Source organism: Onychostoma macrolepis, chromosome 02 (assembly GCF_012432095.1).
Source record: "Onychostoma macrolepis isolate SWU-2019 chromosome 02, ASM1243209v1, whole genome shotgun sequence".
Taxonomy (NCBI): Eukaryota; Metazoa; Chordata; class Actinopteri; order Cypriniformes; family Cyprinidae; genus Onychostoma; species Onychostoma macrolepis.
The window spans coordinates 3,491,589-3,779,946 of NC_081156.1; the positions used below are offsets into that span (position 1 = coordinate 3,491,589).

The following is a 288,358-nucleotide window of genomic DNA, read 5'->3' on the forward strand; positions in this document are numbered from 1 at the left end:
TAGCCAATGTGGTAAAGCCTGTCATATGAAAACATCCATACTAGGCAGTATTGTTACTATTACTTTACTAAATTACATTTTTGTCTTCCTTCCAGCAATCTGTCACTCACATGAGATCCAATCAATTCCCGATAAAAAAAAATCCCATTCTACATTATTTCTCATTCGAAAAGCCATTTACTAGCATATCGACAGAGATGCCAGCCAATTAGTGTAATGAAATACTCCGGTAGTGAACTGCAGCCATATACAATTAAAACACTTTTTATAGAAAACTGAGGACACTCTTCATCTCATGCTAATGCATGTCACAATTTATAAATGTGTAAAACCTTTGAAATTAGCAGCAAACTATTGAATGCAGCGTGATATCACCTGCATCATTATTTCCTATGACTGAAGTGAATATTCTGATATCCATTCTTTACATACAGGTTCAAATGAAAAGAATGGACTGTAACACACATTCACAATAACCTACCACCCTCTGGTGGCTGAAGCATGACACTCTCAACCCTAAAAATAAACGTCAACAACAAACCTTATTAATCTGTTCTTATATAAAGCTTAAGTACTGAAATAAATCAGAAAGACAAATCATAATACCCAAGTCATGTAGTGTAGAAAGACTTTTCACATACTTTTATTTCCACAGTTCTCCTCTAACATTTTTTACATTATTTAAGAACAGACTGTTATACACAGATATTGAAGCGGGTCAAGGGAGGGGAGGTGAACAGAACAGAACCCAATACAAAATGGTCTACTCAAAGCACAACAAAATGCATGTGTATAAAATAACGTGGGAGTGCGGCGCACGTGCGACGACTACCACCAACTCGATTTCGTTATTCTTCGTCTTTTAAATAGATTAATAAAAATACAATCTTTTCATGGACCGTGAGGAAACTGCAAAAATTAGAGGGGTCTAAAGGCGTGATGATGGTTGGGCAGTTTTTCACAGAGGGCAAACGTGCCACGAGGTCTTTATTTTCTTCTTCTAAAACAAGTGGCCAGGTTTCAATCGACTGGACAAGGAAGAAAAGAAAAAAAAAAAAAAAAAAAATGGCACACGGCAACTACCACTGGCTACTTTTCACCATATATTTGAATACTCCACATGATCAACAACAGTACACATTGAGAAAAGAAAAGAAAGCTCTCCACGAGCCGCATTAACGCCTTCCGGATCTCAGCTGGTCTTCTCCGTGCTGTAGTGCTTCGAGGTGTGGGAACCTATTGGGTTAAGTGGAGTGGCTTTTTTAAATTCGGCGTAATTTAAAAAAAAACAAGAAATGAACGTAAATAAAGTGACAACATCATGTAACGGTCGTAAGAGGAAACAAAGAGCAGCTTCTAGTGAAAATGGTAGCCCATGGCAAGAGACACGTATGGGGTCTGTCAGCTGGGATTTTGTTTTTGTTTTTTTTTTTAAACCCCTGTTTAGAACGTCGGAGTTGTGAGCGAACCTCCTCGATTGGTTAAAAACCTGGTATGAATCAAAGACAACAGTCTCAGCACCAAGTTCCTTTCCTTGTACTCCCACCTCACGAAAAGAGCTCACACACAAAGCTTCACTTATAAATATTTCAACTACAGACGACATTTTGCACTTTAACGCGAGCCCAACCCCGCTCCCGCCGATGAATCCAGAGCCGTGCACTCCTCCGAGAGGTGCGTCACTGACGCCCGTCACTCAAACGGCGGAACAAAGGGAGGCTTCGGGTTGCCTTCGAAATGTCCTGGGATTGGGAATGTCGGTGCGCCTTTTCTTTTGTTCGTTCTTTCCTCTCGTTTCTTTTGATTTGAGATAGTGTTACTTGACGAGACCTGGTAAGGTTTGACAACCGCGGCAGGGTGCTGCCCCCTCCCTCCCATGAACCCTCCCCCACCCCATCCCCCTCCGGCAGCGGGTCGGGGCGAGGTGCGGCCCATCTGCGGTACCCTCTCGCCCAAACGTAAGCATTTCTTTGACTTGGATGATGGAGCCATGCACAGAATGCCCTGGGGGCTGCGGCCCAGCCCTGGATACTAGCGGTGGAGCTCGTCCCTGTCATCTGTTGGCAGGGAAGTAGTTGGGGTCCAGGTAGTTGTAGCCTGTGCTCTGCGGTAAGCAGTAATCTTTGTCCAGGAAGGTTTCGGCCTGGCAGACTGGCTCCAGTCTGTGTGTGGGCTTGTGGGTCTCCGTTTTGAACAAACTGAAGGGGCAAACAGAAAGGTGACTGGTTAGGACGAGACAACTGATGAACATTTAAAAAAAGTTAAAGAACAGAACAGGACCATGTGGATATTTTGTAGATAAACTGACAGAATTATGCCTTAAAAATACAAAGCAGGCCAGAGATTCCCCATCTTAGATTGAGGAGATTTCCTTTGTCAAGAATTTCAAATAAAACATTCTTTGAAAAGATGAATATCACAAGTGTCTTTATTTCTCTAATGCTTCTATTTCAGTTTACAATATTTTCGATAAAGCCTCGAAAATCATGGTCAGAATTGAAAATTAAATATTAAAGTACCCCCTATTATGGATTTTTGAAAATGACCTTTCATGCAGTGTGTAACACAGCTCTAAGTGAATGAAAACATCCTGCAAAGTTTTAAATCTGAAAGTGCACTGTGTATAAAGTTATTGTCTCTCAAAAGAAGTGAGAATGAGACCAATCGAGCAAATCGTTTGGGAGTCGTTGAGCAAGTAAGGTAAAAAATAAATGCATATTATAAAGACAATGAAAGTGTTTTTTGACCTTGCATGCATGTCAACCTGTTGTTGGGGACTCCCAAAACCAAAATATGAACCTTTCATTACCCATAAAAGTGGCACTTTAATAACATGCACATCAGATTTCATTCAAGCAAGGTTCAACTGTGTGAGCATTTCACTCACATTTGCAACTAAAAATAGATGTGCAAGAACTGTAAAATGTACTTGGTTGCATGTGTGAATAAAGTCCCAATGGGTCTTAAAAAAAAAAAATCTGTTTTTATTATATTTAAGGTCATAAAATTGTCTTAAATATATTCAGTGGTATAACAAACATCTTGTTTTTTTGGAATTTGAAAAACATGAATTGCAATACAGCCTAATGTGATTACCTCAAAGAGCTATGATTTCAAAAGACACATTTCAAATGGTGCATGGCGAGTTAACTGTCTGTACGTTAACACCACAATGTTGTAACAAGTGGGAAAAGCCCAGCTTCACTCACCAGTCGGAGCAGGAACTGCAGAAGTCCACGGCATTGTCTTGCGGACAGTCCTGACAGTGCCACCGTACACCCTGGATGGGCTCCATGCCACACATGTCACACTGAGTGAGAATTACATGCAAACATTAACAAAGAAAAAAAATAAATGCTGATCATGAAAAAGAGCCATGATATATTATTATACAGCTGTCTAAGGGCCTTAATCACTTGTCGCTTTGTTGCATCGTGTCTGGTTAAGCCATAATATTAAGTTAAAGGGATAGTTCACTAAAAAAAAAAAAAAAACATTTCTGTCATCATTTACTCTCATCTGGTTTCTAAATCTGTAGGACTTTTTTCTGTGGAACATGATATTTTGAAAAATGTTTCAGTGTTTTTGTCCATACAATGAAAGCCAGAGGGGCTGTATGAACAAAAATATTTTCAGCATTCTTCAAAATATCTGCTTCTGTGTTACACACAAGTCAGTCATACAGGTTTGGAACAACACGAGGGGGATAAAAAGATGACCTGATTTATATTTTTGAGAATCAGAGAGACATCACAATGGAAATAGGCAGGTAAAAGTGTGTACCTTATAGCCAACATGCTGCGTGAGAGCGCTCTCAGCCTGGATCTCATGTAGTTTCTGTTTCTTGAGTTTCTTCAGCTCCAGTAGCTCCTTATACTCCGGCAGGTGCCTCAGCTCCACTGGAACCCCTTCCTCATCCTGTAACATCACAGCAGGGTCAGAACAGTCTTTACCACATCAGTTGTCACTGCTGCACTACAAAATAAAGTCTTTACAAACTAGTTTTTAAAGAGTCTGGAATATTATACTTCGCAATGTTTTTTTTGTTTTGTTTTGTTTGTTTTGTTTTTGTAAGGGTAGGTTGAGGCTACATTTCCTGGCCCTGTTCTCCCTTTATTTTGTCACAAAAAAAAAATTAAAATAAATAAATGTTGCCATAAAAATAAATATTATTAATTAATTTCATTTATATTATCAGACACATTTTTCCCAAATAATTAAAATAAATCCTAAAAATAGTTATGTTATTATCAGGTAGTAACAACAGAGATGGTGTGAAATTAAACAAATTAATTGATGGTGGGAAAATAATATTCAAATTGTATAAATAAAAGGTATTGTATAAATAAAAGTTTGGGGTCCATAAGATTATTTTTGTTATGCTCACAAAAGGTTCATTTATTTAATCAAAAATACAGTAAAAGTAATATTGAGAAATATTGTTACAATTTAAAATAGAAAACAGTTACTTTAAATTGTAACTTTTTCTTGTGATGGGAAAGCAGAATTTTCAGCATGATTACTCCAGTCTTCAGTGTCAGAATGATCCTTCAGAAATTATTCTAATATGCTAATTAGCTGCTCAAGAAATATTTGAAAACAGTTGTGCTGCTTAATTTTTTTGTAGAAATTGTGATACTTTTTTTCAGGATTAAAACCTGTGACTATCAATTAAATGTATCCTTGCTTTATAAAAAAATAAGTTGTCATTTTAATACTGCAGGAAATAGTATGTATGAGCACCACAATATAATAAAAATCAACACTGCAACGTGATAATGACAATTAAAATGGGTTTAGTTTGTTGACAGGAAAAGCTCCATTTCCAATATTTCCATGCAGGCTTTACGCATAGCTTGTGATGTCATGATATGTAGTAAGTCTATCTTTTGTTGCATGTAAGGTTCGCTGATGCTTGGCAACGCGCGACTGGTTATGTTATTTGCAGGGCCCACTGACCGGTGTCGCGTAAAGGTTACATATCAGAGACAGAGAAAATGTCAAGCCACTGCAGTCAGTTCACAGTCACTCAACACACAGCCCTCTTTACACAGTTCAACTGAGGAGACGCAAACATCGAGTCATCTATAATGATTTTGGCAGCGGTGTCTGTCAAAAGGCAGCTCATCATTATCAAATGATCAAACATCAAGCAAATCACAACTGTGGAAATGCCAGTTTGCTGTCTTTAAAGGATTTCCTGTTTGAGAAAGGCCATCAAATGTTTGCCAGAGGGGAAGAGAGGAAGTCGCTATGATGAATCCAAATGGCTTTCAAAAAGCAGTAAGAATTTTTCAATCGATTTCAGGTATTTATTTTTCTGTTTTCAGCTTCTAAATCAATTTGCTTCAATATGATCTGATAAAATGTTGTGGCTCTCACTGGTTCAATCATACATGCATTTCTGATGATTAGTGACCCGATCAATAACAGCCCACCCTGAAGTGGGAGCTCTCAGATTGAGTTGGACTGAACTGTGAGATTTTAACCAGGACTGACCGAATCATCCGCTCCATTATCCTGGAGGCTGTTGAAGTAGTGAGAACGCTCATCCTCGTCATCCATGTAGACGGGCGGCTCGTATGAGGTGAGGAACGTAGAGGGCCTGTAAAGGTGCTTATTGAGGTGGTGCTGTCGCTTACTGGAGGCCTGCAATTATAAACAATTGTCCTGTCAATAAACATGCACTGTAAAGCATTTTAAATTACAAATCATATACACACACACACACACATACATACACATACACACACATATAGGTGCATCTCAATAAATTAGAATGTCGTGGAAAAGTTCATTTATTTCATTTTCAGTTTCAAAATTGTGAAACTCGTATTAAATAAATTCAATGCACACAGACTGGAGTAGTTTAAGTCTTTGTTTCTTTTGAATGTGATGATTTTGGCTCATATTAAAAAAAAAAAAAAAACATTTTTAGTGAATTGTTGGCCTTCTGGAAAGTATGTTCATTTACTGTATATGTACTCAATACTTGGTAGGGGCTGCTTTTGCTTTAATTACTGCCTCAATTCGGCGTGACATGAAGGTGATCAGTTTGTGGCACTGCTGAGGTGGTATGGAAGCCCAGGTTTCTTTGACAGTGGCCTTCAGCTCATCTGCACTTTTTGGTCTCTTGTTTCTCATTTTCCTCTCTATGGGGTTCAGGTCTGGTGAGTTTGCTGGCCAGTCAACCACACCAACACCATGGTCATTTAACCAACTTTTGGTGCTTTTGGCAGTGTGGGCAGGTGCCAAATCCTGCTGGAAAATGAAATCAGCATCTTTAAAAACCTGGTAAGCAGAAGGAAGCATGAAGTGCTCCAAAATGTCTTGGTAAACGGGTGCAGTGACTTTGGTTTTCAAAAAACACAATGGACCAACACCTGCAGATGACATTGCACCCCAAATCATCACAGACTGTGGAAACTTAACACTGGACTTCAAGCAACATGGGCTATGAGCCTCTCCACCCTTCCTCCAGACTCTAGGACCTTGGTTTCCAAATGAAATACAAAACTTGCTCTCATCTGAAAAGAGGGACTTTGGACCACTTGGCAACAGTCCAGTTCTTCTTCTCCTTAGCCCAGGTAAGATGCCTCTGACGTTGTCTGTGGTTCAGGAGTGGCTTAACAAGAGGAATACGACAACTGTAGCCAAATTCCTTGACACGTCTGTGTGTGGTGGCTCTTGATGCCTTGACCCCAGCCTCAGTCCATTCCTTGTGAAGTTCACCTAAATTCTTGAATCGATTTTGCTTGACAATCCTCATAAGGCTGCGGTTCTCTCGGTTGGTTGTGCATCTTTTTCTTCCACACTTTTTCCTTCCACTCAACTTTCTGTTAACATGCTTGGATACAGCACTCTGTGAACAGCCAGCTCCTTTGGCAATGAATGTTTGTGGCTTACCCTCCTTGTGAAGGGTGTCAATGATTGTCTTCTGGACAACTGTCAGATCAGCAGTCTTCCCCATGATTGTGTAGCCTAGTGAACCAAACTGAGAGACCATTTTGAAGGCTCAGGAAACCTTTGCAGGTGTTTTGAGTTGATTAGCTGATTGGCATGTCACCATATTCTAATTAGTTGAGATTTGTTAAATGTGAGTCAAAATCATCACAATTAAAAGAACCAAAGACTTAAACTACGTCAGTCTGTGTGTATTGAATTTATTTAATACACGAGTTTCACAATTTGAGTTGAATCACTGAAATAAATTAACTTTTCCACCACATTCTAATTGAGATGCACCTGTATATACACACACACACACACACACACACACAGTGGGGAAATTTTTTTTGATCCCCTGCTGATTTTGTACGTTTGCCCATTGAAATGATCAGTCTATAATTTTAATGGTAGGTTTATTTGAACAGTGAGAGAGAATAACAACAAAAAAAATCCAGAAAAAGAAAAAGTTATAAGTTGATTTGCATTTTAATGAGTGAAATAAGTATTTGATTCCCTATCTGGCTCCCAGGTGTCTTTTATACAGGTAAGGAGCTGAGATTAGGCGCACTCTCTTAAAGGGAGTACTCCTAATCTCAGTTTGTTACCTGTATAAAAGACACCTGTCCACAGAAGCAAAATCAATCAATCAGATGCCAAACTCTCCACCATGGCCAAAAGACGAAAGAGCTGTCCAAGGATGTTGGGGACAAGATTGCAGACCTACACAAGGCTGGAATGGGCTACAAGACCATCGCCAAGCAGCTTGGTGAGAAGACGACAACAGTTTATTTGCAAATGGAAGAAACAAAATAACTGTCAATCTCCCTCGGTCTGGGGCTCCATGCAAGATCTCACCTCGTGGAGTTTCAATGATCATGAGAACGGTGAGGAATTAGCCCAGAACTACAATTGGTAGGACTGAAGGACTGAAATCCTGCAGTGCCTGCAAGGTCCCCCTGCTCAAGAAAGCAGATGTACAGGCCCGTCGGAAGTTTGCCAATGATTCAGAGGAGAACTGGGTCAAAGTGTTGTGGTCAGATGAGACCAAAATCCATCTCTTTGGCATCAACTCAACTCGCCGTGTTTGGAGGAGGAGGAATGCTGCCTATGACCCCAAGAACACCATCCCCACCGTCAAACATGGAGGTGGAAACATTGTGCTTTGGGGGTGCTTTTCTGCTAAGGGGACAGGACAACTGCACCGCATCAAAGGGACGATGGACAGGGGCCATGTACCGTCAGGGTCAGGGCATTGAAAATGGGTCATGGATGGGTATTCCAGCATGACAATGACCCAAAACACACAGCCAAGGCAACAAAGGAGTGGCTCAAGAAGAAGCACATTAAGGTCCTGGAGTGGCCTAGCCAGTCTCCAGACCTTAATCCCATAGAAAATCTGTGGAGGGAGCTGAAGGTTCGAGTTGCCAAACATCAGCCTCGAAACATTCCCTCAAAAATCAGGGGATCAAATAATTTTTTTCCCCACTGTGTATACACACACACACACACACATATATACATACACACTACAGTTCAAAAGTTTTGGGTCAGTAAGAATTGAGAAAATTTAAAAAAAGTTTATTCAGCACAGATGCATTAAATTAATTAAAAGTTACAGTAAAGACATTTACATTGTAAGAAAAAAGATAATAAAATAAATGCTGTTCTTTTAAACTTTCTACAGATCCTGAAATAAACTGCATCATGGTTTCCACAAAAACACTGCATAACTCTTATCAACTGTGACAATAACAAAAAATGTTACTTGGCAACAAATCAGCTTATTAGAATGATTTCCAAAGGATCGTGTAACACTGAAGACTGGAGTAATGATGCTGAAAATCCAGCTTTGCCATCACAGGAGTAAATTACATTTGAAAATATATTAAAACAAATAACAGATGTTTTAAATGTAATAATATTTCACAATATTACTATTTGTACTGTATTTCTGATCAAAAAATACTTAAGCATAAGAGACTGACTTCAAAAATATTTAAAAATCTTACCAACCCCAGACTTTTCAATAGTAGTGTGTAGTTGAAGTATTTTTAAATATATATTACATTTTATATTATACATTTTAAAAGACCAATTTACCTTTTTACTGTACGTGCACACATTGGGTGTTCTGCCTGGTACTGGAATACCAGCTTTTGTCAGTTTTATGAAATATTTCTGTACCCTGCTAGCAACCTGTGAAGAAGAGGAACGAAAATTTAGTATACAAAAAGAGCTGGCCCTGTATCCAGTGGTTAAACTTTCCTACCACAGCTTTTAGAGGTAAAAATTACTGTCCCATTAGTGAAAAACATGTTAAATAATAGAGATTCTCCATTAAATGGGGCTGTAAGGATGTTAATTGCCTGACTGCTTTAGAGAGCACTGAAAAAGTGACTAGAGATTTGAATGTCCATTAAGGCCAAAAGATGAGAGTGACTGTGTAGAGCGGGGCATGAAGACGCACCTGTTTGGCGGTCCTGTTGCCAAGTTCATCTGCGATCTTCTGCCAGCGTTTAGACTCAACCTCCTCCGGTGGAAACTTCAAAAGCAGCTGCTCCAACTTTTTCTACAAATTTTACATAAGAGATGTGATGAGCAAACAGCCAAACCTTACAGCTCAAGAGTTACACAAAATACTAAAATGCACATTCTATCATAAATTAGATTATGTCAACAGTTAGCTTCAGTCCAATAATTTGAACGGAGTAGTAGCTTTTTAATAATGGTACAATATTAAAATTTTCTCAGATGTTTGTTCATAACAGGCTCTGAGTTCATGGCTACCAACAGCTCTTGGGTAGCTTCATACCTGCTCTTCAACAGTCCACAGCTGGTTGAAAGTGTCAGGTTTATTCTGGTTGCACAGCCTCCCTCTGATAATCTGTCCAAACACCATAAATCAGAAAATGTTAGCAGTAGCACACAGTTCAAAGATATACATGGACATTAACTTAAGAACAAAAAAAAAAAAAAAGAACATTCAGAAGATGTAACTGGTCAACCTGCTTTTAGGCATTTCACTATTTTATTGGTTGTTGTTGTTTTTTAATACACACACATATACATACATATATATATATATACTGTATATACACACACAGCGGGTAAAATAAGTATTGAAGACGTCACCATTTTTCTCATTAAACACAGGTGCTGGTCATATAATTAGAATATCATCAAAAAGTTGATTTCACTAATTCCATTCAAAAAGTGAAACTTGTATATTATATTCATTCATTACACACAGACTGATATATTTCAAATGCTTATTTCTTTTAATTTTGATTAGAGCTTACAGCTCATGAAAGTCAAAAATCAGTATCTCAAAATATTAGAATATTTACATTTGAGTTTGAATAAATTACCATCCCTACAGTATAAATTCTGGGTATCTCTTGTTCTTTGAAACCACAATAATGGGGAAGACTGCTGACTTAGCAATGATCCAGAAGACTAACATTGACACCCTCCACAAAGAGGGTAAGTCACAGAAGGTCATTACTGAAAGGTGTGGCTGTTTACAGAGTGCTGTATCAAAGCATATTAAATGCAAAGTTGACTGGAAGGAAGAATTTGGGTAGGAAAAGGTGCACAAGCAACAGGGATGACCGCGAGCTTGAGAATACAGTCAAGCAAAGCCGATTCAAACACTTGTGAGAGCTTCACAAGGAGAGAACTGAAGCTGGAGTCAGTGAATCAAGACTCACCACGCTCAGACGTCTTCAGGAAAAGGGCTACCAAGCCACTTCTGAACCAGAGACAACGTCAGAAGCATCTTAACTGGGCTGTGGAGAAAAAGAACTGGACTGTTGCTCAGTGGTCCAAAGTCCTCTTTTCAGATGAAAGATTTCATTTGGAAATCAAGGTCCCAGAGTCTGAAGGAAGAGTGGAGAGGCACAGAATCCATGTTGCTTGAAGTCCAGTGTGAAGTTTCAGTGATGATTTGGGCTGCCATGTCATCTGCTGGTGTTGGTCCACTGTGTTTTCTGAAGTCCACAGTCAACGCAGCCATCTACCAGGAAATTTTAGAGCACTTCATGCTTCCTTCTGCTGACAAGCTTTATGGAGATGCTGATTTCATTTTCCAGCAGGACTTGGCACCTGCCCACACTGCCAAAGGTACCAAAAGCTGGTTCAATGACCATAGTGTTACTGTGCTTGATTGGCCAGCAAACTCGCCTGACCTGAACCCCATAGAGAATCTATGGGGTATTGTCAAGAGGAAGATGAGAGACACCAGACCCAACAATGCAGATGAGCTGAAGGTCACTATCAGAGCAACCTGGGCTCTCATAACACCTGAGCAGTGCCACAGACTGATCGACTCCATGCCACGCCACATTGCTGCAGTAATTCAAGCAAAAGGAGCCCCAACTAAGTATTGAGTGCTGTACATGCTCATACTTTTCATTTTCATACTTTTCAGTTGGCCAAGATTTCTAAAAATCCTTTCTTTGTATTGGTCTTAAGTAATATTCTAATATTTTGAGATACTGATTTTTGACTTTCATGAGCTGTAAGCTCTAATCATCAAAATTAAAAAGAAATAAACATTTGAAATATATCAGTCTGTGTGTAATGAATGAATATAATATACAAGTTTCACTTTTTGAATGGAATTAGTGAAATCAACTTTCTGATGATATTCTAATTATATGACCAGCACCTGTATTTAATGAGAAAAATGGATGTGATTAATCGTTTGACAGCACTAATATACAGTGCCTTGCAAACGTTTCTGCCTTGTGTTAAACTGCTTTAAAATTACTTTTCCTCATCAATCTACACTCCATACACCAAAGAAACTGTGTTTTAACATCTTTGTAAATTTATCAAAAATATAAAACGTAAATCATTCCATTGCATAAGTATTCATACTCTTATCTGGGACAGTTTAAATTTAGCTCAGGAGCATTCATATAGCTTGTAGATGTTACTACACTTTGAGTGGAAATTGAGAGGAAACCTGTGGCAAATTCAATTGAATGGGTAAGATTTGCAAAGGCACACACACGACTTAATAAAAGATCTAACAGCTGAAAATGCATATTAGAGCAAAGACCAAGCCCTGAGTTAAAAAAAAACTGCCTGTAGAGCTCAGAAACAGGTTTGCGTCAAGCCACACATCTGGGGAAGAGTTCATTCTGCTTCATTGAAGAGTCACAGAAGCATGTAGTCTCTGTTACCCTTAAATGGAAGAAGTTTAAAACAACCAAAATTCTTCTTAGAGCTGACCTACTGGTCAAACTGAGAAATTGATGGAGAAGGGCTTTGGTTAGAGTGGTGACCAAGAACATGATTGTCACTCTAGTTGAGCTCCATGATTATATGTGGAGATAGGAGAAACCTACAGAAGGACAAAAATCACTTCAAAACTCCACGTATCTGGGCTTTATGGTGGTGTGGCCAAACTCAATCCTCTCCTCAGTGAAGACACATGAAAACACACTTGGAATTTGCAAAACAGCACCTAAAGGACCCTCAGACTGAGAGAATCAAGTTTCTCTGGTCTGATGAACCTTAATACCAAGCATCATGTTTGAAGGAAACCAGCTCTGCTCATCACCTGCAGAGTACCATCCCAAAAGTAAAGTCTGGTGGTAGCAGTCTCATGCTGTGGGGCTGTTTTTCAGCAGCAGGGACTGAGGGACTCGGCAGTGTAGAAGAAAAGCTCAATGCACCAAAATATAGAGATAGCCTTAATGAAAACCCAGTTCAGAGCATTCAGAACCTCAGACTGGGCAGAAGGTTCACCTTCCAACAGGACAATGAACCTAAGCACACAGCAAGAATGGCTTATAGACGACTCTGTGAATGTCCTTTAGTGACCCAGCCAGAGCTTGAACCCAATCAAATATTTCTGGAGAAACCTGAAAATGTGTGTCTGACCCCATCCAACCTGACAGAGCTTGAGAGGTGAAGAGGTGAGGTGAAGAATGGCAGATAATTGCCAAATGATGATGAGAAAAGTTTGTCACATCAAACATTAAAGACTTGAGGCTGTAAAGGTGCTTCAGCTAAATTTTTAGTTAATGGTATGAATACTTATTTCAGTTTTTTATTTTTAATAAATTTACAAAGTTGGGACAATTGTGTTTTTGCTTTGTCAATATGGATTATGGAGTGTAGATTGATGTGGGGAAAAAAGTAATTTAAAGCAGTTTAACAAGGCAGCAACATAAAAAATAAATAAATAAGGGTATGAATACTTTCACAAGGTACTGTAATATATATATATATATATATATATATATATATATATATATATATATATATATATATATCAGGGCTGAAACGATTCCTCGAGTAACTCGAATACAAAAAAAAAAAAAAATCGAGGCAAATTATGTGCTTCGAAGAATCTTTTAGTTCATTTACTAGGGATGCACTGAATTTTCGGCCGCCGAATAAGCCGCGCCGCACAGCAGTGTTCAGGTTTCACTGTCCTCCAGCCGTCATCACTGCGCCGTGTGACGCTCCGTTCAATATTCCGCTCTATAATGTGCATTCTGCTCATTTACCGCTCATGCTCACCAGAAAAGCTAAGTCCGCTCAAATAACGCGCCGACAAGAAATTTATATGTGGTATACTTGTTCCTGTTTGCAGTAGCGCTGCTGTGCTGTGACATTAGGCTTGCCACTTTTAGCAAGGCAAAATAAGGGAAACCCATTCACGACCCAAACCCCCCCCCAAACAATAGGGCTATACGATGTCACTTCAATCTGATTCACCCAAAATGAAAATTCTGTCATAATTTACCCAGGTCTTTATAAACCTGCAAAAAGTTGTTTCTTATGTTGAACACAAAAGAAGATACTTTGAAGAATGTGGGTAACTAAACAGCTGCTGGTCCTCAGTAACTTCCATAGTAGAGAAAAAATACTATCATTGGGTACCAGAAACTGTTAGGTTACCCACATTCTTCAAAGTATCTTCTTTTATGTTCAACGGAAGAAATAAATGATTACAGGTTTGGAACAACTTGAGTGTGTGTAAACGATAAAAAAAATAAATAAATAAAAATTAATTTTAGGGTGAACTGTCCCTTTAAGTCAGACAGTCCACCGTGAGCAAATGCTTCTCTGCAAATTGTGCGTTAATCATTAGATACAGGACAGACCATTGATAACTTTCCCATTCAGCCCTACATATGGAGAGTCTTGTGTTTAAAGGGCGGATGTGAGCTATAGATGTTGTAGGCTAAACCGCGCATGTTTAGCGCACGCAGCGCTCGTGTGAAAGGGCTTTAACAGCGTGCGTTCTGGAGACTCCGTCGCTATGGAAACAAAGACGCCAAAATGCAATCACGCGCAAATGAGCTTCTCTAATAATACTTCTTATGAGATTGATTTCACTATAATTGCTATTAGTATTATAAACAGTGCAAAATACTTATTTGTTAAAAAGTGTTGGCCTTTGTAAAATACGGGACAAATCATTTTACCTTTAAATACGGGACGATTCCGTATTTTAAGGGACGGGAGGCAACCCTATGTGACATGCTGTAGTGTAGTAACGCTGGTCAAATCTCCTTCACTGATCTGCTCCCCGCTACGCTCTGCTCACATGCGCTGATAATAATAGCTTTGCCAGGGTTTTTATATTTTTATACGCGTACTTGATATTTCTTTACACAGAATCATTTCTATTAATTTCCCATTGATTTAGGCGATCTGATGAGAATTAGATGTAATATTAACGCGATCATATCTCTGTGTGAATGAATGGCAGAGACACGCGTTTTCCTTTACCCAGGGCTCGACATTAACGCTTGTCCGACAAGTGAATGTTTTGGACAGGCAAGTGAAAGAGAAATTTACTTGCCCAATCGGACAAGTAACTTGAAAAAGTCAATACCAAAAACAATAATAACTGCCTTTATTTGTGATATAGCCTTTGTTATAGGGGTGTGCGATTATATATCGTTTGCGATAATTTCGTAATTGTTTTAACGAGTATATTGCAAGAATCAAACAAAGAGTGCACGCATAATTACGTAAAGTCGTCTAGGTTAGACTAGCTCACGTGCATTCTTTCACTGCATGATTCAGTATTACAATTACAATGCATGAAGAATGATCAGAAAATTCAAGACATGGGGGAGGTATGCATTTATATGATTTCATATAGTTAATATCACACGAAGATCGGATGCCGTTTTTTTTTTTGTTTATTTTGCTTCAAAAATCATGATGATTACAAATGTGATAACAGTTCAATAAACAAGAAGTTAACATTAAGAGACTTGCGTTTTAGACACCATATTGCCTGTTTTTGCTCTATTCACCAACAAAAAAAAAAATAACTCCAAACACAGCCACAGTGCTGTTTTGCATCTCTGAGCAACATGACTGTGTTTTGTGCCTGAATGAATCAACCGTTTAAATGATTCGGTTCAGTCGCAATGACTCACTTATTAACAGTGACTTGATGCCTACTGGTGGTTTTAATTTCACATTTACAGTATTTAAAAAAAAATAATAATAATTTCAAATATCAGTATTCAACGTTTCATGTATCAAAACATTATTTATTCATTCATTTGTAACTGCAGGTTAAAGCATTCCATGTCCCTCAGAGCTGCATTAAACAGTGGGTAAATATATCTCACTTCAGATGCAGCTTCTGTTTCTTCTGCATTGCAAAGATTAATTTTGTTGATACTGATTTCATTTGTTTGGTAACAGCCCAAATGTCGTCTTATACTAATTGACTGATTAAATTTCACTAATTAAATTTTTTCTAATTTAAGCTTGAAAATGATGAAAATTATATAAGTAAATATTAGCATTTTATTTTTAAGTTTACTATAAAATAATTGTATTTGTATTTAATTCTAACTTTTTATTTTAAAATATAATAGTATTAATCACACTTTATTATTTTGTTCATTATTTCATTTAAAAAGAAAAATCTAAATAAACTAAATGTGTTTTGTATAACTACAATAAATAATTATATTTATAACTCAATTTAACTTAATTTTTTCTCTCCGGGCAAGTAACTTTTATACTCAGACAAGTAAATGACAAATTTACTTGTCCGAAGGACAACCACATGAGAATGCTTAATGTCAAGCCCTGCTTTACCACACACACACAGAAGCGCGTGATGCTCGCGGTGATTTCAGCGTCTGCCGACTCAACGAGGACATAAACACACGAACAACATCTCCAGAACTGCTCTGAGAGTCACTTAATGAGCGTTTCACCGTTTCATTTGAGTAAAACTAGCGTCATATCCTATTCTCACAGAAATGTAAAGGTATTTACCGGCAACCCGTCAAAATAAAAGTCCAGTTTAATTTGAAGACATTGCAGCAGAAATATAGTACTACTGTTCAGCAGAATGTACATACTACTACTACTAAAATTATGAAAACTTTATTTTTTAAGGAATGATCACGCAACATTTCTTCCATGTTTTAATTTTAATAGTAAAATAAATAACAATTAAACATTAGGTGAGAGAAAATAATACATAACTTTATAATTGTCATTTTCTTTAATCATAGCTATAATTATAGTAACACCTAAAATGTGTTGCGTGTAAAAAGTGTTTGTTTCAGCCACTTGAAGGGTGGGTACATTGTGTGCACAACACACATGATCAGGATGGTACCACCTCCGCCGCATTTTGAGAAAGGAAAAACTCTGTTTGCAGGACTATACATTATTTGGATAATTAGTCAACAACAACAACAGTTATGTCTGATTCTGTTGCATAGAACTGAATAAAAAAATAATACATTGATATTTAATATTAATATATTTTCTGTCCAATTTTCTTTCAATAAAAGTGTGGTTATTTTATTGGCTTGTGTTTTTTAAATTCCGTGTCATTAAAATTTTGTTAAATTAAAAAGTCTTACAAAACTACTTTGTAATAATTGTTTATTTTATTCTATAATATAAAGCCGTTTGGTTCTCGACCAAGCACATCCAGAATTCTCGGTTTCGGCCCAGAATTTTCATTTCGGTGCATCACTGTAACTGCATAGAGTGCACAGTGTTTGCAACCACATGCTCCTTTAAAGGATTACACACACACCAGTATGCAGAGAGAGATTTAAGAGGGTTTATTCTCCAAATAACTTTAAATTCATGTTACTAAAAAATGTGTTAATAAATGTCATGTGTATGGACTCTTGTTTTTGTTCCACGTTAGCTTCCTGCCCACTAATTTTTGCCTTTTACAAAAGCCACAAAGCCTTCTAAGAAGACAGTAAAGGCTTATGTCACGCCTGAGCTGTAGTTAGGCTGAAACTTGAAAGTTAAGTTGCACAATGTTTAGGTTTTATTTTAAAAAATTTTATTACTCGTATTTTGATTTATGTCTTAGTTTTATGTTGTACTATGTTTACCTCTTTTAAAGTAACTTGAAATTGATTTTTATATATTTGTATTTTGAATGTAATATGGCAATTAAGCGCACTAAATGGGTTTAGTTTTCACAGTTATTAATATATGCAATTTCAAGCAATAAAAATGTTCCTTTTTCTAAAAAAGGAAACAAATTACTTGTTAATTTTAAGAGACCTGTCTTATTTTCTCTTGTATATTTATTATTGCTCTTTAATAAAGAAAAAGTTCTTATCCGATTACTCGATTAATCGATAGAATACTCAATTACTAAAATATTCGATAGCTACAGCCCTAATATGTGTGTGTGTGTGTGTGTGTGTGTGTGTGTGTGTGTGCGTACTTGTTTTTCTATTCAGGTGGGGACTTAAACCTGAATACACACAGACTCATGGGGACTTGAGTCACGGTGGGGACCTAAATTGAGGTCCCCATGGGCAAACAAAGTTTTTTGAAAATCTAAAAATGTAGAAAGTCTCCTGTAAGGGGTAGGTTTAGGGCAATAGCACATACAGTAAGTACAGTATAAAAACCATTACGCCTATGAATGTCCCCACAAGGATAGTGAAACAAGTGTAAGTGTGTGTGTGTGTGTGTGTGTGTTAGGGCTGGTCCGAATACCATTTTTTGAGCTTCGGTATTAATCAATACCGAATATTCAAAGCTTTGGAGGGAGGGAGCTGTCTGTCTGTCTGCATTTTTATTATGTCGAGAACCGTTCATCGAATCGACTTCACGCGTATGCGGGTGTGTTGCTGCGGACCCAAGGGAGTGCAGTGCGGCATTTTGGTGCAATATGGACATGCGACACGTTCAGAATGAATCAACTTTTAATAAACTACAGAACAGCGCGCATCACGCAGGCAGGGCTTATATCCCCCGAGAACGGACACCGCACTAGTGATACAAAACCAACAGGTCTGTTAAGAGCAATGCTTTTAATAAGGTAGCCTAACATTTTTCTAACAAACAAATCACTCCCTAATCAGAAATTAGCAGCACAGTAATTACTGACACCGTAAAGGGTAGGCTATTTAAATAAAATAAAAGAACGAAAAATAAATGAACAAAGTTCACAGTAGCATACTTTCAATAACAGCATCACACATTTTAATTAACGAACAGTTATATTCGAATATTCGAATCTCAAAATCGAATGCCAACCCACTGAACGAATATTTGAATAATCGAATATTCTGGTCCAGCCCTAGTGTGTGTGTGTGTGTATGCAAAACTATTTAATTATATATTTCAGTTTTATAAATACGCAGTCTTGTATCTTTGTCTTTTTGTCTGATTTTCAAGTACTTTTTCTGCTTCAAATAAATGTTTGTAATGTTTTAATTCACCTCTTACCTAGACAGTTTGATTCATGATTTATAATGCTTTAAACACTTCTGGAACCAACACACCTGAAAATGTGGGTGGGCAATAATGAACTCTACTGACTTTTTAACCATTAATTATGAGATAGTGGGTCTGCTCAGATTTCCTGATCTACCAAGAGACCAATGGAAATGCATTATTCCTTTATTCATCAATTTAACACATATACACTCTCTATATCAAAAAGGAGGACAAGGTTTCTCCCACTGGTTTCCATAGATACCATCTTTTCGCTACATGTGCTGCATGCATGAACATCTTGAACAAGAGAGAAGAGCTTAACTGACTGGTGTGAAACTGCAGGTAGAAAGCTAGTTTGTCTGAACACAGCACTTCCATAAAATGGGCCAGGAGACAGAGTTATTTGTGATCAGCATGCTTGCAGTGCATTTTTGTTGAAATGTTACAGAAGAATGAATATGGATGGAGATCTTGTGCTCTCAGGGAAGATGTTGTGCATGCAGAGCACATTCAAGTTCATGTCCTAGGGCTCAAGCATATATATAACAAGAAACAACGTCAAGTTAAATGTTAGGTCTTGATCTTATTATGTATCGGATGCAGTGGTGTGTGATGAAACATGGTGAAATCGTAGGTCATGGGGAAAAAATGAGCAAAACATAAGGAGAATCTGTAACCCCATGTTTTCCAAAAAACACAACATGCAGGTTCATAGTCAAGACGGCTGTAAATGGTGACAGAATACAAATGACGAGACGTAGAAAAACTTAATCTGAGTGTACCTGAGTTCTGCTACTGGACATGCTGTGTTCTGGACCGTCACTTGACGGCAGGGAGGAGGAGTAGACGGATGAGGAATCTCCCTCCTTCTTGGAATCCACAGGACTTTTTGGTCGAGCAGGCAACCCCACTACAGAAAGACAAAAGCATTGCCATTGAACAGACATATCCAAAGGGTCCACTAAAACTTGAAAGTAATTACAAAATAAATAAATTATAAGCATTCATTTGTGGTATTTAAATGAATTCTGAAGGAGAGTCCATGATAAAGAAAAGGACAAATCTTTTAAATATCTATTGCCAAGTTCTTAGAAATGTACTCTTTGTGTTCATGTTGGTATCATATATTTTTTTTTATCCATGTATTTATTATCAAATAAATGCAGCCTTGGTGAACGCAAGAGACTTCTTTGAAAAACATTTAAAAACTTACCACCCTGAAACATCTGAACAGTAAAGCAATGTATTCTGGTATTCATGACAATATCATATGGTTACATAAAACAAAATCATAAATATGCTAACTTGCACCACATGATCTACAACCTAAACATCAAATTATCTGATTATTTATTGACCTTGACACAATCATAAGGGTAAACAAGATATAACTTCCTTTTTTTCATTCTTCTGCATGTTCACACTTGATCGCAACACAGAACTTTTATTTAAGGGAAAAAATTTTTTATAATACTAATGCAATTATAAAAATTAAAGCAGTTTTATTAAAATATTTTTGCATCGCCCTGACATTTTTGACCTCATGCTATACTTTTATTTCTTTTTTTGCTTGTAGGGCTGCACAATTTAGCCAAACATTTGTGATTGTCAATATGACTATAAATTATTATTTATTAACTACAACAGTTTTTATGATGATTAATATATTTACTAAAATATTTTTAAGAAATATTGATATTGTAATATTTCCCTGTAAAATAAAAAAAATATGATTACATTTATTATATAAAATAAATTAAATTTTTATTATATAAATAATTTAATTTTTTAGAGTTACTTTTTTTTTTTTTTTTCTCATCTTCAAACATTAAACCATCAAACTTTTGTTTTTCCAATCGCAGCTTTTTTTTTTTTTTTTTGATTTGATAAATCCACAAAGCCATACTGAGATTTCAGATAAATTGCAAACTGCATTTTAAAGGTATTTTTGGGTCCATGTCCTAGTCAATTGGACCTGAGGGCAATATGCAAAAATACACACATAAAAAAGGTACACACCTTTGTCAAAGATTAACTGCAACTGTCGTGTTTTGCGCTTCTTGTCACAGAACTCCCTTTCAAAGTCGCCACGGCCTGAGGTGTATTGGTCCCATGCAATGTCCGGGAGCTGGACTACTCTCTGGGGCCGAGGCAGACCCATCTCCACCTGTGATGAAAGCAGGCAATCAAAAACACACTTAAACCAGAATGCAGGACTAATTAACAATACCAATGGAAAATACCAATGGAAGCCCCAGAGAAAGCTTCTGTACCTGTTTCTGTAGCTGGTCCACAAAAGCGATGGGGTCAGACAGGGATTCCTTCTGATGCCGTGCCAGTGTCTCCAGGTCCAGGATGGCTTGGGTTCGCTGGGCCTCCAGTACACTGATGGTCTGGAGCAACCTCTGATAACTAATATAGAGGACAGAGGAGAAGGAAGGGCAGAGATGCTTTGTACATTATTAACAGCTGATGCCATGCATTTAACCATCAAACATTCAGCAGTTATTCTTCATTTAAATTTAGTGCAGCACAACCACACACTTTACTAAAGAAAGTCCCTGCAAACGTTCTCATAGAAATATATTCTATAAATAGAAATGTTTCCTTTTGGTCAAAGGGTGGGCGGGACTGACAGCTTCATGCAGGAACTGGGTTTCCTGCTTGTACCCAGAGATAGTTGGACTAATTTAATTGTTTAACATTTTTAGGGAAAGGTTTTTAAAGTTCAAATACTGATATACAGCCTAAGGTGATCAAAGTTAAAATGCTAGTTTTATGATATATTGCAATTGCTAGATATAAAAATCATGTACACACTATTTTACAGTCCTGTTGTTACACGTGTAATAACTGAAAATTCTGCATAATTACATGCAACAACCCTAATCTTAACTCTAACCCTACAGTAAGTATAAGTTGTTAATTATTATCCAGTACTAAATGGTTAGTTCACACAAAAATGTAAATTCCGTCATTAATTACTCACCCTCATGTCGTTATCAGCATTGTTTACGTTCAGTAGACAGCACGCGCATGCTGAACGTAAACAACGCTCATTACGTTGATTATGTTCTGGGGTACTCTCCAAAATGGTGGAAGACGGTAACTCGGGGAAAAGAATCGCGGAATAAATTATTGTTATAAATGATTGTTTTCTTTGCGCACAAAAAGTATTCGCATAGCTTTGTATTTGTATAAAATTACGGTTGAACCCCTGATGTCACATGGACTATTTTACTGATGCGTTTCTGTGCGTTGATCGCAGCAATATCATTGTTGTCTATGGAGGGTCTGAGAGCTCTCAGATTCCATCGAAAATATCTTAATTTGTGTTCCAAAGATGAACGAAGGTCTTTCGGGTTTGGAACGACATTAATGACAGAATTTTCATTTTTGGGTGAACTATCCCTTTAATTTTAGAATTACACTATAACAAGTGCACTAAAATAAAGCGTAACCAAAATCACTATTTTTCTCTATTAGGTTAATGTTATGTAACAATTTCAATAATTCTGTTCTCAATTCTCACAAAAAAACATTTTATGCCTCTAATACATAACATGGGATTCAGAAGCTCGCATTTGAAAAAGCTTTTCTAGATTCATCTTGTTAGTTACGAAGATATGGCATTGGCTGAGCGCTAGTACAGAGCTTTGACCTTTTCCCTGCACACCCTCAGGAACATAGGATCCACAAATAGGAACACGGAAAGAAAAAAAAAAAAAAAAAAAAAAAAAGAGGCAGATAGGAAAAAAGGGTGAATTAGACAAAGATGCTCTTCCAAATGGGAGATTCAACCTACTGCTTAGAAGTAATCTTATTCAGAAGCTCAACAGACCTTGTATAATCAATCTAGCCTAACATGGCATGAATGAAAACCAATTGATGACAGCAAGCATGCAATCTCAACAAGAATTCATTTAGAGGACTTGCTCCATTTGATTTGTCTTACTTGAGGGCAACTGACTAGTTTTTCTTCAATGTCTTAGACATTTAATAACTTAAACCGCAGAGGAGCTGTTAACAGCCTCTCGATTTAGATGCACAATGAAGATAGGCATGTTGTACTGCAGGCTGGGAAAAGCAGCCAATGATGGCAATGAGCTCAAAACTGACATATGGCTGGCAATGCACTGCCACCTATAGGTCAACCATCTGAAAAGCAGACCAGATCTTAGTTGTAACAGACAAGAACTAAACAAACATATAGTAGTAGTAGTATAGTAGGCTTTGGGCCATTTTAGCCAGTACTTCACCAATTAACCTGTACTAAATACTACACATACATTGTGTGGTGCCTTCCTTGTTAAGGCTATCATCATCATCACTATTTTCATACATCTGTTTAGGGATATCAACAAACCTCTAACCCCAAACCTCCAAATCACTGGAGACCTCAAATCTGAGGCTTGTTGTAGAATATCTAAGTGATCATCAAGGAATGCTTTAAAGAAATCCTTTAAAGAACTAGCAAGACCCTAGCAACTAAAACCCCTTGGGGTTTTGCACAGACAAGCACTCCTCATTTGCTTCTTCAAAAAAGTCATCTGTATTAATATATCTATAATTTAAATGTCAAGCACACAATAAATCCAAATTAAAATGCAGGAGAAAAACTGTCCCAGATAAGAAATGAGAACGATTTAATATAACAAAAGATAAATAATTCAGATAGGCCTCATAAACTGACTTGACTGCCATCTCTTTTCATTTCTATTGACTGACAAGCCAATCCAGTTGGCCGCTCCTGATCCCTGCACTCAAACTGTGAGATGGGCACACGCTGAATGAGCACGACCCAGGACAACCTGTCCACCAGCAGCAGGCCTTCCATCGTTTATTACCTACCACCGTCCTGGAGATTACAGCAGCTGTTGCGCATTTTCTGCTAGCACAGTCGACTATTATGCTACAGAAAACAAGTATGAGTTAAGCAGGAAAACACCAAGATGTTTATCTGGGCCAACCTCTTCAAATTACAAGGCACAAACACTCTGAAAACTAAAAAAGACAAAACTAAACTAAAAACAAGAGCAGGCTAGACAAATCAAAACCTAAGTTAAAGCAATGCAGTTTGCGACTACTTTTAAAGCAAACCTCTATAATATAATAATAGGAAATTTGATTTATGAAGCTAAGAGAATTCCCTCTATATGGAAACTGAAATAGTAAGACCTGAAAAGAACTAGTGGTACTTGCCCCTGCTAAGAATGAGTTATGTGGTTGCTACTTGCTGGCAAAAGTACAAAAAAATCCCACCAGCTAATGATGTATGATATTCTGTTTTTTTAGATGTGGCTTGGGTCCATTCAGGGGTGCCTAATCCTGTTCCTGGAGATCTACTGTCCTGCAAAGTTCAGCTCCATCCCTGATCAAACACAACTGAACCAGCTAGTTAATCTCTTCAGTAGCACTTGATAATTACAGACAAGTGTGTTGGAGCAGTGTTGGGACTGAAGTCTGCAGGTATGTAGATCTCCAGGAATTGGGCACCTCCTGATGTAGTTCAATGCCTTTAAAAGTTTCATACTTTGGGTTTGGGGTTTGTTCAAATCATTAACCCTCAATATGAGAAATAGTAACAATGGTGATTGCCGCAGCAAACTTGAATTAATGAATTTACCAAGGTACATTAATAAACAAAAAGGGTTAAAAGACAAAGCACATATTGGTTTACCAGAACTGATGACTTCAGACAGGATAGCATAAACCTGAACATACTCTTTGTTGTGTTTGAGAGCCAAGTGATCAGACTCAAAATAGTAGACATCTGGATCCTCCTCTTCTTCCTCCTCATCTTCCTCAGCCTGAGCGGCCAGCAGCTCTTTGGTGGATCTCGACACTCTACTATCCGACACTCTGACCTCTCCACTGACCCCTGCTTTCTCTGAGAGTTCATTGTCTGCCTCGCTAGAAAGCCCCAGTGCATGGTGGGGAAGGTCTTTATGGCTGGTGTCCTCAGAGGAAAGAGGAACCGGCGTGGACTCCTCCTTCAGTGAACCATTGTCTATGTGCGGGGAACTGGGTTTGGGGGAGCTGGCTTTGAGCCCACTACCAAAGGCAGCGCGGCGCGGTGAAGTCCTCAGGGTGTATCGGTGTTCTTGAGGCTCTGTGAAGGAGGGGGGCTCCGCAGGCAGCTGGGAGGCAGTCAGCACCGCCGTTTCTCCTGAGATATTCGAGCAGTTGTCAGAAGGGTCCTGCGGCTCAGCCTGAAAGCCGCCGTTGGTGCTCTCCTCTCTTGCGAGCTCGTCCTGAGCCTGGCCGGCGTCCCCTACGACGTCCACCTCTACCTCCATCTCGGGTTCCCGGGACAGCACGGCCTCGGCAGCTTCCTCGGGCATGCAGTTTCTCTCACAGTCAATCTGAGGGCTGTCGGACTCATTGGCTTGCTTGGGATGAGGGGATCTACAAGGCACGATAGGGTCGGGGGATGAGGGCGCAGCCTGGCTGCCGTTTAACAGTGAAGGACTGTTGTTAAGCGTGGCAGGGGAGGCACAGGGCTCCGGGGGTAAGGCTGCAACTTCTGAGTCCTCCTTATGGAGTTCAGTGAGGCCGTTGGTGGCCTTGACGTTCTCGCCGGACTGCGGCGGAGGGGCGATCTCCTCCGCCGGGCCGTCCTCTTTCTGCTCTGCCTCGTTGTCGAGGCTAAGCGGAGGGTCCGAGGACACGTTCGATTTGGCGCCCTCGTCATTTTCCTTCGGTGCAGCGGGATCAGGGTTCTCCGGTTTGAGAGAACGTTCCTCCTCAACCCCCTGCGATTCACCTGAGCGAGGGCAGCGTTTGGCCCTCTTCAGGGCGGGGGAGGCTTCCGGCCCACCCCCGGCCCTAGGACGCTCGCAGTTGTCCGATTTGTCCGACTCGTCCTTCTCGGAGCTTGGCAAGCCTCGCTTTCCGTAGGATGGCAAGGGCTCACCCTCCGCCTTGTTCTCGGCTACCTTTCCGACCTGTGCTCCGGTCTGCTGGTGCTGCTGACAGTCCTGCTTCTTCTTGGGCGAGCGGGCTCTGGGCACAGGAGGCGAAGAGCTCTCTTCTGGCTGGGCGATGCTGCGGTTCCTGAGGGTTCGACCACAAAAGTTCTCATCCAATCCATTTATCCCCACTGATGATCTTGTGACGCGCGAAGAGCGGGATGCGGCCATACTATGGTGGGTGCCTACTGTCTCCTCATCGTGGTGCTCTCTCCTCAGCAGCAGAATGTGGGCACCTGAGGGACATGACGAGAGAATAATTACATATCATTCAGATTCAAAGTTATAAGGGTTTGAGACTATTCCTACAACTTATAATTTTAAAAAAAAGTAATTAACAATAAGAACTTTTTGGGGGAAAAAAATTGCTAGAAAAACGGCTATAAATCAGACAGCTATAAATCCATAAACACATTTTTGCTGGACACAGTAACATACAGTGATCCGTTTATCATTTTCAACTCATTCTGTCCAAAGCTTCTGGGACAATCACAAATCATTCTTGCTATTTCGGTAAAAGCTTGTATTTGTTAGCCAGCTAGATAACTTCATCTCGGTGTCATATTAAAAAAAACAAAAAAAAAACAAAACAAACAAACACATTAAGATGACTGAACAATAAAAGATAAACACAGGATGGAGCAAAAAGCCAAATATGGAAAAATTAGGTAAGAGAAACATTTTAGCTGAAGTTTAAAGATGTGAGCTAATCTGTTTGCTGGATGTTCCTTCACAGAGGGTCAATGGATTGAGACGGTGCAGGAAGAGAATAAATTGTGTGTCAAGAATGAGAGTGCATTCGTGGAATATCTGAAACGTTTCTAAGCAGAAGTTCCATGGAAAAGGAGAGAGATGTCTTTATTTATAGCTTTTTATGCTAGTGAAAAATATCAACTAGATTTCTGGAGAAAACATGAGTGATGTCTGCCTGTGCAAAAGCTGCCACCACAATACCAAAGCGCTGCTATGCAATTATTTACTGGTTCAAGACAGAAGAGTCGGCCAAGGATTTTTTGCTCACTTGAAAATCCTAACAGAACAACCCTCCCTAGAAAGCTGCACAATTATGATCTCTAATTTATTACTTATGGGGGAGTGTGCAATAGTAATAGTGATGACGCATGAGCAAACATCACTAACACGATTCTCACAATAGATCTTTAATGTGCACAATTTCAGTGGAAAATCTTTATCGCAAGTTCTTCTCTCTTGCTCTTTGAGTTTGGTAAAACAGTGTCAAACATACACCACTGGAGGAATACAACCTACTGGCAAGCTATGATCTACTGTTATCTAATATTCAATAAATGCGTTTGATATTGAGAGGTTATCTGAGAGTTTCCCACAAGCTATCAATCTACTTATCACACATGTACTCGCTAGGCTTTCCCTGGTGCATTGCTAAAGCTGCAGATGTGACGGGGGATGGTCTGTATTTAAGCTGCTTCTTATCTGAGCTATAAAAGTGCTTTTCAACAACGGCCAATACAACACAAACCTTCAGTCTTGAAAGACTGATCATGGGTGTCTCTAATGAAGCAGTCAGTGCTCCACAGAGCCCTGTGAGCAGAGTCCAAAACTAACAATTATTAAGCGCCAAAAATGCAAGTTGGTTGGTAACTCTAGGGACCGCAAATTTGCATGATGTAAACTGAATTATAACAATCTAAATGTTACTGATGTAAAGCCAAAGTATATTGTGTGTCTTCAAGTCAAATTATACATGCATGTTCCGTTGTGGCTTTGCGGACGGGGATTTTTGCTATCAGAACTGTCCAGTGATTTCAGCACATGTATGTCCAAGCAGACTTGTGTGAGTGAATTTTAACGCTTAGAAAAGAGCTCCAAATGCCAAACACGGCCATACAACACACTCATGGTCAACAGAGTACACTTTGAAAGGCTTGACCACTCAACTGTGCAAGATGGAGCAGAATGCAAAATAAAATTGTGTATACTGGATCCTTAGTGTTACATCTGATTCAAATCAAATGGTCAACTAAGAAAAACAGAAATGTTTTCGTCAGAGGAAAATTTCCAATCAAAAGTTTTTCTTTTCCTGAACTCAATAAAATGAAACATACGCAGAATATTCCTGGCAATATTCCAAACCACCAAATATATATGTATATGAGAAGTCTTCACATTTTTGTGAAAGCCGTTTCATGGATAGACGTGATTAGTTTATTTTGCATGCTGCTATCTGTAATGCAATGACCTGCAATGTTTGTCACAAATATTCTTTTAACTAAAAAATAAATAAAAATAAAAGTTATTTTATATATATATATATATATACATACATACATACATATACACACATACACACACTAGTTGTTTTTTATTTTTTATTTTATTTTATTTATATATATATATATATATATATATATATATATATATATATATATATATATATATATATATATATATATATATATAAAATTTTGTAATTCTAAATATTAAATCCAACATATTTAATTTAGGCTTTTATTCACATACAAACAATGAACAACACACAGATCAAATATGGTGAACTGAAGTTTAAAGGGTTAGTGTGACAAAGACAGACCTATTGAGGATCACGAAAGCATGTTTAAGCTTCTGTTTACCATATTGATGTTCTTCATGTGCACTGAATCTGATCAATGTTTATATGTGAATAAACACCTACTAAATTGGTTCCTATGTAGCAATCATGACTTAGATTTAACCACTCAATTCATATGGATTAATTTAAAAATGTCTTTATGACTTTAACACATCACATTTTGGTGAAATGGAATTTCAATTGAGGGACAGAAATTTCTCAGGTTTCATTAAAAATATCTTCATTTGTGTTTCAAAGACGAACAAAACTGAAGTATTCCTTTAAATGTTTTAAAATGTCCCATAAGAAAGAAAGAAAGAAAGAAAGAAAGAAAGAAAGAAAGAAAGAAAGAAAGAAAGAAAGAAAGAAAGAAAGAAAGAAAACAATACAAAACTCGAAATAACATTTCAATGGAATATTTTCTCAATTCACCAGCCATCGCATACGTGCAAAAAGCTAATTTTGGACCCAGAGTATGACAAATGAAGCAGTCAGTCCAAAGACCAGTGCTTACAGAATATGATATATTGATATGGGAATGGTGAAATCTGCACAAAAAATCTGCAAAGCAGCAGCAAAAACACACCACATTTCATCTGGGGGGCTTCACAAGTGGCTGAAGGGAGCACTGGACTGGTACTGTCGTCTGCATTACTCAATAATTAGTCTGGTACTAAAGTCAAACAGAAGCTTGAAGTGTGACAAATTAGATTACACCATATCAAATTTCTCAATTGCCTCCATTCTGCTAAGGCCGTGCAAGAGGATACATCTAGGACATATGCAGTAGGAAAAAAAAAAAAAGAGATAATTTTAGGTTTTATTACAGCCAGAACACTTCCAAACAGTCTGTCCTTGAAGAAAAAAAAAACAAGTTTTTATGAAACCATAGCTCTAGATCATTCACATTAATAAGGACACTAAAGACCACACCACATTCTTCAGTCTGCACAATCAGCTGCCATGTACCATTAGTGTGATCTGAATGACGAGAGGCTTTGAATAAGATTTCGCACAGCTGACATTAGTTTTGCTTGAGAAATGAGAGGCACCTGAGGACAGTCTTACACGCATCCCTTATTCACACTCCACTGAAGCCTCCTGGTGAGTGTCTAATGTGATTTGACCATGCATATAAAAAAACAAGATGGAAAACAGACAGAAGGGGCGGTGTCAGGCCTGAATACTAAAAGCACTAAAACGGTTAGAAAACATAATTTTCCATTACTACCCATGTCAGTTTAACTACTAGATTCTATTTTCCTCTTTCTAAAAAGACTATAAAATACCTATGTTTCCATACAGCAAATCCAAACCTGTGGTTTGAACTGGAACAAACACATACAGGCTGATAGATCTATCTCAAATATAAAGGAAAGCTTTGTCTTATCCCTGTCCTCTTATTATTGCAATTTACTTATCTGAGAAAAAATAAATTAAAAAAATAAAATCAAAAACTGATTTTTTTTTTTTTTTTTAAGGACGATTATAGTCATCATGATTGTAAAATGAAAGATGAACAACTTTTGTTTATTGGGGAGTCACCACTAATGTCATTACACACGCTACAACTCTTCTGACATGAGTCATTTGTGCATAATTAGGTTATCTGGGAACTCAAATATGAGTAAGTGAAGGTTAGGTTGGTTGTCCTGATATAAAGGAGAAAAACCTTAAATAGACTACAATGGGTGATGTAACGGAGCACGCTCAATGCATTTCATTGCATAAAAATTCACTAGGATCAACTTTATTAAAGCAGTGCTTCTCAAGCAAGTGGCCTTAGCAAACTTCCAAAAAAAAACAAAAAAAATCAAGATGTGAAGTTAAACATGACAATACGTATAAATCTCTTTGGAATAAAATCAGCTAATAAATTTGAACTCAAAATCTTAAAAATAATGAATTATAAATAGAGATGTCAGTTCTGACCTTGTTCAATTTTAACAGAACCAGAATCTCCAGATTACAGCCTGTATTAGTTAACACTAAACACACACTAGACTGGAGGAATCACTGAGACCCCAGCAGCCCATCTGTGCAGCGGCTCTCATTGTTCTTATGACAGCCAATGGAGACGCTTCGTGTCGCCTGGCATTGTCCCAAGACAGAGCTGGACAGTTAAAAGTAGAAAGTGTAATTCACACTATGTATTTATCCTCATTTTGTTCCAAACCAGTGTGCTGTTCATCTTTTGGAGGGGATACTACAAAAGCATCAGCGAAGTAGTCTATATGACTTGTGCACTATATTTCAAGTCTTCCTGAATTGCACTGAAATTTAAGTCAGTATACAATGGCTCGTCTTGTTCGTTTATGGCACATCAATGACGTCGATACTAGCACAGCAGATAAATGCACCATTTTTGAATGTAAACATGAAGGCAAATAAGAGTTAAGCTAAGGTCTTTAGTGAATTTCTAGTCTAAATAACGACAATATTTTTTATTTTGGAATTAACTATTGCTTTAATAAAGAAAATTCAATTTACCAATAATTCAAATACGCAATTTATTAGGGATTTTTATCAATCAAGTAACACATTTCTATGGACAAAAAGCATCTGGAAGAACATAGAGTGAAGTTTTCCTATATGTCAGAATGTGTCATTAAGTGCTTTAATACAAGCATTTAGTTTAAAGAAGCTTGCCCCGTCAGGCGCTCTGGCAAATGTGTGTGTTGTTTAATGCATTCAAGACATTTTCCTCAGTACTTACATTTTATGGTTGTAATTTGTTAGTATAACAATTTACATTTTTCTAAACTATTTCTTGTTAGATATTAAGCATAATGATAAAATTACATTACAAATTCATTTAACACAAGTAATTGTATTCTTTTTGAGACCAGTGGCAGTAAAGGGTCTACTGTAATAGAGCATGCATGTAATATGTTGACTTAAGTGAATGTGCGTTCCTCTTACCTTGTACAAGTTAAAATCTGTGCTTTTGTTTTTCTTCATTTTTAATTTAGTGATTTTAACTCAAATTTTAGTTTCAATTTGACACTTTTTGCACATAGCCTACATTCACTATGCCTTCAAATTGCATATTGTTTTGAGAACAACACTGGAGAGGATGTGGAATTTTGGAAGAAATAGATGTGACTAGGGAAATAGAAATGACTGTTTTTGGATTTTTTTTTTTTTCCCATTCAATGAATCAAAGAAACAATGGACAGATTGTAATCGACACAATTTTGTCTAAAGTAGAAGAGACACTACTACCTCAGCCGCTGGCAGGTGCCAACAGAAGCTCATCCCAGAATGGCGAGATAACCACCAACTGCCCTCAAACTCACTCGAACTGTTTTTATAGAAGTGAAATATCTCGTTGTCATTCTGCAGCTCGCGCCTTGCGCCTCACGCGTTAAGAATTAAATAAAACTTCCTGAATAATCGTACAGCTCGCGCGCGTGGCTAAGAACTTTAAAGTGACACGTGCTCGCATCACAAAACACTCCAGCCCAGTCCAAATGACAACGCGGAGGAAAGCACTCGCCCTCTGTGCAGCTCAGCACGTTTTCTAAATTGCTCGTCGCAGTGGTTTCAGAGAACCCAATTTGGCTCCGTGATTGAGAAATGATAAACCCTCATTTAAAACATGTTCTCAGAATGTGATGTTTTCCTCAGAAACGGGTTTGCGCTAATAAACCCGACACACTAACAAACAAGCAAACAAACAGTGTTTTAAGCACTAATGCAGATTATTAACTCACCGTTATGTATCTAGAACAGTCGTGAGAAGAAACATTTTCTCCTTCAGTTGTATTTAACGGGCCTCTCCGGCAACACCGCATCCGCGGCTCGGCATGATGTGCAGCCCCGGCTGCCTCCCAAACAGCCCGGTGCAAGTTTCTCCAGCTCCGGTGACTTCTGAGCGGAGCTCAACTTCTGAATGAGTCTCTAACTCAACACGTTTGCTTCACGCACCTCATAAAATCTTTTATTAAAACATATGCTTTTAAGACACAACTAACCGTTTAACTGAACAAAACAAATGTGTCCGCAGGGTTTTATTAGCTCACCTGCTAACTACTGCATTCACAGGATGCGCAATTCCACTCATTTCGTGCTACAAATAACAAAACATATTCACTGTGTTCATAGCCACGCAACAATGAGAAACAAACAATTCGGTTTCTTTTTTCAACAACTCAGCCACTAATTAGCATTTTGGCTAAGAGCGCTAATAAAGATGATACAGACTCCCTTTAGCATGCTAATGCTAACGAATTTGGCGCACCCTATTTAACGCACATTCATAACACTTGTTAACGAACTGAAAAAAAATGCTGTTTCCCGGTGTCAAATAAACGCAAACAGCAGAGCAAGTGAGTAAATGACTTTTGAAGATAAAAGGGCCTAAATGTGGAAGCTAACAGGCTAGCGTGGAACAGTGCAGAGGAGCGGGGGCAGCGTGAACATACACAACTGATCAGCCGCAACAACTTTGCCCATCAATTCCGCTCGAACCGCCACAATCGGAGCGGTTCCTGAAGCAGAGTCTGCTTTAACTTCGAGATAAAGTCGGGGAATTGGACTTGAGTGACGGATAATTCAATGTAAAAGGGTTTATGAAGCTACAGAATTACACTTACCTCACTTCCGCAAATCGTTTGCTGCACATTCGGCAGCCGCCATGTTTTTTTTCTCTCTCGGTGCTGCTGTGAATGTGAATCCCACAATCCCGCTCACTGCGATACTGTACAGGACAGCAGCCGCGGCCCACACGCTCGCTGCTTTCATAATGACCGGCTCTCAAGAGCTCTGCTGTCAGCAACGATCTGACCGAGCATTTCAGCCTGATGATGAGCAGCATATTGTACTGAAGAATGCACTATTATGTGCTATTGATCTGTCTACGAGTGGAAATAATGGCTAGATTGCACCAGTGCTATTTAGAGCTCAGTAAACTACTTTAATTTTATATCAGGCTGAGGTCAATGAATTAAGTTCACAATCAAAAGAATGGCTCGACTTGTAAGACAGTGTCATCACTGTTACTATATTTTCTATGAAGGGGTTTTCAAATTGGGCTCCGGGGACTCCCAGGGAGTGCTAAGGGGTCCATGGAAATGTTCGAGAAAAACTGTGTAAAAAAAAGAAAATTAAATTAAAATAATAATTTAAAAAGTCTTTAAATAAATGGAAATATTTTTTAAATAAAATATAAAAACATGCCTAACAGTACAGTGCTATAATGAATAGAATGAATGTAACTACTAATATTTTCAGAACAATATTTTGACGTTCATAATATGAATTTTTTGCAGTATAAATTTCTTATATAAAATAATTATATAAATGGCTTTTAAATTATAGGATGGGAGTCCCTTGCACAAGGATTTTTTACTGTTTTTGCCGTAAAGAAAATCATAAGATTAACTGAAATACAGAAAACCACACACACACAAATGTCTGGACGCTTTACGTTAATGAGAACTTGGGTGTAAATGTGCTTAATTTTCCTGTCAAAATGTCCTAAACAAGCTTCCTTTTCTATTTTAAAATTAATAATGTATTATTTTTTTAATTGATTTTGGGGAGAAATGCCACCTGGATGTGTTTTTGTGAAATGTATCCATTCATAGTGCAATTTAACAAATATCAATTTCGTGAATTTCAGAACATAAGAATGATGACAGATATCAACAGCATAAGTTTCCGATTTAATAGTAGCCACTCAGATACAGCTTTCATCTCTGCGGACAATTAATATTGAAAAACGACATCACATCCTTCTATACATTAAATAACGCCTTGAATGTACACATGTGAGGCAGCAGGATCTGATTTTTTCTTTCACATAGCATTTTTAAACAAGACAGCCATCAATGTGTTCAAATGTGCACCTTATTGTTTGCATCTCCATGCAACCCAGCGGCACAGCTATGCAACACAAATAAAAATGAGGAATTGATTTTCTTGCCAGCATAATGTGCCACATCATTCCTATTAGCGTGCATTCCGCTTAGATTTAGCTCGTCGAATCATTTTCAAACTAAGAAAACGTCCATGAATGCCAGAATAATCATACCCCTCTGGAATAAATAACATTTAGTGCAGGAACGTGTGTTCTTTAAGTACTAGTACATTCAAATACATATCGAACATCAGAGCTGAAGCATGCACGCTTTTGAATCTACAGTACAGTGCAAAACAAAAATGTTCTTTCCTGAGACTACGTAGCATTTAGTATCCCTTCATACCCAAAACATGAAGTTTTCATCCACTAAGACAACATATTCCTTCGTTTTCTTAATCGAGGCAGTGCCTCAAAAAATATCTACAGATGCAGTGGAATTCATTTTCGGTGTACACAAATCATAGGCCATTTGGTTTGGGTGAAGCAAAATCTGTCATGAACGCAGCTGCACATAGAAATCGAATGCATTAATGGACTGTGAAACTGTGCCTTAAGTCTAATTGGCTTCTAGTGTCAGGAGGAAATGGATATGCATGATATATACAAATATAAAGCACACTGGAGGACGTTTAATCCATCCATCTGCTATAAACAACAGTCATAAAGGGTATAGAGAGTGTGGCAGAAGTGTGTATGCTGAGGTGAAGCTGTAAGGTCCTTTGCTCGAATGCTTGAAAACAAGAGTGAAGTGCAAAATGATAAGGGTTTCTCGGTCCCATTGCGTTCCAGCAGCATTGCAGCACAACTACACTGAGCGCGTCTCCACTTCGATCTTCTCTTCTGCCTGGGAAGTTTCGGCCTCCTGATGGCTGACACTGGGTCGCACGGTCACCACCGGCCCTCCTCCGTGAATGGAATGGAGGAAGTTCCAGGTCTCTTCAGATATCTGACCAGAATCAGCACCTGTTAAAGCAGAAAAGAAGCAAAACGCATGTTTTTTTGAGCAAATGAAACAAGTAGGTACACTACTGAATGCAGGGCTGAATAATTAAATCGCATTTGATCACGATTTCTGCTTCTCTCGATTAATTAAGATATTGGCACAGCCTGGATTTCAAAAAATGTTGGTAACCAAATAGCTGACGGTAGCCATTGACTTCCACAGTAAGGAAAAAAATACTATGGGGTCAACGGCTACCGTCAGCTGTTTGGTTACCAACATTATTTAAAATCTCTTCTTTTGTATTCAAAAGAAGAAATAACCTCATACAGGTTTGGAAAATTTGAGGGTAAATAAGATGACAGAATTAAATTTTTAGGTGCACTATCCCTTTAACAGGATTTGAAATTATTTTAATAAGAATTTTAAGGTTTTAATTTTTGAGAGAAGTTTCTCAAGGTTTTGTGGAAATTGTGTTAAAGCAACTGTATGAACGTTTTTTTTTGTTTTGTTTTTACCTTGAAATATTAGTTTCAAAATCATTCTGAAAGTACTCTGACATCTAATAAGGCAAATGGCTTTTGGTTCTTTCACACAATATACGAAACTAGAGGTAAAATAAACCCTGTGTATGAGTTAACATGCCCTTGATTTGTGCTAATGTGAAAGTGCAATAAATCTGATTATTGAAATTGATAAATGGGTTACGAATTTTACGGTGACTTTAAAAGAAATGACAAATGTAAAAAAAAAAAAAATCCTGATGATAAACATTACCTGGTTTTAATGTGATGTGTCCATTTTTATTTACAGCAATCTTGGAGTTATCAATTGGTCCTGGTGGGTCTGAAAGATATAAGATCATCCATCAGAAACACACCGAATACCCCAAACAAAAGAGAAAAGCAAACAAAATCTATAATGACATTTTTCAAGAACTCCTTAGTCAGCAATAACTGCAAAACATAATGCTAATATTTAATTTCAAACTTTCAGATACTTCAGAAGTATCAGCAGCAGGGATGAGAAATGACTTACCAATGTCCTTGCCTTTGACAAAGCCTTCCCATTCCCGGAACCACTGCATGCTGATACAGTATATCACCACTGGAGACTCCTCCTCCTGAAACGCCTTATTGAGCTACATGAAGGACAGCAAAGATGGGGAAAGAGGAAAAAAAACATGAAGAGACAGATACCATTACCTGAGTGTTTCTTCATAAAATATCATCCTACTCACTGCAGCCAAACAATAACACCATAAACTGAGACAGAACCTCTGTTCCAAATCCTAGTGAGCTACATTGCTGTCTATGGCTTACTGCTTCCTATAGAGCCGTTCACACAGAACGTGTGTACTGTGCTGCTTTTCTCAAATTTTTCTAGGTGAACATGCGCTCGTCAGAGACCTTTCATTGTTGCACCTGCATCTTTTCAGTCTTTTATACTGTAACACTTAATATACATTTAGACCCAGGCTGCTCCCACAATTGTTGATTGACACTGGCCCACCCTGAGCTGTAAACAGTCCGCCATTGTTTCAGCGAGCTGAGCTGCTGACGACGCAGTGGATTACGTTTGTTTTTGAAGGGAATGCGCCCCCGATCTACCTAAATGCATCTATGTTCGCGCAAATCATTCGCGATCCAGCCTCACCTACAGAAGAAGTGAGTTTAACGTGTTTTATGTATCTTTGCAAATCACCTTTCCTAATAATGTGCTAGTTAGCAAGTTCTGCGACAAATGCGGCTAAAGTTTACAGTCTTTCAGAGAACGGCTCCTCACCCGACAGAAGAGAGGGGTGGGGTGAGCAGAGCTCATTAGCATTTAAAGGGACATGCACCGAAACAGGTCGCTATGAACAGGGTAAAAAGGGTGTTGTTTTACACTACCATTCAGAAATTTTAACTAAATTATGTTATAGACTTTTCATTAAGACCCTAAAGAATCATATCAGCTTGTGGAAAATGGGCATCCGATGACCCCTTTAACACCCAAAAAAAGCATGTCTTAAAGCAGGCAGTAATTTGCACTGCGCTTGGTAGATTGTGCTGGTCATTATGGAAATGAGATGTTGCATCTGTGTCCTTTAAATGTACGCCTTGTCAGTAAATCATTCCCATCCATGCTTTTATGGAGCCGATAACCAATATGGTACCAAAATATTATGCATCCATAGCAAAAATTCAGTGAGTACCAGAATGAAAGTACTTGTTGAAATAGAAAATGGAAAAAATTGATACTGTAGATAAAACAATTGATTTTATCTTTTAGTTGTAATTTCTTTAAACAAAAAGGTACAGAAATGTAATAGCCACTTAGACGTTATTAATCATAACAAGAAAATAATTATCGGCTTCAGGGCTGCCAAAACAAATCGATAACAATCTATATTGGAAATAGTATATTTCATTGTTGATTAATCGTGTCTGTGCACTGTGAAGTGAAAACATTCGCCAGTCTTGGCTCTTTAAAGTAGGGATTAATGCATTTCTATGAAGAATGAGAATGCTTTATATTAAGCTCTTTTTAGTAATAATCACAAATTAATCAATGGTGACATTAATCATTACTTGCAGCCCTAAATGTCCGGTTATCAGCTGGTATCGGAGAGAATTTTAATATAGGCATATAACTACATGAAAGTCTATATGTGACCCTGGACCACAAAACCAGTCTTAAGTCGCTAGAGTATATTTTTAGCAATAGCCAAAAATACATTGTATGGGTCAAAATTATCCATTTTTATTTTATGCCAAAAATCATTCGGATATTAAGTAAAGATCATGTTCCATGAAGATATTTAGTGAATTTCCTACCGTAAACATATCAAAACTTAATTAGTGATCAGTAATATGCATTGCTAAGAATTCATTTGGACAACTTTAAAGGTGATTTTCTCAGTATTTTGATTTTTTTTGCTCCCTCAGATTCCAGATTTTCAAATAGGTCAAATATTGTCCTATCCTAACAAACCACACATCAATGGAAAGCTTATTTATTCAGCTTTCAGATTATCTAGCAATCTCAATTTTGAAAAATTGACACTTAAGACTGGTTTTGTGGTCCAGGGTCACATATTATCAGTCATTTAGCCTCCTTTATTTGGCCTTAACTGACACAAAGCAAAGCATCTCTGGCTGAAATCAAGTACTTTTGTTCTCATGCATTAATAATGAGCACAATTTGGGGGGGAGGGGCAGGGGTCACACTTCTGTTCTCAGTCTGAGAGGGTGTGTGTCTGTGCACATATTAAGATCCCAGATAACAGTGCAGGCGTTAGACCAACCCAAAAAGAACAGACGTTTTTCACTCTACGTGTCCTCTTAATATAGAATTTATCTGTGGCTCCTACCCGAACAAACATGTCCAGCTCATTTTTGCGGCGTTTTTCCAGCTTCTCGATCTCGTTCTGGCAGGTGTGGCAGACATACAAGTGATTGACAGCGGGGCCGCCTCCATACCTATTCCACAACGAGCCACCAATTAGCATTTAATAAGAAACTGAACTTCCAGTGGAAATTATGAAAAGAGCAGTTAACAATTTTTACCTGCTATACAGATGGTCCCATACATTTTGGGGAAGCATCATAACAAGATCGTCAACAGACGAGGCTTTATTTGGTGGAATTCCTGTTGGAGAAGAAAAACAAGAGGTTTTAACCACCAGATAATTAGTTTTCCTACTCATGACAAAAAAATGGGCATCTGTCCCCTGAAAGTCAACACGAAACAGCATGCAAGAAGATTTATAAATAATTCATAGGGAATTTCTTATATCTTTGTTCCTCTGTCAGATCTTTTCCTTCAAATTCATTTGACTCTGTTCAAACAAATCAGATCAAGGGGGCGAAAATGCTTTGAAATGCTTTCTGAGAAGATTCGCATTTATTCGCTGACCTCATATTGCACTTTTTAAGTGAACAGGAGAGGAAGAGAGTAAAAACAAACACAATCAGTAAAAAGGATGTGGCAGCACTTGACTTCTGTAATGCTGGTAGAATCTGCAATTATATCTGGTGTGGAGTCATATCTGTGGTGTAAAAATACTTTATAATGGTCAAGTGGGAAATGTCTAGATCTTCATAAGAGTGGTCCTCACCTCCGTGGGCACACAGGAAGTCATGGTTGGAGATGGGTCCTGGCTCAGCGAAGGTTTTGAACTTGTTCAGCCACTGGCGTGAGATGTAGAACTGCAGGAGACTTGGCTCCATCATGTTGAGCAGACTGGTCACCTTCCGCCTCTCCTTCAGAGTCTCGTCGTTACTCTTCCTGTTACACACACACACACACACAGAAGTGACATCAGTGCCATTTAAGCAACTGTCAACACAAACACTTCACCACAGCAGTGAGATTTACAGTCAGACTCAAGGCCGTTTGTCCTGCTCAACATAACCTTGAGCTTTTCTACCTACAAAACAGCTGCATCTTAAATTATTGTTTGTTCATGACTATACCAGGAAATACTGGAAAAAGAATCAATAGGCAGACATAATTATCAGAAGCCATATCATTTAATAGATTTAAAACTCTATTTAATAAATAATGCAAAATTAAATTAGGATTATTTAGCCTTTAGCCACTTTGCAAGTCCTTATTCCATTACATTTTAACAGCTTGTACAGGCCAGGGATTTTCAATCTTTTAGATGCCACGCTTTCCCAAATTTGAAGATCCTCATGCGAGGGACCCCATCCTAAAATTCAGAAGACATCTGTATAGTTTCTAGCATAAAGACCCAATTAATACTATAAAATTATAAATACAACAAAATATTTAGTTTCTATTAAGTTACATTATTACATTCCTTTTCTACTCATAGTACTGTATTGTTAGATGAATTTATTTTTTTTACTCATTCATTTACTTATTTTGATCAGTAAAATTGAATCTATTTATTTAAAATCAATTAATTTATTTATAATGTTTATTTGCTTGTTTATTTTAATTTCAAAGAAAAGAAAACCAAGTCCAAAACATTTTTAATATAAAAAGGGTTAGAACAAAATCTTTTTGAGGACACACACACACACACACACACACACATGCAGACGGACGAACAAACACAATTGAGAGATATTGCCAAGATTTAATTTTATTTATATATATTTGTGTTATAATATAATTTTATAGGTTATGTTTGTAGGGTTATATGAGGGATGTTACTAGAATTAGAGTTAGGAACAATAAATAAATCTTGGTTTGTAAATGTTCTTACTTGTAAAAGAGCACATATGCCTCAGCGTTTTGAACACAGGACTCAGACACCTCAGTAACGCTCTGGTCATCAAACTCGTACCACAGCTGGTTCAGCTCATTCCGACAATAGGCAATATAGTGGCCACCTTAAAGCAAAAATCACATTAAAAATATCAGTTTTGTCAGAGATGTAGCCACATGCTCTAACACACTGAGCTGTGGTGCTCATGTATGCAATGTGAGTTCAAATCAGAACTGATCATTTCCTGACCCCATCTTCGCAACTTCTCGTTGTTTCCTGTTTTGCTATATTACTGAATTAATATCAAACAACTTTCACTACCTGAAACCACTCACACATCTCTTATAATAATGTAAAATAAATCACAAAAATCTATTATATTATTTCTAAAATTATAAATATATTCAAACATTTTCAATAATAATAATAATAATATGAACGATAATAATTTATATAACTTAGTGTAACCGCTGCAAATGATGTATGAATTTATAAGAAGAATACATTGATGGCCATCTCCCTGGTCTAAAAGACTTACTGCTGGCAGTGCCGTGGTGACAGATGACTGACAGCAGGTCATAGGTGGTGGTCTGGGCGGAGCAGTCCTTGGCCAGGAAGGGCTGCATTTCGAGGCCTTCCAAAGGGAAGGACACGTGAGTGCTGATTTTGGTGGAGAACATAAGTTCATGTCTGAAGCGCTTGAGGTGAATGCACAGAATCTGTTGGGGAGAAAAATCACATTTTGCTGACAGTTCCAACATTAAAAAAAGCAAAAACTTGCCGTGCCTGTTCATATAAAAATATAACTACTTGGGCAATTTTTACAGCATGGCTGTGTGGTACTACCAATTTGAGGTTTTTTTATCATGGTGGCCCAGTAAAATACTTTGGCCATTCTACAGACGTACTGAAGAATCATCAGATCTAACGACTCCCATAAGATGGCTGCTCTTGCCATTAACAGGTCCCTGAGCATATTTACCAGATGGCAGCCGATATTATATTTTGAAGGCATTCTTAGTCTCTCTCCAAACATAAATCCACTGGATGTAGGAAACAGATGACTCACCAGACCTTATTACCCATTATATTACTATTATTGCTCAAAGGTCCAGGTTTTGTGTTCCTTTCAGACAGGCTTGGTACAAGGCCAAGACATTGTTGACTTTATTTGTGTTGTTTTTATTATTTTGTGTCCTGCCTATGTAAATCTAATGTCTTTTCAATCTCTGAAAAATAATAATGTTGTGCCTAACCCTGTATAATAACCACAATAGCTCATCTGTGTACCTACCTCTGGCAAACTCTGAACTTTGCAGAATTTGACCCCATTCCGTAATCTGAAACCACCAAAGAGTCAACATTAACACTTTAATTTCTGCAACCATCATCTTTAATAGGTTCTCCAACAAGTTCATACTCACTTCTTGCATTTTTCACAGCTATACATGTTGTCTCCTAAAAACAACAATTACACCGTTATGTTAAATATTAACATCGATTTCCATGAAGATATCCATATTCTTCATTTTTTTTCTAGATCTGAGACTCAAAACAGCACAATCACCTACTATTGATTAATTTGGGTTTAAAGCAAAATTTCAGCTTTGAGAGAGGGGAAGAAAAACATAAAAATAAAATAATAATAATCAAACCTTTTAGTTCATCCCTTGCAAAAAAGGCAGCCAGACAGTCCTGCAGCGTGACCACAGGCCCCCAGAACCAACTAAAAATCAATGAGCAGAAATAAACAGCGAAGGTCAATCATTCAAAAGAAACATGTTGAGTCTATTTTCTTGGGAAAAAACGTTGCAAATGACTGAATTATGTTTTATGGACATAATGACTCAGGGCAGCACATAATATACCCATAATGCTAATATATAGTACATTAATATTTAAAATAGTGAAAATGTGTAATTACAAATAAATTAATATACAAGTTCAAATAGAATTGATTTAAACAGTTTAGTTGACCATAGATTCTTATCAATACATTCTATATAGATTAACCATATTTCAAGTGTAATAGAATAAATTATGAAATTATATCAAAAGAATCCTACAGAAGTGGGTCAAAAACACATTCTTAAATTCAACTAACTGCATTTAATCTTAATGTAAACTAAAATACATTTTCATTTATTCGCAGCTCCATAATAAGAACTCTTTTTAAAAGTATGCTTCAGTGTACAAGGGTACAGTCTCACATAAAAGAAAAGTCAGCATAATACCTCTTGATATATTCCATGACGAAAGCAATCCAGCCTTGAGGGGCATAGGCTTCTCCACACGAACCAGCCTTGACTAGAGCCGTCTGGTGGGAGGAAGAGTGCAGCTTGGCAAGGTCCTCTTTCCCTGGGATGGGCAGAGAGATGTCCTGGAAATTCTCCAAAGTCACCGAAACCTGAGAAAGGAAGGACAAGTAACAGAGGAGCATAATTGAACATGCTAATCTGTAACTGCAACTACTGTTAGAAACAATAACACAGCCATTAAAACAACTGCAAAATAGCTCAAATGTCAATTTTCTTCTATTATAGCTTATTTTAAGGTGTTCTTGTTTTACACATTACATGAACTTACTATTATAATAACAATTAATTATGCATAATTACATGCAAGTAACCCGAAGCCAAACCCTAATCCTAACCCTAACCATATATACATGTAGTTAATTAATATTACTCAGTACTTAAATGTATAATTACACTGTAACAAGGACAGCTTAAAATAAAGTGTAACCAACTTTTCATATGCAAACAATGTTGATATTATTAACAAAATTTCTTATGTTCAAATAAAATATATGACATACACTTGTGTTCAACACCGTAAGTGTTTTTAAAGTGTCTTATGCTCACCAAGGCTGCATTTATTTGATCTAAAATACAGTAAAAACAGTAATATTGTGAAATATTTTTACAATTTAAAATAACTGCTTTCTATTTTTATAAACTTTAAAGCATAATTTATTCCTGTAATTAATCTTCAGCATTCAGTGTCTAGTTTTCAGTGTCACATGATCCTTCAGAAATCATTTTAATATGCTAATTTGGCGCTCAAGGAGAAAAAAAAACAAAACAGGTGCACTTCTTAAGTGTTTTGTGGAAACCATGATAACTTCTTTGATGAAGTTTTTTAAAAATGCATTTATTTGAAATAAAATCTTTAAGGTCACTTCTGATCGATTTCTTTACCCCTTGCTGAATAGAAGTATTAATGAAGAAAGACATTTATAGACATTTCAAAAACATTTATAAGCTATTTTAGTCAACAGTAAAATTATGACAAAACTCTGCTAAAAAAAAATAACACTGTATAAGTAAAATCAATATTCATTTGATCTCAATACTCACAGAAGCTCTCACTAGCATATCCACACTCAGACCTCTGTCAGTTTTAAAATGAAGTACATTTCTCTGCAACTGAAGAATCAAATGCTTGTTTTCTCTTTGTTTATTAAAGTGAAGTCATTTGGGGGCATTTTAGGTTGAAAAACACACCAATCACTCACCCTGTCACAGGTCAGGCACTGAACTGAGCTGACAATGGTGCCGTCGAACACTTCAGAGATGATGCTGCGATATTTCCTCTGTCGCTTGCTCTTTGGTGGGGTGAACGAGGGTACTGTCAACATCACAACCATTTAGAATCAATGTCAAATCTGTTTCAGTTCAGGTGATGCACACAACTATTATATTAAGGGGTCGTGACATGAGAAACCAAATTTCCCTTGATCTTTTGATACAGAAGAGGTCTTTGTATGCTTAATACATCCTGCAAGTTTCATAACTTAAAATGTCCTCATCATCGTTTTGGATTCATAGGGACAAGGTGACGTCAGCCAGGCACAGTCGTTTGCATAAACACCGCCTCCAGAGCAACACATCGACATAAGCCCCACCCACTGGCGTTCAGCCGCCAATTGCTGACACTTGCGATGAGTGTCGCGTCGTGTCAAAAGCATATAGAAATTACAAATCACTGCCGCTATCTTGTCTACACTGGATACAGTGTACAGATGCATGTTCACTTTCTGACATAGTCCAGGACAAATGGAGCGAACATTCGCTTTGACGTGTTTGGTTTAAACAGCTTGTTTGCGTCTTTGTACAGATATCAACTTTATTAGCATTATAAGTAAACCTCAAGGAACACATTCAAATAATGAAAAAAAAAAAATCCTTTAATCCTAGTGATGCAGCAAAATTTCAGCAACCAAACATAGTTGACCGAAACAGTACAGAACAGTTAAATAACTGTTTCTCGGACGCTACGTTTTTTGACTGTCTATTTTGTGCACATAAAGTGGATAAACTACAACAGGTAAACATGTCAGCTGTGTGGATGCTAGAGCTGGATTAAGACTATAGATTTCTCGTTTTTAATCAATACTGCTATGGATTCTTAAATCTAAAGATCAATCTTTTAGTCCATGCTGTTTTTTAGTCTACAGCTGCCATCCAAGAATCACAATGAGCTTTGTGTTTTGTTAACTTCAATATGAAAAAGTCTCAGCTTTCAAATTCTCTCCATTTAATCACAAAATACAAACAATAAATGTGGTTCTGATGCTCATTAATGTGGCATGGCAGATCACTGTAGCCTCAATTCAAACAGCACATGAACCAATTATCTCTTTCTCATTAGAAGTTACACCATGAAATAAACCTGAATGAACATCAGGAGTTGAAAGAAACAGTACAGCTTACTTAAAGTGTCATGAAACCCCCCTGTTTCAGCACTGGTCTTTCACAGCTTAGATCTGAAAAAGACTCCAGAAATGGGCGTGTAAAACTGTGGAAAAGTGGGAGTGTAGAGGGTGGGAAGAGGGGAGAAAACAACCAATAAAACACAGACCTACAACACACTCATTATACAGACAAATTAATATTAAAATATCTTTAAAAACAAAGAATAAAAGTTATTCAGTTACTTTCGGTTTACTCTTCTTTGAATTTTCGGTCGGTATCGTTTGCTGTGTATCACAATAATCCGTCGTGTCATTGCGTTCATGATCAGACGTACCGCTGTATCAGCGCCCTTATTTGCGCGTATTTCATTTGAAGAAGTCATGATATGTGCGCATTCACTGTGCTGGTTCATGTTTGGAGCACGAGAGAATATGAAATATGTTCACATAAACCTGAGACATGCTCGCTCAGGTCCGGATATGAACTATGATCTGCGCAGCGAGTGTTGTTAAACTCATCGCAGCATTCAGTGCAGAAATGCACTGTTTGCCATATAAAATATGTGACCCTGGACCACAAAACCAGTCTTAAGTCGCTGGGATATATTTGTAGCAATAGCCAAAAATACATTGCATGGGTCAAAATAATCGATTTTTCTTTTATGCCACAAATCATTAGGACATTAAGTAAAGATCATGTTCCATTAAGATATTTAGTAAACTTCAGTTTTGATTAGTAATATGCATTGCTAAGAACTTCATTTGGACAACTTTAAAGGCGATTTTCTCAATATTTTGATTTTTTTTGCACCCTCAGATTCCAGATTTTCAAATAGTTGTATCTCGGCCAAATATTGTCCGATCCTAACAAACCATACATCAATAGAAAGCTTATTTATTCAGCTTTCAGATGTTTTATAAATCTCAATTTAGAAAAATTGACACTTAAGACTGGTTTTGTGGTCCAAGGTCACATATTGTTATGGTCATGTTTACAGAAATGAACTGACAGCGTGTTGTATGAGATTTGAATTCTCCGTTGTAATACAGCCTCATGCATAACACAGCGCAGTGATTGGATCATAAGAGTTCATTCTCGTGAATAATGCTGAGAAAAGTTCAGGAAACTGATGACGTAGACGCGTACTCTCCAGCCACGGCAGCCAATCACCCCTGCAAATTAACGCATATACGTCACTCTTCGTGACGTTGGTTCTTTTAGAACCGGAAGAACGAAATTGCTTTAAAAAATGAAAAAATAACCACTTTTACCTTAATAATAGACATAATGAGTGCTAAAGTTGTTTTCACTGATGTGCAACCTGTTCATATATGTTAACATCTCAAAAAATGTGTTTTAGGGTTTCATGACACTTTAAATGTATCGTGTTTCATGTAATCGCTCAGTGTTTTAAATGCAGAAAGACATCGACAGCTTGTAAACAATGTCACGTTACATTTACCTCATAAGACAATCAATATCCATAAACTCGACAGTCAACTAGAAAAAAAATTATTCTTTAGCATTTTGCTAAATATATGCACTATAACATATTCATTATGTTTTTACTTAACCTGTTGTCTTGTTGCATTAATGTATGTTTTAATAAAGCTGTCATGAAAAGAAGTCTTTATTATAGCCACCATTTAAATGTCAATATTTTAACAACAAATTGGAGTAGAAACAATTTTGTTATTAAAACGTTGACATAAAACTGCCTTGTGTGCAATTTAAATGTTATTTGTGTTAATTATTAAATATAATTTATTAATTGACCACTAAATGACATTTATTTTTGGTTTAAGTTCATCCTTAAATTTTGGTTCCAGTCCAAAGTTTTTATTTCAGTGCATCACTAATTAATACATTTAATTAAACTAGTACATAACTCCTAAACTGTCCCGAAGTGCTTCCTACTCAAATTCTGGTACCTTTCTTGTGAGCAGAGCTCAGGATTGGCCACATTGAGGATTTGGGGGGACTGCTGGACAGTCTAGATGTGACACCCTCATTTCCACTGGGACTGTGTGGTCTGATGGAACTGCTGACCTGGATTTCAGGGTTTGAATCTGAACAAGGTGGAAACAAAGAAGTCAGTCAATAAAAGCAAGCAAATACGGCCGATACGATCATCGATACCAATCTTTTTAAAACCTTCTTTTTATCATGTAAAATTATTTCTAATGGTACTCCAATCAGGATTTTTAGACATTTATTCAGGGCCTGAATTTCGTTTTTTAAAATAGGGGGAATTTTTTTATTTGATTTATTTATCTCACCTAAATGTTCGATCATGCAATTGATTTTTGCGTTTTACGCCAGGTTCACAAATACTCTGTTTGCGGTTTGTCATACAATCTTTCATAGACATGTTTAAACGTAATAAATATAAGCAACACATTCAATGCTTTTTACTTTTTGCATTTACTTCTAGATTTATATATTAAGTTGCTCAAGCAAGTGGCAAAACATTTAAACTACTTTTCTTATGTTATCACAAACAATCTATTATTAGATGGCTTTGTGCCATCTATTATTGCCCTGTTTATCTAAAATTGCCGTTTAAAAAGCCATATGTGTTGACCGTGAAACACAAACATATAATTTTAATTATATGCATTTATGGTGTAATTACTACATTTTCGTGTCAATCCATGTTCTTATTTACCACAAACAATGCACTGTTACTTTACAGCACAGGAATCTCGGTGTGGAAACAATCGCTGCACTGCTGCAGACGCACTACTCATAGAACACACTGCCGGACCGCAACCGTGTACAGTGTGAACACTTTAATCCGTTAACATGAGCGCAGACAAATACGCATTGCAAACGAAGTATGTGTGAACCTGCCGTTATGTGTGTGCGCTTCTCCAGGAAAGCACACGATTGCTGAATGGTTAAACACATGCAAGAATTAAAAAGAAATTCAACACTGCCTCGATTGTGCAAGTGACAATCCCTGTGTCAATTGTGCAGCGTGTAGCTTGCTTTTAGTGCAGACGCAATGTGGTGATTTGAAGCCATTTGCGCATTTTGAGAGAGAAAGAGAGAGAGCGTGGTGATTCACTCACACTGTTTGTGAATTTATGCCTCACAGAAAGTTTTCAAATTACTTTATAAGTTATTTAATGAAGAAATATGAATTGTACTTCAATTGTTACCATAATTATTTTACCCGTGCCTAGACGGTGCCACTGCATGTCATGCCAAACCTCTCACAGCAGGCGCGTCATCAGCTTTAGATCGGTTTACTGATCAAACACCCCAAAGCAATTATCGGCAGATAGTGGCAGTGATAGTTCAGTAGTTGATTAATCGGAGCACCCTAATACCCATGAGATCAAATGCTTTCAGAATATTTAAACAGTATGCTTTTTAGCTCAGAGCAAAGAACAAAAAAAACTTCACCATGAGTTTATTGGAGCCTGTAAGACTGTTTGTTTACATGTTGGTGTAAAAAAAAAAAAACTGCATGCGGCCTTGCATTTACCAGAATTTCGGCCCTGGGCTTTAATGGCTCCTTGGCTGCTGATTATTGGCCTCGACTCATTGGTCGTGTCCACATCTTTATCCAGGTCGCCATGGGAACCGGCACGGTACAGGTTGTTGATGAGATTCTTCTCTTTCTGCCAATCTCGGTTGTTTTGGTTCTGCTCTGAAATCAGCATCTCAGCTTCATTGATGTCTTCTGGGACTCTGAGGCCTTCGCTATCAGCACGATCGCTGCTGCCGCAAGACTCGCAAGACTGGAAGTCATCTGATTGGCTGTGGTGGTCCTCGTCGGGACTGTCATCCATGGCCACAGCCTGGTTTGGGTCCTCGGGTTCAGGAATGGGCTCCTTGAGCTCCTCGTGGAGTTGGTCCATCAGACAACGCAGGAACTCCTGAGAGTCCTTAGGACAGAGACAGATTTTGATTAATGTTTTGCAAAATAAGCACAAAGTAGTGCAAACTAGTAAACAAATAAACTCACCAAGGACCAAAACTATAAAGGTTTATTAATTGCTCTAACTCTATAAAAATGGGTAAGTTCACACCACAGCAATAGTGAAAAAAAAAAGAGAAACAATATAGTTGGAATCACTTTCAGAATGACTTTTTTTTTTTTCCAGCTGATGAACGATAAAAATATTGATAGCCAATCAGAATCCACCTGACTTTAAAGAGCTTTAGCATGTAAAGCGGCAGACAGATGTTACAGATATCATTACAGTTATCTTTTTAGTATCGTTCTTGGTGTGAACGGGCCTTTAAAGTTACACTTTATAGGTAATGTTTATGTTGCACTGGTCAATATTGCAATATCTTGGACTGTAACGTCACACAAAATCAAATATTTCTAGTTCCTGGAACACCTTATTTTATGATGCCCCACAAATGACACAGATATAGTGGCCACGGATTAAGAATACATTCCCATGATTTATTTATTTGTGGTGCCATTTTATTAATCTGTTCCCTTAATTTTTTTTTTTTTCAGAACTACAATTTAATTAAAATTATGGAAAACTTATTAAGTTTTGGGAGCGAATTCTTAATTCACGGCCACAATATCTCGTTCCTGTTATGTGCAGGTATCTGTATTATTAACAGATGACCATAAATTATTCTGTAAATGTAGCTTTCCAATAATAGGGGTTTCCAAGATTAAAGTACTGATATATCGGCCATTAAATGATGACAGTAGTTTCCTTTTTCAGGTGAACTTGCCCTTTAATTACATTTGTCTTGTTGACTAGTCCATTAAACTGGGCGGTGAGATTCTGGCATGTGCACTGACAATCACACACTCTTTGACCAAATGTTTCCAGGCATTATCAAAAGAATGCAACACGCATGGAGGCTCACGTTGTATAACACAGATTAGCCAGGGACCCACAGGGACCCCATCGCCATAGGAACAGCTGAAGCATATGAGAACATTAGTCAGTACTGGCTCATCCACATGGCAACTTGGCCAACTGGCATTCTAACATCCTGCTATTAAGAATCCTGGTAGGCAAACAACTTTCCAACAACAGGACACAGCACATGAGACCAGAAGGCCATCGCTGTATTATGTCAATGCAGTACAAGGACAAAAGGTTTGCTGGCTGTATTCAATTGGTGGTATTAATGCCCATTTCCCTTTATACTTTGTAGAGGGAATGACTTTAAAATAAGGCATTCATTGACTTTGACTGAATGTCCCCTCTACAGGAGTCCACAGTCTATCTGGACTTCATGAAAGAGAGCATGAAAATGAGATAAATGTTTCCTACAGTCTCTGAACAGCCTATGATGGCCCATTCATGTCAACACTAATTCTCCAACCGGCCTTCCTCTCCAGCCAGGCATGACAATGGATGTTTTCCAGTGGTTGGAGGTGATCAAACATCTAGAGAATCTCTGAATCAGATTGTGCCCCATATAAGAGAATAGAATCGCTCATCATCAAGAATAAAAATGGGTCTTCTTAAACGCAGCTAGAGGACAAAGTATGATAAGAGGAAGGGTGGAAAGGAGAAATAGCGTAGAGAGAATGAGGCTCTCTTAGATGAAATTCCCACAGCAAGCAAGATATTTTGAGTTTGACCTCATCTGCCACTGGGTGAGCTGAACAGAAAGTCCCGCCCTCCAACTCACACCATTGGTTGACTATGTTGAGGTGGTCAGGATGAGCCTATATGAAAATTTATTTTAATAAGAATTCTAGGGCCCTGTGAAATCAGTTATATTTTCCCCCAAACTCTGTGTTTTATGTTTTATTTATTCTGGATAACAGTGTAAGAGTTTCATTAAATCAGAATCATCAAAAAGCGTGTTTAATCAACTAAATTCATAACATTTTAACCATTTAATTATTTATATTATGATAATATGATAATAATATGGCCCATGAAATTGACCTTTTTTAGATTTTTTTCTGGATTCTGTGTTTTATGATCTAATACAAATTCACCATTAAAAACTGTGGAAACAATAATTTAATCAACCTTTTAAAATGTAATCAAATGAAAATACAACAATTACCTTAAAATAAAACTACCTATTTGTCAAATAAAGTTCTGCACAAAAGACATAAAACATGCATTAAAAAAATACATTTCACAATAAGTTGGTATCATATCATTAACAGCCAATCATGTTATCATATCACAGTCAATACTGTATATTTATCTGACAATATTACAGGATAGAAATGCATGAACATTAAAACATTTAGATTACCCTTGCCATCATCTAATCGATAAAATCATTTACCAGTGTTATTCAATTATTAATGTAATCTTCCACAAAACTCAAAATGAATGTATTTTTATGCTTTACATTATAATGCTGTGATGCTTAAAGTCACTTGTAGCATTTAAAGCATTTTTAGTATTTAGTGTTTTATTTTTTTATTTAGACAAAATATATTTTCAAATAAATTAATGTTCAAATGTTTGTGGCCAGTAAGCTTTTTGTTTGCTCTCCGTTATAAAATATAAATATGACTGACTGCAAACATTTGAACGATAATGTAAGCCATAATTTTAATATCTGTGCATCCCTAATGCTTTTACACAAATTAATTTAAGAAAACATACCTGTTGGGAATAACCACGAAACATTGGGTTTACAGCCTTAATGCCCTGGAATAGATTTGTAGGAACAACATAGGAGTTCCTGCAACCACACAAAACAAGAGCAAAGTTATAATGAAACTTAAGGAAAAAACACTTGAAAAATTACACTTAAATAGGAAATGGCAAGAAAGGAATGTACCTGTTTTTGTGCCAAAGGTCTGTGATGAGTTTCTGATAGCTCTTGCATAGCGCTGGCTTCTTGTCTGTCTTCACCAGACCACCACAGTCCAGGAAAAACTGTGTCAGTGGAGGACTAGAGGATAAACCAGAAAGAGAGAGATTGATTAAACCAGAGCAAAACTAGACTGAAAGAGAACTCATTATTGGGGTTCTTACCAGTTGGAAAGCGCCTGGAGAGCAGCATTCATGTAGCAGGTATTGCCAATGTTCTTCAGTCCAGTCAGACCTGTGAGGAGGAACAGACGACAAGGATCAGACCAACAGTGCGGAATGCAGAGCAAATGCACAGAACACATGAGAGATGAAGGACCTCTGGTCCTCAGTTCGTCCTCCTCCTCGGTCTCCATATCCAGGTCATCACAGGCTCCTGCTGGAGGAACTCTCAGCGAGGTGGGGCTCCCAGGAGCTTTGGGGTCCTGAGAACCAGAAAGACAATGGAAGAAGATCAGCAACAGCAATTGTAGTTATGTGCCCCTAAACAACGTTCAGAAAACCTACAATCTCAAAATCAATTATTAGAGATTACTTAAATTTAATTAAAACAAATTTCCATCACCACTGATATAACTGACAAAAATGATAAAATTTGCATACTAAATTGTGATTGGTCTTACATATATTTGCACATTGAGACTGTGATTGATCTTGTCTTCTATGCAAACATTTATAGTCATGTTTCAATAGCAAAGGCAATGTTTTAAATATAAAGTTCTAAACTTTGTTTTGCATTCACAGAAAGTTGCATAAGAGTTCTGACCGGGCTGGGAGTCTGTACTGGGGAGATGGACTTGGCAGCGCTGGGCAACTGTGCGTGTGGACCCAGTTTTCTTTCTAGGAAAACCTCCTTGGTACAGGCGTAGCACCACACTCTCAAAGTGGTCAGATTCACCGTCAGGTTGTGCCGTGTCTCCTGGAAGAAAAAGCCACTGTGCTTAGATGGACATTTACATGGAAATAAATGCTTATCTCCATATATTACACAAAAAAAAAAAAAATGCTATAACTAGAGTTGCACAATACATTGGTGAGCATATCAATATCAGCTTCTTTAATAATAATTAGTATTAGTAGCAACAGAAGCATTAGCATTCATCAGAATTGGAAAATTAGGGGGGGGGAAATTTATCCAGAAAACTCTTTTTTTATGCCAATTACCTGTTTGCCGACTGATTTCATTTGGAGACTATGAGTCTAGTGGTGTAATTTTATAACTTGCATGGGGGGCCGGGTTCAAATCCTGTTATACATTTTGTAAATGAACCAAAGAGTATTACAACTAAAATCAACCAATAATCGCCCTACAGTTGTTTTGTATGGGGGGAAAAAAATCATTGGTTCTGTTTAAATCTTTAAATGGCTTGAATAGTTTTGAATGATTTAACACATGTCAAATTCTACACTGAAGCTTTATTGTGAACCCGCTTTTTATTAACATCTCACAAAACAGTATAGATTTAAAATATCTGCTGCTACTCATTACGTCAAAATTTCTATATCAGTGCCTTTTTACTTCCTAAATAAAGGCAGTCTGAGTCCTGAGCTCTTTCTCTATATATGAAGCCTACACTGCAACAGAAAGACTCTTCAAAAGTTAGGGTAAAACACAAGAGCGAAAATGTACCAGGGGAAATAGGAAGTGGCGATGTGAAGCCTGGGCATGCACACAGCGGGGGCTAAGGGGTCTCTACATTATTCATGTGTCTGGATTGGCTTTCACTGCGGCACTAGGACTGGTGCAACTGCAGCCAGACAGGGGAAGTTAAAACATTTATGAGAGCTGCGCCAAACTACAAACCCTGCCAAAATCTGCCACTCCGGCCATTTCAGTGATGGATAGGATGTTGTACATGCCCATATCTATTTGAATTCACAGCACAGCAAGGGTAACATAATAGAAAACTCATCTACATTATACATTGTGGTACGCCCAATGCACTCATGAAAATACTGCCTTTTTGCACTATGATGTGCATTTTGTAGCAAGTCTTGTACCATCCCTTAATCAAAGACAAACAAACACATGATTTCTATCTTCCTCTGAGCCAGGTTAAAACTATTTGGTGAATTCTCAGCTGATTTTTACATGTATGAATGATTCTAAAGAAATTGTTTTATGCCTAATCCTGATTTCAAGGTTAGAATTATGGCCAGTAACAGAAGAAAATGCAAACATGACCCAGACGTTTTCTGATAAACAGCAACAGAAAATGACATACAAACATATTTTAACTTTTTTTTTTTTTAGCAGCTTCTAATTTAAATGAGACGTGTTGAACACTTCTTTTTTTATGTCATTAAAACCAACACTTTTGACATTTGACTGCTTTTGTTGTTTTGATCAAGTGAATTTAAATGGAAACATATTATTTGAAAAAAAAAGAAATCTGATTAAACGTTTTTATTGATATTTTTGAACTGAGCATTATCAAATTGGTATTAGGACTTTTTTGCAAATCATCTACTCACTAGCCTTGTGTTTTGGTCATGCAACCATGGTATAGTTCATTTATAGTTTATTTGCTTTGCTTTTTACTTTGCATTTAGGCTTCAAAATTCACAAACATTGTGTTCATTTGTGAAAAAATTATCATCATGAACTAAATCTTATGCTTTCATTGATCACAAAGCTTATTTTCCGCAATAATCCAAAAGCCAATGGAAAAATCTCATTAGGTTTTTGTCAGGGCAACTTTCTTGTTCACCAACAAAAACACATCTTCACTGCAGAGCTCTATACCCACAAGCACCCTGGTAGAGGAAAACAGCTTAGTGAAAGAAAAAACATGGGCTGAATTTTGTTTACTGCAGCAAAGCAGGTTATTGTGGCAGAAGTATGGCTGATGGCTCTGTCTTCTCTCAGTCACTTTCACACAGACACAAGGGTGTTTTGAGAGCATTATGGGGTTTTAGTAATGGGTAATCAAAATGGGCTTTAGTGGGAAGCCAGATCCCCACTGGAGCGCTGATTAATAATGGATGAGTTCACCCACAGGCCAGCCTGGAATTCAAATCACACTTCAGCGATTCATTGCATCATTTAAGCCTCCAGTCACAATCAGAATAACAGACGTGAAATCAACACAGGGATCAGATTCACCTGTCTAAATTAACCTACAAAAGTAATCGTAGAGCTGTAATGCTACACTCACTGTGGGTGAAAACAGTTGTAAGTACACTCACGCAAAACAAATTTAAACAATAAAATTTAACACTGTTAATAAAATATAAAGCACATTAATCTGAATAATTATTACACAGAAACAGTAGAAACAGAGAATAAGATGACTAACCTGAGAGTGGACAGTGCTGTGGTCCGCATGTGATTCCCCACAGCCAACATACGAACAGCCATTCTGAATGAAAGATATACATGAAATGAAATTATACTCTACAGGCTTCATTATAAACTAGCTTCCAATAATCAAGAATTTCACATGTCATTCAAAGATAGAAAGTCATTTACGTTTTTATTTTTTTTTACACAAAATAGTATATCAATTTAATATCAATTTGCAGCATTTTAATATTGGTGCATTCCCATTACACACCAAACTTGTGGAGGAACATTACCTAAAGATAACTTACCTCTAGACAAGCCCAAAGGTTTGGTCCCCCGACTTTACAGTCCTGACACTGACCCTGAAAACAAACACATTTATACTTAATTGTCTTACCAAGTCTATGTGCCATGTACACCACCGTTTCAAAATTTGGGTTCAGAAAGATTTTAAATTATTTTAATTTCAAATAATACTTTTATTCAGCAAGGATAATTACATTGTTCAAAAGTGATAGTATTTAGAATGTTACACACGATTTAAAATAAACTGTTCTTATAACTATCCATATTATCTATTCATCAAAGAATCTTGAAAAAAAAAAAAAATACTATGGTTTCCACAAAATTATTAAGCAGCAAAACAATTTTCAACACGTCTGGTGAAATAAGAAATATTTCTTTAGCACCAAATCAGCATATTAGAATGAATGATTTCTGAAGGATCGTGTGACACTGAAGACTGGAGTAATGATGCTGAAAATTCAGTTTGCCATCAAAAGAATAACATTCAAACAGATAACAATTATTTGAAATTGTATTAAATATTACTGTTTTTGCTGTATTTTTGATCAAGTAAATGCAGCCTCATAAGAGACTTATTTCAAAAACATTTCCAATCATTTGAATGGCTGTGTGTATTATATGCAATGGAGCCCACCAACACAAATCTCTTCTGAAAACCTGTATTCTATTAAAGGTACATTCTGGCAAGCAATTATACTGCAACCTCAAATGCTTTTAAACTACAATAATGTATAATGGATCCATATAATTGCACATTGATTTCATCACACTTTTTTCAACAGCATGCACTGTTTATAGCCTAAGCTCTTATATGTGAGGCATTATTAGAGCCTATGGACAAACTCTGGAACAGGGGTCTTTACTTTGTCAATAATGCAAACTACATTTGACTTATGAGAAATGGGTGGAACTGGAAGCAATGATATGATGAAGGTGCGACTGGGTCTTGGTAGGGACTCACATGAGATTTCTGGATGAGTTCTTCCTTGGTGATCTCCCCCACACACTCCAAGTGTGGACAATCATTGCTTGACGCTCCAGACATCACTCTACTGGGAAGAGAGACATGCATTTAGTAAACTACTATTTAAAAATCCAGGATCTGGGATCATCCGATTATTAAAAACACATAAGAGAACACTTAGCTGTCCGGATGAAATAAGCCATACCCTTGAAATTCAAACATGAGTGGCCAATGGAGACACATTTGATATAAATATCGTATGATATAATATATAACAAGTCATATGAACTACTTTTATCCTCTGAAGCTTCACCATTTATAATCATGTCCTCTCATCCATCTACTATTTTGTTACACAAAAGGGTACAGCTTTGCAACATAATAAGGATGAGTAAATGATGAATCATATGCCACAAGCCCCAAAAATGCTCACTTTTGGTTAAACTATTCCTTTAATATTGCTTATGAAAAGCACTGCGACTTTTTAAATGTTTTGCAACGCATAGATCACTGAAAATTAAAAAATGACCACCTGACAAAACATTCATTTCATTTTCTGACAACATTATTATAATTTTTAATTTTTTTTTACCTTTAACGGAAAACAGATAAATCTATAAGAAAAAAAAGGAATTTTTGTGCGTCTCTGTCCTGATCTTACATTCTGTACAATAGAGACATCTGTAACAGGGTTAAAACAACTGACAGAAGCGATATTGTCCAAACGGCCAGAACGAACACACTATATTACACACACTTGGATAGAATATGCATTAGACTAGAAGCAAGTTCGACCAGGGCAATGCTGAGTAAATATACATAGCAATGCATCAGTCACTCTGACAAACTGTATATGAACACATCTCACTGCTTTAAAAGAATATCAACATTTTTAAGTAAATCTTTAAATTTGACATTTGAAAGTGCATTTTTTGATAGTGTACTCAAGTTTAAGAAAATAAGTCATGAAACTTTTCTCTTTAGATGCATAGTGGCCTTTTATTTCATTAATATTATCCGCAAGTACAATTTTTTTTTTGTAATTTTTGTTTTTTTAAGATTTTAAGTACACTTGTACACATGCGTTTTCATAAGGGTAATGAAGCCTTCAGAGACTGTACATGATTTTACATTTAATAATTACAATCCTATTTTACGTCCTGTAAATGTTAACATAAATGAAGAGCAGCCATCTGTCATCAATTTTCTAAACTGCATGCAAAAGTCTCTGTGGTTACTCTGTGGTGTAATTCAGGGCGAAGGTCAAGACATGTTTTGTGAAATGACAAATGCATGCGACATCTGTATGGCCTGCACAAACTTTACAATCTCATAGCACTTTGAACTTATATAAACGGAAAACAATAATAACATCAAACATCATAACATTTTATCTTAATCTACTTAATCTACTGGCTAACCAGTTTTGTAACAGAGGCTGTTTACAAGACTTACTACACAATCTATGACAAGGTTTCCCAAACCAGGATTTGCGAGGGAACTGCAGTGGGTTTGATGAAAGCCGATGAAAAGTTAATGAAACAACGTTGATGAAAAGCTAACAAGTAATTAAATAAGGGTTGTTTGTAAATAAATGTTTACATTTATTCATTTAGCAGACGCTTTTATTCAAAGCAACTTAGAAATGAGGACAATGGAAGCAATCAAAATCAACAAAAGTGCTATGACGAGTCTCAGTTAGCTTAATGTAGTACACGTAGCAAGGTTTTTTTTTATGTTGTTGTTAATTATATAATAAATAAAAAGAAAACAGATAGAATAGAAAAAGAATAGAGCAAGCTAGTGTCCGAGGCCTTTTTTGCTTTTAGTTAATTGTATAATATATAAAAGAAAACAAATAGATAGAATACAAAAAGAATAGAGAAGCTAGTGTTAGTTAATTAGTCTAAAAGGGGCAAGTTTTTTTTTTTTTTTTTTTTAAGAATAGAATTAGAATAGAGAGTGCTAGAGTTAGAGGTCAGTTTTTTTGTTTTTTGTTTACCCCCAAATATGATCGTCCTCGTGTATATGTATATATGCCTTTAACTGAAAATTGAGTGTTTAATCTTTTCATTATACATTACTGACACTCTATCCTCCAATTTGATACTGTTAAGTGCTTTGACACAATCTGTATTGTTAAAAGCGCTATATAAATAAAGATGACTTGACTATAGTTTCTTGTAAAAATGCCTAATTTATACCATTAAACAATTACAATATAAATGTATCAGAATTATTATTTTTTTGGTTATATCACATTACATTTAGTCATTCGTACTACAATAATGTATTTACTAATTAATTAATTACAGTTATTTTGATAATTTTTATTATTTCTTTATTCTAAATTTTGATTATTATTTAATTACATTTTTTATATGTAACCTTATTTTATTTGTAATCTTAAATTTATTAATTTTTGAATCAACACTTTTTTTCTCTAATCATTTCCACAGAGTCCCTCTTTTTACATAAAAAATGTAAATAACAATAATAATTACAATAATGTAAAAACAATCAAAACATTTGTTTACCAGCATGTCACGTGACCATTATCCCACATCAGAGAGCCGTAATCACGCGAAAGAGTATTTAAAACATAGTTTGGGAATTCGAGATAGTGAGTAATACTAGAGAAGTAATACTTCTTCTGGATAATTATTATTATTGTTGTTTTGTTGATTGTTGCTATTCTTCTTCTTCTTCTTATTATTATTATTATTATGTACAGTACACTCATAGTATTGTGCAGTAATGTAAGTCACATACAGTTAAAGACAGCTATGGGCCTCCACAGCTGTGTGTGACGTCACTCCAGCAACGCGTCAGCATTAGCCAGAATCTTCTCTAGGCTACTTAGCAACTAGCTTCAGCCTGTCACGCACATACTTCCCCGGAGTTTCCCCCGCGACTATAAACCTTTCAGTCGTTACAGCCACAAGAACAGCTAAAATCCCCGCAGACTGTCACTGAATGCGGTGTTTACTGTGAATGAAGAGCACACAGAAGGCGTGTGAACGCGGCGGGCTAAAGCTAAAGTCAGTGCGCCGCTCATCATCTGACAGCTCTGCCTCTGCATCAGCTCATATCACAACACAACGCTTACAACCGCACAGAATCAATGCACGCTTTAATATTAACCCTGCTGGACGCAAAACTTTACATACGCCATATTTCAGTTCGCACACAAGCCAGCGATATAATATTAGCTCACCTCTAGGGAAATCAACAACGATGGGTTCAATATGAATCGATTTTTGCTTCTGATCTGCTGATGAAGAGACGTCTTTCGGCTTGTCAGCTACATATCTGTAGTATTCTTCGGTTTGCAGAGAGCGGGCGTCGGACACTTCAACTTCAGACTGGTGCTACATGGTAAGACACATTCAAACAGCTTCTTCCGGTTGCTGTGCGGTGCTGAGAGTGAATGGGGGAAGCAGGCAGCGGCGGTGCCTCCTAGTGTGGACGCGCGGAACGACCCACAGATGCGCATTGATCCCTGAAGACAAAGCGGGGTCTATCCCAGCCCAGACGCCCCCGTGTGGCCCTAGAGTCAATTACATTACGGTAGGAGATGAGCGGGTAGGACTTGTTTAATTGATGTAAAATACAGTAAAGAAGGTTTTTATTTATATAACAACATGAGGGCTAATCAAGGCGCTATATATCAGGCATGATAGGAAATAAAAAATACCGTAAAAATAAGCTTATTAATAAATTAAATAAATATGTGAACAATATATCAATATTTTTTGAAATTCTTGTGGTAAATGTCCTCCAGTTACCCTATCAAGTGTACTGTATCTGATACACATTTTCTAGGCCTCTGAATTATCAACAGGATCAAAACCTTGCTGACAAACCTGTTGTACACTATTTACTTCATGCCTTCTGGGATTTTTTTAATTTTTTTTTTTTAGCATGTAAAAGACCTTTTAGTATCATCCTAAAAATGTTAACATTCAGGTGTATTTTTGCTGTGAAATCTCTACAGATTTAAGCATGACTGTTAGTATTTCAAGATAAAATCTTACTTGATTGATGTACTTAGATTTGATTTGATTGTCAATATTTAAAATAAATCATGTTAAAATGTACATATTAAATATGATGCATTAGGCATTTGAGGAACAATATTTGTACAAGCATCAGTCGTAATTATATTGCATTACATTATGTTTTTCTCCCAACAATAAAACTACAGAACTTTGATAATAAAACTAAATATTTAAAATTAATCTTACTAAGACATATTTATGTGAGATACAGAGTGACAACTGATACTTATATGCATTTTATGTAAGTGGTCTACTATAAAACAAGGTATTCACTATTAGTATTAGTGTAACAAGAATACACAGTTTACTTGCCTTTTGTTTAAGTCTATTTAAGTCATATATTTATTTAAACAATTTTCTTGAAATGTTTACATTTAAATATTTAAATTCAAAACATTTTAATTACAACACTTACACATTTATTTTAATGTAATTTAACATTTTATAATGCATTTTATCTTAAAACATGAACCCTGATCTGTATTCTGTATTTTGTTTTCCTGCATTTTATTGAAATAAAAATAGCCAAAACTCTTAATAAACCTCTTGTTCATTCTACTATAACACATTACTATGGAAAAACTCATAGCATCTAAAATTCAAACTTGACGCCTTTCTTTTCTTTTTTTCAATTGAATATTTTGATCGTACCTTGTTCATTTTGTTTTTGTTACTAGAGTGTTTGTAACCTTTTTATGTTCTGTAATAAAAAACAAATAAAAATAGCATTTCATTTTGCTTTAATGAAATAAAATTTTCTTTATTGGTTTAATTTAATTTAATCTCTAAGAAAATTTACTAGTTTGAAACAACAAGTGAGTAAAACATGAGAGAATTCTCCTTTTTGCATGAACTAGCCGACTCTTCCCGCAAGTTTAATCCAGTTTCCCAAACTTTTATTTTGAAACCTCACAGTGGCACCGGAAGTGAGTTCCAGATTCGCGGAGTCTGTTCGCGTCCACGTGAGCTCGCAGGCGCGCAGTTAGCGCAATGAGTGTTAGAGGACAGACGGTGCGTCTCCGAGATAAAGCGTATATGTAAGCGTAATAGTATGTTTATTATTTTGTCCTCAGTTTATAACCCAAAGTCAGTGCCATTACTGCCAGTATTTATGATGGTGCGTGTTATTACTTTGTTTAACACAGAGTTAACAATCGAGCGACGATCGAAACCGGATAAATGTGGGCCATTTTTCATAAACATTAGGTCTCATTTTTTTTGTTGGCCAACGGTCGTTGGGTGTTCTTAACAAACATTGAATCACGCCATTAACATGACCGTTATTTAACCTCTTTAAGTCGGTTCACATGTCGCATCTGGCACAATGAAAGCCTGTGTCCTTAATTCCCAAGATTAGAATAGAGATTGCATGTGTTGGACTGCTACGTATAAGAAGTCACAGAGTGAGCAATAGAGAGAAATTGTATGAAATAAACAACTGTGTGTGAGTGTCTGTCAGACGCAAGTCCCCACTTAATCAGTTGAGGTTTAACAGGTCAGCTGGTCATTCCTCTACTGAAAGATGGATGTGTATGTTATATATGATATATCAGATGTAATTTGTGTTTCTTTTAGGTTGAATTGGTGAAGCTGAGAATGGGCTGTAGTTGAGATCCAGAGGGATAATAGCATCATGACTGAGGAGCTGTTCAGAAACACACAGGTGTCCATGAAGGTGGCTGCTTTGCACTTTGTGGACTTGCCACTGTCAGTCTATTACTCCCTTCCACAGGTAAAGTGGCCAGCAGCAGGGTTGTTTTCTAGGCTTACTGTCTCCAAGCTTATCGCATCGTCATCCAAAAATTGCTTTTTATATCTAGGGGTGTCAGCCTGGGTTCAGGTATATAAATGAGCACTTAAAACATAATAATATTATTAATAAATGTTTTATATACAGTGCTGGGTAGTAACTGATTAAATGTAATCTAGATTATGTAATCAGGTTCCAAAAATTGGTCACACTTTATTTTAAGGTGTCCTCGTTACAGTGTAATTATAAATTTAAATACTGAATAATAATATTAATTAACTACATGCACTTACTTTAGGGTTAGGATGAGGATTTGTTTTAGGGTTAGTTGCATGTAATTATGCATAATTTATTGTAAGTACATGTAACGTGTAACAAAGACACCGTAAAATAAAGTGTTACCCAAATATTAAGTACATGTAATTTGATTATATTACATTTTAAAATACTCGTCATCAGATTACAGTTACTTTTTAATTGATTACATAATTACACATTATTCACATGGTCACATAACATACAGATAAACAGGTTTAATATTTCATGTTTTTTATTAAGTGTTTTATTTTGATTGTTGTAATTTTAAAAATATGTAGCATTTTTATAATTTAATTAATTGTTAGCTTTTCATAAACTCACAAACTTTGTAAAGTTTCTTCCCAGTTATGGAAACTTTGACGTAATATAATATTTAAGGCATTGGATGTTGTTAGTAACAATTAATTGAATATATTGTATTTCTCTTTTTATTTTTATGTCAATATGGATTATCCTATTTAAATCAATGTGATTAGGTTTAGGTTTAGTAGTAATCTAAAAGTGGTCAAAAAGTACTCTGATTATATTAACTCAAATGTGTTAGTGTAATGTAATGGATTACATTACTAACTACAATTTTTGTCATGTAATTTGGAATATACACACACACTTGTTTTTTTATTTTTAATAAATACAATTATTTTTGTGGTGCATTAATGATATAGATGATAAAGTTTGTACTGTAAGTTGTAAGTAAGCCATTTGTAGGTTGATTACCCCAAACAGTGTAAACCCTGTGGTACTGGGTGCTATCAACACTAAGTGCTTTGTTTAAACATGTTTACCAGCTTAACAAATTAACATTGGCTCAACTGTTGGTCTGATTTTGTGGCAGAAGTATCTGTTTGTCCAGATAGGGGGAGTGTTTGAGAAACTTGTTTGAAAACCTTATTTTTGCAGTTCTGAATGTTATTACAAAGTGTTACCACTTTTTATATTGGGTATATTTTATGTTAGGCAAAGCTTTTTATATACATCCTGGGTTGTTCCCTTGTCTGTGCATGAATTTACCACATTTGGACTATTATCACTTTTCCTGTATTTCATGATGGTGGCATTTGAAAATATATTTGTCTGTAGACCTCAGTGTGATAGATTGATAGATAGATGGATAGATACTTTAAAAAATGTAAAAAATAATGTATGAATTATTACTGAATGAATTTTCATTTTTTATTTTACTTTTTTATTAGTCATATATGTGAAAATCCACAACCAAGTTTTTGCTTACGCGATTATATTTGTCTTCTCACCAGCTTGCCATTGTTTTGATCTCCATTTTGAGCCATTCGATCATGTTTTATGGATTTCACAGCTGTGTCTGATTTGTCTTTGAATGCTATTTGTGTGTTGCATGCAGCAAGCTCACTGCCATGGTTAAGATGGTATTAACAGAGCCCAGGTGGCCAACATTAACATTGCCAACATTGCTGTTCTCACCTGCAGGCTTATGTCTTAAAACTAATTCCTTCAAAAAAATATATTGTTTTCCATTCCTTTTTGGTATGGCTTTTTGCTGTGAAATACAAACGTAGATGTTTTCCAAAAGCTTTTGTACCTGTATATCAAAAGAAGACAGTGATCATCAGATACTATCAAACTCTTAAACAAATCATTAAAAAAAGTAATAAAAGTGCTGCTGCTATATTTCAGTCAAGTATTTTTGAAGACTTCTGAAGCAATATGATAGCTTTGTGTGATGAAAAGACCCACGTTTGAAATTTCTCCCGTCCACTGCCATGGCTTTCAAATCTCACTCACAGTTTCATTATTCGGTCCTTAAAGGGTTACTCCACCCCAAAATGAAAATTTTGTCATTAATCACTTACCCTCATGTCATTCCAAACCCGTAAAAGCTTTGTTCGTCTTCGGAACACAATTTAAGATATTTTGGATGAAAACCGGGAGGCTTGTGACTGTCCCATTGACTGCCAAGTAAATAACACTCTCAAGGTCCAGAAAAGTATGAAAGACATCGTCAGAATACTCCATCTGCAAATTTTAATTTTGGGGTGGAGTAAACCTTTAAGTGCCAAAGTAGGAAAAGCTGTGGCATGAGTAGCGGTGCTTCATGTAGCAACCAGGATAAATAAGACGACGTTGTTTGCTAATAATAGGCAGTGTTACATGGTGTCAATTTGAGAGTTCCTCTTGTTTTTTTTTTAATGTAGGACATGAATTGTGGAAATTGTTTTTGCTCTTTAACAATGTTTAGATCATTCACACAGTATTAGGTGTCTTCTGATAAATCTTGTGCCTGTGATTAGCTTAAACTTGTTCAGTAGATCAGATCGCTCAAGCCAATCTCCGTACGCCCAGCCAAATGCCAGGCAGTCAATTCCAGTCATGTAATCCCTGCTGACACCCTGTCTGACTGTCTCACCCTCTCCCTATCTGCATTTCTCACTCTGATCTCTGTGCCTTCAGCTGAGCAGTTGATCCAAAGTTAAAGGTTGCCTTATGTCTCTCCATTCTCTCACTGAGCAGGTGAGTCTGAGCACCGGCACCAAGAAGCTCTTTGCCGCCACTGCCTTCGGCGCGGTCTCCCTCATCTATCTCGCCCGACACTTCAGGAGGAGGAAGAGCAAGAAAAAAGCCAGTTCGCCTGTTGAGCAGGAAACATTTGAGTTCCTCACCACTGTCCCCCTGAAAAAAGGTAAATGCAGATCACAAATCGCCTTTAATAAACAAGGAGTATTATTACAGTTAAAATTGTTTAGTTATTAATAGTTTAGTTATTAGTTAAAGTGTATAGAGTGTACTACTACTGCATTCATACGTTTGGGGTCAGAAACATTTTTTTTTAAAGAAATTAATTTTATTCATCCAGGACAGTTGAGACTTTTATAATGTTACAAAAAATTATATTTCAGTTAAGTGCTGTTCTTTCTGTTCTTTTGAATTTGCCATTTATGAAAAAAAATTGACAGTTTCCACAGAGATATTAGCAGCAGGACAACTGTTTTACTGACCTCAGACTTTTTAATGGACTGTATATTATTCATTTTAAAATGTGTAGAAAATGATATACTGTATATTTAACATAATTAAACTCATATAGTGTTAATGGTACAGTGGCTGTTTTTTTTTTTTTTCTTCTATTTTCCCCAGAGTCTGAGTATCAAAATCTGCCTCTGAATTCAAAGAACTGCTACTCTTGTAATGTGGTGTCCAATAGTAGCCTGTACAGCAAGCTTTCTGGCTCCCTGCTGAGCCTGGCCTCTGTAAGCAACCTGATTTATTATCATCAATTTTGAATAGTTGTATAATATATCTGACATCAGAAGTCTTGTCAAATGTGTGCTTTTTGGCATTACTGCACCATTGAGATGTTGAAATGTCACATCTTTTCTCAGGTGAGGAGCAGGCACTCCTCCAGTAGCTCTACTTGTGCTAACGGCTCCAGTTGCTGGGATGGAGCAGGAGATGATGGTGACGTCTGTAACCTGCTCAACATCCCTGTCACAACTCCAGAGAACCTCTACCTGATGGGTAAAAACATCTTCTGTCCTAATTCTCATGTCCAAAGTCAAAGTTGCTTGTCATCTGGAAAGCACTGTGTTCAATTTTAAGCATAATTTATGTAAACACGTTTAATATTGATCTTAAAAGAGGTTGATCATGTATGTTCACCAGTGGCGGCCGTGCATTTTACACCTAGGCCTTCAATGGCATCCTACATGAATTAATACACCTCTTAATACCATCATAATGATGCCACCGCTATAGAAACCATAAATATTACACAGAAATGCAGTGTAACAGGGCATTGCATCACAGACAGGTATCTTATGTAGCAAGAATGAATGCTATTACTAAAGCGAGAAACCCAATTAACTAAATTTAACAAGTTGCCGCAACTGCGCAATGTATCCTATCTAGCTGAGGCATTAATCTGACAAAATGAAACAGAGTCCACCCGATGTTCTTACAGACATTTATTAACTCAAACATATTTATACCTTACAGATAACATTGGTATAAAACAAATAGGGCGATTACATGTGTTTTAAAGTTGACCTAACAATTTAATGAACTCTTACTGCTTTTCGTCTTCACGAGTCTCTCCGCCGCTCTGCCCGTGCGCTGCCAGAGGAAAATACTAGTTAGCACAGCTTTACTTGGAAAGTGAGCAAGTAACATGAAAAAAATTCATACATGACGATGAAGAAAAGCGTATACATGTGTTTTAACATTCCCCTAGGACTCTCATCTTCATGCCGAGTCTCCCCATCGGTTTGCCTCTACCAGCGGCGCTGCGACCAGAGGAAGAGACCAGTTAACACAGTTCGACTCGGAAATTGATATGTTCTTACGGAAACTTAAACCTGGCTTTATATCTTGCAAATAACATCAGAATACAACACATAAAGCAATAAAAAGTCAAAAATGAAATATAACCTACTATACTCTAGTAGTTACCTTTCGATATTCTACTTGTACTGCGTCGTAAGACGCTGTATGGGAAAAACTCATTTTTTCCTCTTCAACTGAAGCCTTTTCAATCACGCAGTGAAAATGTGCTATAAAAAAAAAAAAAATGCTATAAAATCGAACCAATGGCTCGGCGGCGGTGGCGCTGAGCGAGCCTATGGCTATGCAGCCCGCCAAAATGGGCGGGGCCTCTGGCTATATAAATCTCAGATTTCTCCTCTTCAGCGACGAAGATTCTTCCTCGCTGACTCTTTGCTGACACCGAGATTCGCCATTGAAATGCCTCAGCAGCCGGATTGGACCTCTTGCAGCGCTCAGCTCACAGATTCCCGGTCTATCCCCTGCCGCCATCCGGCGACTATCTAAAAGAGCCTCACAAAAGAGCAAATTCAAGCACGGCGTTGTTTTAAATGTCGCGCCGTCATTGTAATACGTGCAGGACTCCCCTGCACGCTGATGACGGTCATGTTGAGTGTGTGTCATGCTTGGGGAAATCCCATGCTGACGCTGCGCTCAGCGGGACTGACTGCTCTCATTGCGAGAGTTTCAGTCTCGCCTCTCTGCGTTCTTTTCAGAAAGCGACTCTGGCCCTCCCGCCCTCCTGTCCTCTTCCTCCCAGGGACCTGCGAGGAAGAGACAGCAGGCAGAGGATTCGAGCGGCAGAGACAAGCGAGCTCACGTCGGCTCAGTGCCCGCGTGCCTCACCGTCACCGCAGAGAGAGGATTCGCCAGTCCTCTTCACTCAACCTGATCAGCGTTCCTCTGCGGCTGCGAGCGACATGATCTTGTTCGGTGGGAGTGACGATGAGATGGATGACAGCCTTTCTCTGGAGGCTTCAGACGCGGAGGAGTTATCGGGCTCAGTGACTGACCCCGCCCTCTTGCCGCCGTTCTCTTCACACAGCGCCAGACCCAGAATGGACGAGGAGCTCACTAAATCGTGGCACACCCCCTACTCGTCTCGCATCCGTCTTTCTGCTTCCTCTGCCCTCACCTCTGTTGATGGCACTGAAGAGAAGGGATACGAGCACCTGCCCCCTCTGGATGAGTCCGTGGCCGTGCATCTCTGCCCGCCCACGGCTATCGGATGGAAGTCTGCACTCGCTGGACGCGCCTACTCGGCGGCTGGACAAGCCAAGATGCTCACCAATGAGGAGGCCGGTCTCGATGCAGCTTCACTCAGGGACCTGAGGAGCGCGACGGACCCGGACCTGGCCCTGCGCGCCACCAAAGCCACCGCCCAGGCCATTGGACGGTCGATGTCCAGCCTGGTAGTGTTGGAACGCCACCTTTGGCTCACGTTGACGGAGATGAAAGAGGCGGATAAAGTTCCCTTCTTCGACGCTCCGCTCTCATCGAACAGCCTGTTCGGGCCAGCTGTGGGAGGGCTTTGTGGAGCGGTTTACAGAGGCTCAGAAGTCGTCTCAAGCGATGAGACGCTTCCTTCCGAAACGCGCCAGCTCTTCTGCTGCTTCTAGTCGCCCCAAGCCTGCGCCAACTCAGCAGCCCGCCAAGCCACTCTCGAGCCCCGACCTCCTAAGGATCGGCAGGATAGAGGGCGTTCCTGCTCGGCAAGACGCTACCCCTTCCCGAAGCACCAAGGACCCTGGCCCAAGATCGCCTTGCATCCGGCACCTCAGAAGTCCTCCTGATCAGCCAGGCAGAAAGAGGAGGGGCCCAAGTCTCGCTACTGCCGGACCACCCCGCAAGCAGCCTCTAATGTGCCTCTTGTCACCCCGCTCAGTGCTGGGTGCAGAGGTAAGTGTGTTATTGGTTCCCCACGGGGCCCAGGGCCTCCAACCGCTGTGATAGAAGACAAAATAAAACACATACATTTTCAAAAAGAGAGCAAATATCCTCTTCTGCCTACCATAAGCGTCCTGCCCTTATGCAGCCAGTCTTTAGAGCCTATTCAACCTCTTGCCACACGGGCCGAGGCCTGGCAGGCCATCCCCGGTGTGTCAGAGTGGGTAATGGCTACGATAAGACGAGGTTATTCACTCCAATTCACCTGAAGACCACCACGCTTCCGCGGTGTGGTCGCCACCACAGTGCGCAGCGAGGAAAAAGGTCGTTCAGGATGATCATATTGAAACATCCTCTCGCAAATATGCCCAGGGGACTGGTTCATGTCACTAGATCTGAAAGACGCATACTTTCACATCCAGGTAGCCCCCCCATCACAGACGATTCTTGAGATTTGCATTTGAGGGGGTGGTATATCAACACAAGGTCCTCCCGTTTGGGCTGTCCCTGGCTCCCCGCACTTTTACGCGATGCATGGATGCGGCTCTCTCCCCTCTACGACAGATGGGAATCCGCATCCTCAACTACCTCGACGACTGGCTCATTCTGGCCCAGTCAGAGGCAGTTTCAACATCGCACAAGACCCCTCCTCCTCAGCCACTTATATTGCCTGGGGCTCAGGGTCAACTTTGCTAAGAGCATACTGTCACCCAGCCAACGAGTGTCGTTCCTGAGGACAGTAATCGACTCAGTGCAGATGACAGCAACTGTCTCAGCGGAACGAGCCATGACGATTCAGCACCGCATGGCCTTCTTCAAGGAAGGGACCGCTCACCCGCTCAAAGCTTTCCAGAAAATGCTGGGCCTTATGGCAGGAGCTTCGCCATTGTTTCAGTTGGGCCTTCTTCACATGCGACCCATCCATTTCTGGCTGAAGCAGAGGGTTCCATCCCTGTGTATCAGCCCTGGCCCGTTGGAAGGATCCCCTCTGGCTGAAGCAGGGTGTGATCTTAGACACAGCGCACAGAAGGAAGTTTGTCACAACAGACGCTTCCAACAAGGGTTGGGGAGCGCTGTGCGAAGGCAAACCGACCTTCGGTCTTTGGTCCGAAGAAGACCTCTTCACCTCCGAAGACAACTCTCATTGCCCAATATTTTTCACGAAGAGCACGGATGCCCTGGCCCATGAGTGGCCCAGCCTCCTGCTCTATGCGTTCCTTTCAATCGCTCTGCTACCGCAGGTACTCAGACGAGTCAGGGAACAACGGCACAAGCTTCTTCTAATAGCCCCCCTCTGGAGGAACCAGCCATGAGTGTTGGAGTTACTCCAGCTGCTCGAAGCAGCCCCGTGGCCCATTCCCTTGAGACGGGACCTCCTCTCTCAAGCGAACGGCACGCTGTGGCATCCATGGCCCGAGTTATGGGCCCTGTATGTGTGGCCGCTTAACGGGTGCCTTTCGATCTCCCAGAGCGTGTCTTAAACACTATGGCAGAAGCTAGAGCCCCGTCTACCAGATGCCTCTATGCTCTGAAATGGTCTATTTTCTCGACTTGGTGTCAAGACCATGACTTAGATCCGGTTCTGCAGGAGATGCTGGATAAACAGCGTTCCTCATCCACCATCATAGTTTACGCGGCAGCCATAGCGGCTTTCCATGCCCCTATTGCTATCGGTGGGCAGGAACAGTGCGGTGGTCCAGTTTATATGAGGCGCTGGGAGCATTAACCCCAGCGTCCTCGTACAGTTCCACCTTGGGACTTACCAACCGTACTAATGGCCTTGAAAGGCCCCCCGTTTGAACCATTGCAATCCACGAGCCTCAGATAACTCTCATTTAAAACCACCCTGCTGTTAGCGCTGGCGTCGGTTAAGCGAATAGGAGATCTATAGACCCTTTCCATCAACCCTGCTTGCCTGGAATTCGGGCCTAACAACTTACAGGCCAGAGTCCTTTCTGCTTAGTTCGCCGCCTCCAGCTAGTTTAGCAGTCTTATGGGTTCGTTTGACCAGCATTGTTCAAGTCCCTCCTTCACTTGGACGGTACATATTATATGGATACCAGGTATAAACTATAAGGGACGACACCCAGGCCACGGATGACCCTGATGGCTCAGGCTGTGTTTGGTGTATTCTATTGACTCCCCTGGGTCTTACTCCCACGTGAGTCTTGGTTTTGAGTCGTTCCTCATCATAGCACGGCGTGATTGTACTGGTTCCCATACAGCGTCTTACGACGCAGTACGAGTGGAATATCGAAAGGGAACGTACTCCGTTTTCTATCGTAACCTCGGTTCCCTGAGATATGGGAACGAGTACTGCGAAGCGGCTGCTTATATAGCCAGAGGCCCCGCCCATTTTGGCGGACTGCATAGCCATAGGCTCGCTCAGCGCCGCCGCCGCTGAGCCATTGGTTCGATTTCATAGCACTGCACGAACCAATGGACGTCTTACGACGCAGTACTCGTTCCCATATCTCAGGGAACCGAGGTTACGATAGTAACAGAGTACGTTTTTCTTCTTCGAGTCTTTCACAGCGCCCTTGCAGAGGAGGTGTGGTTGTTTTTCACGGTCATTTAGTGCTTTAGTATTTAGATTTACAGAAGGCGAATATTTTTCAGAATGCACTGAAAATATACTATAACGCACTGTACACAGCATATCAGTGTTGGGTAAGTTACTTTCAAAAAGTAGTTAATTACAGTTACTAATTACATCATCAATATTGTATTTAAATTACTTTACTGATTACTCTGTCTGAAAAGTAACTTAGTTACTCAATAAGTAACTTAATTCAAATCGCTAATTAGGCTACATCTTAAAATCCCTATAAACCTTAATAGAAATTAAACTGTTTATTCTTTCAATTTGAGTCAAACATAGAATAGTTTAGCCTTTTAGCTTTAACACAACTTTAATACTTAAACATTTTTATAAAAATTTTTAACCTTCTTTGGTTAACAAATATAAATGCTCTGCAAAATATCTGAATGACAAAAAAGCTTAAAAGTTAAACAATAAATTTCAGTTTGGTAAGATGTTCATGAAAATCCCAACTAGTAAAATCCATACAGGTTTATGTAAAAATAACACGTTAACTAATGTAGGTAAGGTAAGAATAAATTACAGAAATGATCTTCTCTGCTGAATAAAGTCATGTCAGATCGCGCTGTTCTTATGAGGTAAATTCCTCATAGCAGGTCTTCTTTCAAAAATGATGAAAATTAGATGAATCTTGTTTTTTTTTTTTTTGTTTGTTTGTTTGTTTTTTTTATCTGGGTGTGGGCGTTTGCGTTGGGTGAGTGACCATGTATACACACACACAATGCGTATTTTTCAATTAAAGACAGCTTATGGATTTATATGGGCTGCTTTTGGTGCTTGACACCTTTTTATTGGTCATTTTGTGTTTCAAGAATAAGGTTAAGAATTATGCTATTAGTTAGCCTACTTAAATATAAAATGTTTTTCTCTATTTAACAACATTACAATAGTGAAAGACGTCTTACTGACCACGTCTCTTGCGTGGCGGGATGTTGGACTCATGAAAATAAGTTGTTTGTATTCACCAAAACTGATTTACTGAAGTCAGAACACGGACGGAATTGGCGATAGTGCGAGTAGAGCTCTGCACGGGCCTCAAATTTAGGCCCTGGTCCAGCCTGTGTCCGACAGCTTATCAGAATTACCGGCCTGAGTCCGACCCTAGCCCGTCTTTTTTTTTTTTCCTTCTCCCAAAACAGCTTATACTACTGTTTCAGCTATTAAAATAGTTCAGTTTTGTATGTAATGGCAAAACGATTATATTTCGTTTCGTTTTTTTTTTTCTGTTTTTTTTTTTTTCATCAAAGGGGTCATATAATGCCATTTTTGTACAAGCTAATATGATTCTTTAGGGTCTAAATTGAAAGTTTGTAATATACTTTAATTAAAAATTCTCATTAGTATTGTAAGAAAACACAAATTTTACCTGCTCAAAAACAGCTCTGTTTTCAGCACACTGTTTTAGTGCGTGTGTTTTTAAATGCTAATGAGCTTTGCTCGCCCGCCTCTGTTCTGTGGGCGTTTTTGACACAACACACGTGGAGTGTTGCCTTGACAACAGTTGAGGGTATATTTTGAAGAATGGCAGCGGGAGTCTCTGAGGATACTGTGCAACCGTATCAATTCGAACCGGAGTCGGACCCGGAACAGGTAACAGATAACATAACTTATTCTGGCATAATATTGAAAAACATCAATTAGAGTATTTATAGTCTTGGATCATATGCATTTGCAGGATGTAAACAGTATTTTGCAGGTATTGTGTTACCATTAATTTTCATGCAGTTATAACTGTTTTTTATTTATTTAAATTTTTTACATTACTTCTTAACAGACACCGTTATAAACCATCTACAAAAGTAAGCTTAGTGTAGTGTTATCATGTTAACTTTAACACCTGCGTACACAGTTTGTAATAACACAATAACCATAACGTTTTGTTCATTATAAACGTGGGATTATTAATTATATTGAGAACGTCAGAATAGAAAACATGCATGTACCCTGAATGTAAACATTAGCCACATACATCGTGAAGCGTGCTAGCGATTTGCAAAGATTAATATAAAGATTAATATAAAGGTTAATTAAACGTTACACTCACTTCTTCTGGAGGTTCAGCAGGAACACGAATAGTTGGTACCGATTCTTTTTCAGGAGCAGCTTCTTAGCAAAACCAGCTTTATACTGACCTTCATTTATAAAGCAGTCTGGTGAAAAATGATTCGCGCAAACATGAAAACATTGACGTTGCTCGTGGGGAATATTCCCTTCAAAAGCAAAACTCAGCCACTGTGTCTTCAGCGGTTCGGACTTAGGAACATCAAAATGACTGCTGTGTTCATTATTGCACCCGAGAACAGAACACCACAATCGCTTAGACGCCATTCTGCTCATAGACAGCTCCAGCGTATATCAACAATGACGCGCGGACTATGATTGACAGCTCGCTCACGAGCAAGGGTGGGTCTGTGTTGAAACACTGCTGTCAATCAACCATCGTGGGAGGCGTCCGACCGTGTGGCGTCCACACGGTCGAACGGCTTGATTTGAGACAGGGTAAAACAAATAAGGAGATTAAAAAAAAAACACTGGATGGATTTTTATCATTTTATGATGGCTGTGTACAGGCACTGCTAACACACATTTCAGTACAATCAACTTGTAAAAGTGCATGTACCATTATATGACCCCTTTAAGTTAATTTAGAAAAACATTTGGAGTATTTTTGTTCATTAAATATAAGTTTTATATAATGTATAACGACCAAGCGGCCAGCGGCATACAGTGAGCTGAACATAGCCTATGTTTGATCAATTTAGCCTTCTCAAATCATCACGACTTGCCTAAAATAAAATCTATAGATATACTAAAACAGTTCAAGCATATAACAATGTTTAAACGTTAAACCTGCGCTATAATAATGATGTGCGCTAACCTATATTCAAGTTTGTGTGGAGAGTGGAAGCTAAAGCGCGCTCTGCAGGACATGGAGGCACCAGGGAAATCACTTGCATTTTTTTTCAGTGGAAACAACTTAAAATAGCCTACGCTGTCATTTGATAAAGGCAAGAGTAATACATCATTCGGAACTGTGCACTGGTCTACTTTTATTTGTGTGCACTCACAATATCAACAAAACGTTGTGCTTTTATTAAAGAAAACAAACATGATGCGCTTTCTGCCGTCTGGTCTTGAACAGGAGCGCTTCACAAAAACGAACCGAAGCTGAGCGAATACATGCCTCACAGACATCATAAATATATCTATAGAAAGCTTTAAATTATCACGTAACGAAATAAAAAATAAATAAATCGAAAACAAACTTTTATTATAATCTTAATCATAAAGATGCATTTCTCTCTAAAGGCGCATCTAATGAGGAGACAGCGAGTCAGGATCAGCAACTTCATCCTTGCGACATGGACTCAGAAAACATTAGTTTATTAGTAAATAATTTAAATATGTCCTTACTATTTCCCGCGGATACATTCATGGTCATGTTTGCTGGGGCTTTGCGGCAAGCTTTAGCCTATTGCGTGCATTTGAACGCAGAACTCTTCAGCTGTGCTGAAGTCACTTGCGCTCGCTGCTGCTGCAGGACACTAAACACCGTCGAGCCGCTCTCAGTCGCGGCAGCATGGTCTCAGCTAATACGGGACGGTTGGCAACCCTACTTATATGTATCTGAGTATTTAAGGTTTCTCTGTGAATCAGAAAAATCTGAAAGTGAACGAACCGGCATGCGGAGGGTTAACGCCGCTGCATTCAATTTTATCTTTAGATGGTAAATTTAGATTTCAAATTCAATATTGACGGTTCCAGTTGTTTTTCCACATGAGCACGGCACGGCACGATTACAAACCGTTCTCGGCCGGGAATTCTCGGCCCGGTTAGACAACCGTGCTGAGCCGTGCTGGTAGAGTGCGTGCACGTGACGTCGCCACTCAGGATCTGTCACTTATCTGTTGCCTGGCTGCTAGTTTCTCCGTAGCTTGCTAAGCGCACTATTTTGAGCAATGTAAACACAAATAAAAAAATAAATAAATTAAAAAAAAAAAAAAAAAAAATAATCGAAAGAAATTTCTGATCATCCTCCATAACGCGGTGGTTATTTACACCTCATATCATATGTAAACACTTGTGTTACCACGGCAGCGACTGACGCATTTGAATTGCATTCCAAAGAGATCCGTTATCAGCCCCGCAGTGGAAAACGAAACCGTATCCGTGCTGACTGGCCCGGATTGGCACAGAACGGAACGGTTAAGCAAAGAGTACCGTTCGGCCCGATAGTGGAAAAGCAAAATTTATCATTTTGACCCATGCAATGTATTTTTGACTTTTGCTACAAATGTACCCTAGTGACTTAAGACTGGTTTTGTGGTCCAGGGTCACAAATGTCATTCTAAATCTAATGTGTTTTCATTTGCAAAAAGTTCCACATGTTGAATAGATGTCTTTCCCACAGGAATGGAGTTGTTCGAGGAGGCCCTGCGGCGCTGGGAACAGGCGCTAACATTCCACAGCAGGCAAGCGGAAGATGATGAAAACTGTGCGTCCGTGAAGCTGGGAGCTGGAGATGCCATTGCAGAAGAAAGCATGGAGGTATCTCCAACCACTGTAGTTCTCAGTAGGGATGGGTGATGTCTACCTCATTTTGCAACTCTGAAATATGGTATTTTAAGTGAATGTGCAAGACTTCTGATTCATTAGCTGCTATAGGTAAAAAACTGGAAGAATAGCAAAGTCCAGTAAATGGTACAACTATTTACCCTACAAACTAATGTATTCATGATTACGATGACGAATTAAAATAATAATATGATAACAACGGCCGTCAAGTGATTCAAAAGTTTAATCTAATTAAATATATGATGTGTCCAAGAATGAAATTAATCGCAAATAAATCTGAGAAATTGTGCCCCACAAGATTATTTAAAGTTTAAAATTCAGCATTGTGTAAATAATGATGATAATTTTTTTTTTTTTAATGAACATTGAAATATGCCAAAAAAAAAAAAAAACGATGCTCTAAATATAAAACTAAACCACCAGTAGGTGGAGGCATGTCACTGTCTTAATGATTGAGTAATTTCCAGGTGATTCATTCAGAAATTAAGCTGTCTTTACGTTGGGTCACTGAATCATTTGCTCTCTCGACTCAATAAAAAACATGGATTCATTCAGTAACAAAACATGCTGTGTGACAACAGTTTTGCTGTTGCTTTGTTTGGAGCTTTTTTTGTTGGCGAAAGTGAGCAAAACAGAGAATGTTGTGTCTAAAATTTAATACATTAACTTTTTGTTTATTGAACTGTTGTAAAAAATCAATCACATCTGCAATCATGCAGATATATGGGGAAAAAACAGCTCTCTTGCTCATGTGATATTGATAAACCATATATGATATAAATAGAAGGCAAAAACCCATATGGAGATAGTATTATTAGCCTGATAATAATAATAATCGTCTTGCTATCGTCAAAGGCGTCATCCACAGGCGTTATCTCTGACTATCATCGATACAATCGTCTATCGGCACAACCCTATTTCCCACTAATGCACTCTTAAAATTTTTTATCTTTTAAAACATATTTTAATGATACTGTTAAGTGTAAGCAGAATGTTTCCTAAGCTGAGTCTCCATGCTCATAAAATGTAGTATTCTAATTTTTACTATTTGTTAGGACATCATCAGTGTAGAATTCATTCGGAAGCTGGAGTCCCTGCTACAGAGAGCCTATCGGCTCCAGGAGGAGTTTGAGGGAGCGCTGGTATTGACAGACCCTTCAACACATCCTAGTAACGGTGAGCGTTAAACTAAAGACAATTGTGTCAATAGATGACTGTGTGGAAGTGAATGATTGATCTTATGTAACATTAATTACTGGGCTTGGCTCTGTGAACTATAACTGTTCTCGAAAAATTGACTTTTTAATTGATGTGTGACAGGTTGATGCATGGCATAAATAATGCACCTTGTGTTGTTTTATTATTTGAACCATATCTTCTAACGGATTCATATATCTCAATGTAAAAATAATTATAATATAAAAACCAAACTATTTCTGTTTAAGCTTTGTAGGCTGAATTTATACCTGCCAAAAATGAATTACAAAAAAAAACAGATAAGAGACTGAAGTGTCCCAAAGGTTTCTTATAACAAAAAGCACATACAACAGCAACTGTCTGATTGTGGCACTAAATTAGCCATCTATATCTAGCCATCAGTGTGCGTGAAGCCAATTTCATTGTCATACTACACATGTACTGTACGTGCACGACCAAATTTTTCGAACCGCATTTACTGTGTTCAATCAACTGGCAAATGCACCTTAAATTTTTGGCAACACTGGGCTGGTCCATTGTTTCCCAGTCAAAAAATAAACAAATGAAATAGAACAACAGATCACTGGCAACCACAACAACATTAGAAAGCCTGCTTGTGTAAGGGGGAAAAAAAAACTAAGTGCATTGAATAAACTGAGCAAAAACGTACTGCATTCCCAGTCCTTGGATTTTTTTTGTTTTGTTTTTTGGATGTGGAATTGAACATGTTTGTATATTCAACCAATGAAGAGATCAATTTTAAGACAATTCAGTAAATATTCACCTTTCAGTTTCAGTCTCAAAATATTCAGATTTTGCTAAATACCTTTATTTCCGTACTTTCTACACCTCTGTATTATTCTAAAGGTAACATTTGGTCTGTTATATATTTGCTTTATACCTTGTTTACCTGTCTACAGCATTTGCATGCGTATGAATGGAAGTCAGTTAAAAAGAAAAGTTCAAACGTGTGACTCTTTCTGCTGTGGAACACACAAGATGTTTTGAAGAATGTTTCAACCATTTTATTCCATATAGTAAACATCAGTGCGATCCAAAACAACACCAGATCCACTGACTTTCATTATATAAACAAAAAAAAGTCAGTCACATAAGTTTGGAACAACATGAGGGTGAATAAAATGACAAAAAATGTCCTTTTTGAGTGAACTATGCCTTTTAAGTTCTTCATCAACAACAACAAACAAAGAAACGGACACAGTGGCTGTGCAACTTTGCATGTTCTGCTTCATGCAGCTGCGTATTACTGAGGATCAGCTCATGTTCTGTATCTAAATAAAGAAGCTGGTCATGGTCCAAAGTTCTTTCCTTACAACTGTTTACAGGTCTATCTCTTATCCACTCCCTGGAGCACATGGCACAACACACTCGATTCACAACCCTTCCACATGCAAACCCTATAAACACATTTGTCCTTCAATGCAGTTGAATCGGTTTATGCGGTCTGCTGTTTTGGAATTAGACCAGTTCGCTCACCCATGTGAGATAAGAGCACTTCAATCTAAGCTTCCCTCATTTCCTGTGGCAGATAAGGACATGGATCTCTCGGTGCGGGAGGACTTGGAGGACACTTGTCTGAGAGATTCAATCAGCATCGCCTCAACAGATTCCTTCGTCTCTGCCGCAGAGGTGAGAGGGAAGTCTTTGTGCCAGTCAGCTTGTGTGGCATGTGCTGGACAGTTTGAACCTTACTAACAGGTTGCTGTACATCAGTTACATTTCACAGACCTTCGTTCCTTACGGGATTCAACATAAATATGTTTTATTTTGGGCTATTCGGCACTCACTGTTGCTAGCACAGGTTTTCGCATTTGCCTCCCATCATGTGTAGTCTACAATAATAAAAAGCACCATGGTATTGGACATGTATTATGGTTTTCTTAATTTATCATGCTAAATACAGCTTTCAAGTAATCCTTGATTTTACCATCTTTACCATGGTACTGTGAGAGTACTTTAAGGGTAATAATCCTATGTAATTGAAATCACTTTGTGAGACACCGTTATCTGTGGACACAGGCGCCAACCTATATACAAGAAATATACAAAATTAAGAATTATGCAGAAGTCTTAAATCTTGTTATTTGATTCAGTTATCTGAGCACAGAGAGATGAGGAGTGCCCATGCGCTGGGGTCACTGTGTCATCACCCCTTCTATGAGGACGCTCTGCAGATGGCTGAAGAAGGAAAGATCTCCTGTCGAGTGCTACGGTGAGTCGAGTATGTCAGGTATAGGGCACCACAGAATACCTGATTGGCCAATCAGAATCTAGTTTTCCATATAGTTGTGTAATAAATAAATGTATTCATAATAATCACAGGGTGTCTCTCAAACAGCTCCCTAGCTCGTGAATCAGTATATCGTGTACACGAATTCAGTCACTTGTAAGTTCCTTGGCTCACTGCACTTTGGGACAATGAATACTCAATTTCCGGTGACATGATTATGTACAATGTCAACAGACAACGCTGGAATTAATAAACAACAATCTCTTTTTGATATTATTTTTTAAATTTTAAACTCATTGTTCTGTTACATGTTATTACATAATTTCAGCTGAATATTAAATGTTAACTAGATGTGTTCATTACCTGTCTAGCGATGTGTGATTGTTGAAATATACTTAATTTTTAAATATAATTTTTTTTGTCTTTTCAAATATTCTATCGCGTCAATTATTATATTTATCGAGTTGGCTCGTGTGGTTTGTTTTGCGCTTCAGAAATGTGATGTAATTTCCGGTAAGGGAGCATAGTGAGCACCAATTCTCCCTAGTTTTTGCAGTGCATTGTGGGATTTATCAGGGAGCGAATGTTCCAGTGCACTGGAAGGAATTTGCGATTGAGTCAGCCCTTAAAATGGCCGACTCCCTGATCAGTGCCCTGACTACTGAACTAGAGAGCTGATTGAGACGCACCCACAGTAATCAGTTCTTCAATTCATATAGTTTATTAAACTAACTATAGATAGTATTGTCGACTTCAATCATGTTCATAGGTGTGTGTGCATTGGATATTTGAATGTGGCTTATTCAAACTGATTTAAGTATGAACAGATTTGTTTGTGTACATTTCTGAAAATATTGTGCAGAGATGAGCTGATATGTTTTATGTAGACTGTGTTGTTCACTGGGTTTTTTTTTTTTTTTTTTTTTTTTTAAACAGAACTGAAATGCTTGAATGTCTTGGAGACACTGACTTCCTAGCAAAGCTGCACTGTATACGGCAGGCATGTCAGGTAAAGGATTTCTTTCTCATGTCCTGAAAATAACAAATTTTTTTTCTAATGAGTTTAGTGGGTTTAAGACCACTGATTGCTATGTAATTGTACTGGCCTGGTTTTAATATTACTTTGAAGCATTTTGTTTTGTATATACCTGTACCAGTAGTTGTTATTGTGATGTTGCAATGTTTAAAATATATTTCAGTTTTGATTAAGGTGGGGGGTGGTTATTGCATTTGTTTCAAGTTGTCAAGTTAAATTGACAGTTCATGTAATGGACTAGCATTGGGCAGATTAAGTTGCAGTCTGTGGTCCCATCCCAAATGGCACCATAAGCCCTCACGGTCCTCCTCAGGGTTGCCAGGTCTGCGTAACAAAACCAGCCTAATTGGTTCTCAAAAGTACACTGCAACAGCATAAAAGTAGCCCAATTCCGTGGAAAAACTTGCCAACACTGGTCTTGTTCCAAGTCCAGTCCACGTTTTAATTACGTAATGCCACTTTGACTGTTGGGTTGAAGTCTGCTGTGGAGCTCACCTCGCTCTCAGTGCTCGCTCTGCAGAACTGCACATCACGGGTGAAAGCATAATGTGGGCACACGTGAGCACCTAAAATGACAAATAGGACATCCTACGGTCTTATGAACTTCAAGGACATGCGCATGTTGTGTCCATTGTTAAGACCGCAAGTGTACATGAAGTGTGTCATTTGGAATGGGGCCTGTGTGGGAAAACTTTTAAAACTCTATATTGTATTTTAATTCAGGTCATCTTATGTGAAAGAGCAACTAGAGCATTTCTGGCTGACACAGGAAAGAGGATATTGTCTTCAATAATTGTTAAAGCAAGGAAGGTAAGTGTCCTTTCTTTCTTTCATGTGGTCCCATATGAACAGTCCCCATCCCAACTGACATATTTTGTGGTTTGCAGAGCCCAAAGAGATTTGAGGAGGTGTTTGAAGAAATGATCTGCTTTCTGGAGCAAACGGACCATTGGGAGAACACAGAAATGGAGCTTTCTGCAAGAGGGGTGAGACATGTCTTGTTATACAGATACAAGACCTGTCCTGGATTTTAAACGGTTTTCAAATTTTAAACACAGCTAATTTTGTTTAAAGTTTTACCTTTTTTACTCTTCAGGTTAAACATCTGAACTTCTATGACATTGTTCTTGACTTCATCCTTATGGACTCATTTGAGGATCTTGAGAATCCACCTATCTCTATTCAAAATGTGGTCAACAATCGTTGGCTCAACAACTCTTTCAAAGAGACGGTGTGTACAGAATCTCTAGCATTAAATCTAATTTCATCAAAATTACAATTCAGTTACACATTAATATTTAATAAAGCTGTATTTTACCATCATAGGCTGTTGCATCAAGTTGTTGGTCTGTTCTGAAGCAGAAGAGGCAACATATGAAGGTATTGTTGGAAATGGAAATGTTTTGATTGTTGTACCAGAGTAAAGCAGTTTAATCTCTCCAGACAGCCAGACTTGAAAGCTTTGAAGAAAAGAGAATATTTTTTGTTAATATTTAATTTTGTGTGTACAGGTTCAAGATGGCTTCATTGCGCATTTCTATGCAGTGTGTGAACACATAAGTCCTGTCTTGGCCTGGGGGTTTCTAGGTCCTAAAAGTTCCCTGCATGATTTCTGCTGCTTCTTCAAGGTAAGCTGTAATTTGATGACCTCTGTCTCTCTTGAAGCATGTCAGCTTCAGATGGCATGCCTACAGATACTGACTGTCACATGCATATGTGCTATGACTAGTAAAGAGGAAGAGATAATTGGTTCACGGGCGTTCAAGTGTTGCAGTCTGAACTGAGACAGCTACAGCGACCTGTCACCACATTTAAAAGCTTTACGACTTATGATAAAACTAACAATTGGTAAGCCGAGAATTTACCTCTGCAGGACAGTGGCCTTCTATGGCCAGATTTGAAGAGCCCCTGTAATAGAGTGCGTCAAATATTATAAACTAAATTGGGAAGGACTGGTGAAAATCACCATATCCAGTTTGTTTGGCTGGCCTTCTACTGCACTGCACACTTGCATACCAAAAATCCACTTGTTGATGGATTTGCCAAGTGTATTGGCATTAAGTCTTTGAACTGTCCAATTGTTTTGTTGGAAGAATAACATGCACTTATGAAAATTTTGTGAGTTTAATACTGGATAACAGATGATCAGGCAATTAATGGAAAAAGGTCCTCGTAGGTCTGATCAATTGACCTATTGTTGCTCACTAGCTGCTTCTGTTGTCTAAGTAGGGTTTAAGCTAAACTCTGTAGGGTTGGATACCCTTGGTCCAGAGCAGGGGTATCCAAACCTGTTCCTACATGGAGGCCACTCTCCTGCAGAGTTTAGTTCCTGGATTAATCAAGGTCTTCAGATTCAATAGAAACTTCCAGGCAAGTGTGCTGGAGCTGGCTGGAGCTAAGCTCTGTAGGAAGGTTTGGGCACCCCTGGTCCAAACTGAGTGTCCTGGGCGTCTCTTTGGACAAAAGTGGGGTATCCAGTCCTGCTCTGGAGGGCCACCTTCCTGCAAAACTCCTGCTCCAACCTACCTGACTAGAAGTTGCTAGTAACCCTGAAAAGCGTCTTACTCCTGCATACCATTTTAAAGGGTTCATCCCTATGCCCTAATCCTTTCAAAGGGTTTACCCCCTCAAAGAATCATGGGAGTGTTCATCGGTTCATCCTTTAAGGGTCCATTGAAGTGGCCAGTTTTGAGCACTTGGTTTGAAATGACCATTCAATATGGTTCCCATGATTATTTTCATTCCAAAGTGAGAAAAGCTTTGCTCTCCAGGGGTAGGATTGGACACCCCTAGATAAAAGTTTCTGCTAGCTCTTTGTTCAAACAGGGTACAGTTCTTCTAATCTGGCCCTGGAGGTCCACTGTCTTGCAGAGTTTAGGCCAAACTTACCTGCCTGTAATTTTCTAGACCTTGATTAGCTTGCTCGGGCGTCTTTGAGTAGAGATTCAATTCTGCAGGGTTGTGGCCCTCCATGGCTGGATTTGAGAAACCCTGAGCAGGCTAAAATAAGATACAGTGTTTGCAAGGCCCAGACTTAATACTGATGATCAGGGGTCTGTTGGGTATGTTAGACTCCCAAGCAATGTTCCCTCTAGGCTGCGTGTGCACGCGGCCACACAGAAGAAATAATGTGCCGCCCACACGCAAAAGTGATTTGGGAAAGCCATTTGATTGAATTCTAGTAAAAGCGAAAGAATTGCAATGCTCGGGCAAACCGCTATAGAGCTGGTGTCGCTATAAAGTTAGAACCGGTGAATGAGGTTTACAGGTTTCATAGAAAAATGATGTGAGCCAAACGAGTCGTTGTGGAGGAAATAGCGCAACACGATAGCAACGCAATGACATGTGAAATAAAATGTCCTCATGTATTAAAGAAGAGTGGCTTGATTAAGTGCTGGAAATAGCGGATGATGGGCAAAAAAAAAAAAAGTTATAGTGAAATATTGCAATTTCCAATATTGGTTTCCTGTTTTAATACCTATACTTTAAAATAGGCTATTTATTCCTGTAAAGCAAAGCTGAGTTTTCAGCATCATTACGCTAGTCTTCAGTGTCACATGATCCTTCAGAAATCATTCTAATATGCTGATTTACAACAGTGAAACTATTGTGCTGCTTAATATATATATTTATAATTTTTTTTTATTTTATTTTTTATGGAACCTGTGATACTTTTTCTTTGATTAATAAAAAGTTAAAAAGAACAGCATTTAGTCAAAATAGAAATCTTTTCTTTACTATCAATTTTATCCATGTAACACATCCTTGCTGAATAAAAGTATTACATTTCTTTAAAAAATAAAGAAACATTTACTGACCCCAAACTTTTGAATAGTAGGTGTATATTGTAACAGAATTTCTAATTTGAATAAACATTGTTCTTTTTAACTTTTTATTAAAAATATCACGGGTCCCAAAAATATTAAGCAGTACAACTGTTTTCAACACTGACATTACAACATTACAAATCAGCATAATAGAATGGTTTCTAAAGGATCATGTGACACTGAAGACAGGAGTAATGATGCTGAAAGATCAGCTTTGATCACAGAAATCAATTACATTTTAAAGTATATTAAAAATTGCAATATTTTGTGAAATAATATTCTGTATTTTTAATCAAATAGATACATCCTTGAGCATAAGAAACTTCTTTAAAAACAACACAAAAAAAAACTTTACTGAACAGCAGTGTATTATACTGTAAAAAAAAAAAAAAAAAAAGTTCTCAGTTATATCAAGGGTCAAATCAAATATAAATAGCACATTAAAATTAAAAGTTGCACGCGCTGTACAGGGTATAAAGAATGTTTTTGCTCAGGTGGCCAAAATGTCCACCCAATAGAGAGAAGTTTTGCTCAGCAAGAAAAAAAAATTAGAGGGAACATTGCTCCCAAGGTATAATCTTCACCAAATGCCTTCAATATAAGCTTTGTTGAATGTAGTCAGACATTCAGGAACAAAATTGTTTCTTTTGTCCACAGGAACAGGTGCTGTTCTTCATGAAGGACATTTTTGATCTGGATAAAGTGCGTTACTCTAGTCTGGACACGCTGGCTGAGGACATCTTGCACCTGCTTCACAGACGTTCTGAACTGCTTCTTGCCTATCTGGGCATCGAAATGATCAGTCACCTAAAAGGCTGTAGTGGCACACCTTTGCACCTGCTACCCAGTGCTTTGCTGGAAGCACAGGTTCAGTGAGCTACATCTGTCTGTCTCATCCTCTACATTTTCATGGATGTTTAACTCGTTGCCTACAGCTGCTAAGTTGACTGCACATCATGACTCTTGTCTTCCAAGTCTTTATTAGTGCCATGTTAATGCAGTATAAAGTATGTGTAGTGATTAAAATGAAGCGGGTGAGAAGGGACAGAGATGTATTTTATATGCTTTTCATGTGGTGTTCCAGTAGCTTTTAATTTTTTACTTTCAATGAATTATTTGCACAACAAATGATTCGAGTTTTTGGGTCCTTGATGTTTTGAGACTTGAAAGCTTTCGCACTGTTGTATTTTCATAGTTCTGAAAAAAGGATGATGTTATTCAAAAGAGATCAAGTGATGTCTTTATGTAGGTCACTTAAGAGTGTCCAAACTTTTTATGGGAATTAATGTTCAACACTGGCCATGAATTCAGTTTAGACTTCCCTACTCTTAATGATGCCATGAGAATCACGTGGAACAGCTGGCTAAGAATTTAAGTCATTACATGATCTATTACGCATTGTGACTTGAAGCTCAAATATTTGATGTATTCTGTAATATGTGGAGTTGAAGCTGTATTTTCTTGTATTATATTAAGCCAGTATACAGGTGCTGGTCATATAATTAGAATATCATCAAAAAGTTGATTTCACTAATTCCATTCAAAAAGTGAAACTTGTATATTATATTCATTCATTACACACAGACTGATATATTTCAAATGTTTATTTCTTTTAATTTTGATGATTAGAGCTTACAGCTCATGAAAGTCAAAAATCAGTACCTCAAAATATTAGAATATTTACATTTGAGTTTGAATAAATTACCATCCCTACAGTATAAATTCTGGGTATCTCTTGTTCTTTGAAACCACAATAATGGGGAAGACTGCTGACTTGGCAATGATCCAGAAGACGAACACTGACACCCTCCACAAAGAGGGTAAGTCACAGAAGGTCATTACTGAAAGGTGTGGCTGTTTACAGAGTGCTGTATCAAAGCATATTAAATGCAAAGTTGACTGGAAGGAAGAATTTGGGTAGGAAAAGGTGCACAAGCAACAGGGATGACCGCAAGCTTGAGAATACAGTCAAGCAAAGCTGATTCAAACACTTGGGAGAGCTTCACAAGGAGTGGACTGAAGCTGGAGTCAGTGCATCAAGAGTCACCACGCTCAGACGTCTTCAGGAAAAGGGCTACCAAGCCACTTCTGAACCAGAGACAATGTCAGAAGCATCTTAACTGGGCTGTGGAGAAAAAGAACTGGACTGTTGCTCAGTGGTCCAAAGTCCCCTTTTCAGATGAAAGTAAATTTTACATTTCATTTGGAAATCAAGGTCCCAGAGTCTGAAGGAAGAGTGGAGAGGCACAGAATCCATGTTGCTTTATAGTCCAGTGTGAAGTTTCCACAGTCAGTGATGATTTGGGCTGCCATGTCATCTGCTGGTGTTGGTCCACTGTGTTTTCTGAAGTCCACAGTCAACGCAGCCATCTACCAGGAAATTTTAGAGCACTTCATGCTTCCTTCTGTTGACAAGCTTTATGGAGATGCTGATTTCATTTTCCAGCAGGACTTGGCACCTGCCCACACTGCCAAAGGTACCAAAAGCTGGTTCAATGACCATAGTGTTACTGTGCTTGATTGGCCAGCAAACTCGCCTGACCTGAACCCCATAGAGAATCAAGAGGAAGATGAGACACACCAGACCCAACAATGCAGATGAGCTGAAGGTCACTATCAGAGCAACCTGGGCTCTCATAACACCTGAGCAGTGCCACAGACTGATCGACTCCATGCCACGCCACATTGCTGCAGTAATTCAAGCAAAAGGAGCCCCAACTAAGTATTGAGTGCTGTACATGCTCATACTTTTCATTTTCATACTTTTCAGTTGGCCAAGATTTCTAAAAATCCTTTCTTTGTATTGGTCTTAAGTAATATTCTAATATTTTGAGATACTGATTTTTGACTTTCATGAGCTGTAAGCTCTAATCATCAAAATTAAAAGAAATAAACATTTGAAATACATCAATCTGTGTGTAATGATTTAATATAATATACAAGTTTCACTTTTTGAATGGAATTAGTGAAATAAATCAACTTTTTGATGATATTCTAATTATATGACCAGCACCTGTATAAGCAATTAGTTGAACACTCAAATCACTAAATAAAAAGCTCAAAGCCAATTCTAGTGATTACAATTTTATTGATGACAATGGCAACAATCTTTAACATTTCAGACCAACAATTCTCAGCAAAAATCAAAAGTACATTCAACAACTTTAACAGTTCATGATAGTTTTACCTCAAAGGCATGCTCCAAATTTCTCAGATAGCCTCCGATTTTCTCTTCGTTTTTAGACCCCCACGAATTCTGTTGTGAACAATTTGCTCAAAAGGAAACATCTTGCATGCATACAAAACGATATGCAGCAATGGATAAAGACTAGGTTTAAAGAAACTGTTTAACTAACAAACAAAACCAGCCTGGCAAATGTCTACTAAGAAAAAAAAGAAAAAGTTCCTGGTCATGGTCCACCTGTACAGCATTGATGCACATAAAATCCCTACACTTATCAACAAAAGGCAAAGAATGTACTCAAAACATTTCATAGAACCATTAGTCAACCAATAATACAGAGACATATGGCTACATTTCTATAATCAAAACTAACTGGCATCACCCTAACAGTAACATTGACTTTGCAATGACAGATTCCTCGTGATATTTTTACCTTATAATTGGAGCCCTTGAACAGTCTACGTTCAGCGGAGGGACAGACTCAAAGGATTCCTCCTTACGGACAAACTAGCTCAGGACCTGATTCTACGAACTACGCCTGCAGCATCTTCAACACTGTGAGTGAGAATGAAGGCAGCAATGTGGGATAAACATTAGCACTACAGAGGGGCAACAAGAAAGCTTGCAAACCAATGAAACATGAGCATACATACAGAGTACGTCAGTTATCAGTGAGTGCATTCATAGGGCTAACTCTGGATCATTTCGCATCTGCATGCATTGTGTAAGAGTAGAACAGAACCACACTAAACAGACTTACCAGGAAGCTAACAAATGAGCAAGTCAAATCAAAATCACATTGGTTTCAATTAGAAAAAAATAAAAACAATTCTAGTTAGATTTCAACAGAGGAAAAACATTTGTGAACTACAGGTCAAGGCCATGCAATTTATATGGACACAACAAAAAAAAGCATACTTCCAAGAGATCTTAATTCTGACATTTGTGACGTGACGTACGTCAGTCTATCTACTACGAGAGACATCCTTCATTAAAACAGCGGCACAAATTGACCTCAGTTTCAAAGGTGAAAAGCAATACACTAGATCACAGGTTCAATCGTTTTGATTTCTTAGGATACTCTTACCTGTGTTATTGCTGCAGAACCTAAGGTGCAAGGTCAGGGATGACACTGCAAGATTAGACATTGCACTGCTCACTAATGAACAGTCAAAATAAAAAAAAATAAACTTGCATCAAATCGACAGCCTCAATGACCTTAAATCACAAACAGGCCAGGCACAGATTTAGAAATAGGACATTAATACTAGTTAACATTTGAAAGAGGCCATTTGCTGACGGTCTTTATGGGCTATGCAGTATAAAACACTTGTCAAATCACAAAGAGACAAATTTACATGTCTAGTCAAAGTTAAACCACACATTCGCAGATGGAAAAAGTTGCTGTTTCTACAGACGGACTGACTTGAACACAGTGGTACAGTTCACAGTTTCATATGAGAAGTCTGAGAGACAAGTCCTAAATGACTAAAGCAGTGTCAACATGGCAACGACTCAATTTGTAAATATCACACAATGCTGTTATGGCAAAAAATAACAGTCCAATGTGAAAAAGGGTCAGGTCATTATTATCTTGAACATGTCAAATCAAAATTACAGCCCTGACATACTTACCCAAAAAAGGGCAACATTTAGAGATTTATATACATTGAGTTTCATTCAGTCAAAGACAATGCATTGACAGCAAAAAACAAATTGGGCCGCAAAATGTACATTTTGTACTTACAGTGGAGAGCTCATTTCACTGGTGTAGGAGGCCAGAGTCTCCAAAAACCTATAGGCCTATATTGGAGGAATGCTAACAGACAATGGGCAGACAAAAAAGTAGTCCATGTTCGCATTCGAGCTTTTTTAATTGTATCAAAATGTTTTTTAAAATGCCAGCAATATTGATAGAAATATATACACAATTTGTGGATTTTAGACATGTAAAATATAGGATGGGGACAAGTAATTTCGCAAAACATAACTGTTGATCAGAACACTTGACCTGCCCTGTAAAAAAGCAGCAAACTTGGAGAACAAACTAAAATACTTGCAACATGATTGCGGTCACAATATAAAAAGGAACAGTTTATGTAAAGACGCATACTTGCTTACCGCCTTCCTAATCTCGCCTGTGAGGGAGGAAATGTCTCTCATTAACAGTACACACTACCTCAACAAACCAGGTGAAATGCAGTACAAGAATGAGCAACACTACAGCACTGAAGAGTTATTGCATGAGTCACATACCTTGCCAACACCAAGCCACCTTGCCTTAGATAACCTGCCTACACCTACATCCACAGCAATGACCAGTAAAAAAAAAGAATGCAGCATAAAAACAGAGCTGTCCATGTCAAATGATCAATGATCTCTTATTTGTGACTTTAAAATAGACCAGGAATCAAACTAAAAATCAAGGGTAATAGACAGTTGGAAAAAAAAAAAAAAAAAAAAAAAAAAAAAAACAGAAGAGCAACATTTTTGTTCTGTAGGTTTGCATACCACCCCCACCCTGTCCCGAAACAGAAAATGAAATTTTCACAAAACATTCCCCACACTTATGCACCCCACTTACCAACACAGGAGGTTTCATTGTTTTATTGCAAAACACAACAGGCATATCATATTAAAACTGAGATGATTTACATGGAAATGACTATAGTTTAGTCTCAAAACTACATGAGATACAGGAGATACAGGAGCTGGAATGACCAAAATTACCCGACTAAAAACAAACCGTTCATTTACAAGAGTGGCAAAACAAAAAGGAAAAAATATATATATACTTGACTTTGGAGCTGGTCTGCGATCTAGCTTAAACACTCAAACCAATGAAATAAAGATCTTCATCATGGCGTCTGCATCCAAACATTTAACAAAGGTTTTTTCTGACAATGTAGCATTTACTTTATGTCCACTTCACATTACTGGCCCTGTGCAGAAGAAATACATAAGAAATACACAACATGTTAAGAGCAGAAACATTTATCCAACAACCTCCCAAAAAAAAAAAAAAAGATAAAAAGCCTGTTTGAGGAGGAAAGAGTTTGGTTATGTGTTGTATCGACGACTCATCTGGAAACCTGCTGAACCTGTGGAAGTAAATGTTAGAAAAAAAAAAAAGGGGGTGGGGAGGGGGGCAAAACTACACATGCACATCTACCAAGTAAAGAGCGCAAAAGGCAAAGAGCAGAGTGTTTTAGTGGGAGTGTACCTGCTGAGCCTGGGGTGCAGCTCCCATTGCCTGAGGGGCGCCTTGGCCGTAGTACGCTGCCTGCTGGCGGTAGTATTCTGCCCACGCTGCACTGTAATCTGGCTGACCTCCTGGCTGAGACGCCGCTGCTGCAGCCGCCTGAGGCGCAGCTTGACCTGAAACGAAACAAAACCCAAAGCATTAAAGATGGAAGGTGAAGCAGAAAAATAATCTGGCAGTGTTGTTAAACAGTGTAGTTTGTACAAGATTGATTTAAGGATAAATTACTCCATGGCAATGTTTGTAAGAGGGGGAACGACCCCGGCCACGCTACCTCCGAGTGGCGGGACAGAAACCCACTACTTTACTCTAGGGCAGCCGAGACAACAGCAGCTCTACTGCAGAGGACTGTGAAAGAGATGCAGCTGCCCAAAACTATTAGAAATCAAAGCAACTACATCTATGACATTTTACCTTGTTTCTTATAGTACTCTTCCCATGCCTTGGTGTAGTCCTGCTGAGGCTGTGCTTGACCTGAAGAGACGAGATTAAACCGACATTAATCATGAGCTTAAACGTTAGTACAATTACACTGAAGATAACATTACTGAATTACTTACTGACAATTCTGGTAAAAACATGCATCTACACTACATTCAAGCCTAATTCTAGCACCAAACTCAAAAAAAATAAAAAATAAAAAGACACCATCAGAATAATTGTTCAATTAAAAGAGTTACTGAAGATTTAGTTAGCATTAAAGGAACACTCCACTTTTTTTGGAAATAGGCTCATTCTCCAACTCCCCCAGAGTTAATAAGTTGAGTTTTACCGTTTTGGAATCCATTTAGCGATCTCCGGGTCTGGCGATAGCACTTTTAGCATAACAGCATAGATCATTGAATCGATTAGACCACTAGCATCGCGTTCAAAATGACCAAAGAGTTTCGATATTTGTCCCATTTAAAACTTGACTCTTCTGTAGTTATATCGTGTATTAAGACCGGCGGAAAATGAAAAGTTGCAATTTTCTAGGCCAATTTGGCTAGGAACTATACTCTCATTCCGCGTAATAATCAAGGAACTTTGCTGCCGTACCATGGCGCGGTGATATTACGTGGCGCCTGAAAGTGGTCCCCAGCTATATTATAACTGGGTACCTGGCTGGGGACTGCTTTCAGGCGCTGCGTATCACTGCACCTGCTGCTGCCGTAGTGCGGCGGCAAAGTTCCATTATTACGCCGGAATGAGAGTATAGTTATTAATCATATCAGCCTAGAAAATTGCAACTTTTCATTTTCCGCCGGTCTTGGTACACGATATAACTACAGAAGAGTCAAGTTTTAAATGGGACAAATATCGAAACTCTTTGGTCATTTTTGAACGCGATGCTAGTGGTCTAAACGGATTCAATGATCTATGCTAAGCTATGCTAAAAGTGCTATCGCCAGGTCCAGAGATCGGCTGAATGGATTCAAAAACAGTAAAACTCAACTTATTAACTCTGGGGGAGTTGGAGAATGAGCCTATTTCCAAAAAAAGTGGAGTGTTCCTTTAAAATTTCAAAAATTTTAAACCTAATATTTCCAAGTACAACTGGCATTGAAACAGGCACAAATTCGAAAAAGTGTACATATTTATCTATTACATACATATACATAACTGAGCAGTACAATCTTATTCATGGTTTTTTGGTGTGTTAAGCCCAAAGTATACTTCACTTTTTACGTGTACACGAGGGACAGCGCACAGTGCGCGTGAAGGCGAATTTCGTCATCAGAATAGTACGCACGTACTGTACGCGCACCACTCGATTTTTGTAACTTTGTACAGGCAGGTTGCACATGCACATTGAATTTGTTTTGCACTAATCAGTTATTCCACAAGGTGACAACTAGGGATGTCACAATTCTCAATATACTATCGAACTGTTCAGTATGACATCCACGGTTCAATACGCACTTGTGAATTGCGGTTTTTCGTTTAGATCATTTCCGTGTTTCATTTTCCCAGAATTGGCTGTGTGCGCGCCTGTGAGTTCACATGCTGAGATGAGGGAACGCTTCCCCGCTAATAATGTGCAGGAATTTTTTTTAAAAAGCAACACACGCAGAGCCTCTTCCCTTGAGAAGTGTTTCTAAACTTGTCCAACAAAACATAACTTTTTACTTCACAACATAAGTCGAGTGTTTGAAATAACTTCCTTTTGTGATTTGATGTGGATTCTTTTCACAGAATGAGGCACACAATATATTCTATGCTGTAATAAAGGCTATGTTGATTAAAAATGGCTTACAAATATACTTAATCATTATGAAAATACCGGAGATGGCTTAAAGAACTCAGATAAACCATATATTGTTGCAGGCGAGTGTTTATTGTCCTTATATTTCATCATTCAAAACATTTAACGTTATATGAAGAGTTTATTTGCAAAAACCGTTAACTCCATTTTTATTTATTTTCAGAAATCACTTTTTTTTTTAAATTGCACATTCCAAGTAATATCAATCAAACTGCAGTTAGGTTATTTTGATTAAGTAATAATAAGCAAATAAAGGTAATTTAAAAGATTAAAGTTCACTGAAAGTATGCTTTTTTTTTTTTACATATTAAAAGTGTGTTTTATAGCAAAAGTCGTTTTTTGGCAAAAGCAGATAACTCCACATTTCATGTTTTAGAGTAAAAAAAAACAAAAAACACTCGTTTAATCCTTGTAATCTCCTCAGATGACAATGTAGATGCCTAACAATGTAGATGCCTGACAAACATCTCACCATTGCAACATGCTGCTTTTGCAAGGTTTCATGAAAAAAAAAAAGGTTTCAGCTTTTATTTTCCTTTACGCCCTGAAGATGATATCACAGGTTCATCAAGTTTGTCGAAATTATCCATCCTCAATCACTTTTAGTCAGCTTTGACGAAACTCCTCTCAGCTAGCACGTCTTTTCAAAGTGAAAGTAGCCTTATCACCTGACCTGAATACAATGTGCCGATTCGCTAAAATGGACTTATCGGCTTCTGTTCACAAACAAGGGCACTCGTCGGCTTCTGCAGTAAAACGTGAACTCGATGCCTTGAAATTGGACAATACTGGCTTTTTTGACAATGTGTTTAGGGTTCAGATCGCGCTATATGTGGAGAATAATGCACGGCAATCTTTTTTTTTTTTTTGAGGTATACATGCCCATGTTCTATGCCAGCCGAACCTACACAGCCGAATCATCAGAAGTTCTGCAGGTATTGTGAAGAAACAAGCGAGGACAACAGCGAAAATGGCAGATCATGGAAATAAATGTTATGTTTCAGGCTGTGCAGGGGATGTGATGTGCAGGGATGGGTTGGTGTCTGTATTCAGAAAGGCACGGAAAGCAAATGACGCGTTCTAATAAAATAACGCGAGCCACTAAAGGGACATCGTTAGCTCCTTGCTAGCAGTAGCCTGTTACATTACAGTACATAAGATTTCACTTACCACATAAACAGTAAGGAGAGATGACTGAGGATGATGGCGAATGATTTACAGATCCTGAGCTCCACTGACCTGAACATCTGATCTTGTAAAATGTGTGGCAAGTACTGCCGCTCCATAGTATAAACAGAGTATGTGCGATCGAGAATCTCCGAAAGTGAAAGTGAAACTAAAAAGTGATCGTGCATTCGAAAGCCGTTTCAATGCCCAGCATATTAATAGCGGCTCCCCGATGCCCGCATTTTATTTACAGTATAATTACCCAACGATATAACTGCGCGAGAAAGTATTGAAACATATTTTCCTCCCCGTGTTTCCTTCCTGCTGTGTGAGCTACTTTAATGAGTCGCACTGTGAAATCAGAGCAGAGCTCAACATTATTATTCATGACCCTTCCAAATAAGGTAATAACAGACCATTTCATTCTAGGGAGAAATCCTAGGGTTGTAAATGGGACATGTAAAGAATTTTTAGGTAAGAATTTTTGCCCTTACCTAAGCCACGTATGTAGATATCTATGTAGATATCAGAGAACAATTTAAAATATTGTATCCATGTATTCTATGGCACCTTTAAAGTGGCGTTTATCAGCTTTTGCAAATAAACTCTTCATATCTTTACGTAGTTACAGCGATACTGATGCCTTTATCCATATTAGGGATTTCCTGGAACGTCATTAGTGTTACTTCTGTGATGCATATGTGGATTTTCTGCACGAGGGAGCCCTCTGGCGTCCAGTATGAATGAAACACACATTAGCCCCTTTCCCACCGCTTTAGTTCCAGAACTAAAAAAGTACAGTACTAAAGTACTGGGACTATTTTGCACGAACTATTTCCCAGTACCATTTAAAGGGTTGCATTCGCACCGACAGTGGGTACTAAGAAGTGACGTAAGCCAGTCGACAGCGACGTCATTTGTGCGCGGCGTTCAACAACAAAAACAAAGAAGAATAACATTAACAACAGGAGGATGGAGGACGCTGTGATCGGAGCTGTGTTTTTGTTGTCTTGCGGGGTTCGCAATAATGGACATGGAATGTCGACGTAACTTATACGTCAAGCGACTGAAAGATCGGAAAGAAGTTCAAAATGTTCAAAAGTGCCTGCACTTCAGCATCTGTCCATCTATCGCTGTTCTCCATTCTTGCGAAATATAAGTTGATGCGATGTTTACACAGTATGTGTTTACACAGTATGTGTTTACACAGTATGTGTTTACACGGCGTTTTAAATCATGGCGGGTGAGGGTGTTTCCGTACGCGTTTAGCCAATCAGCGTACACTTACGTCACGATAGTTCCTATGGAACTGTTTTAGACCCTAAACAGACCCTAGGAGCTAATTTAGTTCCTCAAACGGAGTTCCGGGAACTAAAACAGTTCCTAGTTCCCGCGGTGCGAACACGCCAAAAAGTGGGTAGTTCCACAATTAGTTCGGGTACTATGAAAAGTTTCCTGCGGTGCGAAAGGGCCCATTACATGTGTTTATAGCGCTCAATAATGGCCAATCCATTCCATTTTGTGTAAAAATTGGAAAATAATACCTCTCCCAAAAGAAATGTTAAGCAGACATAATAATCCAAACTTTTTCCAGTGTACACTTTGATATGCTAAGCTATCAGAACCCAACCGAAAACCATGGTTAAAAACCGAGGTACATATTGAGCCATGGACTAACTATACTGTTGCATCCCTAGGGGCAACACTGTCCTGGGCCGTTGTTTCACAGTAGAAAACTAAACCACAACAACAAAATAACAGAGACTGCAGCAACAACAAGAGACGTTCACATTGACAAGCGCTTGTGAGTAAGAAGGTATGAGACAGTTCAGCTTTGGTTTAAAAGAGTTCAGAAATACGTTATCGGTCATAACTTACAGGGAAAAATAGTGCAGACACTGAACATGGATTGACATGTCGACCAACCGTGTTCGCGCACAACATCAAATGGAGTATACTTTGAAAGGCTACGCATTCGACTGTACGCATACGCTAACGTACGCGTACAAAAAGTATACTTGGGGCTTTAATCCTCACTCTGAGACACTACAGCTCCTCATTCTGAACAGCAGGGTTTGAAACCAATATTTCTGTGGACAAGCACCAAAGACAAAACTCACGTGACTAATTTGCCTCGCTAGACTCCAAAAGAAAAAACAGGACTGATTGGCTATTCAAGCCCTGCTGCTATTTAACCTGATCTCTCAAAGAAAATAACCTCAAGCTACATTTGGCAAAATATTTATACCCAATTTCTTGTAATATTCCTCCCAGGCCTTGGTGTAATCTGCCTGTCCACTTTGACCTGGAGCTTGCGGGTCACCTGTTAAAAATGGTACAATTTGAGAAATTGAGAACCATTCTTTTAAAGGCTGCAGAAAGCCCTCCACCTGGCTAGGTGGCGCACTTTGCACAAACAGGTCGAGTGTCTCAGAAAATTCCCTGTCCATGAATGCTAGTCGAAAAAGGCCATCCCAGAACAACGTATAAATACCATTAGAAAAGCAACATTGTACTGTGCAGTGATGGCTACACTGAAAGGCTACTAAGTACTACTGTACAAAAGACAACAGTAGATCTAGAGTGAAGGGAGTGTAGGTTTATAAATATAATAAAAAAAATAAAATAAAAAAAAAAAAAAAAGTACCTTGTCCATTGGTTTGGCCTGTGCCAGGGGCTGCTGATGTTGGTGTCATGGGGCCCTGGGGCTGCTGCTGGTACTGAGAATAATAGGCTGCCCATGCGGCCGCATTAGCATCAGCCGCTGCTTTATCTGCAGAACCAACAACAGCTTAGCCCATTTTGTTTTTCCTCCAACAGACAACTGAAACTGCATTAGTTTTAACTAGCATTGTGGATGGGCATTGTGGAGAATCTGAATATCATTCGGAACTAAACCTAGTTAGCATGGCATAGGGACAAGCACTTACTAGGATCTGGCTGTCCTTGCTGCCAATGAGTGTATCCGTTGCCCCAGCCTTGAGGCTGATATGGTGCTGGAGGACCACTGAGGACAAAAAATAAGATACACTATGTACATCTCAAGATGAATTGGCACCTAAAGACCAAGTGAAAACACTGACACATGCTAAAAACTGAGAAGGAGAAAGTCCTTACTGTGGTCCAGGAGGGCCCTGGCCATAGGGCCCAGGGTTGTATGGGCCCATGGGAGCAGGTGGTCCTGTAGGACCAGGAGGGCCATGAGAAGGACCTCCGTGGGGCCCAGGTGGACCATGAGGGCCACCCATAGGGCTAACTGGACCCTAGGACAAACCAAAATAATTTAAAGTATAAACCAGGCAATAAGAACTTTTAAATAAACAGACAAAATTGTGTCAACGCAACATTTCAGAAAGACAATCATTTTTATATGTTCACCCTAAAAAATAAGCAAAAATTTGTTAGGCCTAGTGGAAGTCACGGTACTCACTCCAATCTTCTCCTCAACCAGCTGTCTGGCGTAATCAATCTGTTGGGGTGATCCACGGACTGTGAAGATCTTTATATTAGGGTCCGAATTAGGTGGAGGGTTTCTTTGCAACTCTATCCTGGCTCCTGACTGCTGGCTGATGCTCTTAATGGTTTCACCCCCTAGAGGGAAAAAAATAAAAATAAATTATCACTATATTCATTCATTATCAATTATGTCATATAAAAATTGCATATCCCTTTAAAGTGAAACCAAATCAACAACTAACCTTTGCCAATAATGAGGCCGGTCTTCATGGTAGGCACAGTGAAAGTGAATTCCTGCAGGCCTCCAGGAGGGCCCATGTTCCAGTTTCCCTGTCCACGGCCCCTCCCTCTGCCCCCGTGACCAGGGGGGCCTCCAGCCTGCACACTCCTCAGCAAGTCAGATATGATATCTGCTGCGTGCTGTGCCCTGTCTGGAGGCCCCATAATCTGAGCGATCCTCTCTGGTGTGGAGCCATCATCTGAAGCAAAAGAACAAGTATGTGTGTCAAAGGTTGGTGTTTTAATGTCCTGCCAATTTCCTTGGTTATTTTCATGGTGAAGTAACAAGTTGAAAAAAAAAAAAAAAAACGCATTTTAAAGACCTATAGAAGGCCTTTTTTCCTTTTTTTTTTTTTACACATCAAAGGTCAGCAAACTATTCAGATTTTGCTTTTTTTAAAGAGCATATAAAAATTCTTACGTACCTGGTTTGAACTGAATCCTCACACCAGTGTCATTTTGAATCTTCTTGATCATTTCACCACTCCTGCCAATCACAATTCCCACTGCAAACCTTGGCACAGGGACCTAAAGCAACAGCAAAAAACTTTAAGTCAACTGCCTTTCAAAATTACATTTAAATGTAAAGTCACAAAATAAAATCTAAAGATTATTCTCATTAAACAGTACTTACATCCAGACTGTCTCCACTGCTTACTCTAGAACCATACTCTCCTCTCTGTTCCCGGAAACCCTGATCTCTGATTAGATCCATCACCATGTCTTTGGCTTGCTGTACAGACCAAGCAATTTAAAAAATATTTAGATGTACAGTCCATAACTTGGAATGACTTCAATGTAGCAATGCAACGGTTTAAATGTACTCACCTGAACTTTAAAAGGATCGCCAGAGATTCTGAGTGGTTTATCAGCCCCTGTGTTTTGGGGTCCATCTTGAATCATGACCATTTTGACCCCCGCACGTTCCTATTACACAAGTGTTGAACAATTAAATTAGTAAGTAAACGTCTGTTAAAAAAGTTAAATATAAAAAAGAGAAAGAAATATTACATTTCAAACCAAATAACAGATCACTTCTGGTTTAACCTCACCTGTAACTGTTTGATTGTTTCTCCTCCCTTTCCGATGACCAGACCAGCTTTGGAGGCTGGGATCATGACCTCCTGAACAGACATCCCCGGTCCATCATTGTGGTGGAATGCTGGAGAAGGTCTACCTTTCTCTACAATGTCTGTGAGCAACCTCTTTGCAGCCCTATTATGGAAATGTATATTTTTGAATAAAACTCAATTCAGCTATGAGAAAGTTCTAAATTTGGGAGATACTCACTGGATTGAATCAGGTGAGCCTGTTAATGTCACTGACCTCTCAGGCATGCCGCCACTGTCTGTTGGGTAGAGTGCAGAATAAGCATTGTAATTTTTCTCTTCAAAAAGCTGACAACAATCAGACTGAGATACACACAGTCAGGACACGGCAATTTGACTCACCGGGAGCAATCTGTATTTTGCAACCTGAGTCCTGCTGTATTCTTGAAATCTGTTCTCCTCCCCTTCCAATAACTGAAAACAAGGGTTGAATTAACATTGTACTTTTTTACGAGATTTAAATGCAAGTCCTCCAAAGCACGTAGCAATTGATATTTGTTTTTCTGAATTCATAAGTCAACTTACTGAAGCCAACCATGCCATCTGGAACCTTGAACTCCTCTGATATAGACCTGCACAGAGATGTGAAAACATTAGAAGAAAAAGGAAATGCAAAAATGTACCATTTAAAAAAAAAAATACAAATTATGCGTTGCATTACATATTTTGTTAAAAAAAAAAAAAAGTTACCTTGATGGGCCACCCATGCCTCCCATTACAGATGAAAAAGCTGGTGCAAATGAAAGCATGAATTTATGAGATGAGCAACAGACACATCTTAAAAATTGTTAAATACATAACATTTAATAGCTAATTAGTTCCTCCCAGAAGACAACAGCAATGCTTACGATCACTTGGTGGAACCTTCTTGGTTTCAGGTTGATCTGAAAAGAGAGGAAAAAAAAAAAAAAAAAAAGACGACCAAAACAGTTTATACCCAAAAAAATGCACCTAAAACATCTAGTAATGCTAATTACAGAAGTACTACATATCAGACTAATTAAAACTTTTAACCCACTTAACAAAAACAAACTCACCTAAAATATTTTGATTCATAAATAATTGGTGTGTATTGTGAAGCAGTGAATATTGTTTAATACCATGAAATACACTGAAAATATAAAGTCATGACTGAAATATTTTATAACTAAAATACATCACACTCATTTTAACCAAAAAAAAAAAAAAGTTGGACTTATTGCCTTTGGTCAGTCTTGTTTGCCAGGACCACAAGTTAATACCAGAGGATTAAACAAGTACATAATGTTGTGTATGTGGACCATTAAGGACAATAACAAAGCCACTGCAAGGAACATATGAGCTTACCTCCATCTTCAAGAGGTCTCTTCTGTCCTCCATAACCAAACTCATTGGATGATGGAGAGGGGGGTATACCATCACCTCCTATTTTTGCAGCGATCTAAAATAATATAGTGAAATGCACGGTCAAAACAAACAGTTTTAAATCAAATGAAAAATAAATGTAAAGTTATAATTAAGAAATAAAAGTTTTTAGATAACCGTGTATGATTGCAACAACTCTGTAACAGTGTGTGGCCTGCACAGAGACTCTACTGTTGTCCTGAACAAAACTAGGTTAGACTTGTTAGCAGCAAAAACGCAGGAAGTTGCACGCGGCTTATTTATATACATGGATAAAAAGTAACACTAACAAAATCATATTATTAATGTCATCCTACGTCTAGGGACCTAATTCCAGATAAGTAACTTAAATGTATTGGATACGTAAATTACACTTCACGGAAATGTGTAATAATATGCGTAACTATTTTAAACTACTAATTTGCTCTTTAGCTTATCGGAACCTAAGCGAAACATACGTATCATTTACAAAACACATTCTGCTTCACATAAGCTTTAAAATAAAACCGTAAAAGAGAAATAAAATTGAAGAAAAAAAGCACACAACCGAAACCTCTTTGTTGCAACGCATCAAGGCCTCAAGTTAGCACGTTAGCTAACTAACTAGCTGGTTACGTTTCGTGTTGATTTTAAATGGAAAGCTTGAAGATACGAAATACTTTCGGACGCTTTCAAAGTACTCACTTGTCTGGCTCTCTGAAGGGCGTCTTTAAAAGCATCGTTCATCCCTCCACCAGCGTTTGAGGACGGTGGAGCCACGTTAGAGTAGTCGGCCATGTCTGCAGGAACTATCTTCTCGAGCTGAAGGAAGATGGCCGTACGCGCGAGAGTGATGAAAAGAACTGACTGCAGCCGCTTCGATCCTGATCCCACTTCCGGTCGGCAAACTACCGCGGAAATAGGATAAAAGTTCTTCTTTCCGTAACGTACTGTGATTGTTTCTGGCCAAATACTGTTATTACTACAGTAGACACCATAATAATAATTATTTTCATTCTATCTATCTATCTATTTATAATATATGGATTGTTATATTTATTAATACCGTATCTAAGAACCTTTAGGATCTGTGTGGCATGTACTTTATTCATATTTCAGACGTTGGCTTTTTTGAGAATTAAAAAAATATGCATGAGAAGTGCTTATGAGATATATCATTAAATGATGTACATCTCACATCTCATATGAGATCAAATCATATCAGTCTTCTAGAAAAATGTTGTTTTAAAATACATGTAGGGGGTCGCCCCTTCTCGGAAATGTTGAAATCACATGACCCATATTATGCAGTTGACAAAAGTTACTGCTGGTAATGGAAAAAATGTAAGCCCTCATTTCATATATTTCTTTGTGAGTTTGTGAAAATGTTTCAGAGCTTTAAGTAGGCTACTTTAAAAAACTAAACAGAAATTCTGAAACTCTTTGCCTCTCTATCTCAAAATATTTATTATTTTAATGTATTTTTATTTTATGTCTTTAAACTTTAGCATAAACTTATCAGTCACAGCCACCGCACAGCACCTGCTTCACCTTTTTATATGACATAAATACAACATTTCTGCCTTTTAAAATTTAATTTTCCTATAACTTGCTCATTATTTTATATCTAAAAAAAAAAAAACATGCTATGTGTACTGTGTTAGGCTAAATGCAAGTTCATAGCACTTGCATTTTATTGCTCTTTTGTTGGTTTTGATTGCTTCTATTGTCCTCATCTGTAAGTCGCTTTGGAAAAAAGCATCTGATAAATTACTAAATGGCATGTAAATGTATATCTTGCCTTATAATGCTATTGGGATTGATACCCACTTAGAAATGAGCACATACACCATAGAAAAAATAGTGAATTGACTTTAGGGTGAGGTGTAAAATACAGAAATGTAAGGAATGTATTTTTTTTTTTTCTTTATATAGACAAATAATAAAAATACATGCATACATACATACATACCCAGAGGATTTTTGGAGGGCATTTGAATATTATATTATTTTGAAATGTGATGAAATTAGAACTTTGCTAATTGGATCTAAACTTGATTTTTTATGTTTAAGCGAAACATGGTTACATGATAATATTAATAACTAGTATGGTTGCTCTCCCAGGATATACATGTTTTAGAAAAGATAGAGTTAAAGGTAGACGTGGTGTTGGTGTGTTTACATATATTAAGAATTCATTTAAATCTACAGAAATTTACTTGAAAATATTTTAATAGAATTTTTGAGCATAAACATTTCTCTTTCTCCGCGTATGGAATTTAAGGATGTGAGGTTACGTTTTATGATAATATAGAAGAATTATTGGTAACACTTTATAATAACTGCACACTATGAATCATTAGTTAAGCATTAGTAAATAGTCAATTCATCCTTTATAAAGCATTGTTCTAACATTAATAGGCATTAGTAAGCAGTTTATAAATACAGCTATAAATGTTTTGTTCTTGAGCATATCTATAATTCATACTTTATTAATGATCAGTTTATAATTTCTAAATTATTACGTTACAAACCAGTTATTTAGGAGTTCAGTGGTTCATAAGATCATTTAGAAAGTGTAAGTAAATGATTAATAAACTATTTAAACGTACATTTATGAATCTTATTATTTAGACACGTGATAATAGTTGCTCAGTGTGTTAATAAATGCTTTATTAACACATATTCCTGCTGTAATTCATGATTAAGTCAGGTAGTTATAAAACATTTAGTAGTTGCCAGCCATCTGTTTTTGTGAGCTCATCTAAAGTGAGGACTATTCATTCCTCATAAAGCATTTACAAAGCAGATTTAAAGGCTCATTTATCTTCCAAACAGACAAGTTAAACAAACACAACACAGAGGGATACAGAACACAGAAATATTTTTTCATGATGCAAAAAGGAAACTGTACAACTGTACAACTGAAAAGAAAAATTAAAGTGTACAGTTGGACAGTTTCTTTTTTCTTTTCATCTTGAAATAAATATTTCTGAGTTCTGTATCCCTCTGTGTTGTGTTTGTTTATTTTTTTCTTTTAGGAAGATAAATGAGCCTTTAAATCTCCTTTGTAATAAATATGCTTATAAATCAAGAACAAGGCATTTATAGCTGTATTTATAAACTGCTTACTAATGACTATTAATGTTGGAACAATGCTTTATAAAGGATGAACTGACTATTTACTAATGCTTACCTAATGATTCATAGCGTGCAGTTATTATAAAGTGTTACCGAATTATTTAGGAGTTTTAAACATAATTGTGAAGTACTTGTTTTTGGAGATTTTAATATAAGTTGGTTAGACAAGCATTGTAGAAAAAAGCTTAAGGATGTGACTTCAAAATATGATTATCAACAGAAGATTAGTGGACCCACTCGTATTAATTGGAAAACACAAACATTAATAGATTTGGTACTTATGAATAAACCTGAGCGTATAATAAAAATGTATAATTTAGTTTGCGGTTTGTCTGATCATAATATGGTATTAATTGCTAGAAAACTTAAAAAAAATTAAATTAAAAATAAGTAAATAAAAAATGGCAAGCAAGGTATCATAATAATCATAATGGATTAATAAAATTTGAGATTCCTCATAAAGACCAGGCTGAATTTGACAAGGAATTAAGGGCAGTAAGTTGGAATGAAGTATTACAACATAATCAAGTAAATAAATGTTGTGATGAATTTATGATTAATATTGGTCGTACTGTAGATAAATTTATTAGCCTAAATGTCGAAAGAAATCACATAGAAAAATACAACTTCCTTGGATTAACGACACTGTCACGAATCTGGGTTATGAACTTCCGTTCACTCGCCACCAGAGGTCACCCACTCACCACATGGACTCTTGCACTACACAGCACTTCACCCCGGACTACAGTTCCCATCATCCATTGCACTGATGACACACACACACACAGCTGAATGCACTGATTACACAGCTGATTCCCATCAGACATGCTACTTAAGCCATGGACTTCCTCATTCAGATTGCTGAGTATTGTATAGCGTATATCACTCTCCTAGCGATAGCTACTCTACAGAGCACACTTAGTTGTCATAGTCTTGCTTTGTTTTCTCATGTTTTGATTCGTGCCCGTGCTTCCTGGATTAACCCTTTTCCTAGCCGTTCGGACTCTGTTTGCACTTGGACTATTGCTCGTGTACCTGGATTATCTCTTTGCCTTGCCCTGTTGGATATTGTTCGCTGATCGAAGACCCACGCTTGCCCTAGGATTACTCTTTGTCTTGCCTGTGTTGTGTGAACTTTGCTTGTTTTGTGACCACGTACCTGAATAAAAGACTTGCAAATGGATCCGCACGCCTCTCGTCTCGTTGGCTCCGTAACAGATACGTCATGAAGCAAAGAGATCATGCTTTAAAGACTTTTCTTAAAATTAGACATATACTCAATCAACACAAACTCAGCACACCTGAGAAAATGATAGGTGCATAAAATATAAAAAATGCAATCCCACACACTATCAGTCCATGCTAAATAGAAATGTATTTTTACAAGAGCAACGTTTCGGTCCAGTGATGAAGGCCTGATGAAGGTCAGTGGACTGAAACGTTGCTCTTACTTGTAAAAATAAATTTCTATATTCAGCATGGACTGATAGTGTCCGGGATTGTATTTTTTACTTAAAATTAGACATGAAATAGATTTGCAGTTGTTTAATGGACTGAGAAATCAAGTAATTGTCACAGGACGGGAGAGACGGAGACTCAAATGTAGGCAGACAGGGTCTTTTATTTATAAATCACAAAAACACAACTGAATAACATAAATGCTGAAAAGGGCCATAAACTGGGCACAGGGCAGACAGAAATCACAGGCATAAACAGGTACATACGGGAGACAAACGAGCCCCGAACAGAAAACACAGGGAGAGGCAATCAGGAAAACAGCTGAGGTGAGTGGAGTTTGGGGAATTGAATCCGGGAGATAGTGACCTCTGGTGGTGAGAGGGCGAAACGCAGGGCCCGGACTCCTGACAGTAATTATGGAATTTATATTTCAAAATCAAATTATTACTTTCACATATTATCTGAAGCTAAGGGAAATGGTAATCTAACATGGAAACAAATTATCAGTTTAATAAAACCTAAATGTAATGATCATGATAAATATATTCTTAAAGTTGGAGATGAAAGTGTTCATGACTCAAAAAGAGTTGCAAATACATTTAATGATTTTTTAAAAAATTCAATCAGTTAAAGATCTTGCATTTGATTTTCCAAAAGTTGAAGCTGATAGGCAGTACGTAGTTGCAGATGAAGATATTAATCAATTTGAGAATATAGAGGATAATGTTAATTTATTTGAAATTCGGGAAATGGATCAATCCATAATTATGATAATTATTAATGAATTAAATACTACATATTCTAAAGATATATATAATCTTGATACTGCCTTTTAAAAAAAAAGAAGTATTTTAGTTAAGCCCCTTACTCATCTTATTAATGTTTCTATCACAACTGGGCAGTTCCCTGATAGCTGGAAAAAAGCATTGGTAAAGCCTATTTTCAAATCTGGGAATTCAGATGATGTAAATAATTATAGACTGATTAGTCTTCTTCCAGTTCTCTCCAAAGTGCTGGAGAAGGTTGTATCAGAACAATTTTTGCATCACTTAGAGACAAATAATCTTTTAAACCCTTTACAATTTGGTTTTAGACATATCCATTCTACAGAAACACCTTGCTTATTATTAGAAAATATTAAGCAGTCACTTGATAAAGGATTCAAAGTTGGTGCAGTATTCCTGAATTTGAAAAAGGCATTTGATACTGTAAATCAGAATATTTTAATGTCAAAAATATCAAAGTATAATATATCAAAACGATCTCTGTTAAGGATTGACACATATTTAAAAAGTGGTGAACAAAATGTTGTCATTAATAATGTTAAGTCAGTACCTCATAATATTGATATAGGAATTCCTCAGGGAACTATTTTGGGTCCTATTCTTTAGTATTTATATTACTGATCTTTCAGAAGTATGTCCTGATGTGAGTCTTCAAATGTATTCTGACAACACGGTTATTTATGCATCTGGTAGGAATTGTGTGGAAATTGAAGAAAAGTTAACAAGAAACCTAAAGAAAGGGTCAGCTTGGCTCGATGCCTCTTTTTTTAACTTGAATTACTAAAAAGACAAAGTCCACATGTTTTTCAATAAGAGAATTACCTGTAACAAAATCATTAAACATTAGAATTAAAGATGAGAATATTGAACAAGTATCAGAGGAAAAATATCTTGCTATGATTTTAGATTATCAGCTAAATTTTAAAAGTCATGCTAAAAAATTGTGTAAAACAATTAAGGCAAATCTTATCAGCTTCATATTAAGAAATTGTATAACATACGATCATGCTTTTCTGTTTTTAAACTCGAAGTTATCACATATGGTATGGATTAGCTATTTGGTCTCAGACAAATCAATCCATAATTAATCAGATCAAATGTCGAAGATACCATCATCAGATCCTAAGTAAATACAAGATTTTGAGCTTTACTCACTTTGTCTTTTTTCACTATGTAAAGTTTGTGTTTAAATATTTAAATGGTCTTGCCCCTATGCCCTTATGTAATTTTTTTTGAGAGACTGCAGGAGAGCAGTAGATCCCGAGTGGCTTCTAGTGGAAATTGTAAAGTGATATTTTCTAAAATGTAATTTGCTCAGACTGTTCTCTCAGTGAAAGGTGTACAATTTTGGAATTCATTGCCTGATTATTTAAAATCTATTGCAAATTATCATAATTTAAAAAAAGCTACAAAATCTTGGTTGATGCAGCCACAAACTTGCAGTCATATTTAGTGTAATTATATCATAAATTTGTGTACTTCTTGTTGTTGTTTTTTTGTAACTGTAATTTATTAAAAATGTCAAATATACCTGCAATAGTGTATGGCATATTTATTTACTTACATAAAGTTAACAGAATGATAATTAGACTACAGAACATTTCCAGACTGTTGAAACCAGAAGTAACTAAAAATGAAAGTAGGTCAGACCCATGCCCTGCTAAACCACAAACATCATTCTGGTGTTCTTAAGGTACTCATTGTGTGCATGAGAAAAAAAAAAAAAAACATTTCAGTGCCACTGCCTAACAGACGGATTGTATCTCACTGGTATGTATGATATATTTCTCAATATACAACAATTTGAAATAATGTATTTACTTATCATGTTAAATAGTGTATTTTATACAGTGTTGGACTAGTTACTCAAAAATGTAATATATTACTCATTATTAGTAATATTATTACTTTACTTATTACTTTCTGACAACAGTAATTACACTACTTTTCTTTCACACCCCATGCACATAAGTTGTAATTGCATATCTTCCCCATAAAATTCTTCTAATATGTTACTAACAATATATTTCTGCCTCATCATTTGACCAAAATTCACATTGGATCGCAGTCAGAAGTTATTACAAACACTCAGTGGTGATTAATAGTAATGTTTAAATAAAAGTGCTGTATTATTCTCATTAATTGTCATGTGTAGCTTGAAGCTAATTGTAGCTCTAATTTCTTGGTTACCCATATACGATTATACTCCATGATGTATTTTATCAAATGAAATCAGAGAAGTTCATAAGAAAATGTTTCGTTCTCTAAAAAATATTTTATATAATTTATACCAGGATCAGAGGGATGTAATGCCAGAGTAAAGTAATGCCACAACTTCCATAATGCCACAACTTACACATTGGTGTTCAGATCATCTTTTCTCCTGAAAACAATCAATGTAATGGCAATATTTCCATCCACTGAATGTAAGCTTTTTCATATTCTGGTGACTTCATGTGCCTGTGCAAGATGTGAAAATTATGAAAACAAATCTAGAAAATATTGGATTGTTGGACTTCAAATCAGTAGGGGTTGAGGCATTGAAAGTAACTAAGTAACAAGCTGTTTTATGGATAGTAACTGTAATATTATTACTGAAATCTTATTAGTTACACTACTAGTTACTACAAAAAGTAATATTATTACTTTCTTTCTTTCTTTCTTTCTTTTTTCCCAGATAAATTCAAATATGGAATTGTCAGGTGAGTTTGCTAGACTACAACATGCACTTTGTGAAGGCAAGATATGACCAGTACACTTTAGCATATTTTTAAAATGAGTACTTAATGCAGAAAAATATACTTAAGAATATACTTAAGTGCAAAATGTTGTTTTCAGATACTTAATTACATGTTATTTACAATTAAATTAAAATGTATATATATATTTTTTAATAATAAATATACAGTAGTTAGTTTAACTAAAAAGTGTTTTTTGGTCCACTAAAGTGGGATTTAAGTAAATCTTCTTATGTATTTTCATAATTGCTTGAAATATGGTTAAATTGTACTGTTGAATTTACTGATAACTGTCATAACTGATAACCCAGGACTGTTTGTTGTGTTTTCATTCCCCATGTGCTCTGTGTGACCTAGTTCTCCCTCATGTGCCCATATTTGGTTATGTTCCTGTTCCTGTTCTTGTTATGTCATTATTAGTTCATCCTCCTCACCTGTCTGTCCCTCATCAGCTCCCCTACATATAGGCCGTTTCTCAAACGGAAGGCTGCATCCTCTGGAGGTCGCATTTGTAGGCTGCATATGTCATAAAGAAGATCTTAATTTAGAATATTAACAGTTATAAATTTGACCATTGTTCTTACTTAAGTGTAAATTGTTGTAATATGCTTTTGACTCACGAATATAATGCTCAGTTAACTGAAATAAACCAGGCTTGATGATGTATGCAGCCTGCAAATGCGACCTCCGGAGGATGCAGCCTTCCGTTTGAAAAACGGCCATTGTCAAGTCTGTTCATTCTGTCTTTGTGCGGTATTGTTAATGTTACCTCGTGCGTGTGTGTGTGTGTGTGTGTGTGCGTGTGTTTGTGTGTTCCTGACCTGTCTGAATGTTACCTGTTGTGGAATTATTAAAGTGTTATTGGAGTTCTTCATCGTCCTGCCTAATCCCACACACCTTTGCGTGACAATAAGTTTTATAGTAAACTAAAATAGAATTTAATGTCTTTTTATTTAAATTTGTATGTCATGCATCTAACAAATATATTTGTAATTATTTGTAGTAGCTAATGTTGCAATTTAAAATATATTAACTTTAAATGTAAAATCAATTAACATACTAAAGTTAAAAGTATAATGGAGTTCTTTACATTTGTTTTAGTATGTTAGTCTCTACACATTAAAATAAGTGAACTTCAAATGATTGTCACATGCCCTGTTTTGTAGACTTTTAGTTTGTAGTTCTGTTTGTTTCCTGTTCTGCTCCCATGTCTTCTGGTTTGTTTATCTTGTTAGTTGGTTGGTGTTGTTATAACTGCTTAATGATCCTGGCTTCCCTCATTTCTCAACGTTACAGAACACCATTTCAGAGAAATGAACATTTTCAAAGCATTGAATCAATTGAACAATAGCTTCACAAAATGATTAAACTGTTTTGAAGTGCACAAAACTTCTAACGATGGCGATGCATTGATTCAAGGTTCAAAAACTATACTTGTTCAATGGTTCGCTGTTGGGATGCGATTTCAGTGAACCCACATGATTCATGAGATCACCCCCCCCCCACCCATTGATGAACTATTTAAGTTTTGAAACTTTTCAATGATGTAACAACTTCATAAGTTCAACAGAAACTGTTCTTACTGTCTTCAGACTACAATACAGAGCATAAACACAAATAAGCATGGGAATGTCTGAAAGCAGCTGCCTATCAGAGGAATCGATTGAGTCTCCATCATGTTGTTTATTTGGCCCCTGTTTATAAACCTGTCCTGAAAAGGGAAAAAATAGAGAAAAGATTAGTTCCTGTGTGGTCGGAAGACTCAGTTCAAGAGCTGACAGGATGTCTTGAATGTACTGATTGGGAACTCTTTAAATCTGTATGTACTGATTTAGATGATCTCACAGAGACTGTGACTAATTATATTGTATTTTGTGAAGATCTGGTCATTAAAAAGAAACCTTGTATAGTATTTCCAAACAACAAACCATGGATTACTAAACTTGTTAAAAATGTGGTTAATCTGAGAAATATTTATTATAAACAAGGTGATGGTATTCGGTACAGAGAGGCCCATAAATTGGTGAGAAATGAGGTGAGATTAGCCAAATTGCGGTATAAGGAAAAGGTCATTAGCTTGGGATGGAGTGAAGTCTATAATTGGAACTAAACAGAAGACTAAAAGTAGGTGGGAAATCTGATCATGAATTAGCAGATGATTTTAATTTATTTTATAAACGTTTTGATACTCATGGTTTTACATCTGAATTATCAAAGTATGGTGGGAATATTGTGACTTTGGACACCTAAAATTTCAAATCAGTGAAGCTGATGTATGTAGCTGCTTTGGTCAGGTTAAAGTAAGGAAAAGTCCAGGCCCTGATCATATTAGTGGAAGATTGTTGAGGAATTGTGCAGAGCAGCTTTCAGGGATTTATTCATTTATTTTTAATAAATCAATGCAACTTTCTAAAGTCTCTCGTCTTTGGAAAGATTCCATAGTAGTGCCAATTGCGAAAAAAAGAAATCCTATTTATTTTAATGATTATTGGCCTGTTGCACTCACTTCCCTGGTTATGAAATCTTTTGAAAAAATAGTTAGGAAGGGGATTTTAGCCTTAACACAGTCAGCACTTGATCCTATGCAGTTTGTGTACAGATCAGATAGAGGAGTGGACTCTAAAACATTTGGAAGGTAAAAATAATTACGTTTGCTTTTTATTGATTTTTCTTCTGCTTTTAATTGTGTTCAACCCCATATTCTGGCGAAGAAACTTCTAATGTCTCTTCTAATGCATTGTTGTCTTCTACTGGTACCCCACAGGGTTGTGTGTTGTCCCCTCTCTTGTTTTCTTTATATACTGATGACTGTCGGAGTGTTTTTGAGGGGAGACACATTATTAAATTTGCAGATGATTCTGTGATTGTGTCTCTCCTCACTGGGTCAGATGGGAGTCATGGTCCAGTGGTAGATCATTTTATTAAATGGTGTGATGCCTCATTTTTAAACATTAATGCTTCTAAAACAAAAGAGATGTTCATTGACTTCCATAAGAAGAATATTGTATCTGTGCTGCCTGCTGTCATTAAGGGGCATCAGGTAGAATTGGTCAAGGAGTACAAATACTGTACTTTGATGATAAACTAAAATTTGAGGCAAACACTGATATGATTAGAGGGAAAGCTCTTCAACGTATGTATTTTTTGAGGAAACTTCGAACTTTTCATGTGGATGTTTCTTTTATGAAGATGCTTTATATTTGTTTTATTGACTCTATTGTAAGCTTTTCTGTTATTTGTTGGTATGGCAATCTGACTATAAAGAGTAGGGAAAAGTTGAACAGTATAGTTAAAATATGCAGTAAGATAGTGGGGACTGATTTAAGGACTATCGCACAAATTATTATAACATAAGGTGACTAAGAAGGGCCAGTTAGTCCTGTCTGATGTCACCCATCCATTGTGTGATGAATTCCAACTGTTTCCTTCTGGTCGAAGATTTAAACTCCCTTTGTGCAAATCAAACAGATACAGGAATTCTTTTGTACCTGCAGCAATTAGATTTTTAAATGATTTATTATAAATGTGTGTTTTTATGTGTGTTTTGTGGCTGCTGTATGTGCATGTATACTGCTGTCTACATAAAGAATTGCCTTTTTAAGGACAATAAAGTTAAATAGTCTTAAATAGTCTTCGCAATTGGACCCGCAGTCCACCCGTGCTTAGTGATTTCCCGACCTGCACTGCAAATGACAACGTAAATACCTAAATACTTGTTATATCAAATATTAGCGGGTCAGTCGTCTGTCCGCATGCAGGACTCTGTTATATTCAACAAACTTTGGTATTCTGCAAAACAGGTCACGTCGCTTCTTTTCGAGCTTCGTGTAGAGCTGTTTTACTTATAGTGCCTTCAAAGGAATACCAAAGAGGGATATAACCGATGTCCATAACATATGCAAACTGATATCTATTTATTTTTCCGTCTTCTACTCACTGACATTCAGATATTAAAATTGAGTAATCAGTTCATACTGCTGTTAACATGTTCTTTGACAAGTGGATGTGATGAGACCTGCTTTTTGGTTTGGTCAGGTGACATTCAACATATACCCCGTTATCTATTTTGAGAGGCTGTTGCAAAGACTCACTGGGCCGAGCATACCCTCTGAACTGTTTTTTTTTTTTTTTTTTTGGATGGGACTTGCTGTCACACTAGACAGAAAGCTTGATCTGTTGGATTTCATTCTTCAGATCTTGCAGACAGCTCCAGAGCCAAAGTCTGGTGGTTCCAGCAGTTCCAAGTATAGTGTTCTGGGAAGTCCTTCCACTGTTGCTGAACTTTCTGTCTGCTCTGAATCTGTTATGGAGGCCGTCCCTGAACTCTCTGCCCAGTCTGATACAACCACAAAGGTCATCTCTGGACTCTATGTCTGCTCTGAAAAGTCCACGGAGGTCATCCTTGAACTTTCTGTCTGCTCATAGTGGTCTTCAGCTCCATCTTGTAGGTTTTCCACTCCACTGTGGTGGTTGTCAGCTCTGTCTGTTCCTTCTCAGTGGTTTTCTGTTCTGCCAGCTCCACCCTGGCTCACCGCTCTGCTGGCTTATCCCTGGTCTGCAGGCTTACTTCCACCTGGTGTGGCCCTTCATCCCTCCCCCTTGTCCACCTCCACACTCTTTATTCTGAAGAGCATCTGAAAGCTGCACCTTAAGGATGGGGGGTCCTCTGTTTTGTAGGACTTTTGAAGTACTTTTAGCTAACCTCATTGCTTCATGACTGTTTATATGTGTATTGTGTATGTCAGTTATCCCTGTGTATATAAGCCCTTGTGATCCATATGTTCATTGTCTGGTGTTGTCCACTGTTGGATGTATTATTGGTTGTTTTCAGTTCTATTCCTGTGTGTTCTGGTTTGTTTTCTGGTCTGTTTATTTTGGTTTTTATTATTATTGCTAGTATAACTGAATATAATCCTGCCTTCTGTCATCTCTGAAATAACCCAGTGTTACAACCATGACAAAAGAAAAATAAAACATAATGGTTTCATTTTCACGTAATGTTTAATTTAAAGTGTACTTAAGTGTCAAGAAACTTAGTCATGAGTACATGTGAGGCCTTGTACTTTTTTAAATATACTTTAAAATTCAAATAATACTTCTTTTTCACAAGAGAATGCTAATGGAAACCAAATGTAAACCAGTTCACTGAATCAAGTAATAACTTTTTTAAGTGTTTTTTTTGCATGAAAATATACATCAGTGCATAGCTTACTATGGATTGCTTGTTTATAATTTAAAATTGTGAACATGAAAGATGTGATGTGATCAGTGTGTAATAATTTGTTTAACAAAGCTGTTTGATACATACTGTACAAATGGTATGTCTGTTTATGCTTCACTAGAGGGCACTGCAATGATTAATTCCCCAGACCTGTACCGCTGTCCTTCTCATCTGGAGACCTTGACCGGGGTCAGATAAGACAAGAGATGCTTCTTCTTCTTAATAATAATAATAATAATAATGTTTATCATTATGTGAATGTTACTCTGACTTAGACAAATGCATTTATTATGCAGCAATTTTCACTGCAAGGAACCTGTAATTTTCATGTTTATTTTAGATGGATCAATTGTTTGTCTTCAAAGAAGAAAATATGGAAGAATGTCTTGCAGAAGGTTTGTTCATTAGCATTTCATGAATGAATTACAACAAAATCAAATGAACAACACCCTTATCTTCAAACTTTTAATTTCTTAAAGTTTGCTGTGGAATAAAGCCTTTCAAGAAATATAATGTGAAGGACAACACTGGGAACAAGGTTTTTGGTATTATTGAGGACAGCGAGTGTTGTGAAAGGCAATGCTTTGCTGGTGCACGTTCCTTCATAATGAATGTTACTGACCACTCAAATCAAGAGATCATCAGACTGGTGCACCCGTTTGTTTGCTGCAGCCATGAGGTATGAATGTTATTCTCATCTTGTTTAGCCATTAATTATGTTATGTACTGTATATTATATGTTATGTGCATATTTTAGCTGGAGGTTCAGTCTCCACCGGGAACTGCCATTGGATATGTTCAACAGAACTTGCATGTTTGTCTACCTAAATTCACTGTTGCGAATGAACGAGGTGAACCAGCATTTAACATTGAGGGACCATGTATGGGTTGTACCTGCTGCACAGATGAAAACTTCGAGGTGAAGTTTTAATTCCCATTGGCTTATTTATTTTATTTTTTTAATTTAAGATATTTTCTATCCTGTAACCTTAAACATACCCTTCAAATAAACCTTTAAGCATTTTAAATTGTAATTCTAACACTATATGCTTATTAAGCCATTTACCTCATTGTTTGACCCACATTGGCTGAATATGATTTCAGATTGTGCTATCTTTCCAGGGAAATTTGATCCCCACAATGAAGGCAAAAAACCTGACCCACATGTGTTTCTTTGGTTTTAATTGTCAGGGATAACAAGTCGTGGTCTTTTTACTTTATTGAACAGTAGCTGAATGAAGTTGTAAATCCTTGTTATATTAGACCCTTATAGAGTAGTACAAAAATTCTGTCACTAGGGCAGTACATTTTCAAAAGGTACACAGATGTGCCATTTAGGAACTAATATGTATCTTTAAGCTCCTAAAATGCGCTTAATTTGTAGGGGTAAATAAGGTACAAAGGTGTACATTTTAAAAAAAGTGTACCACCCCACTAATAGATTTGTACCTTTGTTTTCTATATATTATATTGAAAATACAATATTAAAGTGAAAAAGGGGGCACTAGCGGACTAGAGGACTAGCTAGTATCCAATTTTGCTGTAATGTGTAGCCTAATATGTTATTGTGTGTCTTGTACTGTGACCACAGCTGGTGTCTTTGAATGGAGCAGCGATAGACAGATCATTTGGCAAAATCTTCAAACCTTTCTCATATAGTGAACCAAACGCAGGTGCAGATTTTGTGTTGAGGTTTCCAAGACACCTGGATGTCAAAATGAAAGCTACAGTACTGGGAGCCTGCATGCTTATTGTAAATATTGTTTTTGTTTAAAATACTTGAGTAGTAAATAGGGCATGGCTTGTGACAAAAATGATTTTTGACCTTTGTGACCTTTCCTCCTCCCCCACATAGCGACCACCCACATAGCGACCCCCCACGTCGTCTTGACCCCTTGACCCCGTTAATGCGTTCCAGATGTGTGGAAATCAGAGAAGCGTGAAATTCCTACGTCATCCGGGGATGAGATATGTTGTTTGTACAAGTGTAAAACCATAAATGAGTTGTCAAGTATTGTTTTGAAGATTTTATGCTCATCCGGTGGGGGTTTGCCCATCTGTGGACCACGTGGCGGTTGCATTCCGAGGCCTGGTGTGTTATGGACTCTTTCTCTCTCTATGGGAGATGTATGTAAAAGGATGAACAGATAAAATTTTAACAGGTCGGTTTTAAGACACAAATATATTCTGATGACTCTATAAAATGTAATTAAATAACACTCTTAATAATGGATTGGGAATGAATTAAAACCCTCTTACATTTTTTCTTCAAGAGAAAAAATATTTCCTCCTCTTGCGAGCATCACCATTCTTCGAATGAGAGGTTTACCAAAAAATTGTGTTTAGTTTAAGTTGGAAAAGTTCTCTCTCTCTCTCTCTCTCTCTCTCTCACGCACGTGTGCGCATTCAATCATCCCGAGACTTATTTTCTTCTATTAAATGAAAATAAATAAATTATGCAATTACACGCAATATAAAACATTTACACTAGTTTTAGGTAACGCAACATTTTGTAATGAGGAACCGGCGACGTCGAAATAAGAAAAGGGAACACAATATATATATATTTTAACAGGTCAAACGATAAGGGCCATTGTGGACCCGACACGTCCAGACATGACATGTTTTATTCGCATTTATTGGTATAATTGTACTTGTATCACAGAAAATGTAAGTTTCTACATTATATTTAGAACCTTTAATATTTATACTGTATCATCCCCTAAACCTACCCAGCACAGTATACTTTCTTCATTTTTTAAAATAATTTCATAAACAACATTTAGTATAATTTAATAAAAAAAATAAAAAAAATAATAATTATTATTTAAAAAAAAAATCTAATTTATTAAAATGTTTTAATTTAATTTATAAAAGTGCTTATGGGTGCAATAATTTGGAGTATTACTACACTCCATAGACAAAATTATTTTTTACTGTACGCCTACCAAAATTCTGCATACAACCATTTTTAATAAAATATATATTTTTAAGCGATCTGAATTATGAGGACTCAAGAAGTTTCATCATAAACCACAATGACATATCAGTGTAATACCCGTGTCATTATACAATTTTGTATCATGATAAGTCGTATAAACAAGCACGCACTTAAACATTTCAAGCTAAAGAGACTTATCTCTATTTTAAACAATATGGTAATAAATAATTATATATGTCATAGTAACAAACTTGTTACTGAAGCAAATCATTTATCATACATTTTAAAGTATTCAACAATTAATTAAGTTCACTGAACTTATAAAACCCATAATTCTCTTCTTTTAAAGAATGTGATCATAAATAACATACTGTATAAAAATAACCATTTAGTTTTACATTATTCTGGGAGCGATGATGACCATTGTCCGAATGAGAGGTTGAAGTAGGAAAAGCTCCTCTGTCCCCTTTCTCACCCTCACCCTCTTTGTTTCTCTCTCTCTCTCTTTCTCACGCACACACACACACACACACACACACACACGAGCGTGCTCACGTTGCTTTTTATGTTTTCTGGGGATTTTGTACTGTACAAACTGTACACATACCCATCACACAAAATGTTCTGCATATGCTTTACTTTTTTATTATTATTAAATATTGTTTTAAGCAATCTGAATTATGACGACTCAAGCAATTTCATTATAAATCACATCTACATTGTTATATCAGTGTAGCTTCCATGACACTATACAAATTTGAGTTCTGATAAATCATATAAACAAGCACGCACATACATAAACATTTCAAGCTAAAGAGAGACTTATCTCTATTTTAAATAATATGGTAATAAAATGTATAGGACAGCATAGTAACATGTTACTGAAGCAAATCATTTATAATACATTTAAACATGTATTCAACATTTATTTATTGACCTTATAAAACACATCATTCTCTTGTTTTAGAGAAGATGGTAGCAAATAAACAAACTTAAAAGACTGTTTAGAAGGAATCTTACAGGTTTTTAAATAAAATATTTTACTTATCTGTTTGCAAATTTAACCTTAATTATGATTTTTATTCAACAGTACCTGTTCAAAAACTTAGTTGAACCTTTTAAAGGAGACTTGTACTTAGTTTATTTTATTTCAAAGCATTTTCCCGCTTAAAAGGCTAAATAAAATGTTTCCCTATCTTAGACTATTACTAGGGTGAGCCTGTGATCTAGTTCGGCGCTTATTGTTGTATATCGCACTTTTTTGAACCGACCTTTATCAGCGTGATAAATATCATAGGCCTATACTATCAATATACTATTGGTTATCTACTGAATAATATATGTAGAAATATACAAAATGTGATGTATCCGTTTTGAAGAGATATTTTATGACTTTTGCAGACACCAACCCTTTCCCCCATAAAGCTCATTTAAAATGTTTGTTTAAGTCAACTACAGACCACGACACGCATTCTTTGGAAGTTTTAACAGTTCACAAGTCTCATAAATCTATATCATTTTCATTTATTCATTTATTACTTTTCTTATTTTTACAAAGATTCAATTCCTAGTAAATATAAGGCCACACGTGATATTACAAAAGAAATCAGGTTGACAAATGTTTTTTAAAATAGGGAATGCCAACTCCAAACAGATCCTCACACCCACACCCACCCAAACACACACACACACACACACACACACACACACACACACACACACACACACACACAGAGGCACCATTCAGGAAGGTCAGCAGTTCAGATCAGAACTTTTTCCAAAATCAAGTATTGTGCATTTGTATAAGACTTACTGTTTTTAAAGCATCAACTTCCTTTAAAGCTTGAATAAAAGGCTACCAGTTGTAGTTTCATATCCGTTGTGTTCTAACAAAGTCATTAATCGATTCTCTTTGTTTTATAAGATTTACTTTTATTACTGCACAAAGGTTCCCGCTACTTTTATAAGTCTGATAAATATGTGATGAATACACGAGGAAGTGAGATTCAGGTTACCAATTAAGTTTGACACAATGTTTTTAAGAAAGACCATTTATTTATTTTATTTTTATTTTATTTTATTTTATTTCTTTTTCTTCTTTTCTTTTTTTTTTTTAAACACAACTAAACCAGATAAAAGATTCTTCTTTCTTTTTGACAAACCTACATTTAAAAGTATTTGATCTTAAAAATATTTACTCTTAATTTCTAAGTTCCAATAGATGAACCTTCTTATCCCAACAAAGAAATCGCATTACACACTCATTCATCATATTTCATTAAATTTTATTATTTGTTTGTTATTATTATTTTGCACTAGTACCACGGTTTCATGTCTTTCTAATACTTTAGATGCACCAGAATGTGGATTTTTTCACCATCCAACACAAATTTAAAGAGATGTATCAGATGATCTTGTTTCACCTGTTTATTATTATTATTATTATTATATTTGATTCACATATAGAATAAACCTTATCGTACATGCTTTCCCCCTATATAGACCCAAAGATAATATCCAAACAAGATATATGGGGGTACAGTTGTAAATTCCTAGAGGTCTAGTTTCTCAGAAAGTGTTTTCATCATATAAGAAAAGGGTCATAATGAAAAACCTCCTCTCGATCTCCTGTGACTGTCATTTTACTAAGTCAGATGATCAGGATTATGGATGACGTTGTTCACATTTTGTTTGCTGGACTGTATATGTCATTACAATGACTGTAGGTGAGGCCTTCTCTCTCTTAGAGCAGTCAGCATTCAGTGTTTATAGAAATAAATGAAATTAAGAAAATTTCGACTTGAGAGCGTTTGACTAAGTCCGTATTACTTTTTAGGACAATTATCCATATCCATATCCGTGGATGATAAGTCTTGTTGATTTACACATACAACTGAAGCATATCTAGCCATCGCTCTGAAAGCCACACATTCAGTAAAGTTGATGTTGTGCGCCTTCTTGAAAAGGTTACAGACACAAAATATTTCAAAGTTTTCCGTTTGCTATTAAATATTAGGCCTATGCGTACTACCCTTATAAGCATAAGCATAAGCATCTGCCTCTTGCTAAAATTTTTCTGTTTTGTCCACTTTTGGCAGATTTGGTAGAGGGACTATGTCGACTTGTTGTAATGTGACCGCAATTAAGAACCATAACGTTAAACTACATGCCCATGAAAAGGTCACAGACGTAGTCGGTATAACAAATACCTAATACTGAAATACTCTCTTTTAAATATATTTAATGTTTTTAGTTTTAGTGTTGATTTGACGACCCACCCCAATAGCTGATACCGCGCTATACTTTTTTCATTGTTTTGTACAGTTTTTTAGTTGAAGACCATCCTCAGAGTTTGGTCAATCATGCGGCGAGTGAAAACGAGAACAAATACAGTATAAGATAATTAAAGGAAAGTCAAGAGAGTGTTTAAACGGACATTGTGGTGTACATATTAATGGTCTGTCTACAAAGAGGCCACGCGACGCAAGGCCTCAATCTTACTGTTTTCTCTGTTACATGTACATCTTTTTCATTTAGAGCTCATACAGTTACGCATTACAATTTGAAGATGGTGTGAAAACAATATTTTCTTTGTACGCGTCTCTAAACGTGACTTTAATAAGTAAAAGGTGCATGTTATTGACCGTTTTAGACGGTCTGCACCAACACACAGACACATGATTTAGGTATTCATCTGACCAAAAGTTTTGATCTTGGGGAAACACGCACAACACCAACTGAGAGTTGTCATGATTGTCTGCTCTTCTTTAAGAAAACATGCGGTCAGCAGTTTTTAACACGTCTTAATCTCTTAATTTTTCACAATCGCAAATGTTTGTTTAGCTTAAATATTAGTCGGTTACAAAAGTGGCAGGCGTGATGCTTATATGTATTTTTTAAATAACAGAGTGTTACTCAATCAGTCCTCTGCGTTATCTTTTAATGAAATATTCCATTGCATGTCACTAGGACAAATTCTGTAACAGCGTTCATAAATGTATATAAACGCACAAATCTTTATAGAGACAATAAGAACATCACAAACACAAATGATTGTTCTAACTCTTTCACACACCAGACTGGTCCCTGGTAAGTACCCCTAAAACTGAGAGATATCTTGACTTTATCCGTGTGCTTAACGGCGCTAGGCCTCGTCACACCGTTTTGAGATATAAATCGCAACGTTTTTCATAGGGTGACGCTTTGAAACCAGAACAATTCCATGACTTTGCGCATTCTTTCTGTTTGAATTTGTTGTATTTTCCCCCTCTAATGGCAATTGTTAGGCCTTGCAACCTAGTTTTTTGCTGTCTCTTTGTTCGTATAAGTCCATATTTCTGCTAATTTCCTTGATTTAATAAAACATGGCTTCATCCCACCCGTCGTCTTCATTCGAGACATTTACGTTATATTATTAATACTATCCTAGTTTAGATAGCAGATAAGAGACCTATTTCCGGCCGATTTATTTTTTAGAAAATTGATAAAAAAAAAAAAAATGTAAAACTATCAGAGGTTTTCACGAACTACTATTATTATGATCTAATAATTTAAGAGATCATATCATGCGTTAAAGTGCACGTTTTATGACCCTCTGTTAAACATCATTTTTTCAACGATAGACGAACTGATTTAGTCTGATACGTTACTCAAAACAATTTGCCAACGTCTTAACAAAAATCCTCAAAATATTTTAACATAAGAACCAAAATATCTTTCTGCGTGAACTATTTCTCTTTGACCAAAACACGAACCCGCAGCCTTCCTCTTTTGAGTGCAACGCCCCCATCTCAACAACCAACCAACATCTGAAACGTAGAAACAAGACCTCAACAATTTATTTCGCCCGAATGTACCAAAGATCCGCCACTACGGCTAAGCTAAATTCTAGGAAACGGCGACAACGCTCTATATCAATTAGGAGACAAAGTTTATCTCTTGGAAAGAATCGAGTTCTAAAAAGGATGTCTGACGCCGCGCAAAAGCCGATGGAGCTCGACTCTGGCACTGAGGATGAGCAAGTGGAGTGCGACTGCGGCGCGGGAAAAACGTGTCCTGTAAAAAGCACCATAGACTCTGCGTTTAAACAGCATTACAGAGAACAAATGATCGAACTGATGACCACGGTCATCGAGCATGCGTGCAATCCGAATCATGATTCTACGGGGGATACCAAGCGTGTGAAAAATCTCAAGAAAGAAATGGACATTGTAAGAGACCTGACCGGTTCATGGCCCGATTTGACAAGCGTCTTTATTACCGGCAGAGGCTCAGTCTCTTTAACCGCCAGAAAAATTCTGGATGTTATGTGTGACGATGATATGGACATTAACGAGGTTCACTGTCTGTGTACTTATGTAACAGATTTATGTGTGGCGCTGGTCTCAAAAAATTATGAATCCATGACGTGTGAAATTGTCGGATCGTCGGTTGATTTTCTATTACAACAAAACATGTTGGCCGTCAGAGATTTTCTTTGCTGGCTAGACCGCCTGTAATGTCATCGCTATTGTTTGTTTGTAACGGCAATTTGAATTCATACTTCAATGTATAATCAACAATAAACTGTTAAAAATGTTAAAATGTGTATACGAAGCGCCTTACAAATGAGTAATTTTCTAAAAAGAAAACGAGTAGCTGAATAGAATGTACGAGCGTAAACGGAAATAATTATAAAGAAATAGGTCTGGTATCTGTTATCTAAACTAGGAAAGTATTAATAATATAATGTAAATGTCTCGAATGAAGACAACGGGTGGGATGAAGCCATGTTTTATTAAATCAAGCAAATTAGCAGAAATATGGACTTATACGAACAAAGAGACAGCAAAAAACTAGGTTGCAAGGCCTAACAATTGCCATTAGAGGGGGAAAATACAACAAATTCAAACAGAAAGAATGCGCAAAGTCATGGAATTGTTCTGGTTTCAAAGCGTCACCCTATGAAAAACGTTGCGATTTATATCTCAAAACGGTGTGACGAGGCCTAGCGCCGTTAAGCACACGGATAAAGTCAAGATATCTCTCAGTTTTAGGGGTACTTACCAGGGACCAGTCTGGTGTGTGAAAGAGTTAGAACAATCATTTGTGTTTGTGATGTTCTTATTGTCTCTATAAAGATTTGTGCGTTTATATACATTTATGAACGCTGTTACAGAATTTGTCCTAGTGACATGCAATGGAATATTTCATTAAAAGATAACGCAGAGGACTGATTGAGTAACACTCTGTTATTTAAAAAATACATATAAGCATCACGCCTGCCACTTTTGTAACCGACTAATATTTAAACTAAACAAACATTTGCAATTGTGAAAAATTAAGAGAATTAAGACGTGTTAAAAACTGCTGACCACATGTTTTCTTAAAGAAGAGCAGACAATCATGACAACTCTCAGTTGGTGTTGTGCGTGTTTCCCCAAGATCAAAACTTTTGGTCAGATGAATACCTAAATCATGTGTCTGTGTGTTGGTGCAGACTGTCTAAAACGGTCAATAACATGCACCTTTTACTTATTAAAGTCACGTTTAGAGACGCGTACAAAGAAAATATTGTTTTCACACCGTCTTCAAATTGTAATGCGTAACTGTATGAGCTCTAAATGAAAAAGATGTACATGTAACAGAGAAAACAGTAAGATTGAGGCCTTGCGTCGCATGGCCTCTTTGTAGACAGACCATTAATATGTACACCACAATGTCCGTTTAAACACTCTCTTGACTTTCCTTTAATTATCTTATACTGTATTTGTTCTCGTTTTCACTCGCCGCATGATTGACCAAACTCTGAGGATGGTCTTCAACTAAAAAACTGTACAAAACAATGAAAAAAGTATAGCGCAGTATCAGCTATTGGGGTGGGCCGTCAAATCAACACTAAAACTAAAAACATTAAATATATTTAAAAGAGAGTATTTCAGTATTAGGTATTTGTTATACCGACTACGTATGTGACCTTTTCATGGGCATGCAGTTTAACGTTATGGTTCTTAATTGCGGTCACATTACAACAAGTCGACATAGTCCCTCTACCAAATCTGCCAAAAGTGGACAAAACAGAAAAATTTTAGCAAGAGGCAGATGCTTATGCTTATGCTTATAAGGGTAGTACGCATAGGCCTAATATTTAATAGCAAACGGAAAACTTTGAAAGAAACGAGTCGTTGGTATGACAAATAAAATGTGAATATCGTCATCAGCTATCTTGAACAAGAGGTCTAAATCTAGTGACGTAAGGAAAAATATACACAAATGCCCACGAGCGTAATTGTCTGTGTTCATACGGCGATTTTCTTAGAAACTGTGTCTCTTGAGATACATAGGGTTTTTGTTCTCACAAAATTCCTCGATATTTTGTGTCTGTAACCTTTTCAAGAAGGCGTACAACATCAACTTTACTGAATGTGTGGCTTTCAGAGCGATGGCTAGATATGCTTCAGTTGTATGTGTAAATCAACAAGACTTATCATCCACGGATATGGATATGGATAATTGTCCTAAAAAGTAATACGGACTTAGTCAAACGCTCTCAAGTCGAAATTTTCTTAATTTCATTTATTTCTATAAATACTGAATGCTGACTGCTCTAAGAGAGAGAAGGCCTCAGCTACAGTCATTGTAATGACATATACAGTCCAGCAAACAAAATGTAAAACGTCATCCATAATCCTGATCATCTGACTTAGTAAAATGACAGTCACAGGAGATCGAGAGGAGGTTTTTCATTATGACCCTTTTCTTATATGATGAAAACACTTTCTGAGAAACTAGACCTCTAGGAATTTACAACTGTACCCCCATATATCTTGTTTGGATATTATCTTTGGGTCTATATAGGGGGAAAGCATGGACGATAAGGTTTATTCTATATGTGAGTCAAATATAATAATAATAATAATAATAATAAACAGGTGAAACAAGATCATCTGATACATCTCTTTAAATTTGTGTTGGATGGTGAAAAAATCCACATTCTGGTGCATCTAAAGTATTAGAAAGACATGAAACCGTGGTACTAGTGCAAAATAATAATAACAAACAAATAATAAAATTTAATGAAATATGATGAATGAGTGTGTAATGCGATTTCTTTGTTGGGATAAGAAGGTTCATCTATTGGAACTTAGAAAATAAGAGTAAATATGTTTAAGATCAAATACTTTTAAATGTAGGTTTGTCAAAAAGAAAGAAGAATCTTTTATCTGGTTTAGTTGTGTTTAAAAAAAAAAAAAAGAAAAGAAGAAAAATAAATAAAATAAAATAAAATAAAAATAAAATAAATAAATGGTCTTTCTTAAAAACATTGTGTCAAACTTAATTGGTAACCTGAATCTCACTTCCTCGTGTATTCATCACATATTTATCAGACCTATAAAAGTAGCGGGAACCTTTGTGCAGTAATAAAAGTAAATCTTATAAAACAAAGAGAATTGATTAATGACTTTGTTAGAACACAACGGATATGAAACTACAACTGGTAGCCTTTTATTCAAGCTTTAAAGGAAGTTGATGCTTTAAAAACAGTAAGTCTTATACAAATGCACAATACTTGATTTTGGAAAAAGTTCTGATCTGAACTGCTGACCTTCCTGAATGGTGCCTCTGTGTGTGTGTGTGTGTGTGTGTGTGCTTGGGTGGGTGTGGGTGTGAGGATCTGTTTGGAGTTGGCATTCCCTATTTTAAAAAACATTTGTCAACCTGATTTCTTTTGTAATATCACGTGTGGCCTTATATTTACTAGGAATTGAATCTTTGTAAAAATAAGAAAAGTAATAAATGAATAAATGAAAATGATATAGATTTATGAGACTTGTGAACTGTTAAAACTTAACATCAGTATTACCACTATTAGTAAGCAGTCTTAACAACAAAGCATATGTTTAATACATATTGTAGATAGGTTTTAACAGCGTATGTATTTTCATACCGTCGGACATTCATTTAGCTTGTTCTGTGCTTTTTAAAGCGTAATTAAATATTCTCAGGGGGGCCCATTGCTCCGCATAAGGTGTTCCTCACATGTGCCGATTCATTCAAGAGTAGTTTACAACTCCAAAGAATGCGTGTCGTGGTCTGTAGTTGACTTAAACAAACATTTTAAATGAGCTTTATGGGGGAAAGGGTTGGTGTCTGCAAAAGTCATAAAATATCTCTTCAAAACGGATACATCACATTTTGTATATTTCTACATATATTATTCAGTAGATAACCAATAGTATATTGATAGTATAGGCCTATGATATTTATCACGCTGATAAAGGTCGGTTCAAAAAAGTGCGATATACAACAATAAGCGCCGAACTAGATCACAGGCTCACCCTAGTAATAGTCTAAGATAGGGAAACATTTTATTTAGCCTTTTAAGGGAAAATGCTTTGAAATAAAATAAACTAAGTACAAGTCTCCTTTAAAAGGTTCAACTAAGTTTTTGAACAGGTACTGTTGAATAAAAATCATAATTAAGGTTAAATTTGCAAACAGATAAGTAAAATATTTTATTTAAAAACCTGTAAGATTCCTTCTAAACAGTCTTTTAAGTTTGTTTATTTGCTACCATCTTCTCTAAAACAAGAGAATGATGTGTTTTATAAGGTCAATAAATAAATGTTGAATACATGTTTAAATGTATTATAAATGATTTGCTTCAGTAACATGTTACTATGCTGTCCTATACATTTTATTACCATATTATTTAAAATAGAGATAAGTCTCTCTTTAGCTTGAAATGTTTATGTATGTGCGTGCTTGTTTATATGATTCATCAAAACTCAAATTTGTATAGTGTCATGGAAGCTACACTGATATAACAATGTAGATGTGATTTATAATGAAATTTCGTCATAATTCAGATTGCTTAAAACAATATTTAATAATAATAATAAAAAAAGGTAAAGCATATGCAGAACATTTTGTGTGATGGGTATGTGTACAGTTTGTACAGTACAAAATCCCCAGAAAACATAAAAAGCAACGTGAGCACGCTCGTGTGTGTGTGTGTGTGTGTGTGTGTGCGTGAGAAAGAGAGAGAGAGAAACAAAGAGGGTGAGAAAGGGGACAGAGGAGCTTTTCCTACTTCAACCTCTCATTCGGACAATGGTCATCATCGCTCCCAGAATAATGTAAAACTAAATGGTTATTTTTATACAGTATGTTATTTATGATCACATTCTTTAAAAGAAGAGAATTATGTGTTTTATAAGTTCAGTGAACTTAATTAATTGTTGAATACTTTAAAATGTATGATAAATGATTTGCTTCAGTAACAAGTTTGTTACTATGACATATATAATTATTTATTACCATATTGTTTAAAATAGAGATAAGTCTCTTTAGCTTGAAATGTTTAAGTGCGTGCTTGTTTATACGACTTATCATGATACAAAATTGGGTTACACTTTATATTAGGTGGCCTTAACTACTATGTACTTACATCAAAAAAATAAATACAATGTACTTATTGTCTTCATATTGTATTGAAAACACTTTTGCTGCTATTGAGGTGGGATATGGGTATGATTAGGGACAGGTTTTGTGGTTTGGGTAGGTTTAAGGGTGGGCTAAGGTGTAAGAGATGGGTTGACAGTGTAATTATAAATGTAATTACAGAAATTAATTACAGATGTAAGTACATATAGGTATTTTTTAAAATATAAGTACAATATCAAAACATGTATGTACACAATAAGTGCATTGTATCAAATGATTAATTTAAATGTAAGTACATAGTAGTTAAGGCCACCTAATATAAAGTGGGACCCAAAATTGTATAATGACACAGGTATTACACTGATATGTCAATGTGGTTTATGATGAAACTTCTTGAGTCCTCATAATTTAGATCGCTTAAAAATATATATTTTATTAAAAATGGTTGTATGCAGAATTTTGGTAGGCATACAGTAAAAAATAATTTTGTCTATGGAGTGTAGTAATACTCCAAATTATTGCACCCATAAGCACTTTTATAAATTAAATTAAAACATTTTAATAAATTAGCTTTTTTTTTTAAATAATAATTATTATTATTTATTTTTTTAAATTAAATTATACTAAATGTTGTTTATGAAAATATTTTAAAAAATGGGTAACACTTTATAATAACTGCACGCTATGAATCATTAGGTAAGCATTAGTAAATAGTCAGTTCATTCTTTATAAAGCATTGTTCCAACATTAATAGTCATTAGTAAGCAGAAGATTACGAAAGATTAAGAAATATTTATTTCAAGATGAAAAAAAAAATGAAACTGTACACTTTAATTTTTCTTTTTAGTTGTACAGTTTCCTTTTTGCATCATGAAAAAAATATTTCTGTGTTCTGTATCCCTCTGTGTTGTGTTTGTTTAACTTGTCTGTTTGGAAGATAAATGAGCCTTTAAATCTGCTTTGTAAATGCTTTACAAGGTATGAATAGTCCTCACTTTAGATGAGCTCACAAAAACAGATGGCTGGCAACTACTAAATGTTTTATAAGTACCTGACTTTATCATGAATTACAGCAGGAATATGTGTTAATAAAGCATTTATTAACACACCGAGCAACTATTATCATGTGTCTAAATAATAAGATTCATAAATGTACATTTAAATAGTTTATTAATCATTTACTTACACTTTCTAAATGATCTTATGAACCACTGACAACTCCTAAATAACTGGTTTGTAAATAACGTAATAATTTAGAAATTATAAACTGATCATTAATAAAGTATGAAAATACAATTATTAAACATTATAGATATGCTCAAGAACAAAACATTTATAGCTGTATTTATAAACTGCTTACTAATGCCTATTAATGTTGGAACAATGCTTTATAAAGGATGAATTGACTATTTACTAATTATTAACTAATGATTCATAGTGTGCAGTTATTATAAAGTGTTACCAAAAAATGAAGAAAGTATACTGTGCTGGGTAGGTTTAGGGGATGATACAGTATAAATATTAAAGGTTCTAAATATAATGTAGAAACTTACATTTTCTGTGATACAAGTACAAATATACAAATAAATGCGAATAAAACATGTCATGTCTGGACGTGTTTGGTCCACAATGGCCCTTATCGTTTGACCTGTTAAAATATATATATATTGTGTTCCCTTTTCTTATTTCGACGTCGCCGGTTCCTCATTACAAAATGTTGCGTTACCTAAAACTAGTGTAAATGTTTTATATTGCGTGTAATTGCATAATTTATTTATTTTCATTTAATAGAAGAAAATAAGTCTCGGGATGATTGAATGCGCACACGTGCGTGAGAGAGAGAGAGAGAGAGAGAGGACTTTTCCAACTTAAACTAAACACAATTTTTTGGTAAACCTCTCATTCAAAGAATGGTGATGCTCGCAAGAGGAGGAAATATTTTTTCTCTTGAAGAAAAAATGTAAGAGGGTTTTAATTCATTCCCATTATTAAGAGTGTTATTTAATTACATTTTATAGAGTCATCAGAATATATTTGTGTCTTAAAACCGACCTGTTAAAATTTGATTTGTTCATCCTTTTACATACATCTCCCATAGAGAGAGAAAGAGTCCATAACACACCAGGCCTCGGAATGCAACCGCCACGTGGTCCACAGATGGGCAAACCCCCACCGGATGAGCATAAAATCTTCAAAACAATACTTGACAACTCATTTATGGTTTTACACTTGTACAAACAACATATCTCATCCCCGGATGACGTAGGAATTTCACGCTTCTCTGATTTCCACACATCTGGAACGCATTAACGGGGTCAAGGGGTCAACACGACGTGGGGGGTCGCTATGTGGGTGGTCGCTATGTGGGGGAGGGGGAAAGGTCACAAAGGTAATAAAAGCCATAAATCAAGGGTCATAAATCATTTTTGTCACAAGCCATGCCCTATTTACTACTTACTTGCTTACAACATTTTTCCCCCTATTGTTTTATGACTTGCCAACTGTTTATTATTTTTAATTATAACTCAATTCATTTTCAGGACTGCATGTATTATGAAAGGTCACAATAAAAAGAAACTGTGAGTGGTGACCTCTCTATTTTGATAATAGTGTGAACAGTCTAGTATTTAAGGCAATTTGCATGTAACACATTTCCCCCCTCTTTTCAGTTACAGTAAGCCTACTTCAGACAGAAGAAAGGATAAAATACATATGTCTGACTGCTTGCCAAAACATCCTCCAATAAGGGCTGAAGAGAGAATAAGTTACATATATTTTTTATTTTTTTTGTATTGTATCTCTAAAGACAAAAATATAAACAAACAAACATACTTGCAAATTGCAAATGCTGTTAAAGTCACTAACAATATGGGTCAATATCACTGTAAGGTGCCTTTTGGTGTCCTGTACATAACTCATTTGCCATGATAATTTAACATAAAAATGACTATGAAGGTGTGTGTTATATTAGGCTAAGTTTTTATATTCATGACAAAAGCATTACTTGGCTCTTTAGATACATTTTCTAGATTTTTTTTTAATTTATTTTTTATAGATTTGTATAAGAGGATGAAATTCATTAAATTTGAATGATGGTAGAATATTGTCAAATCATAAAATTATGTTCTCCTATTAATATTTTGGTAAATAAGAGATTACTCAATTTGAGTGCATTGATCATTTGGTAATAAAAACTATATTTATATTTAATAAAAAGAAGAGTTTGTCCATGTCCCTTGAATGGTTGTCCACCCTGTCGTATTGGGGAATCCACCCCTTTAAGAAAAGGCCATCCCCTTTAGTGTATTTATAATTTGAACACAAACAAATAGCCCTGTTTATGAAAGGCACATCATATCTTTCAGAAAATATAATTTGCATCTTGATTTTGCAATGAAAACGTATTTAACAGTAATATATACAGTATGTCCATGACAGGGTGCCATAATTATCTAAAAAAAAAAAAACGTGTGGGAGCTCAGCTAATGTTTCTATAGAACTTGAGTGTCTACAATTTATGACATGACATGAAGTGAATGGGAAATTAAAACTAAATTTTTGAGTATTGTGAGGGTTGAAAGGCACTCTATTGACCCCTATGTGTATTTTGTAAATTCTTTAATTCAAAACTAACAAATTACACATTATCACTAGCTGTTTCAGTTTGTGTTTCTCTTATAAGAAGGTCAGCAGAGTTTTCATGCGTCGTCTGAAAGTGAAGCAAACAGCAGTAACCACAAACAGCTTCAGCTGAGGTTCTTTGTAATTCAACACAGGGGATGTGAACACCACAACTGGCACTTCTCACACAATTCACACAGAATGTTAAAGCTTGTTGCCCTGTAAAATTAATTGCACAAACATGTATATTGTCTCTAGACCTATTCATCTATGTATATATTTTTGTCAATTTCATTATGCAACAAACATCTGGAAATTATGCATTTTGTATCAGACATTTGAAACTTCCAATGTCTCATAAAAATATTAACATGTTAATAAACTTGTTTGTTGTCTGAAATGTTCCACTACCTGTTTGATCTAAAATTAAATATATAAAGGCTGTCACAAAAACAGTTACATAAAGCAATGCACTATTATATTCATGATATATTTTGCCCATTCAATCTTTAAGTTATAGCCAAATAATTAGGAATACTTATCATCAGGGGTGGACTGGGGCTAAAAAGTGGCCCTGGAATTTCTGGCACAGAGCGACCCACCACATCCGGTCTGCAAAACACCACACCATAAACCCACCAGCTCATTATGCACAGAGAAATATTTAACACCATTTACTAACATAACAATATAACATAATAAAGGCCTACAAATGCTATCTATTTTTCTTTTCTTTCTTCAGATTTATTTATTTTTATTTTTATTTTTTTGCTTATCATTAACATTAATGAATGACTGGCATACTTATTTACATTATAATTTGTTTTTCCTTGTGTATATGGCAATAAATAATTTTGAAGAATTTTTCCACAGATCTTTGACATAGAGGGTCTCCTTTCCAACTGTGGAAAGGAGTTTGAAAATTCTTATGATGAAAAATACAGTAAACAGTAATATTGTGAAATATATAATGCTACTTGACCAGTAAAATTTAGATGGATGTCGATTGTAATGGAAGTAAAATTATTACAGTAACATACAGTAATCGTACACTATCAGACGCACAAGTCCGTTATTATTAATGTACAAACAAACAGACGTGTATGTGTGCTCTTTGATAGCAGCTCTTAGGGGCATTAGACTCTACGCGAACCCAGTAAAAGTGTCATAATAACCTGTCACCCACTGCCACATACTGAAGAGTTGTTTGCAGAAATACCTAACGCCACAGTGGTCTAACAACCACATACCACCACAGTTGCCGTTACATGAAGAGAACAGAAACTTAATGGCATTCATTACACATGACGGTCCATTCAGATATAGGAAAATTCCATTCGGGTTGGTGCCCATGCTGTCTACTTTTCAGAAAATGATGCACCCTGTTGTTGAAAGATTTGCTGGGTATACAGAATTACCTGGATGACATAGTTGTCTAAGTAGCTTGAACACTGAGCATGACAAACACCTCAGAACCATGCTTGGTCAACTCACAGATGTTGGTCTCCAGCTAAACTTTGAAAATAATTCATTCAACCAACCAACGTTTTCATTACATGGGTCACATTATTTCTAAAGTTGTTTGATTTGTATTAGCTTCTACATAAATATCAAACCTCATTGGTTTTTGCAAGTCTTCTGATCAAATGTCACGACACAAGAACTAATGAGGTTTGATGTTGTTGTTGTAGTATTATGTTGTAAATGTAAATGACAATTATCATCTTTGGTAATCTATCCTTTTTTCCTTTGGAGTTTAGCTTCAACCCCAATTAAACACACCTAACCCAGCTAATCAAGGTGTTCAGGATCACTACAAACTTCCAGATAGGTGTGTTGAACCTAGCCTGACTACGTCAGACTTCCTACTTCCGCTCAATTTCATTTCGCTTCTGCACTCAGTCTGATATAGCAAACCATCTCCCAGTTTATCTCCGGCTCCGCAGCAGCCGGGCCAATCAACGAACAGAGGGCGGGCTGAGAGCCGTGACGTAGACGCTAAGCGCCGAATTTAAGATTGTAGTTTAGGTGAGGGACATCTAACACGACAGCGGACATGGAGACACGGGATGCTATTCGCTCTGTTGTGGTGAATATTCTCGGAATTTGCCAACTGAAGCCCGAACAAGAAGCGTGTTTGGTTCACATTTTGAATGGAGGTGATGTTGTGGCCCTACTCCCGACAGTTTTTGGGAAAAGTTTAATTTATCAACTGTTACCGATCATCAGCGAGAAACTGGGGAGGCCAAACTCCGGCAAGGCAATAATTGTGATTGTGTGTGTGTGTGTGTGTGAGATGTGATTACTTCACATAATCTGCAAAAGTCGTTCACAGCCATCTTCACTCCGGTATTTCGCTCGATCAACCGTGTAATGACCACGGACTTAATTAACCTCCGAATCTGTGGTGGCATCATGGAATCGCCGAAAATTCTGTGATGGGCTCACAGAAGGCATCAGCCGTGGTCCATGCACGGATTCACTGGTTCAACACCAGCGCTGCATCGAACCATGCTGGCTCGATGGTTTTGTTTTCGCCGCATACCTGTGTTTACAGAGGAAGTTCGAGGCGGCTAAGCCGGCGAATAACATGCGTCATAACCAACCGTTATGTGATTGGCTTACGGGTACACCAATGATTTTAAACTTCAGACAAGCGCCCGCCCACGAGAAAGTAAACGCTTGTCAATTATGCCCTTCCAGACTCTGTCTACGAAGCAAAGCGAAGTAGCAGAGTTTGGTATTACCAGGCTATGTTGAACCAGGTTGGAGTTAAAGTCTGCAATACATTATTGGCCCTCCAGGAGCAGGATTAGACACACCTGATTTAAGTGGCATGAGTTTGAATCCACTATTAAATCTTATTTTGGTACTGAACAAAAAGGTAACAAATTGGTTTGTTGCACCTAAACAAAGGTTGCTGCACCACATCACTGGTGTTTTATTTACAACAAAAGTATACAAGTGTAAATGTGCAAATTTGAAATTAATGTTTGTGTTTTGTTTTTTGTTTTATAAAAAGCATCAAAGACAAAGAGGGGGAGAAAGGATAAATGAATAAAGCTGGTACTTTAACCATCTTATATTTTACAGGCAACAAACCAAAGGATGAGGACAGCAGCATTGCTGGGCCTGCCGTGGTACATGCGAGAGACTACTTCAAAATTCACAAAGATATGTGAGGTAAGCTGAAACATGTAAGGCAAAACGATGGAAAATTGAACATTAGATCTCTTAATTTGCAGGGGTCTGGGGACTGTATTTGTGTAATTGCTTTTAAGTAATAGTACCTTGTTTTGTTTACATTCTATAGAGCCCAGTGACCGTGAAGATGATGTGATTGGAATCCTAGTGGTTGTGGACCTCTCCCAACATTCTACTATGACGTTGCCCTGATGATTGAGGAAGAAGTGGTAATGCGTCACCTTAGTGATGTACCTAATGCTTTTCTGAACCTGATGGGCCTGTTGTACGCATTAAACCTTGACTACCCAAAGGAATTAAAATTCACATTTGAAGTGATACAGCGCCTGTTTATTGGAGTCGGGTCAGACTCTTGCACTGCAAGAGTTCACTTTGAAGAGCAAGTGGCTGTGATAAAACAGAAAAAAATAAAAACAAACAAATATTTTTTCCTTCTTGCTACTGTTTAATCGATGGACTGGTTTAAAGTGTAAGCATTGTTTTATATCTCATTGTTTTAAGTGGAATATTGGTATTCTTGAAATTTTCAAACTGACTGTTTTGTTGTTGCCTTGTAATGCTTCCTCTTTCCTTGTCATGTTTCTACGATTGGGAATTGAAGATCGTTTTTGAACAGTTTAATGTGAAGTTTTTTTTAACACAACTTATTGTGAATTCTTCATGTACGCTTGTTCCTGCAATGAAAATATCTGATAATGACAAGGAGAGTTATTTGTACTATTTTGGCTCTAAGATGGTTCTGTGCATAGAGATGTTAACATATGTTTGTGTGAGCTGTGTATATGTGAAGGTTTTCTTGTGGAGTGTTATTTATTTATATATATATATATATATATGAATTCTTTGTCTGTTTTTGGATGCAGTATCTGTTTAAAAAATAAATGCAGGGAGTTTCAATTTTGCAGTTGATTTCATAAAAAATTTGGTTCCAGAGAGATATCCAGAACTTTTTGTCAAAGCAATGAAGTCCAGTAAACCCAAATAGTTAAGTTATGATGAGGGAAAAATTACTATTTTATGTCAGTTAGGCTTAGTTCATGGTTGTGAAAACATGAAAAATTAGGTTCAACCAATGTTTTTCAGCTGACTTAACTAAATATGTTAAATGCTCATTAATTGATACAGTATGTTGGCTCAATTTACTGCATGTTATTTCAACAACTACATATAAGTTGAGTGAACTTAATGTTTGCTAAACTTAACTGAGTCAATGCAACAAGATGACTTGACTAAGTCAAGTTGTGTCAACAAATCATTGTTTACAGTGCAGAATTCACAAGGATGTTTAACACTTGCAGAGCGACTCCACATGCCACTACCAATGTGACTCCTTTTCAACTGATGAGAGGTCAACCGATGTGTACCAAACTGAACATCTTGCCGGTCCACAATAAAGATGACTATAAGAATGTTAGAGAGAGAGTTGCACAGATGCAAAAGAAGAGTAAGCAGTATATTGATAAAAGAGGAGGTGTCAAATGACTACTTGACCAGGGGCCTGTTCCATAAAACTAGTTTACCAAATAAGCCAGGCTTATTTCAGTAATTCTGACTTATTTTCACTTGATTTGGTTTCTGAAAGCAAAATTACCATAGCTAAAGCTCAGTCACTGTGGCAACTTATGCTGGTAAACTAACCTGGTCAGGGGCAGGCTAACTGTCAGGCTAAGCTGAGCTCCTCTAACACTGACCAATAGGAACGCATCGATATTACCACTGACTCTCTCACATACAATTAGTTGACTTTATTATTAGTCCAAAAATAAAAGTATACAGAAAATACACCTTAAATAATCAAATAAATAAAAAATAGGCTACAACCAACTGTATTTAATGTATTGTGCCCAAAATGTAGGCTAATGACATTTTAACATAGTTGCTACTTGCGCGTTTAGTTGATCAGCGGTTTCTAGCCATGCAGCCTCTCTCTCTGAATTTATGACAGCTGCACCTTTTATGGTTATTAGAACATTAAAACATTGCAATCTAAAATGGCTCTTTAAAGCATTAAAAACACTAAGTCAAAAGTTAAAATCACTGAATTAAAAAATAAAATAAATAATAGAAATCAGACTACATTTTAACTAATACGAGGAACACACATTTAACTCATTTGAGCTAGTATGGCTGTATTAGCCAGCTTACATTTGATTTACAGTTACTGCTATCATAAAAATCGCTCGTTCGCTCGCTAAGCCTCACCCACTCCTGACAGCAAAATGGATATATTTGCATGACTTTCTAACATTTACAGATGAAAAATATACCTGTGACGTGTCAGTTATGCACTGAGGAAAACACAACGTCTCAAATGCATTAAACAACACAAATATTCGCTGTTTGCCATGGTGGATCGATTTGATCCATGATCGACATTAAGGGCTGCTTAAGAATAAGCGTGCACATCAAATTATCCTGACTCACTGAACCTGGCTCGAATTAGTGAGATTGCGTGAACTTCAATTGTCGTTTATGAAACCGCTTTAGTCCCGATTGATTTGTTAGGCTATTTCAAGTCAGGTTTTGGACTTTAATCCCTGCTTTTCTTAGCGTCTTTTATGGAACAGGCCCCAGGATATAAGGTTTGCGTACATAAACCACCTAGTAAAAAAGGCGATATGAAGTTTTCTAGTCCTTTGTCAATAACAAAGAAGTTGGCCAGAGTATTCTTGCTGATGGGAATGCATAGAACACTGTGAGTTTGGATGTTTTCCAAGAAAAGAAACAAATGCCTATTAATGTTCCTCAGGAGAAGCCAAATTTAGAGAATGACAGTCCCAGGAGACAGAAGAAGAGTCCTGGATGGCTTAAGGATTTCACAACCACTTAAGCGAGGAGTTATCGACTAATATGGGAACTGAAATTCCTTACATTAGAAATAGTCTATCAATCTGATTGAGTTTAAGTTGTTTGTCATTTAGACATGATATAGCTGTTTATTTTCATTGATGTTAATATTGGTTGAGTAATGAGAGGGTTACAGGCAGTGCCGGATTTACCTCTTATTGTGACATAGGCAAAACAATTTTTTGAGCCCCCCTTCCTCATTAATAGGCCTATATAAAATTACCACCCCAGCAAACAAAAATATTTTGTAGCAGTGGAAACTGATACAGTGTTTTCTATCACAATAAATGCTTGCGTTCAGTCAATAAAATCGAATGTCTTAATTTGTTTGAGAATGGAGAAAGACCGTTCCATTAATAGGTTCCAGCGTCGTGGCCATATTACCACTTCGGGAGTGCATTATTTCTCTAATAATTTTAACGGCCTAGAGTCACAACCACACATCAAAACATTGTTCAGATGATTTATTTCAAGATAAACCTTCCATTGCAAATTCCAAAAAGTCATTTTAGAGCTAATAATAGAGGCTTGGGCCATTGATATGCAGGCTAACGCAGTTATTAGAGAGAGAGAGAGATTAAGCACGTGTGAATACCTGCGTCTGTGTGTCTCTCAGCAGTGTTCAGCAGCAGCGTCTACTAATAGCGAATCTTTAAGTTGAACTGCTTCAAGAACCTCGCTACTGACAAATGTCATGTAGCTTTTCAGCTGCGAAACTACTTTACTGATAAATTCGTGGGGCAGCGCTGATGATAAGTTTCTGTTCGAGAAGGGAGAAATCGTGATTTCCGTACATAAAAAAGGTGGAAAACAAGGAAATAGTTTGCTATTTTTTTTTACGCTATTGTTTGTTATATTTATTTGCTCAATGCCTTCTGGTGTTTTGATTCTTTTACTGTTTTAGATAGCCCATAGTATAACAAAAATATTATATCTCTCTTCATTGTGTTTGGGCCCACCCTGGACGAGCGAGCATAGGCACGTGCCTAGAATGCCTGTGCGTAAATCCGGCCCTTACAGGTATGTAGAATTCTGTTATGGAGATATGGGGTTATTTTAGGCTTACTGTTACTGTTTCTTATTTGAATTATGGGAGTCTTGAATAAAATGTAATGGGTAAATTCTTTTCAGAAAAGGGGGATATATTTTGTAATTGTTCTGAATATACTGATTGTGTCCAGTAGGGGAAACCCTAAGATAATAAAGAGAGAGAACAGAGAGAATAAAGGTGAGAAGTAGAATATCATGCTGTGCATTATCTGTTTAATTAAGATAGAAATATAACTACTATGAGGGCTGAGTGAGCGAGAGAGAGTCTGGGGGTGATCGTGACAATTAGCCCATGGAACATTTTCAAGCTGGTAAAACCAGAATGAACCACCTGAAACTTGAAAGTGGGTCAGACCCCTGCTCAGCCACAAACATCATCATCATCTTCAAAAAAAAAGAAGAAAAAAAAAGTATATATTAGCTTCACTGCCTAACTAATGAATTGTATCTCATTGGTAAGTATGATATCTCTCTCAATATAATTAAAAATAAATAAATAATTTAATTTAAATCATGTGAAATTGAGTATTTTATATAATGTGTTGTTTTTTAAAGTGTTACGGAGATTACAATAATCTATAAATAAATAAATAAATAAAGAATGTGAAAAAAATGTTTCACATCATATGTAAACAATGATGTCCTTTTATTTTCTTTTATTATTCTTTTCCCAGATAAAAAGATTAGTAAGCTTAATGCTTTTTTGACCCACTGAAGTAGGATCTTCATATATAGTTACATAATTACTTGTCTTTGAAATATGGTTAAAATGAAGAGAAAAATTTGAGAAAAAGTCAAGTCACCTTTATTTATATAGCGCTTTTAACAATACAGATTGTGTCAAAGCACTTAACAGTATCAAATTGGAGGATAGAGTGTCAATAATTTATAATGATAAGATTAAACACTCAATTTTCAGTTAAAGGCATTTCATTATTGAATTCAGAGATGTCATTGTCTAGCTCAGTTTAGTTTAAATAGTATCTGTGCAATCAAATCGACGATAATCGCTAGAAATTTAGTGTCCCCAACTGAGCAAGCCAGAGGCAACAGCGGCAAGGAACCAAAACTCCCTCTGTGACAGAATGGAGAAAAAAACCTTGGGAGAAACCAGGCTCAGTCGGGGGGCCAGCTCTCCTCTGGCCAGACGAAACTCGCAGTTCAATTCCAACCGCAGCCAGAAAAATTTGAAAAAAAAGAAAAATTAGAACACACTTGCAGATACCTCCAAATTATTAGTGTTAACCCAGATAGCAGCATAGTATGGGCCCAGATCCGGCCCACATCTGGCACATGTGGATTGATCTGGCCCACATGTGACATGGAATGATGGCACTCGGGTGGAGCGCTCCTGTTTGTCAGATCTGGACCAAAAGCAGGCCATAGCAATGCCACATGTCAGCCAAGTGCCAAGAAATAAACCACAATTGCACCTTATCTGAGCCACAAAATCTGTGTATATTAAATATGGAGTCATCTCAGCCTTAATAAGCCCATTAACAAACAAAATCACTGAAGGAAAGGAGAACAGAAAAAAACAGATGAAACAGAAACACAACAACTGACTTCAGTCACAGCCTTAGATGAAATCAGCTGAAAATAAAAGACATTAAATCTCTGAAGATCTCAGCAGAGGAGGATTAAACAACTCCACAAACAGCATTATTAGCTTCACATATTACTAACCAGATTGATCTGTTAGATGTCTACAGAAGTTCTTATTGAGAATTAGCTGGCTTTAAATCTAAAGTTTGTTTCATTTGAAGTCACCATAATGGTGATTAGTGTTTCCATTAGTTGGGCTCTTAACTCTTATAATTAATCATTTGTCTTCTTTGGCTGCTGTGACGGCGTGTTTGACAAACGCATTTACAATACATGATAATTTGCTGTTGATGGTTTCAAAATGATCGTGTAATGGCCTGATTCACTGAAGTCATTTGAATCTAGTAGTTGTGTAATTTAATGTTTTCACATTACAAATCCTGTGTTACTGCAACGTGAGTTGCAACATCAGTTTGAAGATTTAAAAAAATGAGCACAAAAAGGTGAACAACACAGACACACAAAGATATCAGCAATCAACATATGAATCTCAAAAATGGTGACAAAATATTCAGCTAACTGTATCAATTCTGGACATCACAAAAAGCTACTAAAAGACAAGCTTTAAATGGGATGTTAAACAAGTGTTTCTTTGTTTTGTGGTTCACTTGCTGTTCCAACAACTTCCACTCCACCATCAGCTTTAGTAAAATAACCTGATAGCTGAGGATTTTACTGACTAACTTATGATTTTTCTGTTGTTTGTATTTGAAGTTTTTCATTTTTTGAGCCCCTCTCTCACAGAATTGCTGCACCTTTACTTATCAAATTGTTCTTTGCGCGACCATTTCCAGATTACTCCAGAACGAATTGAAGAGTGGAGGTGAATGCAGACATACAACGAATGCACAGATACGTGCACATATCGTTCAAAAGTCAAATATAGATGCATTTGATTGGTAAACCAAATTCAGACTTTATGTTTCAATCTCAAATGGTAATGCTACGTGCACATATCGTTCAAAAGTCAAATATAGATGCATTTGATTGGTAAACTAAATTCAGACTTTATGTTTCAATCTCAAATGGTAATGCATGGAATTTATGGAAAAGCTCAACTAAATAACAGCGGTAATAAGTGGGGGGCGTGGGGGCTTTGGCGATCAGCTGTAAGGTAAACAGGTCAGTTTAGCTCAAAGGGAATCATTTAAGCTTTTATAGGGAATTTGGAAAGAATCACTGTTTTATGGCTGATCAATGAGTCGGCCAGCGATTCATTGAACGAGCCGTATAGCATCAACTCTGCATGGATATTAATATCCAAAATATACTGAAAACACTATTTATCAGCACAGTAACAAGATCGGCAGTTTAAGACATTAACTTGTGAGCACAAAATGTTTGCGCCGCCATGTTTGTTCACGCCGCAGTTCAGAGAGTCCTGTCAGTCGGATTTACACCACGTGAATTCATAGATTTCTCCCGAAAAACATTTAAGTAAGGGGCCGGTGAACTGGGTGAAGAATAGAGTGAACTATATAGCTACTTACACTATGTGTATCTGATATGAATAAAACACATTGGCAAATTAAATTTGAATGGATTGTTATTGTTGCTTCCATAGACATCTGTGTATATTTTACAAGCTCTAAATGTATTGTTTTACTAGTACTTATGTGTATTTACCAGTTGCGGGCCGTGCATTTTACACCTAGGCAATTGCAACAAAATTAAAATAGAAATATAAACTTTTGAACTGCGGGTTTCGTCTGGTCAGAGGAGAACTGCCCCCCCGACTGAGCCTGGTTTCTCCCAAGGTTTTTTTTTCTCCATTCTGTCACAGAGGGAGTTTTGGTTCCTTGCCGCTGTCGCCTCTGGCTTGCTCAGTTGGGGACACTTAATTTCTAGCGATTATCGCCAATTTGATTGCACAGATAATATTTAAACTAAACTGAGCTAGACAATGACATCTCTGAATTCAATAATGAAATGCCTTTAACTGAAAATTGAAAATTCAGAGTTTAATCTTATCATTATACATTACTGACACTCTATCCTCTAATTTGATACTGTTAAGTGCTTTGACACAATCTGTATTGTTAAAAGCGCTATATAAATAAAGGTGACTTGACTTGACCTAGGCCTTCAATGGCATATCCTACATGAATTAATCCACCTCTTAATACCATCATAATGATGCCACGGCTATAGAAACCATAAATATTACACAGAAATGCAGTGCAACTGCACAAAGCATCCTCTCTAGCTGAGGCATTAATCTGACAAAATGAAATAAACAGAGTCCACCCGATGTTCTTATAGACATTTATTAACTCAAACGTATTTATACCTTACAAATAACATTGGCATAAAACAAATAAGGCGATTACATGTGTTTTAAAGTTGACCTAACAATTTAATGAACTCTTACTGCTTTTCGTCTTCACGAGTCTCTCCGCCGCTCTGCCCGCGCGCTGCGTCAGGAAAATACTAGTTAGCAAAGCTTTACTGGGAAAGTGAGTAACATTAAAAAAAATCATACAAGACGATGAAAAAAAGCATATACATGTGTTTTAACGTAGAACATAGGACTCTCATCTTCATGCCGAGTCTCCCCATCGGTCTGCCTCTACCAGCGGCACTGCGGCCGGAGGAAGAGACCAGTTAACACGGCTCGACACGGGAAACTGAGATATTATTACGGAAACTTAAACCTGGCTTTATATCTTGCAAATAACATCAGAATACAACGTATAAAGCAATAAAAAGTCAAAAAATGAAATATAACCTATGATTCTCCAGTAGTTTTTCATCTTCACGAGTCATTCACAGCGCCCTTGCAGAGGAGGTGTGCGGCTGTTTTTCGCGGTCATTTAGTACTTTAATATTTAGATTTACAGAATGTGAATATTTTTCATAATGCACTGAAAATATACAATAATGCACTGTACACAGCAAGAAACCTGAGAAACATTAATAATATTGTGAAAACAAAAATGATTTACAGTGATGCTGTTAGCTAGCTTTGACTAGTACACTCTCTGACCATCCAATCAAAGGACGAGAAAATGCTGACACTATCGAAAACCTGCTAGATGGCCCTGGTGCTGCCAACTCAAAATCTGATTGATTAAAACAAAGGTTTCATTGCCATTGATTTTAAGCTACAGACGCCTGCACTGTTGATTCTGAAGGCCTTAGGCAGATTTCTTTGACCCTGGCAACACAATTGCTTAAATATGATTGGATAAAAGCTCTAATATAAACATACACTATTGGAAGCAGCGCAACCAAGAGAAATGTTAAAACGTTATGAAATGAAGAGAATAGATTATTGGAAATAATTTAATACACATTCATGGAAAAAAAATATTAAAACTGAGTCAGTGATTCTGATAGTGTTTAAGCCAGCAGAGAAGGCTTTGCTGGCCCTGATGGCCCACCACTGGTATTTACCCTACTAACATATGACATAACAGTTACATAACATATTGGCAATTTTTAGTAATTTCATGACTTACCATTTGATGACATAATTTATTTACCATCTCACAATGTTGTCAGTAAGTCCTCCTAACATCTTAATATTACCATTTACATTTATGCATTTAGCAAGACAAGCAACTTTCAGTGAATTCAGGGTGTACATTTTTTTTTATGTGTGTTCCCTGGGAATTGAACCCACAACCTTTTGCACTGCTAACGCAATGCTCTACTACCACTGAGCCACAGGAAGATCAGTGGTAGAGCTCTTACCAAGCACATCTCAGATAGGTCCTCTATTGGTAATATATTGGTAATTTAATTACTTACTGGCAACTTAACTGCAATGTCGCATGCACGTAATTTTATTACCATCAAATTACTAACTCACAACGTTGTCAATCTGTGCAGAACCGATCACCGGGGATCGCCGCGAGATGCATGCCGGTTAGAAAAGTGTCCGAGTTACGTTCGCCTTGCTCTGATGTCATGCTGACGTGTGCCAAAACACTCTCGCGACGGCGAGGCAGCTGTGTCGGATTGAGCAGTCGCGCGCTGTTGCTCTCCACCGACTGCGCTGATCAAAAGCATGAAGGGAAACGACTGACTGACGACACAGCTTAATGCTCATTGGTTCAGACAACTGTGATGCTGCGTTCTCTTCTAAAATGTGTTATTTTTTAAATCTGATTTCATTATGTATTTAAATTTTGCACGAATATTCCCAAACACTATGACAGTGTGATCTCTGTGTGAGATATGCGATTGTTGTCATAGTTTCTATAAAAATCTAAAATACATGTTTGAATTAAAATAAAAATGGATGATAAATACGCCTTTCGTATGGAATTAAATAGCAAGCACTTTGAATGTCTTGTTCATCATTTTTATATTCATATAAAAGCAACAGAACTGAAATTATATCATGTTTATCAGCAGCACAGCATATGAGTGAGAATAACGCGATATCTGCCTTTGATCTCGTAGGTATCTGTTCCACTTTGAGAGGGCAGAACTGTCCGTCTTGACTGCGCTTATTTCACTCCTCCCCTCACTGCAGCCGCCTACTCTCACCTACATTTCAGGCGAGGCGAGGCGCATCTCAAACAAGCCTATTGACACAGACCAGGCTACACCATCTCATCTTCCATAGATACTGAATCAGGACAGCGCGTTTGTCTGAGGCACTTTTTAGCTACTTCAGCTGTGTCTGACAAAATAATTAGTTTTTCTGAGGTGAGTCTTACAATTTATTAACAAATAAATACGCTGTAAAAAATCCAACTTTCTAAAAGTTATACTAACCAATGTAAAAAAGTAGCCTCAACAAAGAGTTTTTAGTCTGAGAAGTCAGTTTAATTGTTTGTGTGAAGTGAACAAAAATACTCAAAACATGTCGCTAGCAAAAGTTGTTTTGTTTACCTTACTTAGAAGTAAGGTAAGTATTTGTTCACAACATATCCAAATGTTCTCCCAACTTTTCAAATTGAGTCATCTGAACAAACTATTTTATATTGAACAATATTGCACAAGTTCCCAGCATGCATTGCAGCTTGAAAACATTTTATGTTAATTATTATTAAAATATTATAATTGTTTTAAATTTTACTGGCTTAATTTATGCTGCTGCTGCTGTCACTGTCAGTTAGCTGTCATGTGGATCAGAGTTCACATTTTTACTGATTTAAAATTTGTTGATCCTCACCATGATTGAGAATCTTGTGCTGAGGTACTGTATATGTGCATCTCATTGCAACTTGTTTAATACATTTGTCTATTAGCATACATGTTTGCCTTTAGTTTTAAAAGGCAAATACTATCCATATTTTGTAGAAGGCTCTGAAAATAAACATAAATCTAAAAGACAGAGGATTGTTAAAAAAGATTAGCATTGCTAAATTGCTAAAAACATCTTTGGTTGCTTTGACAAATCTTTTAACATTCAGTAGACTGACTTTTATTCATTAGATGAACTAAAGTTTTTAAGTTGTTGGTTGCTAGTTGAGTTAACTTAAAAAGTTGATTGTGACAGGTTGCCTTATTTTTTTTAGTCAGGTCAACTTTTTTTTTTTACAGTGCTGGTTTATAAATGTATAAAAAAGTTATTGAACTCTGGAAAGACGCTAAGACCTTTTTTAAAAAAAAAAAATATATATATATATTATAGACCCTTTATTCTGTTAGTAAACTGTGACGTTTTTTTTAGCTTAGGTGGTGGCAGAAAGGTAAATATGTAGTCTAGAGAAAGTCTTATGTCTATTAGAAAAAAAGTGAAGTCCTTAGATTTAGTATTCTGAATTCTCAAAAGATCGATTAAATTGAGTTTATTCAGTAATTTGGAAGATGGATTGACTGTTGTATCAGACTGACATTTATCCAAAGCATGATTTACGACAGCAATAAAATCACCACCCACCACTAATGGGCTATCAGTCTGCTCAAGTAGTGTTTTGGAAATATTTGTAAAGAATTAACTGTTTGTCTCATTCGGACCGTAAATAGAGACCAATGCTAACCTATTATTATGTATCTTGCAACAGATAAAAACAAATCTACCCTCCTCATCACTTCCGAGATGTTCAATTGTTAAATAGAACTTTCTGTTAACAAGGATAAGCACCCCCTTAGTTTTATTAAGAGCGTGCCAATTTATAATACTTATTCTGGAAACGTGCCACGTCAGATTGCTTTAAATGTGTCTCTTGTATCAGCGCACAGGAAATCGATTTACGGTGTAAGTATTCTAACACACGAGTACGTTTCACAGCAGAATTTAGGCCATTCACATTCAATGATAACATTTTTAGAGTATGCATTGAGTATTCCTAATCCCAAAACTGTATTCAGTACATGAAGAAAAGCAAAAGCACTCCCATTCTGTAAGTAACATGTAAACGCTGGTGTGTATTCTAGATACCAAACCACTTAGATGAAAAATCCTTTTAGAAATAAGGTAAAGTAAATAAAAGTATGAATGTCTGTTGTAAAAAATAAAAGCAACACAGAAACAGGAACAACAAACAACTATAAACAAGGAACAACTCAGACTGCACATTACAGGGAACGTAGGTCTGATTGAGCAACAAAAAATGGTGATGATACGTGACCGGTCCACCTCAACGCAAGACATGTCCCCAAATCTTCATCTTCATCTTGACATCTTCAGTGTCTCCACAAGGGGTCCCTCTTCTCCAGTGGTTCCGTTTGAAGGTCTGAGGGCATGCAGCTGTGCACCTGTTCATGGACCTTTGCACCAGGTTGACTCTCAGGACTGGATGTGGGTCTGAGGAGGTGTAACCTGTCTCTGTCAGTCGCGTGAGCTTCCACTTCTGGATATCTTGGCCTTCTGTAGTGTTTGGTCAAACTGGGTGACGTTTTAGCCAGTTTGTCAAGGTCTTTGGGAGTCGTCTCGTGCAGTTTCGGGGTCTGCATGGAGAGGCTTTCTTATTTTGCTAGAAGGGAAGAGTTCTGTGGTGAGGGCTGGCGATGCTTTGGTTTGCGGCCATTCACTTCTTCCATTGTGTAGCAATTCTTGAATGGGGGACTCCGTTCTGCTCAGCGGTGGTGATGCTGATGAGGGCTCCGCTTTTCTTGGCTCTAATTCCTTTTCAGGTGGTCTTCCAGAGCATTTATTTTAGAGTCTTTGTTTTAAGGTCAGTTTTGGCTTCCTCTAGTAGCTGTTCTGCAGACTGTAGATGTCTTCTCATGTCTTTCTGGGAAGCCTTTAGTTCTTGTCGGTCACGTTCAGCAACTGCAAGGGCTTCTTGGAGCTGTTCAACTTTTTCCTTTGTTTCCTGTTTCACTCCACCTGGTACCTTGAGTTTATCCTGAGTCTTCACTTCGAGCTTGTCTGTGAAGCGTGAGATGTGCAACAGCTCTCTCAGGAACTCAGTGGTCTGATGCCTGAAACCATCCTGGACTTTCACTGCCAGTTTGTCTATGCGGTTTTTGGCCATGTGTCAGTTCCTTTTGCAAATGGGTGCTGTGCTTGTCGCGTAGTGTCAGCTGGGCTTTGAGGGCGTAGCTTAAGGAACTGATGGCCTTGTTTAGCTCCCCGTGGTGGTGATTCTGGCTTGAGTCGTGTGTCAGGAGTCTCTTCCGGATTGTGACTATTACTCAGAATATTAAAAGTTTAATGGTCTTTAGGGTGAGGCTATCTATAATGCAGCTTAGTCAGGTATTCACATCTCCTCCTTGGGCAGTGGGGTTTGCAGTCTGTGACATGCTGGCAGACTGGAAAGTGAGGACTGACACAGATCTGTATGGTGTTATCGGCCCATATGTGGTGAAACAGCTAAGTGTCATTTCAGTGATTGCAAACCCAAAGTGGAGTGCGTTGTAGTGGGGCTTGTGGTTCAGGCTTGCTGTTTTGGAATTGACAGCAACCTGACATACTCTGACATATTCCGCCACATCTTGCTTTATGCCAGCCCCGTATGCCACTTGTTTTAGTGTCTTTTAAGTGTCTCTGGTACTGTGGTGTCCAGCACATGGTGCATTGTGGGTATACATTAACCTGACCCCCCTTTGTCACTGTCTCCACAAGCTTTGGTGCAGAGTGGGCATCAGGCACATATTATGGAATGTTGCTCCGCGCATGTAGCATGTGTGTGACATCATGCCGCAGTTTGAGGGCTGGAGCAACAGCAAGTTGAGTAGATGTGATAGGGTGGTTGGAGGGGTCAGGGAGGTGGCAAAGAACACGTTTTATTGTTCAGTCAGAGGTTTGCATTTAGGCAATGACATTTATGGATAGTTGACTCAGAAGCAGCGGCGGTTCCCCATTGAATTACTCTCCGGGCGAGACACCCTCTGAGCCCCCCCCCCCTCATCCGAGAAAAGAAAAAGCAATTGTAGGTTTTTTTGCTAAACATTTTGCACAAACACGTTTTACCATAACAATATAAGTGTAAGACAAGCTTATATTTCTAAATTGCACAAATCCTTCAACATGAAAAACAAAATTCTGCACAAAACAGTATAAGTTATCAGAACTTAAATAAATATACTCTATATACATAATGTCACGGGTCAGGGTGCCTTCCCGGCTCCTCTTGCTGTCTGTGTTGTCCTGTCATGTTCGGCAGCTCGTGGTCTGGGCAATCAGCGCTGATGGTGCAGCGGGAGTGCTCGGATCACGAGCTGACTCTTGTCTGTTTCTTTCCTAGTCTGTTTCTCAGTCCGTATCCGATCAGATGGTGGATCAGCACCAAGAGATGATGTCTACAGCCCTGATCGTCAGCGGAGACCAGGACACCCAGATGACCCCCAGAGATATATCCCCAGATATATCAACCAAAAATAACAAAATAACAAAAATATAATAAAATACCTAACTACATAATACTACTATTGTTAGAAATTGCAACAAAATTAAATAGAAATATAAACTTTTGAACTGCGGGTTTCGTCTGGTCAGAGGAGAACTGGCCCCCCGACTGAGCCTGGTTTCTCCCAAGGTTTTTTTTTCTCCATTCTGTCACAGAGGGAGTTTTGGTTCCTTGCCGCTGTCGCCTCTGGCTTGCTCAGTTGGGGACACTTAATTTCTAGCGATTATCGCCGATTTGATTGCACAGATACTATTTAAACTAAACCGAGCTAGACAATGACATCTCTGAATTCAATAATGAAATGCCTTTAACTGAAAATTGAGTGTTTAATCTTATCATTATACATTACTGACACTCTATCTTCCAATTTGATACTGTTAAGTGCTTTGACACAATCTGTATTGTAAAAGCGCTATATAAATAAAGGTGACTTGACTTGACTTGACTCTTCCCCACCTGTCGTTTATTCCCCCACTCCCTTATATGTCCCTACTTTCCTGCTCTGCGTTGTGAGTAGATTGTTTTGTCCTGGCTAGTATTCCGTGTGCGAATTACGCTGCTTTCTCTGACCTTTTGCTCCCTTGCTGCAGGACTAGTAACACGGAGATCCAGCAGCTTGTATGGTCCACAGACGCTGCCGGCCAGCTCTGGAATCTCCGCTTCCTTAAGCAGCTGTTAATTATTGTTTATGTTATTTTGTGTTTTGGTGACGAGGAATAAAGTTTCTCTACGTTCTCTACTCTGCATCTGAGTCCTCTTTCACTCACTCCTGACAGAATCTACTCACCAATTATGGATTCAGCAGAGGAAACGGAGTTGCGCCGATCCCTCTCGCAGCAGGGCATTCTACTGGGTCGGCAGCAGGAAGAACTTGAGACTTCTCGTCGCGCCTATGCTGAACTTTCGCTCCAGCTGAATCAGCTGGCGGAACGGCTGGACCAGCTACATGTCACCTCTTCTGCAGCTCGAGCGGTAGCACCCGCTCCTGGCCCGGAAGGAGCAGCTCCTCGCCACGCAGAACCGCGGCTTAATCCGCCCGCTCCTTACTCGGGTGAGCCCAACTCATGTCGGTCATTTCTGTCCCAGTGCTCGCTTATTTTCGCTCTCCAACATTCCTGTTTTCCCACGGAGGTATCCAGGGTAGCGTATGTAATCACGCTCTTGGTGGGCCAAGCGAGAGAGTGGGGCACGGCCATGTGGGATGGCGAGCAGACCTGCTGTGAATCCTTTGACGCGTTCTCGGAGGAGTTGCGCAAGGTCTTCGATCACTCGGCTCGGGGAATTGAGGCGGCACGAGCCTTGTCAGTGCTTCAGCAGGGCGAGCAGTCCGTGTCCGTGTACTCCATTGAGTTCTGCACGCTCGCCGCATCCTGCGGCTGGAATGAGAAGGCACTCTGGGATCACTTCCTCCACGGCCTGGCGGATAACGTGAAGGACGAGATATATTCCCTCGAGCTGCCAGCGGACTTAGATGGATTGATCGACCTCGCTATTCGAGTCGACGACCGGATTGCCCTCCGTTCCCGGTATCGAAGAGGGGGAGTTCCCGCGAGCACGTCACGGGCGCCGAGTTGGTGACTACCTGTGATACTATGTCTCAACGCCGCGTCCTCCCGGAGGAGGAGCCTATGCAGATCGGAAGAGCACGGCTAACTGCTGGGGAGCGACGCCGTCGCCTGGCCAATCAGCTGTGTCTCTACTGCGGGGAGGCGGGGCATGTGGCAGCTGCGTGCCCTGTAGCGGGACGACGCTCATCACGCAAGGAGGAGCATATGGTGAGCGTTACTATGACTCGACTGCCATCTGGTGGTCGTGCCGTGTTTCTAGCTTCACTACGGTTCGGTGGAGCTGCTTTCCAGGTCTCGGCGTTAATCGACTCTGGAGCGGAAGGCGATTTTATGGATTCTGGATTGGCCAGGCGCTCCAGGCACTCGTCAACGACGTGCTCAGAGACATGGTTGATCGATTTGTTTTTGTGTACATCGACGACATCCTGATCTTCTCCCAGAACGAGCGCAATCATGTCCAGCACGTCAGGCGGGTGCTCCAGCGGCTGCTGGAGAATCGTTTATTCGCCAAGGTGGAGAAGTGTGAATTTCACGCACGCTCGGTTCCGTTCCTGGGGTTTATTCTCTCGCCTGAAGGTATCCGAATGGATCTTGCCAAGGTAAAAGCGGTTGCTGATTGGCCCACCCCAGATAGTCGTAGAGCAGTCCAGCGTTTTCTGGGGTTTGCCAATTTTTACAGGCGGTTCATTCGGAACTTTAGTCAGGTCGCCCTTCCTCTGACGGATCTCACCTCCACTAAGAAACGGTTCTGTTGGTCGTCGCAGGCACAAATTGCATTTGATAATTTGAAGAGTCGGTTTATTTCGGCTCCCATTTTAACGACCCCTGACCCGTCCCGGCAGTTCATTGTGGAGGTGGATGCGTCCGAGGTGGGGGTTGGGGCAGTGTTGTCTCAGAGATCACCTTCAGACGAGAAAATACACCCCTGCGCCTTTTTCTCCCATCGTCTAACCCCCACGGAACGGAACTACGACATCGGGAATAGGGAGTTACTAGCTGTCAAGCTGGCGCTGGAGGAGTGGCGTCACTGGTTAGAGGGCGCAGAGTTTCTGTTTATTGTTTGGACTGACCATAAAAATCTGGAGTACATCCGCACCGCCAAAAGAATAAATTCTAGGCAGGCTCGCTGGGCGTTATTTTTCGGACGTTTCAGGTTTACCATTTCTTATCGCCCTGGCTCTAAGAATGGTAAACCTGATGCGCTGTTGCGTATCTTTGAGGTTGAGGCTAGTCCCACCCCCCCTGTGGCTATTCTGCATCCCGCACGGGTTATGGCGGCTGTCACCTGGGGAGTGGAGTCCAAGGTCCGCACGGCGCTTGGCGACGCTACGGTTCCCGCGGGGTGCCCAGAGAGTCTGCTGTTCGTGCCCGAGTCAGTCCGAACAAGCGTCCTACAGTGGGGCCACTCTTCTAACCTAGCTTGCCACCCTGGAGCGACTCGTACTTATAGGTTAATCAAGCAGCGGTTCTGGTGGCCGTCCATGGCGCAGGATGCCCGACGGTTCGTGTCGGCCTGTCCAATTTTATTTCTAATTATTAAATGGATGCCACCTTATTGGGACAAAAGCTCTCTACACCTACCCTAACCCTACCCGATACTTTATGTTCAACATTTTGATTATTTCCTTCATTTTTATTAAAAAATAAATGCTTTTCTGATGTGATTTGAAATTTAAAAAGGGAGAAAAAAAGTTCACCAAAAGGCAGATTAGAAGCCCGGTCGATCGTGTCAAAAGAAGTATAACGCAAACTTTACCATCTGCGCCACTGAATCTGACAACTAGCAGCTGTCTTTTGCAAATTTGACTATCCCAATCATACGTTTGTGGGTGGAGTTAATGTAAATAGCCTCTGCCAGCAACATAGCTATTTGCACTTAAATAGACACTCCGATTTTTTTTTTTTTTATATTCCCAACAATTAAACAGTTGCCCACAGAAAAAAACTTCCCGCGCTCCTGGGTGTGACTGACTTTAGTCCACTTGTCCCACTAATGGAGCGGACAAGCCCTCCTTGTCCAATCCATTTGGGAGAGGTGAACTGTCCCCCGCGGCCGCGCCCCCCTCTCTTTCCACTTCTCACACAGCTTCTGTGCACGGTACCTTCTCAACAAGCAGGGGCGCCAATTTGCCAATTCCCCACACAATTATATGATAGATAATATGATAGATAATAGAAAACCGCTTAGCGGCGCAGATGATTTTATTTTATTTTTTTCCAAGTGCTTGTGCCGCCCCCCACGTGTCATGAAAAAATGCCGCCCCGGGCGGCTGCCCGGTTCGCCCATGCCTAAAACCGCCACTGTTTCTGACAATCATTGTATTGTAGAACTTAAAATTGTGAACACGGAAGTTGTTATCTGCCGATTTCAGTGTGTAATAATTTAACAAAGCCGTTTATGCTTCAATAGAGATCACCCCAATGATTATTTCCCCAGACCCATACCACTGTCCTTCTCATCTGGAGACCTTGAACAGCGTCAGATAAGACTGGAGATGATTCTTAAAAATAATAATGCTTATCATTGTGTGCATGTTACTCTGACTTGGACAAATACATTTATTTCACAGCAATTTACACTGTCTGTCATCTTCTTGTTTATTTTAGATGGAACAGTTATTTGTACACTGTAAAAAGGTTGCTGTAAATTTTACTGGCAGCTGGATTCCAGTAAATTACTGTAAAAATGGTTACAGTATTATTAATGTAATTACATTTACAGTATAATAATGGCTTTACAGTATTTTCATTTACAGTATTAATACTGTATTTTCATTTACAGTATCAGTGCTGTAGTGTTTATTTTCATGTAGTTTAAACATTTTTTACCTGTAAAAAACAATCAAATTGTAGTACAGAACTGTAATCCATGATTTTTACCACCCCAACCCCATAAAAATCACAATAACTCATGAGCATTAGCTCTGATAATATTCTTTTTAATTGTTGAACATTTTCTTTTTAAAAGTACAAATTACAAGTCTTGATCTCTAGGGTGAACTAGCTGAAAAAAGGGCATCACAACAGTCCCCTGGGCACTTTGTATTATGGCAAAACATACACATACTAAAAAGCAAACACAAGTAAGTACACTAACAGTCAAAAGTTTTTGAACGGTAAGATTTTTGATGTTTTTAAAGAATTCTCCTCTGCTCACCAAGCCTGCATTTATTTACTGCAAAAGCAGTAATACTGTGAAATGTTTTTACTATTTAAAATAACAGCTTTCTATTTGAATATATTTTAAAATGTAATTTATTCCTGTGATCAAAGCTAAATTTTCAGCATCATTACTCCAGTCTCCAGTGTCACATGATCCTTCAGAAATCATTCTAATATACTGATAAACATTTATTATTATCATCATCATCATCATCATCATCATAACAGTTGAATAATTTTTTTTTCAGGATTCTTTGATGAATAGAAAGATCCAAAGATCAACATTTATCTGAAGTAAAAAGATTTTGTAACATTATACACTATACCATTCAAAAGCTTGGATTCAGTAAATTCTTTTTTGAGGGGGGTTAATACGAATTACTACTTTTATTTAACAAGGATGGTATAGTGAAGATAAAGACATTTATAATGTTACAAAATATTTCTATTTCAGATAAATGCTGTTCTGAACTTTCTATTCATCAAGGAAACCTGAAAAAATTAGACTCAGCTGTTTTCAACATAATAATAATAGTTTTTTTGAGCAGCAAATCAGAATATTAGAATGATTTCTGAAGGATCATGAGACACTGAAGACTGGAGTAATGATGCTGAAAATTCAGCTTTGATGACAGGAATAAATTACATTTTAAAATATATTCAAATAGAAAACATTTATTTTAAATAGTAAAAATATTTCATAATTGTACTGTTTTTACTGTACTTTGGATCAAATAAATGCAGGCTTGGTGAGCAGAAGAGGCTTCTTTAAAAACATTAAAAATCTTACTGTTCAAAAACTTTTGACTGGTAGTGTTAATAAAAATCAAATAATACAGTAAAAATGAGTTTGTATTGCTGTGTTAAATTTCAGTAATTTTGACAGTCAAAGTTGACAAGCTCTCCGATGAGAAACAGCAGGATGGGATTCAGGCAGATCCTTTTTCTTTGCACCCTCTTTCCAGAATTCCAGCTGGCCTGTTACTTTCAATGCATTTGGTGCCACAAAGATCTGAATGAACTGTCAAACTTGGTGCTGTATGCACTTTGATGTTAATAAAACCATCTGAACGCACCTGCAAAGGAAGATACATAATTAGTTGATAATCCATCACATCCAAATTATTAAAGATCCATTTTTTACAATGCATTCTCAATCAGTAGAGCAAAGTGCTAGAATGCTGAATTAATGGGTTTGATTCCAGGGGCGGTTCTAGGGTGAGTGGATATCCGGGGCTTAGCCCAGAGACATTAATTTATGTATCAGAATACATGGGATACAAGTCAAATAAAACAGGCTTTGCTGAAAAGTTACATTGGCTAAGTGGCTTATTTATTTTTTTAAAGCGACAAGTGTAATTAATTATAATTTGCACTTACAAATTGCATAAATAATATTATGAAATTAATGTTTTAAATATAAACACAAAAATATGTAATGATAGAAAAAAAAATAGAATGATACTTTTAAAAATTAGACTAAAATTACCAGTAGGTGGCAGCAAGCCACTGTCTTAATGACTAAGCCATTGAGTCTTTTATTCAATCTATTCATTAAAAATTGCTGATTCTTTCAGGAACCGAGAAACTGTTTTTATGAATGGATCAGTGAATCACTGATTCAAGGCATTCAAAAAAGGTAAATTTTTATGTAATTTTTAAATAATTAGAATGATGTACCAACTGGGGTTCCTTATGGTTTACAGCATTAGTTGAGAGATATTTTTTTCTTTGAAGAAATGTGCTATGTACTGTACCTGATAGGCCACAACTTAATCAATATTGAATCAAATTGTGTCAATAAATGTTTTCTTTTTGTTTATTTTTTAAATAAATGTATTGAAGCAAAATGTTTCTTGTCAGAATGCACCAAAATGCTTCATTTGGTTAAAATCATAAACATAGTCTCATGGGGGACAATGCCTCAGACACCCCTACAACAAATTACTTCGTAAACATGTCACCTTTTTGACATGGCAGTCAACCTGGATGAAGCTGTGAACATATTCTCCAAATTGCACCCAAGAAGATTGGAACTGACCAGTGTACTAAATCCATAAGTGTCAAGACAAATACAGCAACAAGCAAAGAGGCATTGACAGAGAGTCAAGAAATGATGATGAGAAGAATTATTATTAATATTTCAGTAAAGTTCATTAAATCTATTCTGTTGTTAGTGTGGTCTTTAAACTTATGAACTGTGTATGGACTGACAAAGGTGTTACATGAGGAAGCAATTTGACAACAATGCAGTAAATATTTTAGGTCCATCAAAAAGCGTGCTCGTTAAGATACCAGCAGACAAGCTAATCCAGCACAAATTAGTGCATAAAAGGTCTCCAAAATGAAGTATTTGAACCTCATAATTAAATACAAAAGGAGGAGAAAAACTGCAAAAAGGTCCACTTTTTGAAAAAAAAGAACCCCCCCTTTCAATAGGCTGGCTACGGACCTGTATAATCTAGTCATTTCTAAATGTGTGTGTGTGTGTCCTAGAAAATCTCAATCTTGATGTGCATACACCCCTAGCGCCGCCCGTTTGATTCCCAGGGAATGAATAACTTAATAAAATGTGTAGGGGAGTGCAGGGCACAAACTACCACGGGGTAAGTTGGAACACACATGGTTTAAATATTTCCACACATGCTAGCATGACCAAATTTACAGTATTTACTACTGCCATATCAGAACTATATAGAGAATAAAGTGCACCAAAATTAAAAAATCTTTTGAAGATGTCGCTGAATATTTTCTACCAAAGCAGAAGTACATTTCTGGCTGAAGTAAATTGTCATCTCAGTTTTTAGTACTCATTTAAAATTAGACAAATCTGCTATTATTTTATTCTCCAATCTGTTATCAGTTTAGATAGTTTTATAATGCTTCGCTAACTAGCAGAAGACACTAACCAGTTTTAAATTCCAGTTGCACAGATGGGGAACGTTGTAACACTGTATTACAATGTGCCCCGCTATTATTAAACTATGCTATTCTATGACATTAGCGATGCAATTTACACCATTTACTTTTATGAGTTTCAATGAGAAGCCACAAGAAGCAGGTGAATAAAGACTGAGAATCGATGTTTAATGTTCAGAAATTGTTATTTCAAGAAATGTAAAGCATTTTGGCTCGTTTATGTGTCTCGTGTCCTGTGTCCTATGACAGCTGTGTGTGGAGGGAAGGGAGTGTATCATTTCTGAATTTCTGAATGTGTTTCTTCATTTGCGCACTCTCTTTTGAACTGCACTGTATATGTAGCTGTGTGTTGCGATCAGGGCCGTCCCAAGCATGGTTGCAATGTGTTCATTGTCAAACTCCAAAATTAGATTATTTTTAATCCTTAAAAAACGCCATTATTTTATTTGAAAAAGTAAATGATTTTATTTTATTGACAAAATATTTTAGTTTGTCTTGTATATTTTTTCATTAGATCCGATAATATTTTAAGCTGTCATATGGTTATGTTACAACATGCCCCTCACATGTTACAATGTACCCCACCTACGGGGCATGTTGTCACTTCCATTCTTTTGAGATAAATAACGAAAAACATATACACCTGTAATTATGAAACAACGCAACATATTTGTACTAGACAAGTGTGAAAATAAAGTGTATAAAAAAATTATACTCTGGACCCCATGTGGATTTACACATGCTAAGAAAGTCAGTGTTAGGTTGTGTCCCGTGCTCCCCTACATTAAATACAATATAACTTGCTTTGGCTAAAAGCATCTGGCAAATGCATGAATGTAAATGCAATGTAAAACGAAATGTATTTTGGGTTACCTAATTCTGCATTTCTGTAAAACGGACAGCTGGCTGTATGATGATTCTGCCCTCATATTCAGGATCCTGTTTTTGCTTGGAGAAATCTCCTGTAACAGACAGAGTCACATCATACTTTTAGTGTTACTATAGTTTATGATCAGAAAAAAACTACCGTACAGTAATATAAACATTTTGAATAAAATAAACATTTTTGGTAACACTTTACAATAAGGTGTCATTTGTTAACATTGGTTAATGTATTAATGAACAAACAATGAACAATGCATTTATTACACTATTTATTAATCTTTGTTAATGTTAGTTAATGACAATACAGTTGTTATTTATTCCATGTTAGTTCACAGTGCATTAACTAATGTTAACAAACACAACTTGTGATTTTAATAATGCATTGGTAAATGCTGAAATTAACATTAACTAAGCTTAATAAATGCTGTAGAAGCATTGTTCATTAATGTTTTTAACTAACGTTAATGTTAACTAATGAACCTTATTGTAAAGTGTTACCACATTTTTTATATTTATAAGCAAAACTTACTATATTAATATATTGCTAGCCCGTTCCTCTCTTTAAAAAGTAAGTTAGTGGAGAACAGCAGCCCGTGGCTAATTTGGCTACTTTAGTAACATTAGATGAAAGCTCACCTGTTGTTACGACGGCAATCACAGGAAAAGACTCCAATACTCCGATGCAGATGACATGACCACAAGATCACAAACTTGAAAATAAAATACAAAAGATGTAGTTTAGTCCACGAGGTTGCCTCCCGAAGAGGAGCTCAAACGGAGTAAAGCCGGTGGAAGCCTGGGGGACCTCCCGTATACCGAATAGGACATATGGTAACATCTGGTCCCAGTCTCGTTTGTCTTCCGCTGAGCACGGCCAAATGAGCCCCCTCCCGAGACCTGTTGGTAAACATCATAGAAGAGGTTAGTATTAAGGGAGGGGACTCACCATCTCTCCCACTGTCGGCGGCTAAGCTTCTTCATCGAGCACCGTCCCCGGTGGCCCCCTCTACGGTCGGCAGGCTGTGTAGCGTCGCTGAGCAGGGCCTCGAAGCCCGGCCAGTCTCGTCCCAGCAGTACAGTTATGGGCAAATGCTTTACGAGCCCCACTTCTACGGGCCAGGACCCCAGGGTCGCTGAGATGGTGACGCGTCGAACAGGCACCTCCCGTGTATCTCCGTGGATACACGCCTCAGCCAGCTCAATCACCTCAACTAGCTCCGATGTGGTGGTGGGGTTTCGCATTCCGACCGCTTGATGAAAAACACGGGGCAGGGCCCGGAGGAGGCGATCAATCACCACGCTTTCCGTTACCTGGGCGGCGGTGGGTGTGCCAACCATCAGCCAGTACTGTGCCAGACGAGTAAGTTCAGCTGCTTGGATCCGCGCGGGACGTCGAGGCTGGTAGGTCCAGTCATGGAAGAACTGGGCCGCGCATACTGGAGACAGCCCCACTCGGGCCAGGATTTCCCTCTTTACCTCCTCATAATTTTCCGCGGTTGCAGTCGGGAGACTGAGGAACATACGCTGTGCTTCGCCCGTGAGGAGAGGGGCCAGTGCACGGGTCCAGTCATCCGGATCCCATCCTTCCGTGGTAGCCGTATTTTCAAACATCTGCTAGTACGCCTCCACATCATCATGGGCGGTCATTTTTGGCAGGAGCTGGGCGGCTTGTACTCGTGGGTCAGGTAACGTAACGCGCTGGCGGGCGGCCGTGCGGAGGGCTGCTATTTCCTGGTCAGCCTGGCCCTGGCGTGTGGCCAGATGCTCCACGATCTGTTGTTGGCGCAGGCTGACGTCGGTCAACTGCCGGAGAAGTTCCTGAGGGGAGGAGTACCCGCATTCCTAAAAGCACAAACAGAGAAGGTTTTAGAAATTGGAGATTACTTGTCGGTGAAAGCTTCCTTTTCCTATGCCCGCATTCTCCACCACTGTGACGGGTGGCTAGGAACTATACTCTCATTCCGGCGTAATAATCAAGGAACTTTGCTGCCGTACCATGGCCGCAGCAGGTGCAGTGATATTACGCAGCGCCTGAAAGTAGTCCCCAGCTATATTATAACTAGTTACCTAGCTGGGGACTACTTTCAGGCGCTGCGCATCACTGCGCCTGCTGCGCCATGGTACGGCAGCAAAGTTCCTTGATTATTACGCCGGAATGAGAGTATAGTTCCTAATCATATCAGCCTAGAAAATCGCAACTTTTCATTTTCCGCGGTCTTAGTACGATATAACTACAGAAGAGTCAAGTTTTAAATAGGACAAATATCGAAACTCTTTGGTCATTTTTGAACGCGATGCTACTGGTCTAATCGGATTCAATGATCTATGCTAAGCTATGCTAAAAGTGCTATCGCCAGACCCGGAGATCGGCTGAATGGATTCAAAAACGGTAAAACTCAACTTATTAACTCTGGGGGAGTTGGAGAATGAGCCTATTTCCAAAAAAAGTGGAGTGTTCCTTTAACACGAGAGGAGCACAATCAGTAATCAACCCAGTTAACAAGAAAAGATGTGTGTATATATACACAGCAGATTTACCTCTGTTCCTTGACAGTTTTCCAGCATCCCTCCGCCACCCCTTCTCCGCACTTACAACTATTCCTTTCCTAACCTGTAGGGGGGGTACTCTGGGTTCGGGCAAAAGTTCCGAGCTCGGAGACCTCCCCTCGGACAGCACGCCAAATACGCATAAACTTTATTCTGTTTATTATATGTAAGTGTGAACTAGTGAAGTTAATTTAAGCACAAAGTATAGTAATACGGGGCGTGGCCCTGCCCTGCAGCAACATCTGATTGGAACACAGCATCATGGGATGGACTAAATCGGCTCGCCTAAAACCACAGTAATTCCGTTGAAGCTTCGTCACTCTAGTTACCCAATCATCATACAGACTTTATTATAGAATTTGCTGATTTTCTATCTGAGTTAGTGATGGCTGCAGATAAAGTCTTAATTGTTGGTGATTTTAATATCCATGTTGATAATGAAAAAGATGCATTGGGATCAGCACTCATAGACATTCTGAACTCTGTTGGGGTTAGACAATACGTGTCAGGACCTACTCATTGTCGAAATCATACTCTAGATTTAATACTGTCACATGGAATTGATGTTAATGGTTTTGAAATTCTGCAGCAAAGCGATGATATCTCAGATCATTATCTAGTCTTCTATAAACTCCATATAGCTAAAACTGTAAATTCTACTCCTTGTTACAAGTATGTTAGAACCATCACTTCTACCACAAAAGACTGCCTTGTAAGTAATCTTCCTGATTTATCTAAATTCCTCAGCATATCCAATAGCTCAGAAAAACCTGCCCTGCAAACAAGCCTGCGGTGGCCCTTTACGGGCCCACTTAGGGCTAGCCCAGCGGTTCTCAATTCCAGTCCTCGCGCCTCCCCCGCTATGCACATTTTGTGTGTATCTCTTATCGCTTCAGACGTTTGTTCTATTCAAATGTAAGTGCCCTGTGAAGTGGACATCACAGGATATTCCGCCATGATTCCAGATCGAAGGGAGTGTGTATGTTCCATTTAAAGGTCATTAAAGCAACCTGGTCTCATAAAAATACGTACCTCTGCGCACTTTTTGTGCGACACCGTTTTATGTACCTTGCTGCACGCTTCGCCGCAGTTTCAAATAGAAATGTCCACTGAGTGGCGCTAAAACACAGGTTCAATATGTGAACCCTGGCACGTTTTTATTACGTAGATATTGGTACATATTGCTGTTTTTTTATTACGTTGCTTCAGATACGTATTGCGGCGGTTCAGAATTCAAATATCCGGGGACTGTCGCTAAAAGTTAATGCTCTATCGTGTTGGAAATATGCCCTACACCAAATACAACCCTAAACCTACCCGATAGTGTTAACAAATGCAAAACTGATATAAAAATATATTAGCTGATGCAACTGTGCCATTTGAACTTCCTTTTACGCAGATTTTAACTGCTTTGTCAAACCGTAGTTACACAGGATTCGAACCGGTGCTTCTCATCTCCTAAGTCTGTCTCCGTACTCCGTGAGCTACCGAACAAACTTATCATTTTTGAAAACCCATAGATATGAAGCTGGATGTGTCCGACGCTAACGTTCAAAAGCATCAGTTTTCAAATCTCCCAGCACATTAATATTGGTTTGAAGTCATAGCATGATATTCTTCAAGTAATTGTGCGAAAATTACGCTTTATTAATCGCAACTCTGTAAATTTGTGTGAAAGTATTCATTTATTTTGGAAACTGCAGTGATATGTACTTATTGGTACGTATTTCATGTCACGCTAAAAAGTGCACCCAGGTACGTAAATGCCATGAGACCAGGTAGCATTAAAGTGTACGAGACGTGAATTTAAATTTGATTTATTTACATATACATTTTTGTCACACTCTGTTTTGTCTATGTGTGAAGAGAAGACGCAGCAGGCAGCAGCAAATCCGTGAAAGAATTTTTCCCGAAGAAGTAAACTTCAATGGATTTATCTACAACAATAAATCTGTTTAAATACGTTTTAGCTACTATAACTTAAGTCTTTGGGAAAAAAACAGTTATATATCTGAAATGGATGCATTCATCACATAACTAATGTCTGTATTGTCAAAAATTTACAGTAGTCAAAGGGATTTCAAATCAATGGATTTATTAAATACAAAATAGAAAACATTCAATTCAGGTTAATACAGCTAATTTAACATTCTGAAAGGGACTACATATTATATATACAAATATAAATACACTACAAATTAACATAAACATAAAAAATACCAAATTATTACTTTGACCTCTGCTGGAAATATGTTTTGATGTGCTAAAGTATTCATTGACAAAGCTTAATCTTCCCCCGAGGTCTCTCAACTAGTCAGCAGACGGTGGTAGCGCTCCTTTCCTCCACCTGCTCTGTCTCTTGAATTCTGCAACCACACCTTTATCTCACTCTCAACTTCAGAATTAGGAGGACTTGGCTGAAAGGGGCATAGAGAGAAGAAAGTTAAACCGAGGTAACAGATTCATCTTAACTGTGGGGATTCTTCCTTGAAGAGAGACTTTAAGATTCTTCCATCTTTGAATGTCATTTTTGACCTTAACTAGAATACTATTAAAATTGTCTCAGGCAATCTTATGGATGTTTTTATATATGGTAATGCCCAAATAGATGAAAGATTCCTTAATAGGGATAAATGAGGGAATAGAAGAATTAACCTTAACATTGTTAATTGGCATTAAAGCAGATTTGCTCCGATGTATTTTGTACTAAAATGATCAAATTCCTTAATTATACTAGAGACTGAAACATCAAAGTGGTCTAAATATAGAATACTATCAGTACTGCCGCTCCCTATACGCAGAGCACGCAGTTTGCGTAGGGTACCAACTCCCTGGGGGGCACCATCCCAGATTCTCCAAAAAAACACCAAAAAAAAAAAATTTTTTTCAACATTACATGCCATTACAAATGCCTACAAAGGGAGACAAATTCCTGGTCATTGCTGCTGCTACACTTACAGGACGATCATATCCTTGTTTAATATACTGACCAAACATTTAATATCCACTTAATCTTTCATTTCTGGCCACCTTTTTGCTATAGATGACACAGCCTCTATAATTTCTTCAACATAAAACATGTGGAGATCACAACCCTTACAAAAATTAACCATGGATTTATCGTAGTAAAACTGCTTAATTTTCTTTTTGCGTGATTTCTGAATGCTTGAGACTATAAATTCAATCAGACAACTGTATTAATAAAATCATAGCCACAGGTAACTGTCTCTAGAGCTATAATTGTAATTTGTAAATAATGCAATTTAATTACAATTTATTTATTTACTTTTATATTTTAGTAAAGTTCCGTTCTGACCCCTATAGTAGAAGGTTTTTTTTTTGTTTTTTTTAACTTCCATAACATTTGAGGGAGCGGGCACAACAATACAATCCTGCTTAGGGCACCCATTTGGCCGGCAGCGGCCCTGAATAATATCATCAGCGTACAACGAAATACTATGATTATGATCATGAATCTTAATCGATACTACTTTCCTGATGGCTTGTGCTAAGGGTTCAAGAGATAAGCAAAACAATAAGGGGGAAAGCAGACATCCCTGCCTCGTTCCACGCTGTAAAGGGAACGGGGTAATATTACCAGTCAAGACTGATGCTGCAGGTGAGTGGTATAATGTCTTAATCATAGAAATGAAATGTTCACTGCAGCCGAAACATTACAGAACTGCCCACATATAGTTCCACTCTAGCCTGTCAAAGGCCTTTTCTGCATCAAGTGAAAAAACCGCACAGGGGCTCGGATGAGAGTCTGCAAAGTCAAGAATATGAAAGAGTTGATGCATATTGTCAGACACATTGCGCCCCTTGATAAAACCGGTTTGGTCCTCCTTGATCAAACTATGAATTACCTTCTCCATACGAAAAGCAAAAACTTTAGCATAGATTTTTAGATCACATGGGATAAGTGATATCGGTCTGTAGCTGGAACAATCTAATGGATCTTTCCCTTTTTTAAGAAGTAATGATATCAATGATGCTTTTTGATCTTTATGAAATACACCATGTTCAATTGCAAAATTAAATGAATTAAGCATAAGTGTCCCTACCAAATCCCACATTTCCAAATATAATTCAGGGGGGGAAGACCATCTAGACCTGGCGATTTGCCCCTTTGAAGGCTTTTTAGAGAGACGTGTAGCTCCTCCAAACTTAATGGGGCCTCCAAAGATTCTTTATCCACCTGTGAGATCGGAGGCAATTCCAATTTATCTAAATACTGCTTACAAATTGGTTCATCAAAATATGTTTCAGCTTTATACAGATTTGTGTAAAAACCTTTAAATATGTTGTTAATCGCCGCAGGGTTCGTAGTGACCTGACCATCCAATGATTTTATTGTTTTAATATATGCCTTAGAGACTCACATTCTTTCAGTCTAAGGGCCAATAAGTGACTAGATCTCTCTGAATCGAAATAACATTTTTGCCTAGTCCTATGTAAGATAAATTCCGCCTTTGAGTGTGAAAGTAAATCATATTATTCTTTTAAAGAGGACAGCTGTGTAGCCTGTTGCTCAGTAAAATTTAGTTTTTGTAGGTTTTGTAATGATTGGATTTTACTTTCTAATTGTGTAAACTGGTGAATTTTCACTTTGGCAAGAATAGAAGAGAAAGATATACAGAATCCTTGTATAGTACACTTAGTCGTTTCCCACAGTATTTGAGGATCCACATCAGAGGGCATATTAATTTCAAGAAAATCCTTTATATATTCTTTTAGAGAAGTAATGAAGGTCTGATTACTTAATAATGATATGTTAAAGCGCCATCTAGGGGATTTGGCTTTAATATCGGAAAGAGGAATATTGCATAACACAGCAGAATGATCAGATAATAAAATTGGTAATATATTGATGCGGGAATTAGACGAAATTAAAGATGGGCTGAGAAATATGTAGTCTATCCTAGAGAAAGTCTTATGTCTATTAGAAAAAAAAGTGAAGTCCTTAGATTTAGTATTCTGAATTCTCCAAAGATTGATTAAGTTGAGCTCAGTGACAAATTTATTCAGTAATTTAGAAGATGGATTGACTGTTGTATCAGATTGAGATTTATCCAAAGCAGGATTTACGACAGCATTAAAATCACCACCCACCACTAATGGGCTATCAGTCTGCTCAAGTAGTGTTTTGGAAATATTTGTAAGGAATTCACTGTCTGTCTCATTCCGTAATAGAGACAAATGCTATTATTATGTATCTTGCAACAGATAAAAACAAATCTACCCTCCTCATCACTTCCAATATGTTCAATTGTTAAATAGAACTTCCTGTTAACAAGGATAAGCACCCCCTTAGTTTTATTAAGAGCGCAGGAGAAGGCTGCCAATTTATAATACTTATTCTGGAAACGTGCCACGTCAGATTGCTTTAAATGTGTCTCTTGTATCAGCGCACAGGAAATCGATTTACAGTGTAAGTATTCTAATACACGAGTACGTTTCACAGCACAATTTAGGCCATTCACATTCAGTGATAAAATATTTAGAGTATGCAGTGAGTATTCATAATCCCAAAATTGTATTCAGTAAATGAAGAAAAGCAAAAGCACTCCCATTCTGCAAGTAACATGTAAACGCTGGTGTGTATTCTAGATACCAAACCACCTAGATGAAAAATCCTTTTAGAAATAAGGTAAAATGAATAAAAGTATGAATGTCTGTTGTAAAAAATAAAAGCAACACAGAAACAGAAACAACAAACAACTATAAACAAGAAACAACTGTAGGGTTTGATACATAAATATAATTTTAATTTAGCTCAAAGGGAATCATTTATGATTTTATAGGTAATTTGAACAGAATCACTGTTTTGCGGCTGACCACTGAGTCTTCCGCGATTCACTGAACGAGCCGTATAACATCAACTCTGCACTGGATATTAAAATCCAAAATATAGTGAAAACACTATTAATAAGCACAGTAACAAGATTGGCAGATTAAGACATTAACTTGTAAGCACAAAACACAAGATACTTCTCTTTTAAATATAAATACGACTTTATTTATATAAACCTAAGACATAAACTAATCTAACATGAACACAAGCATTCACACGTTGCAAAAAGAGAGAAAGGATGAGTTTAGAGAATGAGAATGTGAAATCCCAAGTTTATAGCAATATGTGCTATCACATAGACCTGAACAAACCATCAATCACTTAATTAACCCTCGCACTGAGTTGCGCAATGAGGCTAAAATTTATATTAAATGCACCAGTTCAGTTAGAATCTGGAGTTGTTTTACTTGCGTTGCCTTGTGTTACAGGGATTCCCTTCTGTCTTCGTCGTTGCAGGAAAGGGGTTTTCCGAGTTGGTGATTGGCTGGAAGTTCAGTAGTCTTTGAAGTGATGTCTTGGGAAGCCAATGGTTTGGCGTTGGCTGAGGATGGTCTTGGAGTCAGTTGCTGGTTGAAGTTTGAAGCGGGTGCAGTCGGAGCTGGACTTTGCGGCAAACTTAACTTTTGAACACGAGACTCAACGGAAAGAAAAGAAACTAAAGTAAAAGAATAAAATGAGTAACGAGACTAGGTGGTTTCCTCTCATCGTGGTGTTAGTAGCAACTGGCCTGTAGGCCAGAGCACGCTCAAAGAGCGCTAAAACAGCGTCAAAACGCGGTGACGAGAAGAAGAAGAGGAGAAGGGAAGAAGGGAGATTTGATGGTGTCCTGAGGTTTTAAACTCGGCTTTTTGGACACATCCCATCTGGTGTCTTGACCAATTAGATAGGCTATTATCTTAGCTAGGGTTGTTCCTTCCATCATAAATCAGCATGTTATCAGTCACATGGTCTGAATTTTACACACTCTTGCAAAGTATAATTTCGGATGTGATTTCTATAACCAGAATATGATACATTTGACAAAGAATCAGTTGGAAGAAACGTTTCAAGCTAGAATTGTCAAGCTCATACATACCAAACACGAATAAACCTTAAAGTCATTCAATAGTTATTAAAAGACATACATAATATGTGCTTAAAACATGATAATCTAATGTGTGGGTTACATACATAATATAGTGTTACGCCTAGAAATGTCCTTTTAGGATGATTTTACGTGCATATGAAAAAGAAAGTCTCTGTATAGTTCTGTGGAGACCAAAAGACATGTTCTTTGGACAAAGGAATTTCAGTCTCAGCCTTTGTCTTGTATGTGTGGGGGAAAAGTCAATCTAAAGAAGCTTGTGATTTCTCTTGTGGAACACATGTGATGGCCATCTCTTTGACCATTAATCTTGATTATTTACCCCAAATTTGATGATCTCCTTCCTGCGTTGGACTTATCAATAAATGTTCTTTTGTCTTAATGTTGCGAGCTGTTCTGGAAGAGGCTTGTTGGTTAGGCTTGCTCCAGAGGTTGGAGATAGGCATCTTTACGACGTTGTCATGTTCTCCTGGAATTTCGGCTCCTCATGTTTCGATGTCCTGATCGAATCTTAGTTTTGTCTGACTCGTTCTGATGCTACATACCCCCCTTGATTGGCGATGTGTCGAGTTGGAGACATCGGCAAGCACTGGATAATCAGAGGCAGAAGCAGCAGACACAAACACAGCAAACAACAAGACAACACCTCCATGACAGTTACTGTACTGGTGCAGGGCATCAGGTTATTCGGTACAGGCGGTTATATTCAATTGGTCAATCTAGTTCGGTAAACTGAATAGTTTAGTTCAATTTTGGAAATTGTTGTTCTAATTTAGTTTAGTATGTTGATTCTTCAATCAAATTTTGTGATTAGATTTGTTTGTTTCTTCTAAGTTGTCTTAACTTAAGAGTGTTCACCTTTAGTTTCTGGTGACATCATTTGTGGTAAAATTAATTGACCTATCGTGCATGGAGCTCTCTGGCTTCCATTCAGTTTAGAGTGGCTTGGATATTAGGTGTGGTGAGTCAATCCTAATATCAGACCTTTGACCCTTGCAGGGTGTCTAGGTTTTCACCTACTAAAGAAAGAGGGAAGGAAAAGGATAGGTAAAGAAGAACAAAACAAAACAAAGCTGCTGTGGGTTTTCCTAGCATGGTTTGCAACTACTGTTGAGCTAGGATGTTATGTGCAGCTAGGGAGTCATGTACCTTAACTTAGTGTCAGGTGTTCTAACTATGGTGAGGATAGCTGCATGTTCCTTCATGGTGGTGTATGTAACTTTATGTTACGCTAAAATTTGGATATTCTACTTGTGGGAAGAATATGTTTGTTAAATGTGTTATCAGTAGATGTGGTTACCTCTGGGTGTAGGTAATGTTGTGTGTTACTGGTATAGTGTAGGTGTGATCAGATCTGTTTCAGTCTGTGTTGTCTCCCCCCTTTTCGGGTATGTCAGTGAAGACGGGCTCTCTGCATCCTTGGCTTGGATGAGGCGTGTCCATGATCTAATGGGGTCAGTCCAGAAAGGCAGGAAGTTCTTTAGCAGACAGTCGGAGGTAGTTTGGCATGGCTGTGTGAAGCTGGGATGCAAACTTCGTCTCCTATGTTGCATTCCTCTTGTGCTGCCTTCTGGATGTGGCAGACTTTCTGACCTTCTGTGCTTTGGTGGTTGCTGTTGCACAGACAGGAATGTGGTTCTTGGACTTGGAGTTCATTTACCAGTTTGTTATTGAGTGATGGGTGACTGAGGTGATGTTCTCTGGTACCTCAGTTTTCATCAACAGTTGGCCGTGAGAGACGTGCTCGTTCGGGGTGGTTGTTGAACAGGTGCTTGTCATCTCTGATATGGTGGTGTACCATGTGATCACCGGCCTTCCGTTCTGTCGCTGGTCACAGCGAGCATGACTCAATTTTGTAGTCATCTGTGTTCAGCTTATCTTGAAGGAACTCTTTCAGTCGTCTCATGACTTGTTCCATGTCTTCTGATGGTAAGCTGTCTTGTTCTTGTGCATACTCAGCGCTGTGCACGTCTGAGTGGTGCTGAGGTGGGTTTCGTTGTTGCTTACCCACACGAGTTGCTCTTGGATGAGTCAGGCGATTACTTTTGGATGTCTGATCTTTTGGGTTTCTTGAGAAGCGTGGCTTGTCCCATGGATTTTTCCAGCGGTTGGGCTGATAGCTGTCGTGGACATAGGGGTCACGTTCTCCGTGCTCTTGATGGAAAACTCTGGCATTGTGATGCAACTGGGTGTCGTCCAGTGCAAGGCTAGAGTCTTTGGTGACAGAGTTCAAGAGTGTGGAGGTTTTGTTACCTTTCTTTGAGGCCATCTTCTGCTTGTTGTAGGCCTTCTGTGTTAGGTCACGCAACTGTTGGATGGTCATGGAGCGTGGACAGGCCATGACGCCTAGATGGTGACTGACTCCAGGGTGCAGATTTTTTAGGAAGAGGCTTTTGAAGTTCACATCCTCTTCAAGGTCAGGTTCGTTGTGTGCACCAAAGTAAGCTTGTCGGAGTCGGTTGTAGTAAGCTTGTGGAGTCTCTTGTCGACCTTGTTTGGTTTCCAAGGCAGTTAACAGTCCATGTTCGGACTCTGGGTCTGTAAATTCTTTAATCAGGACCTCACAAAGTAGCTGGTAGTCTGACTTTGTTCGACTGGGCTGTCGATGTAGGAAGTTTCGTACCTCGGGACTGGACGTTGCTCTAAGGAGGTACAACCTGTCTCTGTCAGTCACATGAGGTCTCATTTCTAGATAAAAGTCGATATCTTGCAGATGAGCCTCGATGGTGTGGCCCTCTGTGGAGTTCGGGTTGAACTTGCTGATGTTTTTAGACAGCTTGTCGAGGTCTTTGACGGTCATCCCAAGTGCAGCTCCAAGGTCTGCTTGGAAGGGAGGTTTATCTTTGTTGACAGGAAAGAGTTCTGTGGCGAAGGCAGGTGAGGTTTTGGGTTGTGGCCCTTCGCTTCTTTCGTTGCGTACCAGTTCTTGGACGTGGGACTCGGCTCTGCTCAGCAGTGGTGAGGCTGAGAAATGTTTCTCTTGCCTTGGCTCTTGTTTCTGCTCATAAGCATGTTTGAGTTCTTTTCTGACCATATGGAGCTCATGGTTGGTATCGTCTAGTTGTTGGGTCAGATTGTCCATTTCAGTTTTGTACCTTTCAAGGTGGTCTTTCAAGCTACTGATTTCAGCATTCTTGTTACTGATGTCATTCTTGGCTTTCTCTAGTAGCTGTTCAGAATACTGGAGTCTGTTTACCAGGTCTTTCTGGGCAGCTTTTGCATGTTGTTGGTCAAGCTTAGCTGCTGTCAGGGCTGCTTGGAGCTCCTTAACTTGTTCCGTTGTTTCCTGCTCCCTCTCGTTGGGTGCTTTGGGTTGATCTTGAACTTTCACTTCCAGCTTGTCTATGCGGCGTTGAGCACATGTCAGCTCCTCTTGAAGATGGGTGATGTGCTTGTCGTTGAGCTTCAGCTGGGTCGTGAAGGCATAGCTTAGGAGCTGGTGATTTTGACTAGCTCCTCGTGGTTGGTGTTCTGGCTCGAATCTTGTGTCAGAAATCTTCTCAGAATTAGGATTATTATTAAAAATAATAACAGTTCAAGGGTCTTGGGGTGAGGCTGTCTGTCGTGCCTCTCAGCCAAGTGTTCCCATCTTCCCTTGGGCAAGGGGCTGCAGTCTGCGGCATGTTAGCACGCTGGGAGAAGAGAGACTGACACAGATCTGTGTGGAGTAGAAACCTATGTGTGGTGGGACAACTAAGTGTTGTGTCAGTGATTTTGAACCACTAGTGTAGTGTGGTGATGACTGTGTTGGTCTCAGGGTATCTAGGTAGACTAGAGATGTGAAGACTTCGTCACTTCTAATGAGGAAGAGGAAAAGAGAGAAAAGGTGAAAAACAAATTCAATTAAAGAATCAATTCCTTTTTTTTTTCAAATGAGGAAAATTCTTTTTTTTTTTCAATTAAATGTTATCAAGGAGGCAAACAATATTATTAAATCTCTGTTTTAGACAAACGAATATAATAATAATTATGATATCTCTTTCTTAGTCTGACAGGATTGACAACATACACCTTACAGTTGGACCGCTCACCAGGGAGGCTGCGAGGCAACGGTTGCCCAAAACTTCTCTCTATTAAATTGATCTCAGCGTTAGATGAGATGTTAAAATTTGGATTGCGTTTTCAAATGTGGGGAGGCTAGGAAGAACGAAAGAGTGTTTGATTACAATCAAATTCTTAAAGATGATTCGCCTTTTGCCAGGATTGTGTATTTCATTCACTTAGAATCGATTGATGGTTCTTACAGGTCCCTACAAATGTGAAAAGTGAAGAGGAAAGAAAGCAGAAGGGAAGGAGACAGTAGATTAAGTGGATCGGGTCCACTAGCAAGTTGTTATGCCCGACTACGAGTGGAGCGTTATTTTCAGTTGCTGCACAACTAATAACAAATAAATAAATTTCGGTGAAAGAGATTTGTCTCTCTAATTTATTTGAACTCGTAGTGAGGGATAACAATGTCTCCTATTAAGGCTCAGGTTTGTCGTTCCCAAGCTAGGATACACAGAGGAAAGAAAATGGTAAGACAAAGTAAACTTGAAAAGTAATAAATGGGTAAAATAAGCAAAAATGAAATTAAATAAAGGATGAACTCTTTAGTTTTAGTAACTAAAAATAGTGGCTAAGTCTATAACCAAAACAGGAAGAAAGAGGGTAAAACGCAATAAAGTAATGAGTATAAGTCTAAATAGAATCTATTGATATGGGTAATAAATCAATTAGGTAGAATAAGTTTAAAACTTTCAAAGTTCAAGGCTTATTTGTACCTAAAATGATTAGGCCCAAACGAGAATACTAGGAGTAATGATCATATGAAATGATCTGAAGAAATTTGAATGATTCCAAATAAATTTAATGTTTTAATCAAATTTGAATTTGACACAATTAATAATTGTGAACTAGTATTTCCTCTCTAGTAAAATGCAAATAAGTGGTAAGAAGTGAGAAATTAGATTAATAAGAAAGAGAAAGACCAACAAGTGTATTAGTTTAGATGTTTAAAGGGTTAAACCACTTTAGCTTTTCAAACACACACACTGTATTCAACCACTGGATACTAATGCTAACTTCTAACCTTTGAGGCTAATGGCTTTAGCATAGGCTTCAATGTAAACACAACCGTTTCGTTAGCTTAGCAACAGTATGGAGTTTGTTTACAATAGCTTCGATGTGCTGCGCGTGCGCAGTTCAGAGTTGCTCGAAGTAGGTTAAGACTTCCGTGTCACGATCGTAACTGTGGCAACCAAAACAAACTCTAGTGGACTAGCACGTGAATGTTGCACTGCAATTACAGTTAAGCATGTTACATGAAATGTCGGCGCATTTCAACACTGTACAAATAACAACACCGCTTTTAGTTGGTTCTGCGATGTGGCGCTTAAACTCAGTTCGTTCAGAGTTTGATTAAACTTTATTCGAATCGCCGCTTCGTGCTGCATTCGAGGAAAACAGGGATCAGATCATAAAAGCCTGTGCCAGTTTCTCTGGACACATAAACAACAGGTTTGCTTCGCTGTTGGCACAAAGTTAACTTTAACTTTATCAAGCTTATAGCATAGATGATCTGACAATGGAACACGCACTGAAAATCAAACTATGAATAATAAGGCTTTGATCAAATAGAATTGAGGAACACGCTCAAAACTAATTTTATCCACCGATTTATTTCCTTTTAATTATTGCAGTTTCGCTCCGTTCTACTAACAGTAACTGAGATTCAGGAGTATAGCTATTGAATGACCTGGAACTCGCAAGACATCAATTCAGCTATAAAACAAGGCATTACAGAAAAGAGGAACACGCTCAATTTCAACCTTATTGTACAATCTCAGATAACTTTAAGTTCACTTACTGCAGTTGAACAATGGAGAGACGGACTCAGGTTACAGCCTTCTCTGCGTTCATTCATTCATTCAAGCAGGCGCGCTGCTGACGTCACACACACACACCCTAGTCTCGCTCAGAAGCGTCTCATCTTTCATCCACAGCAATGGAAAAGATTAAATAACTTGGTTTATGCTTACAATTTAGATTAATCTGCCCGCGTTCTCCACCATTATTATGTAGGGTTTGATACATAAATATAATTTTAATTTAGCTCAAAGGGAATCATTTATGATTTTATAGGTAATTTGAACAGAATCACTGTTTTGCGGCTGACCACTGAGTCTTCCGATTCACTGAACGAGCCGTATAACATCAACTCTGCACTGGATATTAAAATCCAAAATATAGTGAAAACACTATTAATAAGCACAGTAACAAGATTGGCAGATTAAGACATTAACTTGTAAGCACAAAACACAAGATACTTCTCTTTTAAATATAAATAAGACTTTATTTATATAAACCTAAGACATAAACTAATCTAACATGAACACAAGCATTCACACGTTGCAAAAAGAGAAAGGATGAGTTTAGAGAATGAGAATGTGAAATCCCAAGTTTATAGCAATATGTGCTATCACATAGACCTGAACAACCATCAATCACTTAATTAACCCTCGCATTGAGTTTCTCAATGAGGCTAAAATTTATATTAAATGCACCAGTTCAGTTAGAATCTGGAGTTGTTTTACTTGCGTTGCCTTGTGTTACAGGGATTCCCTTCTGTCTTCGTCGTCGTTGCAGGAAAGGGGTTTTCGAGTTGGTGATTGGCTGGAAGTTCAGTAGTCTTTGAAGTGATGTCTTGGGAAGCCAATGGTTGGCGTTGGCTGAGGATGGTCTTGGAGTCAGTTGCTGGTTGAAGTTTGAAGCGGGTGCAGTCGGAGCTGGACTTTGCGGCAAACTTAACTTTTGAACACGAGACTCAACGGAAAGAAAAGAAACTAAAGTAAAAGAATAAAATGAGTAACGAGACTAGGTGGTTTTCTCTCATCGTGGTGTTAAGTAGCAACTGGCCTGTAGGCCAGAGCACGCTCAAGAGCGCTAAAACAGCGTCAAAAGCGGTGGCGAGAAGAAGAAGAGGAGAAGGGAAGAAGGGAGATTTGATGGTGTCCTGAGGTTTTAAACTCGGCTTTTGGACACATCCCATCTGGTGTCTTGACCAATTAGATAGGCTATTATCTTAGCTAGGGTTGTTCCTTCCATCATAAATCAGCATGTTATCAGTCACATGGTCTGAATTTTACACACTCTTGCAAAGTATAATTTGGATGTGATTTCTATAACCAGAATATGATACATTTGACAAAGAATCAGTTGGAAGAAACGTTTCAAGCTAGAATTGTCAAGCTCATACATACCAAACACGAATAAACCTTAAAGTCATTCAATAGTTATTAAAAGACATACATAATATGTGCTTAAAACATGATAGTCTAATGTGTGGGTTACATACATAATATAGTGTTATGCCTAGAAATGTCCTTTTAGGATGATTTTACGTGCATATGAAAAAGAAAGTCTCTGTATAGTTCTGTGGAGACCAAAAGACATGTTCTTTGGACAAAGGAATTTCAGTCTCAGCCTTTGTCTTGTATGTGTGGGGGAAAAGTCAATCTAAAGAAGCTTGTGATTTCTCTTGTGGAACACATGTGATGGCCATCTCTTTGACCATTAATCTTGATTATTTACCCCAAATTTGACGATCTCCTTCCTCGTTGGACTTATCAATAAATGTTCTTTTGTCTTAATGTTGCAAGCTGTTCTGGAAGAGGCTTGTTGGTTAGGCTTGCTCCAGAGGTTGGAGATAGGCATCTTTACGACGTTGTCATGTTCTCCTGGAATTTCGGCTCCTCATGTTTCGATGTCCTGATCGAATCTTAGTTTTGTCTGACTCGTTCTGATGCTACACAACTCAGACCGCATATTACCGAGAACGTAGGTCTGATTGAGCAACAAAACAACGGTAATGATATGTGACCGGTCCACCTCAACGCAAGACATGTCCCCAAAAGGCCCACATAGTCAAAAATTATTGTAATTAAACCTACTCTCCATTAGACCCTTCCAAAAGAAATGGTGTTAGTCTTACCAGTAAAGAGACAGTTGTGCCAGATAAATAGGAGCAATATCCCAGGAGGAGAGAGAGAAAAAAAGAAAAAAAAAAGGTTTAACAAGTGTCCATGTCCACCTTGTTATTATCCTCTCCTGGTACGGGATCCACTTGGAAAGATTAGCTCTGAGGAAGCCAGCTGCACCTCCACCCTCTCTGGCAACCCCACCAGTCGTACGTTATTTCTCCTTCTCCTGTCTTCAATGTCCCTCACCTTCTCAGTGAGTTGCTCCAGCTGATTTCTTAAGTTTGTGACTGTCCTCCTATCCTCACGTGCAGCTGCTTGAACGGAATTTACCCGGTCACGTGTCTGCTTCACCGCGCTAGCTAGTCCCTCAAGCTCTGCACTTAGCTCTTTAACAGAATTGTTGGTCCGCACGCAGGTCACGCAATGCTGGGGTCAGTACAGAGTCTACCGCATCTCTTACTGTAGAGGCCACAACCGAGTCCAAAGTACTTTGCTGCTCTTTAAATGCTAGCTTGATACCGTTAGCGATAGCACCGTCGAGATCCTCTCTGGAGATGGTGGAATCTTTGAATTTTTTCTTTATTGGCGATTTCTCAATCTCTCTTTTCCGATTGTCTTTGACTGTTGAAGTATTCATGATGGGTTAAATATAGAGTGGTTCAAAAATTTACTGACAGGATTATATAATATTTGACAGAGTGAGCAGAGCGAAGGACTACGTGTGCATTGCTGTCGAAGGGTCACATGATCTCCACAAGTAATTTCTTATTAAGTTTATGATTTCTAATGAAGTTAAACTATGGATGTCAGCAAAATGTTTTAATTTAAATGAAAGTAAGACCAAGGTAATTTGGTTTGGAAACTCTGAGTCTCAAGTCCATTCTGATTTGGGGAACTCCCTTCTATAAATCTTGGGGTTCAGTTTGATGTCTCTGAAATTTGACAAACAGATCAATTCGGTGGTTAAGTCTTATTTCTTTCATTTGAGATTACTAGCTAAGGTAAAACTGTTTCTGTCAACCAGCAATTTTGAAAAGCTTATTCATGCCTTTATTTTCGTAAGACTGGACTACTGTAATTTTCTATATGCAGGTGTGAGCAAATCGCTGTTAACTCGCCTACAACCAGGGTTGGGAAGGTTACTTTGGAAATGTAATAGGTTACAGATTTCAAGTTACCCTACTTAAAATGTAATAAGTAGTGTAACTTTTCAGTTACTTTATTAAAGTAATGTAACTGATTACATTTGATTACTTTTTGATTACTTTTCTAAATTTCTAATGTTTTCGACTGTTAATCATTTTCAAACATGTTAACCAGGCAGGGTTAAACTTACATGAGTACCCAACACTGATTACTGTCAGACTTTTGAAATATTTCATCACTTGAATTAAGATTATAATATTTTAATTTTAAAGGAGACATTGGATGAAAAATATTTTCATTTGCATATAAATGGACACAACCACCCTACAATGATAGAAATTCACTCCTTTGTTTTTTTAATCCCCCAAAAACCTAAACAGTCTCAATTATCAAGCCATTTTGATTTTGGAGTAAATAACCAGCGCTCTCTTCCACCTTCAATACCACGACTGAGGTGAGACCCTTGAGCAAGGCACCAAATCCCCAACTGCTCCCCGGGCGCCGCAGCAATATGGCTGCCCACTGCTCCAGGTGTGTGTTCATGGTGTGTGTGTGTGCGCACTTGGATCGGTTAAATGCATTGCACAAATTCCGAATATGGGTCACCATACTTGGCCATATGTCACTTCACTTTCACTAAATTCGTTTATGTCTGGCTGCTCAAATCATTTTACTCCAGACTGTTTTCTGAATGAGGGACAATTCAAGGCAGGTTTTGTTAAAAAGTTAAAACTCAAGGATGGATCACTTCCACAGAAGAGAGGGGCGGGGTGAGCAGTGCTCATTTGCATGTAAAGAGATATGCACCAAAACGAGTCACTGTGAACAAAGCTGTTTTTGACAAGGTAAAAAGGGTGTTGTTTTACATGACCACTGAGACCATTTTAAGAAGACCCTAATGAATCATACCACCTTGTGGAAAACGGACATCCGATGTCCCCTTTGAAGCACAGCCACCACAAAATCAGACTTACTTTAAAATCATAACAAGAAATAATTTAATAGCTATGATACTGTTTTTGAAATCAAATCTTTGCATAGCTATGACAGGAAACACTGATCCAGATAACAATGCCTTAGAAAAAAAAGAGTTAATCTTAAAAAAAATAAAGCATATACATAAACCCATATAGGAAAGATAAGAGTTATCGGATAAGCACGTTATAAACTTCTGAAACATTGGTGTTTCATATTTTAGAGCAGTCATTGCAATTCATGAAAGAAGTTAATTAAATCTGTATGTCGGGGTGTGTGTGAAAAAAATCAGATGTAACCCCCTTTGTAATCCTTAACATTTTCATTAGTAACTGTAATTGAATAACAAATTTTTTCTAAGTAACTGTAACTGATTACAATTACTTTTATTTTGTAATTAAATTACGTAATTCCGTTACGTGTAACTAGTTACTCCCCAACACTGCCTACAACTAGTGCAGAATGCTACTGCTAGATTATTGATGAGTGTTCGTAAACACCAGCATATAACACCTATTTTAGCTACTTTACATTGGCTTCCAGTTCACTACAGGGTCGATTTTAAACTTATCTTAGTATATAAAGTCTTACACAATCTGGCACCCTCTTATTTAACTGATCTTTTACATGTACACAAACCACAAAGGAATCTAAGGTCATCAAACCAGATGATTTTAGACATCCCTAGGACAAGATTAAAACTGAGTGGTGACCGGGCATTTTCAGTGGTGGCCCCTAAGCTTTGGAATAGCTTGCCTTTATATCATAGACTTTTACCTACATTGGGTTCTTTAAAAAAAAAAAAACATTGAAATTGCATTTATTAGAGTTAGCCTTTGGCTCAACACATTGACTTAACAAAGTGTCTCTCCTTCTTTTCTATGACGTTTGTTTTACTTGCTTTTTATTACTCTTTTTCTTCCTGTGATGTTGGTGATGATGTTGGTTTCTTCCTGTGATGTTATTCTTTTTTTTTAGTTTCTATTGTACAGCACATTGGTCAACCCTGTGTTGTTTTAATTGTGATCTATAAATAAATAAAAGAAAGAAAGAAAGAGTAATTTCTTACTGCTATATTCTGAAAAAAACAGAGGTGTTAATTGTTGGATCTAAAACCTCCGCAAGTAATAACCTAGAACACTGTCTAACACTTGATGGCTACTCTGTCAATTTTTTGTCATCAGTTAGGAAACTACGTGTGCTATTTGATAGCAATCTTTTATTTGACAACCAAGTTTCTAGCATTTGTAAAACTGCATTTTTCCACACCTCAAAAATATATCTAAATTATGACCTATGCTCTCAATGTCAAATGCAGAAATGTTAATTTATGCGTTCATGACCTCGAGGTTAGATTATTGTAATGCTCTAGTGGGTGGTTGCTCTGCACACTTAATAAACAAACTCCAGTTGGTCCAAATTGCAGCAGCTAGAGTTCTTACTAGAACCAGGAAGTATGACCATATAGGCCCGTTTCTGTCAACACTACACTGGCTCCCTATTAAACATCGTATAGATTTTAAAATCTTGCTAATTACTCACAAAGCCCTGAATGGTTCAGCACCTCAGTACTTGAGCGAGATCGTATCGCATTATAGTCCTGCGTTCTCAAAACTCTGGCTATTTGATAATACCTAGAATATCAAAATCTGTGGGCAGCTGTTACGAACGGAACTCCGGCGTTACCTTCTTCTCGCCACCAGAGGGAACTGTCACCTGAATTCTGATCATCTTGCCCAAACTCAATCTCCCATGATCCCACATATTCCCGGGGTAATCTCTCCTCCACCTGTCCCTCATTATCTCTCACATATAAGCAGCACTCACACTCTAATCTATGCGAAGTATTGACTGGCTTAGCTATCAATTCCAAGCGTTCTCTACCCGTGTTTGTTTTTCTGGTTTTGACTCTGTTGCCCACTGACCTTGTGATTGTTCTCTGCCTGCCTCGACTTGGATTTTGTATACTGGACTCTGATCTTTGCTTGCACTGTGACTCTGTCTCTGCCTAGCCTCCTCCAGAACTGTTTGCCAGTATTTTGACCTTGTCTGTCTGTTTACTCAATAAAGCTGCTTATGGTCTGACGAGCCGTTACAGCAGCAGCTCTTTTGCGAATCAGGACCTAAAGATGACCTGAACCTGGAGAATGACATCACTGAATTCAATGATGAACTGCCTTTAACCGGAAATTGAGTGTTTACTATAGTCCTTTTGCATTATTGACACACTGTTTTCCTATTTAATACTGTAAAGCTGCTTTGACACAATCTTTATTGTTAAAAGCGCTATTTAAATAAAGGTGACTTGACAATGTGTCATGCAAAAAAAAAAAGAAAAAAAAAAAAAGAGATCAATTCAAACTATAGTCACACATAGCCAGATCTCAAATAAACTGTATAATCAAATTATCATAAAAGTGAATTGCAGAGCTGGTGCAAACATATCCACATCGCCATGATCAGATGCATTCTTAACTGCTGTTTCTCAGTGTGTTTATTTTATTATTGAGAGGAAAGCAAGCAGCATGTAACACAACTTTTTTACTTAGGCCTCCTTCAGAAAGAAGACCAATGGCCTGTAGCACGAAGCCGGTTTCAGTTTTTACCCAGGTAAGTTTGCGTTTAGTTTGAGCAAACTCTTGAGATTTTGGGCTCAAGAAGGTGGGTTGGTTTTGAGCGGGTTTCGTCACCATAGTAACTTACGCTACACAGCTAGAGGTTTTCACGGGTCCACTTGGATCCGAAAGCCTGAGACCCAACCCGAGACATGAGCCGGTTCAGGTCCAAAACTTCTACGAGTGGCTCGGACACAGGTCGGGTTCGGTACTAGCGGTCTCGGGTAATTAAAATAAATGTGCTTTTCCCAAATTGACCCAATTAGACCCGAATTTATTTTATTTTTGAGAAATGCATGTAAAAAAGGAACATACGTTTGTAACCTCAGAATTCCATCTTATAGGTATGAGATCCATCAGGAAATCCACTCACTTCATTACGCTGCGTGTCAATGCAAGGCTTTTCTTTTTTGTGTGTGCAGAAGCCCTTCACCGGAGATGAGGTAGCTAACGTTGCAGACAAAACTAGCAAATCCATGATTTATTAACCTATCGATTAAATTTTTATAAAACTATCACGTTTATATTTCAAATCCACTGATTACAATTGAAAGCCAAATTCAGAAATAACATGAATCCATCAGGCAGGCAAAAATATAAAGTAATAGGCTAATAAGTAAATAAACTGAATGAAAATAATGGAGCAGCGGCCAAATCAGCAGGACCCCGGGATTTTTCTGGACCGATGCGGGGGTGCAGGCTGTGCACACGTCAATGCCATTTACGTTCGGGTCCAGTCAGGTTCGAAAATAAATGCGGTCGGGTTGGCTCGGACTTGGGTCTAATTTCATCGGGTCTGTCTTGGGTCGGGTTTATCTTTAAAAATATATATACAGTGAGGAAAATAAGTATTTGAACACCCTGCTATTTTGCAATCATTAGAAAATGGAAGAAGCTAAACATGACTGTCAATCTCCCTCGGACTGGGGCTCCATGCAAGATCTCACCTCGTGGGGTCTCAATGATCCTAAGAAAGGTGAGAAATCAGCCCAGAACTACACGGGAGGAGCTGGTCAATGACCTGAAAAGAGCTGGGACCACCGTTTCCAAGGTTACTGTTGGTAATACACTAAGACGTCATGGTTTGAAATCATGCATGGCACGGAAGGTTCCCCTGCTTAAACCAGCACATGTCCAGGCCCGACTTAAGTTTGCCAATGACCATTTGGATGATCCAGAGGAGTCATGGGAGAAAGTCATGTGGTCAGATGAGACCAAAATAGAACTTTTTGGTCATAATTCCACTAAACGTGTTTGGAGGAAGAAGAATGATGAGTACCATCCCAAGAACACCATCCCTACTGTGAAGCATGGGACAGGGCGACTGCACTGTATTAAGGAGAGGATGACCGGGGCCATGTATTGGGAGATTTTGGGGAACAACCTCCTTCCCTCAGTTAGAGCATTGAAGATGGGTCGAGGCTGGGTCTTCCAACATGACAATGACCAAGCACACAGCCAGGATAACCAAGGAGTGGCTCTGTAAGAAGCATATCAAGGTTCTGGCGTGGCCTAGCCAGTCTCCAGACCTAAACCCAATAGAGAATCTTTGGAGGGAGTTCAAACTCCGTGTTTCTCAGCGACAGACCAGAAACCTGACTGATCTAGAGAAGATCTGTGTGGAGGAGTGGGCCAAAATCCCTCCTGCAGTGTGTGCAAACCTGGTGAAAACTACAGGAAACGTTTGACCTCTGTAATTGCAAACAAAGGCTACTGTACCAAATATTAACATTGATTTTCTCAGGTGTTCAAATACTTATTTGCAGCTGTATCATACAAATAAATAGTTAAAAATCATACATTGTGATTTCTGGATTTTTTTTTAGATTATGTCTCTCACAGTGGACATGCACCTACGATGACAATTTCAGACCCCTCCATGATTTCTAAGTGGGAGAACTTGCAAAATAGCAGGGTGTTCAAATACTTATTTTCCTCATTGTACATATTTATGCACGTCGGGTTCGGGTAAGAAGTGATTCGGGTCGGGTATGGATTTTAGGACCCGAGAAGACCTCTAACAGCTACCCAGCTCTGGTGCAGGTTTTATTCTGGGTTAGAGATCGCAAACCCAAACTGGACCAATCAGCTGTGAGTAAGGTGGCATAAATCAGATGCAATTAAGCCACTCCCCTCTATCTCTCGCTTCAAATTAAATCGGTTTAGAGTAGAAGAATTTCAGAGATAAAATTGTCTTGCTGCTAATTATTTATTATACTAATATCATATTCTCTATGGGGTTCAGGTCAGGCGAGTTTGCTGGACAATCAAGCACAGTAACACTATGGTCATTGAACCAGCTTTTCGTATCTTTGGCAGTGTGGGCAGGTGCCAAGTCCTGCTGGAAAATAAAATCAGCATCTCCATAAAGCTTGTCAACAGAAGGAAGCATGAAGTGCTCTAAAATTTCCTGATAGATGGCTGCGTTGACTGTGGACTTCAGAAAACACAGTGGACCAACACCAGCAGATGACATGGCAGCCCAAATCATCGCTGACTGTGGAAACTTCACACTGGACTTCAAGCAACATGGATTCTGTGCCTCCCCACTCTTCCTCCAGACTCTGGGACCTTGATTTCCAAATGAAATGCAAAATTTACTTTCACCTGAAAAGAGGACTTTGGACCACTGAGCAACAGTCCAGTTCTTTTTCTCCACAGCCCAGTTAAGATGCTTCTGACGTTGTCTCTGGTTCAGAAGTGGCTTGGTAGCCCTTTTCCTGAAGACGTCTGAGTGTGGTGACTCTTGATGTACTGACTCCAGCTTCAGTCCACTCCTTGTGAAGCTCTCACAAGTGTTTGAATCAGCTTTGCTTGACAGTATTCTCAAGCTTGCAGTCATCCCTGTTGCTTGTGCACCTTTTCCTACCCAAATTCTTCCTTCCAGTCAACTTTGCATTTAATATGCTTTGATACAGCACTCTGTAAACAGCCACACCTTTCAGTAATGACCCTCTGTGACTTACCGTTTTTGTGGAGGGCGTCAATGTTCATCTTCTGGATCATTGCCAAGTCAGCAGTCTTCTCCTTTATTGTGGTTTCAAAGAACAAAAGATATCCGGAATTTATACTGTAGGGATGGTCATTAATTGAAACTCAAATGTAAATATTCTAATATTTTGAGATACTGATTTTTGACTTTCATGAGCTGTAAGCTCTAATCATCAAAATTAAAACAAACAAAAAACTTTTGAAATGTTATACTTTACATGCAATGAATCTAAAATATACGAAAGTTTCACTTTTTGAAATAACTTACAAGAAAAAATGAACTTTTTCACTACATTCTAATTTATTGAGATGCACCTGTATATATATCAGTGGCGAGTGGTGACTTTTTTAACCGAGTATGTTGATTGATAAGATTAAGACCCCCCTCCACCCTATCGACTTTTAGGACACACTCAAAGAGGGAAACACTGTGGCAGGTGTCGATTTAAAAGTAGCTTATGCACATTTCCTACATTATTTGTAAATCAAATTTATCTCCAATCCTTCTTCTATCGTCTCAGGTTTATCCATTTTTTTATTCGAATGCTAGAAAAATATAGCTGGTTTTCCAAGTAAAACCCACATTAATTGCATAGACATGTATATTTTCTCCTTTTTAAAATTTGCTGTATTTTTTTCCAGAACACCAAAATATGTAAATTTGTCAATTTCATTATGCAATAAACATCTGGAAATTATACATTTCATATCAGACTTTTTTTGCATGACACTTCTAGTGTCCCATAAACCTATAAACATAATACTAAACTTTTTTGTTGCCTGAAATGTTCAACTACCTGTTTTACCTAAAAAGATGCAAGACGTCTATTATGTACATAATGCATTTTGCCCATAAAATCAAAAAGCAATATATAGTGCTTGAAGCACCAACAAAGAGCTATGTTTTCATGTAGAGGGGTGTATCGTTGTTACAACCTCCGCAGGTATGGTGTTCCCCAGGGGTGTAGAGTATCACTGGTGTCTTGATGCTTCACAATATGTCAGACAAAGGAGCTAGCAAAGTCATTGCCTTTTAATGTCCGGAGGTGCAATTCCAATGAACGAAACTGACAGACAATATAATGAGTGAATTAATTACAAATTTCAATATCAGACAAAACCTACACATCCTCGAAACAATGGAACCTTCAATGCACTTAAGTGCTGTCAGCATTTAATCTGGTAAGTAAACACACAGACAGTGATACTTTTGGCATAAATGCAATAGTTTGACTTAACAGTTAAGTGCTTGTGATTTGCTGATCATTATACATAATGTATATAACACATAGTGCATGTAAAAAAAAAAATGCTGCTTCTGTTTCACACCAAATGCTAATGTTCGCTTGGTCAAGTCGTCTTGAATTTGACCAGTTTGTAGCCTAATAGCCTTTGTCTCACTGCTTATTGTAAGCAAACTGTGCACATAATCTGACACATGACCATGCTATTCTTTGCCCATTACCATCAATTTGCATGTCAGTTTTTATCTGAAGCTCTAGCAGCATGCCGCAACAATTTAATCTTGAGCCGAACGAAAGCTCATGCAATTACCATCTGCTCACCAGACAGTATACTGCGTTGACAGTTGAAACTAACTTGTAACATTGTGCTTTGTGTGAAAGGTCCGTTATGCATCTAGCAAACTTTTGTTACCATTTATAACAAAGGCTGCAGTATGACTTAACTTTCTTTCCTTTTCTTTCTTTCTTTCTTTTCTTGAAAAATGGGGGTAATGGTAAATGGTTGTGGCTCTTCATGAAACAGAATACGTTCACACCTTTAGCCAAGTACATTGACACCCTCAGCAACTTTAGTCAAAAGAATGCATGAATAATGTATACTCACAGTTTTGATCAATTGTTTTGTAAAACCTTAGCAAATAGTTTAAACTATAATAGGCCAAAGAGTCAACACATTAGGATACTTTTGACATTTAGTGTATTATTTCTTCATGACTGCTTTTCTTTGCTATACTTGCAGCCAGTGCCTGTCCTACACATCTGGGGGCCCCAAGCAAAACTTTGTCAGGGGTCCCTGTCAGTGTGTTCATATTAAATCCAAAATGACCCTTTCAGAAGAGAAAAAGTAAGAAAATTACAAACACTAAATACAATGAATAAAAGATACAAATTAAATACAATTTAGTCTACTAAAAATTATAGCCTGCTATACAGAAATTAATAAACTACTCAAATATAAAAACTGAAAGATTCTCTAATTTTCTTCTGTTGTTTGATTAATATTTAATGACAGAGTGACAGCAGCAGGTTTTTTGTGGTTGTTGTTTAGTGGCTGCTGTCGCTTTAAGACCGAATGCACACATATATACTGTCAAGCTTTTGATTACTTTCCCAACTGTTTATGTTCACTAAACACATAACTTGCTGCTTTTAATTGAAAACTCATCAAGACAGGCATTTTGTGTGTGTGTGTGTGTGTGTGTGTGTGTATTTATCAGTTGAAGCACATACCTGAAGCCCAAATTAGCTTACACTTACTTGTGTTGTGCTCTGCCTCAGATCGCGACCACAGAACAAGCTGGTGGTTTGTAGCCCTTTATCACAATTGGCTGTGTCTGAAATCGCATACTCTCTTGAGTAGGTACTTATTTTGAATAAGAAATTATTTCATAACCCCTAACAAAGTATGTTCTATGTAGTATTAATGTGTGTAGTATGAATGTAATCTGGATATAATATATTTGCCATGTTATCATTATCACGTGATTTACCAGTGTCAGTTGTGTCGCTTCACTGCCATTCACAAATCCTCTCCTGTGACTGGATAGTAAAGTGTCCATCGTATACACACGTTAGAATCTTGCCTGAAGTAGCAGGGTACTTATTGTGTACTCTTTTATGAGTACTGTAAATTCAGACATACTACTTTTGTCACATACTGTTTTTCACAGCCATAGTGTTACTGATGCAGACTCCCAATTAAATTCTATGTTTTTATTTCTTGCTATTGCCTTTCAGTATAGGAACATTATTCCCCTATCATGTTTTTGCAAGGTAAGTGATAACCCATAATTTTAAACCATCTAAAATCACGAAAAGTGTGACACGTTGCATAACAAAGTAAAAGATAATGTAGTCATCCTGGGTACAAAAGTGCATGATTTACATAGTTTAGCAGTACTATTTAAGTTATAACAAACAAGGGAGAGTGCTGATTCAGACCAACAGCATGATTGCAAGTTGCTTTTATACAGTTCAATAATCAAAAAGTTAATATTTAGTAAACAAGATTTTACTGCCAGTTACTGTTGTGTTTTTGCTCCACCAACAGAAACAAGAATGAAACAGTTGTGTCTCCAAGCAATAGACAGTAGTGCCATTACTGAATGGATCATTGCTTTTAAACATTCAATAACTCACTCATAAAGACAATCACTTGTTGCCCCAATTGTGAGATATTGCTTTTTTGCAATGGTTAAGCAAGAAGTTTATATTGTGTGCAACTTACATTTTACACACAGTGTTTCCAGTTACATTGTCTTTTGTTACTTTCTGATCCGCCAAGGCCCAAAATATGTAAAAGTTCAAGTAGAACAATAAGATACTACAGGTTATTAGTAATCAAATCAGTACCTCCCTCTCTCTGCACTACAGAAGTTGCATTTGAATTAGCATTTAGTCTGTATTCACATACTTGCATAAATGAATAACGAATTATGCATCTACTGGCATAGCAATGTAACAATGCAGGTAAAGTCACCTAAAAATAGCCACTACTAATGTACAGCCTTGTCTGTCTGAAACATGCAAGCACAGGAGGGAAACATACTGTACAGTGAAATGTACAGTGCTGTTGCATTAACTAATCATTAAACCCTATAATGTGCACTCATTGTTGGCTGTATATTATGTGTTCATAATGTTATGCAATGACGTTATATTAATAGGCTAAAACATATTCAGGTCAAGATGTAGCTGCATTTTTACTGTTGAATTTTAAGTAAATAATTTTTCTGCTTTAATTGTCATACTGTTCTATGACAGTGTTTCCTGTTTGTGCTACTCTGCTGCACTCTAGTGGGCAAATAAAACATTACACCTTTTTGGATCCAGTAAAGGCTTGTTTTGGTATGTTGCATTTAGCATAGTTTTGGTTGATGATCTGGAGATTATCAAGAAAGTCCTGAGGAAATGCACACAATGAAGTGGATTGTTACCATGATGACAAAGCACTTTTCAGATTTTTTTTTTAATTTTTTTTTTTAAACTTAATGATCTAAACTATCATAACTGCATTTTTTCTTGTAGATCAGACAGGAGGAGCAAATGTGCCTTCAGCCAATGTGCCCGTGGCACCTGGTGAGAGTTGAATTCAATATATTTCACAACCTTATTAAGCACATTGACAACTCTTCAAAGAATCTTAAAAGTAAAAAAAAAAAAAAAAATCAGTGCAGTGACATATGAGTCACTTCTCCCTAGATCAACATGTTTTCATTCTCCTCACTTCATGTATCATGTATCTGATCATATGATCTGTACAGGTGCAGATATTTGATATTTTATCAGATTTTCTCTTCCTCCCTTCAACATGATCTCACTGGCCCTCATCCAGGAAATAAAGTTTATCCTACACCAGCAGCAGGTAAAGACATAAACATGAATAATGTGTATAGAGTTCACATATTGTAAGTAAGCATGTTCTTCTCTGCTGCAGGCTATGTGCCACCTCAGGTCCCAATGGTCATGCCAGTCCCAGACAGACCGCTGGGCTGTCCACCAGGTTTGGAGTACCTGACCCAGGTGAATTTAAAGTATTCTCACAATTAAACATTTACATTCACTATAGAGAAAAAAACATTGTTCATATATGAACCTTTCTCTAGAATCTGTGTTATAGGATTAAAGGAATGGGAATCATGAAGAATTTAATGGTTCCGATTCAGTTCTTTTAAACAATTCCAGTTCCTAACAATTTTTTAAATACTTGTAATAAAATCTGTCTGTCTGTCTGTCTGTATACCATTATGCCCATGAAGAGTCCACATAAGAATAGCAAACCGCTGTATATGTGTGTAGAAAAAATAAAAATAAAAATAAAATAAATATATATATATATATATATATATATATATATATATATATATATATTTTTTTTTTTTTTAATTTTTTTTTTTTCAAATGATGAGATCATTTAAACTGCATGTAACTTTTGGGCCTTGGGTCTTTGGCTCTGCTTCTCTCTGTGTGGGTGAATGTGGTTTATGGCATTATGGACATCTTATAAGTACAGATGGACAAATAATACACTCTATGCCTATATTAAGTTCTACAATGCTGCTTATCTCAGGTTGACCAGCTTCTAGTTCATCAGAAAGTGGAAGTAATGGAAGGTAATGTTTGGCCACTGATTGCACTAGAAACAATTTTCTAAACCCCTGTCACATGACTACAAATGCTCTCTTTCTCTTACAGTTCTCATGGGATGGGAGACCAATAATCAATATGTGGTGAAAAATAGTTTAGGACAGCAGGTGTTTTTTGCTGCTGAGGAGAGCGATTTTTGTACTCGCATGGTCTGTGGACCAGTGCGCTCCTTCCTGCTTCATGTCCAGGATAACGTGGGACAGGAAGTGATGGCTTTATCCCGCCCCCTTAACTGCGGTAGTTGTTGCTTTCCTTGCTGTCTGCAAGAGGTACAGTACAACATGACCACTTCACCATTCACTGTTTCATACATATTAGCCCAAAGTTTTGCATCCTGCTTTGCATTCCTTTATACCCAAATAAAAAGGATAAGTGATTATAAATATTGGAAAAATATCTATGTTGCTGTCTTAGCATGTCAGTACTGCCTCATATATTTCAGATGGAGGTTCAAAGCCCCCCGGGCAGCCCAATTGGTTATGTTATACAAAGCTGGCATCCTTTCTTGCCGAAGTTCACCATACAGAATGAGAGAAAAGAACCTGTTCTGAAGATTGTGGGGCCGTTCTGTGACTGCAAATGTTGTTCTGATGTTAATTTTGAGGTATGGTGCATACATTATACCATAAATTATACTGTCATGTTCAAAATATAATAATGTAACAATATAATATAATATAATACAAATGGTCTGGAAATATAAAGCCAGTTAAAAATACAAACATGGTTTACAAGGAACAAACAGGCATATCAGTGTGAACTAGCTACTAACAACAACTGACAACTGAAGGGTGAAATAGAGGAACTTAAATACAGGGCAATTGAGGGAACTAATGGCAAACACCTGAAACAGTTAAATGAATAACAATGAAGAACAAAGGGCAAGAAGATTTAATGAAAACAAACCAGAAGTCCATGAAAATAGAAACTAAGACAAAACAACTGTCTGTGTGTATAATAATATAATATAATACAATAATTCTTTTATTCAGCAAGGATGCATTAAATTGGTCTAAAGTGAGAGTAAAGACATTTACAATTAGTGGAGCGGCTAAGTGATATAATCGTTCAGTTTATGATACAAGCGTGAAAATTGGCATGAGCAGTCTCCATGGGTCACTTGACAAGAAAATTGTCCGAGCCACTTGAAAGTTACCCATGGAGACTGCTCATGCCAATTTTCACGCTTGTATCATAAACTGAACGATTCTGCCAAACATAAGCACTTAGCCGCTCCACTAAATGTTGTTTTCAATGTTGTAAATACTATTCTTTTTAACTTTTTATGCGTCAAATAATATTGAAAAATGGTATAACATTTTTCCACAAAAATGTTAAGCAGCACAACTGTTCAACATTAACAATAATAAGAAATGTTTCCTGAGCACCAAATCAGCATATTAGAATGATTTCTGAATGATCGTGTGACACTGAAGACTGGAGTAATGATGCTGAAAATTCAGCTTTGTCATCACAGGAATAAATTAAAATAAATGAAGCCTTGGTGATGATAAGAGATCCCAATGTTTAAACGGTAGTCTATATTGTATAAAAATGTATATACTACTAGATAAAAACATAATTATTTTGCTGTGAATGAGATTACTTTGTGAATGTCATATTTTATGCTTGCAGAATGAAGTTCAACTGATTTGTAAATTAAATTCTACACCATTTTATGTGTCTAACTGATCATCAGTCTAACAGTCACATGCTTATTTGATGCCAGGTGATGTCACTGGATGAGTCCTCAGTTATTGGTCGAATTAGTAAACAGTGGACAGGATTCGAAGCAGAAGCATTTACTGATGCAGACAACTTTGGCTTACAATTTCCAATGGATTTGGATGTGAAAATAAAAGCAGTTATATTAGGAGCCTGCTTTCTTATTGTAAGTAATGGTGCTCTTCATTGATACACTTTTTACATTATGTATTAGCTTTCCTATCAATTTGTAAGAATATAGTTCTAATAGTAAATCAATCATGGTGCAATCAAACACATTTATGCTTAAAACCTTTTTTTTAGGCTCTAACTGAATATAACATATATTTACATAATTCCTAATTACATTAATTTACTTTTGTCTTTCTTTCATTTTGAATATACAGGATTTCATGTATTTTGAGCACACTCAAAAACAAGAGTGAAACCAGCCTGCAGCTTTGTTCCCCATTTGATTAAATTATGTATTTTTATTTTTTGAAATACAAATGCTGAACAATTTTCTCTTTACACTTAGTATCATAGCTAAAGATGGAGTGGGTCATAGACATCCCTCCCCCCATTACAACACAGTGTAAAACATCCACTTATCTCACCTAGCTAATAATTCTTCCAGTTTTATAACAGAAGTACAAACTTTTTCATACACATTTCTTATTAATTTTTTTTTCAAATAAAGAAAGGTGTCACCATAAACCTGCTGTAAATATAACATGTCATATTGGCCATCTAGAGCATGTCAATGTTTAACTAATCAATAAAATGTTGATTTAAGGATTCACAATGACCATGAAACTAAAAAGCAGGATACCACATTTAAAGAATTCAAGATAAATTCTTATTTAGAAACTTCAACTTTATCAGTGTGCTATTTAAGTCGTTACACATTCCCTTCTGCTCGTCCCCCGGCCTTTCTTATGCTTACAAGGACACAAGTTAGCTTTGCAACAGATGTAACACAAAAGATACTACATGTGAATTTGTGTGAAAGTGCTGATCTGTGTTTGTACCACAAACTGGATTCGAGTGCAAAAGTATGTATGATGTTACATTGCAAGTTTGTGTTTGTTATTGTGTTTCTGTGAATGTAATTTGTACACAAATTAACATGTGTGTCATAAATAACTTCACCATTGAGGCAATGAATGTAAATTTCAGAATGGTGTAGCCCAAGATCCACCACCTGATTTCTGCATATACGGTATATTAAAAAAAATATATACAAGTAATATGCCAACTTCATTGACTAACATTTGTTTTGAGGGTACTTGAAACAAGAAGCAAGACTTCAAGACTACACATATTGATCTGTTTGGTACTTGTTTATGATTGATACCATGTTATTGTCACGGTGCACACAGCAGGGAGGAACGAGGAACACGCAGACGAGGATAAACTTCAAAATAATAGTCTTTAATGAGGACATCAGGACAGGGCAAGACAAGGCAGACACGAACAGGAACACCGGGGAATAACGAGTAGACCAGACGAAAACTAACTGAACAGGCAGGAACTAAACTAACAGTTCCACCAGGGAGGGGGGGTGGGCACTCTGGAGGCCCCTCAGGACAGACATGGACAGGAACACAGGACGGGGACCTCCAGAGTGGAACAGACAGAGGCCATGGCAGGGAGCTCAGGCGGCCATGGCAGATGGTCTTCGTGGCCATGGCCACATTCTTCGCCCGCCCACCCTACCCAGAGCTCTACTGGACTGGACTGAAGTCAGCGGCGGCCGGGAGCTCCAGGTGGGCTTGCCGTACGCGCTCCTGGCGGGCTTGCCACACCCCAGGCGGGCTAGCCACATGCGCTTCCAGGCGGGCTAGGGTGAGCCGCGGACGGCGGCGTGAAGGGAGGGAGCCGCCGACGTTCGGGTTGGCTTTCCCCGTGGTCGGCGGCGTGCACGAGCGGCAGCCCGTGAACAGGACTGAGGACAGCCGCGGACGGCGGCGACGATTCTCCCGCGAACGGCGGGCTCAAGACAGCCGCGGACGGCGGCGTGACTTTTCCCACGAACGGCGGCCACGCGGCGATCCCGCCGAACTCCCACTTCTTTCCGTGGGCTAGAGCGGGAAGGACGAGCGGCGACTTCCATGCCGCGGGACAGACAGGAACAAAAATAAAAAAAAGACTTAAAAAAACAAAAAAAACAACGGAAAACAAAACGTGGTGAAGGGGCGCCGCTTACTGTTGCAGGTCTGGTCTTCTGTCACGGTGCACACAGCAGGGAGGAACGAGGAACACGCAGACGAGGATAAACTTCAAAATAATAGTCTTTAATGAGGACATCAGGACAAGACAGGGCCAGGCAGACACGGACAGGAACACCGGGGAATAACGAGTAGACCAGACGAAAACTAACTGAACAGGCAGGAACTAAATACACATGACAATCACTGATAATTAGACGAAAACACAGCTGAACTGAATAAACCAATAATCACACTTAACAAGGACAGGAACAAGACCAAATATGGACACAAGAGGCGGGAACACATGACTCACACGACAGAGGACGTGACAGTTATGATATGAAGTAATGCTTTCTATGGTAGTAATAAAACTCTTAGAAAACCAGTTGTAAAGAGATACAGAAACAGATTGTGCAGGTGTTCTTGATGTGAGGAACCAGGACCATTTGCCTCTGGTAAACCACGATTTTCTTGATAAATTGTGTATGTGTGATAACTGTTGGATATTAATATGGTTTTAAATGATTAAACCTTTTTAAAATAAAGAGTTTTATGTAAATACAAGGCAACACTTAAGGGGCAAAAAGCCATTCAGTTCTGCCTTTTTATGGTTTAAGCCTTTACCTCAATTTTGTATTCCACTGTGTGTGTTTTTAATAAGCTGTTTCCTGCTAATTATGGGTGGATTGTGAGACTACACGTCAAGGCTCATCTAATTTCTAAACATGAAAAAAGGGAAGTGAAACATCAAATAGTAAAAAACTGAGAAAATTGAAAAGGTTTCTAAAAAAGCAGAAGAAGAAATTGAATACACCTGAAAGAAAAACGTAGTCGGTTTCGAAAACGTTGGCCCAAATGTTGACAATTTCCATACACAATACATGTCTATATCCATGGAGACACTTCCGTCTAAAAGCCAAACGAGTCATTCGACGTAACCTACTGAAAAATGCCAAGGGTCTTCACAGACAAAAAAAAAAAAAATCATAATAATGAGATTTTTTTTCTTTTTTTCTCTCCCCGTCAGTCTCTTTCGTTTTTCTGTAAGGGGTGTGTTCGTGAGCAGAAGCAGATTGTTTCCCGGGAAGGAAACTCATGAACAGTGTGTGAGGCAGATAAAGAGCGAAGAGAAAACAGCTCCGTGTTACTTTCGCCCACTAAAATAATAACAATAATAATATATAAAAAAGAACCGGCCTCTCTCCGAGCAGAATTTAGTAAATTAAATTTAAGTGAAGGACTAAAACACAAGATCTTCGGCATCAGTATCCAGCACTTCACTTTGAACAAGTAACAGGTGAGTTGTTTGCATATTAAATTAATGCAGCATACACTGTAAAACAGTTTTGTTAGTTAACCTGGAACGTCAAAACTAAGACTGAATAAGTCGGACTAAGTTATACATCAACGAAGTCGCATAGAAATCAGCTAGAAATAGATCCTTAAAGTAACAATTGCATGTTTACATGTTACAGTAGCTTATAGTTTCTAACCCTCTGGATTCATAATTATCACGTCATGTATGTCATAGTTATTAATTTATACATAATATTTCGTCAGCAAAACTGTATTTAGCTTGAATACCGACGGCCTAGTAGTGGAAAGTAGTAGGTAATAATATATTATTTATTTGTTTGTTCGTTTGGTCATCATTAACACTTTCTATTATTGTTTGTATTGTATATAATGATGTGGCTCACTGAGTAATCCAGTTATTAATCATCTAAATAACTGACTGATTGTTTATTTGGTAATTTTTGGTCTCCTTAAATGTTTTCAAAATATGTTAAACTAATATAAAAGTATGAATTCACTTTTTTCGGTGTATTTTTGTTATGAATGCATTATGGTGTATACTGGGTACTTTAAGTACAAAAGCTGCAGTGTATATCAGTTATTACAATTATAAACATGGTATAATAACTAATGTTACAAACCTCTTGTATTCGAGTGGATTATCCTAAAATGTGTTTAGGAAGGCTACATGTGATTTGCATTCTGTCTGCAGTCCAACTTCCCGGTTATTTCCTGGTCAATTCCCAGGTGTTCCCAACCTGAACATTGTGTATTGATGCCATCCTGTTTGTTTTGAGGATTCACTTGCTATGAAAATCTTGGGCTGCTGAAACTCCATTCCCTAAAAAGCATGGAAAAAACATAAAGGAAAATATTTGCTTAACTTGCTTTTCTGGTTTGCATGTTTGCAGAGCGTAATTTGCAGCCTTCCACCATGGCAACAAATAATGGTGAGTGTGTCAAAACCTTATCATCAGTAACCTGATCCTGACAGGACTCTGTTAAATTGCTGTTATACAGTGTATAACTCAAAGAAACACACTGGCTTTCACATGACAGTGAGAACAATGTCAATTGATGTTCTTTGATACTCTTTAAACCAGGTTACCCAACTGACCTCCAACCACAGAAAAATGCAATTAATCCCGCCCCTCCTTATAACCAGGGTCCAGCCATACCAGGCCAAGGTAAGGAAATCTAAGGAAATTTGGAATTTTCATAATCCTCACTATTCTAGATCCTCCTGCTTAACACGTCATTTTCTTCTCTTTGAAAGGTCAAGTGCCTGTGATGCCAGTTCCACAAAGACCCGCTGGCTGCCCACCAGGACTGGAGTACCTGACACAGGTAGAGCTTTACTGTTGGATATGAACAACTCCGTATGCCACTGTAGGCAGTGATGGAATCTTTTTTTTTTTTTTTTTTTTTGCGAGATGAGATAGTATCTTCTCAGGAAATGGTGACTCGGCTGGGCTTTCTGGGCTTTGAAATGCCACAACAAATGCCCCACTTCTTGGAAGAATGTGAAAAACTTTAAACACGATTATCATGCCAGCTAAAGTCCTAAAAATGGTTTTTAACATTTATTTCCTTTTTCCAACACAGATTGATCAACTTCTTGTACAGCAGAAAGTTGAGCTGGCAGAAGGTAATGTTGTGATGTTTGTTTTAGTTTTTTTTTACTGATATTATATGAATATTTTGCATGTGTTGAGATGACTATTATCTCAGCATAACAGAAATCAACTGACCCCTTGGTTATATTGTAATATAATTTTTATGTGGGTGTCCGTTTATTTAGTTGTATTTTTTAGTTATTTTTAACCTAATCAAAATAATCAAACTGCAGTTGGATTATTTTGATTAGGTTGAAAAATAACTAAAAAAATACAGAGATTAATTGGAATGCACAATGAAAAAACATTAATTTTGAAAATTGTTAAAAACTAAGTTATCTGTTTTTGCAAATATATACAGAGGGTAAAATAAATATTGAACACGTCACCATTTTTCTCAGTAAATATATTTCTAAAGGTGCTGATGACATGAAATTTTCACCAGATGTCGGTAACAATCCAAATAATCCATACATACAAAGAAAGCAAAACAAATATGTTCAGAAATTAAGTTCTGTGTAATAAAGTGGAATGACCCAGGGAAAAAGTATTGAACACATGAAGAAAGGGAGGTGCAAAAAGGTAAGCCAAGACACCAGCTGAAATCTATCAGTAATTAGAAAGCAATCCTGCTCCTTGTCAGTGGAAATTAATATTAGTTGGTTCTGTCCCAATTGACGGCCTATAAAAAGGTGTCTCATGACCAACGTGTCACACAAGAAACATTTCACGATGGGTAAAAGCAAAGAGCTTTCTCAAGACCTTCACAGCCTTATTGTTGCAAAACATACTGATGGCATTGGTTACAGAAGGATTTCTATACTCCTGAATGTTCCAGAGAGCACTGCTGGGGCCATAATCCGGAAGTAGAAAGTACATCATTTCACCACGAACCGGCCACGATCAGGTGCTCCTTGCAAGATTTCTGACAGAGGGGTGAAAATAAATATCAGAAGAGTTGTCCAAGAGCCAAGGATCACTGGTGGACATAGGCGTAAATCCCGGGGGGTTTTATTTATTGTAAAATATCATTACAAGCGACTCTGTGTATTGAAAATAATATAATGGACATATACTTAAAATAATTGTTTGATTAGTAAAACAAAATAAACGAAAGCAAAAAAACGTTTTAAGTTCAGAAATGTTTTTATTCCCCCCTCCCTTTCCTCACAGTGGTTTGGTCCACTGCCTGCTTTCCTTCTTTACCGATGCACACGAGTCCGGTGAGAGAGAGCAAGGTAGTTATATGTAAGTAGGCTGTCAAGGCTATTTTATTCTCTTTAAACATCGGGTGAAATGATTCTTTCTCTTTAATACAGATGCTGCTGGATCATTAATAAATTAGTCATGACAAAAAAATTATGACATCCGATGTATTTTCTATGAGCCATTATAAGGTTAACAAGCTTAATACGTAGCTTGTCACCCACTACAACTAACACGGCGATAAGCCTGTGTGTGAACTGATGGTCTACAATATTAGCCTTACGTGTTGGGTTTCGTTCAATATGATGTTAAGTGGCAGATCAGTGGGTTTAATGCGGTTGAATTAATGCGAAAGAGACATAGGTTTCAGACGAAACCTAAAATACTATGGATGACGCAAAATAATAATTATAATATGACCGCTTGGTGAACCATGAACTCATATTTAAACACTGTCTCCATGCTATGTACACATGCTGTGTACACATATCTATCCTTACAAGTACAATTTTGGCTGTATTATTTGTGTCCCCTTCAAAAATTGCTCTTGAGAAATTTTACGTTTATTGTCCCCCCCTACTGTCAGATGAAATTTACGCCCCTGCTGGTGGAGAGCGTCAGAAAGACCTGGAATTAGCAGGTACAATTGTTTCAAAGAAAACAATAAGTAATGCACTCCACCGGCGTGGCCTGTATACACGCTCACCACGCAAGGCTTTATTGGTGAAGAAAAAGCCTGTTGAAGCTCGTTTAAAGTTTGCTGCACAACATTTAGACAAGCCTGTGAAATACCGGGAGAATATAGTCTGGTCAGATGGGACAAAAATTTTACTCTTTGAATGCCATAATGCACACCATGTTTGGAGGTCAAATGGCACTGTGTCGGGTCTCGGGTCTGATCACCTGGGTTTTCTGTCTCTGTGTTCAGATGTTGTGTACGTGACTTTGTTTTGACAGCTCGCCACGTGCGCATTTTCAGCGTGATTGTTTCCCCGCCCTCCTTGTTTCTCTGCTTGTTAGCTCATCTAGTCATCTCATTAGCATTCCCTTTATAGCTCCCTGTGTTACTCTGTCTTTTGTCAGACTGTTTGGTTAGTTTCATTGTTCTGACTGTCTCTAGCTGTATCATTTACCTGTCCTGTCCTGTCTTGCTCTGTTCAGGCTCCAGTGCTCGTTGCTGCTAGTTAAATTTCTGTGCGCTCAGATTCCTGTGGGCTCCCTTGGCTTCCGCCGTTCCTGGGTCTTTGCAGACTCGCTAGTGGATCGCTCTACCTCTCGCTCGGGATAGCGAACAGCCTTGCAGGCTCCGTCTCCTCTGCCGCTGTTGTGGCTTGCTCCAGCCGCTACCATCCACCCAGCTGTGTGTGTAGGAAATCCCACATCCACGCAAGCCATCTGCGGGAGCGCTCCTCGCCTGCTATTGTTATTATTGTCTGCTCAATAAAGCCTCTGTTATTCCCGCATCTGAATCCAGCCTATTCCCTGACAGAACAGTCTGACCAAGATGGATTCAGCGGGATCGGATCCGCTTCGTTCTGCTCTCGTGCAGCAAGGAGTTTTGCTGGGGCAACATGCCACTCAGCTCAACACCACAGCGCAGGAGGTAGACGCTCTCAATGCCCGAGTCGCTGAGCTCCTCACGCGGGTCGATGATCTTCAGCGGGAGGCGGCAAACCGGGGTCCCGTCCTCCGCGCTGTTACTCCTCTGGAGCCCGAACCTCACGCCAATAATCCACCGGTCTACGATGGCGATTCCAATGCCTGCCAAGCTTTTCTCTCCCAGTGTTCACTGGTATTTTCACTGCAGCCTCGACGTTACGCCACTGAAGAGGCAAAGGTTGCTTTCGTCCTCACTCTTCTCTCGGGTCGCGCCCGCGAGTGGGGAATTGCCGTTTGGAGATCGCGAGCTCCCTGCTGTACTACTTTTGCTGCGTTTCGCCAGGAGATGGCGAAGCTGTTTGACCGGTCAGCCCAGGGAGATGAGGCGGCGGCTCGGTTATCGTCGTTGTCTCAAAGGAAGTGCTCTGTTACCGACTATGCCATACAGTTTCAGACTCTAGTGGCGGCTTGTGGCTGGAATGAGGGCGCGCTGCGCGCGTTTTCTCGAGGGACTGGATTTTGCCATCTCTGATGAACTGGCTGCTGTGGATCTTCCTCAGGAGCTGGATAACTTGATTAATCTCGCACTCCGTGTGGAGTCCCGTCTCAACCGTCGCCGCCAACGCCGTCTATCCACCACTCCGTGGCGCCACCTGGAGTCCTCGTCACCCGATGCGGCGAGTCCTCAGTCAGCTGAGGTTGAGCCCATGCAACTGGGTCGTCTCCAGCTTACGCCGCAGCAGAGGCAGGAGCGCCAGGCTCAAGGATTGTGCCTGTATTGTGGCAAGGCCCACCAGTGAAGCGGAGAGTCCTGGTGGGCGCCTTCTCCCGTTCAAACTCTCCCGCAACACGCACTCAGCTTCCTTTTCGACTCTCCTTCCAGGGAGGTTCACACTCCGGCCACACCCTTCTGGATTCGGGGGCTGAGGGAAATTTCCTGGACTCTGCTTCAGCTCAGAAGTGGAACATCCCGACCATTCCCCTGGACAAACCCATTACGGCATGGTCATTAGCGGGCAATCCCCTCACCACTATCACCCACATCACACCATGTGTAAGCCTTTCCCTCTCTGGTAACCACTGTGAACCCATCGAACTGTTAATTATTGACTCCCCTAAGGCCCCGTTAATTTTAGGACATCCTTGGTTGCTGAAACACAACCCTCATATCGATTGGGTCAATAACTCCATTTTAGCCTGGAGTCAGTCTTGTCATGTGTCATGTTTGGGTGCTGCTTTTCCTGCTGTTTCTGTGTCTTGTGTTTCGCAGGTGGATCCCGCTGACTTGACCGGCGTCCCGGCGGAGTACCACGATCTTCGTGTGGTTTTCAGTAGGTCCCGGGCCACCTCGCTACCTCCGCATCGCCCCTACGACTGTGCCATAGACCTTCTCCCGGGCACTTCTCCGCCTAAGGGTCGTTTATATTCCCTTTCCGGTCCTGAAAGAGAGGCCATGGACAAGTATATTCGTGAATCACTACAGGCTGGGCTCATTCGCCATTCCTCCTCTCCCGCCGGTGCGGGGTTTTTCTTCGTTCAGAAGAAGGACGGCTCCCTACGCCCTTGTATTGATTACAGAGGTTTGAATGACATTACTGTAAAGAATAGGTACCCCCTACCTCTTATGTCTTCTGCCTTTGAATTGTTGCAGGGAGCCCAGGTCTTCACCAAATTAGACCTCCGTAACACCTACCATCTGGTGCGTATTCGGGAGGGGGATGAGTGGAAGACGGCATTCAACACCCCCTCGGGACACTACGAATATTTGGTGCTTCCGTTTGGTCTTACCAATGCTCCAGCCGTCTTCCAGGGTCTCGTCAATAGCGTTCTGGGTGACCTGATTAATCAGTTTGTCTTTGTGTATTTGGATGATATTCTGATTTTCTCCCCTTCTCTCCAATTACACACTCAGCACGTTAGACGGGTCCTCCAGCGTCTGTTAGAGAACCAGTTGTTCGTCAAGGCGGAGAAGTGCGAATTCCACGCCGAGTCCGTTACGTTCCTTGGCCATATCATCTCTACCAGGGGGATCAAACCAGACCCTGCTAAGATAGAGGCTGTCGCCAAGTGGCCAGTCCCCGACTCCCGTAAGGCTCTGCAGCGTTTTCTGGGTTTTGCCAACTTCTACCGGCGCTACATCAGGAACTTTGGTCAGGTCGCTGCACCGCTCACGGCTTTAACCTCCACCAAGGTGTCCTTCAGGTGGAACCAGGATGCTCAGGTAGCCTTTGACACATTAAAGTCCCGTTTTGTCTCTGCACCTGTTCTGTTGGTCCCAGATCCTGAATCCCAGTTCATTGTCGAGGTTGATGCGTCGGACGTCGGGGTTGGCGCAGTTCTATCTCAGCGCTCCCTCTGTGACGGGAAAGTGCATCCATGTGCATTCTTCTCTCGTCGTCTCAGCCCTGCAGAACGTAACTATGACATCGGCAACAGAGAACTGCTGGCGGTGCGATTGGCCTTGGGCGAGTGGCGTCACTGGTTGGAGGGATCAGCGCAGCCCTTCTTGGTCTGGACGGATCACAAGAATCTGGAATACATCCGTTCGGCCAAGAGGCTGAGCTCGCGTCAGGCCCGTTGGGCGCTCTTCTTCGGCCGATTTAACTTTACCCTCTCGTACCGGCCGGGGTCCAAAAATGTCAAGCCCGATGCCCTCTCGCACCTGTTCGGGGCCCCAGAGGGGGAGCTTACGGCCGAAGCCATCCTTCCTGGAGGGGTGGTGGTCGGGGCTCTTTCTTGGGGTGTCGAGCGGCGAGTAGAGGAGGCCGGTCGAGGGGTGCAAGTGCCAGGAGGGTGCCCGACGGGTAGGTTGCCGGTGCCGGCTGCGCTGCGTCCTGAAGTCCTTCAGTGGGGTCACGAGTCCAGGCTGGTCTGCCATCCAGGGATTCGGAGAACGTTGTTTGCCATCCGTCAACGCTTCGGGTGGCCCACACTGGCCGCAGATGTCAGACAGTTCATGTTGGCCTGCCCCTTCCCGTCCCTTCCCGTCCATGGTCACATATCGCCCTTGATTTTGTTTCTGGGCTTCCCCCCTCGATGGGTAACACTGTGATTCTCACTGTGGTGGATCGCTTTTCTAAGGCAGTTCATTTCATTCCCCTGCCCAAATTGCCCTCCGCCCGGGAGACCGCCCAACTGATGGTGGACCACGTCTTCCGTCTCCACGGATTGCCGGTTGACGTGGTTTCAGATAGGGGTCCTCAGTTCGCCTCCCGGTTTTGGAAGGAGTTCTGTAGACAGATCGGGGCCTCTGCGAGTCTGTCTTCTGGTTTCCATCCTCAGACCAATGGGCAATGCGAGCGGGCCAACCAGGATCTCGAAAGAATGCTCCGCTGTCTGACATCCAACAATCCGAGTTCCTGGTGCCAACAGCTTTCCTGGATAGAATACGCTCGTAACTCCCTTCCAGTGGCGGCTTCAGGTATGTCCCCTTTTGAATGCTCTGTGGGTTATAAACCGCCTCTGTTCCCATCACAGGAGCCCGATGCTGCGGTTCCGTCCGCCCTGGCTTTCGTTCAGCGCTGCCGCCGCACCTGGGAGAAAGTCAGGATGGTTTTGGTCCGAACCTCTGGACGAACCAAGGCAGCAGCCGATCGTCGCCGGTCCTCTCCTCCTACCTATGTGTGCGGTCAACGGGTATGGCTTTCTACCAAGGATCTGCCTCTCCGGGCGCCTTCTCGTAAGCTGGCGCCCAGATTCATTGGGCCATACCGTATCACCAAGGTGGTTAATCCGGTGGCTATCAGGCTCAAGCTCCCTCCCACTCTTGGTCGGGTTCACCCTGTGTTTCATGTCTCTAGGGTAAAACCTGTGTTTTCTTCTCCCCTTAATCCTGCCGGCGATCGCCCCGCCCCCTCGTCTTGTGGATGGTTCCCCGACCTATACGGTTAGGAGATTGCTCGACGAGCGGCGCCGCGGGAGAGGCTTTCAGTATCTCGTGGAGTGGGAGGGTTATGGTCCAGAGGAGAGATGCTGGGTGCCGTCCCGGGACATTCTGGACCGTTCGTTGATCGAGGACTTCCGTCGGCGACGAGGTAGGCCTCCTCCTGGGGCACCTGGTGGTGCTCCTGGGAGGGGGGGTACTGTCGGGTCTCGGGTCTGATCACCTGGGTTTTCTGTCTCTGTGTTCAGATGTTGTGTACGTGACTTTGTTTTGACAGCTCGCCACGTGCGCATTTTCAGCGTGATTGTTTCCCCGCCCTGCTTGTTAGCTCATCTTGTTTCACACCGGGTTCTAGTCATCTCATTAGCATTCCCTTTATAGCTCCCTGTGTTACTCTGTCTTTTGTCAGACTGTTTGGTTAGTTTCATTGTTCTGACTGTCTCTAGCTGTATCATTGTCCTGTCCTGTCTTGCTCTGTTCAGGCTCCAGTGCTCGTTGCTGCTAGTTAAATTTCTGTGCGCTCAGATTCCTGTGGGCTCCCTTGGTTTCCGCCGTTCCTGGGTCTTTGCAGACTCGCTAGTGGATCGCTCTACCTCTCGCTCGGGATAGCGAACAGCCTTGCCGGCTCCGTCTCCTCTGCCGCTGTTGTGGCTTGCTCCAGCCGCTACCATCCACCCAGCTGTGTGTGTAGGAAATCCCACATCCACGCAAGCCATCTGCGGGAGCGCTCCTCGCCTGCTATTGTTATTATTGTCTGCTCAATAAAGCCTCTGTTATTCCCGCATCTGAATCCAGCCTATTCCCTGACAGCACTGCACATCACCCCAAAACATCATGGTGTAGCACTGGTAAAATACATATAATTTGAAGGAAGGATGGATGGAAAAATGTACAGAGACATTCTTGATAAAAATCTGCTGCCATCTACCAGGATGATGAAGATGAAATGAGCGTGGACATCTCAGCGAGACAATGATCCCAAATACACAGCCAAAGAAACTCTCAATTGGTTTCAGAGAAACAAAGTAAAGCTGCTAGAATGGCCAGGAAATCACCTGACTTGAATCCAATAGAAAATCTATGGAAAGAACTAAAGATCAGAGTTCACAGAAGAGGCCCATGGAACCTTCAAGATTTGAAGACCATTTTGTGTGGAAGAATGGGCCAAAATCACACCTGAGCAATGCATGCGACTAGTTTCTCCATGCAAGAGGCATCTTGAAGCTGTCATTACCGACAAAGGCTTTTGTACAAAGTATTAAATAATTTTCATTAAGTGTGTTCAATACTTTTTCCTTGGGTCATTCCATTTTATTACACAGAACTTAATTTCTGAACTTATTTGTATTGTTTCCTTTGTATCCATTACTTGGGTTGTTACTGACATCTGGTGAAAATTTCATGTCATCAGCACCTTTAGAAATATATTTACTGAGAAAAATGGTGATGTGTTCAATACTTATTTTACCTGCTGTATGTGTGTGTGTGTGTGTGTATATATATATATATATATATATATATATATTAGATTAATATTTAATATGTATAACATGTATATGGAATAGAATAGTTATGGTCCATTTATTACTACCCGTTTAACACTTTTTGAGCATAGATCTGAAAATGAAATTTCCAAATTAAACTGTTTGTAAATCTTGAATACTTCGGAGTACAGATTTAAGTTGGGTCTATTTTTAAACAAGACATTTGGCAGATTATTGCTGAAAAAAGTTACAAAAGCAAAATAAAAAGGAGTTTATTATTATGAAATTGCACAAAATGCTATTTTTAAATTTTATATATTTTACAAAACATGTTTTACTCTAAAACTGTGTGAAAATCAAAGCTGTAAATCTAAAATTGTGTTCCAAATTTGAGGCTGATATTTTGAAAAAATATGCTTTCGGGAAGATTTTGTTGTGTGTGCAGTACCAAATGTTTCCACTAGATGAAATTCACTTTGCATTCATTTAATTTTTGACCATGAACAAACTTTTTTTTTTAAAATCATGTCCATGATTTTCATATCAAGTGCCAAACCCTTTACCAAGTTTGTACAATTCAGATGAAATAAAAAGTTCTAAAAAAATTTTTGGTCAAAAGTGACAAAACAGCACCAGAGAGTTAATTAAATTGTTATTTATAGGTTGAAAATACTATATGTATTCTCTCTGGGTACTTTTTGTTCAGCCACAATATTTTACCTTGTTTTTGTGTAACTTCTGTAATCTGCAGTATTAAACCACCCAAACACACTTCCATAGAGTTAGAAAACAACTTGTCTGTTAATATGGTATTTGGCAACAGTTGCCAGGCAATTGCAAAGCAGGATTGAAACCAGTAATCAAGGTGGGGCTTACTGATGGGTCAGTTAATGCAGTGCACAAAACTGACAAAAAACATGGATCTTACTTTTGTATTTTTTATTTTATTTTGTCATATCACAGTTATATTGGGCTGGGAGACCAATAATAAGTACATAGTGAAGAACAGTATGGGGCAACAGGTGTTCTTTGTGGCTGAGGAAAACGACTGCTGTAATAGACAGTTCTGTGGACCACTGCGTTCATTCGTCCTCCATGTTCAGGATAACATGGGACAGGAAGTGATGACACTCACTCGTCCTTTGAAGTGTGGAAGTTGCTGTTTTCCCTGTTGCCTGCAAGAGGTAATACAGATTTAGTTTCATGAAGTTACATTCTGTGTCGTAACTCTCACTTTTATTCAGGTTCCAAAGTCTTTGATTTGAATCTCAGGCTTCAATGTTAAAGATATAAGCTGGTTGGTGAAAGATTGTAGGTTCAAACTAGATTCATGTAGATTGTAGATTCATGAACTATTATGATTGTGCTGTTTGTGTAGAAAGAAAATGCTTTGGAAGAAAATCTTTTTACAATCCATATGTAAACAACTGTCCAAAATTTTGGGATTGATAAGATTTTTTAATGTTTTTGAAGAAATTCTCCTATTTGATCTTAAATTTGCTTTAAATTATTTAAATTATTAATTTCTTTAAAACAAAACCCAGACTGTATATTGAATCGAATGCATATCCTCTATGTTGGGCATGTTTTTAATTTTCTGAATGAAATTTAAATTAATAACTTTTTGGCATGCATTAAAAAAAACAAAAAAACAAAACAAAAAAAACATCAGTGATACCAACTGAAGAAAGAAAGCCAAATTACAAGAGTGAAGTTATTGAAAATGAAACTTTATTAAATAATTTGGTATTTAAAAAAAGGATTTTAATGACTGTGTGTCAAGGTCCATAAGTCTCCTAAAATATCAGATAATTTGACCTTTTCATGAAAATGCAAAGTTAGTTGAGGTTGTAAAATGTCATGTGGTGCAACTTGTAAAATGTATTATCTTGATTTTAAGATAATATTAATAATTCATGATTCAACATATTCTCACTTAAGATTTTTGGGCACTCATGGACAGTGTTGGGCACGTTACTTTTAAAAAAAGTAATTAGTTATAGTTACTAGTTACTTCTCACAAATAGTAACTGAGTAAGTAACTGAGTTACATCATTATAAAAGTAACTAATTACCAGGGAAAGTAACTATTGCGTTACTTTTAAAAAAAATGTTCAAATGTCAAATAACTTTGGATGCCCCCAATATTAAATATGTTAAATTAATGAAATGAACACTAAAAAGAATAAATTATTATTATAAAACATTGTACATTAATCTACACTATTTATCTACTGACACTTATTATCAGTCAGTCAAGAATTATAATATAATATTATGATAATTTAATATTATATGATGATAGAACTTTAGTAATTAGAATAACCAAGTATGAATGCATATTTGTCGTCAATATAAAACGCACTAAGGATTAATGAGATGCTGGGTTCATGAATATTAATCAGTTGTCTGCGTTCGCTCGAATTGATTTGCTGAAATCAAAACAGGGACGATAATAGGTGAGCGCCAGCCAATGAGATTGTCGTTTGCGCATTAGTTCCGCCCACTATCAGACAAACCGGCAGTTCTTAAAAGCTGAAGAATTCCAAAGGAACTCCGTTATTTTGACAGGAAAATACAACAAAGAATATCGTTTACATGTAGCGCGTCAATTCTGCCTGTCTCTCGCTCTGTCTCTTTCTTTGCGTGTGTGAGACAAAGCGACGGCGAGATATGCGCCTTCACACTAGAGTTTACGGTACGTCAAATACAGGTAGGCTACCCTGCGCATCCATTCAGATGAACTGAAAAATAAAATTATAGTAATATTATAATAAATTATAGTAACGCCGCATTTTATTGTCAGTAACGGTAACGGCGTTGTAACGGGGGAAACAGTAATTCGTTTGATTACGTTAGCCGTTAGTAACGCCGTTTATTTATAACACCGTTATTCCCATCACTGCTCATGGACACTCTTAGATGTCTTTGACCCTATTAATATTTTAGACCATTGCTAAATAAACACCCAGCCTATGCATGTCATGCTTTCAAATCAACTTCACCAATGTACTATTGATGGGTACTCAGCAAAACCACCATCATTGGTCATGTTCGTGATTTAATTTACAGCTTAAATGCAACCTTTAAGCTGTGAATAATTATACAGATCTACTAGATTTCAAGAATAATTATGCCTAAACTCAAGCCAAACTCAAATGTTTTTGTGTCTTAACTGTCCTCTTAGCTTGAAATCCAGTCTCCACCGGGCAACCCGATTGGATATGTGATCCAGAATTGGCATCCTTTCCTTCCCAAGTATACCATACAGAATGAGAAGAAAGAAGCAGTTCTGAAGATCGTGGGGCCGTTCTGTTCATGCAGATGTTGCGCTGATGTGAACTTTGATGTATGAAACATACAAGACAGAAATACTGATGATAGTTTGTTCTTTTGAAAAAATACTTTTCATAAAAGAATAAAACCACGTGATCCTTTTACATACCACAAAACAGTTTTCATGATGATAAATAGTTTTTTTTTTTTTTTTGCATCTAAATAGGTTTTGTCCGTGGACGAATCAACAAAGGTGGGCAGAATCGCTAAACAATGGACAGGTCTGGTGAGAGAAACTTTCACTGATGCAGATAATTTTGGAATCTCCTTTCCTATGGATCTGGACGTGAAGATCAAAGCTGCTCTTTTTGGAGCATGTTTTCTCATAGTAAGCAAAAATAAGTTATTATTATATGTCAACATATTACTGGTTGGACCAGTTTGTATCTGTTTAATCTTGCTCTATGAATTCTATGTGTTTCAGCATAGTGAATAATCTGCTGTTATTCTTCTCTTGTAGGACTTCATGTTCTTTGAACACAATAAATAAATTTATTTTCTGGATGTCATGTAAGTACACTAATATTCAGGGTTCCCACGGGTCCTTGAAATCCTTGAAAGTTTGAGAATCTGATAAAAAATTTTCAAGGCCCTGGAAAGTTTTTGAAAATAAACAAACACAGGTCCTTGAAAATTCCATATTATTCCCTCTGGTCCGCTAATGTATTATTTCGCCAACACTTTGTGCATACTAGCTTGCTTGATTTATGTTGCACATTTATGCGTTACTTTAAGTGTTTCCCACGTGAGGTACTTTGTGTTGTTCGTTGCCATGACGTTCACACGCACATGAAACTACTAAGATGGTACCTCAACGTTTCACAGACACACCGTGAAACATTGCAAAAATAGGCTGAAACCGCTGAAACGTGATGACTGGAAAATGCAAGTTTCAAGATATTTGGCTCACCAAAGAAGATTACAAAGAATGGCTTGCCAGAGATCCAAAGGATGTAATGTTGAATTGCTTTGCTTGTTAAGATAATGTAAAGCCATGAGGCAAGAAAAACTTAAAAGCATATTCATATATCTTAAAACTTCTGGTTACATGAGCCTAAGCTCTTTTCAATAAAATCCATGCAAAAGTTAATATCAGATCATTTTAGAATACAGTATAGTATGTACCAAATATTATTCAATTTTATGCAAAACAGAAATACGACAAATATCAGATTTCTGTCATATGGCCAAAAATAAATGCAAAAAAAAAAAATTGCTTTTTTGCATAGTTGTGTTTGACACATGAAAACTGTAACAATGTATCTTACAAGGTGACGTGATGTAACCTTTGCTCTCACTTGAAATGTGTCCCCACATTAAGTCCTTGAATTTGAGGGTATTGGACCTGGAAAGTCCTTGAAAGGTCCTTGAATTTGAAGTTAACCAAGGTGTGGGAACCCTGAATATTGCATATGGATATTTTTTAATTTGTCAACACATAATTCTAATCATTGTCTTTCAATTAATATTTCAGGTTGAATTTTTAACATTTGAACTCCTCCTCAAGTCTCAACATGTTAACCATGGATTCAAATGTGGATCACTCAGCTAAAAATTATATTATGCATATTGCAATGTGCATTACATTATATAGAGTATATTCATGCACTACTGTTCATGAGCCACCACTAGATGACAGCAATTTCCTTTACAATAATGCTGGGATGCTCTCGGTATCAACAAAGTACCTGTTCAAATGCTTTGCCAAAAAATTAACTACAAACTATTAAAGAGTTTTTTTTTTTTTTTTAAATACAGTATAAACAAACTTGTAACAAGCAAAATGTTAACTGCTTGATTTTGCTCCATATTTGTTTTTGTTTGATTATAATAAATAGTAGAATAAAGTGTTATATATCAACATCTGCTTATAGTGTTTACAGTCATCATTACAAATGTGTTATAAAATTATCATTGCTTACAGGTATAAAAGTAATGCATATTATATTCAAACATTTCTCATTGTAAAATACATTTCACATCAATAGAATAAATAAAAACAGTGCAGTTATTCAGAATATTCTAAACAACTTTCACAGTTTCATTTAGCAACCATGTTCTTTATTCCCAAAGTGCTCCTCAGCTCCTCATTATGCCTTCTTGGAATTAGATAATGAATAACACTTTCCCTTTTTTTTACCTTTGCTTTCTTGTTATTCAAGTTTTCATGTTGCTCAGCAACAACTCCTCATTTACAGTCCATAAGAAAGCTGTTTGCTTTACCTCACAAAGAAACATTCGAAACGATGCTTGAAAGAAGCCCTTAGTCTTATCCCGAGTCGATTTCAGATGTTTTACTAAAATTAAGATTTTCAGAGTTGCAATAAAAGAAAAAAAAAAAAGAGAAGGACCCCACACAATTCACCTTTTACTTCTAGAATGCTGTACTCTTGTTCATTATAGCACACTATTTTTATTCTACTATCTGTGCAGTGCACACACACACACATATATATATATATATATATATATATATATATACAGTATATATATATATATATAGTATGCACATTTTCTGCATTCATACACTCTCAGAAAAAAAAAAAAAAAGGTACAAAAGTTGTCACTGTGACGGTACCCTTTTAAAAGGTACAAATATGTACTGTTTAGGTACAAATATACATTTTAGGAAGTAATATATATCTAATATACAGTTTCTAGGAGTAAAAAAGGTACAAAAGTGTAGCTTTTGAAAAGGTACTGCCCCAGTGACACCTTTGTGCCTTTTTACCCCACATGTGCCAAAATGTCAAGTATACAACCAAGGCACACTATAAGTGGGACCATATTTTGACTTTTTATTTCCAGTGAATCTGAAAAAAATATCAACCATGACATTTATTTCTTAGATGATAACTGGACAGCACTGAAGTCATGTGAAAACAGCATTGCATACTGCTGGATGAAATGTATGCCATTGCATATTGTGTGCTGTATCACATACTATTATATGATCAAAGCACTGAGAGAGCTGAAATTCACTGACAGTATCTGTTAAATGCATTATTCCTGTCTGCCTGCATTACTCTAACCCTTTTGAAGACCGAAGCATGTCATCCTAAACTTTCCACTCTACACTATTAAAAAATATCAGCAGTTGCAGTGCATACTGTGCAGTATGCAATATCTGAATAGCAATGGGAGGTCAAAGCTTGTGCATAGCACTTAGACCTGAAGAACTGTTCAGCAGTGATGAAGTTTGCCTTTGTAAAAACAAATTAAATTGAATTACTACACTCCATTTCAACAATTTCCATTTTTGGGCTCTTGTCATTCATATTTACATTTTAAACCCTTGTCATCAAACCACAAGGCTCTAATTTAGCATTTATTGAAGCCTCTGTGACGTATATCTGGCAATCTGACTTTATTTGTCATATTTGCAACTTCATATGAGACTTTATTTGTCAGATTTGTGACTTTATGTCTCACATTGTGACTATCTTTTGCGATGTGACGTTATTTCTCATATTTGCAACTTTATATCTCATAGTGTTACTTTATTTGTTGCATTTGCAACTTTATGTGATTGGTCATTTTGTGACTTAATATCTTGTGATGTGACTTTATTCCTAGTATTTGCGATTTTACATTGCACCGTGTGGCTTTATGTCTCACGATGTGATGTTACTTGACGTATTTGCGACTTTGACTTTACATAATTATCTCACATTATCACATGACTTTCATGTCTTTCTTTCTCATATTTGCAATTTTACATCTCATAATGTGACTACTGTATATCTCGCAATGTGACTATTTCTCTTGTTACTTTGCTTTTCACAATGTGACTTTATTTCTTGTATTTCAACTTTATATCTCACAATGTGACCTTTTTGTCTCTCAAAATGATTTTATTTCTCACATTTGCGACTTTATATTTCATAATGTGTCTGTATATTTTACAATGTGACTATTTCTCATATTTCTCACTTTATATCTCATGTGATTTTACATCTTAAAATCTCACACTATTTCATATTTCACAATCAGTTCTGGTCTTAGATTTTTCTTTTGAGTATTTAGTTTTAATCATAAATGTTAGATTACAGAAGTAAAATATGTTTTGCTAACTGTATCTAACCTCTGAAGTCTCTCACGTTCTATCTGATAAGACATTAAATAATTCTAACTTGTCCTTCAGTTTGTGAGAACTTACATTTACAATAATTCTATTGGACAAGACACTTGTTTCAGCAGTAAATTTTAAGGTATTTTTTAATCCTATATCCTTTTTCCTATTTGAGTTGATTAGTATACTAATTAATGCATTTATTTTTTGTCCAGTATATAATACCCATGTTAGTCAGTTCTGCATCTTTGAGGAAGAAACGTTCTTGCTCCTCTGGAGCCGGCTGTAAACTTCCAAGCTGGGAGAAATACTGGTAGCAGGGCTGTTGGATGTATTTGGTTTGATCAATAATGGAGGACTCATCTGCTGATGGAGGCGCTGAGAGACCTAGACAGCCTCTAATGAAAGGGCTTGATTGATGTTGTGCTCTGATGTGTCTGTGACAGCAGCCAAGGGCCTCACCTTATGCAGCTCCACCCACAACTCACCACCGTTCACACAATCACATACAACCACAATCAACTGCTGAGGCGTCAGACGCTTGTCTCTGTCTATGACCTCTGTATGCTTAGAGCATTTACTCCCATGAAGCTTGTTAATAAATAAAGCATTGAATTGGTGCAGTAGTTTAATATGCTGGGTCTCATCATTAGGATCGCCAATTTGTATCCTAGTGCTCACAGACTATATGGTTGGTGAATTAATTGTGAGTTGCATCTTCTGATTCAAATTCTAGGTCTATTACTGACTGTAGTGTAGCCTAGTTACAATTATTGGTAAGTAACCAAAAAGTTTTATAGACACAATATTGCTTTATAGACACAATATTACTCCATCTGTTTTTTCTCTGTCAACACAAACAGTTCAAAATAAAAGCCATAGCAGAACTATGGTTCGTTCCTGAATTATTCCAACCCAGTCTTTTGAGACAACTGTTTTATGATTTCATATGAGTTTGTACAATGTGATTTGTATGGAAACGTGCGATTTTAAACATAAACTTAACTTCAGTGTGACGTAAGCAGATCGTATAAAAACATACACATGATCTGATTGTCAGTCCTGTCTTCCCGTATCTTGTGCTTTCCCCTCCTCTCGTGCCCATATTTGGTTTGTTCCTGTCCTCGTTTAGTGTCATTATGAGTTCTTTAGTCTCCAGCCGTGTTTGATTGTTCCCCACCTGTTTCAGTTCTCCTCGTTTGATTTGCTTCTGTTTATAAGCCCTGTGTTTCCCTATCTCCACATCAACTGTTAATTGTCATCCTGCTATCCTGTGTGTCCTGCTATCCTGTGTGTCCTGCTATCCTGTGTGTCCGAGAAATTCCTGGTCTCCTTGTTTCCCTGGCTCCAGTAGGATCGCGACACTGATGGAGCACTTGATAATTACAGACAGTTTTGTTTAATCAGATTTGGAACTGAACTCTGTAGGAAGGTAGATCTTCAGGAACAGGGCTGGGCATCCCTGCTCTATATAACAATGCTTCTGTTTCACTTTAAATATTGAAAAATAATTTGCAGCTACTAGAACTTAAGTCTTTGGGAAAAACAGTTATACATCTGAAATGGATGCAGTCACCACATAGCTAATGTCTATATTGTCAAAAATGTACAGTAGTCAAAGGGACTTCCAATCAGTGGATTTATTAAATACAAAATAGAAAACATTCAGTTCAGGTTAATACAGCTACATATAGCCAAAAATGTAAATATACAAAAAACAAAGCAATGTAAGATTGTAGGATTTCGTCATGTGAAAGTTGATGTGTGTGAAAGTCTTATCTAGTACATCGACGTCCAAACACTGTCCATAGCTGAAGTTGGGTGTTAGCAAATTAATAATCCAACCTAATGACTCTTCCTAACCAGGAACAATCAAAAGTCTTGCGTCAAAAAGAACTTTAAATCCATATTCAAACTGGAACATGATGTGGTAACCTCACCAATAAAGAGTCCTTCTAAAATGCATACAAATATACTTTCTTAAACTCGGCATCAGTCCAAACATAGTCCATACATATATGTACCATCTCTGCAAAAAACATCAGAAATATACACTTTTAAATCGAGAAAAAAATAAAAAAAATAAACTCCTTTAGACTGGGCTTGAAATTACACATTTCCCAACCAGAACACTGCACAATGTGTTCAACAGATAAGCCATGCTGGCTACTGCTGCTCCCTCTACAACATGGCTTTACTTAAGGAAACCTAAAATACCCTAGTGGTATGGAAGAAAACTGCCCACAAAATTCTTATTAATCTGAATCAGAATCAGCTTTATTCGCCAAGTGTGCGCAAACACACGAGGAATTTGTTGTGGTTTTTAAGAAGCTCTTGGTATACACAGGCTCATGTCTGGCCCACACTGGGCCATCATGGGATTAATGTGGGCAGTCCCATAGTGTGGGCTGCTCACAGAGAGCCTGTGGTGAGCCCAAAGCTGTGGGACTCGCCTGGGCAAGCCTGCAATGAGCCTGTTTAGGTTTGGTGTGGGCTGGCCCTAGCCCACTGTGCCAACATGAGCCCTGCAAGGACAAGTTTGCAGGGTATAGACCCGATATAGTCCGGCTATGTGTAACCCACTTCTAGCCCAAATAACCTTGAATTTGGTTACATGTCGTTTTTGGGCAAAATAACTTGTGAGATGTATGATATTCCATCATGTAAGCAAAGTCAACAGCGATTACAAGGTGTTTGGTTTAATTTCTTTGACATGTTCTTTGCGTAGCCTCGGTTTAGCTTGCAGTCAGAAACCCACATATAGTCAAAACTGATTCACTGTAGTTTTTGGTCAGGCAGCGCTTGAGATGGTTGATATCCCATCATGTTCGCAGTGTCAATAATATCTATAAGATATAAGTGTCATTTCATGATATATGGTCTATATGTAGCCACGTTTTAGCTCTAAATTGGACGGGCTTCGTGTAGTCCACCCGGTGAAATCGAGGCAATCCGTGGTCTAATTTTAACGGGTTGGCTATAGCCCAATATCAGACCAGCGATGCATAGACAAAATAGCCTTAAAATTGTTTACATGTAATTTTCGCCCCAAGCAGCTTCTTATCAATTGGAAGCGAACTTTTGAAACATTTAAATTAGCATTATTTTATATTGTGTTTAATTATTTTAGCATTATTAAATATAGCATTATTTATTATGCCAAGAATAATTTAAATGTTTCAAAAGTTTACTTGCATTTGATAATATTATGCCATGCATCCCACAAGCTGTTAAATGTAACATTCATACACATTATATGATATTATTGATATTATTCGACTGTCTTTCATTTTAGTTTTAAAAAAATGCAATTGTAGCCCTACTGAGACATGATTACTGGCAACGCGAGACGTGAAAGCTAATAGAGATCACTGTTGCCTTTTGATTTTTGTTTTTACACGAGAGAGCACTAAGTTTACCTGTCTAGAGAGCACCGGGCAAACAACAAACGATAAAAGACATTCCTACTTGGTCTTGTAAGTATCTGTTTTTTTAGTTTTGACGTGTTCATTATTTATCTGTATTATTCGTTATTTAGGAACCGTGATATTTTAGTGAAGGGAGCAGATCTTAGTTGTGATCCATGATCCGTAAAGGCCCCACGGTTAAGCATGCATGTGTTCAGAGGATTAATTGCAAATTTTAATAGATAATAGAGTAAAAGTTTTATCATTTGTATGTTTACAAACTCAAGCGATTTTAAAAAGATTAATCTATAATAATTTATACAGTGAACACACTCAGAAGAATTGGACAAACTGAGGAGGAGTTTCAACATCTGGAAAAGCATTTGGAAATTGAAGAGATCCGGGCAGCAATGATAAAAAATAAAATAAAAATAAATAAACTCTCCAACAACATTTCCTCACTAAAGCTCTCATCTTTGACAAAGTCCATTTATTTTAATTATTATATTGAATTTATGACTGAGCAATGGCATGTTACATACAGAGAGAGCATGAGCTAATTGAATAGAATATCTTTGTCATTGTACAAGTACAATAAGATTTATTTTGAAACTTCCAAATTGGTAGTAAAGCTTAAAAATACAAACAATTTAAAAAAGCAATATAAAATAATCAGTTATAAGAAGTTTGCAGCAGTATTAAAATAATGCAAATAGCTCAGACGTGCAATGAAGCATTAAAACCTAAATAGTACAAACAGAAAACATATTGTTATAAAAATGGTAGGGGTGAATTTATTATTCCATGTACATTTGACGTTAATGTTTGTACTGGGCTACTTTTTAGTTACAGCAGCTATCACTGTGTTGTTATGAAGTCAGTTGTGCCAGACAATTTTGGAGGCAGAGACAGATTGTGGGGGGCACTAATAGTGAAAAACTTAAACTGCTGGAATAAAGAGTTTTAAAGGGTTGGTGATGGGAAAACTTGCAGGTCAATGGGCATCAATGTTTAAAGTTGGTAAACACTTGTAAACTAACGCATATAATACTACCTGCCTGACATTGGCATGTGTTATTCAGGTGTCAAAGTTGTGCAGAACTGAAGGAAGGAACCTCAAAGACAGTTCCAGAAGGATGCTGGCCCGGTAAAGCCTTCAAAACATGCCACATTAATCAAACATTGTGGTGTCAATACTCAGTAAGTTACAAAGCAAATCAGAAATTTATAAAATAATTTATAATTTATAAAATTTATAAAATACTGGTCATTTTGAAATGTCAAACTTCGTCCACAATTTATGTTGATATTTATCCATAATGTTTTAATGTTAAGTGTGATAACATGCTCTTTTTTTTCTTTTAAATATCTTAAGTTATTTAAAATATTTTATTTTTCATTTGTATATTTTTATTATCTTAAGTTGTTAAAAATTCACTTGAATCAGCATTTTGAATAAATCATTCGAATAAATGACTCAATAACCCTTTTCCACCATTGGGTTACAATTATGTTTCCACTTGAGCTTGGTTCAGCATGGTATGATTCCAGACTGTTCACGGAATGGAAATCTCAGCATGGTGAACTGTACTGATAGAGTGCATGTAGTGACGTCGCTATTCAGGATTGGTCACTTGTTTGTTGTTTGGCTACTGGTTTCTCTCTGTAGCTGGTCAAGAATGCTATTTCAGATAAATAAACAAATATCTGATCATCCTTAATAACGCGGTGGGCTAATTGAATCTCATACTGTATGTAAACACTTACAATAACAAGACAACGAGTGACGCAATTGTATTATGACCTCTGATATCAGCTCTACAGTGAAAAATGAAAGAATATCCGGATCAGCGCGGAATGAAACAGTTAAGCTGCAAGAACGGTTCGGACTGATGGTGGAAAAGTGGTTGACTCACTCATAAAAACAGCCACTTGTTGCCACCTATTGGCATAATGATGTAAACTGCAGAAAAATCACTGAAATTTCCTCGCCACTATTACACACAGCCTGTCTAGAATGGGCAAACACAGAAAAGTGGCATGATACAAACACTCAAACACACACTTCTTATTAGTCACACTAGATAATATTTTATAGAGAGAGGAAGAGTCTCCTTAACCAGTGTGCAGCTTCTAGATGATGCAATGGCCGTCATAGTGCACCACACACCAGCTGCCATTCGAGAAGGGACAGAATGATGCAGCCAGTACATGGAGGGTGCTTGTTAAGAGACAATAGAGACGCCTAGTCATTTTACAAACACCCTGTGATTGCTAATGACCACAGAATGAGCAGCAACCTTTCTTCCCAATGAGTTCTCCCAACCAGGTAGTAGACGTGTTCAGCTCTGCTAAGCTAAAGTAAAGAGCTACAGGCTAATGTATGGTGGCTGAGAGAGCTCAACGCGCTGCAAATAGTAAAAACACCTGCAAATTAAGAAAACAACTTTGTCAATTTGACAACACGCGCTGCAAATGCTCACAACACAACCAAATAAAGAAACGCACAGCAAATAGAAAAAAACTACTTCAGATTAAGAAAACAACTTCATCAATTTGACAACACACGCACTGAAAATACTCACAACACAACCAAACAAAGAAACACGCTGCAAATAAAATTCTTTAATTGGTTGTGTTGTGAGCATTTGCAGCACCTGCTGTCAAAATTGATGAAGATGTTTTCTTGATTTGCTGGTGCTTTTTCTATTTGCATGTGTTTTCTGAAGTAGCAGCGCGTTGAGCTCTCTCGGCCACCATACTAATGGCTGCTAGTCAAACATTGCATTTAATATATTGCCCGTGGTCAAAGAACACCAAAGCCTATACTGAGTTTTGACTTCCCAAGTTAGTGAATTATACTTTTGTGCATGTTTTCCATAGTTCTAAATAACACCAGCTTTATGCTTTTCAGACAGCCTGCTGATTGTTTAGTCAAACTATGCTTGTGGGAAACAAGCGTGCTTAATTGTACTGAATGTGCACTTGTAGTGTACTTCAAATATGAAATTAAAAGTTTTACTTTTTTAAGTACATTTTAAATCATCAGATTTAATAATTTTTGTCATGCTTTAAAGAAGTACACTTAGTTTGATATACTAAGACAACACATTTAAAATACATAATTGCAATTTTAAGTAGTGTGGTGTGTGTAGTTTACAAATTCATATGAAATCACCAAAATATATATAAAATAGCTGCATTTTTTATGAGATCTTGTTGGAACCGTGTCAGATTACACACATTTTCATATACATTAAATCATACAAATTCATTAAAAACAACCAACTCATAAAGTAGTTGCAACCATGTCAATTGGAACCATGTCAGATTAATCATACATTTTCATATGAATCAAATCATACAAATTTGTGCAAAAATAACAATAGCATTTTGTCCATGTCATATTAATACTTATATAAAATCTTTGCTAAGAAGTATCCACTGAAGATGGTTCAAAATCATTCACTTTAAGTGCTCTTCTCAGCACTGTGTTAGCAAAAGTATTTTGGGTTTGTGCTAAAGAGTGTTCGATTAATGCACGGTGAGTGACGCTTTATTTAAAATTCATACAGTTTGAGCATAAATATTTGAGGGTGAGAGTGTGTTTGAGCGTACTATGTCAGGATAACGGCACCCAGGAAAGAGGACAGGATAATGAACGAGCTTCCAGAATTCCAGTTGAGCTGGTCGTTTCACAGTCTGTGCCTTTTAGTTTCTAGTAGGACAGATTCGGGACCAAGCGTAGAATGACAATTATATTAATTTGTTTTAAAAGTTTTTGTCAGTGTTTTGAAAATTTGCTCTAAAACATTAATGCTGGTGTCAGCATACAAGACAAAGACAATTGATCTCCTTGGAACATGCACACATCTCTCATCAGACAGCTTTCAGCTGGCGTGACAACGAGGAGCAATGTCACTGTCGTAGACGCCTTCAAGGACACGAGGCACACTCTGGGTGTCCAGGACACGTGTTTGTCTTGAAAGCAAATTTACTAGCGTAAATTAGATGTTCTGTGTCTTCAGGGTTTGACAGGGTTTGATATTTATTATCCTTGGTTCATCAAGCCTGAGATCCTTGAGGAATTTCTTTTACATATAGTGACAAAAAAGAAATATGTTGATTGTGTATGTTCACAGAAAATGTTTCTTCTACAGACACTACAACTACATTTGTGTCTTCTTTTGTTGTTATATGAAGGTCACATCTATGTTGTCTTTATCATTTTTTCTTACTTTTTTTTTTTTAAATGACTTTTATTATTTGCCTTTTGATGTTTAACTCTTGTTCCCGAGCACTATAAAAAATATAGATCTCCTTATATTCACTTACAGACTGTGAAAATGTAGAGATTTGTCATGATAACTGTAAATGGGTAATGTACATTGTGTAATAGAAAAATGAAGGAAAAAAAATAAAATTTTGACTTTGTAAAAAATGTAGATCTCTTTGCAAGACAGTTTCAGTCCATGTGAATAAATTACATTTAATAGCCATTCATTGCCAAAGGAAAGGGACTGAAGAGCCATTAGAGCAGTAAACCTGCTTTCAGCAAGGTCCAGCTAACATCGACATTTTAAGGATTACTCGCTGGCAAAATATAAGACAACAGCATTTGCCATATCTTTGAATTGAAGGTACACATATGTAGCCTACTCTCTACTGGAAGTGTACATAGGTGTTCTGGGTGGTTGTAAAGGCATTCTGGGGTACAGTGAAGTAACTCGCTGATTAACTACCACAGTATTATGCAGCATTAGCGAAACTAACCAACTATCATGACTGTTTACTGAAAGTATAGTAACATGGTTGCATCACATTAATTTGTACAACATAAAATGTACACATACAATATAAGACTGCCGTCAATGACGTTAAATGCATGTGGTGGATAAATAACTTCTATTTATTAACAGATTTCTGAGTGGCTGCTGTAACAAAAATGGCATATTCACCGCTTTTGGTTCTCTGTCAGTTTGCTTTATTTGATGTTTGCTAAAAGGGTTCCCTTTTACGTCATACTCCAGTTTCCTTAAGCATTTATGCACATGCGCACTCTTCAAAAATGCCTGATGATTTTGACATGCTAATATAGCCTATATTCAAATTGAATGAACAATATAGAATGTACTGCCCAAGGTCACAATTAAGTCACATGTCATACTAATAAGAAATGATCTTTATAAAGACATTGAGAATGCTAAATTGCAAAGGGAATTTTGACCGGTTTGATAAAGTTTCAGAAACATTTACATTTATCAGACGCTTTTATCCAAAGCGACTTACATTGCATTCAAGTTACAGTTTTTACATTTTATCAGTTCTTACTTTCCCTGGGAATTGAACCCATGATCTTGGTGTTGCTAGCTACAGGAAAGCTCAAATAGTACAGGAAATAGTAAACGGAAACAGGAAGTGTGTTATAACTGCAGCATACATTGACTAATTTTGATCAAACTTCAGTAGTTTGGTTCATTGTATGAGGCCGATCAGATATGTGACTATTCTCAGTTAAAGTTATAGCACCATCAACTGGCAGCAGGAAGTGGCACTTTCCAAATGCTATAAAAATCACCCTCTTATTTTTACCCAATTTGCTACAGATGTAATACTGTAAATTAATTCTTGATATCTATAATGCACAGGTCAAGAGTTGTATTTCCAACCATTTAAATTTACTATGCTGTTTGCAAATATTTGTTTTAACTATGGTTTCGTTAAACACAGAATCGTTGGACTATGCTGGTAATGATGGATCTTGCAGCCGTTTCAGGAAACGCACCCCTGGGTGGTTGCTAGGGTGTGATAGGATTTTCAGGGTGGTTGTTTACAGGCTCTAGTCAAAAGATCCCATCCTCATGTTTCTATGATTTTCTAGTCCTGAGATCTGGCTTGAAAAATCATGAAATATACCACATTTATACTCCTGGGATAAATATTTCTTTCTTCTTCAGCCTGCACTGGAATACCTTAAGTGTTTGTAATACCTTCTCTCCAGCTCTGCTGTAAGATCCCATCAGTCAAGACAATTTTTTTCTCTCTCTTTTGCTCTAAGCACTCAAAAATTCTCATCCTATGCTGTCCACGTAATCATGGAGTAAAGAAAAATGTGAAGAACGAGAGAGGGGAAAGTTGCTTGGCGTTTATTTATTAATCGCATTGTGCTAATACAAAGCAGCCAGGCCTCCGTTCACTGTCCATTGTAGACTTGCCCACGGCATGGATCTGAGCAATATAAAATATGTATAAGCATTCAAAGTGAGACCTGCACTGCCAGTCAACCAACAAGCTTTGGGTCCATCTCCACAAACCAACCACCCACACACAGCTGTCCGTCAAAACAGCAGAGCGGGTCAGCGGCTCTGTGGACTCATAATCCACATTAATATGCAGAGCGAGGGATGGCCAATATGAACGAAGGATGCGTGAATTTATTTATCAAATGGGGAGGTAAATATGAGGATGCTACCCACGGTTCACACTTTCCCCTGAGTTTGAAGAAACGCTGGGGGGCATATGGACAGGGTCAGAGCTTCAGCTTATGTAAACAGAGCAGAGCCAATTAAAACAGCTTGTTTTTTGTTGCCTGAATTCGTGAGTTTGTGTATTAATATGATTCAGCTCCATGATGTTTAAATATCTAGATTTACTCCCAAAAAAATAATGTGAAATTCCTTGAGAAGCATACAGCATCTGCGGGGAATGCTGAACACAGTGAATGCATTTGAAACAGAGCCTATTACTTCAACATGGTAGGTATGTGTTAATTCAAATGAATCCAGTCCAATTTCAAATTCTGAAAGTTTATCACCAATGCTCCCGTGAGTAGATTTGTCATTTTTGCCTTGATGGCAAGCTGGCTGACGTACAGTATATGTCAGAAGAGCTTTTTTAGCATTTAGTAGATATTCAGTCTCCACTGACCGGTTCATAAGACATAAATAAACATAGGCTATGCACATTAATAAATGTAAACAATATAGCCTATATGCATCCATCACACACTGGTCATGTCCAATTGAAATCCGATTGAAATCTGGTTATTTTAGGTCTACACCACCTTTTTCGATCCAAACAAAATTTCATACAGATCAAGCTTAATCGGATCGATTGAGGTGTTTATATAAAGACTTTTCAACCTGACTTAACCATCAATCTGATTACTAACAGAATATTTGGTTTCATAGTTGTAGCTAATGTCTTCCTGATGATGGCTAATTTGATTTTTTTTTTTTTTTCTTTTAACGAAGTCAGATCAACTAAGCCTTATTGGCATTATTTTTAATATTTAAACATTTGCCAAACGGCATTAGGCATTTATAGTACAGACAATAAAGAAAATATAGAAAATAAATAAGGCAAAATAGAGTAAAATAAAGCAAACGGACAAGGTAAAAAGTTAAAACCAAATTAAAATAAAATACTACCATATGTATTTTTAGTGTGAATTAATCACTTTTCTGCGTAGTTATATCAAACTAAACATCTTTACATCTCATATACAGTAATGCACAAGTTCTAAAAGAAGAATTAATGTAAGTGCATTTATAAATTTGTAAGCGTCACATTTCTGTTTTTATATCCTCCAAAAATTGGCTCAGTTTACCTCCAATATAAGCACTGTAACCTCAAAGAAATGGGACAAACAAATACTGTTGATTGAGCTGAACTTGATCTGAACCCAGAATATTCCATTAAAGTAATAAATGTTCATCACTGCTGGTGCCTATTGACAGGTTTTTTTTTTTTTTTTTACCTCTGCTGATGTGATGTGTTTGTTAAATAAAGGTTTGATCAGCATAGAGTTTTTTTTTTCCATTTTTTTTAATAGTTTATAGTTGATGAAGTTGGTGCTAATGAAAACCTCCTCCATATTTCAGCCTCATAAAAGCAAAACAGCATTTTTTAATAGTCCAATACTCCGTGAAGGTCCCTGAAGGACATGCAGTCTGACTGACTCCATTTATCAGTGTCATCTTTTGTGGTACTCTTTTTTTTTTTTTTTTTGGTGTCAGGCATGGTATCCTGTTACCTAAATTAACTCTATTATCAGAGGGGCTTGTGTCCTTTCGAGCGAATAGGGAAAAAAGGCCAGACTTTCTTGGAAACCCTTCTGACTCTGAGCTCACCAGATGTTTCTCCCACGCTTAGATATCTCGGCCTGTTTGATCCCTGCGAGTGTGAGAATCCAAGAGGGAGAATATGAAAGGCACAGATGCTATGTTTGAAATATCAAAGTGTAAATATTATTAATGATCTGCTGTTAATGCCGTTGCACATTCAGTTAAATCTGTGCTACATGAACTTACAAAAAGTATTTAATTCAACACTCTTCTAAAAGTAAAAATGAGTAAATGAATGCAAGGCGTGACAAAAAAAAAAAAAAAGTGCTTGTCAATTCTTCAGTAAAACAATGTTTGAACTGTAAATTTGCATAAATGATCCTAATTCATGTGTTACACATGTAATCCATGTGCATTTACTCAATGTAAACACTAAACGTCCCTTTCTTGTATCTTTGCACAGTTCGCACATAATCACTTATAGTGCCAAATTTAATCTTTAATTTCCTAGCTCTAAATAGTCAAATAAGTCTGTTTTAAGACTAATTAGTCTGTGCATCATACCAATTTTTCAATTACTGAAGGTTACATCGTTACACCAGTAGGTGGCGACAGGTGACTGCCTTTATGAGTCACTGACTGATTCACCCAACAGATTTGTTCATAAATACATGTTCATTTAGGAAGGACACATCACAGTCTTTGGGTGGGGGGCATTTCTGTGAGAAAATATGGCAGACATAATGGATGCAGCATCTGTACTGATGGTAAATTTGTTGAAATTAATTCAATTATTATTATTATTATTATTTACAGTAAACTAGCTGGGCAGAGGCTCTCCAATCTGTGGAAGAGTGCGTAAAAAGATTGTGGAATACTTTAAAAACAACGTTCCAATGTCAAATTGCAAAGGCTTTGCAAATCTCATCATCTAAAGATTCAGAGAAACCGGAGAAATCTGCGTAAGGGACAAGGCCGAAGACCCGTGGTCTTCAAAGTGGAAAAGTGTTCTATGGTCAGATGAGTCCAAATTTGACATTCTTGTTGGAAATATCGTACGCCGTGTCCTTCGGGCTAAAGAGGAGGGAGATCTTTCAGCATGTTATCAGCGATCAGTTCAAAAGTCAGCATCTCTGATGGTATGGGGGTGCATAAGTGCATACGGTATGGGCAGCTTGCATGTTTTGGAAGGCACTATGAATGCTGAAAGGTATATAAAGGTTTTAGAGCAACATATGCTCCCCTCCAGACGATGTCTATTTCAGGGAAGGCCTTGTGTATTTCAGCAGGACAATGCAAAACCACATACTGCAGCTATTACAACAGCATGGCTTTGTAATAGAAGAGTCCGGGTGCTGAATTGGCCTGCCTGCAGTCCAGATCTTTCACCTATAGAGAACATTTGGCACATCATTAAACGAAAAATACGTCAAAGACGACCACAAACTCTTCAGCAGCTGGAAACGTATATCAGGCAAGAATGGGACCAAATACCAACACCAAAACTACAGAAACTCATAACCTCGATGCCCAGACGTCTTCAAACCGTTTTAAAAAGAAGAGGAGATGCTACACCATGGTAAATATTTTGATACCTGTAGCAGGCATCAAATCTGAAATGAACTTATTTTGTGCATAAAATTGTAAAATTTCTCAGTTTAAACATTTGTTATGTTCTCTATGTTCTATTGTGAATAAAATATTGTCTCATGTGATTTGAAATTCTTTTAGTTTCATTTTATTCAAATTTAAAAAATGTCCCATTTCCAGAATTCGGGTTGTATTCAATTTACTACACCTTCAAAAATTAAATAAAAACATAAAGCAAAAACACATCTGATGTACATTCTTTGTTTATCATTTTGTAGAGGTAGAGTTAAAAAATTATTACATTGCCATCTTCACAATAAAACTTGAACTGATGTCATAATTACGACTAGCCAATTCATAAATGCAAAGTTGACAGGAGAACTTGAACGTGTCATTATTTTGTGGCCATGATATCTTGTTTTTTCCATTCCTGAGCTCTGAATTCTTAGCCTGGTAATACCAAACTCTGCTACTTCGCTTTGCTTCGTAGACTGAGTACAGAAGCTAAATGAAATTGAGCGGAAGTACGAAGTCTGACGTAGTCAGGCTACTGAATTCTGGGGTTGTTTTGGAACTATTTTCAATGGTGAAGCAAACAGACAACTGCCAATATGCAAATTAACTTCTAGTTAACTGAATTACTGTATAAAAGGAATATCATGCTCACAATAATGCTGTTGTGATGATAATATTAGCACAGCTGTGATTCAGCTGTACGATCCATTCTAAACAACAGCCCTCTTGCTTGTCTTAAATAGCTAACTGAACCCTGAACATTCATTTAAAAACTTTAGAAGTTTCTGTTTAACTCAAATTTTGTTCTTCCATTTGGAAGTGTTTTTTGAGATGAATACATGGCACTGATTTATAATTGGTTATGATGAGATATCAAACAGCCTGTCAACACAGCACCTCACACCTTATTTCCATACCCAGACAAGATTTTTAATTCACAAAGGAAGACAATGTATATTTTTGCACATTTTTAGACTTTGAAAGATCTGCTTCTCATAAAATGACAAGTAATCAGCAGCACTGGAAGTGCTTTTCAGCTCTGTGACACACGCACGCACGCTCTCCTATGAGCGGGGCTGTTAATAATGCAGTGGTGGCGAATGAGCAGGATATATCTCACTGTTGCATGAAAACACACTGACAACCTCTACTTATCTGCAAGCAGCTTTTGACAACAGGACACTTCAGTACATAGTTCTGCAAAAGTGTATTATGTACCATCACCAGTTTTTACATCAACACAGATGCTATTTTTTTCTGAGAACAATAATAGAGAGCTTGTTGATAGTTTGCATTCTCATGCATCTGAATTCAACAGATATGTTTATGAACTAAAGACCAGCAGTGACCCCACCACAATGATGATTTGCATTGCATTAAGAGTAAAAATGCTGTCTCATTAGAATGGATATAAGACTGGTGGTCTCTCCGATTCTTCATACATTTTCACTGAATTTCCTTCTTGTCTTCAGGTTTTTATATTTTACACTGATAGAATGGCCAAGTTTTGCTATCAAGCAATAAATCATTTACTGGTGTAATAAATCACCCATTAAGGTAATAAATGCTCATCACTGCTGGCACCTATTGACAGTTTCCTACCTCAACTGATGTGATGGTTTGCTTTTTTTCAGTTTAATAGAGGCACAAAAGCTTCTTCAGTTTATAGTTGATGAAGTTGCTGCTAATGAAAACCGCCATCATATTTCAGCCCTATAAAAGCTGGCAAAACAGCTCTTCTTGTTGTTAAACAGTCCAATGTCCCATGAAGGTCCCTGAAGGACATACAGTCTGATTTCATTTATGTGATCTTTTTATGAATCTATTTTATATATTTTAAATTCAAATTTAATTCCCAAGTCTTGCTATCTTCTTGCAAGTGGTAAACTGAATGAGTGCAGTGGATTTACACATTTGAAGATGTACTGAATAAAGTCAGTTATTCAGTTAAAAGGGCTGTCCCCCTTTTTTTTCTAAACAAACTATCACAACAGACGTAGCGAGTCATCAAGGCAACACCTACTGTTTTTTTTTCTTTATTGTATTTATTTAATAACAGTCAAATACAGAGAAAAGACAATAAAAAAAAATGTAATGAAAATAATTAAATACAAGATAATGTAAGATAAAGAACAAAAATGACAATAATAATCCTGAGTGAATATATAAAATAGTAAAATAAAGTTAAAACTACTGTTTTTTTTTAAATAATTTGTTTTGCTTTTTATATATATAAAATATATACAGTATATATATATATATATATATATATATATATATATATATATATATATATATATATATATATATACTGTATATATCAGATATTCAAAATATATATTTTTTATTTTTGTTTTGTAAATAAAGTAAAATATTGTGAGGTTAAATGTAAAGCTTTTATTATTATTATTATTATTATTATTATTATATCCATTTTAAAATCAATTCAAAATAAAAGAGAGAAAGGACAATAATAATAATAATAAAAAAAAGTAAATGTTCAATATCTTCACTCACTGATGGATATGCCAAGCTGCACATAAGTGAAGGACTTTTGTTTCTTTTCTTTTCTTATTTTTTTTTTTTTTTTTTTTTTTATTTGGTGTGATAAAGATAAAAAGCCAGTGTGTTGTCACAAAATAACCCCTTTCAGGTTGATAGGCTAAAAATAAAATAAAAAATAAAATAAATGAATGAGTTACAGTTAAAAGAATGGTTAAAATTTAATGTCCATTTTAAAGTCAAATGAGTAAATCAGTCATTCTTTTGAAATGGATTTTTTGGTGCACACAAACACCTGCACACACCCACCTTTTCATACTCAGTTCCATATCAGCATGCACTCACACGTATTTTTTCTCCCAACACACATAGTTATCATTTTGTGAGGGATCAACTGTTTTGAACCTTCTATATTGCATGGCCTGTATGAAAGTCAATGAGAATCCGATAGCTGAGGAATAGAAATAGAAACAGTGTGTTCAGGAAATCGGTCATGAATTACAATGGACAGCATGTCTCCCGATGCATCAATAGCTCTTAGAATGCTGTTTATATGCAAATTAACAATAAAGCCCAGAACAACGGAGCCGCACTGTCACTGAGCCCTTCAACAAAATGCTGCAGGACAAATAAACAGCCACTGGAGATCTGAACGCTTGAAATGGCCAGAAGTTGTGAGCTATAAAATGGACACGGGCAGCTACTGTTCCACATTAATATAACTATTTATAACAAATGAAAAAGAAAAAGAACAGAAAAATGCAATGTGCTGGTTAATGTTCAGCATGCTGAGAGAATATGGAGCATTGAACAGAAAATGAATCTGCATCCACAGAGCAACCAGGTGTAAGAGACTCAGCAGGTGACGGAATGGATTCTGAGACCACAAAGTGACAGAAAAAAATGTTTGTGTGATTATATTTTTTGACCTTTGGTTTTCTATTCCCAGTTTCTGTTCAATTTTCATGTGAAAAGCAAATATTTTGAATGTTTGTACTTTAATAATGTCAAATTATTATTCTGAACCATCCAATGTGACCCTGGCCTGAGGCATAATCTGATATGTAATCTGTGTGCTACCAACTGGAATAATCTGCATTGATTTGCATTATGGGAATATCATAAGCAGCCTAATGGCAATGTTGTGAGCAGAAAATCCAACAGTTGTCTAGAGGGATCAAGATTTATTCGGTCTGGCCTCTTCAGCCGTGCTTCGCATATATGAGTGTGTGCATGTTTTAACCTTCAGAGACCCATTGTAGCAAAACTACTAGACTTGTTTAAAGCAATTCAATCAAACATATTTTTCACTTAACATAGATAAAAACTACTTAAGCAGCTCAGTCCCTGATATGTATCATAGCAACAAGTCTGACACAAAGAATATTAATAATTAGAATGTCCCGACAAGCCAAAGACACTCAACATGGTCACTACCATTATTGCTGGCTGCTTTGGATCACATAAGGTCAGGTTGGTTAAGTCATACTACAACCCGAATTCCGGAAATGTTGGAACATTTTTGAATATTTGAATAAAATGAAAACTACAAGAATTTCAAATCACATGAGCCAATATTTTATTCACAGTAGAACATAGATAACATGAGAAATGTTTAAACTGAGAAATTTTACAATTTTATGCACAAAATGAGCTCATGTCAAATTTGATGCCTGCTACAGGTCTCAACATAGTTGGGACAGGAGCATGTTTACCATGGTGTAGCAACTCCTCTTCTTTTAAGATAAGATAAAATAAAATAAAATAAGTATCACTTTTTATTTCTCCTCTTTCCTACTACTTGTTTGACTTCTGTTTTCAGTTTTTATAACCATTTCTTACTATGTGTAAGTAAGTTGTTAGCATGTGTGTTTGGCAGTGTTATTTTTTTAGGATTACTGATAAACTACTGTCGTTTGGTTTGTATTTGTTATTTACTTTAATTTTAATTAAATTATGTCTGAATTTATTATGTCTGTATAGGTCTTTTATTAAGTTTTAGTTTTATTTAATTTGAGTTATTTTAATACTTCAACAAACTAAATGCAAATGAAATAATATATATATATATATATATATATATATATATTGCATTTATAAATGTGTATGTATATATATGTATATATATATATATATGTGTGTGTGTGTGTGTGTGTGTGTGGTTGTACATGCACATACAGTATATGTAGGGTTTTTAAAAAAAAATTTGTTTGGCTTAGTGTTATGTTAGAATCATTATTGTACTCTTATACCTTTTGTTCTTTAATATTTTGAATTGTTTTTAGCGTTATTTTTTTCATTTAAATGTTAAGTTGTCATTTTTATTTAATTTCTTTATTTTTAAAATATGTATAGGTAGTATTTATAAAGTTTTAGCTTTTAGGTTTGGATCCGTTTTTAGTTGTTTTAATACTAAAATTGATTGCTTCTGTTATTCTCATTTGTAAGTTGCTTTGGATAAAAACGTCTGCTAAATGACTAAATAAAAAATAAAATAATAATAATAAAACAGTTTGAAGACGTCTGAGCATTGAGGTTATGAGTTTTGATGTTGGAATTTGTTCCCATTCTTGCCTGGTATAGGTTTCCAGCTGCTGAAGAGTTTGTGGTCGTCTTTGACGTATTTTTCGTTTAATGATATGCCAAATGTTCTCTATAGGTGAAAGATCTGGACTGCAGGCAGGCCAATTCAGCACCCGGACTCTTCTACTATGAAGCCATGCTGTTGTAATAGCTGCAGTATGTGGTTTTGCATTGTCCCGCTGAAATACACTTTGTCTGGAGGGGAGCATATGTTGCTCTAAAACCTTTACAGTATATACCTTTCAGCATTCATAGTGCCTTCCAAAACATGCAAGTTGCCCATACCGTATGCACTTATGCACCCCCATACCATCAGAGATGCTGGCTTTAGAACTGAACGCTGATAACACGCTAGAAGGTCTCCCTCCTCTTTAGCCCGAAGGACACGGCGTCTGTGATTTCCAAAAAGAATGTAAAATTTGGACTCATCTGACCATAGAACACACTTCCATTTTGAAACAGTCCATTTTAATTGAGCCTTGGCCCACAGGACACAACGGCGCTTCTGGACCATGTTCACATATAGCTTCATTTTTGCATGATAGAGCTTTAGACGACATCTGCAGATGGCACGGCAGATTGTGTTTACCGACAGTGGTTTCTGGAAGTATTCCTGGGCCCATTTAGTAATGTCAATGACAGAATCATGCCGATGAGTGATGCAGTGTCGTCTGAGGGCTCGAAGACCACGGGGCATCCAGCAAATGTCTTCGGCCTTGTCCCTTACGCACAGAGATTTCTCCTGTTTCTCTGAATCTTTTGATGATGTTATGCACTGAAGATGATGAGATTTGAAAAGCCTTTGCAATTTGACGTTGAGGAACGTTGTTTTTAAAGTATTCCATAATCTTTTTACGCACTCTTTCACAGATTGGAGAGCCTCTGCCCATCTTTACTTCTGAGAGACTCTGCCTCTCTAAGACATCCCTTTCATAGCTAATCATGTTACAGACCTGATGTCAGTTAACTTACTTAGTTGCTAGATGTTCTCCCAGCTGAATCTTTTCAAACTTTCTTGCTTTTTCAGCCCCTTGTTGCCCCGTGCCAACTTTTTTGAGACCTGTAGCAGGCATCAAATTTGAAATGAGCTCATTTAGTGGATAAAACTATAACATTTCTCTGTTAAACATTTGTTATGTTCTTTATATTCTATTGTGAATAAAATATTGGCTCATGTGATTTGAAAGTCTTTTAGTTTTCATTTTATTCAAATAAAAAAAAAACGTCCCAACATTTCCAGAATTCGGGTTTGAAAATAATATTTTCTCAAATAAAAATAGTTAATTTAAGAGGAAGCATTTTTTTTTTTTTTTTACAGTGTGGTATGAAGAAAGAAAGAAAGAATATAATAACAGGAAATAATGCATTATCAATATCAATATCATCTGAATATTTCTCCATCAGGCAGTAAAATAAATACAAAGAGGCCACTTTGAAACATCTTCAAACCACCTTAATAAATCCATTGCAAATGACATGATTTTACAGAGGAAGAGAAACATTTTAAGGCTTGTGAAGTAATGGTGAGGAAAATGAGTCCCTCTCTACCTCATCAAACAAGATGAACTGCAAATACAGCCTGACTCAATATATTTTATGAGAGCAAGGATGTAAACATCACCATATTAAGGCAATTACACATTTAATTCATTAAGTCTTGTTACCAAAGCAACACGCCTTATTGAGGTAAAGTCATGGTCACATTCTTTGTTACTCCAAACAGATCCTTGTTTAGCATATTATGTGCTCAAAGACATTGCAGAAATGTTTATTTTTTTTCGATGTTTTAAATTTAGAATAATGTTTGTAATGATATCTGTTCAAAGTGTCAAAAACAAACAACTGAAAAACATTACACGTGCATGTGGAGCATGTGCATAGCTGTGGTAGGAGAAAAAACAAACAAACATACATACATAAATAAGCAAGCAAGCACAATACAGATGAGACCCCCTCCAGGTTACAGAGAATATTGCAAGAAGATGCAGCAAGTAGCAAATACATGCTCTTCTCAAACTTTTTACATTTTTTTTAATACAAGCCTTTCTGCAGATTTGTAATGAGATTTGCAATGTCTCAGAGCAACACGCAACAGTGTGTCAGTAAGTGAATCAGTATTGATCAAATCAGTGAATTATTCAATGACTTACTCATAAAATCACTTGTCCCCACCTGCTGGCGTAACAAGGTAAGAAAGGCAAGGATCAGTGAAAAATCTACCACTACTGCACTATTGCACAAACTGACTACACTGCTGTGATCTGCTGCTCACTAGTTGTGTCATCTCAGCAATATTTAAATAAAACATCACCAGTGAATTTGTTCATTTAATTTCAGAACATGCATTTTTCATATCTGACACACTTTCCATGTATCACTCGTTTCCACTATGTGATCCACAGTCGTATTCGTGTCTGTCCTTATTTTTGTAATACAGATAATCAAATAATAACAATAAACACTAAATCCTTATTAATATAAACTGAGAGTGCCATTAATTTGGTGCTGTATTACTCTGAGCTTTGTAGTTAGCTTAGTGTGAGAAGCAACATTGTCCTCACTGCTGAAATCAATATTTTTCCTTTGCACCATGAATTGGTTTTAAATCTGTGTAACCAGTGGATAAAGCTAAGACTGTCAATGAGCACTAATGGTCACTATAATTTAGGTAAGGCTATTTCACACTTGGTTATCCTAAGTAGCACACTTCAATAGTAGTTTATTTACCTGAGAAAATATTTTTAAAATGCTCTGATACTGGACAAGGTGTTCAAATAACAAAACAAAAAAATAAAACAAAAACAAACAAACAAAACATAAATAAATAAACAAAGAAAACAAAGAACTGCAAACCGTTACATGGACCATAATTGCACAGTACCTTAGAAAAGTGTTTGGATCCTTGGAAAGAAAACTCAAATGTATTATACTGTGGCACTGAGGACTTCCTCTCATATGGCTTTGTGATATGCAAAACTCTTCATATGTCTCATATGGTGCACCTTTACTTTCTAAGTTCTCTGAAGCCTGCAGCTCCTTTAAAGTGGTCTGCCTCTTTGGGACTTCTCTCAAAGGTCTCCTTCAAAGAATGTTTTAGATAGTATCTATCTAGGTGGTTTCACTTAGTAATTTCACCAATAGTTCCCACTAACACAACAAATACTTGAAATGGTTTTGTATTATTTCCTAATGTATGTATGTGCTATAATTTATCTCTAACTTTTCTGAAACACTCTTTAGTCTTTTTCAGATTCACAATTTGAATAATAATCTCCTGTGCTTTATTTATTTATTTTTTTTAATCTTGAAGCCATTTTAATGATTCACTGGTAAAGGCCAATTGTAAGGCAATTGTGTCTTCATTAATGATTTTCATCTGTTTTCACCACAAGGACTGATATTTATGCAAATAGCATATCTTAGTCTTTTTTTTTTTTTGTCAAGAATGTATTTTAACGTAAAATTGTCTTATTAAAATGATCAGTTTTTTAGAAGTATTTATTTATTTTTATTTTTTTAAATAAATATATTACAGAAATGTTTTATTGTAGATCGTAATACTTTATAAAGGTTGGGGAGACCAGTGAGACATCTGCAACGTGTGGTTTTATTTATTTATTTTTTACAACCATAATGCATCTTGAACTTCTAAATAACATTTCTATATTTATTATTATTTTATAAATATTTTACACATTCTATTCTGTATAAATTAGTGTGAAAATGTTGTAAATGTTTTACATTAATTTCTGTAGTGAATTGTGATTTCACTCCTGGCATTTATACATGCAAATCTTGAACATCATGATGCTACAGTGTTGTTTAAGTGTTGCAATATTGTTGCTAAGGTGTTTGTGTGTGTGTGTGTGTGTGTGTGTGTGGTTTACCGGGACACAAATTTGTTTAATGACATGGGTATGACAGAGGTATTACAATTTGAAGGTGGTTTATGTGGACACTTCCTGTGTCCCCGAAATTCAAAAGGCTTAAAAACATACTAAGGGCGTGTTCACACTTGGCGTCTTTTTTGACTATAAAAAGTTGACAAGAGCGCTTTTTTAGTAAAATAAAAAGCTGGCAGCGTTTTGGTTACAAATAGCAGCCGAGGGCGTCTTTTTTTGCTATAACAACAGCTGCAACCGTGTTCTGCAGAAATGTAGGCTTTTTAATTTAACGGGGAGGGTGTCGGTTCACAACTACGTTTATGGGAAGGAAACTGTATGGTGTTTCCAACAATGTAGTCCAGGAGCTCCGGTTGGATAATGCACGGTTTTATCCAACTGCATGTGCTAGTACGATATCTGTCTCCCGGCTCCTTTTTCTTGTTGTTTTTGTTGTTATAGAAATGTCTCGCCACTCGCTTGCCATTGGTCAGCTGTCAAAAAGGCGCTTGACGTAGGGCGTTTTTTTTCTCAGAAAAGTTAAACTTTTTTCAATTTCAAAAGACGCTCTGAAGCTGCGGAAAAAGAGAGTAGCCCCAGAGTGCACCCTGGACGATTGCACGTTAAATGAAGTCAGATATTATTGCACTTTTCACTGTACACGAAGCAGACATACTTAAACATTGAGCAGTTTTAGCTGGGTGATGTTAATAAAAATTATCCACTGAGATTTAGCTGCTTTGTATAATGTATATTTATGTAGCCTATATTCTTTATTTTTGGGTCGGTGGATAAAAATTTAGGATATGATGATAATTCACTGTAGTTCATTAATACATAGAACAAACCCGCAAATGTTTTTATTTTAAAGAACAACTGCGGTGACAAATAAGACAATAATACCAAATAGGCCTAGTCCATCAGCGTGAATTGAGGTTTTATGTGTGGATAATGGGAATAAAAACCTTGCTGAAACAATATATATATATATATGATTGTTATTATTATTATTGCATATAGGCCTATTTTAAATGTTTTTGTTTACTAAAACAGCTGTTATTAAATCTGACCTACAGCAAATATTATTATCAATGTGCTTTACTGCGTATTTAAGTAATAAATGTTAATTTTTATATATAGGCAATATGCACAAATTAAATTACTGATTTTATGGCTCAATCCTTTAAAAAGAACCAGGAATCACTGTACTATATTAGGCCTACTGATTTTAGATTTTTAGTAGATAGTCTTTAATAAATAAAAAAATATTAATCACAGAGAAGGTCTCTTTTACTCATCAAAAGTGCTCTGAGTGATTTAATATTCGATAGTTATGCAGGTCTATATGGGTACAATGATCGAGTGTTAATAACTGAATCTAAATTCATCCCGTACACAGATTAGAACACACACACACACACACACACACACACACACACACACACACACAATGAGGGTGTGGATACATAAATAATTGGATTTTCAATATCTGATGTCACAGACACTTATTTACTATAAGATAGGAACCTTTAAAAACTGTAAGAGAATCAATATAGGCTCAAATATTTTATTAAGATATAAACAAGGAAACATTGAGCTTGCCATGAAAACATTTTATTAGCACTTTATAACCTACAGGTTTTTGTAGGTTATAAAATCAGTCGCTTATGTTCGTGTTTATTATCATAATTAGCATATAAAATCCCAATTTAGTGCTGATCCGCGGCCTGTCGATCCTCAAGGATATGAATGAAGCACTATTCAGCCTGAAGAACCCGGAGTTGCTGTCATCAAGAGTTTATTTGTAAAATGACTTCATCTGACTAAAATTACCATGGTTACTAAACAGATAATAATTAAGATATAGGCCTATAATTCTAGAGTTAGCACATAATATTTCTGTAATATGGCCAAATTAAATACAAAATCGTACACAAAGGAATGCGCATGATTGGGTCTACACCAATAAGATTTGCCGTGTTATAAACCAATGGAATTGACCTATCGGTAAGCCCCTCCCCTCGAACGTAGACTAGCCAATGGCAGTCGAGTATCAGTTGCACGGGGAGCGGAACTTGGACATCTGTAGCAGTGTTGCCAATTTGGGGATTTTGTCACCAAATTTAGCTACTTTCTCATTGTTGCTGCGACTTTTATTGATTTTTTTGCGACAAGGAGCTATTTTAGCTATATTTAAATACAAATAGCGATTTTTTGGAGATTTTTTTTTTTTTACTTGGCCACACCTTGCCGTAGGCCCGTGACCTCCCACATTTACTCTCAATCATGCCAATGAGTCTGTGCACAGTGTGCAGTGAACACGCATCAGTACACCTGCCATTCAGATATGATGACACGCACCGCCATTTCATTATAAGCTTCAAGATGGCGGAGAACAAATATGAAAAATTATGATTACATCGGGGCACCAACTACTCAGTGCATGAACATCTTGTTTTAACCACAGACACAAATGTTATACCACAATTCATGCACAATCATGTCAACCAGATACTGAGAGACAGTGCATCATCGTGTCATGTGTGCTGGGATGCAGTATTTTGCACTTTGCAGTATAAAACACATGCAAATAGAAAAAGCACCAGCAAATCAAGAACATATCTTCATCAGTTTGACAGCAGGTGCTGCAAATGCTCTCAACAAACAAATAAAGAAACGCACTGCAAATGCTCACAACACAAACAAATAAAGAAACGCACTGCAAATGCTCACAACATAACCAAATAAAGAATTGTATTTGCATTTCTTGTGTTGTGAGCATTTGCAGCGCATGTGTTGTCAAATTGATGAAGTTGTTTTCTTAATATGCAGGTGTTTTTTTTTTCCCTATTTGCAGCGCGTTGAGCTCTCTCGGCCACCATATAATAGAGTGTGTCGACTGAAATAAGTTTGTATGAATAAAGGTTTTGTTTTTGGAGAATCATAATATCTCTTATCTGTTGTATTTGAGCAGGACAGGGATGCACTTTGGTGACACATGAAACAAATGCCCAACATTGTGTGTCTTTACATCATTTCCATCATGTGCTTGCAGATCACAGGAAGAATTTACTGATTCAAATGTGTCGTGCAGAGTTACAAGAAAGCATTTCCTAAATTTCACTTCAGAATTTTTTATACTTTTGTTATATTTTTTATACTGTCATAAAATTGTACTGTCATTGTAAAGTATATATTTACTTTCCTTTACCAATTTTACCTGTATTTACTTTCTTTTCATATTTGACGACTTTTTGTGAAAAATGGAGACTTTTGTGGGTGGTTCTAGAGATTTTCTGAGGGAGGGGTTTGGCAACACTGATCTGTAGCTTTCAGCGCCATAGAGAAACATTGGAAGATCCGAAGCTCGCATCGGTTTTATGGTGTTTATGCTTCAAAAATGGGGTACCTGGGGTAAAACGACGTGCCTGGGGTACTTGTAACACTGACTACAGGTATCCTGAGAAGATGGGCAATATAATTTATTTTATTACATTTCCTGAATCAAACAAAACAGAGCAAAATGTCCCTAAGTATTCACCCCCAATACAAATGAAGACAAAAACGTTCATTTTCTGGTTGTCATACACTCATTAGGTTACAATTTTCATCTGCTCAAGCAGAACATTAATGTTATCTTGTGCTTTAGCAAGGTATCTCTGGCTAAAACTAGCTAACGTTAAAGTTATTGAGTCCATGCTAATGTACAAACAAAAAGCGGATTGTTCTTGCTTCTTGTACAGTGTTGGTCAAAAACACATAAACAAAGGTCTACATTTCAGTGCCTCTACATATTAAACTGGTTAAATGTGCATTAATTTAATCGTACCCTGCGATACATGAACAGTGTGTATCCTGCATGTTGTCATCCGCAATCGTGATGACTGACCATAATATGAGACTTCTCCCGCGTGCATCTGTAAACCCTCGCTTCGAGTTACCCACTGTTTTTATTTTTAAATATGTTATAAATCCCTCCATGGAATATTTAATTCCCATTTGGTGGCCTTTCTGTGTCCAAAATTGTGCAAAAACATTGTGGGACAACGTTTTCACACTGCAACTGTCATTGACACTTTGACAGTGAGCAACAGTAACTAAGGGGGGCGGGGCTTACCGATAGGTCAATTGGGGGTGGGCGGGCGACCAATCGTCCAGATTGCACTCTGGAGTACTTGGAAAAAGACGCCGGCGGTGGCGTTTTAAAAAGCACTCAGGACTTTTTTAAAAACACGGTTTACTCCATAGGATTATAATGTAAAACAGACGCCAGCAGCTTCAAAAAAGTTTTTTTTTTTAAATCTAAAAATGCACAAAGTTTCCTGTAAGGGGTAGGGTTAGGTGTAGGGCGATAGAAAATACAGTTTGTACAGTATAAAAATCATTACGCCTATGGAGAGTCCCCATGAACCACAAATACCAACATGTGTGTGTGTGGTTCAGCTATACCCTATATTATGGGGACAAAATGTACCCACAAAACTGCAATAGTTTGAAAATCATCATCTAAGTCAAAGGATCATTACATTGAGAAATGTGGATTGCTCATGCATATTTCTATAGTTTTGTATACTTTGCATCAATGGGTATGGAACTGATATGAATTTTAATTCATTTGTAAGCTGGTTGAACTCAGTAAGTAAGTGTTGCTTTTTAAAAACTGTTGGCTATTTAACAATGACAACATTAAACCACTGAAGCTGAAAATGCTGGTGGTAAAGCTTTCCATTTGTGTTATTTTATTCCACTGAACTGCACAGGAAAGTCATGATGTAGTTTTATGTGTAAGATACTTTACGACAAAGCATAAAGGACCCTCATGAGCCGGCAGGGCATGAAATAGAGTATGCTTGGGTAACAGTTTATGCCAGGTTGAAAAGGAATTCAATTTGACTGTTAGGATGGGTGCTTGTCGATTTTATGCCTGTTTGACTTTTATTTTAGGATTTGGCTGTGGAGTATTAAAGGAATAGTTCACCCAAAAATGAAAATGTTCTGAAAATTGACTCACCCTCAGGCCATCCAAGAGTTTGTTTCTTCATCGGAAAAGAGCATTTCATCACTTGCCCACCAATGGATCCTCTGCAGTGAATGGGTGCCGTCAGAAAAAGAGTCCAAACAGCTGACAAAAATATTACAATAATCCACAAGCAATCCACTCCAGTCCATCAATTAAGTCTGTGATGCGAAAGCTGCATGTTTCAAGAAACAAATCTATCATTAAGCCATTTTAACTTTAAACTGTTGCTTCTGGCCAAAAGCGTCCACAATCCATAAAAATCTTCCTCCAGTTAAAAAGTTAATTCCCTGTTCTCCTCTCAGATCAAAATCTCTTCTGGATTGTTTTTGCTGATGATTTTTTTTTCTTTTCTTTTTTTTTTAGGTGAACTGTATCTTTAAAGGAAAAGTCTAATGTAATTGGATTGCAATTGGAAATCTTCTTCTTATATGTCTCATATATGTTCATCTGTTTCATTCACATGACTCACATGACAGTCATATTCCCCAGAAATATCAGTTCTGTAGTTGGTTATAAATAAACAGTCATTGTATGACTATCATTCCACTGAACACACGCATCTCATACAACCTTCTCTCTCACCTGACACCCAATCATATTTTTCCATGTTTCATTTTGTCAAGTCCAGGCTTGCGTTTTTCCCTATCCTCATATGATAAGCTAGTCTCACCCAAGTGATTCACAGCTTTGTAAGTGACAGAACCAATTTAACTCAGCTCGGAAATGTCAGCGGCATTAGAGTGTTTGTCCTTGACTAACCCTCAGCTGTTGTCCCTCTAGTGGGTTTCAGATCATTTCACAGTTTAGGAGCATCGTGACACTTTACTGCATTTAGGCTTGAAAATGTGTGAGGATGACAGTGGAATAATGGGAATGTGAACTACAGTCTATAATGTTTATAACACATAACAAGACCATGTTACATGAGTCAACTATTTATCACTATTCTGCACGATCTTCAACATCCCAGGAGGGACCATATGATATCCAAAGCAAAGTCCACTATTCAATTAACCACTTTTGTGTAACCAAGAAAAAAAAAATTAATGTGGGAAGATACGCTACCATTTAGATCTTGACTCAAGATGGTGCCGCTGATGGCTGCACTTCCCCCACTCACCATCATGGACAGCACTGTAACAACAGTGGAGTCATTCAGATTCCTGGGCACCACTATCTTGAAGTGGGACACTCACATTGACTCCATTGTTCAAAAGGCCCAGTAGAGGTTTTACTTCCTTCGCCAGCTGAGGAAGTTCAACCTGCCACAGGAGCTGCTGAAACAGTTCTACTCCGCCATCATTGAATCTGTCCTCTGCACTTCGATAACTGTCTGGTTCAGCTCAGCTACCAAATCTGACCTCAGAAGACTACAGAAGGTAGTCTGGACTGCTGAGCGAATCATTGGTACAACCCTCCCCACTCTCCAAGAACTGTACTCATCCAGAGTGAGCAAAAGTGCTGGCAAAATCACTCTGGACCCTTCACATCCAGCACACTCCCTCTTTGAACTGTTGCCGTCTGGTCGACGCCACAGAGCTCTGAGCACCAGAACGGCCAGCACAGGAACAGTTTCTTGCCTCAGACAATCCATCTTATGAAAAATTTACAATAATTGTGGAACACACAACACTATTTATACACGTATGTACTTATTTATCTAACACACATACTTAGTTTACATTTCGAATTTGCACATAATATACCTGTACATACAAATCTATTGTAATATACCTATACATACAATTGCCAATTTGTATATTGTCATTCCCCATTTACTTGTTCTATTTTTATCTGTGTTTTTGTCCTGTCACTGTCATTCTGTTGCACTGTGGAAGCTTCTGTCACGAAAACTAATTCCTTGTATGTGTAAACATACCTGGCAATAAAGCTCATTCTGATTCTGATTCTAAAAAGATTGGGGTCTGTAATTTTTATTATTATTATTATTATTTTAGTTTGTTTGTTTGTTTTATGCTTACAAAGTCTGCATTTATTTGATAATACACTAAAATATTGTTACAAATTGTAAAATTATTACTGCGTTGTAATTTTAGAGGTTTGTGTAAAAAATTGTAAATAACTGTTTAAAAAATATATTTCAAATTAAAAAGTATTTGCAGGTCTGGAAAAGTATGGGAAAAAATAGAACAGAGTATGGTAAAATATTTGTGACTATTTGCCCTATTCAGTGTTCTATATAAAAATAATTTCTAAAAATAAGTTGATCATACAAGTAGAGAGCTTTTATGACAAACGTTTAGTAATTATCTGAACACGACTGAATTAAGGCGCACTTTTTCATTACGCAGAACTCTTTATGCAGTCTTTTTTTGAACTTCACTAAACAAATGTGCGTGTAACCAAACGCAAACCAGCAAAAGATAAAGAAGCAAACATGTAGGCCTAGTAGAAAATGTATCTGTATCTAAGCTGATTATTAGCCGATTGACTGAGAGCTGGTTTGGTTTTTGATAGACGCGTAAAGATGGCAAAAAATCGCGCTGTGCTCATTCCATTCATTCGTGTATCATATCGTAGCCTGTAAGGTTTAAATCATTGCCTTTTAAATATACACAAATAGTAGAAGGTGTATGATGTATTATTTTAGTTGATATTACTCTTGCCAAGCTCTGATTTCTGAGAGATGCACGGAGAGGCAACAGCAATGCGGTGTTTGATTTGCGCTCTTTTCATTCATAAAGTTTACATGCATTCACTTCACACACTCATTATTGCGAACTTTAGAGGTTAGTGTAAAATATCGCGATGATCCCCTGACTCACCTGTTACCTAGCCTCAGTAATTTATTCCTGTGACAGTAAAGCTCCTAAACTCCTTAATTTTGAATAATAGTGTTTGTTTTATATATTAATGAATCAGCTTATTTTAGGACCATTTAGATTTTGCATTGAAGGCTTCTGTATGACCAGTGTTTGAAGCATGTGTGAAAACATGCCAATCTTGATTGGCTGAGTTCAAGTTATGTAGTGTGGACCATACAAGGGCACCTACATCATAAAATCCATATTCCTTTCGTCTGAAGGAAGACATTTCAGGCATACCTGAGTCTGGCAACATGAAGTAGCATTTCATTCCCTTCTCAGGGAGCCGGGTTACATATGTAACCTGAGATGTTCCATTTTGAAGTGGAACTTTGATGCTGCATCATGGCATTGATGCTATGGGAATGTTAATACCAATGCGCCACACTGAGGAAGAATATCTGCCCAACAAGACAGTCTAAAAGATGCTTTCTGAGGCAGAAATGACTGGATCAACCCTGAAGTACTTGGTATCCTGTTGAATCCATGGCCAGTCTGTAAAATCAAATTAATGTGTGCGGAAAGGAACCAACCTGCCACAGCACAATCATCTTACAAGGACACAACCTTAGATACTGCCTTGGAAGATGCTACACACCAAGTGGAATATTCCCTTACACCGACAGGCAAAGCCAGTCCTAGCTAGATGATAGTATTACCTCTGTTTTGACCACCAAAGCAGACAAAAAGTTGGGAGGATTTACACCTCTGGCCTGAGTGGTGGAGCCCAGACTGGACATAATAGATGAAGTCTTTCTTGCTCGGTGATTCATATGGCGGAGGGAAGAAGGTCCAAAGTATGATGAGCGGTTGCAGAGGGCTGTAACCATGTCAGGCGTGACTGCATTTGACTCCTCAAAGCTACATGTGGACAGCATTGGATCCTCATTTGGAATGGAATAATTTGCGAAATGAGCTTCCAAATCCAAAACAGGATCCTCAGAGTTAGTGAATAAAGCGAGAGAAAGGGGAACACCCATCTCAGCAGACACATGACCCGAACCATGGGACACAAAAGCTTGACTCCCATCTCTTGAAAAGAGAGCCTCTGCCACATCTGCATCATGGCATGGAGCCCCAGTAGAGCTGGAAGTGTAAGGGCAAACCAGAGAAGATAGTGGGTCGACTCTGAGGAATGTAAACTGCCCTCAGAAAGAGCAGTTTGGTTGCAACCCAAAGAAAAAGAGCTGCTGTGCCTACCGGAAAAGGAGGCACAAACACGGCCCATCTTGGTGGTTGTTCAGAGAATGAGAAGATCTGCTCTTGAGAGAGCATTGCAATGGCCTTATATGCAGTAGACCCAATGGAATCACTTTGGTTGATGCTGCCCTGAGACCCAACAATCTCTGTCAGTAATATTTTTGCTTAACCTAATGCTGCCCATAGTGGCGAGGATCGAATCCACAAATGCAGGAGAGCACACTGTTCTTGAGGTTTAATTCCAGAACTTATCACCACATATGGGCGAAAACGACATCTCAGTTTTGAACCACCAATCCGTCTGATCGGGTTATATTGATCAGCCAGTTATCGATGTAATTCGGTACATGCACTATTAGACATTTCTGTAATTTCTACAGTTATTTACTGTATATCACCCAGTATAATACTACAAATTCCCTTTACAGTAAATAACAGTAAAACCCTTTGCATCATGGGAATTTTCTGTGATGTCAGACCCCACATACAGAGACTTACTGTATTTTTTTATGTTTTTAAATTGCTGTATACTACTGTATTTTCTGTAACAGCCTCTTTGGCGCCATTCCATTGAGGTTGTTTTATTTTCCTCATTTCTTACATTTGGATTGACCTGATTTGCCCTGCACCGTGTCTACAATTCCTCAACAGCTTGGGACTCACTACACTGGATGTGTTACATCGCTTTTAATGATTGGAAAATCATGTCAGAAACAGAGCGAGCGCTTGGAGTACATCTGTATGTCAGAAATATACCGGGGCATCACTTTACTGTCCGCATCCACTGTAGATAGTAAATATAATGGGTTCTATATTGTCTTTTGTCGAGCTGCACCACGCCACTCACGTCCGAGGAAGACACGGAAGCAGTGTGACAGCGCTGCAGGTTTTGCCCGGGGATGAACCTGCAAGAGTGGAAAAGTTCCGGAGAACATCTACGCTGTGTGTAGATGTACCTTACGAGAGAATAAGACCAGCACGCAAGGTAAAAATATATGTACATTAGTCTGTGTGTTTGTGTCAGATTTTTGCACACCAGTTTAACCTAGTAACATTTACCTGTCAACATGGAGGTTACAAACTTTACCATGGTAAACTGCGCTGTCGTTTCAAATGACTTGTCAGCTCATTGAATTAAATTATTTTTAACAACCAACGCTTATCTTATTTTAATATTAGGTTAACTAATGTGAAATTTTGTAAAGGTGTTAGTAGTTAATGTTGGCCAGTAACTTTTAGCCTACCGAGAAAATAAAATCGTACGTTAGCTAGGTTAAACCTGTGTTATGGCTAGCTGCCTTTCTAGTTTTAGATTTAGTTTGTTATAGTTTTTAATGGAATTTAAGATTTACTGCATTTTTTGTATTTGTGTTTTAAAGGCAACTGCAATGAAGCATCAAGAAAGACATGAGCATGCCATTCACCCTGAGACTGATAATTCATTGTAAGAGGACAACTATGGTTTTGAGAGGTTTGTGTTCTATATGGGGTTTGCCATTTAAAAGTGTGCCATTTCTACTTCTTGTTTTCAGAGAAGACATATTTGTCACTAATTAAATGGTGTTCAAAAGTGGTGGCCAAGTTTTGGAGCAGCACCTGGGTTTTGCAGATGGCCATGTATTCTTTGGCTGCTTGTCTTTTTTCCCCATTATGTTTCTGTTGCCTAAAGATTCTTTGTGAGGATAAATCCAGAGGATAATGCACTGCAAAACATCCTAAGACAGGAGAAATGGTGAAGATGCACTGTTGCAGCGTTGGAAGACTGTATTTTTAAGTGTTATACATGCAATGTTTTAAATAAAGAATTTGATATTTTGTAATTATTGTGTCTGTTTTAATTGAATGCCAGTAGTACCTATAGAGTAAAAAATAAAATTAATTCTATATAAAATTATAAAATCTAATGAAATCTATATTAAACTGAATGAATTACAGTATTATACTGTATACTGATGAATTAGAAAACAGTACAGTTTGCAACTGCAAATCAAATACAGTTTGTTACTGCAGCTCTTAATTACAGTAACTTACTGGCAACACTGTTGCCAGCAAGTTACTGTAAAAAAAAACCTTTGAAAAGTCTAACAGTGTAGGTACCCTAGAGTCCCAAAGGCTAGACTGAAAGGAAGAACCCCATACAGGTTAGCTTCTATCCTGAAATCAAACCTGTTTGAACTTCCTGTTGTAAGGAGGGAGGGAATAGATTTGTTCAGTGCCCTGAAACACATCATTGGAAGGCAACAACTGAACACATTCAACTGGGGACTCGTTGTCGGACACTGTCGTGTCCTCAATGCCAAATGCTTTAATCTTTCTTAGTTCATTTTGAAAATATGGCCACAAATTCTCGACACATTTGTAAGATTCACTTGTATACTAAAAGACATATTGATGCAGTCTTGATTCAGTAATTTGTAGTTCCCTGACTTCATCCTGTTCCGGTTGGGGCTCAGGACAAATCTCTCAGTGAGCTTCGTATTGAAAGAACAGATATTCTGGCAGTGATTTCATATCTGTCAGCTTTATGACTCACCGAAACTGGCAATGATCTGCAGAATACTGAATACTGCCATACAGAGAATATTATCACTTTTTTATCTCTGTGGGGTGATGTTGGATTTGGATTTAGTGTAATGATTTCTGTCTCCATTTATACATACCAGCTTTCTTTCAGGCTACAATTTCACACTTTTTTGACTGAAATATGGAAGCATTTGACATTGTAGCTGACATTTTGAAAATATGTTTGCGTGTTCCGTCTAATCTGTCATATCGACCATTTTAATATTCAGTAGCTCAAACCCACACTCACAAGTTCTGAATTCACCAGTTCTTAATTATAAAACTAAATCCTACCATGGAACAGTTATGATGTTTTATGTACAGTATTATCATACAAACAGTTTTATATGGCATAGTATCTGATAGTCCTACAGCTGATAGTATCTGAATTCTAAATTTATGCTATATATGATAGGAATCAGTTGCAATTCATCATACTGTGATAAGTGTGTAGAATTAGAGGTTGAACATGACCAAGGACGCTCATTTAAATTTGTCATGTGCTGAAAAAAAGCGTGCAAACACACACACACACACACACACACACACAAGCATGCAGACAAAAGCTATTTCAGAAAAAATGTTGTCTAAAAGGAATATGACATAGAACTGCAGTCACTGATGGCATTGGCTTCTGAATTATCTTGAATAGGAAATAATATGATCATATTTTAACAGTAATTTCTTGTTTGACTTAGGAATTTGAAGATGCCTATTAACTTCCAACAGTCAAAAAAATCACGTTGTAAGAGTTACCAATGAATGAATACAATCAGATATAAATATAGTCAGATTGGTTTGTAGACTTCACCGCAATGATTCATCCCTAAAGTGATCATACAAAATGAATTTGCCACAAGTTCACCAAACGTAGATATTTGTGAGAATTACATAAACACTGGAAGAAAATGACTTTGAATCAAAATGACTTCTTATCCAAAGAGGGATGTACATTCATGAGCAACTGATTTTCTGTGGTTTGAATTTCTATGGTAGGCTAAATTTTTTACCATAGCACTCTTCTAGAATTATGTTTAATGTTAGCAATGAAATAGAAATACATATAAGACTAATTTGTCATGCAGTATAGGCAGGTGCACACTAATTTGCAAGGAGTTTTTTTTAGGCAATGTGAGTATATGTACCTAAGTTCTTCTAGTCATTTCTATATAATGGATCTAATGTAGGCCTAAACTCTAGATCAAACCCATACAATGTAAACATACTGTACATAACCCAGAGCTTTATTAACTAGTGTAGCTCCACATTGTGGTTGGAAAGTAAGATGCAGTTGTATGAAGTTAATTGTACTTTATTTATTAAATTCTCTCACTAGAGATAGATTTACCAAGCAAACACAGAATGTTCCCCTAATGTTAGCATATGGTTCTAGACAGGTTATTTATTTATTTATTTTAGAAAGTCATAATGTTCTCTTGCCTCTTTAGGTTTTTGTTTATTTGTTTGTTTGTTTGTTTGTTTGTAACCATAAAGTAATCATTCAAAAGTTTTAAAGCTACTTCTCATTGCATGGACAAAAACACTGAGACATTCTTCAAAAATGTTCAAATAAATCATACAGGTTTGGAATAAGGTTGAGAAAATTATGACGATAATTTTTATTTTATTTTATTTATTTTTTCACACAGACATTCACTTTTCACGGATAAATCTTCACCTCCCTTATTCAACCATCAAGTCTGAACAGAATGTGTAGTGTGTTATATATCCTCATAATCAAAGGCAGTCTAACGATGTTCACATAATGGTGGTCTCTAATTCCCTTTCGATATTCCACTCGTACTGTGTCTGTAAGACGGAAAAACTCCTTTTTCCTCTTCAACTGAAGCCTTTTCAATCACGCAGTGAAACAGCAAATCCATTGGTTCGTGCAGTGCTATAAAATCGCTATGCAGCCCGCCATAGCCTGCCAAAATGGGCGGGGCCTCTGGCTATATAAGCGCTTCGCCGCCGCATCTCAGATTTATTCTCTTCAGTGACGAAGATTCTTCCTCGCTGACTCCGAGATTCGCTGTTGAAACGCCTCAGCAGCCGGATTGGACCTCTTGCAGCATGCAGCTCGAAGTTCCCAGTCTATCCTCTGCCGCCATCCGGCAACTATCTAAAAGAGCAAATACTAATCATTGTAAAACGTGCAGGACTCCTCTGCACGCTGATGACGGTCACGCTGAGTGTGTGTCATGTTTGGGGAAATCCCACGCTGACGCTGCACTCAGCGGGACTTTCAGTTTCAGTCTCGAATTTCAGTCTCGCATCTCTGCACTCGCGGATAGCTTTTTTTTCAGAAAGTGACTCAGGGACCTGCGAGGAAGAAACAGCGTGGCAGAGGATTCGAGCGGTCGGAGACAAGTGAGCTCACTTCGGCTCAGTGCCTGCATGCCTCGCCGTCACTGTAGAGAGAGGATTCGCTGGTTCTCTTCACTCAACCTGATCTTGTTCGGTGGGAGTGCTCCATAGAGGATTCCTCCATCCCAGAGCGAGTCAGGCTTCTACAGCCGCTACTTCCTCAACTACCTCGACGACTGGCTCATTCTGGCAGTCTCAACAGTCTCAACAGAACTGTCTCAAGACAGTTTCAACGTCGCACAGGACCCTCCTCCTCAGCCACTTATATTGCCTGGGGCTCAGGGTCAACTTTGCCAAGAGCATACTGTTACCCAGCCAACGAGTGTCGTTCCTGGGAACAGTTATCGACTCAGTGCAGATGACAGCAACTTTCTCAGCGGAACAAGCCATGACAATTCAGCGCCGCGCAGCCTCCTTCAAGGAAGGGACCGTCCAACTGCTCAAGGCTGTCCAGAAAATGCTGGGCCTTATAGCAGCAGCTTCACCAGTACTTCAGTTGGGCCTGCTTCACATGCGGCCCATCCAGTTCTGGCTGAAGCAGAGGGTTCCATCGCAGTCGCCATCGCATAATGGTGACTCGGGCCTGTGTATCAGCCCTGACCCATTGGAGGGACCCCCTCTGGCTGAAGCAATGTGTGATCTTAGACATGGCGCACAGAAGAAAGGTTGTCATGACAGACGCTTCCAACAAGGGTTAGGGAGCACTGTGCGAGGGCAAACCGACCTTCGGTCTTTGGTCCAAAGAGGAGTCGGGTCTGCACATCAACTGCCTAAAGATGCTAGCAGTGTGCCGTGCCTGTCAATTCTTCCTGCTGGACATAAGGGTGCATGTGCTAATATGCTCAGACAGCAGACAAGGACCTTCTTGTTTGGGCTCAGACCAATCTGTGCTCACTGAAGGCGACGCATGTGCCGGGCAAGATGAACCAAGGAGCGGACATGTTGTCCAGGAACAACGTCTCCTCAGAAGAATGAACGCTCCACCTGCTCGCGGTTCAGAAAATCTGGGAAGTCTTTGGCAGAGCTCGAGTAGACCTCTTCGCCTATGAAGACAACTCTCATTGCCCAATCTATTTCACGAAGAGCACGGATGCCTTGGCCCACGAGTGGCCCATCCTCCCGTTCTATGCGTTCCCTCCAATCGCTCTGCTACCGCAAGTACTCAGACGAGTCAGCGAACAACGGCATAGGCTTCTCCTAATAGCCCCCCTCTGGAGGAACCAGCCGTGGGTGTTGGAGTTATTTCAGCTGCTCGAAGCAGCCCCGTGGCCCATTCCCTTGAGACGGGACCTCCTCTCTCAAGAGAACGGCACGCTGTGGCATCCACGGCCCGAGTTATGGGCCCTGCATGTGTGGCCGCTCAACGGGAGCCTTTTGACCTCCCAGAGCGTCTTAAACTCTATGGCAGAAGCTAGAGCCCCGTCTACCAGCCGCCTCTACGCTCTGAAATGGTCTATTTTCTCGGCTTGGTGCCAAGAAAATTTCTCAGAGGAGGAACCGGAGATGGACAACTCATTCCCCAAACCAGACTCTCTAGCGTCACAGGAGACAGAAACAACATCGCATCTCTGGTGTCGTCTATCGGGATCACCTTCTCGGCATATCACCACAAACGCAATCAGTTTAAAGTGAAGGACCTTCTGATGGCTCAGCCTGTGCTTGGTGTATTTTATTAACTCCCCTGGGTCTTACTCCCACGTGAGTCATGGTTTTTAATTATCATATCTCATGAAGAGAGTCATATCTCAGGGAACCGAGGTTACGTTAGTAACCGAGTACGTTTTATGCTCAGACTTCTCAGTAATCATACCTGATTTTTTATTTATTTATTTTTTTTATTGCCAAGATAACTATCTAAATTAGAACGAACCATCATGGAGTGACCTCTCTGTAAAATGGAGCAAAATTAGTTGCATGTATAGAGAGTAAAATCCAGTGTAATGATATAATTTATCACAGTGATATTACGCAGCGCCTGAAAGTAGTCCCCAGCTATATTATAACCTGTCTATGATTATAACTAGTTACCTAGCTGGGGACTACTTTCAGGCGCTGCGTAATATCACTGCAGGAAAATGCAAGTTCAAATGCAGCAAAGTTCCTTGATTATTACGCCGGAATGAGAGTATAGTTCCTAATCATATAAGCCTAGAAAATCGCAACTTTTCATTTTCCGCCGGTCTTAGTACACGATATAACTACAGAAGAGTCAAGTTTTAAATAGGACAAATGTCGAAACTCTTTGGTCATTTTTGAATGCGATGCTACTGGTCTAATTGGATTCAATGATCTATGCTAAGCTATGCTAAAAGTGCTATCGCCAGACCCGGAGATCGTCTGAATGGATTCAAAAACGGTAAAACTCAACTTATTAACTCTGGGGGAGTTGGAGAATGAGCCTATTTCCAAAAAAAGTGGAGTGTTCCTTTAATGATTATTTCTACAGACATAGCAAAGAGACAGCAAGAGTGAATGAGAGCGTTTACCTCAGCAGTAACAAATCTCGCATTCTCACATCTGTAGCGCTCATTTTGATCTTTAAAGGTTTGGTCTTTCCTATTGAACAAAATTAATGCTTACGGTTGATTCAATATTACTCTTAAAAAAAAAAAACATATCAGCAATCCTACAATAAGTCGCTTATATTAAACACAACACTTTTATGAACATAACGAAGACTGATGTACCCGCGTTGTTACACAAGTAGTCTATACATGAAAGGTTTTTGGATTTTCCCCTTCATTTAAATGAATGCTTATGGCTCATTATTATTAATGGAGGAAAAAACTAAACAAAAAAGAAAAAACAGGCTATACAATAAAATAGTACAATGACAAATTTACCTGGCCTATATTAAACTGTGTTTTACCCACATTTAACACACAAATAGGTTAAATATGGGTTTCCCCTTAGGCTACCTTAAAATGAGTTTGTGGTTTATTATCTTATTAATTAAAACACATCAGCCATAAAATAGTAGCAACAATGGCATATTCGCATATATTAAACATCTAACTTTTATTAACAAAATTAATAAGATGGATATAGCCTTGTATTGTAAGCCAAATAAATAAGGTATTTTCCCTTATTTAAAATGTTTGTGGTTCATTGTTATTTTTTTTTTATGAAAACCCAGCAACAATACACTCATTTATATTAAACGAAGAAATATAAATTGTATTAACAAAAGTAGCACCATCGTAGTGTCAGTCTTTCTCGTATCACTCTTGTCACATGTCCTCCCCCCCACCGTTTTATTTCTCATCCCCCACCCTGCTCAAAATTCATTCCCGCGGCTATTTCCTCAGTACAAGAACAGCATTTCTTTACCCAAGCTCCCAAAAAGGCTATTTTGGATATTGTTGGATTTGTGATGTCACAAAGGCAAATGCATTCACATTTAACTGCATCTAGAGCAAGACATCAACAAATAGTTTTACATAATTACACTATTGGTCACACCGGATGCGAGCATTGAGTTGCATCAAAACTAAACCCATTATAATCACTGACTCAGTTTCTGGAATACTCTACATGTTTAATCTACTCCTGACAACAGGACAAATGGAAGAGAGAAAAAAACAAAAAAAACATTTGCTTTGACACATCTAATGTTAGCGTCTGTATAGCCTTCAAAAAGATCTCAGCATCAGAAACAAGTGAAGTGTTCATTTATAACTGCGTCCAAAATCAAATCAGAGGATTATATGTTTGTTTGGAACATTTGACTGCAGATTGTTTTGTAAATGAGACAAAGTGTAATGGAGACCTTTTGTTGAAAGCTGAAGCAGCCAACTGTATTGGATCTGACTACCACCATCTACGTAGCAAGCCAAACGTAAACAATTTGATAAGGCTTTGTCTGTAAATTATGGCTTTATAATGTTTTCAAAATACTTACATTAATTTAATTTAATTTATTTTATTTTACAACAGTGACCACTGACTGACAAGCCACACCTAAATCTGATCATTTCAGACAGATGGTCAGAATTCGGGTTGACAATAAGGTTTTTTTTTGTTTGTTTGTTTTTTGTGGTGCAAAAATTTTGTTTGTTAATTAACATCAAGGCATCAAATTACTACTACTGCATGTTACATCAGCTTTGCTTTGGCTTTGTTTGGAACTATTTTCATAGTGCAAAAACAGACAAAATAACTGGATAATATTGGTTCTTAAATGTAACATATAACACTGAGCCAAATGCACAGATACTATTTAAAGTAAACTGAGCTAGACAATGACATCTCTGAATTCAATAATGAAATGCCTTTAACTGAAAATTTAGTGTTTAATCCTATCATTATACATTACTGACACTCTATCCTCCAATTTGATACTGTTAAGTGCTTTGACACAATCTGTATTGTTAAAAGCGCTACATAAATAAAGGTGACTTGACTTGACTTAAATAAAGAAAACAATATTCATACTCAGAAATTCAACTTTCAAGAAATTAAATGTTTTTTAAGGGCCAGATTGTTATTTTTACAATGAGTATGATTCTTTCTCATCAACTTCTCAAATTAAGTTCAAGTCAAGATATTTTCTTAAGTAAATGAATTTGACCTAAACAACAACAGAAGTTTGGTTAATTGTGAAATTTGCTCTAATATTAGCACTGAGAAGTTTGTCTTTGAGTTATTTTAAATTTCATACCTCATACACTACAATCCATGCTAATAAACTCATTGATGATTATTTATTTATGATAAATGCTGAATGATCATAAGCCAATAAGTAGTCAAAATTGGTCCCCCAGAGCACAGACAGCTTCACGACAGTAGCTGATTCCATTTCTCATGTGGATTTAGGATCAAGGGAATTTAAAGACACTGCATGGATTATCAGTATTTTATGCTCTTTCTGCCTAGGCTGCCTGTCCATCTGCCCGAAATGGCAAGAAATTGAAAGTTGAAATCTTCTTGCTCTGTCTTGCTAATGAGTCCTCAGGGGCTCTTGAGTGAGTCCTGAGTCAGACGTCAGTGGAAAGAGAAGTCACTCTAGCTAGTCATAACCCGTGGGCTAGATATAGAGGAATCAGACAGATGTCCCAGTGGGGCCGAGCATGCAGGTGAAAGACCCTATCCATATGTTAATTAAACACTCGAGGCAAAGGTTGTCCATTATTTTGCTCTGCTTAAAATTCATGCATTTCATGACCAGAGGATGTCCTCCAAAAACTGCCTGTCAGCCTGGCAGGAATCCTGAGGAAAGAACTCACTGGACTTTTTAGCAAGCATATCCACAAATGTAGAAACTACTGAAAGGGAACATAATTAAAATGTGGGCTTACTTTTATGAATGTTTGGGTGGTATAATATAGTGTGCAGGGAAAACCAGCTGTCATTGACATGTAATATGCTTGTTTTAATTAGGAATTCTATGATAAATATTTGTCACAGCCATATCTGTGGCTTTTCTAGCATAGTAAACTTGCTTGGTAGCTCACCTGATACAGTGTTCCACTCACAATGCAGAGCACTTGGGTACAAGTCCCGTGAGACACAAATCATGTTAAAAGGTCAAAGACTTGTACAAGCAAGCTAAAATGGCATGGTTGCCTCAGAAAATGCTTTCTTACCTCACATTTGTGTTGTTAACACTATTGTTTAATGTAGGTGGTACTGTATGTTATTTTCAAACACAATAAAGTGTTAACCTGCACCACTCACCAGAGATTTCATTTCTAAGCTGCCCCAATGTGTGTAACAGCCAGTGTAATAAAACGTTATCAGGTTCATATTCATTTGTTTCGGATAAAACTGTGTGCTTTTAGCGCAACTCACTTGACATTTCTTTCTTCAAAACATTTTTCAGTCATATCAGTTCTTGCTATAGGTAGTAAACGACACTCACCCACCTACCCCTACCCCTCACACTGGATTCCATCTACAGACCAGTCACACTGACTCTGACAGGACTGTAGCATGTCTTGCACTGTACAGCTTGGAACAGATGCAGCTCCATCTTCTCTTCTGCACTAACTACTGCACTGCACTTCATAGTCAAAACACTAACAGTACACATCACTGTAAGTCAATATAAAGCAATAAGTCAAATATAAAAGCTATACATACATCTTTAAGTCTCTTGAGAACACATGTACTTACTATGTGTATATATAGTATACTATGTGTATATTATAGAAATATGTATGTATAATGTATATTGTGTACAACTGTATATTGTTTATTGTATACTGTGCAAATGTGTATATTGTGTAAAGTGTGTATATTGTTGTCTATGTATATTGTAATTTTTTTATATCTTGTTGCTTGTACTGCCATGGCACAGAGTCTGCACCTAAGAATTTCACCATTGGTACACTTGTGTACATGATGTGTGACAATAAAGAGATTTGATTTGATTTGATTTTGATTTGATATAGGTAACCTACATGTCGTCCACAACTCTAATTATTGCAAGAAAAGTTGTTAGAAGTTCTCAGCCATGTTCCTACCGGACTACATTTCACACACAAGATTTAGTCCACTTCAGAAGTAAAGATTTTTTAGCTGCTGAGTAATTACAATATATCCAACCTGTCATTTTCCTCTAGGCCACAAAAAATAAGAGCCACGTGGACCCACCTACCAGGTGAAAGTGGGTTTTGTGCAGTTTGTGGTTTAGCTGCATCTATCTGTTACACCAATTACTGGACTACTGTGATACTGGCCTAGGTGGTCACAAGGAGAAATTACACCAGAAAGCAGTAATAGGGTCATTTCAAAATTTTCAAATATTTAAGTTTAAGTTCAGGAAGTACAAAATACGATTAAAAAAATAGTCAGTTGGTCACAATTAAACAGAGACCTTGCCGTTCTTCATGTTCCCTGTTGCAATGTCGGGGTTGACACAGGTGGTTCCCACAGCACTTCCATGCCCTTTCATCCATTCAGTTTTTCTCATATTGGTCAATTTTGTGAGGTCACTGGCAGCAAAGACCGCAGTATCATCTTCAGTACTCAGAAAAACCATGTCAGTAATATGGTCACTGGAAAAATCTCCCTAGCTTTATGATGTGGCTTTGTCAGGATCTAGCTCTCTTAACAAGCATGGATGAGCCAGATCAGCACCTTGGATGAGCCCTTCTAGGCTCTGATGGAGGCTTAAGGCTTTCAAATTAGGAGTTAGAGGCAGGTCTGACGCTAATCCTTTAATCTGTAATACATCTGTCTCTTTCTCTTCCTGGTCCAATGATAGTGAAAAGGATTTAGGTGAAATCCTCTTCCATGGAACATGAAGTTTGTGAGATTTGGAGCTGGTGTGGACCCATGAACACATGCTGAAAATTTGCACCGACACAATTATCTGTTGAAGTGCATTTTTTGAAGTAGACAAATTTATTTATTTATGTATGCATGTATGTATGTACTGTGTGTATGTGTGTGTGTATTTATTTATTTATTAAGCTGTTGTAAATGGTTCACAAATATCAGTTTATGGACTCATTTGGTGGATAGTAAGACAGGGTCCATCCGACTCTGATTACAGTAATAATTGCATATTGTGACATAATTAATTTTAAAATAACTTAACATTGTTAAAATGTGATGGCAAAGCTGAATTTTTTTTGCAGCCATTACTCCAAACTTTAGTGTCACATGATCCTTCAGAAAGCATTCTGAAATGCTGATTTTGTGCAGTTGTTATTGGTGTTCAGTTATTAATAACAGTTTTTGCTGCCGTAGGCCAAGGCCACGGAGGCTACACCGCCATGGCCTCCTGAGTTCCCTGCTCCCTGCTCCGCTATGGCTCCCCGAACTACCCGCTCCGCCATGGTACCCTGAACTGCCTGATCCGCCTTGGGTCCCGGAACGGGTACCGCCCTGGAGGCCTTCCGTCCCCCTCCAGAGCGCCCACCCCCCTCCCCGTTGGATGTTATGTGGCCCGTGGACGGGCCTTCCGGAGGGGAGGTAATGTCAGACCTGTGTTCCTGTCTTGTTGTTGTTTTTCAAGTGAGTGGCGGGGGAAACCGAAAGTTGATGCCGAAAGTCCAGGACTCTCCTACCTTCACTGCTGATGCTGTGACTATTCTTGTTTGTATGTGTTCCTTCTTTGGCATTTTCCACATTTCGTTTTTCTCCCTTAATAACAAATTTGTCCATTCTGATGCTTAATTTTACCGAAATAATGGCTGCTGCTGATGACTATTTGAATTGAATTCTGCCAAAGTGCGCGTTTGTAAGTGTCCATTATACATAACGTTAATTAGCCTACGTGAGTACATAAGTCTGCTCATGTTTGAAGTCAGCAGTCTAGATACTGTATATTACACTGCTGTCACTTAATACACAGATCCAATATAAACATGTGCTTTCATAACCGACTGTGTTTTTGTAACTTATGTCTGTTTTTAACTTAACTTGTGTGTATTTGATAGTTTAAGCGCAATAAGACATTAAAGAGAACTTAGTTTAGTACTCACATGCTGTGTGACAGCCACTTTCTGTGCGCGTACTTCGGATGTGTGCACTCAGAAAACTGTGTCAGAAGTTTAACTGACATGGCTTTAAAAAGCATGATTTCAGCGTGACATACATGACATACATGATAAGCAAAACCAAACAGATGTTTTGTTTTAGCAAAGTATCTGAGGCATGTATGGAATGATTTTCCGGACTATTTTCAATTGCGTTTTCCACATGTGGGTGCATAAATTGTGACATAATCCAAATGCAATTGCAAATCTTGCATTATCGTTTGCATTTTCGCTTTCGCCAATGCACAGTGACTGCCACATTTCAAATGAAAAGGCAAAGTCCATTTGCAATTGTATTTCCCATGTCTTTCCAGTTATGAGCCTGTCATATTTAAATTGCAATATTAATTACCACATTTGGTTTTTCACTTTCTCTGCATCGCGCATGTAACCTGCCAAAACTCAAATGAAATCGCAATTCCTTTTGCATTTGAATTTCCGATGTCTACACAGAAAGCCATCAATCATTGTGAGGGGGCGGGACTATACTAGGGTGTTTTATTGGGAAGTGACGTCACTCACAGAAGACCGTGCCGAACGCTTTGATTAATGGAGGTAATTGGTAAAGGCTCCGCTAAAGGCAGCTGCCAATCAGTTTGTGCCTGTGTGAATGAACAGACAACCTTCTTGGCACAATACACAATTCTGTCTTTTTTACCCCAAATGCAGCGATTATCCCCTGCTAACAGCGGGAGCAACAACGAAACGCTTTTCACCTGTCTCAACATCTCTCACTGCTTCTCTCGCTCCGATTGACACAAATGAATAAACAGACAGTGCAATTCTACACTTATTACAGTACATTTTATTCCTTTCTACACCTGCCTCAGTATTTTGAAAAAAACAAAAAAACAAAACAAAAAAAAAAACTCGCCAATCTATATGTATTTACCCATTTTCCACCTATATATATATTATTTCATATTTTAACAGTTTTAATCCGTTATGGAGCACGCTTCCTGTGGCACCAAAGCGTCGCGCAGGTCTCAAGATCTCTCACTGTGTACAGCCACCCGACACTGCGATTGATGCACATGATTTTTAATATTAATTCACTTTGGCTGTGGCATGCTCTGTGACAGCTGCGCCTAGATCGTTGGTGTGAAGACTCATCTAGGGCAGGCAGAGCAGGAGTAGCAGCATTTTCTGTTTTGTTACGTGCATCAATTGGAGTGTAAACAGACAGAGATCTTGAGGCAGGTGATGCGCTCTCTATTAAGGAAGTTCTAAGCAGCCATGCATTTTTTCCCCTTCTTGTTTTCTCGTGATCTCGACATAACAAAAGTTGTTTTCTAGTTATCACCACTTATTTTTCTCACGAACTCAGCATAGCAAAACTTGTTCTCTAAGTTACACAACTGTGGCAGCAGGTGGCAGTATAGAACTACTGATGGGGAGCTGATACTGTATCAACTACATCTTATGTCCATGTTTGGGAAAGAGGACTTTCGTGATCGCTATAGTTTATGCCGTTCATTACTGACATTTAATTAAACTTAAATATGTTAAATGCTTGAATAAATATGATCATTTTGCTTGAAATTTTATATGTTTTTGTTACGTTATTACTGCTGCACGACTCATCACAGTTTCTCATTTGTGACCCTGGACCACAAAACCAGTCATGAGGGTCAATTTTTTTTTTTTTAAATTGAGATTTGTACATCATTGATGTATGGTTTGTTAGGATAGGACAATATTTGGCAGAGATACAAAGTTTTGATGTATTTACAGTAGGAAATTTACAAAATATCTTCATGGAACATGATCTCTACTTACTGTCCTAATGATTTTTGGCATAAAATAAAAATCAATAATTTTGACCCATACAATGTATTTTTGGCTATTGCTATAAATATACCCCAGCGACTTAAGACTGGTTTTGTGATCCAGGGTCACATTTACAATGATGTATTTGTAATGTGCATCTTTCTTATTTTTAATCTTTATTGTTAATAAATATATATTAATAAGAAATGTGATTTGCATACGGGTATAATTTAGTTCAGTGATGTTATAGCCTAATCCTTTGTATTTTCTACATTTGTAGGAAACCATAAGTGTAGAATTGCACTGTCTGTTTACTCATTTGCGTCAATCGGAGTGAGAGATGTTGAGACAGGTGTAAAGCGTTTTCTTAATAGTGAATATTGACCTACTGTGCATACCGTTGGGGCTCCCGCTGTTAGCAGGGGATAATCGCTGCATTTGGGGTAAAAAAGACAGAATTATGTATTGTGCCAAGAAGGTTGTCTGTTCGTTCACACAGGCACGAACTGATTGGCAGCTGCCTTTAGCGGAGCCTTTACCGATTACCTCCATTAATCAAAGCGTTCGGCGCGGTAGTCTGTGAGTGGCGTCACTTCCCAATACAAACACGCCCCCTAGTATAATCCCGCCCCTCACAATGATTGACAGATTTCAGTGTAGACATCGGAAATTCAAATGCAAAAGGAATTGCGATTTCATTTGAGTTTTGGCAGGTTACATGTGCGAAGCAGAGAAAGTGAAAAAACAAATGTGGTAATTAATATTGCAATTTAAATATGACAGGCTCATAACATAACTCTTAAGACATGGGAAATAAAATTGCAAATTGACTTTGCCTTTTCATTTGAAATGTGGCAGTCACTGTGCGTTCACGAAAGCGAAAATGCAAACGATAATGCAAGATTTGCAATTGCATTTGGATTATGTCACAATTTATGCGCCCACATGTGGAAAATGCAATTGAAAATACAATTTGCAATTGCTTTTGAAAATAGTCCGGGAAATCCTTCCATAGGCATGAGCTGTAAAGGCACAGCTCTATTCAGGAAAAGGGGGAGGGGAGCAGAAGCTCATTTGCATTTAAAGACACCTGTACGAAAACAGCGTGTTTCTACTTCCACTGAAAATAGGCATTTTCAAGTTGACAAATGATCTGTGGAGTATTTTGAGCTTAAACTTCACAGATACATTCTGGGGACACCTGAGACATATTACATCTTGTAAAAAGGGGCATAATAGGTGCCCTTTAAGCTCTTCTCTTCTCTTCTCTTCTCTTCTCTTCTCTTCTCTTCTCTTCTCTTCCTTTTCTTGCTTACCATGGAAAAGATATGAATAAAAATCTGTTTAAAAAGTCTCCTTTTCCATTCTACTGAAAAAAACCTGAGGGTGACTGACAACAGAATTTTTATGTTTGGGTGAACTATCTCTTTAATTTGCATTGAGCTGCTTTGTCTTCAAAACCTAGATGTGTTAATTTAGCACCTTGCTTAGTTAACAGTGTTTCTAATAGCTGCTCTTACTATAAAAACACTGTTTTAGCAACTTTTTATTTAGAATTAATTGACGCTTTACATATGCATACTCATACTGGCTTTAAAATTTTCAGTGCGCAATAATTGACAGCAACTTTGTTTCAAGTACCGTTTAAGTTGACCTAAGTTTTATCTGCCTAAGTTTCTGTACCGGTTTCCTCTCCTGCATAATTACACAGTGAGGCCCTAGAGGTGTGAGGTGTAATTGGAAATCATACCGCCCCCTCAGGTGAAGCCATACATTATAAATGACACCTGTCGCCCACCCACTTTGCCAGTTGTGTGTGGGCGACCATGTTGCCAACGATTAATCTGACTGGCTGCAGTTGGTGGACAAGTGTGCAGCCACGGGGAGCGATAGTGGAACATGGCAGAGGGCATACCGAGGTCCTCGTTTATTCATATTAGAATGAGCTGAGCAATCCTCATGCAATATTTCATCCATCATGTTTTCTGCAGCAGACGAGGTTATTCGTTGAACTCCACAGAGTGAACGACGGAAGACTGAGACCTGCTCTTTAATTACCACACTACGCATGCACGCACATACGCTTATGTCTTTATTAATACCTACAATTAATGCGGAACATGAGTGTCAACATCTGCATGCGATTTGATTTCCTCAGAGAAGCACCATAAATCGACTGTGACTAGATGGAGGATTGTTTCTGCGTGTAATTCAGTGCTCATGAAGGGTAAAGTGATTTTCATACATTCCGCTCAAACGCAGAGCGCGCTCCTTGGAGAGGACCACTGCAATCGTGGGCACTGGCATGAATGTACACAAATCCACATGAAGCACAAATGCATAAATATTATAGTAATATATACTCTACCAATCAAACGTTTGGAATAATTATTAGAATTGTTCATGCATTTGAAAGAAGTATATTAAGCTCACCAAGGGGGCTTCATTTATTTGATAAAAAATACCGTAAAAACAGTTATACTGTGAAATGAATAACTATTGATAAAATATATTTTATTGATAAAATGTACTTTATTCCTGTGATGTAAAGCTGAATTGTAAATCTGAACTGGCGTTCAGTTATTAGTAATATAACACTACACTATTACTAATTTACAGTATATATATATATATATATATATATATATTGCTTAACCCTGCAAAATTTCCACTAAAATATGCAACTGTTTTTAACATTGATAATAATAAGAAATGTTTCTTAAGCACTTAATTAGAATGTTTTCTGAAAAATCATGTATGTGACACTGAAAATTCAGCTTCACAGGGATAACTTACTTTTCAAACATTTTAAGTTATTATAATTTTTTTTTAATATTAAAATATTTTAGTTATTTTAAATTGTAATAAAATTCTCTCTATATAGTGAAAAAACATTTATACAAATTTTATATTACTACAAATATATACATATTATACAATATTATACAAATTATATATACTCACACAAACATATACATATATGTTATGCATTAAATGCTATAATATTTATGCATTTGTGCTTTATTTGGATTTACTGGTATATTCATGCCAGGTCCTAAGAATGCAGTAGTCCTCTTCAAGGAGTGCACTTTCTCTATATATTGACTACATATATAATGTCCTGTGTGTGTAATCATGCCCACAGTAATGCCATTGTAAGATGTGCAGCAATATTTACATGGAAAGAGAAAATTCTCATTAAATGGTCTCACACTTCCAGGAGAGCAAGATCTCATATTACTTCAGAGAATAGTGCTATTTTAAGGCTCTGTTGAATTTCACATTAGCTGTGGCCACTGTGCACACAGCAGTGAGAGTGGGGACGAGTGGGGCAGATTATTGTCCCACTAATGCACTGGAACATTAATGAGCACAATTTATGGCAATTAGATCTTGATGCTTAAATATGTGGCAGGAAACAGTTGGGGCAATAAATAAAAAACATCTTGCAATAAATATGATGGAATTAAGCCAAATGAAAGTGATTTTGAGGCATTTGGAGGCATCATAAAGCCATTTGAGGACTTGAGGACGGGAGGATTCTATCATTCTGAAGTAAAAATGGTTGAGATTTTCTATCCCTACTCTTTAATCTCTGATGCATTAATTATGAAATTAAAAAAAAAGTTTATTTTTTTTATCATTACCTTTCCCCCCTCAAAATATAGCATTTTGCAAGTTTCTGAGTGCTTTTTTTTTTTCTTTCTAACTTTACACTACTTGATGTGTTACCATTTTCATCAGTCGAGTTGAATTTATGTCATTAAGTAAAAAACACAATGGCATTTAAAAAGGGGCATTACATAGAATCATGGGAGAGGATTATATGAAACATCACAGGAATGGTTAAATAAATAAAAAAAACCCATCAGATTTTGTTCCTTATTTTGCGACTCAAAGGATGGTATTTTAAATACCATTTCAAATGTTTTTCTCCTCACAATGATAGGATCTCATTACTCAGTGCAGGCAATTTGATTAATGTGCAATTTTTACATCGTTTTCATTCCTCATACTTTTTCATGCTAAACAATATGTGGTGCCACTTTACCTGGGCATCATGGGAGTTAGCAGAATATCTTGTTGATGTTTAATATGTTCCTGTTGCCTTACATTGGCAGGGATTCTGTGCCAGCAGTCTATTTGTATGTATAATTTCATCATTATACCAGGGACATTTTGTCCTGTTCTTATTACCTAGATGCATAAATCCAACATATTCTTCCTTGATGTTTTGCATTCATAATAACCACCATTTCTAAATGGCTTCAAAATAGCCAACTGTAAAATCAATATCAGAAAATCTTCTAAGACATTTATTGCATTAATCAACACACTTTTATATTTCTTTGAAATATAGAAACTTCATATTATTTATATTTACTAAAATATAAAAAAAAATATTACTGTATATTACAAACTAATAATAATAACAAGATATATTGTTGCTGCATTTGACACATTTTTTTTTTCCAGGGCTATAATTGTAACCCCCCCACCCCCACCCCAACTACATTTCTTTTATTATTGTTTTTCTTACAATTAAATAATAACAGAAAACTCACAGTGATTTAAATCATACAAAAATAAAATACAGAAAATAGGGGTGTTACATGTTCTCTGTGCTATGTCTGGACTTTTATGTTGAAGTGTTTCCTGTGCCTTGTTTGTAGTCTGTTTGTAGTCCGTTTGTGTATTGGTTCCCTGTGATTAGGTTCCCCAGGAGTTTCCCATTTACCACGCCCCCTTGCTATCTTGTTAAGTTCATCCCCTTGTGTATATTATAGTGCTTGTGTTTCACTCGTGGTTTGTCAGTCGATGTTTATGTTCGTTTTCATTCATCTTTGCGTTCCCCAGCTCGTAGTGTCCTGTATGTTTTGCTGTTTCTTCATTAAACACTCCCTGCATTTAGATCCTCGCCTCTGCCTGCTTGTTCATCCGCATAACAGATCGACTGACCAGTAATGGATCTAGCGGGAGTTAATCAGGACCCTCTAAGCGTTCTTTGCTCCCTTTCTCAAGAGGGCTGCCCCATTGAACATTTCGTGGAGAAGTTCCTACGATACAGCCATCTCGCGTCCCTGGATGACACCAGGCTGATGGACTGTTTTTGGTCTGGGCTAGACGATAACATCGCCCAACTGATGCCAGGGGGAAATTCTGGCTGGACCCTGGCTCAGTACATCAACTTTGCCCTGCGACTGTGTGGATCCCCTCTAACTGTGGGGGAAGTAGAGGAGGATCTGCTGCCTAAACGTTTTTTGGGGAGGAGCTATATGGCCGAAACGCCGCTGGCCGTGGAGCCTGGCCCACCGCAGGCTAGCTCTAGTGCTAGCTCGGCCACTGGACCCGTCTAATGGCGGAGAGGACTGGCGTCCAGTGTGGCGGATCCGCTGCTGACAACTGCACGAGCAGCCGGCATCCCAAGGCCTTCACCGGCCACTTTGCTCTCAAGCCTGCCGGTCTCTGTGCTCTCAAGCCCACCGGCCACTATGCACTCTAGCCCGCCGGTCTCTGCGCTCTCAAGCCCGCCGGCCTCAGCTCTCTCAAGCCCGCCGGTCGCTGCACTCTTTAGTTCGATGGCCGCAGTGCCATCTGTCTCGGAGGTAGACTTTTTTTTTTCTCTATGCTTCCTGTGATGGCTACGGCCATTTTGTGCATTTGGGCTGTGCACACCTCGGCGGTTTCTCCCGAGACAGTGGCGGCTTCCTCCTCCAAGCTCTCTGTGTTCCATGTGGCTTCTATTATGAATGTGGAATTTGTTTCTGAACTCTCTGTGTTCCTTAAGGCCACTGTTACGGCCGTGAATGCCGTTTCTGAACTTCTTCAGTCCATTAAATCCCCCAATATGACTGCTGACACTGTTCCCGAACTCTCTGTGTTCCCTCATGACACTGTTATGGCTGTGAACACCGTTTCTGAACTTTTTGTATCTATTGAGTCCCCCATTATGAATGTTGATACTGTTTCTGAACTCTCTGTCTGTCATGTCTCGGCGATGAAGGCCATCTGTGAACTCTCTGACTGTCCTGTCACGGCTATGGAAGCCATCTGTGAACTCTCTGCCGGTTCAGCCACAGCCAAGGAGAGCCCTCTGACTGTCCCATTACGGCCAAAAAGGCCGTTGTTAACCCCTCTGTGATCCCTGCTTCTTTTCCATCTGATCCACCTTGGTGGTCATCTGTTCCACTGTGGGGATTTCTGCTCCTATCTGCTCTGCTGTGCTGGTTATCTGCTCCACCGTGGGGATCTCTGCTCCCATCTACTCTTCTGTGGTGGTCATCTGCTCTGCCCTGGTGCTCGTCAGCACTGCCTGCTCCACCTTGGTGGTCTTCTGCTCCGCCCTGGCCTTCAGCTCTGCCTGCTTTTAAAAAAATTAATTTTTATTGATAAAGAAATTGATACTTTTAATCATCAAATTGTTCAATTGTTCAAAAGTGTCTCACATAAGTAAATAAACAAACAAACATACAAAAACAAATGAATAAATAAATAAATTCATTAATTCCCGTGGCTTGTAGCACAAAGCGAGATGAACAAACTCAGAGTTGCAGAGTAAGTTCTGAGTTGACAAAACCTGATAAAGCCAACCTAGTTTAGATCAGGTTCACCGGGCTCACAGAGCTCGATATAAATGTTCTCTGTCAACTCAGAGTTTGAACCAGAGTTTGTGATTAATGCTGCCTTCATGTGCTATTATCGTAAATATGAGTTTCATAATCGGAAATTGGACGTGAACGGCCTATCAAGTCGTATTTACTACTGGGAAATTCTGAAATTATTTTGATACCAGAGTTTCTCAGTTGTGCGGGTCATAAACTTTAAACATGGTGGAGGGGACAACCATTGCTGCAGTCAATGTTGTTCTGACAACAACTAAATCCCTTTGTCTTGTCGCTAAAGTGGTATATTTATAGGCTATATAAGAACGATCATTCGAAGGATATTGTATGTTTTAGAAGCAGTGAAATAAGCATGTATTTGACCAAAATTCCAGAATTGTCAGCAAACTGCATGTATAGCTCTGGGAATGTTTATATGATTGTCAACCAATGGGATGCTACATTTTATTCTTTCCGACATTAAAGCTCTTGAATACGACAAGTTCGTAATCACGACTTCATAAATGGGAAATAGGAAATTTCCGATAGCACGTGAAGGCAGCATAACTCTGGAGCGTGTGCACCTGAAAGTGTGACACATGCAGCAACGAGAGGCACTTCTCACGAGAGTCAGCGCAATGCACTTTTCTGCTGAAGATTAAGAGATGTAGTTATTAAAAATGTAATAAATTTAAATGCATTTACAAGGCAGGAATAAACATTGCTGCTGCAGCAAAAGTTTGAGAAGGCAACAGAAAGAAAATATATGACTGTGCAAAGGAGTCAACTGAATTTAATTGCTTATATAATTTCACACAGAGCTCATAAGGAAAACAAGTTTAGTCATTTTAAAAGTTGGATATATTAAAGTTTATCTATATGTATCTAAATTTAATTTAATATAAATGCAAAGCTTAAAATTAATTCTCAATTCATATAATTAATAAACAATTTTAATATAATAAATAAGTAGCTGCAAAAGTCGGGCAATTTTGTTTCTAAAATTCTAACTGCTTTAGTTTGGAGCGAGAGATACGGGGGAGTGGCTTCATTGCATCAGATAGATGTCACTTTGCTCACAGCTGATTGGTCCAATTTGGGTTTGCGATCTCTAACCCAGAATAAAACCTGCTCCGGAGCAGGGTAGCTGTGTTACCATGGTGACGAAACCTGCTTCATTCTGCAGGCCACTGAAAAAAGTCATTGATTCCACAAAAATATCAACCGCTTTCATTAAGAATAATAAGAAAGAACAAATAATAATAATAAATGTTTATTGATCACCAAATCAGCATATTAGAATGATTTCTGAAGGATCATGTTATTATAAGACTGGAGTTATGATGCATCACAGGAATACATTACAGTTTGCAGAATATTAAAACAGTTACTTTCAATTATATTATTTTTTCCTTTTTTTTTCTTTTTCTTGTTTCTGATCAAATCAATTCTTGGTGGGCATGTTTCTTTGTAACTTTTTAAATATAGTTTTACATGTCTGTACATTCACATATTATATTTTATGAGTTGTTTTGAGCTAATAATAACCATGTAATTGTAGGCCTATATTACAAACTTAGATAAGCTTAAAATTCTAAGAAAAATCTAAAATTGTATTTAAAAAAGTCAGTGTTGCTCAAAGTAGTACTAGTATTATATATTATACAGTAAATTAAATATATATTGCCATCTATTTTTAATGCAGAAATGGAATCCTGCAGCAACGATTCAGGATTTGCTAACAATGTATCTCTAAGTCAGATAAACCCTCCAGTCAGTGTTCTCTCCGCACCCTCAATGTATGACACTTGGAAAGTAACCCAATTATAGCGACTCTGCATCGGGCTCCCTGAACTGAAAAGAGACGTAAATTACATCGTTTTGTGGTGACCAGCCATAGATTTTTCTGTCAGGGAGAAGAATAAGAGGTGCCATACTGAAGCAGCCAGGTGATTTGAGTCTTGTGCTCCTTGGCACTTCATTTAGTGTGCACATCTTCCCCCTGAATAATCAAAGACAAGATCCCAAGGGAATATAACCACCACCAATTATTTCCCATATGCTGTAAATGGACTTCCTGGCTCCATTTCGAACTAATTACAGCATTGCGAGAGTTGACGCACTGAACAAAGACCAAACGTGGGCTGGTTTGTTGTCACAACTTGCTGTGGTGAATGGAAATGAATACAATTATTCAAAAGCACAAGTACTGTTTAAGAGACCGTTTCTCTTTGTGTCTGTTGTGGGAATTGGATGACTTCTAGAAATTGAGGTTGATGAATGAATCATAATGGTTTAAGCTTAAAGCATGCAGTTCAAAACATGCATCTATACATTAATTATGTTATAAAAATGGCTTTCTCTCCTCTGTCATGCTGGGATGCCCTGGAGCAATTGCTGCTATTCACATTTTGTTCCTTTGCTTTGGCCTAAAACCAAAGACAGAATTCTGCTGTATCATTTTGAAGCTGGGACTCAAGTCCCCAGATAAGACTTCAAGAAAAAAGGTCTGCACTAATAAGATAACTTGGCTGAGAGCCCTTTTTAACTTCCAGTGCTCTTAAACCCACTCTCTTGGCATTGTTAACAACAAAAAACAGGATGTTGCTTTTAGTAGTCTTCAAAGTAAACAGAACGTACTGTCTTCTCCAGGAAAGATACACTGAAGATGGGAATTATATCCGTAGTTATATTAATTACGACTAAATTGCAGGACAGTGCATTGGGTATACAAATATCATTCAACATTCAGGGAAAGCTTTATTGCTGGACAAAATCCATAGCCCAGAAATGTTTGACAGTGTATTTTGTGCCATTCTTTGTCTGTTTGGAAAGTTATAATTATAGATTTCTCTTTTTAATGATGTGAAAATAGCAGGAAAAGAGAGATTATGAATTGCAAGTGAGAGAAGGAGAACTATCTGTTTGGGCAGGAGTCCTGGGCGGTGGAAGTAAAAGTTTGCAGATTTTGTTTGTGAGATGTCCAGGAAAATATTGACATTGGGATCTCTCCAGTTAAAGGAAACTTCTCTTTATCTGTTACCATGTTTGGAAGTCTGCATTAAACAAAACGTCACTTCCTTTTGTCATTATTCACTCCAATGAAATTTCAGTGTAGCTATAGCCATATACATTAAAACCAAAATGTAACCATATACTGTAAATATCAAAATGTAACACCCACTTCTGAATTATCATTACTGTATACAGTATCATACTATTAGTGCACCGTCATATCATTGCAAACCCATAAGGCTTTCATAAGAACTTCAAAACACAAATGAAGATATTTTTAATGAAAGCTGAGAGAAATTTGTCTCTCTCTACTGAAAGTCCATTCAACTAAAACTTTCAAGCTTCAAATAGTTCATAATGGCATCATACAAATGAAATTATCGGTTTAATCGGTTTACATTTTTTTTTTTAAGTGATTGTTGCTTTGGTGAAATGGACTTTCACTGGAGAGTTTCAAAGATGAATGGAGGTCTTGTGGGTTTGGAATGACACAAGGGTGAGAAAACAATGACAAATTTTCATAGAGTTCTGGCTGTAGTGGCCACGAAGACCACCTGCCATGGCCTCCAGAGCTCCTAGCTCTGCCTTGGCCTCCGTACTGTCTGTTCTGCTCTGGAGGTCCCCGCCCTGTCATCATGTCTGTGTCTGTCCTGAAGGGCCTCCAGAGCGCCCTTCCAGGAGGGGGGAGTCATGTCAGTCCTCTGTTGTGTGTTTCCCGCCCTCTTGTGTCCTTATATGATTTTTCCTGTCCTGTCCTTGTTAAGTGTGATTGTTTATGATTTCGTTCAGCTGTGTGTCTATTTATCTTGTGTATTTAGTTCCTGCCTGTTCAGTTCCTTTTCGTCTGGTCTACTCATTACTCCCCAGTGTTCCTGTGTGCCCCAGCCTTGCCTTGTCTTGCCCTGTCTATTTTGGATTTATTAAAGACTGTATTTGAGTTCATCCTCGTCTCCTCGTTCCTCCCTGCTGTGTGCACCGTGACAACGTGACTATTGTCAGAATAATCTAACAGGTTGATTCAGTCATTTAATAACATTTTGCCTGGGTTACCTGGCAAAACAGTTCGCAATACAGGCAAGCATAATGCACAAAAGGCATTTTGAAATATTTGTCAGTTTAAAAGCAAGATGACAAATGCACATATGTATTATGACCACAGCATGATTTGAGCACAGATTGGTCACTGATAAATAGTGGCATTTCTGACTGCAGTGGTGTATTGAATTGCATGACACTATGTAAACAAACCACTCCATCCTCTTGATTACATAAAACTAGTGTCATACAGTATGTGTGGTGTCTCTCTTTATTTTCAGAATGGCAATGTGGTAATATTTGTGAGTTATCACAGCAAATGAGGTCTGTTTGCACAATACACACCATTTTCTGATGTCAGCTGGGACCAGACCAGTTAAGCACTGCTTACTGATTCAGCTTTTTCACCCTTTACCATCTCTGTCTCTGCGCACAATTTCCTGAATGCTTGCTTAGTGATCAATAACCTCATCAGTTTATACAGGGATGCTTGGTCTCATACAGCAGCATAAAGAAATGTGAGATGGGACTGCCAGCTGCAAACAAAACATGGGACTAAATCAACTGGATCATGTCCTCTGACAGACACACTGTTTCTGAAATAGTGATATATTTAGTGAAGCAGAGACGTGGAATACAAGAGATACAGTGCCCTATAAAATATTCCTTTAAAGCCCTTCTTATAAATGCACAATTTAGAGGGCTCATTACAGTTAGAAATGCTTAGAAAAAATATATTGCTTTGTTTTCTTTGTAATTGGATTTAGTCACTTCATTATTTACTCACTTTTTATTTATAATGAGGTTGTTCTCAAGGAACATACATGACATTTAATTTTAAAGTTTACTTTAGAATGTAAAAAAAAAAAAACTGTTAAAAAGTCCAAAGTATCAGGACTTGAGGTAACTTCCACATGAATTAGGGAACCACCTTTAAACTCTTAAGATAAGACTCCAATTAAAACTAAAAATAAAAAGTCTGATGTCACAAAAGAACATTTATTATATTTCACTTATTGACATATTTATTCTCTATCTTTTGTTCTCCAAGTACAAATTAATGGTCAACAGATTGATTAACTCTTAAACCACAAATACTGTATACTGTACAGTGTACACATACAGTATACTAAATACTGTATTTGATTACACGCCTCTGTTAAAATGAAGAGATCATTTTATTTGTCGCTTTTCAATTCAAGTCAAACCAGCTTTATTTCTACAGAGCTTTACACAATACAGATTGCCTCATAGCAGCTTCACAGTGATAAAAAGGGAAAATAACAGTCAATTATGGAAACTCAACTTTAGAGACAATTAGAATTCTGCTGTAAAGCAGCTCTAAATATACAATGGCATCATTATTTAACTCATATCAATAAATTACTTATTGTTAAGTGTCTTTTAGACCCCAAATAAACAAACCAGAATGTGACAGTGCAAGGAACCTAAACTCCATCAGATGACAGAAATGGAGGAAAAAAAAAAAAAACCTTGAGAGAAATCAGACTCAGTCAGGGGACCAGTTCTCTAAATGACTGAACACGGTGTAGTACAGATTGAAGTACGTCACACCAACATTAGGTGACAAAAAAAGAGTCATAATCTATTCAGCAGACTTTTAAGATATTATACTATTTCAATAAAGACACCTATTTAGTGTTGTGAATAATATAACTTACACAAACAAACACTTATGTGTTAAACTACTAGCATAACAGTACAGCAATTCTCTTATTACTTAACACCAGCTTGGAAGCACCAGCTGCAATAAAACTATTCAATTTATTTGCTTTCCCTTTCAGTCGGTCACTCCGAGTCACGTCGGTGACCGACGAATTGGGATCTCGCTTAGAGAGACCAATCCACTTCGAGTGTAACTAAACGAGCCAAATGCACATTGGCATGCGATGATTGCATCCAGCTGTCGCTGATCACAGCGTGAGAATAAGTAGGCAGCAGGTGCAGCGCATATTCAGCTTTTCGCCTCAGAGCCGAGTGGTTTCATTGTTCTGCTCCTGACCTCTGACTACGAGTGAATCTCATGATCGAGTTAAGCACGCTCTTCGGAAGCTCTTGTGCTGGTGGTACGGCACTGGGTGATGGTCACGATCGCTGCCTCTTGTGTCTGGGCTTTAAACATGCTGAGGTGGCCTTCGTGGACGAGTCATGCTCCCATTGCAGGAAAATGACCGTCGTGGAGTTGCAGACCAGACTCAGTTTCCTGCAAAGGGGTAGGGTTACCAGTGCCTCTGCCTAGATCTAGGTCTCCCTCTGGTGGCAGCCGGGGGGGGGGGGGCGCTACTTCTGACAGTAGCCGGACTGGTCTAACGGTGATGATGAGGAATTCCCCTCCAAGGAACCAACCTTCGAGGGCTTCTCCTTCCACCAGCACTTCGTAGGCAGTGGAGCTGCCGAGGGAACAGGCTGGACCTTCCCTTCGGGCACCACTTGTATTTTTCGGTGCTCCCCCTCGATGATCGGATGTCGATCGCTGCATCGGAGGGTGAGCCAGACCTTTCTGGAGATGATGATCCGGTAGTGCTGCCTTCTGGACGGCCAGCAATGCCGGATACGGATCCGGAAATTATGGCTATTCTTTCCCGGGCCAATAAGAGGGTCGGGCTCGAGTGGAAACCTCCACCGCGTCCCAAACCCTCGAGGTTGGAAGATTGGTTTCTCGGGGTGGCTCTCACTGGTTCTCAGGGCCCCAGGGGTTGTGGACGGCACATTTCACTGCCCGAAACCACCCCAGTGGCTCGTCCTCCCTCACCGCCCTCGATGGGGGGGCAGCCTGGGGGTATATGGAGATCCTGCCGGTGGAGCAGTCGGTTGCGATGCAATTGTGTCCAAATACCGCTGCCACCTGGCGGAGCAAGCCGCCGCTCCCCTACTGGGTATTCGTCGGCCCTGACTGATCGGATATCTCCTCAATAGGCTCAAAGGGAGGCCTACAGAGAGCTTCTAGCACCACAGTGAGGTACCAAGGAGGGACACGAGATCATACCTGAGGCCTCAGCCTCATCACACCACGGAGGAAATGTGTAACTAGAGGGTTCTTGCCTACTGAAAGGCCACCAAAAGGGGCATGGTAGGCCACTATAGCCACCACGTAGACCTTCAGGGTGGAGTGGGTTAACCCTGTGGAGAAACAGACCTGCAAGAACTCCGGCACTGTACCAATCAGGCAGTTAACTGGGTCAAGCTGTTTCCGCACCATGAAGTGAAGAGTCTCCACTTCAGGGCGTACAGTTTTCTCATTGAGGGAGCTCTAGATTGGAGGATGGTCTTAACAACCTCGTTTGAGAGACCAGAGGCTATGAGTTGTCCCCCCTCAGGGGCCATACCCACAGCTTCCACAACTCCAGGCCAGGGTGAAAGATCGTGCCCTCCACCTGTGAGAGGAGATCCCTCCTGACGGGAATCTCCCATGGAGAGCTGTCGAGGAGAGAAATTAGGTCCGAGAACCATACTTGGCCTGGCCAGAATGGGGCTACTAGCAGCAAATGGACCCCGTCCCGGCGCACTCTCTCTAGAACTCCTGGGGGGAAAGCGATCAGGGGAAAGGCATACAGACGAAGCCTCAGCCAAGTCTGTACCATAGCATCCAGCCCCAGTGGAGCTGGATGAGTCAGAGAGAACCAGAGGGGACAGTGCGATGTCTGACAAGTCGCAAACAGATCCACCTGAGCCTGGCCAAAAACTCTCCATATCTGCTTCACCACCTCGGGGTGAAGCATCCACTCCCCGTGCCTCGGCCCCTGCCTTGACAGGCTGTCTGCTCCCATATTGAGATGCCCAGGAATATGAACTGCTCTAAGCGAGAGGAGCTTGTCCTGGGACCACACAAGGATCTAGTGTACCAGCTTGTACAAGGTGCGTGACCTCCCTGGTGGTTGACATAAAAGACCACCGCTGTGTTGTCGGTGCGCACCAACACATAGTGATCTCTTACATCTGGAAGAAAGTGTTTGAGTGCTCGAAACACGGCCAGTAAGTGACGGGCCTTCTCTGACTTTCGTGACTGCAGTGAGGATTGACTCGATCCGAGCAGGAGACAGACATGCCTGCATTGTGGTCGAATCCCACACCATGCCTAGATAAGTGGTCCTCTGTAATGGAGAAAGCACAGTTTTCTTGGCGTTTAGTCTTAACCCCAACTCTTTCACATGAGCGAGAACGACATCTCGATGCCGAACCGCCATCTGCTCTGATTGAGCTAAAATCAACCAATCATCGATGTAATTGAGTATGCGGATGCCCTGGAGTCGCAGAGGAGCCAGAGCAGCATCCACACACTTTGTGAAAGTACGGGGTGAGAGTGCAAGGCCGAAAGGAAGAACCCTATATTGGTAAGCTTTGCCCCTGAAAGCAAACCTCAGGAACTGAGTGGGAAGGAAGGAAACATGGAAGTAAGCATCTTTTAGATCTATCGTGACAAATCAGTCCTCGGACCTGATCTGAGACACGACCTGTTTGACAGTGAGCATTTTGAACTTCAGACGCAAGACTGACCGGTTCAGTAGCCGCAGATCTAAAATTGGACGCAACCCCCATCCTTCTTTGGAACAATGAAGTACCGGCTGTAGAACCCGGACTATCTGTCGAGAGGAGGGACCACCTCGATGGCCTCCTTCCTCAAGAGAGTGTCCACTTCTTGTTCTAATACCCCACTAATGTGAGAAAAACCCCTTTGAAAGGCGGCCGTGGAGCACCGAACTGAATGCGATAGCCTCTTTCTACAGTTTGCAGGACCCAACGAGATACATTTGGCAGTAGTTTCCATGCTGCTAAATAATCTACTAAGGGAACCAGTCTCTCGAGACTGGCCTCTGGGTGCTTGGAGCTGCTAGCTCGGTACCCTGAAGCGGAAGACTGGCAGGAGACAGCCGAACTAGCTGTTTGAGAGACCCCTGAAGGGGTGGCAAGGCTCTCAGCTCCGCTACGTTCCCGGGGCGGAAAATACTGAGAGAAGCACTCGCTGGAGACTGCTGCACCCTGGAACACTGGCAGAGTTGGCAGAATGATCTCCTGAAGGTGCTGAGGAGAGACGGACACCATGTAATGCAGTGTACCCTGCTCTTCCCCAGTAGGGGCCGCCCTCAGCAGTCCTGGGCTTACGGACGTCAGGACCGCTTCATCGAGGGCTTCCTAGACTGAAGCATGACCCTCAGATCGGGCCTTGCCTTAGACTTACAGCACCGCCAATCTCGGTCCAGTTGCAGTGGAGCGCGAGAGGCAATGCTTTGTTTTTGAACTTCCCTGTATGAGGAGCTGGTACATGGATGGGGCTGCTCCCGCCCAGCAGCCCCCAGAGCTATAGAACGGCGAGGGAGAAACCACTAAAACTCCACTGCCTGTTTATGAGCCTCCTGGTATCTGTTGACGATGGAATTGATGGCGTTGTTGAACAGACCAGAAGGAGCAAGCGGGGCTTCCATGAGGAAGACCCTGTCCTTCTCTTTCATATCAGACAGGATCAACCACAGATGCCTCTCTGCCGCAGAGAGCTAGATCAGCGGTTCTCCTAAGTTGTGAAATGTCATCTGAATTGACTTGCTCGCCTTCGTCTAGCTCTTTTAGCAGGTCAGCTTGGTACACCTGTAACACCGACATAGTGTGCAGACACGCACCAGCCTGACCCGCTGCTGTGTACCCCTTGCCTGGTGGGCAAGACCGGAGCCTTCAGAAACGATGCCGCGCCGGGGGACAGATAGCTTGCAAGTGTCTGCTCTTCCCGGGGCATCGCTCTGTAACCGCACTCACCCAGCCCCACCACGTTGCCATAGTAATCAGAGGCGGGGATGAATAAGAATGGTTTCTTCCATGATCTCGACACCTCGGTGTGGAGATGGGGAAAAAAAAGGCAGGCTCCGGCATGGAGGTAGCAGCTTAGTACGCAGAAAGCGTTCATCGAGTTTGCTTTTCTGCGGTTCAGCTTGTTTCTCGGTGGGCCAATTGATGTTTAACTTGGCTACTGCACGAGTAACTACCTTTAATAGCTCCTCATACTGGGGGGACTGAGGGGGCAAATTCTCAACGCTCTCCACATCAACCTCCTCAGAGGAAGATTGGAGGAGTGCCGAGCCCGCTCCCAGGGGGGAAGAAACCGCAGAACGGGCTTCCGATCCCAGAGAGCGGGCAGTGGATCTGGCAGGTGAGGAAGAAGATAGGGATTTGCCAGTCTCCATTCACCATGAGGAACGCTGGTGAAGGCTCCCTCCTCAAAGAGAGCCTTCCGGGAGCGAAGCGTACGCAGTGGGAGCCACTCACAATGCGGGCAGTCGGCCCCCTTGAGAGCCGACTTTGCGTGCTTCTCTCCCAAACAGACCACGCACAAACCGTGTGTATCCCCACTCGTGATGTAGCGTGGGAAGGGAGGAACACACAGTCTATAATGTGATCTACTTTCGCCCTTATTTGTCTTTCCTTTTGCTTTAGACATACTGGAGCTTTACGTTGCTGAATGCTTGGTGTAACTTGACAGACAACAGTAAATAAGACTCACAGAACATAGATTGTGACTGACACACACACAGAGCTTTGCTGAATGACAGAAAGCTAACGCCGGCTGCACCTCACATGCTTTTAAGCTTCCTGGTCATTACGTCATCCGCCTGTGACGTCTCGCCCATCGATTGGACTGATTCAGAGCATGGTATCGCTGAAGGCATTCCCCTAGTGTTTTCTGACGCAGCTCGAGTTCCTGAAGGGGAACTTACATATTGTGTCTTTAAAGGGGTCATCGGATGCAAAATTCATCCTATAATGATAAAAATCCACCCAGTCCCATTTTAAAATCCTGTTTCTCAAATCAGGCTGTTCTGAAATTCCTGTCAGAATGACGTAGTTCTGCACAGGCCGCTCCCACGATAGTTGATTAACAAGGCCATCTTACCTTAGACCCGCCCTGAGTGAGCTGTCATCAGTCCGCCATTGTGTCGACTCTGGTGCAGGGGAAGACATAATGTCTCCGATTAAGCAATTGAGGTGTTTTATTGTTGGATGAAATAATGAATATAGTAGTCGTCATTTACTGTTTCATCAAATCCTAACTATCAATGAAGATTCAAGATTGACTTTGTTACAAAAACATAATCATAACATATCATGAGATCATAAGATACATTTTAAATAGTGTCGCTAATCATCCACATGGGCCTTTGGTGCTTGGACCCAGATGTTTATTGCTTGTGGCTATAATTAATATTATGTTTCATTATCTGGAAGTCCAGTGTTTAAAAAAATATACTTTTAAGACAAGTGCACATTCAATACATTATAGTACATTTCTTTTTCACAAAGGTATTACATCCATTATATGTTAAAGTGATAGCAGCATAATGCTATATTTACATTTGATTAATTCATTTTCACAAGAATTCGTATTCATTTAAATTATAGCAATGCAAAAACCTTATTTCAAGCAAAAATAAATATATTAAGAAATAATTATTGTGAAACAAAAACACTCCTATTGCGCCCACCCCTAGTAGTTGTCTATTGCTAATAACCAAATAAATTTCACTTTAAATAAATAAATGAATGGATGGTGAAATGTGTGCTCTGCATTTCACTCATCCAAGTGCATGCACACACACAGCAGTAAGCAGTGAACACACACGGTGGGCAGTGAGCAGCCATTTTTCTACGGCACCCAGGGAGCAGTTGGGGGTTCAGTGCTTTGCTCAAGGGTCTCACCTCAGTTGAGGTATTGAAGGTGGAAGGGGCGCTGGTCATTCACTCCCCCCACCTACAATTCCTGCCGGTAATTGAGACTCAAACCCACAACCTTTGAATTATAAGTCTGACTCTCTAACTATTAGGCCACAACTACCGTGTCAGTTTTGTCTGACCTACTCTGTTTTAATCTACTCTGTTAAAATGATTTATTTCAGGATTGAAGTTCAGTGTATTTCCTGAAAAACCCAATGTGGATCCAAGCATGGATTAGACAGTGATAAAAAAATATTCACATGGGTTTAAGTGAGAAAATCTTTAATCTGATCAAATATTTTTTTAGCATTTAGTCGCATTTACAATAAACAAAAAAACACTTGCATGTCCAAAGATGACTTGCTATTTGATTCAAATCTCGAGACGACTTCAAATCACGTCCTAATCTAATCTGTTTTTTGCATTTAATTATTGTGCTCTTCTTCAAGACAAGCTTCTTAGCTCAAACATGCTTCACCTCACTGATTACTATTGAGCGGATTAGGATTAGAACACAGCGCTACTTTTTAATGATATTGTGTCTTACTCCTTTTAAATTATTTGACAGAATAATGCAATCTGCTGAGAGAAGATCTTGGTGAAATTGTGGATATTGTCTATATTTTGCATCTAGACACTAAACTTGTACAATATAAATGTTAGCAAAATGGTAAATACTGATTATTATCATAACGTATATACACACACACTTCTGAACACGAGATGTATTATCTCAAGGACATTCCTCTCTAAGGGTTAAGAAGTTTTAAACAGCTTTGAGGGCCTGATGGAGTGGTGAAGGACAATTTCAGGGAAAATGAAATTAGTGTGGCCTATTGAGCCTCCGAGTCTATGCCTACGAGTTCAGTTTCTGTTCCTAAGACTTAATTTCCCAAGACTACACAGTGCTTCACATTGTGCATTTTGTATAATCCTTAATCTCTGTGCATTGTCTTTAAGGCACTATATCGGTCGTGGACCAAAGTAGCAATGTGGCTTTGTTTTAAATAATTCACTATCTATCGACATAATCTTGACACTGATTTGGTATTTCCTCAGTGTTTCACCTAATTATTTTTAGACACAAGGCTCATGTTATTGGTTTCAATAATTTGAATAATTCTCATTCAGTGGCCCAGGTAGTTATTGCTGTGTCCTTCACAATACGATTTTCATGCAGTATTTTCATGAATAGTTATGGGCAATGGTTCGGATGAGAGGGGCTTAGTAATGAGAGCAATAAGCTGAAAACACACGTATTTGCTCATGCCGTCTTCTCAGCACTCTGTAATCTAAGATGACTACCTTCAGCATGTTCAATTCATATTCACCTTACTTGAGAAAAACAGCTTGTAATAATATTTAAAAATAATTAGTGTCAACATGCATTGAAAGCATCAATGAATTCACCAGTGATTGGTTGACCACAGAATCCTTCACATGTGTTCCTCACAATACTGCTTTGAAAACTGAATCGTAGTTTTGCTGAAGCAGGGAAAGTAGTTATGGCCATTTACATTAATAATTACCTCAATAATTCACCTTAATGTAGAAATAGTGCTGATGAGAAAAACAAATCTAGATATGAATCTAAACTAGAACATATGCAGGAGCATTTGGTGTGATTTCTGTTTGTCTGCTCGCTCGATTGTATGTATAATTGTGCAATTCATTATAGCAGCTATGATGGTAAATAAAAAAAAAAAACTATAACAGTAAAAAAAAATTCTGCAGTGCAGCTGAAATGTCAAAGAGCACCATTTAAATCATTCTAATTGGGGTAATGTATGTCTTCGGTAATGTCTAGCTTAGTTTCTGAAGCAATTCTGAAGCAGTAAAACTAAACAAGACTCTTCCAAGAGTATTAGCTGAGTGCATTAGGACAGAGGCAAAGCAAACCTGCTTATTCATAGAAAATAAATTATTTCGGTATGAAGTTCAAATTTTGCAGAATTTATTATTTAGGCTTGCTGTCAAACAGTTCTATTAATCTTTATTGTCTTAAAAGACACCATGGTGTCATATATATATACATATATATTTATTAGGGCTGTCAATCGATTAAAATATTTAATCGCGATTAATCACATAATTGTCATGAGTTAACTCGTGATTAATCGCAACTTAATCACACATTTTTATTTGTTCTAAATGTACCTTAAATTAATACTTTTCAGGTTTTTAATACTCTAATCAACATGGGCATGGACAAATATGGATGCTTTATGCAAATATATGTTTATTATTATTGAAACCATAGTCAACAAAGAGCATGAAGACTAGACATGTTTAAAGGTCATAGATGTTTTTCAAAGAACTTGTTCATGTAGACACATGAAAAAAGAAATACAAGGTTCCCATTACTTCTCTTTCTTTGCACTGTGAAATTTACTTACACAAACCGTGTTTACATTTTTGCACAACAGGGCAGCTCACTTCTTCTGAACATGCAAAAAGTACATTTATTATTTATTATTAGATTTGTTTGCCTCTCTGTGCCCACATACTGTATTTTGATGCAGCTAAATTCTCAATAAAACTTCATTGTTTTCATTGATATATTTTACTGTTTCTGTTGTCAGACAACGGAATGAATATGAAATAGTGACTGAAACGCAACCCATTAAGACTACATAACCAGCTCTCCCTTCACAGCTTGTACTATGGACAAAACCTATGAAGATTCTTCAGATGAATAAATTCAACAGCTATTCAACAAAAAAGAACAGCTATTATCACGACTGAGGACACTGTAAAACCATGATTTGCTAGTCGGAAGCAGGTGGTATTTATAAAATAAGGGGAAGGACATTCTCACTGGAGAAAGTGCAGTACAAGATATCATCTTTTTTTTTTTTTCATTCATTTTCTTGGAAGAGAAAGCCTGTAAATTATAAATGTACACAGTATATGCACTAAAACAAAGGATGTGTCCTTAATGACAAGCACAGTCGCAAATGGAATTGATCCGACAGTCAACAAAAGTGACACTGACATTGCATTGAAAAGCAATCAATGCAATTTTCATTCACTCCACAGTTATATTTGTGTGCATTTGGCCCCAGTCTCTCAGGGTTTGTCCATCACTGTTAGCCTTGAGTCAGCTAGAGAACAGTGGAGTGCTGAGCAATCTCATTCAATACCGGTGGCGGGGCCTGGGTGAATTGCATGCTGGACCTGGGAGGATAGAAAGAGGCTGTTTCTGCACATTCACTCTCATTTTCTCAACATACAAACTTTTCCAATAGCACCTCATTTTGTGATGAAACTTTGAAAGTCAGTTTTAGGATGCAGAGCTACTTTTAAAAAATAAAAAAACTAGGGTGAAGTCAGGTAAACTGGGTCACTTTTTGACAGTGGCCTCAATTCCACAGACCACCCATAGTCTATATACCATCTAATGCAAAACAACAACAGAAATGGAAAGTGCTTTCTTGATCTAATAAGCTCTAATCTGATTGGCTGCAGTGAATGTTAAAATGAGCTGCAGTGATGCTGTTGTGAAAGGTCTGGCTGCATGTGGCTACAATTCACCCAATATGTTACAGTTTTTTTTTCAATTGCTAACAAGCATTGTTCAATACTGAAGCCACATTTTCAAAACTGTTCACACATTCAGCGATACAGAAGTCTATGTGGACCAAACTGTGAATTATTTTTCATTGCTTTCAGACAAAATGCATGCAATGACCACATTTTTCAAAATCCACAAACACTTTTGTCATACATACTCCACAACTTGGCAAATCACTATACATTTTCAGCACATTTTTCAAATGCTAACAAACTGCTTTCAAAACTGAAAAAAGCGCATTAAAATCAGAACAATGGCAAACTCTGTCCATTTCTGCAGGAATAATACTAAAATATAAAATCTTAGAAGAATATTTATTATGAAATTTCAGACCATATCATAGTACTGAGACTGCTCTCATTAGAGTTACAAACGACCTGTTTTTATCATCTGATCGTGGTTGTATCTCTCTATTAGTGTTACTGGATCTTAGTGCCGCGTTTGACACTATCCACCCTAACATTATTTTAAATAGACTAGAAAATTATGTTGGCATTAGAGGAAGTGCACTGGCATGGTTCAAATAGTACTTATCTGACCACCATCAATTTGTGGCAATAAATGAAGAGGCATCATACCAATCACAAGTGCAGTATGGAGTACCTCAAAGCTCAGTACTTGGCCCCTTACTTTTCACGCTTTACATGTTACCCTTGGGAGATATAGGAAACATGGTGTTAGCTTTCACTGTTATGCTGATGACACCCAGCTCTATATTTCTTCGCGACCTGATGAAACTTAATAATTTGCAAAACTAACAGAATGTATAATTGATATCAAAAACTGGATGACTAGCAATTTCTTACTGCTAAATTCTGAAAAAACAGGTGTTAATTATTGGACCAAAAACTTTTGGATGTAATACGTAACCTAGATCACTGTCTAATACAGTTTTTCTCGATTGCTAACACACAATTCATGAAACAATTCACCATTTTCTCACAACCATAAACACAATCTCAAAATTACACACTAACTTGTGCAAACTTCAAACATCCAGGTCAAAATCAAATAGTTTAGTCAAAAACATATTCTCTTTTGTCAGACTCAAACTTTGGCCTCAGATGACACACAAAGCTGTCAAATACTCAGACTATGTTCCTGACTAGAGAACACTAGTGTGATCAATTCAAAACACTGTTACAAAAACCTCCTTTTGGGAAACAGGAATCCTTTTGCTAGTCAATGTCTGTTACAGTATACAGCATAAATAAAGGGGTGCAGATACAGTAAAATTCAGCGATAAACTTTAAGAAAAGTTTACTTTCATTACACGACTGTAAAAATATCTTACAGTAGATGAAAAGCACTAGAAGAGAAAAGTTCAAAGACCAAACAACTGAATATACAGTAAACACACACTGGACAATACTGTCAGTTACTGTGAATGAATGAATAAATAAATTCATTCATTCATTCATTCAGCATCCTCAGCCAAATTGCATTACAGTATTGGTAATATCCTTATTTGTTATAGCGGTTTCTTAGTCTTCTGAAAAAAGACTTCTCTGCCTCCCCTGGACAGGCGTCTCTCAGTTCTGCAAAAATAGAGTAGATGTAAGGACTACTTGGCTACAAATCATTTCAACAGTAATGAGTTTGAGGGTGTACTACATGTGCTACATTATTTACTGTACATAGAATAATGAAAGTTCTCTCATCTGAAGTACTGCTGCTATGTACTGTAATTATATTGTATGTGTCAGTAGTATTGAAACCTTGTAGATGAGCCTGTTGGCCAGCTTCCCTCACGGTCAGTCCATGCAGAAGAACATGGTCAACCATAGTGCTTTGTATTTCATCAGGAACAAACGACCTTTGACCTCATCCCCTTAATTTTTTCTTTTCTCCTCCTATTCCTCTTTGTCTCCCACTACCAGTATTCATTTTCCAAAACACATAATCACTTGTGCTCCTGTGCATATCATCCTGAGATTCTGACCTGTGTGTCATCAGTTTTGCTACTGAATGTTCACTCATGGATAAACATGTGCTGTTTGAGTTCATTTTTTGATGCTTGAGGTAGTTATATTGTGTGTTTGAGTTTTCTAAATGAGAACATGGTTAAACCTGTGCAAAATGATGGCGTTTTTGTGTAGAGTTTTGCAGAAAACACTGAGCAAATTGGAATGTGTGTGCAAACAGGTGAAATGTGTTAATAGTTTTGAGAAACATGTCTTTGTTTTGAGAACTGTATGAATGGTTTGGAAAAATGGGCCAAATGAATCAGTTATAGTGTGTTAGCAATCGAGAAAAACTGTAATTGATGGCTGCTCTGTAAATTCTTTGGCATCAGCTAGGAACCTAGGCGTACTTTTTGATAGCAATCTTTCCTTCGAAAAACATGTTTCTAGCATTTGTAAAACTGCATTTTTCCATCTTAAAAATATATCTAAATTACGACCTATGCTCTCAATGTCAAATGCAGAAACATTACTTCATGCGTTCATGACCTCGAGGCTAAATTATTGTAATGCTTTATTGGGTGGTTGCTCTGCACGTTTAATAAACAAACTACAGCTGGTTAAAAACACAGCAGCTAGAGTTCTTACTAGAACCAGCAAGTATGACCACATTAGTCCGGTTCTGTCAACACTGCACTGGCTCCCTATTAAACATTGTGTACATTTCAAGATCTTGCTAATTACCTATAAGGCACTGAATGGTTTGGCACCTCAGTATTTGAGTGAGCTCTTATCGCATTATAGTCCTTCACGTCCGCTGCGATCTCAAAACTCTGACCATTTGAAAATACCTAGAATATCAAAATCAACTGCGGGCGGGAGATCGCTTTACTATTTAGCGCCCAAACTCTGGAACAATCTACCTAACACTGTTCGGGAAGCAGACACACTCTGTCAATTTAAATCTAGATTAAAGACCCATCTCTTTAACCTGGCTTACACATAATACACTATCGCATTTCTATAATTCAAATCCGTTAAAGGATTGTTAGGATGCATTAATTAGGTCAACTGGAACCGGGAACACTTCCCAAGACACAAGATGTACTTGTTACATCGTTAGAAGAATGGCATCTACACTAATATTAGTCTTTTTCTTTCTTATTCCGAGGTCACCATAGCCACCCAGATCCAGACTGTATACAGATCAGATGGCCACTGCAGCCATCAGATGGTGGATTAGCACCTAGAGATGACCTCTACAGCCCTGAACGTCAGCGGAGACGAGGACAACTAGATGAGCCCCTAGATGAGCCCCAGATGAGTCCTCTGCACAATCTGACTCTGCTGAAGACATATATGAAGTGTTTTGTTGGTCTGAGTGAGTTTTGGAGGTGAGATCAACTGTTTGGCCAAGATTCATGTTGGTAATGCAGACTGTATGAACAGTTTTGAAAATGTGGCTTCAGTATTGAACAATGCTTGTTAGCAATTGAAAAAAAAAAAAAAAACTGTAACATGTAAATGTAACATGGTAAATTAAGAACAACTCTGCATTATTAATCCGAATTTACAATACATAGCCTGAGTACACATCAAACTGAAGCTCCAGCAGAGAGTGACCATCTTTTCAAGTATTTACATACGGTCTGTGTCCAGCATTGCATGTATTAAATCTATGAGCCAGTGTTCTTGACAAGGAGAGAGTAAATGTTTATGGTTGAATCAGTGCAGGGCAGAAGTATCTTTGTGCTTTGTATCTAACACACATAAACAAAGCTTTGGCATTCAGGAATCAGATTTTATTTTATTTTTATTTTTTTTCGTCATTTTTTCATCATGGAACACATTTCTAACAACTTGACATTAGTTTTAAAAATGGCAATTATGAAATTAATCAGAAATAACTGCTAGGTTTATTTTAAAAACATCCATCTTCAGGTGTTGAAACTATGGTTATACTTTTACAAAGAATTTTTTAAATAATTGTCCTGATTGTAAATTTTAAGGAGGTTCTGTTAGCTCACAACACCGCACAGTTTGCGAAAATTCATGATCCTGAAGGTAACAGTCAAACATTAAAATGTATTTTTATAAACATATTTTGTCCCAGTACTTCATCTAGAATAATCTGTCATTTATATCTAAAGGTTAGATGAATTTCTTCTCATCCTAAATGAAAAAGATTGATCACCTGATTCCATCTTTTCCACATTCACTTGATGTGTGTTTAAATTTTCATCAACCATTTTCACATCTTGCATCATCAGCTGTAAATCTCTCATTTAAACAGATCTAAACTGATCCTAGTCATTTTTTTCCACAGTACTGAATGCATAGGGTACAAACACTTTATATAAAATGTGTTCCATAAATAATATTTTTCCCCCAAATGTTATATTTATAGAGGCTTCATGAATTCCTTCCCCTGTGCGCAGATGGAGAGATGCACCAACATGTAAACAATGTTTAATTTAGAACACCTAAAAATGTTTTCAAACAGACCTGCCCTGTCAGTAGCCGAGGAGAACCCGTATGCCAGTCTGTCAAGTGCCAAACATGAGGCAGAAACAAAAAACATTCGGTCCCCTTGAGGCACTGATAAGCTGTAAAACCAGCACCTATATATTCCACAGTTTCCCCAATGCAGCATTTGCCTCATGAGTGGTAGAAGATTGTGTGCTTGTCACATTAGCAAAATGTTGATGAAATCACACAGGAAAAAAAGGTCCATTGTCTATTATTAATATAGTGTAGCGATGTATGAAGAACAGATCACACAGAAGCCACTTTCAAACCAAGAAGCTTTCTGTTGGTCGATGAGGTAAATCTGCATGACCAACATAAAGCTATTGCGAAACCTTTCACCCTCATGCAAAATGTCCAGTTGGACATGGGATTCCTATAGAAATCACTGCATTTCATCCACAACAAAATCACAGAACACTGGTAAATGCAGTCTCATAAAAATACGTACCTCTGCGCACTTTTTGTGCGACACCGTATTACGTACCTCGCTGCACGTTTCGCCGCAGTTTCAAATAGAAATGTCCACTGAGTGGCGCTAAAACACAGATTCAATATGTAAACCCTGGCACGTTATTATTACATAGATATTGCTACGTATTGCTGTTTTTTTATTACGTTGCTTCAGATACGTGTTGCGGCGGTTCAGAATTAAAATATCCGGGGACTGTCGCTAAAGGTTAATGCTCTATTGTGTTGGAAATATGCCCTACACCAAATCCATCCCTAAACCTACCCGATAGTGTTAACAAATGCAAAACTGATATAAAAATGCATTAGCTGATGCAACTGTGCCATTTGAACCAGTGTTAATTTCGTCGACGAAGACGAAGACGAAAAATATTCGTCAAGGAACCTTTTTTCTGTGACTAAAACGAGACGTTGACGAGCTAAAATTAATGTCTGATGATAAAAACTATGACGAAATTTATGCCGCGTCTTCATTAACAAGACGAGACGGGACTAAAATGTTATTTGAGGACTACCAGACATTCAAAATACATCCTATATGTCTTGTCTTTCAAAATGTGCTCTCTGTCATTGGATTACAATCAGATGAGGGGCGTATCTACTCTCAGTATGGCAGCCGCAGTAGACGGATAGGCTATCAAAACGCAAACTAACGATCTGAAACAATAGCCTCAGCACCCGAAGGGTTAGGGATAGGGTGACCAGACGTCCCGTTTTTCCAGGGAGTCACAATTCGTTGTCGATTAATTTAAAGTTAGTGACGGCGGGATAGGCGGAGTCGCGCTGATAGAAGTGCTCTCTCTCGCGCGCAAGCTCCACTTCTTCATTACAGCGCGCGATCAGTTCTCAGTGCTCAAATACACACACATCAGTCCTGTGTCTATCGTGTAGAGTCAGAGTATCTCACATAAATACAGTCAGTTATGGCTTAAGTGAGCGTAAACAGGTGGATGAAAACTGAATGTGTGTCAGTATTACATGCATGCCTTCCGCCTTAAAGGGACAGCATTCCTAATTATCCGTGTCATAAATGTTAACCAACAAAAGATGTTAAATAAATGTATACTTAAGTAAAGCTACTGTTTCTGAAAAATGAGTTTAATTTGTATCTCTACCAAAAAATGAAAATGTATTCCAGTTTTTCCAAATTCAATCCTTGAAGAATTGATGCCTATTTTTGTTTGAATACTACATATAAAATAGCTACCAAAATAAATGTTGTTAACTGCACTTTGACTAAAAGTAAAGACTAAAAGTTGACAAAAATACAATGACTTTTCGTCGACTAAAACTAGACTAAAACTATGAAATACTCAAATGACTAAAATGTGACTAAGACTATTAAGCATTTTCGTCTCAAGACTAAGACTAAGACTAAATCAAAAATGCCTGCCAAAATTAACACTGATTTGAACTTCTTTTTACGTAGATTTTAACTGCTTTGACGAACCGTAGTTACACGGGATTCAAACTGGTGCTTCTCGTCTCCCAAGTCCGTCTCCGTACTCCGTGAGCTACCGAACAAACTTGTCATCTATGAAAACCCATAGATATGAAGCTGGATGTGTGCGATGCTAACCTTCAATAGCATCAGTTTTCAAATCTACCTGCATATTAATATTGTTTTGAAGTCATAGCATGATATTCTTCAAGTAATTGTGCGAAAATTACGCTTTATTAATCGCAACTCTGTAAATTTGTGTGAAAGTGTTCATTTATTTTGGAAACTGCAGTGATACCATTATTGGTACGTATTTCATGTCACGCTAAAAAGTGCACCCAGGTACGTAAATGCCACAACTAAACTCAAGATAAATTATAAATGATGTCTTAGAAAGAAAAAGCATCAAGCTTGGTTTATCTTTGATGTAACAAAAATCCAGTTCTATCAAACCTTTACAATTAATCCAGAACGCGGCAGCAAGATTAATTCTTAATGAGCCGAAAAAGAATGCACGTCACACCTCTGTTTATCAATTTGCACTGGCTACCAATAGCTGCTTGCATAAAATTAAAATGGGACCGTACTCCCAGTGGCACGGAAATGAAAATCCCATATGTGGGACTGTACCGCTCAAAAGGTTAAAAATGAGATCGTGATCTCTTAACGATTAATCGTGCAGCTCTATAGCTGTCATTTATTATGTGAAAATACAAAATGTACAAAACAAAAACAAAAAAAGCCACAGAAGAATAAAATAATAATAATAATAATAATAAATAATTTGGCCTTCTGCATTTGGCCACATGTTCTCATCCATATCACACCTGATATCTTCTCTGGCAAGGCTTCTTGGGAAGAATATTTTGGTATGCCTTATCCTTCCTGGTATTGTTCAGCTGTGATGTCTTGGCATTCAGCATCCATTGCTTCCTGGAGGGACATTTGACCCTGTGGACGATGGTCAAAAACCTTCCATCTCCAGGCTCAGAAAAACTCCTCAATGGGGTTGAGATAAAGGGAGGAAAGGGGAGTAAGAGGCAAGGAAAGGAGACATCATTCTCGAATGGATGTCAAACCAGGCTCTGACTGCACTGGGAATGGTGGAATGCCACATTGTTCCATGTGATCACATATATTGGCAAGTGGTTTCTCTGGCACCAGTCTTTGGTGCAGATCTTCTAAAATATCCAACCCGATCTCATGAAAGTGTGTATAAATAGTATGCCAAATAAAAATGAAAACTCGTGGTAGGAATTAATTGGTAAATACCTCGGTAAAATAAGTATTTGGTCACCTACAAACAAGCAAGATTTCTGGCTCTCACAGACCTGTAACTTCTTCTTTAAGAGGCTCCTCTGTCCTCCACTCGTTACCTGTATTAATGGCATCGGTTTGAACTCGTTATCAGTATAAAAGACACCTGTCCACAACCTCAAACAGTCCAACTCCAAACTCCACCATGGCCAAGACCAAAGAGCTGTCAAAGGACACCAGAAACAAAATTGTAGACCTGCACCAGGCTGGGAAGACTGAATCTGCAATAGGTAAGCAGCTTGGTGTGAAAAAATCAACTGTGGGAGCAATTATTAGAAAATGGAAGACATACAAGACCACTGATAATCTCCCTCGATCTGGGGCTCCACATGAAGATCTCACCCAGCGGGTCAAAATGATCACAAGAACTGTGAGCAAAATCCCAGAACCACACGGGGACCTAGTGAATGACCTGCAGAGAGCTGGGACCAAAGTAACAAAGGCCTCAAATCCTGCAGTGCCAGACGTGTCCCCTGCTTAAGCCAGTACATGTCCGGGCCCGTCTGAAGTTTGCTAGAGAGCATTTAGATGATCCAGAAGAGGATTGCAAGTTGAGTTTTTACTTTCTGGTAAAAACTCAACTTGTCGTGTTTGGAGGAGAAAGAATGCTGAGTTGCATCCAAAGAACACCATACCTACTGTGAAGCATGGGGGTGGAAACATCATGCTTTGGGGCTGTTTTTCTGCAAAGGGACCAGGACGACTGATCCGTGTAAACGAAAGAATGAATGGGGCCATGTATCGTGAGATTTTGAGTGAAAACCTCCTTCCATCAGCAAGGGCATTGAAGATGAAACGTGGCTGGGTCTTTCAGCATGACAATGATCCCAAACACACCGCCCGGGCAACGAAGGAGTGGCTTCGTAAGAAGCATTTCAAGGTCCTGGAGTGGGCTAGCCAGTCTCCAGATCTCAACCCCATCGAAAATCTTTGGAGGGAGTTGAAAGTCTGTGTTGCCCAGCGACAGCCCCAAAACATTACTGCTCTAGAGGAGATCTGCATGGAGGAATGGGCCAAAATACCAGCAACAGTGTGTGAAGACTTACAGAAAACATTTGACCTCTGTCATTGCCAACAAAGGGTATATAACAAAGTATTGAGATGAAATTTTGTTATTGACCAAATACTTATTTTCCGCCATAATTTGCAAATAAATTCTTTAAAAATCCTACAATGTGATTTTCTGGATTTTTTTTTCTCATTTTGTCTCTCATAGTTGAGGTATACCTATGATGAAAATTACAGGCCTCTCTCATCTTTTTAAGTGGGAGAACTTGCACAATTGGTGGCTGACTACATACTTTTTTGCCCCACTGTATTTGCATGACTTCAATCACCTGTTTCTCATTAGCAATATAGAATAAAATACAGAGGACATACAGGTGCATCTCAATAAATTAGAATGTCGTGGAAAAGTTCATTTATTTCAGTAATTCAACTCAAATTGTGAAACTCGTGTATTAAATAAATTCAATGCACACAGACTGAAGTAGTTTAAGTCTTTGGTTCTTTTAATTGTGATGATTTAGGCTCACATTTAACAAAAACCCACCAATTCTCAACAAATTAGAATACTTCATAAGACCAATAAAAAAAAAAAACATTTTTAGTGAATTGTTGGCCTTCTGGAAAGTATGTTCATTTACTGTATATGTACTCAATACTTGGTAGGAGCTCCTTTTGCTTTAATCACTGCCTCAATTCGGCGTGGCATGGAGGTGATCAGTTTGTGGCACTGCTGAGGTTCCCACGGCTCTCGGCCCCCATCGCCTCTCGCAGGCCGGGGGGCTACACCCGAGACTGCGCTCTAATCTCCCCCTCCCCCCCTCTCCGGGGGGAGCCGATCACGGTGGCCGCGGCGTACCTGGGGTAAGAACAGACGAGGCTAGAGAAAAGGAGACGGAAGGATGAGGTCCCCGGTTCCCGGACACACTGCTGCTCGGTCCTCAACCAGAGGCTTTCACTCGCGGTGCCATGCGATCAGGGGCGGCAGTTGCCATACCCTAGCCCAGTCAGGTGCTGTGAAAAAATATCCAAACTTGAGTCGATCATAATTCGTTTTTATTATTTTAAATCAGAGAGTTTTAAAAATAGTAAACCAATGATAAGCACTAAAATAACTTGTCAGTAAAACTTCGTAACGCCATCGGATCATCAAGCTCTCAGCGAGACCTCGTAACTTCACCCCGCCTTCATTCAGATTGACGCGCCGCGCACAGCCTGGAGGAGACAGATCTCTGCTTTTTCGTAATGCAATTGTAAATAAATAATTGATGTTTGAATAGTACAGCGTTTTCTTTACTCAAAAACTATGTCTGTAAAGGATAATGTTTTTGTGTGTTTGAAGCGTGGAGAAGAATTAGTTATTTGCCGTCTAGCCTATATCTGCTGCTTCAGATAACAGCCGTTCTAATGACAGACAAAACACTCCATCTCCGTCATTCTCTGGTCAAAAACATTGTTAACTCCATTTGAGCTTGATTTTCATATAATGTTAAGAACAAGTGTCTGATACAATACCAACGCTAACGACGCAGTGTTGTTTAATTATTGATTTTTTTGCACTTCTTTTTCTCGCGGCTCCGGCCTCCTGGCGAACGGCACCGACTCCTCCGCTCCCTCTCGGACGGCAGCCACCCCTCCTCGACCCTGGAGCACGGTAGCGAGCCTTCCGTCGCACCTGTTGTACAATTGCTCCGGCACCACCGCCTCGGGCAGCCATCAGCGGTCTCCGCTCCTTCATGCTGCCCGACCTCCTCAGCACCGCGACCCCCCTCAGCAGCGAGGGCTCTCTGACAGCGTGTCCCTCCTTCCTCCCGGGTTTCGGCACCAATGTAACACAGTTCGTAGATCGGGAAGAAGGAGGCGGGAACCGGCGAACATTCGAACAAGGTTTTAATAATAAAATAACTAAACATAAAAGTAAAGCGGAAACTCAAATGTAAATATTCTAATATTTTGAGATACTGATTTTTGACTTTCATGAGCTGTAAACTCTAATCATCAAAATTAAAACAAAACAACTTTTGAAATGTTTTACTTTA

General features: G+C 38.1%; 7 protein-coding genes across 26 annotated transcripts; 4 read left to right on the forward strand and 3 right to left on the reverse strand.

The window, feature by feature from the left end:
- Positions 1 to 619: 619 nt before the first annotated feature.
- zzz3 (zinc finger, ZZ-type containing 3) lies at positions 620 to 32,984 on the reverse strand. 3 transcript variants are annotated; one of them, XM_058798788.1, is made up of 12 exons: positions 32,817 to 32,984; positions 24,385 to 25,867; positions 20,934 to 21,072; positions 20,680 to 20,827; positions 19,443 to 19,570; positions 9,761 to 9,832; positions 9,416 to 9,517; positions 9,049 to 9,144; positions 5,500 to 5,649; positions 3,784 to 3,918; positions 3,210 to 3,310; positions 620 to 2,198 (listed from the first exon to the last, which is right to left on the reverse strand). In XM_058798788.1, exons 2-12 carry the CDS (start codon positions 25,800 to 25,802, stop codon positions 2,054 to 2,056), a joined length of 2,634 nt encoding a protein of 877 aa, XP_058654771.1. In that variant the 5' UTR covers positions 25,803 to 25,867; positions 32,817 to 32,984; the 3' UTR covers positions 620 to 2,053. The 3 variants fall into 3 exon arrangements, with proteins under 3 accessions (XP_058654771.1, XP_058654779.1, XP_058654789.1); XM_058798796.1 differs by lacking the exon at positions 32,817 to 32,984 and adding an exon at positions 31,935 to 32,763; XM_058798806.1 differs by lacking the exon at positions 32,817 to 32,984 and adding an exon at positions 31,444 to 31,613.
- An 882-nt stretch (positions 32,985 to 33,866) lies between these two features.
- Positions 33,867 to 59,771, reverse strand: usp33 (ubiquitin specific peptidase 33). 3 transcript variants are annotated; one of them, XM_058798772.1, is made up of 25 exons: positions 59,501 to 59,771; positions 56,281 to 56,368; positions 55,322 to 55,375; positions 55,027 to 55,089; positions 52,494 to 52,646; positions 52,047 to 52,152; positions 51,893 to 51,962; positions 51,696 to 51,809; positions 51,518 to 51,596; positions 48,439 to 48,841; positions 46,877 to 47,014; positions 43,766 to 43,878; positions 43,608 to 43,676; positions 42,483 to 42,655; positions 41,904 to 41,974; positions 41,673 to 41,706; positions 41,543 to 41,588; positions 40,787 to 40,967; positions 40,246 to 40,372; positions 39,127 to 39,296; positions 38,576 to 38,657; positions 38,380 to 38,488; positions 36,063 to 36,165; positions 35,802 to 35,870; positions 33,867 to 35,047 (listed from the first exon to the last, which is right to left on the reverse strand). In XM_058798772.1, the coding sequence occupies exons 2-25, from the start codon at positions 56,362 to 56,364 to the stop codon at positions 34,890 to 34,892; spliced, it is 2,769 nt and encodes a 922-aa protein (XP_058654755.1). In that variant the 5' UTR covers positions 56,365 to 56,368; positions 59,501 to 59,771; the 3' UTR covers positions 33,867 to 34,889. The 3 variants fall into 3 exon arrangements, with proteins under 3 accessions (XP_058654755.1, XP_058654749.1, XP_058654761.1); XM_058798766.1 differs by having other exon boundaries at positions 56,281 to 56,371; positions 59,501 to 59,770; XM_058798778.1 differs by lacking the exon at positions 43,608 to 43,676 and having other exon boundaries at positions 56,281 to 56,371; positions 59,501 to 59,769.
- Positions 59,772 to 61,241: 1,470 nt separating this feature from the next.
- Positions 61,242 to 89,743, forward strand: miga1 (mitoguardin 1). Of its 5 annotated transcripts, none has more exons than XM_058798865.1 (16): positions 61,242 to 61,381; positions 61,920 to 62,076; positions 64,900 to 65,068; positions 65,524 to 65,636; positions 65,769 to 65,904; positions 75,606 to 75,742; positions 76,825 to 76,945; positions 78,516 to 78,616; positions 79,081 to 79,199; positions 80,154 to 80,226; positions 80,977 to 81,063; positions 81,141 to 81,239; positions 81,350 to 81,484; positions 81,580 to 81,633; positions 81,765 to 81,881; positions 84,738 to 89,743. In XM_058798865.1, the coding sequence occupies exons 2-16, from the start codon at positions 61,978 to 61,980 to the stop codon at positions 84,954 to 84,956; spliced, it is 1,779 nt and encodes a 592-aa protein (XP_058654848.1). In that variant the 5' UTR covers positions 61,242 to 61,381; positions 61,920 to 61,977; the 3' UTR covers positions 84,957 to 89,743. The 5 variants fall into 5 exon arrangements, with proteins under 5 accessions (XP_058654848.1, XP_058654873.1, XP_058654864.1 ...); XM_058798890.1 differs by having other exon boundaries at positions 61,267 to 61,355; XM_058798881.1 differs by having other exon boundaries at positions 61,335 to 61,393.
- Positions 89,744 to 89,853: 110 nt separating this feature from the next.
- fubp1 (far upstream element (FUSE) binding protein 1) lies at positions 89,854 to 101,041 on the reverse strand. 5 transcript variants are annotated; one of them, XM_058798829.1, is made up of 20 exons: positions 100,850 to 101,039; positions 100,109 to 100,202; positions 99,631 to 99,666; positions 99,473 to 99,512; positions 99,308 to 99,354; positions 99,125 to 99,196; positions 98,964 to 99,021; positions 98,726 to 98,888; positions 98,502 to 98,600; positions 98,308 to 98,406; positions 98,099 to 98,201; positions 97,637 to 97,873; positions 97,369 to 97,529; positions 97,056 to 97,201; positions 96,869 to 96,945; positions 96,586 to 96,711; positions 96,187 to 96,261; positions 90,941 to 91,000; positions 90,488 to 90,642; positions 89,854 to 90,206 (listed from the first exon to the last, which is right to left on the reverse strand). In XM_058798829.1, the coding sequence occupies exons 1-20, from the start codon at positions 100,940 to 100,942 to the stop codon at positions 90,198 to 90,200; spliced, it is 1,950 nt and encodes a 649-aa protein (XP_058654812.1). In that variant the 5' UTR covers positions 100,943 to 101,039; the 3' UTR covers positions 89,854 to 90,197. The 5 variants fall into 5 exon arrangements, with proteins under 5 accessions (XP_058654812.1, XP_058654818.1, XP_058654804.1 ...); XM_058798835.1 differs by having other exon boundaries at positions 89,854 to 90,642; positions 99,000 to 99,021; positions 100,850 to 101,041; XM_058798821.1 differs by having other exon boundaries at positions 89,854 to 90,642; positions 100,850 to 101,040.
- A 6,229-nt stretch (positions 101,042 to 107,270) lies between these two features.
- si:ch211-71m22.3 (uncharacterized protein LOC100148868 homolog) lies at positions 107,271 to 134,474 on the forward strand. Of its 6 annotated transcripts, XR_009274299.1 has the most exons (12): positions 107,280 to 107,298; positions 107,823 to 107,954; positions 108,206 to 108,230; positions 113,609 to 113,676; positions 113,828 to 113,882; positions 113,967 to 114,166; positions 114,245 to 114,406; positions 115,079 to 115,240; positions 129,394 to 129,432; positions 129,523 to 132,305; positions 133,568 to 133,671; positions 133,788 to 134,474. XR_009274299.1 is itself a non-coding variant. In XM_058798964.1 (9 exons), exons 3-8 carry the CDS (start codon positions 108,218 to 108,220, stop codon positions 133,664 to 133,666), a joined length of 597 nt encoding a protein of 198 aa, XP_058654947.1. In that variant the 5' UTR covers positions 107,280 to 107,298; positions 107,823 to 107,954; positions 108,206 to 108,217; the 3' UTR covers positions 133,667 to 133,671; positions 133,788 to 134,474. The 6 variants fall into 6 exon arrangements, 3 of the variants coding, with proteins under 3 accessions (XP_058654947.1, XP_058654942.1, XP_058654937.1); XR_009274298.1 differs by having other exon boundaries at positions 129,523 to 133,657; XR_009274300.1 differs by lacking the exon at positions 107,823 to 107,954 and having other exon boundaries at positions 107,271 to 107,298; positions 129,523 to 133,657.
- Positions 134,475 to 186,199: 51,725 nt separating this feature from the next.
- On the forward strand, positions 186,200 to 189,180 carry LOC131524366 (phospholipid scramblase 1). The gene is made up of 7 exons (XM_058751448.1): positions 186,200 to 186,248; positions 186,321 to 186,406; positions 186,954 to 186,996; positions 187,079 to 187,299; positions 187,473 to 187,634; positions 188,760 to 188,921; positions 189,142 to 189,180. The coding sequence occupies exons 2-7, from the start codon at positions 186,344 to 186,346 to the stop codon at positions 189,178 to 189,180; spliced, it is 690 nt and encodes a 229-aa protein (XP_058607431.1). The 5' UTR covers positions 186,200 to 186,248; positions 186,321 to 186,343.
- A 1,731-nt stretch (positions 189,181 to 190,911) lies between these two features.
- Positions 190,912 to 207,230, forward strand: si:ch211-71m22.1 (uncharacterized protein LOC100149582 homolog). 3 transcript variants are annotated; one of them, XM_058751414.1, is made up of 11 exons: positions 190,915 to 191,402; positions 191,975 to 192,244; positions 193,155 to 193,193; positions 193,347 to 193,430; positions 193,520 to 193,590; positions 193,849 to 193,891; positions 202,995 to 203,215; positions 205,219 to 205,380; positions 205,534 to 205,695; positions 205,828 to 205,877; positions 206,842 to 207,230. In XM_058751414.1, the coding sequence occupies exons 3-10, from the start codon at positions 193,178 to 193,180 to the stop codon at positions 205,855 to 205,857; spliced, it is 789 nt and encodes a 262-aa protein (XP_058607397.1). In that variant the 5' UTR covers positions 190,915 to 191,402; positions 191,975 to 192,244; positions 193,155 to 193,177; the 3' UTR covers positions 205,858 to 205,877; positions 206,842 to 207,230. The 3 variants fall into 3 exon arrangements, with proteins under 3 accessions (XP_058607415.1, XP_058607397.1, XP_058607407.1); XM_058751432.1 differs by lacking the exon at positions 191,975 to 192,244 and having other exon boundaries at positions 190,912 to 191,402; XM_058751424.1 differs by lacking the exon at positions 190,915 to 191,402 and having other exon boundaries at positions 191,641 to 192,244.
- Positions 207,231 to 288,358: the final 81,128 nt, after the last annotated feature.

Coding starts and splice junctions, on each gene's coding strand:
- si:ch211-71m22.3 (XM_058798954.1), top strand. Junction 113,883..113,966: donor GGAAGAATGTCTTGCAGAAG/GTTTGTTCATTA, acceptor AATTTCTTAAAG/TTTGCTGTGGAATAAAGCCT. Junction 114,407..115,078: donor GCACAGATGAAAACTTCGAG/GTGAAGTTTTAA, acceptor CTGTGACCACAG/CTGGTGTCTTTGAATGGAGC.
- usp33 (XM_058798772.1), bottom strand. CDS start 56,364: ATGTCTGGAGCGTCAAGCAATGATTGTCCACACTTGGAGTGTGTGGGG. Junction 43,879..46,876: donor GAGCTCTGCTCACAAGAAAG/GTACCAGAATTT, acceptor TGATGTTGACAG/TACCCTCGTTCACCCCACCA. Junction 35,048..35,801: donor ACACATCACATTAAAACCAG/GTAATGTTTATC, acceptor CTGCTTTAACAG/GTGCTGATTCTGGTCAGATA.
- miga1 (XM_058798865.1), top strand. CDS start 61,978: ATGACTGAGGAGCTGTTCAGAAACACACAGGTGTCCATGAAGGTGGCT. Junction 65,905..75,605: donor AGAGAACCTCTACCTGATGG/GTAAAAACATCT, acceptor TCTTTCCCACAG/GAATGGAGTTGTTCGAGGAG. Junction 76,946..78,515: donor TTCAACACATCCTAGTAACG/GTGAGCGTTAAA, acceptor TTCCTGTGGCAG/ATAAGGACATGGATCTCTCG.
- LOC131524366 (XM_058751448.1), top strand. CDS start 186,344: ATGGTCATGCCAGTCCCAGACAGACCGCTGGGCTGTCCACCAGGTTTG. Junction 186,407..186,953: donor GTTTGGAGTACCTGACCCAG/GTGAATTTAAAG, acceptor TGCTTATCTCAG/GTTGACCAGCTTCTAGTTCA. Junction 188,922..189,141: donor TAGGAGCCTGCTTTCTTATT/GTAAGTAATGGT, acceptor TTGAATATACAG/GATTTCATGTATTTTGAGCA.
- zzz3 (XM_058798788.1), bottom strand. CDS start 25,802: ATGGCCGCATCCCGCTCTTCGCGCGTCACAAGATCATCAGTGGGGATA. Junction 9,833..19,442: donor TGTCCAGTAGCAGAACTCAG/GTACACTCAGAT, acceptor GTGTTTGGACAG/ATTATCAGAGGGAGGCTGTG. Junction 3,919..5,499: donor ATAATGGAGCGGATGATTCG/GTCAGTCCTGGT, acceptor GTGATGTTACAG/GATGAGGAAGGGGTTCCAGT.
- fubp1 (XM_058798821.1), bottom strand. CDS start 100,942: ATGGCCGACTACTCTAACGTGGCTCCACCGTCCTCAAACGCTGGTGGA. Junction 97,530..97,636: donor CGGCCTCATTATTGGCAAAG/GTTAGTTGTTGA, acceptor TTTTCCCTCTAG/GGGGTGAAACCATTAAGAGC. Junction 97,202..97,368: donor TGGTTGAGGAGAAGATTGGA/GTGAGTACCGTG, acceptor GGTTTGTCCTAG/GGTCCAGTTAGCCCTATGGG.
- si:ch211-71m22.1 (XM_058751432.1), top strand. Junction 193,431..193,519: donor TCCAGCCATACCAGGCCAAG/GTAAGGAAATCT, acceptor TCTCTTTGAAAG/GTCAAGTGCCTGTGATGCCA. Junction 203,216..205,218: donor TTCCCTGTTGCCTGCAAGAG/GTAATACAGATT, acceptor CTGTCCTCTTAG/CTTGAAATCCAGTCTCCACC.